At 42.4% G+C, this 288,358-nt stretch overlaps 4 protein-coding genes and 1 long non-coding RNA gene across 12 annotated transcripts; 1 reads left to right on the top strand and 4 right to left on the bottom strand.

Moving 5' to 3' along the window:
• Positions 1 to 150: 150 nt before the first annotated feature.
• On the bottom strand, positions 151 to 3,210 carry LOC120753031 (uncharacterized). The gene is made up of 3 exons (XR_005700930.1): positions 3,080 to 3,210; positions 2,792 to 2,921; positions 151 to 240 (listed from the first exon to the last, which is right to left on the bottom strand). It is a non-coding gene; the product is annotated as an uncharacterized LOC120753031 (long non-coding RNA).
• A 49,621-nt stretch (positions 3,211 to 52,831) lies between these two features.
• On the bottom strand, positions 52,832 to 69,859 carry SPRY1 (sprouty RTK signaling antagonist 1). Of its 8 annotated transcripts, XM_040064614.2 has the most exons (5): positions 69,752 to 69,847; positions 68,978 to 69,057; positions 62,654 to 63,544; positions 58,484 to 59,001; positions 52,832 to 55,734 (listed from the first exon to the last, which is right to left on the bottom strand). In XM_040064614.2, exon 5 carries the CDS (start codon positions 55,677 to 55,679, stop codon positions 54,717 to 54,719), a length of 963 nt encoding a protein of 320 aa, XP_039920548.1. In that variant the 5' UTR covers positions 55,680 to 55,734; positions 58,484 to 59,001; positions 62,654 to 63,544; positions 68,978 to 69,057; positions 69,752 to 69,847; the 3' UTR covers positions 52,832 to 54,716. The 8 variants fall into 8 exon arrangements, with proteins under 8 accessions (XP_039920548.1, XP_039920550.1, XP_039920553.1 ...); XM_040064616.2 differs by lacking the exon at positions 68,978 to 69,057 and having other exon boundaries at positions 69,752 to 69,859; XM_040064619.2 differs by lacking the exon at positions 58,484 to 59,001.
• A 6,308-nt stretch (positions 69,860 to 76,167) lies between these two features.
• On the bottom strand, positions 76,168 to 239,967 carry AFG2A (AFG2 AAA ATPase homolog A). Its single transcript, XM_040063661.1, has 16 exons — positions 239,835 to 239,967; positions 239,299 to 239,423; positions 238,553 to 238,710; positions 236,796 to 236,854; positions 235,351 to 235,971; positions 233,167 to 233,296; positions 232,492 to 232,548; positions 231,675 to 231,798; positions 230,317 to 230,572; positions 218,599 to 218,753; positions 214,274 to 214,483; positions 202,992 to 203,045; positions 202,515 to 202,594; positions 190,591 to 190,717; positions 109,344 to 109,508; positions 76,168 to 76,501 (listed from the first exon to the last, which is right to left on the bottom strand). The coding sequence occupies exons 1-16, from the start codon at positions 239,965 to 239,967 to the stop codon at positions 76,325 to 76,327; spliced, it is 2,631 nt and encodes an 876-aa protein (XP_039919595.1). The 3' UTR covers positions 76,168 to 76,324.
• A 108-nt stretch (positions 239,968 to 240,075) lies between these two features.
• On the top strand, positions 240,076 to 252,187 carry NUDT6 (nudix hydrolase 6). The gene is made up of 5 exons (XM_040063662.1): positions 240,076 to 240,235; positions 241,154 to 241,357; positions 246,134 to 246,189; positions 248,629 to 248,683; positions 251,648 to 252,187. Exons 1-5 carry the CDS (start codon positions 240,076 to 240,078, stop codon positions 252,034 to 252,036), a joined length of 864 nt encoding a protein of 287 aa, XP_039919596.1. The 3' UTR covers positions 252,037 to 252,187.
• FGF2 (fibroblast growth factor 2) lies at positions 252,165 to 272,320 on the bottom strand. The gene is made up of 3 exons (XM_040063663.2): positions 272,049 to 272,320; positions 256,256 to 256,359; positions 252,165 to 252,704 (listed from the first exon to the last, which is right to left on the bottom strand). Exons 1-3 carry the CDS (start codon positions 272,227 to 272,229, stop codon positions 252,519 to 252,521), a joined length of 471 nt encoding a protein of 156 aa, XP_039919597.1. The 5' UTR covers positions 272,230 to 272,320; the 3' UTR covers positions 252,165 to 252,518.
• Between the last annotated feature and the right edge of the window lie 16,038 nt (positions 272,321 to 288,358).

The following is a 288,358-nucleotide window of genomic DNA, read 5'->3' as shown; positions in this document are numbered from 1 at the left end:
TTTTTTGTCATTTCGCTTAAGCCTGGAACACACGGACTTCAGAAAAACTGTTTCTTATCAGAAATTGCTATCGCAACATTTGTATTAAGAGAAGGAGAACAATGAACAGCAAGGAACTCAAGAGTTATTCCTCAAACTGTCTTACCTTAGTCCTGCCAGAATGCTGTTAATGCATGATCTTGGGAAGAAAGATCAACAGAATTTACACTGTCTCATTTTCAGGGATGCAGGACTCCATTTCTGAAAGGAGAGAGATTAGGGTGACTGAAATCTGAAGTACTGATACTGTGCTAGGAGTAAGCTCTTAACTCATGAGCAGATGCAGATTTTGTCAACTGTATTTAAACTCAGTCACAGAAGCAAAAACCTCACAAGAGCAGCAAGAAACGAGGAGCAGCCAGACTGGCCTCTCTCATGATTACCACAAGATAACCACCTCTATCCACCTACAAACTGCATCATCTTGCCTTGAGAAAACACAGCTTCAAGGGACTATTGGACCCAGATACATCATGCACCCATACCAAATTAAAGCAAAGATGTGTCTAAGCAGGTGCAGCTGACATGGAAATAAAATTCCTCTCAGAACTCTGAGCTGTTCAGCAACTTAAATATCAGTACCCAAGTGTGAAAGACGACAGCTCCTCCACCTTCTTCACAGGCCTCAGGCCCAGGACATTATGCAGATAATAAAAAGCAGAATAGTTAAGTATATTGGACCCATCATATTTGCAGGATCCTCTGGCAAACAGATTCCTATTCCATCCTGACGTCATCACAGATGTTTGAGACCACTTTCACGAAGCCTCTTCACCAAACTTCAGATCAGCAAGGTGATACAGCCAACTTCTATGGGTCAAGCAATAAAACAGAAACTAATACACTTTGGACTATTCCAGAAAAAAAACCCTGCTGTTTCCAACTCTATTCTTATGGAATACCATCAGTAAGAGCTCCCAACATTAAGCAGAGATCACTTAGCAAACCCTGTGCCAATAATTTCCTCGAATTTTGTTGTTGTGTATTATTAGGGTTTATATTGTATTTCATTTATATTGGGTTTTGTAATGCGTTCTTCTGCACCCCCTGTTCCCCTGGAAAATGTATCATCCCGAGGTTTGTCCCTGCTCCTTTTCCCCGCCCGTTCTCCCACACTGGAATGTAATCCAAGTCTGTTCCACTCCCACCTTATCCCTGATTGGGTAGTGGCTTGTCTCCACCTTTAGCCCCTTCCCTTGGATAAAAGCCAGGTAAAGGATGTGGATCGGTCTCTTGGCTGGGGGACAGGGACTGGGCTCCTCACCCAGGCAGGGGCAGGACCACAGGAGAAAGACTGAATAAAGCCCTGATTTCCCCCCAGATCAAGTGCAGACCCTTCATTTTGCCATTGGCAGAGACCTGATCTCTCGAAAGGAAAAGGTTCACAGCCGCTCTGAGATCTTTGGGGCCCCGAGGAAAAATCCTTCCAACTGTGGTTTGTCTCTCAAGCTAGCCGAGGCAAAAATGGAGCCGGAGGGCTCTGAGAGAGAGAGACACCACAGAATCTGAACCTGTGGTCAGCTATTCCTCCTTTGGGAAAACGAAGGATGCTTTATCTTCCACAATTTTTTTAAATGGAGATTCCCCACCTGCCAGGCAGAGACAGACTGTAAACTGCATCCAAACTACACTGACAACATCCATCAGCCATCCATCAGCAGGTGCTTGGCACAAGGCAGCTCCTTGCTGCTGGTTTGGGAAAGAGCTTCTCCAACCAGGAAGGGCACCTAGGACACAGCAATAAGAGGCTCTTCCCTCTAGGTTGCTCATTACAGAAGGGGCTCAACAGTGTTTCCCTTACTGCTCAGTCAATGATTCAGGGTCTCTTTATGTACTAAAATCTCATTGCTTGCACTGCTGTTGCAGCTGAGGGTCAAGGAGCAGATCCAGCAAAGGCTAACATTATTCCAGGGCACTCAGAATTGGTGGACTAGGAGCTGTTGTGACAGAACATCCAGCCAAACCTCTTATTCTTTTTAATCTTAGTCATATCAGCACAGGGGTATAGAATATACTAAAACAGCCTCCCAGAAAAAATTATCTTTGGGGTTTTTAAATCTTACTTACGCATTTACAAATCACCTGTGCCTGTCTACAAAAACTCTAGTTTGGCAATAACACTTGTCTGTGTTATTGCACAGTCTCCAGCACCTCCTCGCTTCTCATTCTCTTTCAAATGTTTTTGTCTTTCTGGAGCACCACCCCCTTCCCCAGCCAGTTCCACTCTGCTCCTAATTTACAAAGTGTTTTTATCCTAATTACAAGCCATTCAGCTAGTACCTTGGTCACAGCCTCAGCAGGAAACAATATGCAAAATATACTTTCATGCATCTGACAGTCCCCAAAACTACCGGTCATATAAATTCTGCCAATTTACTCTAATTAAAGCTAAGCAGTGTCGTGTGTGCTTAAATGGTCAATCTGTCTTGAAGTAATTACACCTGAAAGCAGAAATACATCAGTTTCCTTCTCCTGGAATTAAACTCAGATGGGGCAGCTGAGAAAGAGTCAAGGGACATTTGCTAATGATTAAATCCAAATCACATCTCCTTGCAGTGCTCTTACCAAGTACACGCTGCTGCATGGATGCTGATGGATTTGTGGAGGAAGGAAGCAGATGGTACAAGGCACTTGTCAACACAGCGCTGCCTACACAAGACTCTCTCTCACACCCAGTGCTGCAGAGGCTCGTGCTCTGAAGCAGTGCAGTAGGGAGGCAAAATGAGACTCTGGGAGAATGCAAAATACATACTATGCTTGCAATCAGAAGAGCCAGCAGGCAGAGCTCCTGGTGTGCTGGAGAATTCCTGCCTTTCATACTGCCATGTCAAAGATGTCTCTCATCTCTTGATGGTCCTTTAGAGAAGACCAAAGATGACTTTCTAGAAATAGCAACAATATTGACTCAGTTAGGAAAAGATGAAGAGGCTGCACTGCTCCATCCAAATCCTCCTTCCTGCTCTCGTGTACAGAGCAAGGAGCACAGAAGGCAGAGAAGGAAAGACAGAAAAAGAAATCATTAACCACTAACGACACTTACACAACCATATTTTGCTGAGCCATTCAACAGCAGCACATAACTCCAAATTCCCATAACTCCTGACAGAGTGCTCAAAGACTGTTAGTCAGAAGGATGCTTACTGTGGCCCCCTAGGAGCTGACAAATTCCACTTTATCTCCCTGGGATCTGACGAGCCCATCCTGTCACACGGGAAGACAATTATGAATGACAATGCAATGAGTAACTTCTTAAACAAGCAAAAAAAAAAAAAAAAAAAAAAAAATCTGACTTGAATATTCTGCTTAGATTCTCATCTTTTGCTGGTTCACTGATATGTGCTACGTTTCCCAAAAGGAGAAGGACATTCCACTAGAAGACAAGCAGGAACCAAGTTTACTACCATTCAGGAGATAATGCGTCAACATATAAAAGCTTATATAGATGCATCACTAAAAGATTAACCTAAATCCACGTTCAGCCTCCAAAACCGTAGTTTGAAAGACATAATAAACTATGAAAGGATAAGCCAAGGACCTGTGCAGCTCTTTAAGCTATCTGTGATTTGTCCATCCTCAAAACAAACTAAAAAAGCAGGGCTTTGTCAATTTTATACTTGCACTCCTTTTACAAGAAGTGAAACTATGTCCCTTCCCATTATCCCATAAATCAGCTTCCTTATTTAAACACAAACATGGTTTTATTTGGGTTAGATTAAAATATTCTGAAGGATACCTACTTAGGAGTCAGAATTCTTTATTCCTTAATTACAATACAATCCAGCCATACTCATCAGAAGAGTCCAGTTCTTTCTATCCCTCTGAACTGGGACCTTTCCAAAATGCTAGAAACAGATCTCTTCTGGTGTTACCATCTACTGGTACTTATCTAGAAATATTCTGGGTTTTCAAAATGCAAACATAAACATGGCAGAAATCACTCTTTGACTGAATGTCATAGTTTGTGTTTGTTAAAATATCCCAGAGGTAACCAGAAGAGTAACACTTTGGGCTGGAGGGGGTGCCTTTAAAAGCTGCTTTGGCATTAAAAAGCATGCAGTATTGGGCACAGAAGAGAAGGGAAAAGACAAAAACAAAGAACACAGTTTTCCATTATCAGAACAAGGCAAAGCAGGATCAGCTGCTTTTTGAAGATAAATTGTTGTTGTGAGAGACCTCACATAGTCCCCAAGGCTGCATTTTCCGTTCCAGTCCCGCCGTGGAGTATTGGTTGGAGCAGGACTGTTAATCACTGCTAATTGTGAGGACAGCACTGGGACAGGAACAACTGTCCCCAGTGAAGCCAGCTGAACCAGCAACTTGGTTTTAGCTTCCTTAGGGGTTTTGGATGTCAGTGATTTCAGGTCACTAACAGGAGTGGGTAGATAAGTGCCTGTCCTAGCAGTGAAGGATGCTAGGACAGTAAACCTATTTTCTTATTTAACCCAGGTAACAACAGAATAAAATAACTTTTACCATTAAACCTGAACAAAATAGCCTAATCCAAGTGTAAGGCTTCTCAGCCACAGTTGTCTTGCCCTTTAAAAAAGGGAAAGGAAGAAAAGCCAAGTAAATATTCTCCATGGAGACATTTAAGATTCTCTTCCTTCTCCCCAGCAGCAGTAATGTATGTATCTTCATCTTTTGGACTTTTTCCAAAGTGCTTAACTTTGGAATTTGCATATTATGCTTGCCACAGCAAGTGTCTCTTTAGACTAACGCTCCTCTCCCATACAGGTCTAAATTGTCACTCCTTTTCCCCAGAGCTTGCAGTAATGAGTGGACAGCTTCTCTGCAGCAATTGTGGTCTGTCAGGAAAAACAAAGCAGAGGAAGCATGTATCATTTGGCTGTCTCCTTAATTTTAGTGTAACAATTCCATTTTTAGGTACAGAGAGTCCATAATAGAATGGGCATATCCGAGTTTAGCACACAAAGCTCTAAATAAGACTGCTGCTTTACAAAACCACAGCACAGAATGGCAATTGTTTCTAGCATGGTAACCGCAGTGATTGAGAGATGCCCAAAGTAACTTGTTTTTTAAAGGGGAAACTTCAGTGTGTGGTGGCAAGCTCTGAAACCACCGATATAAATGGATTAGGCCGTGAGCACAGCAAACAATAGTCCCATTACTTTGGCTTAGGTCTGTTTTCATAGAGCTAGAGAGTACTTAAAAAAAAAAAAATTTCCTTCGTCTTTCCAATATCACTGGAGGGCTGGGCCGGGACAGAGATGCTTTCTGCAGGCACACACCAGGATGTGCTAATATTATCAAGCCTTTTGCTTTGTTGTCGTGCTATTCTTACTTAGCTTCTAATGCTCCATGAACGCATGACTGCTCTTTCCAGTCCACATAACAGCTATATTACTGGAGGTTCCAGCCTGTTGTTTTTCTTCGAAGCTAGGCTTCAGCCTTGGTTAATGTTTGCCCAGAAATATGTAATTGTGGACTTCCTCCTCATAAACCGTTCCAGAGGCTGCCATCCTTCCATGTTATTATTATCTGTGTGCCTGCAGGCTAGAGCAGGGTGTGCTCTCACATTTGAGAGGAGAGATAACCCTTTCCTTGCAGGAAAGGCACTCAATGCCTTGGATTGAGGCAGCTGCTACTAAAAAGGGGCAACCTGAAAGCTTTACTGATGTTATTTTCTGCCCTCAGATTACAGAACAAAAATACTTTTAGCACAGGCCTACTAGGTCGCAAGTAAGTGTAAGGGAAGCAGAGTATAAAATCATAGAATAATTTGGGTTGGAAGGGGCCTTAAAGATCATTTAGTTCCAACACCTCTGCCAGAGGCAGGGACACCTTCGCTATCCTGGGTTGATCCAAACCTCATCCAGCCCGCCCTTGGACACTGCAAAGGATGGAGCATCCACAGCTTCTCTGGGAAACTTGCGCAATGCCTCATCACCCTCTCATTAAACGGACCTTTCAATCCATTAAATTCATAGGACTGTATATACTTACTTGTCCTTCTTAAATTTTTATTTTGGAATATTTGAGCATTTTTTAAAAATCCAAGTTAAAAAAAAAAAAGCTTATTTTCTGTATTTTCCCCATATCATTAAATACTGTCACCTCCAGAATGAAATAAGAAACCAGGAGTAATTTTTGTATAAAACTCATCTTTTCAAACAGACAGTGGGATATTAGTTCAGCATAAGCACTTTCTGGAGAAAGAATCAGCAAACTGAACACACTTATCTTAATTCTGGGTCTTCAGTGCCAGAAATGCAGTATCAGCAACAACAGCAAAGCCCCAGGCACTAGCAGGAGGTAGGTAATGTCCAGGATTTACAGTGGTAAACATGCTCCTGTAAAGAAAGCCACCTGGTTTTGAGCTAGTGAAATAGATTTAAGAATCCCTTCTCTCCTAGGAATTGCCCACATCTTCCATGGATACCATGAAGAATCCAGGTCACAATCTTCGCAACATTATGTTGAATGATCAGAAGGTTTGTAATGAAACAAACTCAAGAAACAGAAGAAATTAAACAGACGAAATCTCTTCAGATACTTTGTAGGCTACAGGTCTTCTAAGGTCTTACCCAGATCCCGGCTGGAGATAGCCTGGCGTGCTTTCCAATCTTGACATTCCCTCTTGGCCCGCAAACCATCGAGTTCTGAGACGTGCCAGTGTGTTAAAGCTCACATCCAGTCTATTCACCTGGATTGCCTCTGAGGAGAAATAAGGGTAAAGTGGACGCCAATTTGAGCCCAGAATCTCACCCTGATATAGATTCAGGGTATGGCTGGCACATGCACCTAGTCCAGGAATTGGGAAGACCTCCTGGGTCAAGTAATCAGACACAGTTTAAGGGGTTCACTGTCCTTGAATACACAGCTCACAGGAAACAGGGTGGATCAGGCAGAACCTGCACACTAAACTAAACAAACCCATGTCCAGCTCCTCTGCTAAGAAAGATTAGTGAATATCTGGAGTGCAGTGAACTAAAGCAGTACCTCAGGTGGAGGAGTAGTACGGTGAAAAGCCTTCACTTCCTCCCAGATTTAAATTCTTTGACAAGAGCAACAGCTGGAAAAAGTTTAGCCATCACTTAAACCAAAAGGTATCTTCTGACAACTGCTGGGTTTGAAACTATGTTTTTAGTAGCTTTCAGATGCCTCTTCTTGCTGAGCTCACTACAAACTGCATGACAGTTTAGAGAAGGGCTGTCCTCCACATAAAAATGAGATACAGCAGAAAGATATTTTAAAACAGGACAGAAAAGTAGTGACAGCTTAGAGAACAGACTTACAGCTACTAGGTTATTTTTGGAAGGAAGGGGCTAAGCAAGTCTCAGGATAACAAGACAGAGCTCCAAAGACATTGAGGACAGATTGTCACAGAGAAATTACTGAAGGGCCAAGAGTTTATTCGCAAGCCAATTGCAATTTGCCATGCAAGGGCAACCTAGTCAGGCTGAAAGAACACATAAAATGGAAATTATCTTCTGAATCAGCAGTAGTTTTCCACGACTGACAAACCCACTGTCAGCTCAGACTGACCTGTATGACAGTCATTGTATCATTGATACAGCCTGCCTTAAGATATCCCCCCATAAACAGGAATACTTGGTTTAGCAAAATACTCAGAAAAGGCCAAGAGGAGTTTGCTTCAGTAGGGAGCCATTCAAAACTAGAAGATGAGCTACATGACTGGGCCCTGACAATCACAATATTAAAAAGCAACTGGAGTGGGATAATTTTGAATTAATTCCAACAAAGCCAGCTTGTTGCTAGAAGGTTGTTCAGCTACTGAAGATTTGTCCTTGGACTCCTGTTGAAATCAATCCATAAAAATCATATTAAAGGATTAGGCATCAAGCATTTGTGTGTTGATGTGCATAAAAATTCTTCACTCACAGACTGCTGACCTTACATTCCTAAGAGGATCTTTTGCCCCATAATAAAGTGTTCACTGTCAACAGTAATTCTTGTGCTTCATGCATCTGTTGACAAAGCCTGAACAGGAAGCTTTTCTGCAGGTAAAAATTTTAAATGCTGTGCTTCTGCAAGGCCTTTGTCCAAAGCATGATTTAGGATTTGGACATTTTGTCGAATGGCAAGGTACTGGTCATGGTATTTACGCCACAATTTAACTGTGAAACAAAGAGATGCCACATATTTTCTTCAGAAGTTTGGTAGCTCAGGAATTAAACAGCACTCCTTGCATATCTATCCCTCTGTTTTCATCTGTATTCTTCAGGCACAGACACACTTCTAACACGATTATGCAGAATAACTCATGAGCACACAAGAGTGCTTATATTATGTCAATAATCCTTGCTTGTTCAATTATTAAATTTAGCCTGTACACATTTTTATAAAAATGCACCATTTCAGGTGTCTGCAACACTGACTTCGCAAAGCACTGAAATCATCCCTGTGCATAATCCACGCAGAACGCAGAAGGACCAAAATTACATGCCCAACATTAAGCCACCCATGTTAGTAGGATGCTCCAAGCAAAGACATTTAATAGAGGCCCAGAATAAAACCACATTCTACAACTGGCTGACCAATTCCCAACTGCATAAATCCAGGGAAGAACTGGGCACAAAGCTGACCCACAACTGCCTTGTAGGCTGCAGCTACTTGGCCAGAGGAGGAACAAGGACTACACTCTCTGCCTTCTCTCTCTCCAATCATGCAGGAGTATTGGTGGCCTGGCAGGACTGAAATCCCTGCAGAAATACGTGGGGCAGGCAAGGTTTGCTGTGGTCCCTCATTCTCCCACTATCTTCCATGGGGACAAAGGTATCTGATGTATTTAATCTTCCCTGCCTCTTCTGTCTGCTAAAAAAATAAATCTCCACTCTGATTTACAACTACTGGCATCTCCAGATGTTTCTCTGCTCAGGAAGGTTGCATAAGTTCACACTAAAGCTGTCTGCAGATGTGCATCATTTTGCATGCCAAAGATTTGCTTTCTGCCTGCACTTAAACTAAATGCACTCAAACTAAATGCACTCAGCTACAAAAATTACATCCATTGAATTGGAACTGGTGTTAGGAAAGGCCAACTTAACACAGCTTGCCAGCTAGAAATACTATCTCCAGCCCTCTGCAGATAATTTCCTAGCCAGCCCCTTGTGAAAAAGTCCTGCTTAAAGGTAACTGAATTTACTGCAAGAAGATGGAAACAACAAATACAGGAAAATAACCGTGCTTCATATCTTTGGGTAAAATGGAGTGCTTGTGGCTTCCCCAGCTCCACAGCTTGCCCTGTTATACCTCATCTATCAGTCCCGAAAGCATCTTTTACTTTTCACAGGATAGTTTACGTTGGAAAGGACTCCTGGGAGGTCATCTAATCCAACTCCCAGCTCTGAGCAGGTCCAGTTAGATCAGGTTGCTGAGGGACTTGTCCAGGAAATACGAGATTCAGTATTAAAGCACTGGGAAAACCATGAAACATTTCAAGGAAATCACATAGAAAAGTAATTAAAGTTAACATATGGAGCCTAAAGAGAGAGGCCCCAAGTTTGACACCAGTTCCTAGATCCCACGCCTACCTTAGACCACAGGTGCTGAAACCAAGAGCTTTCTATTCTACACACAGAGTTACAAAATCGAGGAAAGGCAACAGTCACAATCATCCCTGCATGGTGCAGCATGGTTTCATCAACAACTGCTTTTGCCTTTTGGGAAATGCATTTTTAGGACGGCTGTCCTATAAGTAGAGAGATCAAGTCCTAGCCTGATGCAAACCAGTGCTTAGCAGCTGACACCAACTGGGAAACTGCCTCACAATTTGATTCTGTCAAGAAAATTCTCCGCAAGAAAATCTTGCATCTTCTGTTGAAATGCAAGAGACAAGCAGATTCTACCAGACACCCCCTGGTTCATACTGAATCACTGCTAGCACATACATTGGAGTCTTACTCAAAAACAAAGGACAGAATACAGGGTAACAAGAGATCAGTCACGTCTGACACGCACACAGTTTCCACAGAATTAGTCATCTCTGTGAGGTCTGATACATGTTAAAGGATTTTTCCTAATTCACACACAGATGCCTTGTAAATAAATGGCAACTATTCGTATGACTAAATAGTTACTTCGTAGGTATTTTGACGTAGGTATTAGAAGTGCTCATGGAGTTTCCAATAATGCCATCCTCAAAACATAAACTGCGCGCTTCCTCTCCTTTCACTTGTTTTTCAGGAAATCATATTTTCAGACTTCCTGTGGCTGACACAGCCTGGGTAGGTCAGGCTGTGCTGTATCACATCCCACAGCATGTGGCAGAGTGTGAGCTTCCCACGGTGATGCTCCACAATGCAGCAGGTGAGAGAGTCAGACTGGGAAATGCAGAGCAGCTTTGATTTGTTTCAGTTTTTTCATTCCCGGCATGACCTACAGTTAAACAAACTGGCTGCCAAGGGAAATAGGAAAGGGATGCTCTGAGCTTAACTGTGTGGTTAGCACATTACATCTTTCTAGGAGTTAACCTACAAAGTTAAATCCAAATGATGGATTTGGGCATCTCTCTCCGGTAGCACCATCTGCTTTCACACCCTGACCTAGCTAATCCTAATCCTGCAGGGCTCTAGATTTTCATCAGCAGATAAATTCAGAATTTGATTCCTAGGACACTGCTTTCCTCAGCTCTTTTTTTTTTTTTTTTTTTTTTTTTAATGGGATTTTCAGGCTAACTTTTCTTCTGCCTAGTGCACTTGCAAGCCTTGCTCCAAGAAAACACACCGTCTCTGATCACAGGATAAGATCCAGCCCAAGAAATCTTTCAAAAAGACCTCTTGGCAGCAGGTAGGGAAAGCAGGCATCCTCAGCATAGCCAACAGCTGTTTTCCTACAATTTCCATATCACCGAAGACTGGTGATAGGGGGAGAAAAGTGCATACAGCAGGACAAGAGAAGAAAAATTAGGTGAGAAATTAATATTCCAAATGTTCACTAGAGCAAGGAGATGGTGTCCCCCTCCAGACAGCTCAGGTAACTATATTATCTCTTCAGCATCCCTTTTGCTTCACTATGAACAGTACAACAATATCCAAAAGAACAAACTATAAATCAACACCACCCCATGTTTTTGACTCTGTAAGCAACCCTGCAATCTGATCCATTCATCCTCCCTTAATAGCCAAAGCCTGTCCATTACCATGCAAATGCAACGCTAAACAATCCTTTTATTGCAAATAATTTTAGCAGAACCATATGGCTAATAGATTCATTCCATTATTAGTGATAGCTTGGGACTGTGAAGTAATCAATATCCCAGGGTGCTGAGAGGGGGGACAGCAAATCTAATCAAGATCCTACAGAACTTACACCTAGAATCCTAATTTACAATTAAAAGCTTTGAGAATATTAATTTTCAATTAAAAGCTTTGATTCCTAATAGCCATTTTTCTACCTTTCAAGCAACAATATATCATATTACACACATAATCAAATTATGCTCTTCCTGCTCTACAGATCTCCATATTTATCAGCATTGTTTTCTCCCTAGAAGGGTGAACAAATAAGAGAGGCAATTCAGAATCCCTTTGCACTTATACTTTGATGTCCACACCTTTGTGTGTTAGACAATAAAGGGGGTTGTGACAAAGAGATTACAGCCAGATATTACTAAGTTAGCTTCCATTTATCTGCGTATCCTGTTTCTATTAATTACTCTGCTGTAAAAGTCAGCATGCCCAAGGTCAGTGCTGTTCCAATACTCAGATCCAGCACCTGGAATAGATGCTCTCCACCTGGTCATTAATTGCCCTCCCAACTGGCTACTAACACTACTTATCTAGACCTTGTTCTTCCAACACACTGGGAGAGTTGTTCCATTTCTTTCTGTAGCTCTGTATTTGCCAAAAAGGCACCCAGGCAAGTTAACACCTATGAACTGTACACCACTGAATCGGGGTACACCCAGCGCTCTGCATTTTTCACCCACATGCACGCTGCGGCACAAATAATCTGCTCCTTCACTTAGGAATTCTGTAGTTCAACACGCAAAAAAATGGCATTCCTTGTGTAATCTAGAGCATAAAGGGCAAAAGCAATGCAAGGAAAACTGAGCTTTCCATCTGTTTATGTAGCTATCTGCTGCGTAAAGCCAGAATGCCCGGCCGGACCTGGAGACACACGACTGTGGCACACAAAGCAATCCACCTTCCGAACTAGTTCAGTCCTGCTTGCTTCTACCCAGCTGTGCTCATGGATTCCTGCAAAGGGAAAAACTCAAAGCTCCTCTGTGCAGACACTCAGCCTGGACTTGCACAGCAAGAGAAGAGAGGTAAGTGATCTCCTCTTTCTTTTTCTCACCTTGCTCCCCCCTTCTCCACATACTTCTCCCAAGTAACTGCTGGGATATAATACAGCAGAGTTTTGTTTAAACCTTCCTAACACCATAACTGTGATTTAGGAAGCAAAAGGATTAAGCCTACATGCCTTAGGAGGAGGCAGGACAAATTCTTGCTCAGCCGTGTTTTATATGAATGGTAGCAGACCTGGAAAAAAATTTTAAGAGGTAACATGGGCAGACACTACACACAAAGGCACTTCAAAAAACTAATAGTGCAATATTAAACAAACATGGCAAAGGGCACGTTTGCCTTCTTATAAGGATTCTGTCCTGTATCTCTCTGCCCCCATATCTCCTGGCCTCAAACTGATCACCACTGGCGCAACCAACCATGGGCATTACAGTTTACCATGCAGGATGTGATTCTAAATCCCAGAACTAGTTGGAAACACTGCAGCTCCATTTCTTCCCACACATGAAATATTAGCAGTCAAGCTGCTCTTAGCACTGAATAAAATGCATAAGGCACTTGGCTTTTGTTAACAATGCTTATTTTGGATGCACAACTCAAGCAATGCTTTAGACCTAAATTCACAGTAATCCTCAGTACAAAACTAGGCTAAAAAAAAGTTACTGAAGTCCAGATGCTAAAATAAAGCCTTAAGGAACAGCCTTGATTAGCTGGTGGGGTGTAAGTGCTCTACCCTTGGAATAGCTTGGCAAGGAATTGTCAGAATTCCTCCCTCCTCTTTCCTGGGGGGAGCGGATGCAGTAACAGCTCCCAGGGGGATGACACTCCCTTCCTTTTGCCTGGGCTCCCTGCAGGGAATGGGTCTGGATTTGTTAGGCAGGACTGTGAGGAGAAGGGGGGGGGGGGCGGAATGTAATCCTTACTCCTCACCGGATATGGACACAATCCGAGCTCAAGTTATTGACTTGTAACCTCACCACAAAAGGAACCATTTGAATTTTTGCTGCACTACAAGGCTTGTGCAAAGGGCTGTTACTGAATTGTCAGGGCTTTCAGTGCCCCATGAGGCCAAGATCTGAGAGGAGTTTCAAACACATCCCCACTTTCCCGTACAAAATCACTTTTTAAGGGCAAAAATCCATGTATGCAAATAACCCAAAGGGATGGTGAAAAAACCCAAAAAACTACTCATTTATGGATTGTGGGGTTTGGGATGGTGCAATAATTTTTTGCTGAACACGTTACGAACTTCTCCCCTCATTCCCCAGAATAACACAAACCTTCATCACCCCACCATGGCTGGTAAAATCTTTTTCTGTTTCAGGTCCTAGAGCCTGAATAATGATTCACCCAAAGCTTTGGCATCACAGCTGCAACTGCAGAAGGGAGATGATGAACTTAACGCATGTAACAAGGAGCACTTGTACACCTTTATCTTGTTCTGACACCACACAGACAAAGCCTGACAGCACCGGTCTTCCCAGGCTAATCAGTGCAACCTTTGGCTCAAGTCCACAGGCATTTTGCTCACCCAAGCACCCTCAGGAGGTTACTCATTAGGGCCCTTTGATTTCAGTGCTGCATTCAGCTCCACACCATCTCACAGAGCACACAGAAGAACCAGGAAAGATTAGGGGAAAAGGCACCATGGAAAGTAACAAGTAAAGGGCAAATTCCGAACAAGAAGAAACTAAATAAATTAGGACATGCCAGCTGGCTAAGAGAGGACAGAATCAACATCTGAAAAATAATGAATGGAATGATGTGGTAAAAAAAGGGAATTACTTACTGTATGTAATAAAGGAAGTCGGGAAGCCTGGTTTAAACTGGCAGCAATTTAGAAACAAAAGGAAATGCTTTTTCATAAAACAATTACAGTGTGGAACTCAGTGCCCACAGGGGCTGGTTGAGGCAAAGCAGCACACAGGTTCAAATGGAGATCAAAGGAATGAACAATGAATATATCCAGGAGAAGCTACCAAGCACATGTCAGTCTCAGAAGCTACTATACAACTCTTTGTTAGAAACTGAAAATATAGAGTAGGGAAAGATAATTCCAAGCATACATGTCTTTTCTGAGGCCCTTTCCCTATCCCACTCTCACCAGCCTCTGCTGGAGGCAGGATACTTGGTCACAGTAATCTTTGATCTAATCTAGTGTGACAGCTGTTGTGTTCTTATAAATTTCACTGAGCTTCACAAATCATTGAATCATTTTCCATGTTTATTGTTACAGTGAACAACAGGACACGTTCCTTCCTTCACAATTTCTTGTTTTGCACAGATGATCTCAAAGGACGAACTCAACTCCCTCGGTACAATTCACATTCGAGCAAATATTATGGAAACCAAACAGCCTCTTGAATATTATTCTGGCTTCACATATCAACAATGAAGACACAAGGGACTACATAGAAAACTTCCTGTGCGATGTAGTGAGCCCTACATCTTCCTCAACAGCGTTAGACTGTAGTTTCAGTATAGTTACCCTTTACAGTTATTCAGTGTGGCATCCCTAGTGCTTCTCTTGGCCAAGAAACCACTAAGCAATCCTCGAGGTTTATGAGGAGTTATTTCATTTGAACACTCCGTTTGTTTACCTGCTGTTTGGCCTCATGATGCAACCCAACATTCTTCAACCAGTTCAGAGCACTTGTAACACAGCCAGAGTCTTTGTCACCCACAGGAGACTGTGGGCTTAACAAATTTATGCAGCCAGACGTCGGTGAGTTATTCCTGTACAAAATTAATAAAAAAAAATAATTAATAAGACAAAACCCCCCTAACACACGGACCAGATTGCAGCCTTCTCCCTTCCACATCTTTCTGGCTTAAAATCCACAGACAAGGAGGCCAGGGTCCTGCAGCTGGTTATGGAGGAGGGCTGAGCATCAGGCAAGGGAGCACAGCTGCTGGCCACATGACACACGCCCTGGTACCAGCGATGCATGGCGCTCGTGGGCAAATCAGCTCCCACCACAGAGCATCTTGTGATTATTTGCTACTCCATGCTTTCTCCCACTGTGCCCCCCGGCCCCCCAGAGGATTTTGGACTAAACATTGGGGGGAATAAAAAAAAAGGCACTAATCACAAATAATGCAGTTCCAATTACAGTGCTTGAAACATTCAGCTCAAAAATATGTTTTCACTGTTTCCTTCTACTTGCTGCTTAGGCAGTCCCATGGGTGTCACTGCATGGACACACTGGAGTGGATGTGATCAGCACAAGCATAAAGATCAGAATTAACTCCAAATTCCTCTGCTTTCAAGGAACTGTTTAGTTTAATGATTAAAACCTCATGAGTGCTTGGATTGTGTGAACACCTGTCAGTGCTCTCTAGAAGAAAAGGTATTTGCTTGCTTATTTATTTGAAAACTCAAGCTACATACTAGTCAAAGGAATTTTATTTGGTTTTTAAAACAGAATTGAGATTATGGTTTCAGCTGAAAAGTGAAGCTTCAGTGCAAAGCCAGCACCCACACTTTCAACACGCAGCTTTTGTTCCCATGGGCACTGATTTTGCTGCAGGGGGGGCAGTTAGAACTGAATTCTGCACCTTTAAATTTCTTACTGCTCTGCTTTTGTGGGTAGCTGTACTAGGACTCCCATGCCCTTGCAGACTTAGGAAGTCTGCACACTTAAGCTGTAAAAAAAAAGTGTATTAGGATTTTAAGCATTAAAGCCTGCCCTCCCAACCCCAGCTCTGACTTTACGCAGCCCATTTGCATTACCTTTTGTACAAATGTGGATTATTCAGTAATTAAAATAGCATTCTCCAAAAACTTATCAACAGTCACATCCATTCTACTTAAAGCTCATCTGGACTCTAGATCTAATTTTCAAAGAAGTCAAAAGCTGTTTTCAAATGGGCAAGAAAAGTCCATTTCCTCAGCTCTCTCCAACATTTGCATCCCTGCCTGGAAAATAAATAATTAAGTTGTGACACGGCAAAGACCAAGCCAGGAAAACATCAGCCCAAAAGAGGCAAGTTTTGGAGAGCTGGAAACAAAGGATTACAATAGGAATGCTTATATAATCTTAATTACAGAGGATGCCTCTTCCATAACCACAATGGCATACACATGGCCTACAACTGCATATGCTGGAGAGAACAGTAGTTATTCCACTGGCTTCACCCTGTGCTTACCTCTTCTTACCCCAGTTAACAGGGCAAAGGAAATTCATTTCCATGCCCTTCCCCCAAAATGGAAAGGTTAACCATAATTCTGAGGGGAGATGAAAGCGTTATCACTCCCACAGAAGGATATCAATCTAAATAATCCTCATGCTCAGTAAATCAATAGGATTCTTCTGGTTGCATCAGACTAGGCACACAGTGTTTGCATAGGGAAACAATCAATATGAATGTCATCCAAATACGGAACTGACAACAGCAGGGAATGTGAGCTAAGGGAGGAGATGGGGGAAGGGAAAGGGGCTGCACAAGAGGAGAAAAGGTGTCAGAGTGAGGAAAACCCTTCCGAGTTTTAGTGCCTCAGCAACCTCCATTCATATCTTGAGAAATGTCAGAAATCAGGAAATATTACTTCGGGTTGCATGCTTCTGTCCTGGCCTATCAAACACGCAGAGTAGTAACAGCAAATTACTGGAAACTGCACTTTGAACTTAGCCACTGGCAAGGATCCCAGTCAAACAGAAATGTAAAAGTTCCTTTCCTCCATGGGGCCTCTTGTGTGGGGGGTGTCCCCATAGACGTTCAATAGCTGGTTGCAACAGGTTGGAATGAGGCCCTGAGCCAGAAAAACAAGCCCTGACCAGTATTATTTCCTACTGCCTGCATTGTTTATTAAAACATATTTTGACGCATCGCTCTCAGATTCGTTGGGCTGCACGAGAGGCTCGAGGCCCATCGAGGAAAAACTGGCACCATTTCACAAAGTGTTCACGCCTCCTTTTCTCCCAGCATTCTGCCTCATGCCTCTGTGTGCATGGCTATAGCTGCAGCACAAAGATATATTTAAAGAAGAATTGGAAACAGGCAGAGTGGTTGCTAAGCAAAGCCTCTGTATTTCCTGCAAATAGAGAAGTAATTAGATTCTAAATCCTATCAATATTTCTAGCATAGACAGAAGGAACAACATTTTTCTACACACCAGACTTTTATAAAATGGTTTTTAAAAAAAAAAAAAAAAAATCCAACCACAGAGCGTTCAGGAACAGTAACTTAATGTTATTAACAACCCAGGGAGTGCCCAGTGAGTGCAGAAAGGCATTGTAGCCTTCCCCCTTCCGGAGGTGAAATGATCAAAAGATTGGCCTCTTTACAGTCTGTTATATTTCTGTCTAGGAAAACCTAATTTGCACAAGCAAATAAACTAGCTCATTATAAAACTGAGGGGTCAGCCTAAGTCAGATAAACTCCGAAGTCAGACAGCTGAAGAAACAAACTTTTATTTAAGCCACAGCACAGGTGATCCTAAGAGGAAACAGTAAATCCCCATAGAGCCACAACTTCCATATTGGGCAACAGAGAGCACGAGGAATGGAGGTGCAGGGAGTGCAATTTTCTAACGCCACACGGCTCAGCACACATTTAATCAGAAACAACAGATCCCAGCCTTGCATTCAAAGAGGGGGGGAAAGCAAACAGAAAAATCAAACACTGTCGTCACAATGCAGCGAGTCAAACATTATTGAAATCATAAGGCCTAATCAGTTTCTTGTCTTTTTGTTTTTAAGAGACCAAAATTTCTTTTTATTCTCTCTCCTCCAGGGAAGAAAAAACAAACAATCCCTCCACCCTCCAAAAAAATCCCAGCCAAGCCTGTTCTTCTTTTGGAGATTGCCTAGTTACCAATACACCATCAAGCACAGGTTCCATTTTTCCCTTCCTGATGACAGGAATAAAGCCTAACTGCATCAGGACTAGTCAAGAGAATTGACTTAAAAAAAAAAAAAAAAAAAAAACCAACACCAGAATGCTTTACCAGGCATCTTGACAATATTTTTTTCTCAGTAAGTTTAAATATAACTTTTCTGGTGGCAAACCATAACATTTTCTCTGTTTTATAAGCTGGATAGGCATTTCATTTTCAAAAAGAAACAAACTTTTATAAGAAAATAATACACTGAAACTCACAGGTGTTTCTAAGAGATTCCAGATCAATAAATCCTGATTCCAGTGAGACTTGCAAAGACACATATCCATACCTTAGGGAAATAGAGTGTTTATGACAGCTTCAACCTGTTATTTTATGTCTTAAGGACAGTTTTGTTCATGCTGTACTCTAGGCCACTTTCTTGTTGGTTCCTTCCCACACCCCCTTCCCCCAAATAGAGTTTCAATGCAGGTTGCTGAGAGAGATTTATCCCATTGCACTTTCTTCTATGGAAACTTAATAATCATTGTTTAACTCAAAATTTGCTACAGCTTCCGTGGGAGAAAGGACTACTGTGTATTACCATGTAGTCTAATTTTGGTCTAAAAATACATCTCTGTCTTCTGCACTTGCAAACCCAACACATGGAAAAAATGTAATATTTGAACTACCTCAATTGTTTCTATAGGAAAAAAAAAAAAATTAGATATCCTGCCTATGACACTTAATGTTATTATGACACTTGCTCCAAGAAACAATGTCACATATCAAAATAAAGGTAAAATTTTTGTAATGTCTGTACAATAGAGAACAGACACATTTAGACATTTCATAAATAAACAGACAGAAAGATAAATAAATATGTTTAGGCATTTGCTGATGCTTGTGAATGCAAGAGACATGCCATAGCTGGCAGGAACATGCCTTCTCTCAGGTGCTAGCCACGTTTTCCCAGTTTTCTGCATCCACTTGCTTCAGTGGAACAGGATTTTGTGATTCTGTAATCCAGAATCTTTGTACAGAATGCCATTATGACAAGCAGTAGGCTTTTAATTTCCCCAAATGCTTTCTCATGCGTAAAGTTTTGCCAGTAATTTTCACATTACACACCAGCAAATTGTATTTCATGCTGTATTCCACAGAAGGGCTCCAAGTAGTTAATGCCAGTTTGAGGTGTGCTTGGTTTTAAACCATACTAGTGGTCTGTGCTAAATGATGTGGATTTACTGACAATAAACAAAAAGCAAAACTTGAACACTGAGCTATTCCTACAGTGCTGAATGATGTATCCATGAATCAGACCTAGAGCTGCAGGTGAGAAAGTAAAGTAGAAGGAGCAGGCAGGAATTTAGTGAAGCACAGTTTTATTAAAAGAACTTTTGAAGTGCTACCCACCTCTTTCACTGCTCGGACTTTGTGAATCACTGAATTTATCCCGGAGAGCATCATTAGATGTCACCACAAATTCCACTGCTTAGCTCACTGCAACACACACTACTTGAGAAGTCACAGCTGACACATCGTTAAATGAGAAAACCCACTGAAATCAGGAACAAGAGTTGATCTGGAGAATGAAAGAAGAAACAGATTACCACAAAAACACAGAGGGTTGGGGCACTATCCAAAATTGTGTTACTAAACATTTTTCATTATTAATAATAATACTTTGGTACTGATTTAGCACTTTCCTCATGGAGATTTTACTGCATGCATCATGCAAGGACATACTGGTTTTGTGGGCTTTTCCTCACTTTTCCCCCCTCAAAAAACCCAAAAGCTCATGAGATCAAAGGGACAGAGCAGAATGGGGTGAGAAATATTAAATCAAGGGCTTGATAGGAGTTGCTATGTCATGATCTTGTTTTATTTTCCCTGCTGTCAGGCTCAGACTTGAGAGGACTCATTGGTTAATCCCACATTAGCTTTCCGCTTTTTAAATTTATAGCACTGGTTTTTCCTAATGTTACATTTTTGAAGATTTACCAGATTAATGTTCCCTGTCCACCACAACATTTTGATTCCTACCATCAAAATTAGTTTGACTCCATGTAAAAACATTCCTATCGCATGGGTAATTTTTCTTTTTTTTCTTTTTCTTTTTTTTTTCTTTCATTCTGTTTAAGCACTAGGTATATATCTCACTTGTCCCTTAATTTCCTGGGTATGATATATATTTCCTCGCTGAAGTCACATGGTGACACAGGACTACACTACAGCTTTCCTCTATTCTGTCAGAGGCATCAAGTTACTAGGAATGTCAATGGACTTCTGAGGAGAAATGGGTTAAGGGAGAAAGACAAATATATTTAGTAAGATTTTTCCAGAGAACACATGTTGCCCTGAAGCAAACACTTTAGTATGCAGCTGATGGTGTCTGTATAGAAAAAAAAAAAAAAAAAAAAAAAAAAAAAAAAAAAAAAAAGGGGGGGGGGGGAGAACTACTTTTGTCTGAAAACTTCCATTCCTTGAACACAATTTAGAGCAGTAGAGTCAAAAATCTCCCCAACGCAAACACAGAAGAACCATCCTAAATGATGGAAAACTACATGTTAACAGTATGGAGCATGCCACACAAACTTTCCAATTATTTCACTTTTCATGCAAGGGCAAGGGATCAAATTCTGCTCTTAGTGGCACATTGCAAAGCAGATAATGGGCCCCTGAGCTGGTCAGGGCTAATCTCAGATCCAAAGGGGAACAGGAGAGGCTGATTTCCTTCCAGAAGGAAACCTTCTCTTTTCCAGCAGCTGAGCAGGCCCTGTATGCTATGCAACATGCCAACAGGAATGGAAGGAGAATACAGTCAAAAGGAAAAACAACTGAGGAGGAGGGGGTGGGGATGCAGAATGTATAAAAATCACAGCTGATACCATTTCTCCCATACACTAATACCTTGAGGAGTTCAAAGGTTTTCCATGCCTATGGCATTTGGCAATTATAATCGCACAGTAAAATACCTAAGGTTAATGAGTAACCTCTAAAGGAAGTTACTTCACATAATGACAGCAATTTCTCTGAACTAAATGTTAATAATCAGGCCTGTAATACGGTGAGAAGGAAATAGTGGGCAATTGGCAAATGGAACTCTGTTACCTAGTAACAAGTCCTTGAGGTATGAGCCGAAAAAATTTGAACAGCCAAAACATTTCCAGGCAGGCAGAGCAGCTTGACAAACACAAATCATTTTGCAAAGCCGGCAACTGTCCATGACATGGAAAGTGGAAGCAGATGCGGCAAATTACCTGGTTAACAGGCAGTCTGAGGGACAATTAGCTAATGGCACCGCAAAGGGAACGCTGTCACGTAACCAGCAGCAAGGGCAGGGCAGCAAACTTCAGGTTACTCTGGAGATAAATGGGAATCCTGTTCCTTACGCTGGCATTGTCCGTTCCCAGCTCTGCCGCTGCTGTGCCCTCTCCCTGCCCAGCGGGAGGCAAGGGGAGCGCTGCCGTAATTCCAGGCACGGTGTGTGAAGCAGCCCCGCAGCCGACTCAGCGGATGCACCCCGGGACCACGTTAGAGACGCTGCTGCACGGAGAGTTTCGATACCTTTGTTACGAACGGGGCAATGACTGCTCTGCTCCCCGGCAGGGCTACTTGCAGTCTGCCACGAGGAAGAGCATCAGGGTGATTGCCTCACTCAAACACACCAAACAGGATTTCCCAAATGTTCCCTTACAGCAACAAATGCACTGTCAAAATCATCTTAACAAATCCATCTCCTTTCAGGCACAGTACGGGAAACCACATACCCACCTTACTCTATCGCATAAAATCCTTTTGACAGGTACAGGAACTGCACAGGGAAAACAAAACAAAATAAACAAACAAACAAAACCACAAACTTAACCTCCTTCATGCCTTTTTTTCTTTTTTTTTTCTTTTTTTCTTTTTTTTCTTTTTTTTTGCCCCACAAGCAAATGGCATGTTTTATCTGTAAAGCTGGACAAACCAGCTCTTCACAGAACATTGGTAAATCCCATGTAAGCCATGACTGGAAAACATTTCCTACAGCAGCCTTACCCTCCCAGTGCCAGCCCTGCCCCTATCATGCACAAAAGTGTGTCCAGAGTCATGCAAAAGCTTGGATTTGTGCACTCCATCATGACTCCTCATCAATATCACCAGCTAAAGCACGACAAAGGACATGAGTGATGCCTCATTCCATCCTACCTCCTCACACACACAAAACTCTTACTTCCAGGCTGAAGCTGTTCATCAACTTACAAAGAATGACTGTGGCTCGTGTATGTCCTGTTCCTGACTTTATTCCCTTATCTTAAAAACAAACAAGGAAATTTTTTTTTAGATGTGATGCTAATGCAAAAGTAAATTTTTGAAATGCATAAAGCCCAGGATATTCGCATTTAAACTCAGTTCTAAGCCATGAGAAAAAACAGCATTTTCATTCCATGATTTATTCTGGGCAACACAAGACACTTCAGTGCTCCCATATTTGCATAAATCCAGATCCAAACTAATCCCTGCAGGAGATGAGTCCAGAAAAAGAAGCCCCAGTAAAGCAAACATATCAGCTGGGGAACTGGGGAAAGATGGGACCACTCTTGCTTGGGTGATACACCGTAGACGAAAGCATCCCCTGGCTCCCCTCAATTTAATTTCTCCCCTTGCAGAATTCCTTGAAAAAGACCAATCATAGCCTACAGCCTAAAGATAGCAATAAGGCAGAGCTCAATATTTAAACAATCCTGATACTGAAAACCTGGGATTGATCAGAATCCCAAGCCCCTCAGTAAGAACATTTCTCCGGAGGAAACAGCTAGTTGGCTTTCAAGCGCTGTGCTTGCCACACATGCCCTTAATCAATTTGGTCTAATATCGCTAGCTTCAAGTACTTAAATCAGCTATATAGCGTCCTCATCATATTTGGACTCAGAAGAGAGCGTAGACAGAAGTGACTGAAGAAAATCGTTCCAGCAAGAGTCACATGAAAGCCTTTTAAAACTATTAGATCTTGTTGTAGACGTAAAAAATATATAAGATCAAATTTGGCAGAACTCTGTGTTCTAACTAGTTTCCACTATCACACAGAGAATATACGTGCTCATTTAGACAGCAAAGCATATCACAAAATCCTGAAGGACAGGCTGCTAGGATTGCTAAAACCATGGGCCAAGTCTGATGGTAGTGCTGCAACACTGCTTCTAACACTTGAGCAGGTTCACTTTATGACTTTATCCTATGTCAACAAGCCCAGCTTTATCCTATGTCAACACATCTGGGCAGGATGTTATTTGGTGAACAAAAGCCACCAGTGACCAACAGCACACAGGTAAAGCATTGGCTATAAAACCAGGGATTGATATGGAAATAATTAGAGATTTGGTGCTTGCCATTGCTCAGATATCTGACTCCAGGAGCAAGGGATCTGACTGCTTTCCAGGAACAGCCAAGGACCCACTGGGGGCTTCTTCACAGCGCCCAAAAGCAGCAGCAATCAGAGGCACAAAGCATGTTCTAACCTGTCCTGATAGAAGCCAATATTCAGCGCGGGACATTCTGGATATTTACCTTCAGGGAAGGCAAGAGGTTGGCCAAGAATTAGGAAGCTCCACATGGCCTAAGAGCAAGCAGTGTACTCCACATGCCAGGGCTACACTGAAGTGTCTGGCAGCAGGGATTGATTGGCACTGGGACCACGGGACAGTTGGAGCCTGTGCCTGTGAGAGGTGTCAAGGCAGCGGAGCTGCTGGAGCCAGCACCACCAGGTCATCCTGGGACACAGCCACATCCGTGGGTTTGTTCCTTTCCATAACGGCCCCAGCCATGAAGCTCCTGTGGTGCTGCTGGCAACACCACCTTCCAGTCATTCCTGCGACGAGTTCTCTGAGGAGCGAGGTTTGTAGCCCAAGGCATCTGGCAACATCTGGGTTTTGGCAGGCGGCTACAAAATCAGGGAAGATGGCTGCCCCTCACCCAGAGCTTCACCCCGGCAGGCTGCAGCAGCTGGGGGGCCCTTGTTGCAGACAGTGTTTCTCTGCACAGCCAATGCACAGCCATTTGGAAAACAAAAATGAGGTCACTGATTTTTGTTTATTTATTTTCACAACAACCAAATGCTGCTGCTAAAAATCTTTCCTCCCTCTAGTACGTGCCCTAAGAAGGCTTCACCCCAGAGGCTGGCAATAAAGATGTTTGAAACAAACTCGACACTGGACTCATCATCTGCACCTCGGCCTGATCCTCCCGCCTTTGTATACACAACTTGTAGAGTAGAAGATCTCTTATCGCCAACCAATCTCAAGTGACTCATTTTACACTTGTGCTAGGGAGATCAGAAGGAAGCCTCGTGACTTATAATCCATAGTTAAAACTGCAAGAGCATAAAGACAAGTTATCTGGCAAAATGAAAGTTAAATAAATACAGGTGCCTTGTGGTTGCTACTTGCTGATCTGGCAGCAGTTATTAGTCATTTCATCAGAAGGCCCATCTGCGAGGATCTAAGAGTCAAAAGCTTTGATTGCCTGCCCTTTATGTTGTCTGGCTCCTCTTCACTCATTCTCGAGAGCCAATGAAGGCTCAGAGTAGTAACAGAAACCTATCCAAGCCATGCTGTTCTGCAGATGTTAAAAAGATAAATGCACAAACTGTGAAGGAGCTCACACAATACATGGCAAACGCTTTGATTAACTGCTCTAACTGGAAGTCACAGACACTAGGCTCTCCTAGCCTGTGTTTTGGCTTTTAAGAAAGGAAGTCTGTAATGGGGTTTTCTGTGAGTGTCTGTCATCCCGAGGTTGCTCAGAGCCAGGCTCAGCCCACTGCTCTGCAAGTGGGAGAAGGCTGCACTGTAGTGGAACTGGTGTGGTTGCCCTGCAGGGAACAGCAGGAATCAGATCCTTTTCAGGGAAGCAGCGACAGGAGCACGGGACACTGCACCCACCACTGGGCTCCAGTCAGGTACTGGGGAGCAGCTCCACAACTTCAAAGGAATTCCTTCTTCCTCCTTCAGTCTGCCCAGTGGCCTGGATACGGGGGTCAGGCACCCAGCGTTGTGTTTGGCCCTTTGGGAATCAATCACAAGCATAAAGAACCACAGGGAACAAGCAGAGCATGAGGAGGCACATGGGACTTTCTTCACAGCCCACCAGGGGTTGGAGGCTTGCAGGAAGCCAAGTGATATTTCTCAGAATTAAAAACCAGAACAACACCTGCTATAAAATATTCTGTTCCAAGAGAGAAACCACCATCACATTCACAAAATACCTCATGTGTCCAGCAGCAAAACCAGCCTGTACACCAGGGAAAACATAGCATCCACACATGCGACTTTGGTGCTCATTGCTGAACTTGTGTCTCTCAAATTTCCTGTCCTGAACAATATAGGACAGCCCCAGAGACAAACTAACTGAAACCAAAAGAAATTCAAATTCAAGGCTGAATTGCTTTCCTTACCTCATCCCATTGTACTCAGTTATTTCAGCACATAATTGCTAACATCCTTCATTGATCTGAAATTCCTGTGGATACAATAAGGCCAGCCACGGATGGATGCTAGCCTTCACTCTGAGTATACAGGCCTTTGTCAAAGCCCCTGGGCTCAAAAAGTATAAAGCTTTCAGAGTGTCAGTGACCTAAATACATCTCTGAAAGCCCCAAGTGCATCTGTGGTTGCCCCTCATGATACGTTCAGCCCATTTCCTGCAACCATGCCAAAAGCCTGAGGCTCCCCTGCACACGGCAGCTCCTCTTCCCAGCCCTGTTGACTTGTCCTTTTTTCCACTTACAGTCATAAAATCATTTCCTCTTCCTCCTGGGCTCTGCATTAGCTATGATTAACTGCCACAGGGCATCCTACTTTCAAATTCTCTGTGCAATCCCATCTGAGGAGTTTGGTGTCAGTGCTTGGAGAGAAAAATCCACTGGCACATAAAGGTTTTATTATTCCAAGAGCGGGGACAGATGTGCAGGTGATTCTTTTTCTCTCCCAAGGTGAAAGGGAGAGATTACTGTAACACATGAGAGCATAACGGGAAAGTATTGTAATGCAAGTAAGAGGAGCAAACTGGGAGATATGTATTAAATTTATGCACATTGATATCAACATCAATTTTACATACAGACATGAATACTTTCAATTACTAAGAGGAAACATCACATAGTAGATATTTCTCATACCTAAAAAATTATGAGCATCATTCTTTTAAAAAATTATTGACGTTATTGAAATTATTTGAAAATCATTTGAACTCATATACAAAATACACTCCAAGAAAGCTTTTAAGATTATTTCTCATGGTTCAGTAGAAATAAATGCTCTATTGAGCCTGTGTTTGAAAATATTCAGTCTCAATACATATATTAAAAACATACCAGCCTCAAGGTGAAAAATACATTTTAGGGTTTTCCTGTCACTTTCCAAAAACAGCGAAGAAGACAGTGGGGAATCAGCACAAAAATGACCATCAGAGGATTGTCTGAGTGAGAAATAAAATGTAGAAGAGAAAAAACTACGTGGAAACAACAGGTCCTCCTTCCTGTTTATAGCAATAATACATTCTGTTGAGATGGAAGTCCTTAATGCACAAATATACCTAATAAATATAATAGCCAAATCTCTAGCAAATCTACAGTCAAGAAAAGGTAAAGTTAAAACAAGGCAAACCTCTGATTTTCACAGACACTGCAAGAGGCTCATTTTAAATAGCTGTTCACCTCTCCCTCCAGTAGGATCAGTCTTGGGTATTTTTAAAATGTCCCTCTAAAATTAGATTTACCTAAACTGCGATGGTCCCTACAGCGAGGAAAAAATACTGGGGAAGTACATGTTCATTCCAGAACGAGATTTTGATTTTACTGTGACTTTTTAACACCTATCTCAGCCTCCCTTTGGTTTTCAAATATTACTGACCGAGAGACGAGATTCCCCTGCTAAAAGTCTTTATTTTCTCTTCACACATCACCACTTTTTTGCGGGGAGGGCCACAGCTCGAAGCCCCGGCGCTGCCCGGCAGCTTTTCCAGCGCACTTGGCAGCCGCTGGAAAAGTGGGTCACTCGCTGGCAGCTGAGTGACCCCATTCCAGGCGGGATTGCAGGATATGTCCCAACCTCTGGGGACCGGCAGGGTTTGTTTGCTGTCGGGGAGGTGCGGGTTATCAGCTCGGCGGGGAGCGGAAACAACCCAGCGGGGCAACTTCTGTGAGCATAAGCAAAGCTGCAGCAGCCCTGGGGCGGCCGCTCCCCCTTTCCATGGGGAGCCCGTCTCGGCGCGGGCATAAAACCTTATTAACCTGCCGCAAAACAGTGACCAAGCCTTTCTGGCACATCTGGAAATATACAAGTGAAGTCTGGGGCGCCATCCTCCCCACAGAGGAGGCTCCGCACATCACCTCAGCCCTTGTGCAGCCGGCCGGGCACCATGACACCGAAATGGCAAAGGGGGACAAAGCTGCAACCGGGCTTTTCACGCCTCCCGGTGTGGTCCCGAGGAAAAAGGCTGCTGCAAAGCGCCCAACTCCTGCCACTTTCACAACGGGTTCAGCACCGCCAGGCCTTTCTCGGGTCGCCTCGGGCTGCGCGGGCTTATGATGGAGCTCGGGGGCGGGAAGGGCGCCGCCGCCATTTCCTGCCGCCCCTCCGAGGCCTGAGGCGGGCGAGCGCCATGAGGGGGCCCGAGGCAGCGCCCACCGAGATGGCGAGGGCGCCGGCGCCCACCGAGATGGCGAGGGCGCCGGCGCCCACCGAGATGGCGAGGGCGCCGGCGCCCACCGAGATGGCGAGGGCGCCGGCGCCCACCGAGATGGCGAGGGCGCCGGCGCCCACCGAGATGGCGAGGGCGCCGGCGCCCACCGAGATGGCGAGGGCGCCGGCGCCACACCGAGATGGCGAGGGCGCCGGCGCCCACCGAGATGTGCGAGGGGCGCCGGCGCCCACCGAGATGGCGAGGGCGCCGGCGCCCACCGAGATGGCGAGGGCGCCGGCGCCCACCGAGATGGCGAGGGCGCCGGCGCCCACCGAGATGGCGAGGGCGCCGGCGCCCACCGAGATGGCGAGGGCGCCGGCGCCCACCGAGATGGCGAGGGCGCCGGCGCCCACCGAGATGGCGAGGGCGCCGGGCGCCCCACCGAGATGGCGAGGGCGCCGGCGCCCACCGAGATGGCGAGGGCGCCGGCGCCCACCGAGATGGCGAGGGCGGCCGGCGCCCACCGAGATGGCGAGGGCGCCGGCGCCCACCGAGATGGCGAGGGCGCCGGCGCCCACCGAGATGGCGAGGGCGCCGGCGCCCACCGCGATGGCGAGGGCGCCGGCGCCCACCGAGATGGCGAGGGCGCCGGCGCCCACCGAGATGGCGAGGGCGGCCGGCGCCCACCGAGATGGCGAGGGCGGCCGGCGCCCACCGAGATGGCGAGGGCGCCGGCGCCCACCGAGATGGCGAGGGCGCCGGCGCCCACCGAGATGGCGAGGGCGCCGGCGCCCACCGAGATGGCGAGGGCGCAGCACCCGGCACCGTCGCCCGCCGTCCCCCTCAGCGCCTGCGGCCGCCTCCACACACGTGCCCTGAGAGGGGAGGCGTGAGGGGGAGAACGCTGTGTCACCTCTGTGTCCCCTCATCACCTCTGTGGTGAGGTGGGCTGAGCCCTTCAGACAGAAAGCGGGCAAAGCATCCCCCGAGTGCAGCCACCGACTCCGATTTCTGTTATCTCAATGCCCACTTTGGTAGCTATGGCCATCGCCTTCTGAAAACTGGGACAAAAGCATCTCTCCAAGAGGCTGGCGGGTGCTTTTGGCACATCTAGGCAGTGCCAGGGCTCCATTCCAGCCTCACAAGGCTTCGGCCACATAGAACTGTACTTCTTAGAGAGTCCAGTGCACTTAAAATCACCTCAGACCATTTAACTTCACGCAGATAAAATTTTCTCATCACAGTGGCACTATGTGCCTCATTAGACCTTACTGCAACAAAAGGGAACTTTAACGTGAAAACAAACCCCTTCAAGTTATCCTTAAAAGAAAATTAAAAAAAAAAAAATCTTAAAACTGCCCAAAATGCAATTCAAGTGTCCAGAGATCACGTCTTAATGGTCGCACATGGGCACACTGTCCTGCAGCCTGTGATACTGGGTTGTGTCTTCAGTGACTCGCAGCATCATTTCAAACCCATCAGCATGCCAGGAGCTGCTTTAGGGGAGATGCCAACGATTTTCACCATCGTTCTTTCCTCTTTTCCCTTTCCCCCCTCCCCCAAAAGAGCCAGCTTTCACACAAACCCCATTTTTCTTCAGGTCGCTCTGAAGAAGACGCTGTTTTGACAACATCATGCATTTTCCCTCTTGCGAGTCCATGGAAGCCCTGCCAAAGAAAGTGATATATGGCCAGAAAGAGACCCTCAACCTCACCCTAATTAGAAGCTTTCACTATTTAGCAGGGTTTCAAGAGGACAGAAGCCCGAGGCAGCTGGATGGGAATACGAACCATACCATGCTCCAGCAGCTTTCTCATATTCATCCAGTGACCGAGATCCATCTGTTTTTATCATCAGCTGCAATACGGTCAGGGACAAAATGTATTGTTAATAGGGTGTGTTTGAGAGAAAAGTCACAAGGAAGGGCCCTAAACTAAGTGATTTCTGAAAGTAATGGCTACAGAGTGCATACCACACAGTAGCGCTGTACTAACAGATATTTTTCTTCAGTCATGGCAATTAACTGTGTGGTTTTGCCAGAAAGATCCAAAAATAAAGTAGAAGGGGTGGCAAAACACCTTATCTAGATAAGATATTTCAGTTTCTAACTAGTTCTAGCTTTGATTCCTTTTTCTTGTAAGGAAGACAGGATTTGCCACGCTTTATCTGTACAACAGTTCCTTTTGGCCATGTGCTTGTCCCTGACAGTAACCCAGTGCTTCAGAACACGCTGAATGTTCTCCAAGTAACATGATTACATACACCCATTCCAAAGCATTAATTAGCTTGCTTCATCACCCTTACTCAAGTTCCTGTCTCTCAAGTAACAAGTCATGTATTATCACATATGAGTGTTATAATATGTGAGTTGAGTAACTGTTATCACATACTGCATGTTGTTTAGAAGCTGGGGATTGTGCTTTTAAGGCCATAATCCTATTTTGTTCAGCACTGTAGGGAAAGGAGAAGGAACCAGGAAACTCCATCATATTTTCACTAAGGCGCTGTGAAAATGCAGCTGACCTGATGCCACTGAGGGACATCCCATTCAGAGTTTGGATATCGGACCAGCGGAGAGCAACAGATTTTCTGTTGCTGAAAAAACACTCAATAGCCACTAAAAGGAAGTAATTTTTTTTTTAACTAATGACTATGTAAGGGGGTGTCAGAGTTCTTCCTAGTCTAGGCCTTCATAGAGCTACTTGGACTTGTATTAAATGTGGTGCCCCTTGGAGATGGGATGAAAGGCTGGACACTCTGGAGCACACAAAATACAATCAGATCAGCAGAAGGCTTTCAATCCTTGAAGCCTCTAAAATTCAGAAATAGAGACACCTTGCATCAACATACCCAGGGTTATTTTAAAATCAAAGGTGATAGGATGGATTTCTTCTTTCTTCCTGTTGCCCTTGTTTCAGCTTTCAGAAATTTAATGACATTCCATGCTATCAAAGCATTCATTCATCGTCTTGATTTCTTGCCCCTCCCATTGTAAACTCTATTCTACTACCTTTTGCTTGCTTCCATGCAGTCACTGTTCTTAGCAGAGAAGGTTGTCTGGAGGCAAATAGGCACTTGGGTAACTCGAGCAGATTAGTTCATCTGGTACCAGAGGTTTTATAAGGATGCTTGTTTTTATAAAAGTTTGTGTGCTTATTTCATAAAAGGTAACTAACTATCGTAAAAATTAGCAGTTTTCTTTCCTATACAAACAAAGTTAGTTTTGTTTGCTAATAGAAATCTGAATGTCTGAGTTTGAAGTCAGGGTAGAAGTAAAAGCTCGAGCTGGACCTTTTCCAACAGGACCTAAACCCGGAAGAATTACAGTAGTCTCGTGATCCGGCAAGGAGTTACATAACACTTGCCAGTGCCGTGTGGAGTTATTTCTAAGGATGATGTCACACTTTGCTCTGTGGCCCTGTTCTGTGAGGTGATTTTCAGAGCAGGTTCAGGCTGCCATCTACTATTGGAATGGACTGCACTCACAATCCGGTACAAGAGGTCATTTAATCACGGTTACCTCTCTGCTCATCCCAGCAGCTCATGTTTGGTTTAAGCACCGCTTCCAAGTAGGGCTGCAGCCTTGACCTGAATAAATCAGGAGCTGGGGAATTTATCACTTTCCTTGGTGGTTTATTATAGTGGTTATTAACCATCCCTGCTAAAGATACATGCCTGTGCTCTGAGTTTTCTGGTTTCAAGTTCAGTCTTGTGACTTAGCCAGCTAAATTGCAGAGCCCTTTAATACATATTTCCTCTCCATGAAGGCTTTTAAAATGCTGTGATCAAGTCATTCCTCAGCCTTTCTTTGTGATAAGCTAAATACATGGAATTCTTGATCTCTTTCTCTACATGCAAAACACAAGTTATTAAACCGGCTCCCAAGCTTTCTGCAGTCTCCCATCTTTCAGTGTCCTCTTAAAAGCACAGGCAGCTAGAGGGAATGCTGTACTCCAATGCATTCAGTGTCCCCTCTGAGCTCCAAATCCTTTCCCAGATATTTTATGGGGTATAGGTCCCCTTTCAGAGGCATGAATCTGGCTCCAGACTATCCACCGCTTAAATTTGTGTATCTTGTTTTCTAACAGCCAAGGAGACTCCTTCACACCCGTTCCAACAGTGCAGACTGCACAGATGTGGCACGGCCCGAAAAGAGCCTTTAAGCTCTCTCCCCTTGCAACACTCTTGGCACTTTTCCATTCAGCTTCCCCTGGAATTGCCACCGAAACCGCCATTAAATGACGGCGCACTTCAGATTAAAGGAAATAATCTCCGATTTAGTTTGTGTTGCAGATCACTTTGGGAGGAAAAGCACATTCTGACAGCTGCTTCCATTTCATTGTGCTTTTTTGTTTTTAAAAGAGAGAAGACCATTTGTTTTCAATTTGTCTATAAATAATAGAGGAAAACACAGCTGAGGGGCCCAGTGTGATTTTTATAGAAGGTTCATTTTTAGAAATCTGATAAGCTTAACCACATATGTTTGAAATAACAGTAATATAAAATAGAGAAATCTAAAAAAAAAAAAAAAAAAAACCTACTTGTCATGCAATCTATTATTTATTTTATCTAGTACTTAGCAGCATTTGTCAAATATTGTGCGTTGGGGGCAACTTTGGACCTAAATTCTGAACACATGGAGAAGTATCTTGAGGACGGAATTAACAGATTAGGACTTAAACCTTTATGAGGTCAGAACTGGGGAGTTTCTCCGTGGGTTGAGAGTGACCTCACAAGCCAGCATGACAATTAATTAGCTCCTGTTTATCCAAGTGAGCCAGGAAGTCAGTGGGCTATACCTGAATTCCACTCAAGCTGTGTTAGTACAGGTTGGATCTCAGAGACTACCAGTGACACTGGTGATATCTGTTCCTTAGCCAGGGCACAGCAGCAAACCCCTGATTTCTAGTCCCCTTATTTCTGCATAAAGTCCATATTTAAAAATTAATAAATAAAGGAGGTGAATTATGCCACTCGTGTTCCAAGAGAAAATCTCCCAACCTGGAGTATTTAGTATTTTACCTGGCCATTCAGAGGATTGCTGATTTACAATGCTGATCTATGGTACAGAAATTTCAGGAGACTGAAGTAAAGGGGAGGGGGACAGATATGTAGCCCAAATGTAATATTATGCCTTAGAATGTTAAATTCTCTCTTCCCACTCGTAGCACTATAAAAATTGTTTATGACCCTATTTGTCTTCTGCTTTCCTGAAGTACAATCACATTGTGTCACACCCATGCCATTTAAAGGATATATAATGAAGTGTTACTAGTGTGGCGTAAAAGAATATTTCTGATCTGACTTGAATTTTTAATGCAAGTGGGTGAAGCCACTGGAAACGGTGTTGTTGTTGAAGGGCTGTTTTCAGCTGGATCGTAGCGTGTGAAAGCTGCAGGAAGCCATTAATAAGCAGAAGGGTTTTATTGCAGAGGCTCTGGCCACTACCTTGTAAGGTCTCCACAGCATCAGAAACGCAGCCTGTTTGTATCAGCACAGCGCCTGGAAGAGATACAGCAGCCTGGAGAGGCTCCTAAATCTTCACAGGAGGTTGCACTTCTAAGTGCAACTTCCTATATAAGGAAGCGGGCTCTGTGCTAAAGGAAAAGTGAGACTTACGGGAAGATTTGAGGACATGAGAACACTTCCCATGAGACCAGTTGGCTGGAGCCGTCTGTCCAACATGGGGAATACTCACAAGAGCTCATAGGAATGACCAGGCAGCAAAAAGATGTGTACAGCAATCATCCCCATCCTTTCATCCATGTCAGATTCCTCCTGAAGGAGCAGTGTCCGGTTCCAGAGGTGGTTATGAGGGAGTCCAAGGGGAAAAGAATGGGACAGCAGCCATTCTCACTGCTGGCTGTGCAGGGTAAGCTCAGCTTTCTAGCCTCTAAGAATTCCTTTCTCCTCTGTTCCACAGAAAGGCCTGACAAACTAACAGTGATAGACAAAGTTTCCTGCTTTAAAAAAAAGAAAAAAAAAGAAAAAGGGTTTCCTACAGTTTTGATGAGCTGGTGTTTGCCCAGTACACTCAGCTACAGTGTGTGCTGGCCTGTGTAGCTGATGGCATAAATTGCAGATCTATCACATCCACACTTTCAGAGAGACAGAAGGGGAATTGCCGTGTCCACAGTCTTCTCAGACTTCCCTCCAGGTGCTGTGCTGGCAGCAGGCCCTGCTGCTCCCTAGGGAGGCAAGCAGCGCTCTTGACTCAGAAAATATTAGCAGACAATAACTAGTCATTTCAAGAATATGTTCTGTTTTCAGATAAACACATAGAGAACATGATGAAACAAGACTTTTTTCACAACGGAAGCTGCCCTGCTCTCACTGGACTCAGTCCTGATTGCGCTTGCTTAGACATCCAGCCATTACTGGAACCTAAGGGGAATGTTTAGCCAAGTGCATTAAGGCAGGAGGTTGCTTAAAGACCTTGGCTTTAGACCCCAGCAATTTCGGAGCACTGAGTTTAAAACCACCCACCATGATGTCCGTGTTTATAGTATATTGATTCACATTGCCCACGTACACACCCTGGGAGGACATGACAGATTTGTTCCCGTCATCTTTTACCACTCCTTAAGGAAAATATGTAACCAGCATCCCACCTGTCACATACTGAATCACCTCCCAGTTAAATACATTTCTCATTTGTATTTTTTTCTGTTCAGCAGATAAACATGCCTCATGTGTCAGCACAGTCACTTCCTCAGGAAAAGCACTAAAGGTTATGCTGTATCAGAATGTAGATCACCCACCAAAACACTTGCTGTAAGACAAACGCTCAGACTTTAGGAACAATGAAGGTGCTGGGACCGATTTCCATCAGGTGCTGCAGAAAGGGGATCCTCTTAGGCTGGAAAGGGAAGAGCTGAGTTGGCCTGGTGGCCGGTTTGGTCACCCAGAGTGAATGAACACCCTGCTGTCACGCAGCAATTGAAGCCTGGAGGTTTTATACACTGCAGTGCAGTGTAAGCCATGCACGGAAAGCTGTCATGGGAACAGGCAGGCTCCCTGTGGGCCTAAGCAGCTCTCAGCATCCCATGGGTACCAGGTGCACACCCAGGCCAGGAGGTCCAAACCAGGAGCAGGAGTGGCTGCACGAGTTCCCAACGGTATTACACAAGCTACTATTGAATTTTATTTGCAAAGTTAATTTTTCTTTCCCCCTAAGAATCTCCATTCATCAAGCCTCCTCCATACATTACAGGGAATTAATGTCACTTCACAGAGGGGTGTAAAATGTAGGGATTACAAATGAGTTGTTTGCTACAGCTCATGGGGCAGTCCGGCAGGAGAATTAGGAGCAAGTCTGGCATTCCCACTATCTTGGCTCTGTGCTTTAATCAAACTTTATGTAAGATGAAGGAGGCCCAGGAACTTGCCGTACTATCTCTAATGTCAGGAGCTGATTATGAAGGCACCAATGCTTCTTGTTCTTGCCAAGACTGAGGGCTGGTTCAGAAAGGAGCCATGAACAGATAATACCCACATGACTGCAGGAACCAAGAACTTAATCTCTGATGGTTATTTCCCAAAGTAAATATTTAAATAAACTAACATCTAAAAAATAATAAAATGTAATTAGAGATAAGCAAGGTTATAAAAGTTATTTTCTCGTAGGCTGCAGGAAATTTTACTTCCAAATCCCCTCAGCATACAACAGGATTAAAAAGTCGCTGCTATAGAAATAGATTATAACCCAAGAGCAGATTTCCTCTGAATATCAAAAAGCACTTCCTGTAATGGGGAATTGTCAACAGACCCACGTAGTCGCAAAACAAGGGTTAGTTTATTATATGTGGATATCCTGCCAATATATTTGCACCTGCTTACAGCCTCCAGATTGATTTACAACCACGAGGGAAGGCTTCAACTCCCTCATCATGAAAGGTGCATCTCTTATCCATTATGAACTCCCATACATCTTTACTCTTGCCTTTTTTTCTCTTAATGTGAAAAAAGTTTTATTTTTCTGCCCTCAGATTTCCAAATCGCCATTCCTGTATTTCAAAAGTCACCATAAATCTGTCTGCCACGTCTTTCCTTTATGTTCTTTAAACCCTCCAAAAAGAACAGGCCGAGAGGAAAAAAAAAAAAAAAAAAAAAAAAATTTTAAAAACGCATTTTATTCCCCATAACTGGGAGATCGCAGTGAGACGCAGCCAGGCCGAGCGTCAGCTGGGCTCTGTGGGCTGCCAGCTCCATCATCTGAGCTCGGGGAGGGAGGAAGAGGAGGAGCTGGGGCTGCAGCAGGTGCTGTGCTTGAATTCACAAGCGCAGTGACCCTCCCTAGGAGCATGGCAGGAATTTCAAATGGGATTAGCCACCCGGACAAGGGAAAGGTCATACTTGACATTTCCACTGGAAATTCTAATGCAAATAGACCTCTGATACTCATGACATTTTTTCACGCACATCTAACAGCCATACATATGTAAAAGGAAAATTATAAAATGTGATGACTAATTTATGTAAATCTCATAAAGGCACTAAAGACCGAGGGCTGAGCACACAGAAACATTACTCAGGCGAAGGGGCACATGATTGTATTTCTCTTTTATTTGCTACCATTTTAAATTGGTTTATATTGACAGGGTTTTTATTTGTTTAGCTTTCAAAAAGTGCTCAGTGCCTGTGCAAGGGGTATAGGACATAGAGCCTTTGCTCATAGTAGGGAGCACAGTGATCCCTCGACTTTATTTGGAATAGTTTTGGTTATTCCGTGAGGGTGGGAGCTGAGCAAGGCAGAGGCTCTCTAGGAAGCCAAGGATTTTTACAGCCTACCTCAGGCTTGAATATTTACACACTGAAAAATCCCAGCTGAACACCCAAGGAAAACATGGATTTTTGGAATTAGATCCCAGTGCAATTCAAGTAGGATACTTGCAACATGAAGATTACATGGAAAATAATTCTGCACAAAGCTTTTCTCACCTCAAGGAGCCTTAACAAGAGCATGAGCATTGCAACATATTCTCACACTTACAGCTATTTCCAACCTATATCTTGATAAGCAAATTTCCTTATCAGTTGTGTTCTGAGGTCACCAAATTAGACAGAAATAGAGTGTTTAGGTTAATCTACACAAAGAAGAAAATTAAAGCTATCAGGCTGAACGACAGCAGAGTGACTGGAAATTTTGGTTGTCGAGTTTTTGTTGTTGCTTTACACAGCAGACTACGCTGCTCAGCGAATCTGGGGTCAGCAGAGCTCTGAGGTATCTGCAGGTCTCCCAGTAAGGGCAGGAAAATAAGTAAAAGCTAAATATGAATTAAATAGAGAAAACCCAATTCTCTCAGCACCTTATTCAAAGTTTTGCTTTCAACACAACCAGGAGCATGTTTTACCCCACTTCCCATCATCACCCATTTTATTTCAATATGTCTATTTTTTATTATTCCAAAGGACAGTGCCTCCTTTTCCTCAGTTTGGGGGTTCAGGAGAAACATTTCTTAAACTCCCTAAAGCTTGTTTGTTTTTCTTAAGCCTAATTACCTGCCCGCAATGACTTGATTTTGTTTATTACGAGTTTTAAAATGACAAGTTCATCTGCCACCGGAAAGTAGCGCTGCTTTAGCGACAATGAAAGGCCGCAGTCCTGCAAGCATTTATGCATATGCTTCACGTTTTGCATGTAAATAGTCCCATTGACTAAACCCCCGTTCTTTGAAAGGGAAGAAAAGGCTGAAAGGCAATCACTGTTTTCCCAGGCAAACAGTGCTGGAGAAGAAAGGAACAAGTTAGGAATATAGAAAATTAACTCATTTCCCCTCCCCCACACCATGCATGCATGTCCTGAAACTCCTGAATTTACTTCAAGTATCTAAAGTCTCTTCTGTATGCAGCCTAGTTTTTCAGTGTCTTAATGCTTTGTTAGCTTTCTAAGGCGATTTATTTAGGTAGATCTATCATGACGCAAAACCTTTAAAAGATAACTCAAGAGAAACCATTATGAGTAAGTGAAGACCAGCTCTGATATTCTCTGATATTCAACCTCCTCTATAAGTGTATATATATATATATATTAAAAAAAAAAAAAAAAAAAAAAGGTGGGGGGAATTCAAACAACTATCTAGGAAAGAAAATTTATTCAAATACTGTAGAAAATAAATAATTCAATGCAGTCTTCCCCTGAGCTTCCCAGTTAGCCCCATCCCCATTTCATCCGAGCTGGATAATAGCAGTGTATTGCTTCAAGTTAGTCATCCTAGGCTAGACATGGCAGGACTGATCGTGGAATCACAGAATGGCTTGGTTTGGAAAAGGTCATGTCATTCCAAACCCCTGCCATGGACAGGGACACCTTCCACTAGAACAGGTTGCTCAAAGCCCCATCCAACCTGGCCTTGAACACTTCCAGGACTGGGGCATCCACAGCTTCTCTGGGCACCCTGTGCCAGGGCCTCGCCAGCCTCACAGGGGAGAATTTCTTCCTTCTTCCAATCTAAACTCACCCTCTTTCAGTTTACTGCTATTCCCCCTTGTCCTGTCGTGTGTCGTGCAAAATGCGCTCTACGGATCTGGTAGTGACCTAGAGGATAAGAAATCTTCTGGGTTCCCTCCCTAACCAAGGAGTAGGAGCAGCTCACAGCCTTGACCTGAAGCCCTCTCCCCTACAAATGAGAATGGCAAAGACCAAGCTCTTTTTTTGCCTGTCTCTGCCCAGAGCAGCCAGGCCAGAAGTGCTGACGTCCTGATGCTCGGGCACAACCTGAGAGCCCCGTGCTGTAGCCCAGCCTGGTGTCTCATGAGGTGCAGTCCGCGGGCAAAGAGGTGTGGAACAAATCTGAAAACAACATTACTGAGGGCTGTGGGCAGCTCATTAACAGCAGCACTGACATCAGCAAGTGGAAATAGTCCCCTGTCACACACACACACATCACACGTGGGTTCCTGTGCTGAAAACCAGATCTGCTGCTTTGCCTCAGACTGGCTCATGCTTTTTCCACTTGATAAAGACTCATGAGTTACTCTGAAGTTTCTTCTATCACCAACTTCTTTCAAACTTGACTGAATAACTATTGTACCACCATTACTGAACTCACAAAAGAGATTTCTCAAGTGGAAAAAATTTAAATAAATTTGCTAATATGAATTTTCCTATAGCTGTTCTTCATCAATTCTCATTAAAAAAAAAAAAAAAAAAATCCTTAACTTGCACAAATTAAAACCAATATAAAAGCAAATTAGGCTGGAACAACTGCTCTGAGGCTCCTTCCAACCTAAAATATTCTAAGATGTAAATTGCTTGTCACAGCAATCACTTTAGCACAGGGGAGAAGACAGAGCAGCAGTCATTGCTGTGATTATAACCAACAGATATGGTGGCAGATATGGGTTCAATTAACACAGCTTTTGTTAATTGAAGAGTTCTTGTAGCCTGGAGAGCTACAGCTGATAGAATCTCTGCTTCTCAGGTGCCCTCAAGTTACCACCTGACAAATCTTCCAGCTGCATCTATATAAATATTTCAGTGTTTCTTACTGTCCAAAGATAACACGTCAGTGGATAAAATGCCCACTTCAGGGGCATGAGGGAAAAAAATGCATGGAATTAATTAAGAATCATAAGCAAACTCTTTGTCAAAGAGAAGTCCTGTGCCATCTAACAGCAGTGAAACCAACAGGCTTGTGGAACAGGTTGCTCTGAGAGCCAGCAGAACCCAGGTGAAGGTCCCTGCTGTGGTGGCACCTTGGCGAGACACCGTTCCTCACTGGGCCCGGGATTCCAGCAGCTGGAGCCCAGAGAGGCGGGGAACAGAGCTCCCAAGCTGCCTTCGTGACACGGAACGTGTCCAATTCACACCACAGACATTCATGTGATTTGCCAGATGAAAGGGTGGCCTTGACAAAATTAAAAGCTGATGACGAATCAGTGAGGCCAAGAGAGCTGATGCTTTTTTTTTTTTTTTTTTTTTTTTTTTTTAATTTACTTACTATTCAAGGAAGCAGTGCAGTGCACAGCAGTAACAAAAAGATTGTGGCAACCAACAAATTATTCCCTGGAGAAAATTCCTCCAAAATTGGGTAATGACAGAATCCAATTGGGGTAAAAAAAAAAAAAAAAAAAAAAAACCACCAGATGACAAAAAACCCCACCAGACCCAAACACAAAGAATAAAATCCTTGTTCAGATATACATACTTTTTTAAAAAAAAATGTTAATTTTTTATTTTGCCAGACTGCCTAAGATTAAGCTGTCTTGAACACTGAAAACCTACCTCCAAAAATACCCAAAAAATAGTTTCCTTGATTTTAGCTTACAAATTACTGAACAACCCACAGACCACCAGCCTCTCTCCTTCTATTTCTAAGTCTATTTCCAGATAAAGCTGGTTGGGGAGGGGGAAAGCAGGTTTGGGCTTTGTTTCATTTGGTTTTAGGCTAAAGCTCAAGGTCCATTTATTTAGGAGGTTCCCACCCCCTAAGTGCAGTGTATTTCAAGTTCAATAGAAAATAATAATCGAAAAATAATACAGGTGCATATAATCCATATGCCAAGTGAGGTGTAATGCACACTCAGTTGTAGGTTTTGGGATTAAAATATCTGAAGAAAGAATTTTCTTTTCCTCTTTTACTACATTTTACAGCATTCCTCTAACTTTCCTTAAATACTGACTTTTTTTGTCTACAGGTAACTGCTAAGATTCCCCTTCCTAAAGCTATCAAAGCAGCCTTTTGGAGAATGATTGGTTATTTCCTCCAGGGCCTGAGAGCCTCCCCCTGAAATAACTCCTCCAGCCACCCCTTGAGTAAAACCCTGAGCTGGATGCCAGCTGGAGGCTTTGGGGGCAAGTTTCAGCTCACCTGCCTGAGCAGCCAGGCACAAGAACCCCGCAGGAGAGGAACAAGGAGCAGTTTTGCCCCTTTGCCTCTGACGGGGATCCGAGGGCTTGGAAAGGAGCGCGCAGCGGTTTGTATCAGTGCGCGAGATGAACGTAAAACCCAAACCAAAACACGATTTGTTTTTCAGTTTATTAAAGGAAATGTTTTCATATAATTAATCATGGTCCGCGGGGCCGCTTTATCCAACGCCATTCCTCCCTACGCCCGCCATCCCGCATGGAGCCTTAGCCGGACTAAAATTTTGCAAAGCCTTGCATTGTTCTCCCTGACACTGGATCAGCGGACACAAAAAAGCAACTGCCAGCTCAAAAGCAATCCGGCGATAGAGCCTGGTGCTATCTAATCAAGGGCAAAAGGTCACTTCCGAACAACTGGGCAATAAAAGATTATTTCCAGCCACAGAACAGAAAGGCCCAGTGGTGGATATTTGAAAGAGGGGGGTGGAAGGAGGGCAAAAGGGCTCCCGTCTGTGGGAGGAAGTGCATTGAATAAAGCCAGCAGACGGGAACCATCTGGCTTTGTGCGTGGTCTGTTCTTCAGAGGAGAGAGAAAGCCCCCTCAGCAGGACCAGGGACTCCGTGCAATGATTCAAACTTTTTTTTTTTTTTTTCTTTCTCTCCCCCATCAATTTTAAAGCAGCTTTCCCAGGCACCAAAAAATTGGAAATGGGAACTTTCCTAACGGGCAGATGGAGGCGTCTTATCAAGTGCAAGCTGCAAGATGGAGCCCATGTTTTAATTTGGTCGTGAGAGATGGCTCTTATCAGGGAGCGAGGCCTGAGGATGACCAGACGGGGCTTTGTTTGTTTTGTTTTTAAGGATTGCTTCAGAAGAAGCCTCCCAGTGACCCGGCAGACTCAAATTCCCAATCCACCCAGTACACTGAGTTTTGGTTGCATTTTTAAACAGCACGTTTCCAGCAGCATCACCTTTATTATGTACACTTCGTGCATTTCCCCCCTTCCTCTCTCTCCTCACTTGTTATATGGCCTCACTCGAATGAAAGCAAGAAAATGAAAGGGCCAGATTACATTCAGTCCAGTTGCCATGGCCTGTGGGAGGGCAGAATTGCAAACACTTCAGTACAAATGGTACAATCCCTCCTCCCTCCCCTCAGCCCTGCAGTTGTCCTCCATGTCCTCACTTTCCCTCGCTCCGTGGTTCGAACCGGAGGCCTTTGGCACTCAGCGGCGAGGAGCTGAATCTATTCAAGCACCCAGACACCTCCTCCTTTCACCAGTGAATTAACTTTAAGCATGCAAATCACACTAATCCAGAATTCACAGGAGAGGAAGTCAGGAGGGTTCCCAGTGGTCTGGGAAATATTTTTCCTTTCGGGAAGGGAAGGTGGGGGTCATTGCACTCTTCTTTAGAGCTCGCTGCAGGTCACTCTGGCTCATCTCAAAGAAAGTTTAGTTCAGAGGCTCAGCTTGACATTCATTGGTTTCTAAATCAGAACCTCTTGAGCAATTGTCCCAGCAATCCCAGGGATTGGGGCCTGAGCAAATAGCCCCCGACTAATTCTGCTGTAGTAGGGGGGAAACGAAGCAGTTAAATGTCCAGTTTATCAACAGAAAACAACAACTGAGCCTTTGTCCTAACAGGGTGCAGGAGGAAACCGCTTTGCAGGGCTCATCTGCATGAGAAACCCAGGCAGCTGGGAAACACCGACACTACGGCTTGGGGGGACATCCACGAAGACATGGGAGGAGAAAAACATTCCATACATCGGCTTTCTGTACCGCCACCTTCAAAAAGTCAAAAAGGAAGCAAAACTCAAGAATTCTGAGTAAGTCAGACACAGCTTGACAATTGGCGGGCTTTGCTTTAAAGGGGGGGGGGGAGGGAAAACCAACAAAAAACCCCTAACTTAACACGAAAGAAAACCCCCCAGAGTAAAAGTTTAAATTGCAAACCTACACAGCAGGTCCTCTGCCACAGCCTGTTTTTTAGAGAATGAAAAAACTCCACTACCAACAGCAAGGTGACCAAATGGCCAAGCCAACAGCTCTGGTATTTGTTCCCTACAGCTCTGCAAGCTGAGGCAGTGCAAAGACACCAGAGTTTCTGCTACAGTCTCACCAAACAGCCATGGAAATGCAGGATGCAGTTTGGAGATGCAAAGCCAAAAAGGAAAACCACAGAGTTGAAATGGACCTACTGTAAAGTGGGTTTAAAAACCCCAATGTCACTCTTTTTTTCTTTCTTTCTTTTTTTTCCTTTTTTTTTTTTTTTTTTTTTTTTTTTTTTGCCACTCAGTACTGACCTATTCTCACTTTTACATAGCTAAGGGTTTATTGATGGTCACAGGCATTTTTCTCTAAGGATTTTTAGACACCCAGGAGTGGTTGGAAAAGCACAGGCAAAGGCCTTGCCCACCACATTCCCTGTCTCCCTGAGAGCTGAGCTAAAAGCCTTGCCCTCTTATTGCCCAGGGTGAGATCTATAGCCCGTGTAGCAGACATGGAAACTGCATTCCACTTGCTCATCAAACCCAGTGGGAAAAAAGCTTGAAGGTGGAGGGGGGGAAATCCCAAATGTAAAGCAGGTGAGCCTCAGGTTAAGGCAGCTGCTGCTTTAACAGCCACTTTCAACACTTCAGAAAGTGAAACCACTTACTGAACAACAAGACTGTGTGCAAGGAGGAGGGGATGGCTGAGAAAATGTGACTCTGGAACAGACCCTTTAGGGACAGGCCAAGGCAAGATGATGAGGTTATCACCAGGAAGATCACAGCCCCAAACTGCAAGGTCACAACCTGCAGGAACTCAGACAAAGCTTTTAAAGAGAAGCAAATCCGGCCTTTTCCGGAGTGCCCCAAAAGAGAAACCCACCCAAAGGGACGCTTCCATGCAGTGCAATATTCACATTCCAGCCACAACGGAGCCAAACAGCTTCACTGCAGTGGGGGCAGCTCCTACTCCCACGTACCATGATTAAAAACCTGGAGACTCGCAGTTGTTTCAGAGCTCCACTGGCATTCTTTGAGGCCAGAGCATGCCCTGTGCTGAGCAGCCACCCTGCTTTCCACCCCACTTAGCATTAATTACAAGCCTCTTTCTTGGATAGCTCGGCAGCTTTGCGGTTCAAGGGGGAAAGGTGGAAAAAAAAAAAAAAATCTCATCCTATCAAGTGTAGCCCAGCAACCAAAAGACTCTGAAAGATAGGAAACCCTTCTCAGTGAGAACAAGTAGCAGAACTGCATTTTAAAATACAGGTTTTAATAGCAAGTGGCATTTCCAAGCTACCCTGCTCCTGCGGCCACATCGATGAGGGTCAGGCGTGCTATCAGACAGTCAATACCCTGAAACAAACAGCTTCCCACTCCCAGCCACAAACAGGGTTTTAGACATGGCCCATTTGTATCACAAAAGGCAGTCAAAGCCCCGGTCCTTGCAGGAGGCTCAGCTCTAGTTAGGCACCCAACAAAGACAAAGTTGGTAAGAACCTCCATTTGGTCTCTCTAGCTGGCTCAAACCCAGCGTTTTGCTGGGAGCAGATTCTGTAATTCTCATACCAAGTCCCTGTAGCTTGATCACAGGCTAGTTTTAGCTGATACCCTTAGCACAGACTCAGCAAATCCAGTGGAGCTCCAGAAGGGATGCAGGAGAACAGCATGGCTTTCCTATCATAAACCCTTGGGTTTAAGGCTGCAGGTGTTAGGGCAAGCCTGAAGTTCAAGACCATGCTATGACCTGCCTCAAGAAGAGCAGGCCTGCTCAATACCCCTCTATATAACCAAAGACTTCTTGTCCTGGGTGTCCCCTCAGCTATGGGGAGTTTGGGCCTCCTCATTCTGTGGAGCATCCCAGGTGCTCTCAAGGGGCAGAAAGGAGTTTGCCACCAGCTGAGTTACTCAGAGCTTTCTGGGCAGATTTTTTTTCATTTTACCCTGGGTTTACAGACTCTGGAGCATTGGCCTGCCATGTTCTCAGCATCCTAACTGGCTTAGCCAACAACACACACTGCCATGTCTTGCTGATGTGGGATCCTTTAGGTTTGTAACTTAAGGAAAATACATGCCAGTAATCTACTGTTCAGATGAGGCAAGCAATTGCTATTCCTACATCCAGTTGTAAATTAAATGGTTTCCTGCCTAAGTCTAGATAAGACTATAACCCCCAGGCTATGGACCACCTGACAGCACGGAGTCCTTTTGTTAAAGAAAAGATTGCAGATGACTCAGTGCTTTCACCTGTTCTCCTCTGCCTGGTAGCATCTCCTCTGGATGGCTGGACTGAGCTGAGGCTTCAGCAGGAACTTGAAGCTGAGACTCCTTAGACAAGAAATTCCATCTGGGGTATTGCTTTACAGGCCATCCCTGCATTTCAAGCACAGGAGGGCAACGGAGACAGAGCCCCCTCCACCCAAAACATTCCCTTCCCACCAGGATACGGTTATCCTGGTGAGATCTGGCTCCTTCACTTGGACAAGTGCTTAACTCCAGGTTTTGCCGAGCCTGACAGCCTCTAGCCTCTGGCCCTTGCCATGGCCCGTGGCAGTCCTGTTGTGAGAGACTGCTTTGGGAGCAGGCTGATGGCAGAAGGAGGATGTAGGGAATTTTAAAAAGCATCTTCCATTCTGACTCTGGTGTATCACTGTACAACCTTGTCCATCTCCTCTGTTGCTTCGTGGTTGTTGTCACTCGCACTTTTCCTGTCTCACCGCTGCCCTTCTGCCCAGCGAGTGGGTTCGCTCCGTGGGATGCTTCCCACCATCGCTGCAGGCACGGAACCAAAAACTCTGATGTCACGTCTCGTAACCCATCAAAAAGCACCTTGTTTGAAACAGGGAGATGGGATGAGGTCATCAGGAGTTGTAACCATTCTCTTTTTTTGGCACACCACCCTCCTTATCTGGGAGGCATTGCAGGGAGGGCATTGTAAAGGTTACGTAAAATCAAAACAGATTTGTCAGGCATTCCTCTCCCCGACATTTGTTTTGGCAAATTTACATCCTCTGAAAAACACGAGGGAGGCATCATTTTCTGCAGCAGAACATCACGTACGAGCGGGGCTGACACAAAGAACAGTCTGCCCAAGGGCGCCTAGGAGGCCTCAGAGGCAGGAGGGGAAAACTTTTGGTGTACACTGAGTGCATGTGCAAATTTCCCCACCTGTGTCTGTGCCCACAGAACGCAGGAGGAGGAAAGGATTATCCATCATACAGCTCCTGTCGTGGGAGACATTTTCACTATTGTTTTTTTATATTACAGAATTGCATTGTCCATAAGCACAGGAGAGCCAGAAAAACCCTTTGTGTTGGGATCTCACGGAAGCACTGCTGCAGACTCACAGGTGGAAAAGGTGATGGGCATGTTCCTTGTTCATTCAGATCCCCTCTGTCTTCGTAAATTATCTGCAAGGAACTGGAGAAAGGGGGAAATAATGAGAATCCCCTAACAAACCCACCAGTGCGGCAGTTTTACAGCTTGGCTCCAAGCCTCTGCTCAGAATCTCTTCCTCCTCTTTTTCAGAGCTCAGTGAAGATGAGCAACAGAGGGCATGGACATCCTTCCATCTGCTCCTGTTCTGGAGCAGAGATACATCCAAAATGTTGCAACTCTGCCATCCTTCTCTGCTTTTGGGATAGTTTCTCTGGTAAGATTTACTGCCTAAAAGGTATCACTGAAGTCATGGTAGTAAGAGGCACAGCTATGACAGGAAGGAGGAGAAACAGAAGTATTTTACGGAGTCCAAGCCTTGCAGATGGTGAGAACAAGAAGCAAAAATCATGCTCACAGTTAAAGCTAATGAAATTCTGCAATCCCCATGGGAAACTCAAGAAACACAGGCATGAAATGCAGAACTGCTTCTTGTTTTCATTTATTTTTTAATACTTTGGTTAGATGTTCAAATGCACCACGTGGATGGAGTGCAGGGACCAAATTTCCTCAGGTGCTGCTGGACACATCCAATTTTTGGTTCATAGCCTTGCATCCACTTCTGCAGTTCCAGTAGCCACCTACAGTGATGTGTCTTCAGGCAGGGAGGTAAGGAAGGAGAGCACCTCTAACATAGCGAGGCATGAGCCTCCCAATTTAGACACTGTCCATCTGCCCCAAACCATTTTTTGATAAATTTTCATAACATTGCAAGGGAATCTCTTTTTATCTTCTCCGTAGGCATCCACAGCCCTCGATTAGCAAGATAAGATTAAACAACAGCCACTTCTATCTTTATGTGGTAAAACAAGCTTCTGTATTTAAAATAAACTTTACAGGACAGGTGGTTTCCTAGAATGGAATATCCCCACGAAAACGTTTAACTATCCTACATAAACGTCAACAAGGTATGAGAAGAGTGCACCTAATAAAGGAGATAGAGGCTACAATAAAAAGGGGCCCTAAATCAAAGAGCAGGTTCACACCAGCAAACACTCTCACACCCTGGGCTGATTGGAACAGGGCCCTCAGCGTTGCTGGCAGCCCAGCAGCTCTTCTGGCGTGGCTTTCCCTGCCTTTGCTTGGAGGTTTGACCCACACCATCACCTTGCTGGGGCTGTGGCCGGGACTGCATCCACAAAACTGCCCGTGTGCGTTCTGCATTGGGAGCTCGGTGTGTGCTTCTACCTTTATCAGCTCTTAGGAAAAAAAAAAAAAAAAAAAAAAAAAAAAAAAGGGGGGGGGGGGGGGGGGGGGAGTTAAACGCAGAGCAAACATTATCTATTGTTAATTACCTGTAAAGTAGGGCTTTTGCCACTTCCCCAGTTTCTAAGAGCTCTGAAGTGAAACCTGAAAGAAGCCACCCATTGTTTCCAATTGTGCAAGAGCCAGGAGCAAATAGAGCTCAAATTGCAGCTCTGAAAGGCAGCAGGAAATTGGCAGCCCGGTAATCTGCTCCGCACCATTCAGGGGAACAAAGGCGACATTCCTCCTCAAGTAGTCACCATTAGAAACCCAAGGCTGATCTATTTAGTAAGGCCCACAGAATAAATCTGTGGAAATAAAGACTTTTAATTAGAAGGCCATAGGATATGGCTCTAGTTTCCAGCGCCGCTAGTAACATGTATTATTTAGGCTCTTACCTCGTTTCACACATATCCAAACGCTGACACCCAGACATCAGCACCGCTGCCATGTAAAAAAAAAAAAACAAAAAACAAACAAAAAACACCCCCCCCCCCCCCCCAAAAAAAAAAACCCCAAAACTAATACATGTGGGAACTGTTCATTACAGGTGGATCATACCATACAGTGTGCTGTACCAAGAACATTTCAAATTGGTCCATGTCTTGGGATTATTTATTTTCCCCCTAGAGTATTAACAATCCTACCCCATCACAGGCCCCCATCTATGGCATATTTTAAATATTCTCCAGAAAAGTGCTTCAGTTTCCAGCAGGATGGGTTTTCCCCCCACCTCCCTCCTCCCATCCATCCATCCATCTATCCATCCATCCATCCATCCATCCATCCGCACAGAATGACTCAGTAATTAAACACTGCTGGTCAAAGGCTCCTGGTTGTGCCAGTGCCTCACAGCGTGGCTCCACACAGCCCTCCAGACCCAGTTTTCCCAGCAGCCAAAGAGAAGTGTTTCCTTCAGAGCCGCTTTTTCGGGCACGGTTAATTTAAAAGAATATAAGTCCAAGTGAAAAACGCTCTGAGATACTTTGCAGCTTTTGACGCCCGAACAGGTAAAGTTGTCCCAACCCCAGTGTGTTAGAACTGTCAAGGGGGAGAGCAGATGAGGTTAACTTTTCCAGGTGATGTTATCTGCAGCTGGCTGTAGTGATGGGTGACTCTGAAATTACCAGGGCAAGTGCTCCTGCTCTGCTACAGGGCAAGGGATGCAAAGTGGAGATACAATACAGACCCTAGAACTCCAGGTTTGAATGCCCATACAAAAATCTCTGTGTAGACTCCAGAATGGCACCTTCTATCTCCACCTCTTGTTCCACAGAGACCCTTTGGCTATTTAACATGGCAGAACTGGTGCATTTTTAACTCTTAATAGTATTTCCTCACATACTCTTGGCAGATCAGTAAATTCGAGCCCAGGTACAGCCAAAGTATGGCAAAGGTCATACCTGGAGTTTAATTTCAGAACAAAACAAATTCATGACATCCAACTTATCCTGTATTTTCCACCCTAACCAGGTTTTTCCTCACCTTGAATTGGATGAGATACAGGACATGTAAAAATGTATTAAATCAAAAAGTGCCTCAGTGACAGCACAGGTGCTCCTGCAACTGTAGCACATTTCACCCAGAAGAACTTTGCGTGCCATGTAGGAAAATGAACAAGTGGACAAGTGTTCCCTAAAAAGAAGGGCTCAGGTAAATGAGACTGGGCTTAGATAAGACTTTGGTATAAAAAGAAAGTACTGTGCAATCTCCCAATGTCCAGGTTAGAGGAAAGCTCCAGTACTTCCCCTTCCTTTCACTTTATTCATTTTCACCTGGAAGTGTGCTACTCATAAACCACACAGATCCAAAACCAACAAATCAGACATCACACAAGTCACAAAGCTTTGGAGAGAACCTTTACCAGGTCACGTAAATTCATCGTGCTTGGAGTGTGGAAGAGGAATCCTCACGGCACTGCAAGAACTCTCAGGTGGTTTGGAAATTGAAGCATGTGCCAGAAACAGGAGGTTTCATTTAAAATAGCCATGAAGTAGTTAATCAGTTATGTAATTTCAGCCTATTTAGGGAGCTCCAGCTCCTTCTCACAGTCACTTTATCCCACAAACTGAGAACTTCCTAATATTTATGAGCGCTGGGCATTCCTAAGGCAGTGCAAGCACTGTTGCCTGGCCAGCTCATTCACTGGTGTGAATCCATCAGCTCCATTCAGAAGAAATATTCCATGGAATAAACCCGCTCATACTCCGGCAGCGACCCTGCGGGGTCAGGCAGGATGTCCCATTGTGCTCCTTCTTGCACAAACACAATGGGGTTCAGCCCCTGGGGGCAGAGCCACTGTCAGGCTGTTTGTGCCTCCTGACATCGTGTTCTGCAGGATGTTTGTTTTCAGGTCGGGGCACTGGTGTAGACAAAGGTTCACAAAACAGGGCATGCTTACAAGGCCAGAGCCATGGCTGTCAGGCACACCTTTCTCCAAGGACTGACCAAATACATGTTTCTCTGCTCCAAAATAAAGTGCTTTCAAGCTAATTTTGGAATATGTACTTCTCCTGGAAGCACACTGCTTCTCTTATAATACTTGTCCCATGCATGTATCAGGAATATTGAAAAATCCAAGCAAATTTCTGGTTCTTTTTTGATGCTAAGACCAAAAGTTATTCATTAAGGCTAGTGTCTCACCCATACATACTTAAACTAAAAAGCCAGGCCATGTGTGGTTTGCAGGAAAATTTGTATTTCTATTTATTGGTAAGTAAATGAGACAGTATCTCAAGACACCTTCACCAGGAGGAGTGGGAATGGCAGCTCCTGGGAAAACCAACTGCACTGCATCCGTTTGTCACAAATACAAACCAAGCTGTAGATGCCACTCTAGAGATGACGAGGTTTTAGAACAGATCCTTCCAGTGGGCAGAGAGCTCCTTACCGCGGGCTCCACATGGCCGGGTAGCTGATGCCCAGGGGAGAAGCCATGCTTCGGCTCCTCCCACCAGCCAGAGGAAGGTGAAACACAACCACAGGGAAGAACGACAAATGATTAAGAGCTGCCCTAAAACCCCCCAAATGAAGGGTCATCAAAACAAGGCCTGTGCAGCCTGGTGTGCTGTGGAAGGCTGGTAAATCCAGCTGGGTGACAGCAGAACTGAATTTTATTCCGGGTTTTTTGAAGCACCACCGTGACTGACACAAATGCTCCAGATGGAAGAAAGCCAACAATTAATCGTGATTCCTTAGAATTTGGAAGTAATTTTAGCAGAACAAGAAATGCAGAAGTATCAGTGAATCCTGAACATTCCTCCAGGACAAAAATCTATTACTTCATAAAAGTCCATTAAAACACTTCATCTAGCCCCTTTAATCCCTCTTAACAGACTTGCTTTATCACAGACAGAGGAGCTAATCCTCTCCCACCTGTCTTTATGATATGGAACCATAAACACGAGCAAGTACTTTTCATTTGTTAGACATTATCCCCCCCGGATAACGCCCCCAGCACTGGTGCAGTGGAGCAGTCTTTGGAGAAACACCACCAGCTCTGAGGGCAAATTCTCACCCCGGCCACGGATCCCTCCAGCATGGAACGTGGAAACTTTATCTACCCTTTGTTTTTATTGCTGAATTACTGTTTCCTAAACTCATCTCTTAGCACAAGCTTTGAGACACTAAGCAAAGCAAGAATTCCACACTTCCCTTTTTCCTTCAGCGCAGACCTTACACCTCCGAGGCCTCCGCTGCTGGAACCAGATGGCAGCCTTGGCCAAATCCATCACCCACCCATGCAATTAGGGCAGTAGGTCAGCTGAACTTACTGCCTAATTACACCATCATTTTCCACAGAGTTCTCTTGGCCTCTTGAAACAAGATCTCAGAAATATCAGGAAAAAGAAGTAATTTTTATGAGCTACGCGGCGACAGGCTCTGATAGTCTGGCGTTCTGCAAACATGAAGGAATGACCTCAAAAAGCCCCCTGATAAATTTGGGGTTGAAGGACTGAAATGTGCACTTCAGTGCCCTGATTGCTGGAAATCCCCGCAGAAAACCCCCCTTCCAAGAGATCACAGCATCCCTGGATGGCCATTCCACTGTGGAAAGTAGAACAGACGCAGTGGCTGACACTTTGGGGCATATTTAAAGTGACCTGTGGAGGCTTCACAGCTCCCCTTCATCCAGCTGTCAGCTTGCTCCATTCTCTTTCATCTGGAAAGACATTCATGTGCTCTCATGCAACCCTGCCTGGCTTTACACCACAAAATCCAGCAGCCTGAAGGAATCCCCAGTCACTTCCACGGCATAGCAGCAATGACCTTACGTTCCAGAGTACCTGGAAGTGAGCTCAGATATATCTGTATGTTAAATACAAAGCATACAGCATCTAACCCAAGAGGAAAAAAACTCTTCTCATTGTTCTAGCACTGCCTGCTCTACCTGGCAATTGGAAAACCATGTAGGACCTGCAAGGAACTGTTTTCTTCTCTTTGCTGTGTAGGTCCACGTAAATTTTTTCTCCAGAGGAGCTGCAACCTCAAGCTATTCCCAAAATCTGGTTAGTAAAGGGAACATTAGTATGACTAACTAGAGCATAGCTTTTGTTTTAAAAGAGACCTGAAACGGTGCCACGACATCGCTCCTGATGGGAGACAATCATTAAAGGATGGAGAACACGTGGATCCTTTGGGATTTCTTCTCTTCTGCTAGGAACCAACCCAAATCCCCAGATAAGTCACCTGGCTGAAAAAAAAAGACAGAGGTACTGAGGGCAGTGTCTTCCTTGAGGAGGCACAAGGAGCACCCTTGGAGCAAAGGCCCTGAGCAGGAGCTGGCTGTGATGCAGGGGTGAGGAGGCAGTTGGCTCCGTGTTCCTGGTGTCAGCACGGTTACCAGTGGACATCTCTGTCCAGCGCTGGACAAGGCCTCCATTGTGTCCGCAGGGCCATTTGCAGCTGTCGCTCTCGGAGACGCGCAGCGATAGCGAAGGAGTTCAAATCCCTCAGGAACGTTCCTCTCCTGGCTTCGCTTCCTCTCAGGAAACCTTGGGAAGCAGAATCTGTGTGCATCCACTGCTGCCTCACAAGCCCCCCAGCCCGTCACTTCTGTCACACAGAGCAACACCACCCGCATCCTGCAAAGCATTCCCAGATGTACTCAGATGATGATTTCACTTTGTACCTCTCAGGGGTCATCTGTGCTCTTTAATAAAAAGCAGCTTTTCAGTCAGCTCCGTTCCACGACACTGCGTCAGCTAGGATGGAATTAACTACAAAAAGGCAAGCTTATTCAAATCACCACCGTGCTGGGAGTCAGAGCAGCTTGAATATGGCAATTCAAAGCGGCAGGACTTAAAAAAAGAGCAAGATATGACACATTCGTCAAGTCTTTGCTCCGTTCTGAAGTGGAGTTTCTCTAGAACCACTTACTCTGAACACCATGTGAAATTGCATCCGTTTAAAAATTTTAAAGTTCAGGAGAATTGTGATGTAACCTTGACCCACATGAGGAAAAGAATGAGGTCTCCCCATTCATTCTTAATGAAAAGCTTTTTTCTGTTGAATGTGTGTTAAATGGCCACAAGTAGCTGTGACACTTAGGTCACCCTTAAGAGCCTTTAATTTAAAGACAGAAGATTCAGTTGACATTGGAAAACCTATGGGAAAAGAATCAAATAAGTCATAGACATAGGCCCAAACACACACACACGCACACATTCCCAGATTTCAAAGCTATCAAACTGCAGCAACACAATCACTGTTTTTCATCCTGCCTCCACGCTTTTTATTTAGAATCAAGCTGGGGAGATTAATTTCTTCAGCTGCTGCACAATTTAACCAGCCAGGAAGTTCTATATAGGAAAATTTTAAATGGCTTTGCATGTTAATGTGGCATTCTTTAAGGAAAAAAAAAACCCCAAGAAACCAACTTGGAAGTTGTGGTTTCCTCCTCCACAACCGTATTTCCAAATGCTTTGGTAAATAAATAGAGCCTCCGTTTCTTGGCACTGTTAAGCACAACACAGATTCAATTGTATTAAACATCCCTTATTTGATATATTGTTGGCTTAAACTTAAAATTAGGTAAACTAAACTAGAGCACAGACTAGTGGCTTTGAAGTATCAATAGGAGGTTATTTGCCACCTGACAGACCTGAAGGAGGAACAGCCCAGCAATACACACACGTGGCTCACAGCCTGTCATTGTAACAAAAGAACTCCAGAGGCATTTTCATTAATTAATATATTTTCTGCATTATAGTTAACATATGGACTTTCTTCGTGTCATCCTTATTTCGTTAAGTATTGATATTTTGTTATATTCAGACATGAGTACATTTTCGAAGTCTTTTGCAATAAATATCATAAAATAATAGAGATTCACATAATAAATATTCTTTACAATAAAAAAAGTTTTAACAGACTTTTGTCTTAAAAATAGTTGGGATTCAACTTTGTGTTTTATACATAAAATATACAAAAAATGACCACAATTTGTGGCTAAGGCAATAAAACAGGGACAGGATAAAATTATAAAGTAAAGAGCAGAGCTAAACTCACTAAGCCAAAGGATCACAAGAGACTCGAAGGATTCAAGGACATTTAGGTGACTCAATGACACCTGAAGGCTGTTTGGATATATGAACACCACCAACTTTAATATCAACTGATACTGACAGGCTATAAAAATGGGATTAGGAGGGTGGAGTGAGCAATATCCTTCAAAGACTGGACAGCAAAAGAAACAAATAAGTATGTTGCAGCCACAATGTCTCCAATGTGAAGATCTACATAGTGTAGCAAAACCTGAAATTACATTGAAAATGTAAAAAAAAAAAAAAAAAAAAGGCAGGGAAATTCTCAAGTCTGAGAATGTTCCAAAAGTTAAGACAAAAAGAGAGGGGGTGGGCAGGGGGGGGAAAGATGCAAAAAGAAGCAGGCTGCTTATAGAAGAGTCAGGCCTTTCATTTGGTGAAGCCTTTATTTTACATCCCTCTCCAGAAAGAACACCCACAAAAAGTTATTTCACAATCCAGCTCACTCAGGAAAGTTATTCTTCCTTGGCACCCAGGAGGTTAAGGAGAAAAAAAACCACATAACTTGCTGAGAACAAAAAAAAAAAAAACCAAAAAAAAAAACCAAAAAAAAACATCTTTGGGAAGATATTCACAGAGCAAGAAGCTTCAAGAGCCCAGTGAGCCCTCACTGTCTCTTTCAGGAGTGGTTCAGTTACAAACTCAAAGACCCTGCCTGAGTGAGCGGCAGGTGCAGATCCCAGGTCCACACTTACCAAAGAGCAGCAGCGACTGCATGGAACGCTCCACACTCGAGCCAAGTCAGTAGGAGGAGGAGGAGAGTAAAGATGCAAGGGGAAGAACTCGCGTGTCTGAAGTTGGGCAGACAGAAAGGAACAGTCCTCCCAGAATGGGAGAGGAGGGAGGAAGAAGATGGGGGGAGAAGAAAAACAACAAAAAACTCAGCTACAACCTGAAAAACTGAAGTTGGAAGAAGTCAACCTCCCTCCCAAAATCATGAGGGCTTGCCCTGACCCCGGGAGGGGCAGCTCTCCAGTTTACAATAGACCGTGTTGGAGTTCTTGCACCGGCACCCCGGACGATTGACGCGGTCGTAGCACCCCCGGCAGAGTTTTAGGCATCCTTTGGCCGGAGGGTAGCAGAGCAAGCAAGGCAGGAACAAGGACATGGCTCCCATGCACAGGTACCTAGAACAGCAGTGTGCCTGGGAGCAGGAGCAGGGATTATCCGCGTACGAGTCCCCTTCATCGTCGTTGGAGCAGTGGTAGAAGATCCCTTTGACCAGGCACATGCAGGTGCCGTACTCCACCATGCTCTCGGCCGAGCACAGGCACTGCCGGTTGCAGGCCAGGCAGGAGGGCAGGGCCCGCGGCGCCGTGCACTCCCCGCACTTGCACTTCCCGCACCGTTCGCAGATGAACTTGTGCTGCGTCAGGTCCTCTTTCAAAGGGCCCTTCAGGTCGTCCGCGATCAGGGCCGACTGCTTGGGCTGCGCCCGGACCGTCCGGTCGGACCTGTGGCCGGAGCCCGGCCGGGAGGGCGGCGAGCGCCCCAGCAGCCCTTGCTCCGAGGAGGCGCTGCTGTTGCTGCCGGAGCTGGCCGCGCTGCCCGTGCTGGTCGATCGGCTCAGGACGGGAGCCCTGGCGTTGTGCTGATGCGCCACGTGCCCCGCGTGGCCGGGCCGGTGTTCGTAGTTATTATTCACATTAATCGGTATAATCTCGTGAGTCCTCTCGTGCTTCTCCTGCCTCGGCGCCGTCCGCGGACCCGATTTTTTCACCACCGACGGCCCCTCGGTGTATTCGTTGCTGCCCCTGATGGCCTTGATCTGGTCCAGTGACAAGATGGTGGCGGGCTGGCTGTCCCTGTCATAGTCCAAGCGCTGCCGGCTGTCCAGGGAGGGCTGCTGAATCACCACCAGGGAGCCACCGCTGCCATGCTGACTTTGGGGCTCCATCTGTAGTGACCTCTGCTGCTGGCATTCAGCGGGAACCTGGCATGCATCTGAAATCCTGAAACAAGAAAGGAGACAGAAGGTGTAAATAAACACCGTGCGTGTGTACGTAAACACACAGGAGATCAAGGGCGGTGGAGGAATAAAGCACGGGGTACTTTCTGAAAACAGAAAGGATCTGGCGTAGCCCAAACTGCCCCAGCCACCTGGTACCGATCACTTTCAGCAGGGGATTACAGCAGTGCTGAGGATCTGGCCAAAGTCCAGTAATGGGGAGAGTCTGGGTATGGCATCACAGATGAGGAATGCAAAGGAGACCCCATGCCATTAAAAAAAGAAAAAAAGAAAAAAAAAAAAAAAAAAAAAAAAAAAAAAATCCAGTGTTAACTTGTATGCTTACTTGGCAAGACATGGGAAGTGCCTCTCCCGTGCTACTGAACTCAACATCTGTCTCTAGCAAGAGCAATTCTGAATGCCCCTGACACTGAGCTGGAAACAGCCAAGAACACCACTACGTTCCTGTTTTGTATGGCAGAGTGAGGAACGAGCCCAATTCTCACTCTTCTGCCTGAATCCGCAGCATCAGAAAGCTCCACAGATTTGCTTCCTAGAGCATTTGGAAAGTCTCCCTCTTAAAGTGACGTATGTGCATTACAGAGTCCTGAACTAAGTGCTGTCAAGTGGCCAAGACATTTTCTGTGAGAAAGTAACTCAGCCTACACATCTAATATGCTCCTTTATAAAATTAAAGCAAGGGTGCAGACAACCTGTTTTCAAATATTTCCTGACCACAGGCTGGAACGGTGAAACTAAAACGGGGTAGAAAAGGCTTAGATGAACTGGTGTCAAACAAAAAGTACCTGAGGATTGACGAGAACGTTAAGAGAGACAAAACCACCTCAACAACAACCTCAAAACACAAAGAACAAATCCACTTTCACAAGACAGATTAAAAGCTTCTCAAATAAACAGAACCTCCGCTCGTCTATCTTTTAAATAGTAGGAGAATAGTAGAGATGTTACACATTTCCATCCCTCTCCATCCTGCCTAGCTAGAGACACGAAGATTGCAACACTGACTGAGAAAATTGCAGTGGCAGTTCTGCATCTGCACAAAACCCTTGCTGAGTATCTAAGTGCCACATTTATGCAGGCAACCAGGATGACAAACTCATTTTCTTTACTGTCAGCCAAAGGAGAAGTCTGTTTACACTCCCCCCCGAGATGCCATAAGCGTTTACCTGAAAGCAGAGAAAGGTAAGTGCTATCAAGCATTTCGAAAAGTCATCCAATAATCCTAAGAAAGTGTCTTGCCTACCCAGACCACAGCCAGCACGGAGCTGTTCCCCACTCCAGAGAGAAAAAGGCACTGTGGTGTGGAAGCACCGAAGGAACAAGAAGAGAAAAGGCTTCTTCTAGCAGGCACGGGCAGAAAGTGACAGCTCTGCCGTGACACAAAGTCTTTGTCCTCATCCAGTAGTCAAAGATTTCATTTTACATCTAACATCACCTGTGTAGGCTTTGTGGTCACCAGATTAAACAGAAAACCAAACGCTCTCACTTCTAATTCACAGAATAGAATCACAGAATGGCTTGGTTGGAAGGAAACTAAAAGACTGTGCAGTCCCAAATCCCCTGGCCATGGGCAGGGACACCTTCCACCAGACCAGGTTGCTCAGAGCTCCATCCGACCTGGCCTTGGACACTTCCTGGGATGGGGCATTCACAGTTTTTTCCTGTGCCAGTGCCTCAGCACCCTCCAGCAAAGAATTTCCTCCTACCCCACACAACAAGCTGCCTTCTTCACGAGCACTGAATGCAAATCCACAACAGACCAAGGGTGAATGAATGCGAAAAGGGAAAGATTTACAGCTGTACCAGCCAGGAGCTGGGCTCCCTAGGGGATGGAAAACAATATCCCAAGAAAATGTGAAAGACATCCAGTGCCATCTTTGGGGGGAAAGCGCAACATCAACGCGGCGCAGACTGACAAGCCCAACTGCAGACCGGGCCGAGAGTTGAACCAGCCACCTCCACCCCCGCTCAGATCGCTCGTAAATTGCTTCCCCCCCCCGGACAATAAAATAAAAATTAATTAAACAAAATAATAAAATAACGTACGGCGCAGGCGGCGAGAGCCCTCACGCTTCTGCACTGAGGCTGCGCTCCCTCCCCGCACCTCGGGGGTGGGATCCCGCTTCCCTCCCCTTCTCCACACCCGCTCGGACACGCCGCCAGCCCCCCCCGGCCCCCCCCGCTCCCCGCAGCCCCGGGCGGGCGGCGGCGGCGGCGCGGCGCCCTCTGCGCCCCGAGCGGAGCGGATCACGGCGCTGACGGAGAGGAAGGAAGAGGAGGGGAAAAGGGGAAGAAAAAAAAAAAAGTTATGAATGAAAACATCGGGTTTTATTTTTTCTTTCCCTCCTTCTCTCTCTCTTCCACAGGGGAAGGCAGATCTTAGCCCGGCGCTGCCTCGGGAGGGCGGATTACCTGCCGCTTAAAGCGGCGGCCGAGCGCCCACTCAGCCGCGGGGTTCCCCGCGCTGCGGCTCAGCATCCCCCGACTCAGCCCCTCCGGCCCCCACCTGCGAGGAGCGTTTGGGGGGTGTTTTTGATGTTCCGCTCGTTCGCAGCCGGCCACGCTCCCCGGGAAGCCTTCCCGCAGCAGCCCGGCGCCTCCACTGAGAGAGGCGGACGGCGGGAGGGTGGTCGGGGCCGCCCCTCGCCGGGCGGGCGCCGCAGCGCCCCGCGGCACCTGCTCGCTGCCGCAGCGCCGGCCCCGGTGTGAGCGCACGGCAGGTCCCAACTTACAGATATGCAGGGAGCCACCGGGAACGGCAAATCCAGCGGGCGGGGGGCGGCGGGGCCCCGGGCTCCTCGCTCTCCCGGCCCCCGGGAGAGGGGAAGGCCGGCGGGCTGCGCTCCTCGTCCCCGCAGAGCCCTCCCTCGCCGATCTCCACGTCCTACTGGGCCAGCGGAGAAAAGCCCCGCTCTGCTGCCCACCGCAGCTCCCCTCTCCCGGGGGACAGCATGCAGCGGCCCGGGCCGCCCGGGGAAGCGGCGCTCTCCTTCGGCCGCAGCTCTCCCGGTCCGGAGGCGACAGGGGGCAAATCCAGTCCTTCCTTCAAAGCGGAGTGTCTGGATCGAGCCTCAGGCGGCTGCAGGCTGCGGCAAGCAGCGGGGCTGTTGCGATGCAGGTCTCCGGGAAGAGGCGGCGGGTGCGCGGCTCCTGCTCCGGCTGCTTATTTCCCTTTGCGATCGCAGAGTGCAGGGCGCTCGGCTTCACCGCATGTTCCTTGCCGCAAGTCCCGTCTGGCAAACCACAACCTCTGGTGCGAAAGATTTGGTTGGTTTTGGGTTGGGTTTTTTTGTTTGTTTGTTTTGGTTTTTTATTTTCTTTTTAAAGCGATCACGAAGCGGCTCTGGCTCTCCAGGCAAAGCTCAGCGAACTGCGGACGAAGCCGCAGGCAGCGCAAAGCAATGGCCCTGCGAGCCCCCCGCACGCAGCCATGTGCCGGCTGTCGCTGCCGGGAGCAGAGTGACAGGCTCGGAGCGGGAGCAAGATGCGGCGGGGAGAGGCGGCCCCGCACGCCGCAGTCCGGCACCGAGGTCTCCGCAGGCTCCAGAGGGTCGCGCAAAGCTCCGACGCGCCGGAGACCCTGCGTCGGGCGGCACGGGCGAGCACCGACCCGGAGCTTCTCTGCGAGCAGCGAATCGCGCCCGGCTCAGCGCTGCCGGCCCGGGGAAGCGAGCCCCGGCTCTCCCGGCCGCTGCCCCGCGGAGCAGCGAGCGCGGCTCGCCCGCGCCTCCCGCACGCCTCGCAGCGCGGCCGCCCCCAGCGGAGCCCCGGCCGCCCGCCCGCACCTGACCCGGCGGGAGGGGGCTGTGCGGCGCGGCGAGCGCCGCCCGGGCTTACCTAGGGCCGGGGTGAGCGCCCGCCTCCCGCGGCACATTGGCGGCGCGGATCCAGCCCGGGCAGTGCCGGCAGCCGCTCCGCGCTGCCCCGCCGCCGTTCCGGAGTGACTCGGGCCGCGCCTCGCCGCCTTTCAGCGCGCAGCCCCCGCCCGCCGCCGGCCGCGCCCCCCTGATGTCAGCGTGCCTCCGAAATCCCGGCGTGGATTCCCCGCCCTCCCGCCGGGAGCCGCTCCCGCGCGGGCACCGCCGCTCCCGCGGGCCGCCAGGGAAGGAAGGAAGGAAGAAGGGAAGGAAGGAGGGAGGGAGGACCTGCCCCTCTCAGGCCCCGGCCCCACGCTGTCTCGGGGCCGCAGCTCCTCCCGGCCCCGCGGCCCCGCCGGCAGAGGGAGCGCCCCGGGGGCTCGGCCCGGCGGAGCTCGGAGCTGCCGGGTCCGCGCACGCTGCCCCGCTGCCCCCGCCTGCGCTCGGCCGGGCGGGCAGAGCTCATGGAGCGGCACCGCCGGGCACCGGGCTCTGCTGAAGGGCTGAAGTTCTGCCGCGCTCCTCTGACAGCGTTACAGAGACATTCTTGTCTGTATTTTACCGTCAGCGCCCTTCAAGCCAGGTGGAACAGCCCTTCGTTTATATTCACAAGATAATTTTCTGCTTCTTTCAGTCTATTGCAGAGGCAGCTGAGGACCCGAGAGAAGCATTCCCTCTGTCATCCTGCCACCAGCTAGGAAGCGGCTCTTCCCACCGCTTTACGGCTGGCACTGCAGCACCTGAGATGATACACGTTATTGACCCGGCTGTCTCTCTCCCGCCTTTCCAGTCCTGCCTCGGCAAGGTCCCATCCAAAGCTCACCACTGCATCTCTGCCATGGTACTAAAAAGATACAGGGATGCTCTCCAAGCCAGTAGTTTTATGGCCAGATATTATCTTTGACGTAAGATTTGGGGGGGGGGCGGGTTTGGTTTGTTTTTTCTCAGTGAGTGGAGTATTTCAACAGGCCACCAAAGAACATGGGAAAGTGATGTAAAACACATCAAAATTATGAGAATTATTTCATAATAACATGTAAAGTATTGGAATAGTTGAGACTTCCAGTACTCAGCTAAACACCTTAAGCTTATCTGAAACATAGTAACAGTCTCTTTCACAAAAAACCCCACACTCTCCCACCTTTTGCCCCAAAGAAGAAGACTATGCGCTAAGGATACGTGGAGCTGCTTAGTAGGAACATTCATCCAAAAGCAAACAATCCCTACGAACAGGATTGTGCCACAAAGGTGGTACTCAGTGGAAGTCTGTGTGCCCAGCTCACACTCGTGGATGTTTTTCATTAAACTTCACTAAGCTTGGAAAGAAATCACCTAAACTGCATTTTTGAAATTTTCATCATTATGCACTACCTTTACCTGAATCACCTATTTCTCTATGAAATAAAATGTATGTGCATTGGAGGTTCTATACTGAATACTAGAATATAGTACTAGTGGTAGTAATACTTCTGAGTTTGTAATTAACAGATTGCTGATACAGACAAACCATAAATACCATTCCCCAATGACAGAGGTTCAAAGGACAAACAATGGCACAAAAATCCTTGGTGTGGAATAAAAGTATTCCAAATCAGCAATAATGTTGCTGTGGGATTTAGAAAATGTGGGTGTTCACCAAAAGCATTCTCAGGCATACCTTGAGCACAAAGTACAAAACCATTTTCAGTTAAATGAATCTGAAGACTTTGGAACCTATTAAGAGTTCAAATGAACAAAAAAATCCAGCTGAAGAACCAAAATGACCAAGAAAATAATTAAAAAATAATATATAAAAATATTACTCTTGCAGAGTAGTCTCAGTGGTGCAAGTTCATTTGGAGCCTTTGGAGGTATCAGGGCTCTCTTCTCACAGAAGTCCATATGCTTTTTTTTCCTAGGATACTACCATAAAAACGCCTCAACACCTCTCCTTTCACATCTCTAAAGCAAGTACCACCTTAAAAAACCTATGCCAAGTGTAAGAGCTTGATTTTAGAAACATAATACTGGGCTTAAATGGGTCAGTCAAATAACCAAGAGTACTGGCAGGTGTTCACTATCACCTGGCACCTGAATTAATACTTCACTGAAAGAAGGGAAAACCCTCCAGCGATATCCAAAGGCTTTCCACAGGCTCAAGCAAACATTCCTGCACCTCACAGAAGTCCATCTCACTAGATTATTCCTGGAAATTATAGCAGTGAGAAGTTCTGATCAGAAAAAGGAGAGCTACATTCTGGAGGATGAACTGGCACTTACAGCTATATCCTGGCACAGCCTTAATTTGAAGATTTATGCATCAGATTCTTGCCTGTGCAACCAAGTTATTTTCTATCTCCAAACCATCATCTAGAGGTGTCAGCCCAGCTGACACCAAGTCAATAGAGACCAGCCCTCTATGCCTGAAGTAAATCCTTCAGAAAAACCTGCCAGAATGGGGTTCAAAGAGTGAATGATGGCCAAGAGCAGCGATCCAACCCCTGTTTCCACTTTCACTTTGAGGATCAGGTACTGGAAATAATCCCCACCTCCTGCAGTCAGATGCTACTTCTCCTTCCTGGCAGCTTGAGTGCCAAAAGGTGTGGTGGACAGAAGGAAAGCACCATCCATCCTTGCTTTTTTTTTTTTTTTTTCTTCCTAATCCACACCTAGAAGCAACTTTAGGTGACTTAACTGACCTTTGTAAAGATGCACTGGATAAACTGCGATCCTCTCACTATCAGTAACAACTGTTTCCAATGTGCATCCCACCTGGGAATATTATTCTATTTCTCTCTAAGCAGCATCTTTTAGCCCTTGTTAAGGCACAGATCCCAGTCCAAAAGGAAGACACACACTCAGCTCTAGTCAAAAAGCCCACCTGGCTTTGAGGATACTCTGCAGAGAAAGCATTTCTATTTATGCAAGTTACTTGTCACTTCTTAACCAATCTTCACAGCTGCAACAACATTTCTAAGGTTACAGAGGAATTCAAAGGCAACTAAACACCCCCCTCCATTAGCATTTATAACAAAATTTTGAACCAAATTGTTGTGTCAATCTTACCTGTAGCATGTGTAAGTCAGGTACTTCTCCCACCAGTGATGATCTTGCAGAGGTGGCGCCGGGAGAACTGACTGGAACCTGCAGATCCCCAGAGCTTTGTGTGTCAGCAGCTCTGAGTTTGTGTCAGGTGGAACTTTGTAGTTGTCAGTGCTTGAACAGTCTCAGAAACTCTCAGTGCTTGTTGGGGCAAGAAAAGCATAACTAATTTTTTAACATACTGCTAGGCCTATATATACTACAAGGCAAGAGGAAATGGCCTCAGGTTGCACCAGTGGAGATTTAGATTGGGTATCGGGAAAAATATCCTCACTGAAGGCACTGGAACAGGCTGCCCAGGGAGCTCGCTGAGTCACCAACCCTGCAGGGCTTTAACAGCTGTGTAGATGTGGCACTTAGGCACTGGTCTAGTGGTGGCTTGGCAGTGCTGGGGTGATGGCTGGACTCAATGACCTTCAAGGTTTTTTCCCAACCTAAATGATTCTATGATTAAAAAACTCTCCAACAAACCAACAAAATCCAACAACAGCTATAGAACACTGCTGTAATAACAAGTGCTGCAGTTTTTCAGCAGCTCTCATGAAATCTTGCCAGCCCTGGCTTAAGCTGGTGCTTGAGATGAATAAAGCTGCTCCCAAGAGCCAAACACCGTGGGTGCCGTGGCGAAGGCACACCCTGACACGTACAGTGAATCACTTCAGGGTAAGGAAGAGAAAGCAAAGGCTGATGTGGTAGCATTTCCCATCACACTTTCTACCAGACAGGTTGACCTTTATCTGAGATCAAAGGCACGGGTGGCTGGGGATTTCTTCAGCTCCTGTGCAGGGGCTGTTCTCAAAGCTCTCTGAAGATGCGCAGCCCGTGCGCCGCTGCCTCTCGCCATCACTGCACGGGCTGCGGAAAGGCACACAGGAAAACCTCAGTTACAAATAGAACCTGGAGTTTTCACTTCAGGAGATAACATCGGTTTTTCTTAGTGGCAGAGGAGACAGTAAAAGGCAGCAGCCAGGCAAACCTCCAAGAACAAAGGGATGGAACCTCGACGTGAACCTGCCTCATGAACATTTGAAAGTGGAATCAAACCACTGGGGAAATGCTGCAGAGAGAGGGGTTTCGTCTGTGCCCAAATTCAGCACAAATTAAACAGAAAGAAAATGCCAAGGTCTGTGAAACAAGCTGAGAGTCCGAGAACACACTTCCCTTCCCCATCCCCTGCATTTTGTCAAGGAAACCAGTACTTTCCTTGAGTAGCCACAGGCAAAACTTCACTTTCCTAAGGGTAGGCCACAGCAAGTCTCTTCATTTTCCCCCACTCCTTTGACAATACAGGCAACCTGTGCCTTTACACCTCTCCTTCAGGTATCCATAGTCATTGTTTTCTGATCAAGTTTAATCTTCCTTGGAGAACTGCCTCTGTAGCTTTCATGTGTAGCTGCTGCACAGGTTGCCTGCATGTGCACGAGATATTCCACTAAGCTACTGACCATATCTTCCTTACTTTGATTTAATTGTTAACTATTTTAGCTGATATGACTCCATCTGCCTGTAGAAACAGCTTTGTGAAAAAGGAAAATTGTTGTTATTGCTGAATACCAATAATAACTTACTCCCATCTACCATAAATTATCTGCAAGTCCTTGTCTCCTGTCCTAGAGCTGAGCAAACTGCCTTTTCCAATCCACTGTGGCTCAATTCCTCGCACAGGCACAAACCTTTCCCATTTCTGCTGGAGAAGTGTCCATTCCTCAGGAGTGGGCTTGCTTTACTTGGGGAAGGGGAGAAGCTCTCTGCTAGTTTAAATACATGGCTCTGTGCACGTTTTTATTATCTAAGCACTTGCTGTGACTCGGGTGTTAGCACAGCTCCAGGAATGCCTCCTGTTTATCAGGTTGTGCAATCCGTCACTGTCAGCTGAAGGAGGTCTCAGGAGCAGCGTTTCTAATTTGATTTGAAAATATACATGGAAACCTGAGCCTGCTTTTAGCAAGAATGATGGGGTTGACCTAATGAACACAATCTCTCTTGTCGCTGTCGAGAACAGTGTGTCGACAACCAAAGTTTAGGTTCCCTCTGTGGCTGCAGCAGCTTCCGTGGGGAAGCAGTAGCTTCACGTCTGTGTCATATTCTTGGTTCTGCTTTACCATCAAAAGGCATTTCAGTGAGATTTTAACAGGCAAATGCAAATAGGGAGGAAGTCTTTCCATGGATCTCTTAAAGAGAAGCTTGCAACAAGCAAGTTTGTTTTTTTTTATAGCAACGTCTTCCTCTGAGACTTCATACACTTGTGTGGTACCGAGTGGCAATTAAGAAAGTGTGAGAGCCAGTTCTCAGATGGCTCAGAAGTTGTCACTGCTTTCCCACCAGAAACTGGCTACAGGAAAAGGAACGTGCCACAGGACCCGCATAGATTTCTGGCCGCGGCATCATCCACTTCAATATTTACAGATTTTAACTTCTCAGGGGAAAAACAAAATAAACAGCCCCACACCTTTCTTTTACTCTTTTATGGCTGAAAAGATAAATGTCTTACCACAAATCTACAAGAATACAGTGATGTCACTTTACCACATCCCAACGAGAGAATGATAAAATATGATTTGCTATTAACCTCTGTTTTTTCACCCTTTTCCCATTTTCTGGGACTTCTCTGACAGATTTGGCAGTTGGCAATTCAAGTATAAAGTGCCAAGACACCCCCTGCATGTTTGATGTGGTTTGTGGTACTCTAGAAAAGCTTGCCAGGCACATCTTGGAATTTTGCTCTGTAGTAACAACAACCTGACAAGGAATATTCAGTGTCAAGGGCCAGATTCTGTTCCTGGGGAAATCAAAGTTAGCCTTGGTTCCATCTGAGATTGAGGAAGTCAGGAGAGTTTGGTATTTTGGAGACAGTGTAAAAAAATGTTATCCCTCAAGAGCTTTTGGGTTGAAAAGGTCAGATTTCTCCCACCAAAAAGGACTGGGAAAACCCTTGACAGTGAAGAACAGAAAACACACATGCCCCTGCACATACTGTCACATTGCTGACTAAACCCCCCTCATTTCCATCGGGGTGGGAGACAGGCTGCTCTAGTTCCACACAAGCCATGGGGAAAGTTTGCACTGCCTCTCCTCCTGGCTCCCACCCAGGAGGACATGTACAGACACACAGTTAACATAGGGAGGTTGTGACACCAGAAACTGTGCTGGTGTGTATTGGGGGGGGGGGTGGTCTCTCTTTTAGATTCCCTCCATGACTCTCTATTTTGAAACCACTCCTATGATTCTTGTTTCTTTCCCTGATCAATTAAACATGCTGTCCTTGAGAAGCCAAAGAATTTCCACGTACAAAGACCACATCTATTACTGAAACATATCCCGTTTGAAGTATGTCAAAGCCTAGTCAGGATCCTGCCTCCCAAGTTCAGTAGTTTTGAAATTTATGCAGAAAATGGAGTTTGCTCCTAACTTAGCCTGGCCACTAACCTTCTGACACACTGCAGTGATACTGCTGGCAAGGTGACATTTCTTGCAGCAGCACTGTAATACCAAAGCATTCCCAAGGGAGGGATTGCACTGCTGCCTACAGCAATCTTTCCATAGATTTTTCAGCAGTATAATCCAGCCTAAAAGAAGCATCTGAATAAAAATAAGAATGCCAAGTGTGCCCAGTTGAAAAACAGAAAACACATTTTATATTAGCTTAGAACTGCAGGCATCACTGCCTGGCTGAACTCAGTGTCTGCAGCAATTCCCCATCCTGTTTATTAAATAAAAGAAAAGAAAAAAATCCCTGACAACAGTTCCCTAGTGGGTTCTAGTCTTTTCTACATGGAAGGCCAGACAGAGACCTCAGAGTATTCAAGAAAGGTCATCTTCAGCTCCAGAAGATATTGAGGTCAACTGCTCAGCTATTATTTACATCCATACCTCTCAGAGTAGTGAAATAGCTGTCACCACCTGGCTGAAATTCACCTCTGCAGAGGGGAATTATCAAAACCTAAACATTAACCTGTTATAATTTATACACCACTTTGTTCTCATAGCAAACCAAGATGACTTTTTAAATTCTCCTCCAAATGTCCCATTTCCAGAAAATTTAAACCTTTATGCATCAGTATTCAATATATTTCACCATATTCTGTGTCTTTGCTGCAGGTATTGTACAGGGGGAAAACAAACAAAGCAACACCACACCTTTCTTTTACTCTTTTATGGATGAAAAGACCTGGAAAAGATCTCTCACCACAAGCCTACAAGAGCACAGCAGCTCAGCAGTAGCACTACTCGTATTTCATCACACATCAACAGTGTGAAACATGGGAAGTAAATGGAAAACAACATTTTTGGAGCTGGACTGATGTCAAGAATTACCTTTCAAAACCATCTGCAGTTTTTTTTAAAACTTGCCACATGAAAAAACAACAACTTTGTGTCGATTTCAAACACTCCTGCAGACTCATTAGCTCCTGTAGACTTAATTTTCCAGGGTGCCAATTGCTATAAAGTAAAAGTGTTCGGCACTTCTTAGGAAGACACAGAAAGAGTTATTTGCTCAGATTTCTTTCTAAAGCAGGAAGGGACAATTTCTACTGTCAGACCTCCCTGGGCAAAGAAAAGACAGGTTGAAAGGAAGAACCACGTCAGGGAAACCAAGGTGAGATGCTGAGAACTTACAAGGCATGTATCTTCTAAATCACATCCCTCTTTCCACATGCTATTAGGCATTAGGATACCCATATGTATCCTAGTTTGTGTTTACAAAGATGCAAAGTTAATGAGAGAGATGTAGTAAATGTGGAATTATTCCCTGTTTGCTCCTTGAGGAACAGCTAAACCACCTCTACTATTCCTGTTAAAGGTAGCTTAGATGGGAGACAGTTGGTCCATCAGCTTGGTTTTAAACTTAGGTTGCAGACTTTAAAAAAAAAAGGCTGAATTTTTTTTTTTCCTCAGGGTATTTCATGACAGGATAGCTCAGCCAAAGCCCATGAATGTAACTGCATTACTTGTGTGAGGAAACTTGCCATGTTCCAAATCACCTCCACACCATCAATATTTTCAGCGCCAGTGGCTGCTCTGCTGAATTGTGTAGAGGAAAACAATCCTTCCTGGCAGGGCATGGGAAGGAAGCAGCACAACAACACCTCTGTTAAGAGAGATGACTTGCAAAGGTGTCACAAGAGCTGACTAGCATGGTAGTTCCAGGGAAGGAGGAAGGGACAGAAGCTAACAAGCTCAGCAGGAGTAGGTCGATACAGTCAGACTGATGTTTGGTCAGAAAACAGTAAAAAGCTTCTTTCACGTTTCACAAGAGGATTTATCACTACGATTCCTGTTTTCAGCAGCTTTTCCCCTGTATCCAAACACTGTGCTTGAAAGCACTTTGTTCCAAGTTATTCTCTGCTGAGAGGTAAGTGGACACCATCTACGGTGAGACAAGCAGTGACCGAGCTCCTGGAAAACAAACAGCCCTGTGGCATAGCCAGTATCTTATCATGTGCATTACTTATTAGCAGTCATTAAATTAATTGCTGTATATGTAAGCAACTAACAGGGGCTGATAGCACCTGTGCTGAGGAGGTGGCTTGGTGTGAAGGCCCGGGAAGGTGCAAACCTCCCTCCGTTCCTGCTCCAAATGCGCCGCTGCAGAGAGGCTTTGGCCAGGCTACATTCTGTTCTAACTTTGTGTTTCTCTGTTTCCCCACCCAACTTCACACAAATTCTTACAAAGGTTATGTACAGACTTGTACAAAATGGAGACTGACACTGGCTCTTGGAGGGTTTCCCAGAGCAAGTTTAACAGAGATTATATAATACATTACATCTGTGTTGGTTGGTTGGGGTTTTTTTATTTTTAATATAGATGTTATTACACTACCAGTTTGTCCTTCCCGGCTTAACCCTCCAACCACCCTTTCAAAATAGTTCATTATGTTCTGCAGAGATTAAAAACCTAAGGTTATGCTGCTGTGAGTTTTGTTTCCAGCCTTCACTTAGGACAAGTGTGTTATAACTGGAGGGGCTCAGCAAGTCACAGCCACCATTATTTTCCTTCCGTGCACACTCTGCTATCAAAGTCATGAGTGGGGAGCCCTTAACTGATGGAACAGTGGAATTTTAGAGCTAACAGAGAACTTTACGTCTATGTTCTATTTTTAAATCAGAAGTCTCAAAGTCTGCACAGCTTGGGCTCAACTTCTGTGGCTGTGACCCTTCCTCGCAAGACAACCCAGCAGGATAAATCCAGCTTAAAATCAGAGGGTACTTATTAAGGATATTGAGTATTCTCAGAAAATCAGGCTAAGTCACATCCTAATAGAACTGACTGCAAGATATAAAGCCCACCTTTGTGCAAAGCCATCTCCAAGATGCTCTTCCTGTTATTGTTGCTGTGGGTTTTCCTTCTTCTCCATCTCATTGTTTTTCTTGTGGAGTTCAGAAATAAATAATGAGCAGACAGAGGAAGGAGGAAGATTTTCACGCATGCTTTCTACTAATTTCTTTTCTTTCCTGCTTCTCCTCAGACTTTTATTCCCCCAGCTTTTCCTCTTCTCATAGAAAAAAGGGGCAGAATTCCCCTCCTCTCTCTTGATACCATTACTAGACACTAAATTTCTGAAAAAATCAGAATAGGATTCTGATAGGAAATAGGATTCAGAATAGGAAATGTCTCACTTTTTTTGGTTCTGAAGTAATCTCTGTCACTTTCTATGCACCTCAAGTGTCTGAAAGAGTCAAGCTCCAGAAACAAACCCTCTACTCCAGTGCTGATGGGGTTAATGAGATCAAAGCCAGACTTGACTTTGTGCTTAGCATTGAGACACTTCCTACCACAGGGCCAGGATGACTGCAGCCCTCCTTCAGCTCACCTAAATCAGCATCAAAGTAACGCAAATCAGCCCCTACTCTGATTTGAATCAGTATTCCCACTTTCTGTCTCCTTCCAACTCCATCAACCCCCACACCTTTCCACAAAAATCAGTCAGTGATGAATTCCAGGGTAGTTTCTCTAATTCACATGCTTATTTTCAAGCATTTTCTCCATCTATCCCTTTTTCCACCCTCCCCTCACCATCCTTAATCAGTAAGGGCTTCAGGTGATCCAAAGCCAAGTCTTACCTCCTCACCCAGCAGACAAAGTGATCCCCAAATTCAGCTCCCCAGCAGCCAAGTAGGTAAAGAACAGCTCTCCCAACATCTTCTCTTAAAGTCTCCCCAGCCAGCCAGTGCAGGAAGGGGCCTAACAAAGCTGTATGCAGCCAATTGTGTTATCAGGGCACTTGGCACTACCAGCTGATCCTTGATTACTATTCATCCCTCGGGAAAATAAAACACCCTTTTGTAGTAAAAGTGTAACCGCTTACTATGAGGCATTACACATTAACAAAAGCAGCTTTTTACCAAAATCGCAGATGATGAAAGCCTGGAAGTGGAATCAGACCAAGGTAACTGGTTGTTTCTGCATGTTTCAGATAGAAAGCTGACAGTTTAACCAAGATTTTCACAGCGCTAAGAAGAAAGTAGTGGGTGAGTTGTGTCATGTATTTGTACATAAAGTCATAGTGAGTTCTGTAAAACAAATTTTAAGGATAAAATTGTAGCAACCTTTATGGTGTAGCATCCTACACATGCTACTGCCTGCACTGCAGCAACCTCAGTTTTCACAGGGTCTTGAACATTTTAACAGCTCTTTTTACATCAACAAGCTCATTTTTGTGCTTTTCCTGAAATCCACACAGACACTTACAATACACTTTCAGGGGGTTTTTTTGTTTGGGGTTTTTTTTGTGGTTTTTGTTGTTGTTGTTGTTGTTGTTTTTTGTTTTGGGGTTTTTTTTTGTTTGTTTTTTTTTGTTGTTTTTTTTTTTAACCTAAGAGTACAAATCATTAAAGAGCAGACCTATCTGAAAGGCAGACTTTTCACTAGGCAGAAGGGTAAAATTTGCTGACTTGGTGGAATAATCCCTACTTAGGTGGTGAGGAAGCATTCCAGAATATTAAAGGATTTGTTTGTTTGCTAATCTACTTAAGCACCCATAGACTTTTAACAGCCACAACTTGTGTGCTTTAGGGATCTTTCATGTCCATGGCCACTCTCACTGCCACAGCTCTGCATTAAAGCCGCAGTTTCAGACTGCAAGCTGCTGATGGGACACCTGGAAAGGGCTGCCTGGCTTTGGTCCACCCACCCACAAATCCTGCTCCACATTTCTGTTTTAGGTGCAGTAGCAAGGCACAGGTCACTGCTGCTCACATCCAACTGTAGGACAGGCCAGCAATCCAAGCACGGGAAAGCCCCTCCCAGGCACTGCAAAGGAGGCTGTGGGAGCACGTTTCACACCCTCAGCTCGGGGAGAACTCGCTGACAGGGACGCAGGGTAGCTTTAAAGGCATTAAGTAGAGCAGGCTTGGTGTAAGCAGCTGTCCCTGTGTGAAATCCGAAGCTCTTGCCAGCGGTGTGGAGGAAAGACATGACCTCATTATTCCACAGCCCAGATAATCCGTTCCTGGATAAAGTGAGAGCTGACAAGTGTTTCACCTTGAACGTTATCAAAGCCCTTTCCACACTTGGCTGATGGCAGAGCCATTTTACCAAACAGGGATGTAAAAACTCCTCAGTGTTAGCAAAAGAGATAAAAAAAATCCCTGGGGTGCATGGTTAAGGCCACACACAGGTATGAGAGGAAGATTTTTGGCATTGTTTGGCATGTGTCCAGCAGCATTTCCAGAACCATTCCAGCAAACAGGACATATTTGCACAAGCTGATGAAGTATTTTTCTCAATGTATTGAGGATTGCTGCTCACAATTCTTTCCATCTACCTCAAGGCACTTTCTCTAGGTAAGTGTTGAGGGCCTCGCCTGACATCAGCTGCCCCATCAGCACCTCCAGAAAGGTAGTTCACCTCCCAGCTGGAATAAATCACTGTCTGGATTATCTTCTAGTATCTTCCCAGTGGTGCCAAGAGTGATTCCACCCCTCTAATCTTTTAGTTAAGAGCAACCCAGGCTTTAATGTCATGGATTTTACACAGGCACACACACACAACAACGCTAGCCTCCAGTTTTGTTGGAAGGGTATCACAGGATCATTTTGGTTGGAAATGAACCGTTAAGATCATCCAGTCCAACTGCTGGACCCACAATCAGTTTGAGCTCCACACTAGTCCAAGGGGAAGGAATGTCATCTGGTTGCCATTGCCTCCTCTCGCAACACCTGCGCTCTCGCTGGAGTCCTGCCACGCAAACACAGAGAGGGGCTCTCTCCCCCCTCCTCCCTCCTGTCCTTGGCAGGATGGTTAACAGAAAAAACACACATCTCCTTCTCTGTCAGGGCTCTGGAGCTGTTGGATTTAAGTCCGAGTGGAAGAAGGACACCATGTTTAACGCAGAGCGCGTAAAGCCCTGGTGAAAACGCGGGTGAGTTTCCAGCAGAGGAGGTTAATAAATGAACAGGTAGCGCTTGCAGAAGGAGCAGACACAAACCCCAAGATCAGGAGGAGGTTTCAGCTGAAATATTTGTCTTCCAGATGTTGACCTGCCAAATGGGCAAAACATGCCCAGCCATGACAGCAATTCTCCCTCTTGCACCTAGTACCTCATAAAAGCTCCCAATCAAACTGCACACATTAATATCACCTGTGGTATTGTCTTCCATGTCAAGGAAAAAAAAAAATCAGCAAAAGATTTTGCACTTCCTAGGAGACAAAAATGACTGCAATTCTCTAGAATCATAGCAACAATATTAAATACAAATACAAAGATGTCTCAATGTAAAACCAATTTTCCAAATGTAACTCTGCTCCCACTGCAAACCACTTCCTATGCCCCAGACTGCATCAGCACGGGAGTAATCCCAAGGCTCAGGAGTGTGAATAAAAGCACAGTTGGTTTTACCGCAGGATAAATGGATGACAGGAAGCAAGGCAAGCTCTTTGTGCCTGCTTTTTACTAATTCTTTCAGGGCCTTTTGACAAGGTTATGAAAACTTCCAGCGGGTGACTCTTCATCTTTGAGGTCCAATTCCTCCCAAATTCTGGCACTACATACTAGGACACCACAACCCCTGGACACTAGCATTTCTAGTGCTGGCACTTCTGTTTCACTCATCCTTCAGATGCTTTCTCCAGCAGAGCCAGGAACAACCAGAACCCCTCAGGGTCAGGCTCCTCACAGCCCTGACTGCAACAAACAGAGACAGTTCTCCTGCCCACTGATCTATGTCCATCGCTGAACCTCATCTTCCTGGGCACTACAGGGCTAAACACCAGATTTGATTTCCAGTTTTCCACGCCCCACCAGCAGAATCTGACTCCTGCTTCCAGGAAACATCACTCCCAGCCTTCCACGGATGCTCAGTTCCTGGAGCATTGTTTGGCATGTGTCCAGCTTCCAGAGGGGAATCACCACACTTTGACATTGAAAATGAGTAAAGGAGCTGAAAGGAAAGAGCCCAGATAGAGAATCCGCAAAAAACAGCTTTAAGGACATAATATATAAACAGGCTGACAAGCCTAAATTCAATGATTTTTGAATAACCAGCTTTGAAATAAATTATCTTTATTCTGCCTCTGATGCTTGATCTTGCACCTTGAGCTTGGTAAAACTTATGTTCTGCTCTCATTTAGAGGCTGCAGGAAAATCATCCACAATAAGCCTCGTTCTTTCTTCTAGGATTAAGAATTGTATATCATACTTGCAGTGAAAATCTGTTTTATGCATTAGGTAGAATACAGGACTGAACTTTCTTCAAGTTAAGTGAAGACAAATATTCTCCTGGTCATTTCTGGCCAAACTGTCAAAAGACATTTTATACCATTTCGCAAGAGGCTGTTATAGGAGGAAAAAGGTAGATTTTGTATTTAAACAAAGTGTGCCTGAAACGTTGAAAAGTTGATTTAATGTTAACAATTCTGTGACTTAAACGGTATTTGGGCCAAAAACCAGGTCCAAAAGACAACAACAGGCAGGAAAAAAACTGTGTTTCTAGAAAACTTAAAGAAGTAAGCCTAGGAAGTCTAAGCAGTTAATGAGAAGATGGGACAGAGATGTTCTTCTCAGATGCCTTCTCTGTTGAGATTCACTGAGCCTCAATCCTTTTATTAAAATTAAATCTTATGGAAACTTAACAACAAAACCCAGCAGAGGAGAGAGTGCCTCTATCTTTGAGTTTATCTGCAGCGCAGAGGTGTTTAGGCTTTTATGGTCTCATACTGCAAGAGATCTGAGTGGGTGCCAAGGCACGAGGTGTTCAGCAAAACATGTTGTGAGGAGTCAGCTCTGAATCAAAACTCGCTCCTGTAAATGACAGGGGATGCTCCTGGAGGGCTCTGTCCTACAGTGCCCTCATCAGTAAGTTCCAACAAGAGGCTCAGGGTGCAACAGCTCTCACCAAGCTGGACTATGGAAAGACTACACTACCCCTGCGTTTTGATCAAAACCAAATTTTTGGTCATTTTCCAGAATTCTGATACCCGGGTTTCAATTTGCTCATCCACAGTAGCAGTGACCTGTCTTTAGGAAAGAGACAGGGAATCATCGTACCTTCCTTTACATTTCAATTTCAGAGTGGCTTGGGATGGAGTAAGATCCTGACTGGCATCAGACTGGCAAAGTTTTCCAAACAGAATTTTCTTGGAGCAACAGACACCTTTTGGGGACTTCACAAATTTGTCATTGCCTTTTTTTTTTTTTTTTTTTTTTTTTTTTTTTTTTTTTTTTTTTTTAAAGAATACCTTACTTTCTAAAAAAATCAAATTCCACAAACCCAAGGATAAAAAGGGGAGCTTCCTACATTTAAAATCACTTCAGGCACATGGGTGTGTATCAAGAGATTTGGTGCTCTGTGGATACATGTGGCACCATACAGGTAGAAGGATAAATGTGTGCAGGGATGGGATTTTTCCCAAGGCACAAACGGCAGACACGGACCAGCATTCTCCCCTAGTGTCCTAAAATTTGATGTGCAAAATTTCCCACTGATGCCAGCAGGATTCCACAAAGAGACAGGGCAGCCAGCTTCCACCTGCCTCTCTTATAGTTTTCAGTTCACATTCAGTCCCTGGTGCATGTTCCCAACAAACCTGAACACTTCCCAAGGAATGGCCATCTAGTTTTAACACTCATCTGGAGCACCACATAGTGTTATTTTTAGGCTACAAAATCACAAACAGAATTCATTATTGGCAGTGAAAACTGCAGTCTCTCTTCCCTTCAGGAGCAGACACTGGAGTGAAGTGCCAGGGGATAAAGGTATGGCATTTAATTTCTGGAAACCTCTGGTTATGATGAATGGTTCACATCCCAAGCTCGAGCTAGAGTATGTAGAATTTAGAAAAGAAGGATAAAGTAGTTTCAGATGCAGTCTTGATCCCCAAGGCAATTTTGCCTGCTTATAATTGCCTTAATTCCCTCTGTCTGTTGGACTATTAAAGAGTCAAACAATGAAAAAAAGAAAAAACCTCATACACATCAGCTGAACTAAGGACCCTCTTTTCCTCATCCTCTAATCCTTTACAGCAATAATAAAATTAAATGCTAATTACAGCAACAATAGGTTAGAATGAGAGTAATAAAAAAGCTGTCATTTAAAAATAGTAGATTTCTGTTTAAAAGCTACGCAGTGTGTACAGTGTGGAACTAAGTCAACAGAAAAAAAACATAATCAAGGTGAAGAAATTACCTTTCTGTTAAAGTTTATGTTGGTTTTGGTTTACCTTTCCCTCAGCTTTTTATGTCTGGACTAGAAAAGCTCAGCCTTTCTGTTGTGGGGAAAGAAGCTGAATATTAGTTTGCTTAACTGCATTTCATCCTGAGTGCAAGAGCAGAGAGCCCACAAGGACCTGTCATCATTTCAACAGACGACATAACAAAGAAAAACTTGAGGAGATTTTATCTGTCCCTGAAGTATTTCGTGGTCATTCATAACAGTTTTTGCAACGAGGTTTTCTCATCCATTAATTAGGGCTCATTACAGATTTTAAGCAGCCAGCTTTAAATTACCTATTTTATTAACATTCCTCTTTATTTTGATGGAAACAAACATCAACAACAAGAATCTTTTGCTGACACCTGGCAGTGGGTTCAGGTTAGTGAAGGGCTGGACAGTTTTTTAGTGTGTCTACCTGCCAGCATGTCTAAAAAGGAGTTGGTGAAGACTAAAGATAAATGTTTGACTGTAATCAATCAGGATGCCTCAGCTTTATTTCAGAAAGCCTGTTTGGCAGCTTCACTGGAGATCATAAATCAAAAAATTCACAATAATTTTAAACATTTTTTTGTAATGAGGTCACTCACTGGGATAGTCCCTGGGATCAAACTGTGGTTGAAGCAGGAACAAAAGAAGGCAATAACAGCATTTGTTGCTTCTCTCTTTAGGGCCAAGAATCCACCAAAATTCAGATTTTTTTTTTTTTTTTTTTTTTGATACATGGATATACAACTGAGATAAACTGACTTAAACCAGAAATCTGACTACCTCTAAAAGGTAGGTTATACCACTGAAATGGTAAAATCTAAAGTTTAGGACAATATCTATGACGCTCAAAACTTCCACAGGGACTTTTTATTACGGCACTTCTGCATTCAGTTAACTCCAGACACTCCACTCGCTCACAGTACAAAACTCTTTGGCTTCTGACAGCTTCACAAAGGAAATCTGCCATTCACACAGTGGTACGTATTAATTTGCCCTTCAGAGCGCGTGCAGTCCACTTTGCTGCTGGTAATCTGCATAAAACTGGATTAACGAGTCAGGAATCCTCGGGCTCACGACCATCAGCGCGCTCCGGAAATGCTGGCCTGTGATAGATTTGGCATGGATGTCTTCCTGAAGAGCTAGGAGGGCTGCTTCCCTGCAGACTGCTGTTATCTGCAAAGAAACACCAAAAAAACAACCACACAGCATTATTATTATTATTATTATTATTATTATTATTATTATTATTATTATTATTATTATTTTTAACATTACTTGAAGAAAGAGAACACAAGAACATCAAATCACTCCAAATGCCAAATAATCACAAGTAGAATTTTTCCAACTTTTTTTTTTTTTTAAATAAATGAGGTTGCGGGCGATTAGGACATCCAGAAAACAGGATGTAGCTCGAAATTCAAACCACAGTAACATTACATTTCACATTATGGCTTGCTGCAAATTAACTCGCTAATCATATTACCTTGTGTTAAACTCCCCACAACACCTGATAAATTCAAATCCCAACCACCGGCAATATATTTTTCCATCCCCAAAGTGCAAGAGCAGATATTCCCAGGCTCTGCAGGCACTCTTCCTTCCCAGCCTTGCACTGGGAAAGAAATAAAAACAATTAATTCCAAAAGGAGGCTCAGAGGAGAGGGGTGTGTGGAAGGGGAGGAGGGTTAAGGTCTCATACCCTGCAATGTGTTTTTAAGCTCTCTGGACTTCAGACAGCGGAAACAGATTGATGCCAGTGTCACTCTAAAGACACATTACTGTGGTGAAAGGAGCTTGTGGAATGAAAAGAGATATTGTGATTTCCAGTGCAACAGGGAAAACAGTGACTGATATTGACTGCTCCCTTATATCTGTAAATGAAAGAGCCAACTGAAACACATTTGTCCGGCTATTCAGCATATTTTCTCTGTTTGTTCACTTACTGAAAGGAGTTCCCCCCGCTTATGCTCTGCTAATGGTTGCCAAAGCCGTTTAGTAGCTTTTTAGGGGATTTAGCAGCATGTTTAGGAAGCTTTCACAAGAAAACATGCATGGATTTAGATGGCTTTGTCAAGTTACAACAATATTACTATTAGTTCTGTGCTGCTCTAATGAGCACCAAAGCTAAACACTGCTGTTACGCATTTCAATGCTTTTCAGGACTTCAGAGACAGCTGAACGTGGAAGCGCAGCTGAGATTTAGTGCACCAGCTTCTCGTGGAGATCAGTAATACATCACCCAGAAAGTTTAACAGAGAGGCCCTGGTCTTTCTTTGCAGGTTTTTCTCTAAGCAGACATTGTGACTGTGTCCCCATCTCGAACAGGAATATTAAGCTACTTAAAGAAAAAAACCTGCACCAGATCAAACACTCCTTGCACTCCCTGCCTACCACTAAACCCAGAATTCTCTCACAAGGGAGAAGACTGGTGATGGAAAAACAGATCCCAAGCATTCTGGACTCTGAACCCATGTTGGCCTTTGAAAGAGGGATTCATTTCCCCTTGATAAATATTGCAGTAAGGGTACAAAATGAAGAGACTCTCTGGAAGTTTTCCCAGGCATTATTTAAAAATCCCCAAATGCAGTCCAGCAGGTTTTGACTGCCCCGTTATTCTCACGGAGACCATCACCTATCCACAGCATGAAATGTTGGTGCAGGTGTCACTTGTCAGCAGCTGTTTTAGTGAAGGAGAAGCTGAAGGAGACACTGTCAAGCTGTCACATCCAAAACCGAAGGAACGCCACTGCCAATCCTGCTTCTTCCCCTTTCCTTTGTACACCAATACACTCAGGAGGAATTCACCCATAGGCTGATAGTTCTGATGATGCTTTCACCTGTTCTCTATGCTCTGCCAACACTATCAGTAACAGTGGTGATAACTAACTTCCAAAGGGTTTTTTTGTTTTAATTTTGTTCTTAAACACTGAACCGTAAGTTCTGTGATAACTGAAAATCACTAGACATGAGGAAGCACCAGAAAATTGATTATTTTATTTTTTGCTTCTTAAAAGCATTTCAGCTGCTTTTAAGGGACAAGGAAAGACTTTTAAGGCATAAAATATCATTCTCCCTTTTCCTGGCTGCACTCAGAATTTTTGTGGACTAAATATTTTCTATATTATTGAGTAATAAACAGCAGGCGTTATGGCACAGTGTTGAAAATTTAGGCCCTCGTGTCCGGTCACAGAGTCACATGGAGTTATTTCCATTCCTTGGCTAACCCAGGGGATCAGGTTTCTGAGGTAAGAGATGCAAGAAGGCAAGTTTGATTATTTTTCTTTGTTCAAGTATGCAAACTTTGAAAAACAAAGTCCTCACAAGCATTCTCACTAGCTAGTAAAGCTAAATCACTTGTGAAAAGCAAACACAAGCGTTAGTGTAGCTACAGTGACAGAAGAGTGAATTCATCTGGTGCATTAGGCCTTACTGGCCTAAGGTCCAGTCTGTCATGGAGACTCCTTGTCACAGCCATGTTAGGACATTTCTTACCACATGGAGCAACAGAAGGGCTTTTAAATGTCATTTCTGTGGATTGAAGAAAAAAGGGAAGGCCACAGAAGAGGCTGTAACTGATAGCAGAGGAAGAAGACCCTTTGCAGCAAGACATGGATCTTTCTCAGGCTCAGCAGCACTTCAAATCCAGAAGCTGCATCCACATCATCAGCTCCAAAACCCTGCAACAAGTCTATCTCCAATGAATTCTCCTGTGACTTTCATAAATAATTTCCTCTTTCGGCCTCTGCAAGATCATCGTATATTAAGTGCCACGGTCCAATCATGTCTTATATAATAAAAGCACTTTTGTTTGTATTAAACCTGGCAATTTCAGCAAGTCCTCCCTCCTATTCCCTGTGTTATGAGAACAGTGATTCATCTGCTCTTCCCTGTTCACCGACCATCGATGATTTTACAGAGTTGTATCTCATCCCCTCTCAGTCAAGTCTTTACAAGCTGAAGAGTCCTCAGTGACTCAGACCCTGCCCAACCTGTCCATTCTTCCTCCCATCTGCCATTGCTGCCTTGGCCAGTTCTTCCCTGAGCTCTCAGTGCCTGAAGCTGTGCTGGGCACAGAGGGGGCTGCACCAGGCCATAGCTCTGTCCCTGGGCTGCTCGCAGTTCCTTTCTTACCATTGTATTTGTGCTGAGAGGATTATTCTTTTCCCAAGTGACAGTATCTAATTTAGACCAAATTATTTGTGAATTTGAACCTTGGGTGATATTCTTTTTTCCCCATTGCATTTAGGAGGATGAACAGCCTCTGCCTACCTCTATAAATGGATGCTAAGAAGCAACATTATCTACCTGCAAGGCAATTCTTAATGAGTTTCAAATAAAAATACAAGGGATCATAATTTTTACCTTTTCAGTATACAAAAAAAAAAAAAAAAAAAAAAAAGACAAATAAAAGTGCAGTCTTTTGGATCTCTGTGTGTTGTGAGGAATAGGAATAACATCCTAGTGCTGTTCCAAAGGCAAAAATACATCTCACTGTATGGAGGGACAAACCAAATGTTTGGGGACTGCATCTGAATCCAGTGTGGCTTTCAGCACCCACTCTAAGGCAGTAATGAAGACATGAAGTGACTGTCTGAGACAGCAGTAATTAAACAGCAACACACCAGGCACCAGGTAATTAAGCTCTGCCTACTGTCACTACATGGCTTCTACTGCAGCAACAAAGAGCCAGCCAGGTGGGGTAAAAAGCTGCTGAATCTAAGAGTACCAGAATATCCCCCAGTTTGGTTATTATTTATATCATTATAAAAGGAAGTTTACCAAACAGAATTCTCATTTTCAATGGAATCAGAGCAATTTACCAACCAATGCATTAATCTATTGTCTGTAGTCATCTCTTAGCATAGGAATAGTTTTGAATTCATGTAAAAAAAACAGTACTTTGCTTTCTTAAAGGACTGAGTTGTCATCTCAGGAAGTGCTTTAAGATCAGAAAATAAACAATTAATTTTGAATTCTGCTTCAGAGTCAAAAAAGGCACCAGAATCAAGCTTTCTTGGGAGGAAAGGAGAATTAAAATTTGCTGTCTGAGCCACACACACAGAGGTCAGTAAGAAGCAAAGCCACACACCATCTCAGAGCTATGGTGCAAACAACGATGGGCCCCCCAGCAGAAAAGGATTTACACCTACTCATTCCTGCTTGCCCCATTCCACTCCCAGCAACAATAAAATGCCTGGTGCCAGTTACTGCTCCCTGAATAAACAGCATTGAGCACAACCCATCTTTCCCCCCGAAACCAATGGTTACACTGGCTGCTTCAGCCGGGCCGACTCTCCCCCACTCTGGCATTAAGCACCAACTCTTTCTAGCGGACTCAAAGTCCTTTTCAGCTTCTTTGTATTTAAAGTGCTCTAAATAGATTTAAAGAACCTTAAAAAAAAAAAAAAAAAAAAAAGCTTCTGTGTTAAAGCCTTAGGTATTTTCAAGAAAGTGGTTTTGTTAGGGCCGAGTGTGCTGGGAACACCTGTGAATGTCGGGTTTAATTGGGCTGCAGCTGGTGTCGATTGTGCGCGCCGTAACTGGCAGCCACCGCCTGGCTCTGCATTGTGTTTCATTTTCCTCTTTCCTTCCTTTTTAACTCGCTCCTCCACCCCGCCAGTTAGAGTTGTAAGGGATTGTGTGTGAGAGAGGGATTAGGAGCCTGGAAACAAGAATAGTGCCCTGCGGGTTGTGAATAGCGCAAATTGGGGCGCTTCCTGGCGCAGCAATACCTGCGAGGCTGAGCGCCCGCCGGGCACCTCAAAGGGAGCCGGGACCAGGTCTGCGGACTCGCCTTTCCCGCTCAGCCGGGGAGGAATGAAAGCTTCACGCACGGCATTTGAAAAAGACATGAATGACCCCCGGGTCTCTACATCTGTGTCTCACTCGGGCGAATTCCTGCCCTACTCCTGTGCCAGCAGCTGCTCTGTGAGAGCGAAAGACTTATCCCCACAAACAGGGATGGCTGGAAAGCTCTCGGGACCCACCTGAGACTAAGGGAAAAGGGGGCACGGATGCCTTTCCACAGTGAGAAGCTGCTCCGCAGGCATAGAGTAGCTGGGAGAGGCTGCTGACTGTACTCTTAAAATCCGCATAAATAATTCAACGCAGCTCCAGCAGCGCGCAACTTCCCACAAGGGATTTGTAGGGGGCTCAAAGCAGTGCTGGGCAGGGATGTAAAAATCCCTCGAGGTTTGTGCCACCCCCAGCAGGTCACTCTGCTCAGCGTGGGACGCCACGGCCCCGCTTTCCCTCTTTCTCCTTTGTGCAGGCACCACCCGCTGCCGGCCGCGGGCTCCCACCCGGCTCTTGTGCTGGCTCCGGCGCTAAGCTGGCCCTTTCATTCACCGATTCAATGCACCAGACCATCAGAAAACTAATCCAGAAATAAAATAAAAAGAGCCTTAGCTTGCTGCTGGGGTATTGAGATCGGCTCAGGAGGGATTCAACAAGTCAGCATGGGAGGAGCGGGGAGCACAGCAAGTGGGATGCGTTATGCTCCAGGAGCTGCTGGGGAGACCTGCCTTAGATAAGAATGCTATTTTAAGATATCACAAATATAATCTTTTTCTTTAAAGTGAGAGGGTCTTAGCTGCTGAGAAGTGAAGTTTTTGAGGTGTTTCAGAAAGGCTTAAATGTAGTACTTCTCTTGTGTTTCAACTTCCCTCTTTCGTGTCTAAACAAAGGAAAGGCAAGAAAACAGCTTTTTTCTCTGGTCTGCACAGAGAAATTGTTAGATTGCTACAGATATTGTTCTGTAAAGAGGAAAAAGCTTCCAATACAATGGAATTACTGATCACCTTGTGGTAAATTTTGACCAATGTTTGAAAGACAAAGAGTCATCCTGTACGTGCATCTCTTCATTCTGCTCAGTTCTATGATCTTTGTAGATTTAAACGGGATGGATCATGGAATCAAAGAATAGTTTGGGTTGGAAGGGACCTTAAAGATTACCTAGTTCTAACCCCTCTGCCATGGGCAGGGAACCTTCCACTAAACCATGTTGCCCAGAACTTGGCTTTGAACACTTCCACAGATGGGGCATCCTCAAAATTATACAATTATACTTTTGGGTATTTTGCAAAGGGAGAATAATCTGTTCTAACTGGAAAATGATGAGGTGTATTAGCATTATGCTTTTCAGACAGTATCCATTCACTCCTTGGATTCATATACTGAACCATGGGAGCTATGGAGTGGATTTGCTTAGGATATGATTACTGCTCCATAAAAATTTCCCAGCTGAAGCGTGCAGGGCCCTCACAGGCCTCACAAGTACCTCAGTGAGACAGAGGCTTCTTTCATCTTCAAGCAGCTATGTTGTAAAATGTTATCAGCTTTCCTCAAGTTAAAGCACTTACATCTCTACAGTTCTGTATTTAGGAGCACTGCCTTGGAGCAGATGAGTTTCTACCTTCAGCAATGATCGTCTATAATTAGATATTATTTTTCATTAAAATATAGACTTCTTTCTCTCTTGTTTATTAAAGAGGCATTCAGGACGAGCAGACAATGGACTGTCTACTTTAAAACAGGTCTGTACTGATGAGTCAGCATCTTTGCAATTCTTAAATGGAAAGGACAGGTATTACTTTTTGAGCAACACAGTCTAGTGGAAGGTGTCCCTGGCCACGGCAGGGGGGTAGAATGAGATTATCTTTAAGGTCCCTTCCATCCCAAACAATAAATCCAGGATTATGTGTATCCTGTCTCTCTTGAGAGCAAATGATCTCTGCTACTCCTGATTCCTTTAATGAGAAATTGTTAAGCACATGTAATTGAATAAACCCATCTCCTTTAATGATGTCTTGAAGTGACCTTAGTTCAGAGCAGTCTGCTCCAAATCTACACAACCTAATGTGCCATTTGCTTATTTTTGTAATTTGTGGCTTGGTGTACAGGTGACCACATGTGTGGGTGTCCACAGCTCACCTGAGGTGCTGCACAGGGACACAAAGCCGTCCTGCTGCCTGAATACATCTGATTTGACTAGGATGGGGGTTCCCACTCACCCTTTCCATGGTGGCTACAGCAAAGACCAAGTCCTCCTGCCCTCTCCTCCTGGTCTCAGCCAGGTTTCAGAATCAGCTGAAGGTAAGCTAAAAGTTGAGCCAGACAACTGGCCAGCTGCACATGTGGGACAATCATAGCAACAATTAACGAGGCAGAGTGACCTCAAAATGCTGCCTTTAATTGCTCTTCCAGTACCAGAAACTGAGCAGGGGCTGTGCCCAGGCAGCAGACAGCATCACATGTTATCAGTAGCTCCTGCTATTCTGTAAAGCTCACACACGCCCAAGGAAGGGAAAGATGAGGTATGTAGCCAAAATTAGGTGTATGTCTCATAACTCCAGCACATGATGACAGCTAAGGGGAATAAGGCAGAGCTCTCAGTGGTACATGCAAAGTGTCATCACACATACCTCTGCTCATCCCGACATGTTCTAACAGAGCGAAGCCTCGGCTCCATCTGCAAGCTTTCTTTTTTTCTTCCTTCCACTCTCTTAAAAAATATTCCTAGATGTGGTATCCTTCCAAGCAATGTATAAAACGTGTAAATTCCGATTTCAATTTTGTAACTACAAGCCCAAAACGCAGCTATTTTCCAAGAGGCGCTCTGCCGATATGGCTCCCATCACTTTGGCAGAGACATGGCATAGCTACACCTCTCACAAAGGAATTCCGTAACAAAACAAGTTTTTACATGCTAGGACTAAATATTTTTAAACAGCACTCTCTGCCAACTTCAAGTTTCACCTATATTTGTGTAACTAAAAAAAAACAAAACAAAACAAACAAACAAAAAAACCCAAACAAAAAACTACCCCCCCCACCCCACCCCACCCCCCCCCAAAAAAAAATCACATGTGTGTTTCTGTACAAGATTAACCTGCATTTCTGGTTAACCTCAGAATTATTTCATTTTTATATAAACATTTAAAGGGAAAGTTTAACTTCTTCCCTTCAATGAGGAAAAGGAAGCCAAGCCACTAGAAAAACAGTGTCTTTCTATGTGTGTGTGTGTGTGTGTGTGTGCGCATGCACTCATTTTAATTAAAAGTAATTAAGAGAATCCTGTGTTCTCAACTCAGTCTGCTGGTGCTGCAGAAGGCCTGGACACAGCCAAGGGTATTCTGCTGAACGCTGAAGGCAAGAGAGATTGGATTATGCAACTAAAAATTTAAAACTAGAAGACTTCATCATTAGCTGTGGCTGTCATGAGCTTCTCCCTAGGAAGAAAACCCGTATAAAACAGATTTGGCAGCTCCTACCTTATGAAACCTATCAGGGTGGAGGTGTTATAGTGGTTGCTGCGTTTGCTTGCTTACTTTTCTGAGTTCGAGGCACTTACGAGATTGGGTGGTATGTTCAGCATATTCCCTATTTCTTGCACAGGAAGATAATTCTTGCCTTTCCTTTCTCAAGTTTAACTTGAGCAGAGGCTTCAGACTCCTATCAAAATAAAGCAAATAAAAGCGATTCTGCAAAAATAATTGGGAGAAGTACTCTCTCTTCCCTAAAAATTTTTTTTTTTTGGTCAATAGAGCACAGCCAGTCTAGAACTGTCTTTCATCTCCTTTCAGCTCCAGCTGCATTTCTATTACATTATTTCACCATTTAAAGGTAGCTGCAACCCTAAACATTTGAATCCAACTAACAAAGAAGGAAAGAAAAAAAAATAAATTTTTTTTTCATGGGTTCATTTAAACTCTGCCCTTCGTCCTGTCTTTGGAGCCATGGCAAATATTGTCCTGATTTGGATCTTACACAGCAGGTTAAAAATAGCAACTGTAGTTACCTACACATGAACTAACATAATACAATACAGCAAAAGTAAACTCAGTTAAAAATAATGACAAATCCTCTAGAAACTTAAGTTTTTCTGTCAATTTGGACAGAAAACACACAAATCCTATAATAATAAGAGTTATAGTTTCTGGGTGACAAGTGCATACACATCCTGGGTTGAGGCAGGAGGTGAGAAAAGACATTTGCAGACAACACACATGAGGCCTTTGGATTGCAAAATGAATAACGTCCCTAATGGAAGCTCTCGAGGTTTTATTTATTGGGTTCTCAGTTCCTGGAAGGTGTGAGATGTCTCCTGTGGAGTATCTATTTCCTCAGCAGAAAGCTAGACGAATTTCAGGCTGTTTCTAAGTTTACCTCTTGGAGCTTCCCATGGCACCAGTTCCTCATGTTTCCCAGGAAAATCAGGGAGGAGGACTACTGCATGCCTGTATTCCAGGGAGGCAGCGTGGCTGGGAGGACAGGCAGACCTAGAAAGCAATGCCATTAAGCAAAATGCCTTTGTGTATGGTTATTACTCCTAAAGGAGGAAGCAAAAAAATGCTGGAAAAGAACTTGTTCAAGCTTTAATGCAGGTTTTGCTTGTGCAAGAAAAGAAATGAAATAATTACAGCAAGAAAAGAAACCACGAATGATGCAAATACATGAAACAAGAAAAGTGAGGTACCAACAATTACCTTGAGTTAAGGATTGATGGAAGGGTTGTATTTTAATGGAACAGAAAGTCAATTAAGGTTTGCTTTTGCATTGTTAACATTACAGCTTGTAATTTGGGCACCCTCTTCCAGCTGAGGAAACTGAATCCACGTAATATCTGAAAGTCACCCAGATCTGCTTACTCTATGGATAACAGATCTAATTTAACAAATTCTTCCCTTTCATATTTGTAAACTCCTTATCCATTTGTGCCATGCTATTGCAAAAACCTCCTTGTCTCTTGAGTTTTCTCATTCTCCTTCCTTGTCTAGGCAAGACAATGTAATGCAAATTTTCAACACTAGGAAGACTTAGCAAACAGGTCACTTGAATTTCTCTTCACAAAGATGCTTTACGTTCAAAATTTACCCTCAGCATTTCTGCAAATATGCACAGGGGGAAGTAGAGGAGTCTCCCTTCTGCTTCCTCCATGTTGTATGCAGCTTTGCTTTTTAATGTTAACAGCATTTCAGCTTCTTAGAAGTTGCAGTCTGGCATGATACTCAAACAATTTAAGGCCAGAAAAGTATGAAATTTATGCTTAATAGTGTTCAAGGCAGGAGGGGATGATGCCCAAAGGAGGATGCCACAAGAGTGAGCTCAGAAACGGTAACAAAACTAAGGACCACAGCTAAAAGACCCTACAAAGCCACTAAGAAACATGCAACCAGCACAGGACAGTGCTGAAGCCAATCCCAAGGGACACTTTGAGGGACACTTACAAATTGAAGTCACCATCAGGTTTTTCGCCTTCTGCTGTAGGGCTGGTTTGCCTACCAGAATGTGAGTGAATGCACAGGAAGAGACATTCTGCTCCCACTACCTGCAGTGCTGTGAGTGTACTCCTCTTGCTAGAGCCTGCAGCACACACGTGCCTTCTCCTGAACTTTCATAAATATTTTACTGTGCTGAATTGTGTGGCCAAGTTACATAATGACACAAAAAAGCACAACTGCTCTCCCTGGAACCATTCCAGCCTATCTAAAAGGCTCAGGAGTCACCCAGCAGCCCATTGCGCATAGAGGATTCTAAGGATGACAGCAACCAACAGAACGTGCCAAGCGGCCAAGGTGGAAAAAAAAGGACACCTTAACTGTAACATTGACTTTGTCCTTAGCAGATGCTGCTCTGTCTGCTTTGTGTGGGTATCTACGACTGGTATTGTTTCCAGAGCCTTGTCAAGAGCTGAGTTTAGGAGATATGCTCAGGAAGTGCCTGTGTGCATGAGAAAGTGTCAACTTTCCACTTCCCTGTGTATTGCATTTACTCATTTCATGTTAGATGTACAGATAGTAGGACTCAGACAGAAAGTCTTGCCCCTTCTGCAAAAACAATAAAAGGTGACCAAAAGAATGAACACACCACCTCCAGGATGCTGCCACAGAAGCACAGCTTCCCATACTGAACCAAAACCCAAATGCTCTTTTCTCTCAGCTTTGTAATTATTCAGTACTGCAAAGAGGAGATGTTCTTAACATTTCCCACTTAGTATCACATTTAATACTTTTCAAGCTATCTGGAAGATTCTTTTATATCAATCATTTGGTTTTTTATGGGGTGAGCAAGTTTTAAATGCATGAAATGTCACAGGGGAGCTGGACTTTATTCCTCCCTTTCGTTTTGCGTGACACCGCGCGACTGGTACTTCCCTCAGCAGCCCAGGTGAAAGTGCTTGTTTTAGCTCAAAGGGCTGTGACTGAGAAAGCCTCTCTGGTGCTGCAGTGTGCATCTCCTATTTATCAAGTGACTTCCAGATCAAATGGATAACTCTGAGACTTGGAACGGGAACAGTACCACAGCGACACTCCAGCACTGAAGCCCTTTTTCCCCCCCACATAACCATGTTGGGAACAGCAGCCGTAGCACCAGGGAGCCTGAAACTATGTGGGACTCTCACTCTGCGTCATTAAATGCTATTTTGCTAAATTAAAGGCCACAAGTAAGTCATATTGTATCCATAAGCACATGCATGCCACAGGCCTTTCCCCTTCCCGTATTTCCCCGAGCTGTGGATCATGCAAAATCCCATGGAAGACATATTCCAACTTTTGGGTTGGGCTGTTTTTCTGGGTTTTTTTTGTGAGAGCAGGACTTTTTACCCCTCAGTGGACACACCACTCAAACCACACTGCCGAATATTATATGATGTCCTTTCCAGAGTTAATTTTTAATTTCCTGACTCGGCTGCATGAGAAAATTTCAAATTGTCTTGGCAGTCACTTAGAGGTATGTGCAGACCTAATTGCAGGAGTGAATGCAGTGTCAGCCCAAATGCAAACCTCCGGACTAAGCGAGGAATTTCTGTAGAATTAGTTCCTTGCTTGAGTTAGGTTCCAGAGAGACCCACAGTCCAAAGATCAACTGCAAACATAATGCAAAGGGCGCAGGCCTTTCTTGCCCCAGCCTGCAGCCAGGGGAGGCAGGTGTTTTCAATGTGTCACTCAAAAACCCGGTGATTTTTTATTTTCATTTTTTAATGCCACAATTCATAACCCACAGATGTTGCGCACATAAATCTTGGCACCCTCTCCTCTGCGAAAAAGTTTCTGCTGGTACTCAATTTTCTTTGCTTTACCTTAAGTCACCCTAATCATGCTGACATCTACTATCGATGATTATATTAGCCCTAAAAGATCCTTAAACAAATGAAAAGGACTGACTTCCACTCCCAAAGTTCTGCTTCCAATTTTCTAAAGGAAATTAAATAATGTATAAATCAAATGCTGGGCTCAGGCCCAGGCAGTTGAACATCTCTTTGTCCTTTCAAAGTGAAGACGAAGTGTCTGCTAGGGAAGGGACAAGCCAAGAGAAATAAAGCTTAACCTCAGCTCCATGTGAAAGTGATTTGGGATAATCGGGGGGAATCTGCAAAGAGGTTAAAGCGGGGACCACATACTAACAGGGGAACTTCACACAAGGATCAAAAATATACCAAGAGCTGACCTTCACCTGGAGGAGCTGCGCAGCCCTGACAGCTTTGTTACACTGGGGCAGAGTGCGAAGGGCAAGGGAAAGAAGAGATGAGCAGGAAGTCAAAAATCTATTTAGGGCTACCATTTGTCATGTCTTGGTAATCTTATCAGGGTGAGGTATTTTCAGTTTTGCAAGATTTATAACTAAGTACCGCCTGACAACCTTGCAGTAAGTGTGCACTCTACTTCTCACTCCTCCGTTAGCTAGTACACACTACTTAGATTATTAAATCAACCACCAAGGGACTTCCTAATTTATGTACTACTGCTGATCCTTCTCTTTAACACAGTATATGTATCTAGAAGAGGGTAAAAAAAAAATCAGTAAAATGTGCTAGATTTCTTCCTTTTTGAGCAAGCAATTGCTTTAATTGCCACAAGGCATTTCTTAAAACTACTGGGAGCAGGTGTACTTTGTAATATGATTTCTCAATTAAAAGGAGATCCTAATCAAGTCTATACTGCTTCAACATGAGTTCACGCTGACATTTTTGCACACAAAAGGATGGGTTTGAAATCTCTCATCAGTGCTAGATGTCATGGTTAGGGTCAGCTTAATCCTACTCACATGAACCAAACTTTGGTGAAGAGAAAAAGGTGTGACACAGGCAGCTGTCAGTGCCCCACTATGTACACTCGTACTTCCAAAATATTCCTCTCCTCATCTTCACAAAGTACAGAATATTTCAGATGTGATGCAAGTGGCCCTTAAGCTTAGATGGTGGAGACATCTCATCTTTACACTTTCTTGAGAAACCTGCAAAATTGTTTTCAGCACTGTCACTTAGCAGTTGTTCAGTCTGTCACCACACGAACTGAGCAGCTGGCAAAGCAGGGACAGCCACATAACACTTACATGTGAATGTGAATTCAACACACATTTTGCTTAGCTGTTGCAAACCTGTCAGGGAATGCTTGGCTGTTTAAAAAAACCCAAAACATAAAATCACAAAAAAATTTCCTATAAATTTATTTCCCTTTTAAAAAGAAGTGTCTGTATACACACTCTTTTTATTGTAGAGTTGAAGTACACAATGAGTGCAACTGCCATTTAATGGGATACAAATTCATCTGAACATCAAGCACCCCTGATCCAGAAGAACCAACAGATTTACTGGGTTCACAGGCTTGTAATTTACCAACAAGTATCCATGTCTTTCACCAAAGGCATGAAATATTAGAACATGCTTCAGGAATGTTATTGCTGTAAAAGAGGCAGTTCAACCAACCTGTGAGCTGGGAGATTCTCCCATCCATCTCCCTGTCTTCTGGCAGAGCCCCTGCAAATGAAGCACCAGCCTAGGCTGTGGCTGTGTTTGGAAAAGCAAAGCAAGCAGGGGAACTGAGGGGGATTTCATGGCACCACAGGGCTTCATACAAACACTGCCAGAATAAACTCGTCTCTCAGACCTCTAAGTTTTGCATCACTTTGCCTCCACAGGTTCCCAAATATCAATAGCAAGAAGAAAAAAAAACCAAAACAAAACCATGAAGAAGGATGGGAAGAAGTAGGAAGTTTTCACAGAGTGTGGTGGTTTGCCATCCTTGGATTTAAACAAAACCATGCGCACAGTGTGTTACTCACACATGAAAAGAGGACAGCCACGAAGGGAAGGAGAGGCTTCTTTTTTTTCCTCTCCCCCTGTTTCGAGAAAGCGTCCCTGAAAGCACACAGGCATCTGTTTTGGGTTCCTCTGACGTCAACAAGCACCACTGAAGTAAAGCACATGCTTAAGTATGTTCCAAACCCCTTATCTGCTTTTAATAATTGGAAGCTAGATGGAAGCTATAAGTCATTGAGCAGGACAAGTACCATGAACAAACAAGACCTTTTTTGCCTTTAAGGTGATGGTACTTAATGGCTCTGCAAAACTTTGGACTCAGTAATATTCACTGTCAGAAGTAGAGATGGACTTTAATGCAAGATTCAATCGAATTGCGAATGCTAAAATTCAAACTCTGCTCACAGAGAGAAGTTTTGATTTATGCCAGTGTGTCACACTTCTTTGGTGCTTTATATTTCTACCTATTTTTTATGTATTGATGTCTCCAGTAAAAGAATAGGAAGAAATATAACAAATAGTAAATTAATTAATATAAAGAATAAATAAACAATTATAATAAATAAATAGGAAGAAACTCTGGTACAAGGCTACTCATCCCTCCAGGTCATTTTGCTGTGGTCAGCAGCTGAAGCAGTGTGTGGCTGGTGCTCTTGGAGAGTTTGGGAGAGAGGTAAGAAATGTGGGAGAGGAGTATGAAATATGGTCTTTTCTACCAGGCTATGTGAAACGTTACCTTTAATTAACATTGCCAAGGATCCCGACAGAGTTAGGCAAAAGTCACTCCTAGCAGGAGTCAGCCATTTGACAATCCCTGAGAGGGACTGAATGTAGGATTACAGTCTTGGCTCTGTCATGAATGTCATTTGTCACCACCCAGCAAGCTCTGCTGGTACCTGGGATGAGCTGCCTTCCTCAGGTCAGCGCTCATTCATGTCCCAAACCTCATGGACCATCAGCAGTGGAGAGGTGGCATGGCAGGGAACGGTTCTGGGGACTACCATGGGAGTTACTGCAGTTAATCCCCAGTACTGCAGGGATCTAATTCCTCAGTAACAGGCAGGATCAAGTCCTAAATGAGCGATTCCAAGCTTTCATTAGGTTTATTCATTCTTAGGCCAATTAACCTGCTGGCATAACTCCTCTGGGGATTGTGCGAGCAAAGACTTTCGCCTAATAATTTCAGATTAATTTCTGTATCATCATCTTTTTGTGGCTTTGACTATTTGTATATCCTGCTATAAACCTTGTGGAAGCAAACACTAATTATGAAGGAAAAAATTTGACTCCGCAGCTACTCTTCCAAAATTAAAAAAAGTGTAGTCTAGACCACAGACAGGAATTCCAGATGGAAATATGTTTAACAAATATGGAAAGTGAATACTTTCCTGTATATTGCTTTGTGAGTTATTAGCACCTAAATAGTCTCCATGGTCAAAAGTGTATTAATGACCTGGAAGACAAAGTGATGTAATCAGGAGGGATCAGCAGTAATTTCTCCTGCAGAAGATTTACATGCAAGCAGCCATGTGTGTTTGTTTATGATCTCTACATCTGGTAATGAGCTCTCGACGCGATGGAAAGCTGCGGTGGAATAATGCACCCTGTTCCTCACACACACTAATTAATGCTCTATTTAATCTGGGAAAAGGCACTTTAAAAATAAACATTCATTTCCAGCAGACCATAAAGGATAGGTAACACTGAATCACACCACACAGGCCTGAAAACTCGTGTGTAGCAACCTCTCAAGCATTAAAAAAGTTGAGTTTTAACTCCCAAAGTACCACGGGAAGTGTGCGTGCACACCCAAATCTCTCCGGCACTATGAACATACATTACAGACCATAGATACCCACAGAGACAATCAAAGGCAGAGTGATAACCTGTGGGAATGACAAAAAACAGTAAGAGGTGGCAGAGCTAAAATATTCCCCATGACACCGGTGTCAAACTATGTTTTGTGTTCACAAGACACCTAGGGTAACACTGTTGACAATTACCTCATCCACCTCGTTCTGACAATTGATAATATGAGCAATAAATCATCATTTCCACAATGACAGGAAAAGCAGCCTGTGCAGAGATAGTTAGATCTTGTATTCCAACTGAAGAAAAGGCCTGGGAGATGGTGTCTAGCCTGTCCTCTGCCAGCAGGGTTGGCTGCTGAGGGGGGAATGCAACGGGGGCTCAGCATCCTCATCTTCCACTGGAGTCATTCCACTGCTTCTAGTCACTTCAGCAAGGCCTTGTCTCCACGGAATGTTATGCTGGAACAGCTACTGCATTTACATTCACGCCCTACCTCATTCCAGGATAACTTCCTCACTCTGACATGCCCTCAGAAGCACAAGAGCATTTGTCTGTGGCTGCACTTAGCCTTAGGCTGGAGTCTCACGAGGTAACAGAGAATAGAGATTTGGCTTTATCTTATAAACTGTGATAATATATCTCACCGCCCTTTGGACTGGAGCCAACTTCTTCTCTTGAATCTCCCAATCATTTCCCACAGAAAACTTGCACTTTCTTTAGCCCATGAAACAAGACAAAAATCAGGACAATCAGAGGGATTGCAGGGCATGGAAATCCTGTGCGAACTGTATCCAAGAGCAAATTTCCCAGCTTGAGATACCAGAGCTATGAAATGGCCCCTTTTAGTGTCAGAGAAATTGCCATGGTGGCTAAAAGAAAACCTGCTCAGGCTACAAGTATGGAGGAATAACACATCAGAGACTTGGGATGGCTTTAAAGGTAAATCAGGTAAAACAGATAAACACAGAGCAAATATATGAGTAGAGATTGAAACCTTTCATGTACATTGAGATGACAGTGTGAAAACAGTGTTTCTCCTGCCAGGCGCAACTCCTGCCCTCCCACTCACACATCCAATGTGCAGTTTGCAACTCAGGACTTCTTGTGTGCTCTTCAGCTGCAGTAAAAAAAGGCATTTTTGCAATGCTTACAGCTCAGATCCCCATCTACACCCACTGAGACCATCTGACACATCCCTGCCTCCCCAGTTCAGATTTCCTAAAGCAAGCAGAGAGGACCCTGGGGGGAACCACACTTCTGACAGGGATATTCTGACATGAATGGTGAGTTGTTAAAATGGGACCAGCAATTCCCTAAAACTAGTTTGGTTTCAGGAAAAGAACGTGCAGACTGCAGTCTGCAGATGCATGCTGGGCTCTGGCACAGCAGTAAGCGTAGGTGGGCAAATGGCAAGTCATTTCTAGAAGTGGCCAGTCCACTCTGCACTTCCACCAAGGCTTTTCTGATTTAAAAAAAAAAAAAAAAAAAAAAAAAAAAAAAAAAAAAAAAAAAAAAGGTTTTTTGTCAGTGCCTGAGTCTCCATGGGTTCCTAGGCTGCAGAGCATCTTTGTTCTGCTTAGACTTGCTCTTTTTTTTTCATTCAGAGACAAAACAATCCAGGGCTTCAAACCATGCAGGGTTTTAATGCTGCAGAATCCCCACGTACCCACTTCCTCTTTCCTCAGCTCTTCTCTGTCTGATTTACTGTTTACTTACAGACCATATGGGAAACATGTTGGGAAAGCACGCATCCGGGTTCACATCCACAATAAATACTTTTTATGACTATTCCCATGACCTGCAGCAACAGACTAGATTAGTCGCCCACAACTATGTATAATAACACAATCATTTAAATACACTTTCAAAACAGAATCTGTTCTGAGATACAGATCAACTAAATATTCCTATTTTTAAAACTTATTTCCTACAACTTTGCCCATTTCCACCTGAGACAGAATGTCCTATATTTCAACTGTGGAGTCAATATAAACAGAAGAACACAAACAGCTGGGTCCATGTAAAGTGCAGCCAGCAAATTATCAGTCCGGGCTGCTCAGTTTTCTCAGGAAAAGAATTATAAAGTGAAACAGAAAAAGAGATGAAAATAGATGTTGTTGCTGAAGTGTACCTATCAAAATGTGAAAAAAACCCTCTTTTTTATTCTCTGTTTCATAAAATCAAACTCCCCCTAATTTTAAATTCATCCAAAAGGAGAATTGCAAAAGCATTCTATTCTGCTGAATAGACTGTAGAGTATTTCCCAAGCAGAATATATTATTTAATACAAAGCCAAATACAAAGGGTCAAATTTAACCTCACCCATTCCATTCAGCAACAAAAAAAATTTGAAAGGAAATATTGAAAAAGTCCTTTTGAATAGAAATACTTAAAATCTTTTCAAGGTCAAACATTCTGAAATCTGTTTCTAATGTGAAAAGTTAAGTCAATGATACAGAACTAAAGAAATTATTGAATTTAGTGTTTCTGAATAAATTTTTATCGGAAGGAAGTCTAAAGCAAAATTTACAAAAGTAAAATTATTATCTACATTTTTTTCCCATGTAAGTAATGAGGCATCTGTATGGTATGTCCTGTACCACTTAATCTTATTCAGGATTTAATTTTTTTTTTTTTTTTTCCCATCAACCTGTGGGTTAAAGAAAAATTTGCTGCGACCCTTTTGCTTTGGAAAATGGTTCTGACAGTCTTTTAACTTACAACTGGAAGGAGCGAAGAATGCTTGTAGCTCTCCCCCACCTCCTCTCCCTGTGGAAGCTGGCAAGCTCATCTGCTGCAGGATACTTGAAGAACTTGGGCCAAACTGAGTGATTGCCTCATGTTCCAATACTTAACCAGAACACATGGAAATATTCCTTTTGTTAAAATCATAAAGATTAAAAAAATAGAGATTTTAAAAGGTAACTTGGCTTTTTAGAGCTCTATGAAATGGAGGTTGGGTTGCTTTTATGAAATGGAGGTTGGGTGCTGTTCCTACAGGCAGGTGTTGGGATACTGTTATAACCCTCTAAAAACGAAAGGGGGTTTTGTTTTTCTTCTGTTTAAGGCACGCTTTACCCACAGGTTTTTGAGATGAAATGCAGAGCACTGTAAAGTGTTTCCATCTCCCTGCGACGCTGGCGTTCAGCAAAGCACGGAGCAAAGGGCTCAGCTGGAAGCACCTGAGTGAGCCTCGTGCTGTCGGAGAAGGATCCTGCAGGAAGAGGGCCCTGCTGAAGCACCTGGGGAGCAGCTTTCCTGGGAAAGCCTGGCACTCACTGTCAGGCACACGCCAGCCCCGGTACTGACCCCGCTCTGCAGTCAGGCTGTTCCTGGAACGGCCAGCGATCCATCTCTGCTGGCCTCCTCCGCCAGCTCCGCTCCAGCTCGGAAAGCGTCGGATCTGGGAAATGCTTTCAAACTGCACCTTTCCATTCAACGGGCCTTCTTGTTGTTCTGCTTGTTTGGGAGCGGGAGCAGGAAAGGTCGTTACATGGTAGAAAAGCAAAAACCCACTTTTTCGAGGGCAATTGCTATATTAATATGTATCACTTTACATATGTACTACATCTACATATGGAACCTATTATTACTGAGGAAATGTTTTTTTAATGAGGAAGACTGAACAATACTTAAGAGAGAAAATGTTCAAACCAATGTTAATTTGCAGCAGAAGTAACAAAATATTTTAATAAAAACCAGTAACAAGAACTAGCCTTCCTATCCGGGATCAGCCTGCCCCTATGTTCACACCTTGAGAATAGAATTCGACTTCCACGGCTTTTTCAACCTTTGCAAACCTCCTAAAATTGTAATCTAAACTCTGACTCGAGGACTTTCAAGAGCAAGACCTGCTTCAGCTCTACACGGAAACAGAGATAGCTCATTATATTTCTGTGCAGATCCATGGAAGCATTTTTCCTCCCCCCACTTCTTTTTACCAAGCCTGTGCCTGCCTTTCCTTCCTAGCCCCCAAACTCATCCAAAAATAAAGAAAAAGGGATTTAGGTAATACAGTCACTTCTGTATAAATGTAGCTAAATATATTCACAATTGCTGAGCACTGTTTCCTTTCCCTCTCCCTGTATGCTGGAATTAATTAGGCTTTCCTTAAATGTTGCATATGAATTAAGAAGAAACAAACAGCAAAAAAAAACCCTCACTATTTTCAAAGGAAAAAAATCTGGTCCTAAAAAGTCCTGGCAGGCTAAATATTAGTACAATAAAGCTGCTGGATTTCAAATGGTAAAAAATAAAGTGACTAAAATTCTCTGTTTGAAAAATGAGAGACATTCAAGAAAGACTGTTCCTGTAGGAAACAGACACTTTCTTTCAGGAATCATCTCAGACCCAAGGATGAATTATTAGTACCAAATATAAACCTCAAAATAGACTCTGCCTGTTATCATAATGCAAATATTAATGCGTATTTGCTATTCCTGCTAAATGTTATCAGCATTGTTCTGGCTTGCAGGGAACAACCTGTTCTGTGTGGATCCTGACTGGGCTAGGATTGGACCTGGTTTATCATTTTAACACCAGGATGATAGTTTTGTTCACCTTGGGAAACCACAGCAGGAACAATGATCCCGAGGGAATCTTGCAGGGGTCTCTGCACTGGCTCTCTCTCTGGGCTGCCAGATGAGCAGAGCAGCTCCTGTGGTCCAGGGAGTCGTCACTGGTCATGGCTCCCACCACCATGTTAACTGACTCCTTTATTTACTTTATTTAGTTAGCCTTAAGCCGTTTTTTAATAGGTTGAATGACTTCTGCTGTACAGTACAGGTTCGGAATGGCACCGAAACCAGAACCGGCCGTTCCAGAGTGGCTTGATGCAACCTCCTGGGAATAACCCTCAGGAAACAGGCCCCAGAACAAATGGGCAACCACAAAACACACCATCTGTAATAAAGCCCTACAGGTATTTTGAGTGTAGCTCCTCATTTTGAATCTGCACACAGCAAAACAAGTCCTACTTCGTATATGGCAAGCAATTAGGTGAAATGTAATTTGTTCTGCCCCTCAGGTTGCACGCAGACACCACTGAACACAACACTGAACGTCAAGTCTTATGTAACAACAGATTTCAAATTATAAATGTCACCCAGGTATCATTTCAGGCTTTGAAATACAGTTTACTTGTTACCAAATGGGATGTGTCAAGTGATTTATCAAATCCATAAGAAAGAAGAACCCAGTGAGACAATCCAACAATCCATCCTATCTCCCCGCAAGTCCAGGAATGTCTCCAATCAAATCTATACTGGAAGAAGGGAGATTTATTACCACAGTTTCTTAATGCTATGTTTTATATTTAGCAAGTGTTCCTATCATATTCCACATGGTACCTTCACTAAGCACAACAAGCCCATCTGGATTTCCACCATCTGCCGAACTCAGTGGGTCACTTGTTGCCTGCACATCTTTGATGCTGTCTCTGTGACAAACTTCTAGAGATGAAGCTGCTATTGAAAGAAAATTGACAATAATCTCTTTTCCTGCTCAAAAACCACAGTAAGAGTGGCAGAGTTGTTCTTAAAGCTGAGACTGTTCTTTCACGTGCCGACATTAGCACTGAGAACACACCGAGTTTTTCAAAGTGCTGATTAAAAGGAGAGGGATTCCTCTGGCCAGTGCTCCTCACAAACACATGCCTCTCATCAGAAATCTGTAAAAAGCATTACTGAAAGGACCTGGAAATATTTAGAATGGCTTAGCTTGAGTCTAAGTGACACTGAAAACACACCTTAATTTTGATGCCATTAAAATGCAAGGGGTTTTCTCAGATATGGAAAAATCATTTTACTAAAAAAAAAAAAAAAAAAAAAAAAAAAAAAAAAAAAAAAGAATTATGGAATTGTTTGAGTTGGAAGAGATCTAAAAGACTGTCTTGTCCTAATGCCCCTGTCATGGACAGGGACGCTTTTTACCAGACCAGGTTGCTCAGAGCCCAATCCAATCTCACCTTGAACACTTCCAGGGATGGGGCATCCACAACTTCTCTAGGCAACCCGTGCCAGGGCCTCACTACCCTCTTCTTCCATATGTCTAATCTAAACCTCACAAGTTATTTATGAAATCCTTTGCACTTGCAGAACTGAAGGAAGCTGACTGCTTTAGTTCACATCTAGTACCCAGATAATTAAGATATTTCTGGTTTTAAATGCCTACAAAAAGTAGTACATCTCCAGGATGAATTTCTGAAAAGACTTAATATTTGAGAAATAATTAAATATATGATAAAAGCTCCGCCATGGCTGCATAACTAAGAAAAGAGGCACAGATATATATATTTGTAAAGAAAGGGTAAAATAAGTAGACACATCTCAGATGAGTAGCACCTGAGTGATAATACTACCAAATTATTTCTATGAAGTCTCTAACAAAAGTTGAATTCTTTTTCCAACACATGAGAGAGATGTTTTGGCTGTATTTATACATCATCCTGAGTAAACTGGCTGAACTGCAAAACCAGAACACTATGTGAGGAAGGAATGAAAAATACTTCTGCCCAGACCTGACGTTTATCAATATAAAATAGCCACTTTTGCCATTGTTCGAAGTAAGGGAAGCAATTAAAATGCACAAAACCATTTTGATACCAGCACCCTATTTCCTGCACATGTTGGTAACCCAGGGGCTCCCCCTCCCTCCTTTGGTGCTGTTCATTAACTCTCCACAATAAACACCATCCTCCCATATCACACGTTTGAGAGCACTCCGAAACTGGGAGATTGGGCAACACACTGCTCTATGCAAAACCAGCCAAGTCCAGTCAGGAAACAGATTAATTTGAAAGCCTTAATTAATGACTGAACATTTATACAGCCAAGATTTATGAGTTACAAGGAAGTAAGTCCAAAACATAACACTCCCTCCCGCATGCAAGCTCTCTCTTTAATGGTAAACAACTAGCCTAGGGTAAGATACTGTCTCAGTGCTCCAGTTCCCTTTCTTATTCCAACTTCCAAGCACTGACAGAAGACAAATTAATTTCAAACTTCTTTTTTTTTTTTTTTTTTCCCTGCTCCTCTATAAATATTGTTACTAATAAACACGGTTTAATGAAGACAAACTGCAGATTTTTTTAATAGATAAACCAATCTTATTTTAGCTCATAGGTACAAAGACAGCATTTAACATAGAGGAAAGAACAGAATCCTTTTTGTATGGGTAAGTTCATGAAACTTATTTTCTTGTGAAGAAAATCATAGACGAGAAAGGTCTTTATACCTATAACCATATGCAAAAAAAATCTCCTAAAATCCCCCCAAACCCGAGGTTTGTCAACTTACTTCACAAATACTTTTGCAAATTTAGTAGCAACAGATGTTAGAAATGAAGAGCAAGTTTTCAGCCTTTAACATTTTGACTATATTCCATATTCAACTTCTGAGAGATGACATCTCATTATGATGAGCTCTTGCTATTTGAATATCAAAATAAGACTGCCAACAACACTTCTTTGGAAGTCCTCGAGCCTTAAGCTAGAAAACTCAAAATCAAGAAAAGTTTTGTTCTCTCTTGTTTATGCTAAACTACCACACTCATTTTCTTGCTTTGCAAATTCTGTTTCGCTAACAAAGGAGCACGGCTTGGTTCCCTGCCCCTTGATTCATACAACACAGAACTACCCAGAAATGAAAGCAGAAATGGCAAGATCCCACGAAATGAGGAGCCTGTGATGAGCCCTCCAGCCTTACTATGCCCTCCCTGGCAAGGGGATTCCACAAAACCCCTCTCTCCAGGTAACCACCCACAACCACCTCTTGCACAGGTAACCAGAAATACAAGTGGCACCTGGCTTTTGGGTTTGGGGTCGGTGTTTTCTGCTTGCTTGTGGCAGTGCTGAACACTCAACCCCCAACAACCCATCCTGCTGGCTCCTGCTCCTTGGTCACTCATCCCCGGCTGAACAACAACACCCACGCCGTGCAAGTGAATTCTGCTGCTGAAGAGAGCGAGCAGAAAAAGTTCTCCTCACACAGACTCACAAATACTCACAAACCCACAGAGCCTGAGCTATGAGCTGGGTGCAATTTTTTTTTAAATCCCTCTTCACTGGTTTATCATCAAATGAGAGCTCACTGGGAGCAGTTCTGGAAAAAGACAAAGTTGGTTTATCCCAGTAAAATGCAGACAAGAGGACAAAAGAGAGGACAAATTACTGCTCTCCCCCTCCTTTCCTTCCAATGGTGTTTCACTGTGCAATGTCAATATAACAGTAATTTTCTAGTTTTATCACAAATTCACTTTGTTTGCTAGGAAATGAAGTAACAAACACCACGTCTGTAAGACGCCAATTACTTTGAGAAAATAACTCCCACCCCCAACTTCCCGAAATAAGAAAATAAACCATCAAACAAACCCAAAGCAGCTCTTTTAGGCTGGACAAAATGCTCTTGGTTCTCCTCCCTTGACAATGGGGATGTCAAGACCAATTAGCACTTGCAGTCATCTTGGGGCTTGCTCTGTTTTCTCCCACTGCAAGTGGTCAGGCCAGATCCGATGGCTCCCTTCTATAGATGCAATGCCATGGACAAATTACAGAAGACTAAGACCTGAAAGGCTTTTTTCCTACCCAGCTATCCCTGACATTTTCATTACTCAAAGACAGGAAACAAAAAGCCTAAGCTGAGAACTATGTGATAGTTTGAAAAAAGTTTAATTAAAAAGTAAAACAGACCATGGAATTGCTTCTAACATAGCTAATAATTTGCTGCAGAGTTATTATTGTGCTGCTTCCATCTGCCAATAACCTTTAAATCCTTTTGCCAAAGGCAATCCAAAGCTTTTCCATATGTAGGTAAGGGAAACCATAAAAGGTAACTTGGAAATAACAACTTCCAACTTCTGCTATACAAAAATCTGAGCTACAGCAGTGCTTGTGCCCATCAGCTTTCCAGCAGGGCTCTGGAAAACAGAAGTTACAGGGCAAGAATGAAAACTGCCCTGTTTGACAATGTAGGTTTGGCTGCAATGCTTGAAAGATTCCCTGTTCCCACATTCAGCGTCAGTGACTATCTTAATTACCAACAACTTCTCAAATGGTTTCAGAACTAACACTGAGAAGCCTTACCTCACCAAAAAGCTACCAGTTCCAACCATGCCATTGATAAAGTTTGTGGATAAAAAAAAGAAAGCGGAGCAAAAGCAGATATTTCAACTATTCTGTCCCCAAAAAAATCTCACTTAGAAAAAAAAATTGAAATATAATCAAATCTCTTTGAAAGGAATATAGCAGAGCACATTTTCCAACTCAAATAACTTTATGGGATGACAAGTGCATAAGGCTGTGCCTTATACACATTTTTAGAGATAGGAAGTATCAAAGCAAATCACAATCAAAATTTTATAGAAGACACCAAATAACTCCCCCACGCCAAATATTTTATCAGTAATAATCACCCCTCAGAAAATTAATTCAAAATTCACTTTACACAAGAGAAATATCGTTTCTATCATGGGAGAAAGCAATGGAAGCTGAATAGTTGGTGCACTTACTATACAATGATAGTTTTACAAACAAGAGCATTTAAACTTGAAATTAGGTATGTTTATTGTTCAAGAAATCCACAGCCTATTGTGACTTGGTTTTATTAGATATTATTATTCATTATTAAGTTCCAAATTTTTTGCAACAGAAACAATGAATTTTTGCAGATGACTGCCAAAAGCAAACATCCTATTTCCCTGCACACAAAGATACTAATATATGTTCAAACATTTTAATTCACACACACAACCCCAGTTCTCCAACCTTTGCAGTTCAGCGAAGTGTAAACAGTCAGTGTTGCCCTTAAAATAACATGTTCTTCATTCACAGCAACAATAGCCAGGTAGATTAACAGGCTTTTACACCTGGGCCCTATTATTCCTCTGCCATTCATTAACATTTCTTCTACCATGACAGCAATTGAACTGGCACAGTCCCAGAAACACAAGTAGGTCAGCACAAGGTGTTCCTCTGGATGCTTTCATCTGGTATAAACATCCTGAATTAGCCTTCAGGTACTACAGCTAAATATTCCTAGTGCCAATTAAGATCACAATGAGAACTATTTCAGATGTCATTGATCAAGTACAGCCCGTGGTTTTGCAGGACTGATTCTATTAGGAATGGAAGGTAATTTCACTGCAGAAGTGGGGGGCCTTCTGCAGCTTTCCTGGGCAAGCTGATGCAGGACATTATGCCTTGGTGCTACCTCCCTGAAATCACAGAATCATGAAACAGACTGGGTTGGAAGAGATCCTAAAGATCACCTCTTTCTAACCCCTCTGCTGTGGGCAGGGACACCTTCTCCTAGACCAGGTAGCTCAGAGCTCCATCCAGCCTGGCCTTGGACACTTCCAGGGATGGGGCAGCCACAGCTCCCCTGGGCAAGCCGTGCCAGGGCCTCACCACCTTCAGAGGGAACAATGTCTTCACGATAATCTGATTTAAACTTATTTTCTTTCAGTTTGAAGCCATTCCCCCTTGTCCTGTCACTACGTGCCCTTGCAAGCAGTCCTCCTCCTTTCTTGCATGGTCCCTTCAAGTACTGCAAGGCCACAGTTAGGTAACTGCAAAGCCTGCTCTTCTCCAGGCTGAACAATCCTGATTCCCTCAGCTTTTCCTCATAGGAAAGGTGCTCCATCCCTTGGTGGCCCTCCTCTTAATGCAGCATATCCAAGGGAAAATGAATATACATGTAAAGAAAGAGAAATTGAACACTGAGGATGGACAGGCAGACATTGCATACTATTAAAATTAATCATAACAGGGACCCAAGCAAGTCAGACATTTGCTAATTTTAAGGGCATGAGAAATAGCAGTGAATATGTAAGAATATTTACTTTCCCCACCCACCCCAGTTTATGAAAAAAGTGGATACAAATCAGTGAAACAAGAAAACTTCAGACATACCTTTTACTAATGTACTAATATATATACTCAGTATTTACAGCATCTTGTATATGCTGAGAGGATCTGGCCCTGGAGTTGTCATATGAGTGGAGGACCAGGAATCAGTTTTCTCTGAAGTCCAATAACTTTTTGGTGACTTTCTCCAATTAGTATGCCTTGTCTTATACTTTAGGACTAGAGTTGAGACAAACTCCAAGCAGCGAGTTCACTCCTAACCACATACCCCATGACACATCATAACTTACAAGATCAAATGCCAGCACTACAGGTTTAAATCAGAAAAACAGGTCAGTGTGAGGAAAAAAAACACTTTTTATTTTTCTTTTCCTTTTTTTTTAACATAAAAGCCAATTCTTCGACTCTGAACTGATACAAGCATTTGTATTACACCAGTAAAAGTACTTCAAAAGGCAGAAATAAGCCAACACTTTCAATTCCTTCCTGATCACTGCAAATGCAATTTTCACTCTAAACTTTACATACCCCCACTTTTGATCATTGCTATACTAAGAGTGTGTGCTTTAAGACATTGAAGAATAATACCCAATGTCTGATTAAAAAAAAAAAAATTAAAAGTTGCTAGAAATAACTCACAGGCAAAAAATAAAACTCAAAGAAAACAATAGCAGTAGCCTAAAGAGACATATTTTTTCCTTCAGGAATGAATTCCCATCTGCTTTTAAAGAGCAACATGTTTTTCCATTGCTGGGAACCACAGCCAAGGCCAGGACAATAAAGCAGCAAAGCCAGAGGCAAGAGCAGAGGGCAAGTGAAGCTGGCTGACAGAGGCTGGGTCTAAGCCCCTCTTTTATAAGCCTGTGTGACAGTGGCAGCTCAGCAGTGCCCTGCTGTGCTGGCAGCACGCACCCCTCGGCCACCCTCAGCAACCGGGAGCTACTGGTTACTCTGCCACGGGTGAGGTTGTGGGAAAACGGGAAGGAAAAGACAGGGAAAGCAGGCAAAGAGCACAGTGGGTGCTGCTGGCAAAGCCGGGCACCTCCCCTGGCTTCAGCTGGGTTGGTGAAACTACAGCTGCTTTGTGCAAGCTCAGGGGAGGGGAAGCTTGCTCCTGACACAGGTGATGATCCTACTGATGTTCTTTCTCCAAACACTGGACAAAACACAAAACAACCCTGCAAAAGCAAACACAAGAGTGCTCACTTACAGAACCTGGGTGGACAATACCTTTAATGTAGTTAATGAAGAAAAACACGTTGAAATCAGCTGTGAAGCTCCTGCATCTGAACTGTTTTGGCGCTTAAAGAATCAAAATATCAGCTCTTTGGGCTTTTGGGGAAAAAAAAAGAATCAGGTTTTGAGAAGCAAACAAAACTTCATACCTCAGCACTGGTTGGTGCTCATTCAAATTTCCCCTGGCTTTTTTCCCCAAGTTCCTCTGAGGATCACTGTTCTTTGAGTTACTTAGGAAGCAGTTTCGACAGTGTCCTCCTGAGCTGTTAATGGGTCTGACCTTTTCGGAAACACTAATGTCCCTTCAGCCAGATGCATTAAATCTCCCCTTCTTGATTAAACTATTAGCAAATCATCATCTCACTGAAGGAGAAAATGTTCTTTCCCAGATGAGCTTGCCATGCATAAATTTCGGTGCCAATACTGCCCTCTACACCAAACCTCATGTTGAGCATAAATGTGCAGATTGCCAGCCATGCTCTACATCCTCACTAGGTCAGAGCACACAGCACTTTATCAGGCCTCAGCTGAGAGGCAACATGTTGAAAACCCACCCACTCTGGGCAACATGTCTGAAAAATGGGTGACAGGAACCAGATCTTTCTGAAGCGACTGAAAAGAGCGGGGAGAGGCAGAGGAATGCCCCAAAGTCCTGCTTTCAGCACTGCCACACCAGCGCCATTCTCAGATATCCCCAGGTGCTCACACTGCCCTCATTCCCAGTCTGCCCAAGCACATTCCGCACGTAGGAGCCTCCTGCAAGACCAGCAGCAGGCAAAATCCCATGGGAAGTCCTGTGTAGTTAGTTATTTCCTTTCTGGTGATTCATCTCATTTATCCCAAACACTAACATTTGGAAAACATTCCCAATGCCAGGTATTTCCTCACCTTCCAGACACCTGTGCCAAACACATCCTTAGCGCTGATAAATGTGTGTAGGAAGGAGGTGATCCCATGCTACCCATACTGGATGAAGGCTGAGACTTTTCCTCACCCACCCACACAAAAATGTTCACTTTTCAATGAGTGATATAAATTAACAGATCCTCTGCACCATTCCAAGAGAAACATTAGAGGTTCATCTGAGGCCCTAATCTTGCTACATTTAAATTTGATGGCGTTCCTCGCCTTGAAAATCACATTTCACTGTAATACTTGAGGCTACTATATAGGATTGAATCCACTGCCCTTTATAATGTTAAACAGAAAGCCTTTTTCTTAACTCTGGAAAATCTTTTCCTTCATGGAGAGCTAGATGTAAAGAAAACACATCCTTATCTTTTCAATGCCCTTTTCCCCCCTATATCTAAACCCCCTCTCTCCCTTACCGTAGATGTTCTTTAGTAAATAGACAAATTTTTCCCCAATCTCTTAAAAGGGTCTTTACCCTCCTGTGCACCTATGGTGGAACACAGTCTCATTCCTTTTGTACTTTGTATCTTCCTCTGTATGAAACAGGATTTTGGAGAAGTTTGGTTGTTTGGGGGTGTTTCTAATTAAAGTTACTAGTTTAAATTTGTCAATATCTGGTAAACAAGAACATGCATGTTTTGGAATACATGTTTTAAGAATCAAAGACTTGAGTTGATTTGAACTAGTTTGCTGCTGCACAGATTTTTCGGCATCACTTCTGCTCTTGAGCCAGAGCAAACCTTCATCAGCTTGCTTTTCTTCCCTTTCATTTTCTGTGCTCCCATTGAGAGTTATTGCAAAGTGAGAAAGATATTTTTTACATTAACTGTTCCACTTCAATTCAGAAACGAGTGAAAGATTTACAGGTTCCAAGATTCCCGCTCTACTATTGTGTCCTGTAAGCATGGAAACTGATAATACTATAGAAACCATGCCAGCTTTGGCTTCCACCATGACCTGCTTTCCACCAATTTAAAAGCAGCCAGTCCCATTATCTTACTTTTATAAGCACACTCGTCTGAGGAATATTGTCATCATACCCAGATTATTTAATTTTTTATTACTTCCAACCAACTTTAAACTCAAATCAACTCAACACTTAATTTCAGTTTCTGCCTAAAACCTCCCTCTCTGCCTTTTAAATTGTAACAAAAACTTCATCCGACTGCAGCTCAGACAATAAAAGAACATCTCTCACTCTGCTGGGTTTATTTTCCTTTTTATCACATACTTTCTGGAACAAAATATTTCTCCAGTGGGGAAACACTCTCTTCATCCCATGCTTGTCTAACCCCAAATTGAAAAAATGGAGCACCTGTGTTTGTGGAAAGCCCATCTTTCCTAAAATGAGCTGACTGTGGCAGCACCACGAAAACAAGCAAACGAGACCCAAAAAACTCACATTGTTTGTACTTTAAAACATTGCTTTTAAAATACTTCTGTGGTCAGATCTCTAATTATTCCTACTTCAGTGGGAAATGAAACAGATAAAACTTCTCAGCATGAAGTACAACAGTGAAAATGCTCTAGGAAAAGCTGTGATCAAACTGTGAACAACCTCAGAGTGCAGACATTCTAATTATATAAAACCATTAAAAAATTATCAGTTTTATAAAAGTTGGACCTCCTGCAATTTTGCCCAAAATAAAATGCAGTATCCCTGAAGAAAAGCCCAAGCACTGCTGCAGAGCACTACTTCAGAAGGGTCTGGAAATGAAGATTGCACTCAAATTCAAATATTTCCAGAAAGCTGAGGATTTCTTTGACCTAAAAGTTAACTGTACAGACATTGCTCATCTAATGCCTTTTTTTTTAATTAAGCTTCACTGACACGTGAGAGAAGGAAACTCTAATTCACCCTCATAAATTATCTTCCAGGTTCCCTCACATGAAACAGTGGGAAGTAATCGCCCTATTTTACTATCTTGATGTATCTTTAAAGGTAGTCATTAAAAGAAACGTACATCCAGCAGGTGAACAGAGATAACTGGTCATAAGCGATGACAGGCAAAAATACACAAGTATCTGATCTGAAAGGGGGCCAAGTTGAAAGCCAGATGCACACTGAACTATCCACTTTCCTGGCTGTTTATTCAGCTCATGTCAGGATGATTCAACGCATCTTTACAAGCAGCTCACTATTCATACACCATCTTCTAGTCACAAAACCAGGCATTTTCCATTTCTTTCTCTGAACAAAGGCTAGAACAGTGGAATGGGAACTTGCCATTCAGCAGCGGAAACTATTTGTAAAGCTGGGAAGCTGGAGACACTGGGAAGAAAAGGCTTTAATGAAACTGGCCACTGTGTGTGCCAACTGTCAAGACTTTATATATTCTTCCAAGGAACCCTGACTGAGGCTTTTTCTGTATTTACTCTTTACATCCCAGTTATTATAACACTTTCCATGATGCAAAAGAACAGAATTCGTGAGAAATGCCACATTAGAAACAGGCAGCTTTTTTCTTCCCCCTGCAACCGGTCTGTAGCTACATTCAATGACCCATTAATTTATTTTTGGTTCTGTACAAAGCAAGCACCAAGACATTTGTGACTCATTATCAACCAGGCACTGGAATTCACCACTAGCTTTTCAGCTGATCCAGATCCAAAGGAAATCCCCATATGCTTGGAATTTCTAAAATACAAGCACTGCAGTTGTTGCCTGGTAAGGCAACAGTTGCCATATGCAACAGAGGATATGTTTATATTTATGTTTTTGGAGGCTTGTAATTCAGCCAGAGGCAGATAAATTTTCCCAAGTTGTGTCACTGTCCCCCAAATATAAACATAACACTGTTTCAGGTCACTGCTCCAAAACGTGGAGGCAGTAGAGCTGTGACAGTCTTCCAGACGAACACTCAAGTCTGAAATCCTTTTTACTGTTGCCTTTTTTTTTTTCATTGTGAGAGCCCACATTCCAGGCAGAAAGATGTGCTACACAAACCAGCTCTGCTCACTACACAGCTTCCATTCATTCATTCATTTATTCCCAGAACGGAGTCTGCCCTGTGCTGTGGAGGAAGAAAACTCTTGTGGGTTTGGCTTTGGTGTCTGCTGTGACATAGCTTCCAAAAATGACCCTACAGCACAGATTATTAGTAGGCAGCACAGCATTTTACAGCCTACCAGCATCTAAGTGACAGATAAATGAGGAGAAACCTTGCCTGGGAGCACCACCAGTCCTCTGAGAAGGGCCTTCAGCAACCACACAAATCCTCCACAATCACTCAAGACAAAAGTTTAGCTTTTTTGCCTGCTGTTGTAAACAGCGCACAAAGAGATGGGGAGCCAAGGCAAGCACATCACATTTTCCACCCTGCTATGGAAAAAGCAGAAGGTGACTACGTAATTAGATGGTGTGATAATGCAGACAGCTAGGGCTGTCTACAGCAAGGTGGAAATTCTGGTATTTCGTACCTTTCAAGAGCTCAATTTGGCAACCTTATTAACATTCTTTGAATTTTTGAATTCGTATAATTACTCTCAATTAATTAAAATGAGGAAAGAATGAAATATCCTTTCATGAGACACCAACATGAATAATATTCAGGGAGCAGAATGGTGACCGCTAACGTACTGATACTTATTATAACTGCCAGGCAGCAGCATCTAAGAAAATTTCTTTTTCTACCCAGGACAGGAAATAATTATCTGACATCCACTGTCAGAAGCTTAGTAATAGCAATGAGCTATAACAGTAAGTGCTGCTGTGAGGTCTTGATTATATGGAATAGGAAAACACAAGCTTCAAAGTGACTCCTTTGCAATTCCCCTGCAGTGTTTCCTAGCTCCGTCTCCCCTCTCTCGTCCTGAGGCTCTCAGTCACAATCCCACACTCAAAAGATTCCCAGAGATGTGGGAGAACTGTCTGAGAAATCTGGGAGAACTCGCCTCCACCTCCCTCCACTCCTGGCAGCACATCCTCAATGAGGCCGCCTGCAAATTGTATGAAGGCTCACCCTGAAATAAACCCTTCCCCCGGCACCACTCCTCTAACGGGGACCTTGAAGTAAAAAAGCCCCAGAGTGCAAAAACACAGGAATATCTGAAATATTCCCTTTCCTAATCCCCGCCAGCACGCCAAGAAAGCTCAAGGGGTGTTTGAGTTCAACTTTGAACACCATGTGTGCACCAACTCCAGGCAGTTTTACCTCTGCTCCTGAGTACTTCTGTGTGTGCTCCACGAGCTCGGCCAAGCAGACTTCATCGCTGACTGGCATGGACTGGAAGCAAAGCTTGAAGATTTCCTTGCGAGTGGCTGCATCTGGCAGTGGCACGTAGATAATTCTGTCTATTCGCCCCGGCCTCAGCAAGGCCTGCAATGAAAGCATCACAGCAGGAGTTACAGCACATCAAAGAAGTAAAAAAAGCACAACTCAAAAACACTACCGCCAAATAACCAACAATTTCAGCAAAAGCAAGAACCTGCAAAAAAAAAAGACAAGAATGGCTACTCAGCTTGTAAAACAGCAGTTTATGGAAAAAAGGAATCATAAAGGAACCACAGTAATTTCCCTAAAATAATACTTCTAGACTTGTTGTGAGGTGTGCTGGAATGTTAGGACTTGGCAGAAGGACAGGTGGCAATGGACACATCCCAAGTTCAGATCTTCCACCAAGACAACGAGCGGAGAAGAGAAGGGTTTTGTTGAAGTGAATCTTATGCTGTGGATCCATGCTGCTTTATCCCACAATATTAGAGCTGCACATGCTTACGGACGAGCAGGTTACTCTCACGGGGCTTTTTATGCAAAATAAGGTAACAACAAAATAAGGTAATGCTCAGCTTCATACATATTTTTGGCCTTGAACTTTGTGTTTTCAGTGTTACTCAGATTATACTGGACATGGGAGGGTGGCAGAACAAACAGAGACAGACAGTGTAAGATGGGACAGTGCCCATGAAGGACAGCATGGAGGGCTCAGACTGGATGGGAGGAAAAAAATCCTAGAGGAGCAGCACAGCCTTGGGGCGGGTTATTGGAGAGGCTGTGGATATTCTGCCCTTGGGGGTTTTATGGCTGAGCAGAGGAAGCCAAGCTCTCCCTGATCTGGTCTGGTGAAAGCTCTGTGTGTGCAGGAGGGGGATCGCTGGGCCTCTGGAAGCTCTCTTCAAACAGCTTTCTGGACAGGGTCAAAAAGTAAACTTTATCTATATATAAAACAATTATATCCGATATAGAGGAGAAGCCAAGCTCTTAAATTTATGAGAAGGGAGGAAGCTCATTTCCCTGTGTTTATAAAAAAATCTCCAAGATTTCTGAAAACCATCTACAGTAAAAAAAAAAGTAAAAACCCTCCCAGCCTTTCTAACTTGACATTTGGAAAAAAGAAAAGCAAAATACAATAATCCCATGCACACTGAATGCACATAAATAGTATTTAAACTATTTTTTTTTTTTTAAATGAACAATGCTTATAAGATTCAGCATGTAACCTAAATTGTTTTTATGTTATGTTTCTCCCTTGAGTAGACTGGTTTGAGTTCCAGATGACTAGAGATATTGCATGGCTGTCCTGGGCTATCAGCCAATAAGTCTTTTCCCAGCCTGATCATGTCAGTGAAAGTCATGCTGAAAAAATAGTAGGAAAGAGCTTTCCTTCCTGCACAGCATTGATCAAGTTAACACCCTTCCTAGAGTTTCTTTAAAAAGACTGTTGTGGTGCTTCAAAGTGGAAAAACGTATCCTGAACGTTAAGAGCTGTCTTGTTATTTTTAAAACAGAACATGAAAATGCTCAGCAGAAAGCACACTGAGGTGAAAGGCCTTGTGGTGCTGCACGGAGCCGTGCAAGGACAGAGCAAGGCTGGGAAGACCACAGGTCCATACCAGCCCAGCACCGTGTCCCTGCAGCGGCCAGTGCTGGATCCCTACAAAAGAGAGCAAAGAAACAAGCTGTCCACTGATGCGTGCTCAGCAGACTGTGCTGTTTTCCACAGCATTCCTGATTAACCCACCCAAGAGCTCAGCTCACTGACGAGATCTCGACCAGTGTGTAATTCAACATCTAAATCGTGTGTGTGCCAGGATGTTGCCATTTTTTGCCAACACACCTGAAAGAGAAATTTGCATGTTTCAAGACTAGGCATGGAGGGAGAGGAATTAGACTGCAATTGTGTTCTGTGTGCTCTTAAGGAAATGCCCATAGCTAATTCTGTTATTTAGAGAAACAAGAAATGTCCACGTGAGTACAGTGGTGCCTCTTTCAAACCAAGGCAGGTTTTATCAGGATGCCCAGATAATTAGAACATCTTCTAGAGCCAGCTTAGCTTCCCACTGATGAATGACCAGGGCTGTGGTGAAGGTGGGACAGGGAAAATGCTCAGTGCCAATCAGCTGGGAGCAAGTGCTCCATTGCCGGGCTCTCAGTTCCAAGACACAAAAAGCACAACTGTACATATAACACGGTGAACATACTTTTTTCTGGTCAGTGACTAAAATCTGTGTTTCCTCCAGTTTGTCCCCAGTGTTTTGTGTTTTACAGATGGTGGTAGTTGAAGGCCCAAGTTTTAAGCATGCTATCATTACTTTTTTGCTACAATCAGGCCCAGGGACCTTATCCAAGGTGACCAGATGTGCTGGGAACTGTACAAAAAAAGCATAAGTCAGTTGCAGCAGTGTACACTAGCTATATCAACACAGACAAAAAAGGAGAGAAAATATTCTATAACCTCAGCTTGAGATGAGACTCAGACTCCCTCCAGCCCCTGCAGACAAAAGCACATTGAACTGAGAGCTGATCTCCTCCAGCCCTCCCAATGTGGTGACCCTGGGAGACCCTGGACACAGCCTGACTGCTCCTGGCTCTGCTGCTGTCACCTTGGCCCCTTGGTAAGCCACCCATCTCCCTCTCTCCACGCTCCTGAGGAGCTAAAATCAGCAGGAGAGGGTGAGGAAGGGGCCTGCCTTGACCCATCCAGTGTTCCTGGAGGAAAAAGGCCTGGTGAGGGGCCGTGGGTGGGTGACAGAGCTGCTCTGCTGCTGGCTGATCAGAACGCAACAGCAAGTCGAGGTCTCTCTTGTTTGCAAGACATCACACTGCCCTCCCAGGCTTCTGATCTCTGCACGCTTCTCACAGAGATGCTTTTCCTTTCTGGCCAAAATGATTTAGAATTCAGAACCAAGCTGCACACAGAGGCTGGCAGTAAGGGATCAAGACATCCCTCGTGATGTTTCTGCTCACTGGAGAGAAGTGAACTCCTCTGGGTTGCTTAGGGAAGCCTGCTGAGGCACATGATGTGGACACCTGCAGCACTTCAAGCCCAAGGCCCAGGTCATGCTAACCAGCAGGGCTGAGTTGGATGAGTGCTGGCACCACCTTTCTCCTCAACAGCATTTTTTGTACAGAGCTAGAAGGTACTGCTTTTCTCAGTGGGATGCTGTGTGATACAGCCTTAACCACGGTTAGGGCTTTGGAGGTGGCTGCTCCAAGCACACCATGAGTTTCACAAGCCATTCCAGAAGATGGAGCTTCAATCTTGCAACATGCACTTTGAAAATGGGGAGGAGAGTGATAAGGACATCCAGGTCACCTGTGGGCCTGCCCCACCGCTCTGGGCTGGGTGCACTGGGTGCACTGGGTGACCCATCGGCAAGGCACGAGGATGGATCCACATTGCGGAGCGAGAGGAGGTGGGATTCAGCAGGAGCAGGAGGATGGATCCACGCTGTGGAGTGGGAGGAGAAGGAGGAGGGATTCAGCAGGAGCAGGTGGTAGCTTGGCTGAGCAGGAGCAGAGGCAGGAGGGGGAGGGTGAAGAGTTGAAACGGGGCTGCAGGCCCGGGCAGATGCAGCTGCCGGGTGTGCGAGATGAACCGCTCGCGGCTGGGAGATGCAAACCCGATTTGGGGCGAGCAGCACACAGGAGGTGGGAAGTTGATGGGGCCAAAATTAATTGATGTGTATGCAGAGCTACATAACTCACTGATGTCGAGATGTGAGGGCTGCATAATTTACATCGGCCAGGAAGGGCACAAAATTAAGTAACTGGGGTTTTGGTAGAACCCAGAATACTTTGTGCCACTGAGCAATTCTTCTGCAGGTTTATGTGATTTTTTGTTGGTTTTGGGGTCTAAGTGCTCATGCATTGAAAGGTTACGAGTGGTACATAGATACAATGCTCCTCTGGGGAACACTAGGGAAAGTGGGATAATTGTCATGTAATACAGAGTATCATCAACAGCACACCCAGAGATTTTTAAGGAGAAACTGCCCCCCTTTCAAAAGAAAAGTCTCATTTTTTTTGTGATTAAAATAGAGTATTTCCTCAAAATATATCATTGGAGAAGATAGCTAGGTCAAAATGCGTATTTTGTGTGCAATTATGAAAAAAATTATTTAAGGAAAGAAAACGTTAATAGGCAAAGCCTGGAAAATATTTGTGGTTCCTGTTAAGAATGGAACAGATTTAACCTTAGGGCTTTGCTAATTTTCGTCCTCCTCTTTTTTTTTTTTTCTAAGCATCTACCTTTAGTTAGCTTTGTCAAAGGATACTTGGGCCTTGGATTCAAAAATCACATTGTCAAAGAATGCAGAACTACAACAGCAGCAAAAGCATAACGAGCTGATGAGCTCTCTATGGGACAGGGGAAAAAAAAAAAAAAAATTCCTACTGTTATATCTCTGCAGCCATGCTTAATTCATTAAAAGCAGTGTGTTCAACCCACTGTAGAGACAAACCCACCACAGGCATTCTTAATCATATCCTGTAACAAAAACTCACACATATGCAAGAGGGTAATCAAACTTTAGTAAAAATAAATACAACTTAAAACTCCCAAGCAGCAAGTGGCATAAGAGGGGAGTAAGAAAAAGCAAACCAGTTCAGGAGGTAGAGAAACTCATCAGGAGAATCAGTGTTACTGTATGTTCTCTGCTGCAATCAATCTCCACAAGTAGGAACAGATTTTTATAGCAAATTTGTTTCAAAAAAATACATTGCTTTTAATGCAAAACCTAAAAAAATGCAACTAAAAGTTTAATTCTGCCTTTGGAGTCCATTGGGATTAGACCACTGATGAAAATGAGAGGACTGGGAATAGTTCCTTTATAAGTAAATCCTTCCAATTTAGATTAACAATTGCTATTTATGAACTGTCGTCGTGGCTCCTACTTACATGGACTTCTCAATACAAGAGATGCTCCATATCTTGCAACTTCATTGAGTAATGCAGGGGGTTTTTTGTTGGTTTTTTTTTGTTTTGTTTTGTTTTTGTTTTTTTTTACGTTCACCATTACAGTATTTGAACATTTCTAAGTCATTTTAAAGAAACAGAATCATAGAATCAGAGAATGGCCTGGGTTGGAAGGGACCTTAAAGATCATCCAGTTCTAACCTCCTAGCCATAGGTGAGGACACCTTCCACGAGACCAGGTTGCTCCAAGTCCCGTCCAGCCTGATTTGGAACACTTCCAGTGATGGGGAATCCACAGCTTCTCTGGGAAGCCTGTGCCAGGGCCTCACCACCCCATCACAGCCTTCCTGCAGCCTGTGCAAGCAGTAGCTGTTTGTGAGACGCTTTCCATGGTTTTGCCCACATGTCAGGACAGACACGTTGCAAGTGTGGGAAGTGTTAAGGCCTTCTTGTGCCATCATTTATCTCTGGCAGGAGTGAAGGCAGCTCCCATCAAGGTGCTTCTCCTACGCATTCGAGGCTCACCTCAGTGCCTAATGTTTTCATTCTCACTCTGTGCCAGAGAAGGTCATGCTCCCAGCCCAACAGATCAGGAAGTGCCTGGCATTTTAGGATCTTTGAAAGTTTCAAGTACAGGAAGCTCATCCATCCTGTTTGCTAGAGAGATTAGCAGAGGCTTTTTTTGCAACCATGAGTAAATTACCAAAATTAACTGAAGGTGCTGAAGGGAAAAGACACTTTGGAATATTACTATTAAGGACTTAAAAACCATGGTGCAGTGGAGAGCTAAATTTTATTCTCCCACAAGGTTTTTTACTCCAGCTCCATCTGGCACGAGCTGCTTCGGGAGGCAACCCTGAATTCCTCTGTTCCAGGTGACACGCTTATTCACTGTGTCACAAGGCTGGAGTCTTGTAATTACAGGCTCCCAAGTCAAGCGATACTGCTTTGCTCCTGCCAAGAGCCCCTTTCCTCACACTCTTCCACCTCTCCACCTTCTTCCTTCTGTGCCAACATCTGTCACCACCATCAGCACATGCCAACATCTCTAACCAGTTCCCCTCTTTGATGACTTTTTTTGCTGGTCACCACCCTTGTATGTCTCCCAAGATCTGTGCAGATTACTCTCTGCTGTCATTACACAACAGCTACAATTCTTCTCATGGTGGAGCACTTTGGTTCCATAACCTACGGTGCATCCACTACTTCACAGAATGCATTTGCTAACAGAATTTTATCAAATATTACTTGCAACCAGCTTCTAGAAAATTGCTGCAGTCTCCTAAGTAAAGGCTTCGCTTTCCACACAGATTTTTAAAAGCCAGGCTGTGCAGCCCTTCTGTGGCGTCAGTCTTGCTCAAGACCTGGAGCGTTGTGCAAGTTGACAAGAAAGGACATGATAGTTTGACAGCAGGTGTTCAGCAGGAACGTGCTACCGAGTGGCAGCGCGGAAGGAACCCTCTGCTCAGGTATTCAGCAGGAGCTCGAATTAAAGGCAGGGAGCAAACATGCGCTTTGATACACTGACAAACAGCAAACCAACTCCAGCTGGAAGACAGCTGAGATGATCCCAGTCCAAAGCAAGATGAAGCAATACAGAGAGTGAACCATCTCCAAAATAAGAACATGATCGGTCCCTCAGATGCCCCAGCCTGTGTAGCAGCTACTGCCTCTGTTTATCCTCCAGGTATACATCTTCAGTTAATCTTTTCCCCGCAACCACTAATTCATACCTGTTTCCAGTTTGTCACATCAACAGTGGGAAACTTCTCCATGTAATTCCATGTGTCCTCTGGAACTGCTCTCTTTGCTGGCTACCCGCAGGAACTAACACCTTCAGTCAGCACTACAGATCAGTCTCTCAGCTATTACAGCAGAACAGTTTACCCTACAGTGTGCCAGTATGCAGGAAAATAGTGAATTCATCTTTCCTTACAGAATGAAACCTGGGGAAGGAACTGCCTTGAATCAGTTGAAAACACTGTCATCACCTGCTGGAATGATATGCCCTGCTTCTGCATGTTTCACAGTAAACCAGTCATTTCCACTATGGGTGGCGATTTAAAACAGATACGAGCATAACTTCACTAACTACAAACAGGCAGTGCTTGAAGTGCTTCAAGAAAGCAAGAATTTCCAGAGCTGATGTGAAAGCACCCTGAGCCTCAAAAGCCTCTCTAAGGAACGCCAGGCTTGGCTTTCCAAACCTGCACAAAGTTGGATGCCACAAAATATTCTCATCTTTTTAATCAGGCTAACAGCAGTTCCCTGACCACTGCACATCAGCATCCTACCACTGGCAGAATGTGACTGATACAGCCAATTTACAGGGAATTGTGGAGAAAGGAGACTTGAGGAGACATGTTCCACTGCAGTGAGACCATGCAAACACAACTGTGAGGAACAATGTTCTCTTTGGCCCATGCAGAAAATACCAGGGCACATTTTGATGAAGTTTTGTTCAGATAGGATTAAAATATCTCAAGAAACCAAGTTTCAACCACTTCTCTTGGCAGAAACATCTGCAGGCGGATACTCTGCAGCTGCAGAACCTGTATCTCCGTGATTTTTTTCCCATCTGATATTTCAAACAGTTAAATTGGCTGGCTGGCACAAATCACTGCAGTGCTCATTGGGAGCCAAGCTTTGCCCGGGCCCCCATCTAAAAGTCTAAACCTGTCAGAAACACGGCCTGTTTTCAACGCAGTAAAAGTAGTCCAAACCCAAGCAACCATGCTGATACAACTCCAGTTTGGCACCACAGAAATTCAGCTCCAAATTACATGTGTTCAAACCAACTGAGGCACTGCCAGGGAATCAGGCTCTCAATCCCTCCTGCTTTGTCAATGTGGCCTCAGAAAAGCAATTTATTCTTTACAATCTGCACATACCTTCAGGACACTCAACCACATGTTTTAAAGCCACAAACTTCCTTTGCAAAGGGGATGTCAGACACAAGGTTTTATCCTTTCTCCATGCCCAGTCTGAGCGGTCTTACCACAGTGGCACAGAGAATGTCCCAGGTTTCAGCTGTTTTCCTGCAATTTCAGCAAGAATCAGGAGCAATCTAGTCCTTTGCCACTTGCTGGGTCTCACAGTGAGGTTTTAATGTGGAGAAGACACTGGAAGATGCCTACTCCATGCAGGCTTTTCTCCCTCATTTCTAATAAAATCATCTTTAGTAAAGTTAAAATTAAGTGAAGGGAAAAAAAAAAATCTATTGTCAGCTAATAAACAACATAGCACACCCTCTTCACTGCATGTTTACATAAGAGAGACTTCCATGCTCCTGTCTAAGAGGTGCAAAACCTCAGGAATGTCAGCTCTTTTTTTCCTTTTTTTTTTTTTTTTTGGGGGGGTGGGGGGCAGGGGGTGGGGATGGGGAGTAGGGGTTTAATGAAAGAACCCCTTTAGAAAAAGATAACAATTACATGTAATGGAACCTGGAACCAGACTCTTTTGGCAATTAATCACCCAGGAGCCGTTGCAATCCTGCAGGCTGTTTCTGACAGATTTTGAGAGCTTTACAGGAATCACTGGGATAAGATGTGCCTGGGCTGGCTTCTGACAGGGACCAGTCATGTACAAAGTGTATTGCTGGTTTTGAGTTTTGAACTTTTTTTTTCATTGGTATATTCATACACACACACAAATATATATATATTTATACACACACACACATCCACACAGATGTGTGCACCCATATATACATTTCCACAGGAGTCTTTCTTTACATACAGGGAACAACTGCAGAACTCATTTGTTGGCCCAGATGCAAAAAAAAAAAAGAAAGAAAAAAAAAGAAAGAAAAAAAGCCTTTTCTTCCTCTCAGCAAAGTAGAGCTATCCATCACTTAACAGAGATACTTCCTGTTTTCAAGCAGTTGGGAAGGCATGACTTCCAACCCAAATACTTAGCTTGGCAAACCATTCCTGTGTTGACAGATGCTTTTATAACCACTTCATTCCACCTGAAGTTTCAGTATAAAAGGAGGTGGTTTTCGTTGTTGGGGGTTTTTTTACCTTTTTTTTTTTTTTTTCCTCTCTGAAAGGGGGAGAAAGAGAAAGCAGAAAGGAGAGGAAAGAGGAGGAAAAGGAAGGAAAATACCGCAATTATAACAGCTGGATGACAGAGGTTAGCATAGCTCTGAGAGATGTTACCATGTAACCTCAAAATGACATGTTAGAGAAAAAACAAACCACCGAACCTGTTCCTTGTAGGAAAGAGAAGTTTGAACTCCTGCCAAAACAGCACGATTCTCCTCAGAAGCTTTTGAACACAGCAACAATGATCTACCACATAATACATTATTTTCCATACATAAGCTTTACCTTTATATTACCAGTGCTCTGACTGATTAAATTACCAGCATGAGACGAGATGTTTTTCTAAGAGACAACTTAGCCTCAAATGACAAAAACCGACAGCAGGTCAGCTCCATCAGGACCTGCCTTGTAATAGCTTTTCATCTCCTACTTTCTGTTTTTCCTAGGATTCATCCACAGAACATGCTCTGAACACTTCTTGAGGCTGTGTGTGACAAAGAGAAGTTAAACCGTGCTGCAGACAAGAAGGTGTATTTCTAAAGCTTCATGATCCATTTTATATAACCTTGTGTCATACCAGTTTCTGTACTCTTTACACCTGGTTACTTCAGTGACTACCCTACCACAAAATTCTTCATGACTTTTCCTGGCTTGTGACCAAACTTTACAGACTTGTCTGACAAACTACAGATAAACAAAGCACAAAAGAAATATTCCTGGAACAAACCAGATATGTGAAAGCAACTGCTTCTAAAGAAAGAAATCAGCAGACAGGTAGGCAACATCAAGGAAACAATTCAGAAACAGTTTCAAAAGGAAATCAATGACTTTGTGACATCACTGCCAGTGCTGCGGCTGAAAAAAAATAAATTTCTGGTTTTCATTATTTGAAAGCTCTTATTTTACTACTGTGGTTCTGGAAGACCATTTTAAGCAATAAACTAGATACTGGTCACAATAACTGTAAGCTAAAGGAAAAGTCATTCAACTCGGAGAGAGAATAAAGCCACGATACAATAAATATCACTCATTTGTACTTGAAATTGGAAACCAAGGTGATTTTTCCTTTCACAAACCCATCTTGACGCTTATATTCCAAACGAACAGGGAGTGAGTAAAAACCCCTGGTTTAAACCCCTGTCTTTGGGCCCTCCTGCCCTTTCACAGCTAATGCATACTGGGTACAAGCAGGTACCAAGCCCATTTGAGACCAACTAAGGCAAACCTGGGAACACCTAACAGCCTTGGGGAGAGATCCAAGGGGTCTTTCTCCCTGCCAAGGGCATAGCTGGTGGCCAGGGAAGAGCTTGCTGAGCAGAACAAACAGCACAGGATGCCTCTGCTCACAGGATGCCAACCCTGCTTTTGATAAAGGAACAACCAGAAGACACACTATGGGTTTTAACTCACTACCTGGTAATGAGAAGAATAGCAGAATGATTGGGTCAGAAAGGACATTAAAGATCATCTTGTTCCAACTCCTCTGCTATGGGTACATGTTTGAACACCAATGAAGCCTTCTCCTCCTTTCAAAAGGTGTATTCTTAACCCATGTTTAAGTTATAAATTGAGGAGAAAAAGAGAAACAGGTGGGTAAGAAGCCTCTAAGCAGCGCCTGCGAAGTGATGCTCACAGAGCAAAGCACACAGAACATCTAGCAGCAGACATGTAGTCTTTAAGCAGTTAAAGAACTTCCTCAGGCCCAGGTGAGCAAAAAGACTTTGGGAACAGCCAGATGTGGTCACTGAGGCTGCTGCTGGTGCCACAGAACAGGTGACATGGTTCCAGTGACCGAGAAAGGGGGGGTAACACTGAAGAACTGCATGCCTGACTCCAGAATCCCAGATAGTTGCATGCCAGGATATTAATGCAGTCAAGACATGGCTAATTAAGAACAGTGGTGCACTGGCTGGGTCAGAAGCCAAGACACTCTGCCTGGAGAAAAGACCCCACAGACACGCCTCCTCTTATTAGTGCAAGCAGACAATCACTGACTTCCTCCATCCGGATGCAGGAAGACAACCTGGTGGTTTTCTCCCTCGTACCAGCAGAAACCACTCTGTGTGTTGATTTTAGAGTCTTGTGGGTGGTGCAGGGTTTACACAAATTACAGAGCTCACTGCAGCTGCCAGCTGCAAGCAACAGAGAGAGCTGGAACTCTGGGGTTAAAATACATCGTTTCTGCTCATCAGGACTGCAGTAGTGCTGATAAAAGCCCTGAAATCATTCCACAGGTCTGCCAAGCGTTTATAGCCCCTAACAGACATGAAATATCAGAGGAAAACACTTGATGCCACTGAAGTCACCATTTTTCCCTACGCTGCCAAGAGTTCCCTCAAACAAATGTCAGACCCTGCTGATTGTTGTCCGTCTGGCTTTCCCCTTGACTGTCCCCCACTTTGTGAAGGCACCTGTGATGTTTCTGGCTCTAAGCACCTTCCAGTGGAGAAATTATTTTGGTCAGCCCCTGCTACATGTTCTACAGTCAGCCTGAAGGCATTCCTGCCATGGCAGACAGTCTGGCATCAGATCTGGCTTCATTCTTACCACATATCCTAGATATTTCCATCTTCATTTCTGGATAATTTAGGAGATTAAGTCTTGTTCAACTCCTTGACGAATCTCAGTATTTGTTATAAATTCATTCCATTTAATACCTACTATTTCCCCAAGGCAGTTAATTTCAAAAGCTTTCAGACGTCTGTCTGTACCTTTGGTGGATTTCCAGCTTTCACATCCAACTGTTAAGGTGGAAACAGAATTTCAGTGGAAGACTCCTATACTGGTTTTGAATTGTGGATTATCAACACCTACATCTTCTTCATGATGGCTAAACACGGCTGCTGCCTCATTGATGTATTGCACTATTTCCTTCTGGACATCCTGTTCAGCCCCATCTCACTGCCATGCATAGTGAAAATGCCTGGTTTGCATCTTGCTTCTTTTTGCATTGCATTATCAGGGCTGAAAATTACTGTGGTTCTCATTAAGTCTATTTGATTTTTAACTCACCTTCTCTTTTTTCTTTTCTTTCCCCCCCTTTCTTTTGCCCATGAGTGTCTGCTGGAAAACAATCCAGCTGTTTTGTGGTTTTTTTGCAAAGTAACATAATATATGTTCTACCTGAGTTACCTTATGTATCTCCCACTTTTTCCCACTTAAATGAACAGTGGCTCCAAACAGCAGGGGTGAAAGATTGCACCTCTACTTGTCTGCATGAATGAGTACTCATCCAGTCAAGCTGTACTTCAATCAACAAAGCTGCACCTTGACCTGAAGCCTAAATGATCTTCTCTTAACATACCCTGACATTTCAAGATGCTACAGTACCAGTCCTGATGGAGAGATTCAAATATCTTTAAGTCTGTGAGTACAACCTAAATTAGAAAACACTGGGGGAGATGTTTCAAATAAGGGTTTAGTTGAGTTATGGTCAGGACTAAATTTGGTCAACATATGACCTCTTCTACTGAACTTCACCTCATCCCTGTATCCTGCCTGAAACTCTACAGGAGAAGATGTTTCCAGCAACAAAAAAAAAAGCACAGCATCATATTAATTACTATAGTAGTTCAGACCATCTTTAATTTCTGCTCTTTTTTTTTTTTTCTTTTCCCCCCTTTTTTTCCCCCCTTTCCTAACAATTCCACACTAAAAATTCAGTTACCTTTACCAATTTTTCTTTTCTGTCATTTTCTGGATCCATATTCATTTACAGCTCTCCCTTTGTGTTCCTTTTCCCTCTCTGCTACGAGCTTTATGAAGATCTACTTACAGATTATTTATCTGCCAAAATTTAGAGATCATTGCTCTACTAAGCTGCTTTAATATTATCACTGCTTATTTCCTTCTCTTCTTGTTAAAAATATTCATTTCCTTAGGAAGCCTTCTGAGGTGTAAGCTATGCTGGTAAAGTGTTTTCCTGCCACCTTTTTGACACTTGTTCATACTCCTTTGATACAGCCAGCAACATATCTCATTTCAGATTGCATTTACTTGTAGTATAATCACAGAAATTGGGTTTTCCCCCTGAAAGGGGTCTGTTTGAACAGCTAATTTGTATAATCTCAACAACTTTTACATATATAAACTGACTATGATTTATTAATACTTGGCTGTCTGGAAAGCTGCATTCATGTGCCAGCTATGACACTGTCGGGCAGAAAGGCCCAAAAGAAGCCACGTTGAGCTCCTGAGGTGAATTTTTTTTCTTTCAGCTAAGCTTTCTTGTGAAGTGTTGAGGGAGGTTTACTCCCCTTCAATTTACAGGTGTCCAAATAGCTGTGAGCTTCCTAAGTGAACAAGCCTCTTCTTACGGAATGCAGAGTTCGGAAACCATATGCAATTTCAAAGTAAAAAGAAGTTCTTACCATAACCCAAGCTGTACGTTTTGTCAGCTAATGAAGTTACCATGCTGTTGCCAATGTCACAGAATCCCCCTCTTCAGCACCTGGGAACTGCAATGTATTAGATAAAATACTCGATTGCCCTGTTATTTAATAGAAATGTTGTGCTTTTCCTACCCAACTCCAGTGGTGAGTTATTGCTCACTTGCAAGTGGAAACAGGAAACATCATCAGTGCTCATGCTGAGGTCTTCCCGGAATTTAGCAGTGTTTGATCCTGAAAGCTTAAGTGACTTGCTAGGGAGTCACTTTGAACCACCAGCTTTATCTTGAGCTCTAATCACTGTTCAGAGGGAGATTCGAACCGTTGTCAATTTAACATAACTATCTGATTACTCCTCCTGATGTACTATTTAAGACAGACAATCGCCCAGTTCAGGATGCAGCTCAGAAATGGTGTGCCCAGAGTCTGATGTTGCCCAAGGGCGATGTGGCTTGCAAGGAGACACACACCTCGATTTTCTATTGATCTGCAACTTCCCGAAGCATTTGCAAATTGCAGGAACGGAAGGAGACAAATTTAAAATTTAAATTACTCTAATTTACTTCACAGGGCCAGCAGTACTCAAAGCTGCCCTCCAACCAAGAGGAAATATGAACTGCACTTTGAATAGAGACAACTCTTGGGCTCTAGGGTTAGGACTTATCAAAGGAATTTAAGGAAAAAATCCTACTTCATATAGCTACATTTCTAACACGAGAGCTTCACAACTACCGACATTTCCTCCCACATATTATTTAGCTTTCAAAATCATATTCATTCTTCAAGTTTTTGTATTCATAAAGCTGTGCTTTGGTTGAAGGCCATAATATGCAGGAGGAAACAGAATCTCATTTTATTCAAGATGATCTGATGGAAAAATCAGAGTTTTAGATTCTTTCAGGGGACGCAAAGATGTTATCTTTATGCAATAGCACATGCTTGCAAAAATTATTCTATGGGAAATCTGTGCCAGGAAATTCAGCTCCTCTCATGAGCACCATCAAAATGGTCACAAACGGTGCTGACAATGAATCAAACCCCACTTTAAACACAAAGATGAAGACAATTAAAATGTAAGTGGAAATAATTTGCTCCCTAGAAAGAGCTGGGGATTATGACTGTCAGATTTTTACTAAACTAGGACTTTTCATCTGCTTAAGGCAAGTTAAAATTCAGCTAACGCACAATTCAAATCCCCCCTTTGCAAATACACTTAACCTCTCTTTTTCACAGGCTGATATTTCAAAACCAACACTTGTGTAACAGAGAACACAGCTTAAAAGCCCAGAAACCTTCCATTCTTAAACTGTAACTTCAGAACCGCCAGCATTCAAAGGTAAGTGAATCAAAAAAATGCCAGAGCACAATAATCTACACAGATGGGTGATGGGGTCTGTGCTGGAGACCCCCTCAGCAGCACAGACAGTCTCCAGGAGCAGCACTCAAGAATCTCTGCAGGTTTTATGCTCACTTCTGGTATACCCACATACAGCCTGCATACAGCCCAACAGGAGTGTTCCATAACTCACAGGGTTTCCAAATTCCTAGAAGATTTATTAGCCAATGTGACAGCTCTTGGCCCCTCTGAGAGTGCAAACATCCACAGACAAAAACTTCAGGGGGGCTGAGAGGGTGGAAATTAATCTCCCAGTTAACACTGCTTTTTTCGTCCCACTCTGCTCATACAAAAAATCCTCCCAATCTTTGCACATAAAGCAGAGTTGCACAGTCCTTGATATTTTATTTCCTTACGTCAAGGCAGTCCTAGGATGGATGTTCGGCCGCAGCTGTGCATTACTGCAGGGCTCTGCTGGGCGAGCATCTCTGGTCCTCTGCCTGCCAAAAACGCCATCCATTGACAAGGGAACACTCTGTCTGCAGAAATTCAGGGAGCTCCAAGAGGAGCACCAGGCAACACCTGTCTACAAATTGCCAGGATTTCATCATGAAGTGTCCGTTTCCCTCCTCTCATCGGTTCTCTATCCACAAACCAGCTCAGCCAGGCTGAGTCACATCCCTGCCTTCCCTGTCTGTGCCCACAAGACAAAGGTGACTGGAGAAGATCAAAGATAAAAGAAAAAGCAAAAAAAAATCTCATTAACTTTACAATAATCACTGCAAGACTACTGAATTTATCAAAATGAAGGATGATTTCTCACTCTTTTTTTAATTACAATTTGGCAAGCCTGGAATAAAATAAAAATTTCCTTCTAAATTTCAATTCATTACTGTATACTAATGGATAGTAAATTATCATAATGCAGCTGATGTTACTATTCATATTGCTGAAACGAGACTTGACACATCCAAGTTGTATCAGAGATAGTTCCTTTAACTTCCCATTTGTATTTTCCTTTAAATTAAGTCAGACTTTTTTCAATTACGTATTTCCTGCTGGTTTTTTCTCCAGGTTTTCTTCCTTATTAATTTCAGTGAAGCAGCTGTAAGAGGTAACAATTACAGCAAAAATGTTTAATTACCCAACTAGTTTTTAAACAGCACCTGTGGGCACATACACTCCTCAGGAAAAGTTACTTAAAAGTAAGCCCACAGGAATTATTGTTGAATAATGGTATGATTATCAAAGAAAATTATTCTCTGTGAGTCATTTTACATTAATTACAATGTATTATTTGCAGGGCAATGTACATGCAGTTCATTCTGCAGTGTTCCTAGGGGAGCTTAATGAGGAGTTGGTCCCATCAGGAACCAGTGACAGGAACTGGACTGACAAGGCCCTTGCACAGAATCTCTGCCTGCAAATCACGCCACCAACACCAGAGTCTGCAGCAAACCTGGCAGGAATGGACTGGAGCAATAAAACTAATGAAAATCAGTTAGAAGAGGCTACAAACAGCTGTAAAATATTTAGAGAGAACCATGGAATTGAAGACCTGATCAGATTTCCAAACCCTGTTTTTTAACGCTCTTAAAATACCCACTCGGCTTTTGAAAAATCTCTCCAAATGAGTCTGAATTAATAGTGTGCTCTAAAAATCTGACAATTAATTCAGAAATAAGCTATTCAAATACCATTTATAACTGATGAGAGAATATAATTCAGGTGGCATTTATAAATATATAAAGTAGAAAAGTAGCTGTTAATCTCTAAAGTTCCATTCTTCTAATGGGAAACTGCATCATGCATGGGGTTTTTCTTTTGGAAGATAAAATCTCTTCTACAGCAGCAACCATTTTAATGAGATTTAAAAATACACATAGTTTACATATCACATGTACACTGTGCTTCTATGCATCAAGCTCAGCTGGAGTGTTCAGAGTCAGTTCCATGAAATAAACTAGAAATATCTTCTTTAAGAGCTTGGATTATTATTCACAGTGCCCTTCCATTACCTTTCCAAATTCTTCACTGATGAGTCCAGCAAAGGAAGAACCACTGTAACAATGCACACTTACATTTATGAAGACATTAGAACCCCAGCCTGCTGCTGTAAACCACTGCAGCTCCTCTCTCCTGGCACTCTGTTAATATTTACAGCAGCAGAGGCTGATCCCAGAAATTAAACAGTGGCTAGAGTAGCTTTCTCATCATATGAATCAGCAAGTTTATATAACCTCAAAATCCTAAAACTCGGGTGACTGAATTTTACTCATTATCCCATCACTGAGTCCTCCTGGCTAACAGGGAATTCCAGACTTTGGAAATTGTCTCTAACTCACTGTGATCAACACCCAAGGATTACAGATAGCTCCACCCTGCTCCACAGAATTAAAGCCCAAGTTAAAGAGCTTCCTAAACGAGGAACTGCAGTTAAAAACTAAACCAGCACTAATTGTCTCTAGCACAGAGGAAAAGCACCTGGAGCTGGAGCCAGACCACAGAGGAAGGAATGAGAGGAAAGTGGGAGTAACAAAGGAGGAAGAAGATAATACAGTAAGTCAGAAAGAAGAGAGTATTTTCCATTAAGATAAATCAAGAGAGTCACACACAAAAGCGGTTCTAGGAAAGATCTGCCCCAATTAGCACTGCAGCTTGACAGTGAATTGGAACAAACACCAACAGCTAGAGCTGCACAGGTTTTGCAACCCTTCATTTTCCAGGAAAAACTTTAGGCTGAAAATTTTTGGGTCAGAAAAGCAAGTTAAAGACTCAGAAATGGTCATATGGTATCTCCCTGGGGCTCTGCTGGAATGGCATAAACTGGTGGAAACTTGTCCTCCAAGCACAAGGGCATTTCCAAACCAAATAGTTTGGAATAAATACATAAAATAAATACATAAAAACCCCAACTGCTTACAAAAAAAACCCAGTAATTTCTTTTTTAAGAAATCAATCAGATACACTGATTATTCATAGAAAAACCTGAGTTTTGGTTTTGTTTAACTACAACAGCATCTTCAAAAAGCCATCTTTTTCCATCCAGGCTAGCCAAGGTCAAACAATTTGAGAAATTATTCTTGATTAATTTTTTTGAGCATGAAATCTATTTGCTAATATTTTACTAAAAATTAATCTGAAAGACTGAACACAGTAACAGTGCCTATTCTTTAAATTCCGCTGATAAGAATATCCTAGAGCTCCTCCAGGGAATAGGCCCAAACCTTCCCTACTGCCTGAACATGTCACCCTGAAGTCTCTGCTATCATCCACACACAGCATACACGGACAGACTATCCTTGTATGGTTTGACAGAGCAGTAGAAGCAGGACTGTGGGAGGGCAGCCAAATACCTGAGGCTAAATTCCTGGCACATTAAAAGCCTATTTACTATTGCCCATAATGCTATTTCATATACAAAAATACAAAAGGAGATCCATGTGGAATTAACTGTATTGTTCATTTCTGTGGTTTTCCCTTTGCTTTATTATTATTTTTTTTTTTTTCTTTTTTAACATGAAAGAACTAGGTCAATATTTTCCAGAATTACTCAACTTGTTTTATACCATGAGAAAGGAAACCCTTCCTACTACATTGTTTGGGTGAAAACAACATTATTTATGGGAATTTTCCCCATGTGACATTTTAGGAAAGGAAGCATAGTAGAAAATCCCTTTCATCATATGGAATAATACAGTTTTTTATGTGAAATATCAATACAGACATCTACCACTGGAACTAATAAAGCAGTAGCAGTCTGTTGGGTAGGCCGTTCAGCAGAGGAAAATGAAGATTATACCATGCCTTTGGGTTTCACAGCTCTGTTTTGATTTCATAAGCGTGCAGAGTAATCTAGATTCTCTGTGACATTTAAAGTGCCCCTTACAAGATCCATCTGCTTGATTTTCCAAGTTTTGACATCTGCATCAGTTGTCCCCAATTTGTTCAGCCACCTGATACCCAGCTACAGGGATGCTGTCACTCTCCAAGCTTTCCCTACACCTCTAGGTGCCCCTCTCAACTTTCAGCCCTCTGAGGGATAGGGGGGAAAAAACCAAAGTGTCAGCCACGCCAAAATGGATCTCACCCAATGACAACTGTTTAATTTAGCTGCCAGACTCTGTCATGTATAGAAAAGAAAGTTTATTGGAAGTAAAATCCACACAAATCTGGGCAGAACTTTCAAAAAGATAAGAAAATATACACACATAACGAAAGTTTGAAGTCTCTCCTCTACTGTGCAAGAAGTGGGAGAGTTTCTAAACCAAACCACAGTAAAAAAACCCAAGAGTATTGGTATGGGCAAAACCAATGACTGTGGTAAGAGATAAACTCACGTTAGTTTTTCTTGAGAGAAGGGAAAAAAAAAAAAAAAGTTGAAGCAGACAATGGCCCCAATAGTCAAAGAATCATCATTATAAAGATTCCTATAACTGATCCATTTGACAAAGAGTTGGACAACTTTAAGTACAGACAGCACTATCTAGATCACCTATAATAATTCTAAAAAGCATGTAGGACTTCAGTTTCACTAAGGCAGGCCACATGTGTGTGCCATTCTACCTTGTCAGCAAAGACAATAATTTCAGAATCAGCTATGGCTTCTTTTAAGGTATATTTTATTTCTTTTCCTAGCCAATTGACATTCCAGCTGATAGCTCCGGTAGCGTGTTCACATTCCACTACTTCTACATAAAACATTTAAGAGAGGAAAGGTAGCAGCTACAGATAAGTGTGGTGAGTCACATATTCACCCCAAGGAGAAGCAACGTTTACCTTTGATGACAAAGTAAATAATTAGCTATACTTAGGGCACTTCTCTTCCAGTCTCAGAACAACATTACACAGGCAAAAGCTTCTGAAGGCTTTAAAATGGGCAGCACTCAAAATTCATAATCTCCCAGTGAAGGCAAAATGTTGTCCCTACCAAATGGAGCATCTAGGCACCTAATCTAAAAATATTAAACTGATTAATGATTTACCTTCATAGACTGACTCAGAAATAAAATTGACAATTTTGCTACACCCAAAAAATACTCCGCAGGAATGTACTCACTTTGATGAAAGACTTCTATAAAATGTTTAGTGTCTTTGTCTCTCTGTAGGTAAGAAGCAATGGCATAACCATGTAAGACAAGGGTCTAAAGAAACTTCTCTTTAGAATATTCTAGTGTTTTCTTTTCTTCTTTCTTGTTTAAGAGGAGGAGAAATCAGACCATGACTATTTTAAATGTCTGACAATAAACCTCAGTGAACTGGGGTTTCACACAGGTACTTGTCTTGAAGCTAATCACTGCACGCACCACTGATAGGGGAATTCAAGCTCCAATTCTTTTTTTCATTAAAGGAGATACCTAAATAAAATTATTTTTGCCTTTAAACTTGCAATTGACTATGAAAGAAATCATAGAATTACAGTTTGATTTGGAAGAGACTTAAAAGACCATTTAGTTCCAAGCCCCCTGCCATGGGCAAGGACACCTTCCTCAGAACAGGTTGTTCCAAGGCCCATCCAACCTGGCCTTGACCACTTCCAGGGATGGAGCATCCAGCAGTTCCCTGGCCTACGTGTTCCAACCTCAAAGTAAATAAAAAATCAGTTTGATTAGCTTAGATGAATCCTTTTTTGCTCTTTACTGCTGGAACATTAATTTCATCAACACCATAACAAACCCAAGGTAAATTTGTAAGAAAACCCAGAACCATTTAGCATGATGTGCTTTTACACCAATAAAATTATCATCTTATTTGTGTATCCCTTAACACTTATGCTAAAAAATTATTGTGGCCTCTGGATATTGAATTGTAATATATAATCAACTGCATAACTAAGAACAAACACTATTTAGAAGATCTGACTAGCTGCAAAATGCTAATATAACAACAGATGTTAAATGGGTGCAACATTTTAAATTATTTGGTATGTTCTGTATGAAAATACAGATGGTGATAGTCCAGAAGTACAATGAATACAGTTTTATTTTGTGTGGTCATAAAATAAAGTATATAATTAAGCTGTCATAAGGGGTTTTTTCTCATTTTATTCAAGTTATTACTGCTCAATCCTCTGGAATGACCATTCTTCCTTGCTTAAAGGTCATTCACTATAGTGGCTTATTTAGAGAAATTCTACTGAACACAAATACTCCTTATAAGGCTACAGAAATCTAAAACTCAGTGAAAACAAAGAGTGGTCTGAAGATGGGGGAAAATTTGCATCAAGAAAGAAATACTGAAAGATTCAGAATAAACCCAAGTTACTGAACACAGATATTTGCTGGTAGAGCTTTACAAACCCTGTGCCACCTCTTAACCTCTTGCCTTGGGTGGCTTCTGGCTCTCTAGGAGCTACTGAAAGAACTTTTCAGCTCCTATCAACATTTGGTTGCAACTGCAGACCCTAAAGGTGCTAAAAAATTTGTACTGATACTTGTTCTGCCTATTACTGACTGAGTTTCTGTGTAAAAACCTGGCTTTCACACAGCCTCTCGAAACCTCAAGTAGCATCTCACCAGTCTGCAATGTTTTGGTGTAGGCAAAGAAAATTATTTTATATATACTCAAATCATTAAATGATTAAAGAAACCCAAACTCACCCCACCAAACTAATTAACATCAGAGTCTGATTTAAGACCAAGGGAGAAACATCAAAAGACAGCATTATTTGATGCTCCTCTCTTGGCAATAATTTCACAAACAGCAGGAAAACAAATGTTTCCAGTTACACATAGGCTCTCACACTCGTGCCTAAGTGAGGCCACAGCTCTCTCTGTTAACTATGTTGGGGTGCCTTAGTTGCCAACTGGCTCCAAATATTTCTCAGAAATACAAGGTTCCTCCTGCAGCAGGGCCTGGATAATGAGGGACAATTATGAGATGAAAACACACTGACTTCCAAAGGAGAATAAATGGATATAAATACAGAGCATGAAATGATTTTATTGCCATGGAGGCAATCATATAGCATAAAATTAAGGGATAGTTGAAAATTTGAGCTTTATTCAGTGGAAGAAAAATTAAGGATCGCCTCCTCCCATCATTCATGTAAGAGAAAACTATCAATAAAATGAGAGCCAGCCCTGTAGAGCATCCCATCCCTCTTACAGCCCACTCCCAGCACAGTCACCTCCAGAAGGAAGGCAGGGAGCTGTCAGAATGCAGGAACAGGGCCCTTTTCATGCTGTTGCCTCCGAGATAATGAGAAAGAGTTGATATCATGTGAAGGAGAAGCAGCAGGACTGTGCTGGCAAAATTGTTCCAACAAACAGGTAGAGATCTCAACATTTTATGCTTCACTGCATCAAGGCAAAGTATCACACACATCAAATGTTTTGAAACTGCTTCTTAAAGAACCAATCTTTTAAAATTATTCCTGGTTATAGAAGTGTGCATAAGTGAAGTGAAAAAAAAAAATAAAAATAAGGCAATACAGATATTTGCAAAGAAACCAGATGTAAATACATCTCCATGGCAAAAGAAACGCATGCAGAAAAAAATTCTGCAACCTTGTCTTCTCTGAAATGGAACAAATAAATAAATAAATAAATAAATACAGTACTTTTGGCTAATTACCAATGATGTCCCCTCACATCACCTGACACAGCACAGCAGTTCCTTCTCCTGGTTTTGTACCTATCATGAACTTCAGTAATCACTTGTCTCTGTGTACATCTTAAGGGAACATCTTAAGGTGCCTGGAAGCCACAAAAGTTTGGCAAAAAAGAGTTGGCTCTGTTTTAAATACTATGTAGATTATTATAGAGGACAGAACAAGTTCTACTTTGTAAATACAATTAACAACTGTTACATCTTTACCTTTGCACTCAGGTTTTTCATTTTAACAGTTTCATCTCTGAGCCATAAAAGTTCATCCTCATTTTATTTGTCAGACACAAAAATGTGCACTCTGTTCCCCAAAACGGTTGGATTCCCAGCAGTGGGCAAGACACTCACTTGCTATTCTGGTTTCCAAAATAAATCAGCAGACAGAGCTCAGGGGAGCTACTGCCTGCTCTTAATTAAGGAAACTGAACTGTTATTCTGTTCAGTCCATGTTTAAAAGCCAGTGAATAACCACCTTTAAAATAAAGGACTTAAAACACTTTACTTAAGCACTTTGGATAGCCAAGGCCTAAGGCTTTAGACTAAAACTATGAAAACCTTTTGTTGGGGGTTAGGTTTTTTCTTTTTGTTTCTTTCTGTCAGTGAATTTTGTCCCATCTGTTGCTGAGACAATTAACGACTGGTCCTTGAGAGAGAAAAGAAACGGCCGAGGTGGGGAAGGGTGAAGCTGGCTATTGTCTTTACCTGGGGGGTTTTCTCTTTGGAAGGGGCAAAGATACCACAAGATTTTGGCCAGGTGGCAAGGGCTCGAATCCTGCATCGGACTAGAGACAGGCTGGAACCACTGTCAGGAGAATCCGCCACCACAGCAGGGTTCTGTCCCCTGCTGTCCTCTCCTACATGAGTGGAGCTTTGTTCGTTAGAGCAGCTGCTGAACTGGGACCTCGTTAACACCTGATCTGACTGGAAAGGCCCCATACCATCTATTGGGGTGCCTCAGTGAAAAACCCGGGATGCCGACTCCTTCCCCTTTGCCGGGGGCACGTCTCCCGGCTGGCGCGGCAGCTGCTACAGAGGAGCCAGCCGCCACTGCCTTGGGCTGTGTGTCCACCCAACCGCCGTGGCTCCTGCTCAGGCTGTGGACTTTTCTGTTATATTTTGCTTGTCACTGCGGGGAGGTGCCTGCTTGTGCCATCCCAGCCGCTGCTCCGGGGTTCCTCCTGCGGCCCGCTTTGCCACCCAGCCCGCCTGCCATGGCCGCGTGAGGGAGACGCGGCTGAGCCACAGCGTCCCCTGGAGGCGCGGGGGAATCATTACACCCGCCCTGCCCGGCCGGGAGCCACCAGCGCCCCTGCTGGCTGTGACGAGAACTGCACCGGAACCACACCTCGCAAAACAAAACGTGAACAAGAGACATTTCAGAGAAAGGGAGACTGCAACAGGCAATGTCAGAAGGAAAAGGCTTTCAAATGCATCTGAACCAGAGGTGGAACCATTTGTTTCAAATTAAGGAGTGGGCATGTTTTTCCACTAATCAAAACAACAATTAATTATTGATGACTTCAGAGCATTAATTGGTTGCCTGAAAAAAAAAAATCTCCAATCAAAATCAAGTGCAATTGTTTCTAGATCTTTCCATGCCCTTGCATATCTTTTTGGAAAAAGGAGGAAAAGTAAAAGCAGCTTTTTAAGGACACTGTGGATGTTGGTGTCTTTATTTGCTTTCTAATTTAAAAAATTCTGTTGACATATTAAAATAACAACTCGTTAATCATTTAAATTCAAGTGAATATTGGATGTGACATGCAGGAAATGTTCTACATAGCCTTGTCAAAGAAAATGAACTTCTCACCTGGAGGGAGGCAAAGGCAGGGGGAAAAATATGACAACCCACAGTATTTTCTGCTAGTTTATATCTGTTTTCTCTAAAGCATTCAACCAAAAAGCCAGCAGGGACCTTTGGAATAAAGAGTATAGTTTGCCTAACTAGAATAAATCATAAAACGTGAATAGTTAAGTCAGTGAGGGAAGGTGTATTTGAATTTCATATTGCATTGCAAGATATTTCAAGGTGCTTTAGAAGTGTGAGTCCCAAATACGTGATTCTTTCATATTTCCAGTAACAAGTCAGGCCCTCCACTCCAAAAAAGACTGAGCCAAGTACTTTTGAGAGTTTCACTTACAGTGAGGTCACATCATACTGAATTAATGATATAACATTATATAAAATATCTTTATTACCTAGAGAAATGACTAGAGCTCAGGCAATTTTCTGAGACACCTCCAGCATAGTTGCTAATAAAGTTTCATTAGCTGGAGGGCAAGGGGGAAGAAAGAAAAAGAAGAGTCCTCTCCGGAAAAGCAATTTTCAAAAAATTGTTTCGGGAATAACTCACTCTTGAGTGCCTGCAATCCAGGATGTGCCACACATGATCTTGTGCTCGAAGTGCAATTGAACTCCAAAAGAGGAGATGGACAGGAGCCGGAGAGATTTATGTGGGTACAGACTTGTTGATTTTACTGTTAGGTGGTGTGCAGCTCTGATTTAAGATGTGCTGAGCAGGTCTTTATATAAAATAATAATAATAAATTAGTGATGCACGTGTAGATTTATGCGTCACAAGTCCAAAGTACAGAACACACTCTTAATGAGTTTTAGAAACCTGTATAAATAAATATATTAGAAATCACACAGTGGATGTCCCTGTCTTGTGTCTCTCAATAGGATCTAAATTACATACAGTCTGTTTTCAACATGTATATAAATATGCTTACAGAAACACACTAATTATCAGCCTGCAAAATCAGCTTGAGTTTTGAGAGCCAATTAAGATCCCTGTGGGTTCATTTTTTGTCAGGAAACTCAGCAGAGACAACTCAAAACATACACAGGAAGTCTATCTGCTGCCTAAGATGAGATTTGTACAATTGCTCTTCTGACCGTAACTACGCTTACTTCATTTCTTTCTGCTAACTTTACATTTCCCATATATGATTCATGGTGTTATGCCAAGGTCACCCAGGTCCCTGGTATTAAAAGGTTATACAAACACATCCCTGGAGGAACTAAAATGAATCAGATATGCAGCGGACAGACTGCAGGCCTGGACTTGGAGAGGGAGGGAGCGTGAAAGCCAGACCTCTGACAGAAAAAAACCCAAAAAAAACACCACACACACCCCCCCCCACCCCCCACCCCCCCAAAAAAAAAAAAAAAAAAAAGCACACCCCTTCACTTTTATTTGCAACTTCACACAAAACACACAGAGATGCATCATTACTGGGAAGGAACATCAGCAGAATGTGTTTCCTCTGGGGGAGGAACAGGAAGGCAAAAAGGTAAAACCCCCAACATTTGCACTTCCAGAAACCATCTCAGGAGCTCTCAGTGCTCTGCTTTCTCACGCTGCCCCCAAGCCCAGCACCCACAGAGATCCCTGCCCTCAACTGAGCACTGACAAGGACTCAAAGCTACAGACGTTCTCAACCCGTTGATATGCAGCTGATATTCAGAGAAAGCCTCAAGTTAAAGACCACCTAGTTCCAACTTCTGCCATGAGAAGGGATGATATTCACTAGACCAGGTTGCTCAGAGCTCCATCCAGCCTGGCCTTGGACACTTCCAGTGATGGGACATCCACAGCTTCTCTTATTTTCTGTCAGGCAAGTAGTATCAGATGTTAAGGCTAATAATTTATCTGTCTACATCTTCAAAATACTAATGATAACAGCAACAGCTTATATTTGTTACATTTCTGTGAAATAAGGAACATCAGAGTTTTTGGGGAGAGCAGACTTGGAGTGGTTTGTCAGAAGCATCATAGCGATTTTGTGTTCAAATTAGAAATAGCATACAGTTTTACACTTCTAGTCTTACATCTGTACAGCTTTTTAACCCGCATAGATCTCAAGCAATTCTTGAGTTCTTACAAACTTGTATGTCACTGCCACAGAGCAATCATAAGCAACTCCAGCTCTATGATAAAGACAGGTAGCTTGGACTTCAGCAGTAGACCGAACCAGAGAAACTCCAACAATAATTTTCCTGATTTTGTTGGTTTATGCAATGGCAAGGTTCTGAGCACAACTCCTTGAGCTCTATTAACCTACATTTCTTCTTGCCCCAGTGCAGTCCTGCTGAAAATTCTAAAAATCTTTCTCCCTCAATGCTGTTTCACTTCGAATGCCTGTTCTTTCTATTACTCATCAAGTAAGATTTAAAACATAAATTGAACAAGGTGGCAGAAACTTGCTTCCAGCTCTAAATTCCTGACAACCCAAAGTACAACCCAAAGTCTGTAATTTATAGTTGAAAAAAGAAACAATAAGGCAATGACTTCTTGTTATTGTTACCTTTACTTGAGAGGTTACAGCCAAAAACTGTCCAAATTCCAGACAGTGCAGGAACAGTCACACCTTCTCCTGCCAACTTACAGCATGTTAGAACAGGAATGACTTTTGTAAGAGGACAACATGGTTGAGGCTTTTTCAGAGCAACAATTTTCTAAACAGCGACTTAAGAAACACTATATATATTCACTGACACACTGATAACCAAACACCTGGCATGAGACCTGCACGTTTCCAATAAACCAACACTTATTTCCTCTGCTCCTGTTCTTGTCCTATGGATCATCTGGGTTGGAAGTCTCAAGATCTGGCTGATGCCCTCCACTGCAAGTTCATTTTCTCTGTTAGTTTTTCCACAATCTTAGCTAAGTCAGTTGTTTCTCCCACTAAAGTAAAAGAATTTCCAAAATCTTAAGTCTGTTCTACCAACTTTTTATTTGCTGCTCCTCCTTGCCTCTACTTCCTTCCCACCTATAACCTGGAAATTTTCTTTCCACAGAAAAGATAAATACATGATACTTTCCATTTTCCATCAACATTTATATCCTCTTGTATATCTCTGTCCCAGCTGCAGTTTTCCTTTGCTCATCCAGCCTCTTCCTTCTCCTTTCAGTCCTCTTCTTGTTCTTCTGAACTCATCTGCTCATGTCCTTCAAATCTACATCCAGCTTTCCCTCTATTCTATTCTCTGACCTCTTATTCCATGAAACACACCACTGGTTTCTACTGTCCTAAAAATCTCGCTCTTCACTCCTTCCAGCCCAATCCTAATGCTCTTCCCATACCTGCGCAATATCTTTATCTTCCTGTCTTCAATGACATTTTTCACCACGGTCTCTTTCACACAAATCATCTGAAATTATGTTCCTCACCAATATTCAAACTATTTTTCCCCATTTTCCACTGATGTTATTGGACATACATATAGAAATGCATATTTGTCTTTCCAAAACACAGATGGAGATTCTTTACCAACTAACACTGGTAAAATAAATTTTATTCTAAAACTGAGTTATTGAGAATAAAGTCCATAGTACTGCAAATATTCTCAATGAAGTTAGAGGGAAATGAAAAACTTTGGGTTTTAAGGGCAGGCTTATCACTAAGAATTCAATATTACAAGTCGTGCTCATGCTTTTCCATCTACCAGAAAAAAAACGGACCTTGTGGAAATAACTGCACAGGACCCAAGAAAAGTATAATGAGGCCTCATTTCACATCAAGGATTCCTAAAGCACGAGGGACTGCGTGACCGCATCCAGTACTAAATCCCAGTCACTTCCAGAGCGGAACCTATGTCAACACAATGTTTTGCACAGCTAATATAAATTAATGCTTTCCAGTGAAAGGAGTCGCCTTCCAAGACCAGTCCAGGTGAGACTGTCTGTGGTCCACATCACTGGACTTCACACACCTTTAGGCACAGACCTGTGTCTCAAATCAGCTCAGGAGAGAAGCTCAGCTTCTGCCAGGGACCCAGCAGGCACCTCCCAGTGCCCCCTCCTGATCTGTGGTGTGCTTTAAAGGTGAGCCTCGAAGTCCATCCCTTCCCGAGGCACCCGGAGCATCGCGTGCACTAAGCTGAGCCAGAGCCAGCCACAGGCACCACTGTGGAAAAGCCTCCGGCTGCCTCCTGACAGTGCCATCAGGTGAAGCCGGCTCTCGGCGCCCTGAATAAACACAGCGGGATGCGGGAGGGAATTCCTGACATTTCCGGGTCTGAGGGGAGATCTCCGGAGCCACGGCTCCTTTCCAAGTCAGACTGGCTGCCGCCACCAACACTGATGGCGAGAGGGAGAGCAGAGCTGCTGTCCTTAGGGTGAGTAAAGGCTGGGGAGACAGACAGGAGCAAGGGAAAAATCTTTCCAACACCTCACAGACTTCTGGTTGGAGAAATCTGTCAGCCCAGCCTCCCCTTTCCTTTTTCTCCTTTTTGTTGTTGCTCTTTTATTGTCAGGATTCAGATTCTGATCTCAGTAAGCTATTTTCACCCAGGATACCAGTGCAAGGATGCTCTGGTGAGGTGGAGGAATCTCCTCTGTAGGCAATTATCAGTTTGGATCAAGTCATTCAGAAAAACTAATGAGTGAACAGAAGATCCTATTCTACCCCAATCCAATTTTTGTACCCAAAAAAATGCGGGTTTTACTTTAAAGAAAAAGGGCAGACAGACCAAAATGGAGGAAAATGAAGTTCAGGGTTGTCAGAAAACTCCCTCCAATCCACAACATAATTTATTTTAATAGCCCTTTCAGATGAAGACCATGGTATCTAAAGGCTCCTCCAAACGGTTCTGCCCCCATTTCTGTCTCTAAGCCTTAGCATGAAGTTGGAGAAGAATAATCCCAGGAAAATATTAGCAGTTCTCATATGCAGAGACACATCCCCCTAGTCCTGGAGTAGTAGACTTCCAGTACAACTTACTCAGGAGATGCAAAGTTTCATCAAGCTATAGAGGATTAAATGGAGATAATTTCACCTTTCCAAGTGCCCTTTTCTCCCTATTTTATCTGTGATATCTCTCAGACTGCTCCTTACCCTGGGGACCTGAGCACAAACTGTGCTTGGGATGCTGGGCACATCATGCCCTGGGGCTCTCTCCTCGCTCATAAAATTGTTTAGCAGGAATCTTTGGCCAACTTTAGTTCCTTAAAGAACAATTGTAGCCTCTCATTTTCAAGAGAGAGGTTGCCAAACTCAAAAAGCACAAAGCATCAAAAAACATTTTCAATATATTGAACTACTGAAGTGTTCAGATGTCATTAAAAACAGCCTGTTTAATAATGAACAAGTAAGCAAGAGGCAGCTGTCACACTCTGCAGAGCTTGTCACAGGCAACAAGGCCGTCCCCATCCTTAATTAACTCCTTGAACTGCAGTTTCAGCTGGGTACTTCCCTTAGAATCTATTTATATCACCCTAGTCGTTACAGCTTTAATGGCCAGGATAGAAACTGTGTGCACATCTTTGTAAAATAATGACTCTTTTTTTGGTCATATTACAGACATGGAACCAATTCTTTTGTTTGCTTTTGTGCTGTTTTTAACATGCCATCACTCATCTTTGGTTTTCCCCTCAGAGCTGTCATGACTTGACAGCAAAAGTAACGCTGCAATTTTTTTCAACAACAAAAAAAATCAAATCTCCCATACTCTTTCTCTGACCCAGTAAACCTCTTCTGTAACTTTACACCAGAGAACAGCCCTGCTCTGTGTTTCAATCTTATTAAATGCTTTTAAGATTTTAATCATTCATTCATTGGCTGCTAAGTGAATATTATATCCCTTTCCTGTAGGCAATCAGATACCATAATGCTTTAATGTTAAAACTTGCTGCTGCAAACAAAAAGGTAACAAATAGTTTCTTATTCAGTGCTGAATCAGTACCCAGAACACCACCTCACTAGTTGCAAATACCCTGAGGGCACCTTTATTAATAGAGCTGATCCAATAATATTTGAAAACAAAATAGCCAAAGACAATGTTCATAATGAAAAAACAGGCAAAGTTGTAAAACAATAACTTAGGGTTGTGACTAAGCATTTTTATGGGCAAATGTTAAAACTGTATGACTGCTGTTCAATGATATTTTGAAGTGTTAGTGAAAAGCTTCCTTTGGGTCTTTTTTTGTTTGTTTTGCAGTTCTCTTGGTCAAGAAACCATTTGGTTCTATGTATTTTGTCAACTACTCAGGAGAGAAAAAGCAGTGATATTCCTGATAAAGGTTTTTAGTGCTCTGTACCTTCAAGGAGGATCAAAATGGGAATTTAAATCATTCTGTGTTCTCTCTTATTTTTTTGGCATCTATTTTTTGGCAACTGCTAGAGACTGGAAACTGGACTAGATGAATCCTTAGTCTGGCTACTCTGCTGTTCCTGAGATTATTTTAAAACAATCTGATAAACTGGTAGAGCATCTGTGCATGACAAATTTTTTCACTTCATGATTATCCAGCAAAGCTTTCTTTTATGAAAAATGTCAAAATTATTTCTCTTTACTCAGGGCTCAAATGCTTGCTCTGAATTAACCTATAGTTTCACACAGCAATCAAATGACAACAATTCTTTTTCAAGTCTCTGGTTTTTTTCTCCTTTCCTGGATTTTTTTTTTTTCAAACTCCAAGGATCTGACCTCAAACATAATAAAGTCAGCAAAAATTTTTCCAGTATCTTCATCAGATTCTGGGTCATGACCAAAGCTGACGTCCTCCCTTTCCCTGTTCCTTCCATAACAGTTACAGGACAAACAGACAGAATAACAACCTGTTGACAGGTAACACTAATTTACAGTCATGTGAGAGGCAGAAGCATCACACACAGCTCTGCAGTAAACTGAGCTCAGTGCTGTTTGCAACTTATATAACTCCATGGCTCAGGTTTCTCCACAATCATAACTTTCTTCTTTAAAGGTCAAGTATTCCTCCAAATGGATATGTTCTTTACATCAATGGGTATCTCCTAGTCTGTCATCAAATAATAAAACCCACAACAGATGTATAAAAAGTCAGAAATTAATCCTTTAATGGGTTTTTACCAAGATGGTGCTGTCAGTTTCACAGGTCAGATGCCGCACTAGAAGTTATGAGGCACATAACAGTTTTTGAAATACAACATCTTTGAAAACCTTTCTCACTACAAAGCTACCTGAGTTTAAAAAACATGGAGGTTGGGGAACAGGGAACAATTCTTGCCCTACCAGCAATTCTAGTGAAGTTTTTTCTTTCAACACTTCCACAAGCCTGTTAATTCCCGCACTATTCAATATTCCATGAAAACAAAAAAACCCAATTCATTAGCTAATTGGAAAGTCTCACACATTTCTTGGCTATACTGCATACCCCCAACTACCATTCCTAAATTTCAGTCTGCACTACCGAATCACAAAGGAGATACTGCTATTTATCATTTTATACTCAAAGAAAATGCCTGTCATATTAGATGTACCTTTTTTTTCTGGTAGTGGAGCCCCATTATCCTTCAATAAGCTGTTAAATGATTACAACCAGAATGGCAGCCATAACTTCTGGGAAGGTCACATTTTCACTTACAAATACAAACACACACCATCAGTCTTCTTCCTTACACCATTATATTATTTAATTTGTGCGAGTGTGTGTATGACACATAGTTCTAATACTTGGAGAGCTGTATATAGATGGAAATCAGGCTTTATGGCCACCAAGATCACTCTGCTTAACATCAGTATATTGCATCAATGTATTCATTTGCATTAACAATGAGAGAACCTTGAATAGGAACTACATGCTGAAAAACCCAAAGTCAAAAAGCCAGCAACATGGAACTAAATCTCACCTCTCAAGAAAAACAAAAAAACGAAAACACTTTTTCAAGGCCACTTGCCGTAAAAAAAATTTTCTCATTTGCTTTCACTAAGAAAGTTTGAATAAACATTCTCAGCATAGTGTTTGCCTTTCTGACATCACTGACTAATATTTTGAACTTAAACATCCAAATATACAAGTGTATTTTGCTTAATCAGGAATCATATAAAATCAAAACGAAAATAAATTTGGCGAGAGAATAAGTTGGGAACTCTCACCAACAACTACACCCAGCCCGCAAGATACACCAGTGCAGTATTCCAGACAGATTTTTTGTTTATAACTGAAACTCACCTTGAAACAGTGCAAGGGAAAGATGCAAACCTAACCTGAAAAACAGATTTTTACTGAATCACACACTCCACCTCTTCTCTTAGCAAGTTGCTTTTGCAGGACATTCTTCTGTAAAAACTACACCAAACAATTGCAGGCAAAGGGAGCTCAGGAGAATTTTGTGGCTTAGTTTTTCTACCTGTAATTGTCATACTGCCAAAGCAATGGGAAAGGTATGAGCAATTCCTGAAACAGTTGTGTTTTAGTTTTGATGCCAAGACTTTTGGTTACGAAGAATTTTTTCTGACAGAGTTGAAAGTCTATCGTAAGTACAGAGAAAGTCCTAGGGCAAGAACAAAGGTGCAGGGCAGAAGCTAGTTTATTCAGGCTTGTCAAGTTAAATCTTGTAAAATATGTACACATTTAATTGTTTTCATCATTTATATATGTTTCAAGTTTGGAGGGGGCCTCCTGAATCTTTTAAGTAAAAGGCAAGCACCAATTCTGGAAGTCCTGTTTGATCAAGGAAGAAGCCACTCATTTCTGAAGCTTTAAAAGATTGGGTCGGTTTGGGGTTTTTTTTGTCACACTAAACACAGCCAGTTTGGAACTATTTCACTTATTTCAAGCAAAAACAGCTGAAGAGCAGCCTGACCTTTGCAAACAACCCTAAGAGTGGGTTAGACACATTATAAAGGATTAAACAAAGCAATAAAGTAATGAGGAAGAAAAAGAGGGGGCAATGAGTGTGTGGGAGACCCTGTAATTGAGAAAGCATTATAAAATGAGGTACCACTTGCAGTAGAACACTTAATGAAAGCACAGCACAAGCCTGGCTTCTCTCTCTTCTTGTCACTTAGTTCTCTGAATGACTGGATGGGCTGCCTCTTCTAAAAAAAATAGTGAACTATTACAGAATTGATGCCTGGAAAAACACAGATGGGGTCATTTTAGCTCCAGTCTACCTTCCTGACCCCTCCACACACACTCACCACTGGCCAGGCTCCTCCCCACCTCCTTGCTTTCCTCAAAAGCAGTTCCCCTCAGCTGCAGAACGCCAAGCCATTCTTTCAGGTAGCTCAGCCCACCTACTCCTCCTTTCACATGTCAGGATGTGCCATTCGACAGAGCTTTGTATGTACATGTTGGGAGGGGTTTTTTCAGGATCAGTACCAGGAGTGCACACAAATGCCTTAAGAACAAAACAGGGAAATCTCTGTACCAGTTTACCAGGTTCCCTCAGACCATCCTGACACTTCTACAAGTGTTGACTAATTTTAATACTGTAAAAAGTAGGTGGGAAAAAAGGCACAACACATCCAATATGTCCCTTCTACCAACTTTTTTCCAAGATTGACTGGTTTTTACGTAAGCCAAAATTCTGCAGCACTCTCACTGACAACAGAATGCATTTTAGGAGCGACTTCTCCTATTACGGATGAAAACAGTGGCCTGACTGAGAATTATACTGGGACAAGAGAAGCTTCTGAACAACCTTCTGCTCTAAGAAAAAAAATTACAGATGTTTTGGGGAGGTCTGATTTGGTGATGATTGTGAAGCAGCAATTAGGAAAGCATCAAAATTTTGCATATTCTCAAGAGTACACTGGAAATCATAACAGTTCATCATGGTCCTGGGACAGGTGTTTGAAACAAACCATTCAAAACAATTCTGGGTTTTTTTTAAGAATTCCAAGGAGAACCGAACGCCTCTGAGTCTTTTCCCAAAAACACAACTCATAGGATTATTAGCATGCCATGTTACCCAATAATAAATATCACATGGCAAGCACCAACAGCAGCAGCATTCTCCTGTTAATTGCTCACCTCACAAAGAAAAAGATGGGTCTGTTTTCTTTTCCAATTTTAACAAAAAAATACTAAAAGAGGATCCTTGTATCATGTCCCTCCTTCCAAAATTTAAAACCATTGCCAAAAATAAAACCTGCATCTCATTAGTGGGGAAAAAACTTCCTGGGGGAGAAAGTCAGTGGATATGGAGTTTTCTGCTATCTACCACATGAAATATTTAGGAAACAAACGTTCTTTTCCCTGTAATGACAAAACAAATTCAGTGAGCAAAAGATGAAATGATCCGGAAGCTTGGGCTTTATTCCAAACCCCCCATACATGAAACCCAACCATCAGCTGGATCATCCTGCCTATTTTCTGAAAAACATAATAGATGGAAATCTGCTCCTTAACTGTTTTCATACAACAGGAAACCGACAACACAGCATCACAACAGCATCGCTCACAGGGGCTACAGAAAGTCCCAATCCCAGGATCAGAGCCCTTTCTTGCTGAATCTTTTTCCCTGCAACAAACATTGGAAGTACCTATAATTTAAAGAGGAAAAACTTTTTGTCACAACCTGCTACACAAGGCTTTTAAACTGGTCTAAATACACACAAACAGTTTATACACATGCACCTATGTGCAGGAGCACAGACACACACACACAAGGCTTAAAGTTTTAGGATGTTCTAAAGTATGATTTTAAGAAAAGTAGTTGCTGCCATTTATGACAGAGAACTATAAATCATTCCTGTACATTCCCTCATTTTCTCCATGATTTAAAATTAATTTCAGAAAAGTTAGAATGTTGACATGTAACATTAAAAATAAAAATTGTTTTCCCCAGAATTTTCATTATAATGGCATCAGATGATCAAAATACGCCTATCACTGAAAAACACAGATCCACTTGCCCCGAAATAAAAACTGTGCAGCGGACAAAGAGCAATGAGCCTATCAAACACAATCTGGTAACGTCTTAGCCTCAACATTTAAGCTACCAACACTATTACCCTCTCGAACAAACACAGCTTTTGGAAAGGTTAAACCTGTGAGGTCCTCATCGGAAAGTCCCTGAGTAAATTATAACATGTGATGATGACATTCCTGTGTCTTTTGGAAGCAGCAAGGGGAAGTAAGGGTAGGTCATTATAAGCCACTTGCCTTTACAACCGGCTGTAAAAGACAATGAGGACAGGAAGCTTCCCACCGAGATCAAGGTGCACAATTCCCAGCTAAAAATAAACAAGCCCCAAGAGTCACATCTGCTGGAAAATATCATTGGAGCCTGAATTCCCAGGTGCCGAAGCAATGGGAAGAGAATGCCTTGGTACAGCAGGCTCCCAAAGGATCACAAAATAATAATTACAGGGATTGGCAACAATTACTGTTCGTGCTAAAGCTGTAGATAAAAATATCAGAGCGTGCTAACTTATTAAACCATGGGAAAAAAAGGAAAATAAAATAAAAATCAGATTAAAATAATTTGAATTTACTTTAAATTTATTCTTGCCATCCTTTAGCTCCCAGACACAAGGCCCGGAGTTATTCTGTCACAAAAACTTTCCTATCAGAAATAACTGGAGTAGTAGGAAAAAACCTAAATTTCTACCGTTTCTCACCAGGCCTCACCCATCAGACATCGCCACCTCCTGCACATGTTCCCCACTCCCAAAGACGCTCAGGCCAATCCAATTGCTCTGGGGATCAACAGCCAAGGGATACATACTCTTTACAAAGGGAATTGCTGAGATCTCTTCCCATTAAACCAGCCACAGGCAAGTACTCAGGATGGGTGGGCAGCTCTAGCACAGCTGATCAGCAGTGGGAAAAAAAATGGACAACCTCATTCCTTAGGGACAGGGAAGCTCTCTGTGCTGGCACAGCCATGTTTTGGTGGAAGAATAGAGGAAAGTTTTCTGCATTCAATATTTTTTTTTCTCCCACAGGCAAGCTCCTGTGAATAATGCGATGACAACTTGAGTCAAGTAATTCTTTCCTATTCTGAATTTTGGGCAGCTCTGTGTGTACAGAAAGGCCTGGTGAGAGACCACAGTCTGGAGACTGCAGTGGGAATAATGGAAACCCAGAAAGCTCCAAAACCTAATGTTGGTACCATTAATGAGTAAATTTACTGGACCTGAGGTAGTTTCATTTAATTCATAGATAGCCTAGAAAACTTTTAAAAACTGTGGATCAGAAACCATTTCTGGCTGTCACTACTAGGAAAAACTATGCACAAGAACGTACCCTTCAACCTGATATAAAGGTTACCTATACAAAAGCAAGACCTGGGACTAAAGTACAAAATAAAAAAATATTCCAGTTGGGGGAGGGCAGGAGGAACATCTTGTTTCAGGCCTTTATAATGCTTCAATTCCTTATATTTCTTACTGCATGAAGCCTCCTGCTCTAAAGAAGAGCTTTTCACATTCCCTGTGCTTCTTCCCCGTGTGCTTGGTGACTTTGCCATTCTTTTATTTCTTGAAACAGCTTTTAAAAACCACTCTGTTTTTCAGTGCCACCCAAGGACAGCTACCCCTGGTGTGGAAGAACTAGAACTGCATAATTACACAGATAAGATTTTCATTAAAAGAGTACCCACATTCTAAGAATCAGCAGGAAGGGGTGAAAAATAGAACTGGTGAAGAAAAATAATTAGCTTTCTTTTTTTACTCTTTCCAGTCAGTAACTATTTTTGCAGGACTCATTTCTGTAAAGTGTTAATGGGTAATACATGTTCTTCTCCTGCAGACTCCGGTGCACTCTGTAAATTGAGAGCTATCACACACTCATTCTCTTGGACACATTTTCCACATTATTTGAATATATCCTCCCCTTAAAACTACTTTGGCATGACATTAAGGAAGTTGTGGCTCAGGTGGTAAATCCAGGACCATCTTGAAAGACAAGCTGGTGAACTAAGCTATATTCAAATTAAATGGAAAACCACGGGTTGTTAAGATTTTATAAAAATACCCCTAAGAACAAAAGGCATTTTAACTTTTCTTGACTGCCTAATAGAAAGAGTTATATTCTGGTTCCAAAGCATTCCTATTACAATAGAAGCAGCCCTCACATATTCCCATCTGAGACACAGTTCAAGCTGGAGTAGCTCTAAAGCCCAAACCACCTCAATCCACTCCACTAAAAATAAAGTATTCCAGGTATTGACCCCAAATGAAGTTCACTAGCTCAATCCTTCCATGGGTTTGCTTTTCCCCCCAGTAACTTTTCTTTTGCAGGATTCAAATCTGCTGTATATAAAATGCACAGAGCATCACTTCATTGCTTCCGGCACAGCACCGGAATGCTCAGATCATCACAGCCTGAACCACAGGGAAAACAGAGGGACAGTTTCATGGCCTCCACAAACCAAGATTATCACCCTAAAAAGAAAAAGTCTGTTGCGTGAAAATGCAAATACAGAAAAACAGGTGAAGTTCTTTTCCTAATACTTTAGATTTTTGCAGCAAAAATCTTTGTTGAATAACTTTATGCAGGAAAACTCCCATCTCAGAGGTTTTACAGAAAAACCATCAGAATTTATTAAAACAGTGATTCATTCCAGTATTTTCATGCAAATCAGCTTCGTTGCCTTCACAGCCCAGTTGTCTTCTCAGCTGCTTTCCCCCCTTCTTTTTTACCCCTAATTTAAAAACAGATTAATATTAATACATATTAATTAATATTAATACAGATTAACACAAAGCATGAGTAGAGATGCAGGAAGAAACTTCCCTAAACCAGAATGATTTGGAGGACAGGCCCTGGAGTTGGACTGCTGCAGTGATGGAGATCAGACATACAGCTTTGGGGGAAACATCTAATTTCACGTTTTAAACACCTGCAAAAAAAAAAATCTCACTCTGATCAGAGGAATCAGGGGACTGGGATTTATGAGTAAGACTGTCAAGATTGTAAGAAACAGAATACTGTGTTTCCAGCTCCCTTGCCAAATATGTATTATGAGTTCAGTTCATTTTACATAGATTCAAGCAAGCAACAAAAAAGGGAAAAAAGAGAAATAAAGAAAAAAAAAAAGTTCTTTCAGTCTACAGAAACATCAGGGATTAAATGTCAATAGCAAATCTCTCAGTACTTCCTCCCACCACGCCAAATAAAGCCTGCTTCCAAGCCAAACATCTGTTTTGTCTGTCCCAAACAGGAACTCATGAGAAGGAAATGTAGCACCCTGTACACTGTGGTCAAAAGACAGCATTTTAAAAATTCTACTCTGTTTTAAGATTTACCTGGTAAATCTCTGAAAGAGTAAGTATTAAAAAAAAAAAAATCTGCTATTTGCACTCTGTTCCTTACGGGCTGCATGACCAAGGCATCATTCATCAATCACACAAATGTGGCACTGGCAAGAATATTCACTGTGATAATGCCTTTTACAGAAGTTCCAGTCCCACATACATTAATTCTGAAGGAATAAACCAGACTGACATTTATTATGTGCACACATATAGAGCACTCTCTCTCTCTTCTGCTCTTCAAAATGGAAGATTACACAAAAATCAGGTGTTTCACTGATATTAACACTACTTTAGGAGTACAGTTTTCTCTGTGTCCAGTGCTATCAAACCTCCACAAAAGCTACAGAGGTTTTACACAACAATCATATTTTCTTTGTCTTGGCTCCAGCTAACAAATAATATTATTTAAACTGGAGCACCTACTGAAAATAGAAGTGGAAAATTAAAATATACAAACATTTTTCTAAATTTCAGGATTTCCACCTGACTGCATCAGAGCCTTTGGATGTGGAGGCAGTGGAGGCCTCTTGGGAAATGCATTCAAAGCCCCCTGCTGAAGGCTGATGACACATTTTGCTGACACAGAAAAAGTATTCAATCTCTATTTTTACAGTTCCAGGCAACAAACTGCACTCCTACCTTTTAGAAAGAAAATCCTAGTTAGATTGGATGCTAAACAAGTGCAGGCAAATTTTAAAATCTGGTGTGCATTTTGAACAGTGAGATACAAATGAAATTGTTCTTCTGCATTCTCCAGGGCTAAAAACATTTCAGATATATTTCCATCAGACAATTACAATTTTTTTGTAACAAAATACAAGTTTCTGTTCAGTTCAGCTGAACTGCACCAGCTGAAAACCTTGGCGAAACATTCCCCAGCACCCATGCAACAATTCATGTCCACAGTTAATTAATCCTCACCCCACCCCTCTGAGAAACTCAGGTCAGCTCCCTCCTTTCACAGGCAGCCTCAGCTACAGAGCAAGGAAGTGGTAAAACCCAGATTAGCACTTCTTGTTCCTTAATCCTGTGATGGGTCTTACAAATCACAGTGCATTTAAGAGCCTCAGAGAGGAAGGACACAGGAACTCTACCACTGTTCAGAAGAGAATTAACATTCAGAACAGTGTTATTTGGCTAGGAACTCTAAACAGAATTCCAAATGGAGGTGAAAACACAGCCACGGCAAGAACATTGATATAAGGGAGGGAAACAACACAAAACTGAGATAATACACACGTGCACACAACCATACACGCAGACCCCTCTACAATAAGTAGATCCACAGTATCAGCAAGTGAACAAAAAAGTTCAGCAAATTTGGCATCTGTAATGACTGTGAGATCTCTTTTAAAAGCAGATACTTAATTCTCAGCCATGGAGGCAAGGGACCAGAAGTTGACCCCACATTATCAGATGTGGATATGTCTGTAATGCAGTATCTTTCAGTTTGGATAAATAAGCAATGAAAAAAGAAACTCCGAATTTTTAAAAGAGATAAAACTCAGATTTTTTTTGTTTGTTTGGTGGGGGGTTTTGGGGTTTGTTGTTGTTGTTGTTTTGTTTGGTTGGTTTTGGGGGGTTTTTTGGGGTTTTTTGTTTGTTTGTTTGTTTCGTCTCCTAGAAAATAGTACTGGCATTATTATTCAGATCATAGAGAAATAAACAGCAAAATTGACTCTAACAAGGAAAGTGTTACCAATAAACAATAATATTTACTTAGTGTGCATTACTTAAAGAGACTATTTTGTTAGGACTTGCTGGAGTTTTCAGGTTTTTTATCTTGTAAACCTCTTGTATTAGTTTCAAGTCAAAGTCATGTTTCTACATGAAATCCTGATACTCTCATTTTACACTAGTGAGCACAGTGCATTTCAACAAGCTACAACTTGCTGTCACATGGAGCTCAGATTGTGGGGAAATGTTACATTTTTAGGTCAACATCTGAAAGAAAAAGCCACTGTGCAAAACAGGATCAGCAGATAGTCACCTTCCCTTAAAACATAGCCCCATACTTGTTAATCTTTACAGATTGCGAATTCAAGGATTACTGGGAAATATTCCTCCTTAATAAGGAACTACTCTCTGTGACTCTATAGGCTGCTGGTGGAAGTTCTTTGCTCTTTACCTAGATAATAAAGAAACAGGTAGGAAATAGAAGCTGAAACTTGTACAAGAGCTGTTAAACGATGAAACACAGAGAAAATAATTAAAATCTTCAGGCCATCAGTCCTGTTTCCTCAAATTTGCTGCTACCACGAACATCGGAACATGGGGGACTTAGCTCCAAGTCAGACCACCTGGAAGGCTGCTGAAAAGCCAGGAAAGCCTGGGAACTTTTGTATCTCAGTGAAATGAAAGCCCTTTTCCCATCCAGCCACCCTTAATTGCTCAGTGTATTTCCTGGTGATCGCAAAGGAAATGAGTTGTTACTCAATTCACTAGAGCCCTGTTCTATAGCTGACAAAAAAAAAAAAAAAAAAAAAAAAAAAAATCAACAGGGAGGGGGAAAAAACCATAAAAGAGTAGTTAAGCAAAATTGGTTACTGGACTTGAAGAAACTTGGATGTAATTCTTAGCTCACCCTGAGTTTCCTATGCAGTTTAACCTGCGCTACCACAGCTGCTCACTGCTTCACCTGTTTCTTACATGTACAAACACCATGCATGACTGTATAAATGTGAGCTCTGGAGCTATTTTAGTGAAAAGAACCATTTATATTTGCAGGTATCGTTCGCAGGCTTTTCACTAATGCTTTGTATCTTTTCAAATGTTTTTCACATAGGTGTATTCCAGAACACAGTCCCAGAGTTAAGACAGCAAGTATGACAAAAACCACCTGCAGTCTCTTTAAAACCTGCAGGAGAAGTGCACAACAGCAACCTGGCATGTGCTGGAATTAAATCAGGGTGTATTTTGTTTTAGAACCCCAATAAAGTTTCCAGGGCCCAAGGGAACAGTGGATCTCAAGAAAAATCAAGCTGTTAATAACTTACTTTCTCATGTGAGACCAATTTTTATCAACTTACCTTGCCATCAATCAGTTCCCATCTTTTATGGGACCTTTTTATCAGAGCTCATTTTAAACCTGGTCTTTGGAATATTTCCCATGAGTGGTCCCTTGTAATTGAAAAAAAAAAGATCACCACAAACAAATTTTGGCCAAATTAGAAATTAATGAGACACCATCTATCAGTTCACTGCAAGAGAGAACTACACTTGCAAATGTGAACAATTAAGAAATTTGTACATCCAAAATGAAATTAATTTCTGTGCACCTTTTCACGTGGCATATTGAAATACTTCTTTTCAAATGTACTAAACTCAAAGAGAGCTCCACTACTGCAAAACAAATAAAGAATTTTAAGTGGTACATTGCTACTCCTCTAAAGTATGTTCACATGGAAGATGAGTCTATTATTTTCTAATTAATGTAATTATAAGTTAATTTATTGAATCTGTTTGTAGGAGACAAAAAAACTTCAGAGGAGAAAATCTTTCAATAGGCCCTTGGCACCATTCATTTGATAATTCCTCAAGGGTTTGAGTAAAGTATCAACCATGAAACTGTTAAATCAAAATCTGGCCTGTTGGTGAGCAGAGTCATGAGAGGAAGAGACAATGGAAGAACATAAGGGAATGAGGAGATATAGTGGCAACTTAGAAAACATATTAGAGTAAAATATTCATAAAAGGGAAAAAGAACCCTAGAAAATGTGAATGTGTTTAGTTAAAGCTAACAAGTAACTTAAACCATGTCACATCCCATCCTTTTTCAGCAACAACAGTAGATTCTAATGTTTATTTTTGAAGGATTTTCTCAAACTGCTATAAAAAACCTGCAACAAATTTAATTTGTGGAACACATGATCCTTTTGCAGTTGGAGTATCAAGAACGCCGTCCACTGACTCCATACACAAGGAAGCTGCCATGGCAGAGCGTGGGTGACATTGAAGTGCAATATATAGTTAAATATCACCCTCCCCAGGTGAGTGGACTATTTCACTTTCTCAGTTAACCACCCAGGCCTGAGGGAAAGGGCAGCTTCACATCCTGCACTATTTAATGACAAATAATCTACATGTAACCCAGGATCCTGCAGTGAAGAAGAGACACCCTTGCATGGCTGTCTAGAAGTTCTCGATCTGTCTCACTGTCTAAAGGATAAAGGAAATAGTTTTCCTTTATTTGCATCTGTTATTCTTCAGTTAACTGATTGATGAAACCGGAATTAGACATTTTAACAATGCCTTTCAATTGGCTATAAAGATTTCTAGCAGAAACTCTGATTTCTCTTGGGCTGCCTCTGCAGTCTGTGTACTGCTGTCAGGAGCAAAAAAAAGAGATTTTCAAGCCACTACACGGCTAAGAACAGACCTGTCCCTGTGTGATCCTCTTGTTCTAGTAATTTCTGTAATACAAATAGAGCTAATCCAGCAAAACATTAACAGCTGCTTCCATGCATCCTTCTCTCACGCAGAGTTAGGATTACGTTAATTAGTTAAAGTATTTTTAGTACCCATAGAATATTTCATATTTATTTTTGTCATCTAATACTGACTATGATCTAAAGATACCACTACTGGATTCAACCCCTGAGCCAGTTTGCCTATATCGTAAATTAAAAGTCCCAACACCAGGGATGGGTACAAGAAGTTACCCACTCTCTCCAACTCCCCTGCTCATACACAAGCTCAAGGAATTCACAGGATAACCAGAAAAAAAAGTCAACAAAATTGTGACTAAGGCATGTGAACCAGGGAAGGAAGAATGCTTATTTTACACTTCAGCAACTTTCTAGTCTTGAGTTTCTTACAGATAAGCCCACCATGGCTGGACAAGCATCTCTCCCGTAAAACCACCAAGTGTATGCTTCTACACTTGGCTACCTACAATATTACCATAAGCATAGTCCAAGCTTATCCTACCCCTTTATCAGTATCAATTTTGTCATGAAAAAATGAGGATAGCTGTTTTCTTGGGGCAAGAAGCTTGCCTATACTTGTAATGATAAGAATTTAGCTTAGTTTTAGGTTTTAACAAAACAGGGGAAAAATACAGTGATGACAAAAAAATACACATTGAAAACCTGAATTCTATTAGTTTACAAGGACTGAAGTGTATGTCATATTTTTTTCCTATGGTACCAGACAGACAACAACATGAAAAAGATGTATTTGTAAAGATTTAGTTAGTATTTCAGAATAATTAAGATTAATGGAAAACTTCCAAAGTAGCTCACTAATGTATCATGCACAGCCTATTAAGCTTGACACAGCAAGCTTTTTCTCATGGCCTCAACTGCACTGACTATTTAATGTATCTGCTGTGTGCTGTCCCCTAGGACCACAAAATGGACTTTATAAACTGTTAGGACAAACGCTGACGTGCATCTAAACTTTGTTTATCGCTGAAGCCAGGGCAAACAGTGCTAATTGGAGTTCTTCTGCTAAACAATGTTTGCGCACTAATTAGTCCACTTCCTAAACTGAATGTTCCAAGAAAAATGAAGAAAATATTGGCAAGCTGCCACCGGGGTTGCAGTCTCGTCAAGAAGTTACTTCACACACAAACAAGGACAGGTAACGGTAAATTGGAAAGGTAAATTCAAAGGGACGAACCAACATAGGCAGCTAAACATCATAAAAAGGGATTCCAGTGTCTGAGAGGGAAAGCTGTTCTAATTTGGCTGTTCTATGGCTTTTTAATTCAGATGGAACCAGAACATTCAAATGTGAAGAAAAATACAGTATTGTACACAAGACGGAATGGCAGCAATGAGAGCGGCTCCAAGAAAATAACATGCTGTACACTTTGATTGCAAATGCATGTTACAACTATTATTTATAATCTGGACTGCTAGCAAAAATCTGAAGAGGATATTGTCAGCCATGTGATTCAGAAAGCTGTGTCATTCAGACTTTTGAAGCCAGTAAACTGAACCATTCAAGAGACAACCAAAATCTGGTGGGGTTTTACAGACCAACAGCAAGTCCATTTTGCAGGGGAGTGGGGAAAATAGCCTAAAAAAAGGATTTAAACTTCAATAAGGGCAAATACTAATGTCCCTGAGGTAGTTCCTGGGCAAGGAGAGGACAGGAGGTGAAGAAGATAAGCCATTGAGAGGGAGACAAGTCTAGAAAAGCACAGTAAAGAGGGAGAAGGGAATGGTCTCAAGGGGAACATCCCCCTTTCCTTTCCAGGATGGCTTTGGTTATGAGACAGGAGGCCCTGGAACATACAGGGTTTTGTTCACCCCAGATATGATCAAGGAATTTTTATTAGGTATAATATAGTAAACTTTAAAACAGAGTAAAAACGTGGAGATATCGTGGTTTTCAGTACTTTTTTTTTGTTTTAAAATATGCCAGTTTTCTCGCACAAAAACACATGGAATAGTGTTTTCATGCACCAGTCTCAATCTCAAGAAAGTTCTTCAGAGCACAGGCAGCAGTGTAAGGCCGGAGCACAAAAGGATCTGGATCTCTAGAATACTGCATTATCAGTATCCTGGTAATCAGAAATGCCTTTTGCTGCGCTTAATGAAAGGAGGAAAAACTTTTGACCTGGAATTTCGAGCTAACTTAGCAATTTTTGTCTTCTGACCCCATAGTCTCTGACCTGCGTTTCATTTCACTCTGATGTCGAAGGACTTCCTTGTGCGGCTGCAGCCCAGTGCCAGACATCCAGTCTGATTTGGGCCGGATCTTTGGAGGCCTTATCTCCAGCCAGCAACTTCCTCTGCAACTACAAAGGGGACCCGGGCCATGGCTGACTCCCTGTTGTACCTCCATAAGGGACTACAAGGAACAAAACCCATGAGCATGCCTAACCTGGGCCAGGTGGCTCAGGACTGCCACGGCTTCCTCCACCTGCGGGGCGGCCTCTTGCCCACACACCTGGGGCTAAAAGGGGCTCCCCCTGCCATCCCTGACTCCAGAGCATGTGGCCATGCCTAGGAAACACACACCAGAGTCCCAAGAGGGTCCTTTCTCCTGCCTACTCACAACTTCAAAGGCTTTTCCCTTCCACTGCCAGGTACTGCGTGACTTTCTGGTAAGAGCAGCTGGCTCTGAACTGTCCCTCTCCTAAAGAGGGAGATGAGGGGAAGAGGAAAGGGAAAACGCACACGGTCCCCCAAGGAGCCATGAGGGAGAAGCACCCATGTAACAGGAGATAAAGCACCATGCAGTGAGATAAAACTCCCTTCAAGATATGACAAAGCACAGGGTGGCAAAGGATAAGCGCAGTACGCAGGAGTGAGACAGATGTAAGGTACATTAGCCAACACCTGATTGTCTCTACAATGCATCTGGGAGCTGTGTTTGGTTTCCCTATTTAAATTTTCATGTGTCTGTATGCCTAACTTGGCTAAGGAGGCTCACAGACATGGCTGCAAAATCCTCCTGAGGTGAATTTTTTTATGCCACTCTAGAAAAATGGGTGGTTTTTCCTCCTCACAGCTTGATCTTTACTAAACCACGGGATCTTCACATGATCTTTCCTAAATCACACACTCCCACTTCTAGAGCTGTCTACTTTTTTAGTTCAGTGGTTTCTCAGTTCGGAAAAACTAAGGGCACAGTATTCTTTACAGGTTAAAACCGTAAAAAAAAACCCCAATCACTCCCAACAACCCAGCACTGTCAAAAGAAAGCCAACACCTTGTTAGCTATTAAAACTGAAAAACCCAGTAATTTAACTTATTTATTAACTGGTTTTTGTATCAACCCACACTTTCCCTTTAATTCAGTTCTTAATCTCTGGTCTCATTAAAGGAATAAATTGCCTTTCCAACAATGGGGAAACCCAAGTAGAACCCAAGGCTACTTGGTTAATTCACAAACACATCATGCTGCTGGGAAAGGAAAACACAGTGTCTTGCAGCTTTGTTTATGCTCCTGGATGCCAGAGGATAGACTCAAAATGTACATGCAATCAACAACCTGCAGAGTGTAATAAAGAATAAAGGACAGTGCTCTGCACATGGCGTATGGATTACAAATGGAATCAGCTTCAGAAGAATCCTTAAAACGTGAAAACCTGGAAAAAAATTCATACCCTCAATATAACATAATGGAATGCTCCCATGATTGACAATTGACATCTAATCTGTCAATTCTTTATAAAGCACAGATATTGTTTTGCCTATATGGGAGTTTGGAAAATTAATTTAAATTCAAGCTGTTACTGTTAAAAATCCACTATTCCTAAAAAGCCAATACTTGTGAACAAATTAGAATGTCAATTATGAAGCAGAGTGGGGATTACTTCAGAATAATAAATGCTCAAAAAGTGAACAGTAAATTCTCCATTAGCATAATTTTGGGAGGGGGGGAAAAAAGATTTACCAATAAAATAGAGCACCTTTTTAACACTTGGGGTATGATTTTCAGAATTCCACTGAATTCCACAGAACTATTTCTAGAAAAGCCACACTGCTTGCAGAGAATAACAGCAATTAAAAACAAGCAGTAAAGCTGTCAGCAGCTTCCTTCTTATTCAGGCCACTGCCATTTCTTTCCTTAAGAACACGTCTGCACTGATGAGCAAAAGAAAAGAGCAAGTCGGCAATGACTGTACATGCTAAATAACCCCAAGCTCTGGAAGTGAGGCAGCACAGATCTCATCTTCCCCCACCTGAGAGCAAACACTCCCTTCGAGCAGCATCTGTGACTGCGACAGGTGAACAGCCTGCTGCAGATTTTGGCTGTGACACCTGTTTGTGATACTGAAGGGGGAAACAGCAGGTACTGAAAAACACTCACAAGGAAGCATCCCTCAACGCTGAACTTAGCCTCGGGCATGGCAGGGAGTGTTTTCAGCTTTAAAAAGAAAATTAAGAGAATACAGACTGCTTTAACTCTCTCCTCTCAGGCTTGTCTATAGAGACATTAATGGCTATGCTAATCCTGTTGGGACACTTGTATTCCAGGATTAATGCTCCCTACCCTCTTCTGCTTTTATTTTGTACACAGAATAAAGGGGAATATTCGTGCTGGAATTCAAGTGTCCTCGTAAGGAGTTACACTGGGATAGCCACCACAGGATCAAAGAACTTCCTTGGAGGATAAAGCCTTTATCTCCACACATTTGTTCTTTTCCTGTTAACTTGAAATGGAAAGGAAACCCAAGACCAGCAGCTCTCCTGTCTGGTACTTTGTGAACCACTGGACAGCTCAGGGACTATTCCATCTATCATGAAAGTTTTCTTTCCCATAAGGTAACACAACTTTTTATGATCAAGTCATGTAGTTTCCGGGCCAAATTCACCCACAGTTTTCAGTGTAGACCCAGTAAACCCAAAACATATGGGCGCATAAAACAAAGACTTGGAATCAGCCTGCTTAGTCTGAGAAATATGATGTTTATCTCCTCATGCTTATGGATCCAAACACTTTATATAAAATATTGTAACAACTACAACTTATTTCACAAATTCAGATTGTAGGAAAGAGTTGGTTTTTTCCTATTAATTAAAAAAAAACAAACCACCCAATAAAATCAAGCAAAAATGTATCTCTTACTTGCAGTAGGAAACAGCTACTGTTTCATTTCACTAAAAGAGAGTTTTGATTCTACCATAAACTGACAAGATATAGATGATTTCTCACCTTTTCAGCTCTAATGCTGTAAATATCATATCCACCAGATTCCTGCTGCAGCATCTGTCAGGAACTAAGACATTTACTAACACAGAACAGGATTTGCTTCACTGGGCCTTAAGCTAATGGAAGTACTGAATTGTAAACAGGCAGTGCTTTAGGACAAAACATGTCAAAAGAGCAGAATTTAAACAATGACATGTAAGGAAAAATGAAAAACCAATCACTTGCAATTAGACTCAAAATGTGTTTAGTCCCCACTGCCCCCCACCACCAGCTACAATAAACATGAGGCATAAAACCAATTGGAAAAAGTCACATTTAAGAGAGGGGGAAGCCTGATTTGATGCAGTCAATACAAGCAAAGTAAGGGACAAAAATGTTCAATGATGTAAATAACAAGTTATTTTCTCAACTGCCAATGGAATTTAAAAGGGTTTAAAATGTTAGTTATTTCCATAGGAAACTTGTGCATGGTTTCAAGCTGCCTGTGATTTCAAAGGAGCTGAGAGAATTGTTTATGTAGCTGTGGTTGCAGGTTTACATGAAAACTCTTATGTTGGTGTTCCCTGATAGTGGTGCAGGCTAAATAACAATTAATAAGCTTTAGTCTAAACTCACAATTTCTTCAACCATTCAGTTCAAATTTTAACTTTTTTATTTCTACAAGCAAGAGTAGCAGTCAGCTGGGATCCAATTTTCTTTTTTTTTTTTTTTTAATTAAGCACAGCCAATGTGGCACAATCAAGCAGAAAAATATCAGGACTTTCAATAAAAATATTTGAATATTTAATACTTACATAAACATTTAATGCTCTGACTTGTAAGCACAGAAGTAAAAAAAAAAAAAAAAAGAAGTATTCACAAACTGAAAATGCTCCTTCCATTCACTTTACTTTCTGAGTAGATTAGATTAGAAAAATCAATGCTTACTTTAATGTTATTATGTTATGACAATATCCAGAAATGCTTCCTCTGCTAGCAAAAATAATGAGTGTAAATAAAAGCAACACAGCTCCATATCTGTAGAAGAAATATTGCCATGAAGAAAAGAAATGTCACATTCTGAGAGGATGCACCCTCAAGTACATCTGAAAACAGCACCAAATGTCACCGTCAACAAAAAAACGTATTTCAGAAGTCACTCTAATAAATTAATAGCCATTATCTCTGCCATGGAATACATCCCATAATATTCCTACAAGGTTTTTAAATAGCTGAGTATCTCAAGTATGAGAAATTCTGTAAAAGCTACAGTAGCAGGAAATAAGTAATGCAATAAGAAAGGAGATGCTTTACAAAGTGATTTTCATTCTATGGTTTATTTTTGAAGAAAGAATTTAGCTGTCATTTAAAAGCGATGAAATTTAAACTGTTATTTTATTCTTCTCCAAGTATACATGTCTGACAGACCAGGAGGGAAGCCATATAATTAATAATATAGTCTTCCTGATATTTACTTTTCCTTATATCTTTTTTCTCCTTTCAGCGAGAGTCTGTGCTTACTCTCTGCACAGGGTAGCCGTATTTTCCTCTCCTGACAAATACATTAGTTCCATTAACACTCGCAGAGCAAGCACAACAGTCCTCTGTGTACCTTTATAATATGCATTGTCCATAAGCACTTGTGGAATTAAACAGTGAACTTTACCCTTGGGGCTGTCTCCCATTGGAAGGCAGCCACTGCATACAGAATGTTTTTGCAAACAGGTCAATCAGGAAGGTTAAGAGAACAGACAAAAAAAACCCAGATAGCTGAGAATAAGCCTCCAGCCCTGCTGCCAACTTGCAGGAAACCCACACTATATTTTAATGGATGTCATTACTTAAATCTCTTGATGCACACATGCCAAAATGGGCAACTTCATTGCTAGGGCAACCAAAGCACCACTGCTGCCTACTTGTGCCATCAGAAGTCCTTTTCCTTGTCTCCCTTTGTTGTAACTTTAATTCACTGGGTATTGCAGGGAGGGGGAAGGAGACTTGGGGTGGCATCACTGCTTTTGTTACTGAAGAAACCACTTGTCCATTTCAGAAAAGGATCTGAATGGCCAAAAGACAGTGATAATGTGAATTCAAACCATGATGACTTTGTTTTAGTTAGCGCTAGGGAGAAATAAGAAAGAAGAGTAGCAATTGTAATATAAGGGGAAAAAAAACCTCACCAGAAGAGTGTCAGAAAAAAACAGGAATGCTTGTTATATATAACACAGTGACCATCAGTTCAGAGCAAGAAATACCAGGAAAGGGAAATCTGAGAAAGAAGTGCAGAGGTGAGGAATGGACAAAAGTCAGTAAAGAAAGAAATGCAACTGAAGAAAATGTTGCAAGCGGGTAAAAGGAATCAAACGAAAATAAAGCCTAGAAAAACACCTAAAAGTTTGGAACACCTAAAACACTTGGAACAAGATACTAAAAAACCAAACAGCTACAACAGCAAACAAATACACACCCAATACATATCACACTTCAATTTTCTGATTCCCCCCCAGATCTGAGACCACAGACACATGTTGGTCTGTTTTCACCCTGAAATCAGGTCTGTGCCAGCACACCGTGTCCAAGTTTAACAGAGGCAATGCCATCCCCATGTGAATTATCCAGCACTGGCAATAACTCCAGTGAAGGTTTTAGCCCTTGCTCGCTGGGCATAATATATTTTTCCTGCAGTAGGTTCTATGGTATTTAATACACCAGAAGTTCAGCTACAGCCCTCCTAAAATTCAGCAGAAGTCAGTCAACAAGCAGACATACAAATTTATCAGAAGTTTCTTTAATTTTGCAGCTTGTGGAATCTCCTGTTTTAGGTTAGGGAGGAAAGGATGCTGATGTGAAAAAGCTGATTCTTTTGCCATGGATAGTTTTCAAGACATATTCACTTTTTGAGAATAAAGACTCTTGACTCACTACATCTCTTTACTAATCAATTTGTAAATCCTGAGATAGCGAATTACTACTGGAAAAGTGACAGAATCAGAGAAACCATTTGCAAAGCAAAGAATTGAAAAGGAAAATACAATATAATTGTGAATTTCCTTACCAAGGTGATTGATATCGCCAGAAGTGACAAAATGAGAGGTAGCTGACATGAACAGGAAGGGTGGGACACACTAAGATGGAGAAATACAGTGCCAGGGAAGAGACAAAAGAAGAACAAAAATAGAGGGAGGAAAAGCAGGCAAAATTTGAAAGCATGAAGTCAACAAAATGAAGAAAGGTCAAGCTGGGAGCAATGAGAGATTCAGCCTTGAATAGGTCAGTGTTCACAAAAGGAGCAAGTCAGAAAAAAAAGCATCATTAGTGGTGGAAAAGGGCAAGTTGTGGTTCAGAGAAAAACAATTGAGAAAGATTTGGAGGCGGAGGGGGGGAAACCCACACAGAGTTTGGTAAAGACTAACTCAAGTGGATGAACTGAACGAGTGAACAGGAGACACCATGAAGGGAACAGCAAGATGGCTCCAAAAAAGAAAAAAAGACACCTTCCAGAGTCACTGGAATCTGGCTGGTTTTGACCTTGGAAATGTAGAATTTGTTGAGCATATTTGAGAAGAGCCTCAGATAACTTTCAGCATCAGAGCACAACTTGACCTCCTTTAACACGATATAATGACATAGTCAAATTTTTCTTTTTCAAACTTACAAGAAGACAAAGTGTGAAGAAAATCTGTGAAAGAAATTATTTTTGAAATAAATAAAAATATTTATGAACTTTGTATTATTACCGTTATTGTTGGCACCTCTAATGTTTCAAAAAGAATTCTGCCACTCCACTGCTTTTAGCTTTGCAAGTAAACGTAATGATACAGACCATAAACAGAAAAACAAACAGATTTTGAGTATTTGGGGAAAAGACAAGAGCATGACGACAATTATACAATGCAATTACATTCATACATACATAAAAATATAGTCTCTGAATTTCAGCATTCTGAGAAATGAAAGAACATGTCCTTTCACCAGTGCACTGAGCATCTGATAGGATGGTTCTGAAAGGACAATGCAATACGAATACCAATTCTTCACTACCTCAGACTGCTACAGTCATCCAAAATGCAGTTTGAAACTCTCTCTCCAAGAAGATACAGGAAAAGCACTATCTTTTATGCATCAGCTGACAAAGAAAGAAAAAGAAGGTTCCTGGCAAACACACCACTCTCCAGATCATGGTAACCCGTGCCTGAAACGTCTTCCATTTCTTCATGTAATCCTCTACAAGACTGGCCTCTCTTACAGATCCAGACCACGATGACCATAACAACGTGATTACAGCACAGGACATAACAGCAATTAATCTGCTCCCGTAAATGGCCCCAGTCTTCTATCCTGCATTTGGTACATAACAATTCTTTGGCTTATCACTGGAAACTGGCATCTTCTGGAAGAGAACAAAATAATGAGACGAGTTCCCAGCAGGCCTTAAACCATGAGCAATATTTCAGGATATGAAACAGCTCTTAAGCATTACTGAGTCTTTTGAGTGTGTCATCTTACCCCTGTTTCACAGAAACATGATGAACTACATAAACAGGTTCTGGAGACAGGCAACAAGACCGAGAAAATGTGTTACTCCCCAGAACAAATTACTTAGTTGTAAAAGAGGCAACTGAAAAATTCTAACCCAGCTGCTTCGAATGTATGTTTTACTCTACTTCAGAAGCATTTATTGATGCGCATTGAATACACATATTTAAGATAACCAAAAAGAAAAAAAAGCAGATAGCAAAATAAAAGATGAGTAAAAGGTGGAGTAGATGAGGAAATTCTTAAGAAAGAGCTGCAGCAAGAAGTTTGCAGCTAAGATCTAATTAATATTTCTACCTTTTTTTGTTTGTGAATTCAACATGGCACCAAAGCGTGTTTGAATTACAACCTGCTGCCATTTAGGTGGGCTTTCATCCTGGTGAGCTCCACAGCAGACACAAAGCCCTTCTGAGGATTTCACTTCATTATGAATTAGTGTCTAACACTGAGAACACCTTTCATCATCAGCTTGTATTGCCTTCAGGTGCCTATAAATTCCTCTCAGTCTTTATGTAGCACTTGTCTATCAGACCATGTCATCAATTTTACTGCAGGGAAGAGGCAGACACACCTCTTCCTGAGACACAGGCAACACAACAATTACCACAGCCACTCTTGCATTATCATTTCATATCAGCTCATTGCCAACTGCTAATCACCACGACTCACTGTGGAAAACATGTCGCACTTTCCAGGCTCTCTTCACCTCACTGGTGCTGAGAGCTGCAAGGTTAAGAGGGTCTCATCGTTGACTATGCCAAGCTTCCATGAAAAAACCCCAGGCATAGCATGCTATCTGAATAGAAATTAATAGCTAATAAATTCTTATAAAAAACAACAGGGACTTTAAACATTTTTAACCAAGTCTGCTGCACTTGTATGTATAATTTATTTTGTTAAAGAAGAGGTGAGGTGAAATTATGTCTTCTCTACTGAATTAAAAAAAAAAAAAAAAAACAAAACATTAGCATACCTATCCCTCCCGGAACCAGGCAACTCAAGAGGTGGGGCAGGGAGTGCGTAATGTTGAGGGTCAGCAATTTATTCTTACCTGTGATAAGAGAAATCTAAAGTTGTGACCTCCCCTCACAGCTGTTTGGTTAAACATGATGGTGCTGGGCTAACATGAAAGGTGGTTCATTCACACTGCCCCTGCCATCAACCCACTGTGAGATTCCTCACTGAGACACAAGAGTCAAAGGAGAGGAACCAACCAAAGCGCTGTCTACCTGAAGGTTAAAATCCTGCACGTAAATTCACATTTCAGGCCTTAGTTCTGACCCCAGTTAAAGTCTGCACGTTGAAACAATGAGTAAAATGAGTTCAGGCAAATCACCTTCATGGCTCAAGTCATGTTGTTTGGCACAGGAGAACCACCCACTCGTCATTCAGTTACTACTCAGCAGCAACTCCTGTCTCAGGGCTTGGAAAGTCACACAACCTGGGAACTCTGCAGCTTGTGATTGCTGACCCACACTTTTACTTGTAGCCACGAGATGCAGCTAATTTGTGCTTCCAAGCACTGGTTTTTTAATGGTATCACAAAGTATTTTGAGGAACAGAGTTCAATGCAATCTCTCACATCTTAGTAGTGACTGTGTCCCCTGCAGAGATGGAGCATCCTGCTGTTTTCCCATTTCCTGAAGAGCACACTCCAGTAGACATTCCCCTCTGGGTTCCCACTGCACAAGGGAACAAATGCACACCATCGAATTACTCTTACAAAACACTTCAGTCTTCAAACTGCAAAATCTCACCCAAATGTGTATTTTGCTTGTCATTCCTTTTATTCTGTTTTCATAGGAAGGAAGTAATAATAAACAAATTACTGCACAAAAGCATGCAAACTCTGGCAGGCAGTTTCAAAGCTATTGACAAAAAACAGTCTATTCACTGCAAACGTCCTACTTTTACAATCTCTCTTATCAGGATACAGAGGACTAATTCAATGGTTCCCAGTCGAAAAAATACCTAGTGGGCGTGCTTCACTTCCAGAGACAATGGTTTGCCATGCAGAGCTTTTCTCTTCCTCCATCCCTCTAGTCCCCTGCCTTTAGCTTTCTTTTTTTTTTTCTTTTTTTTCTTTTTTTTCTTTTTTTAAGATCAGAGGATTCTGTTCTGAAATACCACAGTAATACTTCACTTCCACAGAATTTACTTTAAAAAAAAAGAAAGAAAGAAAGAAAAAAAGGTGTGGAAGGGGCAGAAGCTTTTCAGGAAGGCTGGGACGTTACTATTTAATCAGGGCAGGCTGCTTCTCACAGACAAGTCCACATTATGTGGACTACCTATGGTAGTGGATGTCAGAAAGAATCATGTTAATCAGTTCAAAGAGAATCAGGTCTAACCTAGGACTCTAAGAATTTCAGATTTCATTCTGGAGTAACAGGCTAAACACAGCAAACTGAGCAATAAATGCTGCTGAGTCCACAGCCATTCACATGCCAACTGAGGGCCGACTCTCTGGCATTAGCAAGTGCATTTGCTCCCTGCTCTACCAGCTATGATAGGGCTTCTATACATGAGCCACCAAGCACATAAAATGAACATGTGAAAACTCATAGCAGAGATCACATCTTCCAGTGTTTGCACCGCACAATAGCACTGACCACAATTACAGTTTCAGTACCATTCGCAGGCCTCTGACAAAGCAAAATTTCCACGTTTTACGCAAAGCTATTCCAGTCACGGATTAGAATCTCATTAAAACAACACTCTCATTGTCCTCTTTAACAGCATTGTTCATAAGGAATGGAAGAACTATCCATTGCAGTTTATTTATCAGTATTTCTCTTTGGCTCCCAAAGGCATGTGTCTGCTCTCCCTTTGCAACTGAACTTAATTGATGAAGTAGTCTGAGATTTAAGACATATTCCAGATCTGACCCCAAATTAGAATACCCCTTTCATATTTCCAAAAGCTGCTTAGCTAATTTGTTTGGTTGGGGATTTTTTTGTTGTTGTTGCTTTTTTCCTCTTTTCTTCCTCTTCTATGGTACTTTAATGCTCTTCCAATTAGAGTATGTTTCTAGCCATAGTCTGTCCTTTCCTCGGCTCACCAGGACATATTCTCTGAAAGGTGGTCCCGAGCCCTTCTGCAGTGACAGGTGTTCTGCAGCTGGTGAGCCTCAGCTCTCTGGAGAAATGTTTGCAACCACAGCATCTACATACTCAACCACGGGGATAGGCAAGGCAGAAAAGGCCGAAAAGGTAAATGTAGCGAGAACAGAAAAGAAAGAATTCTACCAGTACAAAGGCCATGGCAGTCCCATCATCCTGGCAAACTTCCTAGGATGTCAGAGTTAGAAAAACCGAAGACATAAAAAGGCATTTTCTAAACTGCTGTGCATAATTTTGAGATTGTCTTCTTTCCCATTAACCTCAGAGATCACCAGTGAGAATCTAACACAGTGGAGAGGCGGTCATGCAGGTATTTCCATAGCATTACTTGTGGGATTTTTAGACAATTTTAGGTGGGTGGAAACCTGTTTTGGTTGTTTGGCCATTTCAGGAAATGGGTCAGAAAAACGGTCCTTATTCAACCACATATGTAGTGAGTCTAAAGAGGCAAAAGCCTGTCTACAGAAGGAAAAATATGCCACCTGGCAAAATTACATTATCAGTGGAGGTATCAGCACTAGGTGTGATACCGAATAAGCTACCTGCCACTTTGAACTTTATCTTTCCCCCAGTTTTGAAACCTGTGGGGACACCCCAACATATTGCACCACCATCAACTCTTCACATTAGCTAAACTACACCTGTGTTTTCATTACCAAAAGAAAAACTAATTTATGCCAGGCCACATTATTTTCAGATTGATTTTTACATCCACTTTGCTGGGAAATCCAAAGTTCAGAGCTCTCACAATCCCATCTCTGCCCTCCAAACATGCACATATATACACACCATTGGAGGACTTTTTTCACTTTTGCAGCTTTTCTTTGTTTCAACAACAGTCTGGATGGAGAAATAACAAAGCTCACTCCTCCCTCCCAAAATGATCTGCTTTTAATCACAAGTAACATTTAAAACAGACATTAGAAGAAGGAGAGGCTGCCCCTTCATAATTACGGAGCTTGATAATTACCTGGTGACTTGTAACAGACCCCTTCTCAATGCATCTTCCTCTCTCCCTTGATAATGTAATCTAATCTCTTGGCTATGCTTTCATCTGGCATCCAATCCTGCACATTGTTTATCAAACAACACTCTTTTCCTAGGTAATGACAGAACAAAGGCAAGGAAGAGCAACTATGGTAATACTACAGCACTTACCACTTCAAAAGTAACTGAATCAGTATGATTTACACTGCCTCTGTGCTTTTTCTCCTCTTTTCCATCCAGTATTATCGCCACGGTGCAATACCATGATCTGCCTTCACCCTTTGCTGGACACTTTCTGTATTTACACCTTACAGAAGCTATTGTGCAAAATGCCACACTTCCACAACAGTGGAAGTCAAAACTAAAAGCACACACAGAAAGCTGAGAGATTCCATATACGTCTTCATACTCAAAAGCACAGACATTTTCTATGACAAGAAAATCGCATGCCTCAAGTTCCTTTCCTATTGCTAAGTTTTACCAGTAACATGCAATGACTATTTAAGCACAGATTTTAGTCCCTCAATAGCGCGTTCAGAAATCCTGATAAGACTCTAAACACAAATTTCTCAAATTTCTTTTATACTTCAACGTTGATGAGAGGTCAGGCTGCAAAAGCTTTTGCTTTGGATTTTCTGGGGCCAATGATCCTGGTTTCTAAGGACGCCTATACTTCATAGTCCCTGTGTTCCTTAACTTCAGTAATTCCATACATCCACAAATCAAGACAGGATGATCCCTGCAACATCCCAACTGTGCAAGGTTCAAGACAACCACTGAGATGTAGAGAAGAATGAGGGCCCTAAAACTCCAATATTCTGACAGTTCACAACTATAAGGGCAACCAAGGGCAGCACAGTAGTTTAAAAAAAACCTGCCAACAGCAATCAGCAGCTTGGAATCAAAATCTGGCAGAAACAGCTGGGTCCATCTGTGTAAGTGGTATCTGCTGATCTAAAATAGCACTAATCACTGAATCCAAGCCTGATAACTCTCATCAGATGACTTTTACCACAGGAGAATGTAAAACAATTATAAAATAGATCTGAGTAAAGGAAGAGGTAGATGACTATAAGGTATGCAGATATTTAGTACAATATTAAAAACTTTAAGATTTTTATACCAAAAGAAACTGACTACATGCATTATTATAAAAGAAAGCCCTCAAGTAACCGCTCTCAGAGTCACACCGTTGTATTTATAAGTCATTATCAAAGCATAACAGCTTTATGGTGTGTGACACTGACCCAAACTAATACTAAGATAAGGATAATGCACTTCTATGATTTGAACAGGCTCAGGGAGAAACTCCATCTTCCCTAAGTATTGCGTCGTGTGGCAACAGTGACCGTGTCCAGAGAGGTTATAACCACCGGCAGGGAAACAGTTGAGACAAATGTTTGCTGAAAGCACGAGAATCCATTTCTTCCCCCCTACCCCAGGCCGGGGAGGGGGTGGGAGCAAAGAGGGGTGAAGAGGAAGAGAGCGAGCAGGGACAGGCTTGTGGGTTTTATCAGGTATTCTAAGGGAGAAGTCTTAGGTTTTAGTCAAAAGGGGAGAGATCAGATTTCAGCCTCCTCAAAACTGGACTCGACACCTAAGCATGATTTGAAGCACACAGCTCTGGTGATGCTTTCTGAAGACATAGTACAACCACTTACTTAAATAGGTATGAACCAAAGAAGGGCTGAGGTTAGCAAGTCAAAAACCAAGGAAAAATGTGGTTGTGTGGGTGTGAGGACGCTGCCAAGCTGTGATACTATTACAGTCTCTGACTGAAAACACTAATCCGTAATTGGCAAATCTGGTCCAAGCCAGAGCTAAAGGAAGGGTAAATGGGGTAACAGTACAGCAAATAAGGTGTGAGGTTGGTATTTTCTTCCATAATACGTTAGAAAATTCTCACAATTTTTTTCATGCTTACTTTGTGAAGTGACAAAATAAATAAAAAAGGTGTGAAAAAAGTAATTATTATCCTTCATCACAGTATGATGTCAGACACCTTTACAATAATGGTCTTGCAGACACGCACACGGTTACATGAAGTTTAGGAGGATATGCCAAAAAGATTTAGGTGAAAGCTTTGCTCATAGAACAGAAATGAATACCTAAATAAATAACTCACAGAACGCCCTCTCCCCCCTCCCCCCGTGTGCAGGGGAAGTTGCTGTGACATGGAACAGGTGTGGAGCTTTGGCTCAACAGCCATGCACAGCTTCCCATCCCAGACCTATCGCTTCTGGGACCACTTAAACTGCCTTCTGCTATGAGGGTCAGGCTGGAGGTGAGGGGAGCTGCGCCACATCCCATCAATCCAGCACACAAACCCCGTCCCTTGGTATTTGCTACGGAAAGAGACCCTACATGGGCTGTCCTTCCCATGCTTTCCTGTTCTGACCTCTTCTGCTTAAGGCAGAAGGAAAAAACAGATGAAATGGGTCACTCTGAAAAGCTTTTAAATACACAACATAGATCCTAACCCAAAGGTGCTAATAATTTAATTTCTTCCCAATCACTTGCATAACAGCAGTGAATAATTAGATAGATTAGGCTGTTCCTAAAGGTATTTACTTTTAAGCAGCTACACCACCCGGTCAGAATGGCAACAACAGGGCTGTAATTTGGCCTTAACATCCATGTACCAGAACCTTGCAGTACCATCCCCTCGTCACAATGCCGAGTAGATCCCCCCTGGCAAAACAGTGGGTCATGACAAGGAACCCAGAATGACTCAAAACCAATTAATTCCTGTACCAGTTCAATTAATGCAGCCCTCAGACTGAATACACTTCCCACACCCGATGGGGAGCAGCTCTGCTGGTTTTGCCACTGCATTGTTTATCAAAGAGAAAAATAAAAATTGCTCATAGCAATCACTGCCATACAGTGTCACTGCCCAGTGTGCCTCACTCAGATCCAGTTATCTCTCAGCAGCCCCATGCCAGGTCAGACAAACACATTGATTGTCCTGCTTTCAAGTCAGCTGGCTCTCCAGTTGAACTCTAACTTCTCACACTACTGCAGATAAAATAGTTTATACAAGAAGCACTGCCTAACCATCTGTCAATCAAAAATGCCACAATTCTTACTAAGTACACTCCCCTTGTCCAGTCCACTGGTTGTTATCAATAATAAGCTCAATTTTGGAGCAGCTGCAAGTGCTAAATTAACTTTGCATTTGTTTCTGCATCTAAATCCACAGTATTTTAGCAGGTCCAGCTTCAGGTCAAGTCTTGGGCAGAGCTGACAGGGTGGGAAGGCAGCAGACACTCTACAAGAGCTCTACAGCTGCAGAGGCAAAGCGGGGGGAGAAGAGGTACCCAGAGCACATCTTCAACTCCCTTCCATAATTCCATACGTTAAAAAGTCTCTTAGTGATGAAACGATTGCCACAAAAATCACCTATCCACCAAATCACCACTATCCCTTGCAGCCTATACCACTGCCAATAATTCCTGGCAAGCCCAAAGGTTAACAAATCTGCAATACTATTGGATAGCTCTTGTAAAAAAGACAAACCACGAGTGAATCACAGCTTTATCAGCCACTGATTACCTCAATCTGTAAGAAAACTGCATTAATTAACATCCTCATCGCTGTTTTGAACCTTTCTTACCTTTTGTAATGAAATCTTAGCACAATCACTACCTCTATTTTATTATGAAAGTTATACCGTGATTTTACAACATGAGAACATTTATCAGGTAAAGTGTGTGGTTTTAAAAAATTAAAAATGTAGTTATTTTCTGCATTTTCTAAGAAAGTACTATAACAGCTGAATAAGAAAAGGTTATTTTAACCTCCAAAGGCTATTGTTCCCTTTTTTCTCCCAAAAATTGTCTGGAGCCAGACAACACAAGGCTGCTGTGCCCTGGGCTAGAATGGAAGGGGGAGGAATGATAGGAGGGGGGTGCCTGTTTACAATTACTCCATTCCTGTTTTTAATGAATCTTTCTGAATGACCACTAAGTGCTAGTTTTGTTCTTTGGAACAAGGGAGCTATTACTGGGAGACTAAAAAAAGGAAGGAAAAGGGAAAGCAAACGGAAAGCTGCCAAACTCCAGGGAGTTTCAAATACTTCAGCTGCATGTCCCGGAGGTAATCTGCTCCACAGGCACGAGGCTGTCCCCACACATTTGCAGCCTCTTTTCTTCTTCTCCCTTGACATACTAAAATGAAACTGCTGAGGATAAGGGGGGGCAGGTGATAGAGCTAAAGTAAGAATCAACAGATAGCTACTAAAATAGGAAGAATTACATTATTCAAGTTTGAGTAACTAGATCTTCTTAATCATTGTCTACATTTGGCTACTACTGACACTTGCAAGCCAGAATTCCGGAACTACGTAAGAGGATGGGGTCACTCTTGCACCATCACCTGCCTGCCCTGCACACCATCTGATAGTTACCCTCCTCAAAAATCTGCCCATCCAGACAGATACCACTAAGCCAAAAAAAACCACCCAGAAATTTACCATGAAATCTGGATTTTTTTTTTCCCTAGTCCGGTAAGGCTGCAATGCATCAGACCTTCTTCAAGAGCAGGCTGGATGGGACTCTGAGCAACCTGGTCAAGTGGCTGGTGTCCCTACCTTCTAACTAGATGATCTTTAAGGTCCCTTCCAACCCAAACCAGGCCACAGTTCTATGATTTTTTTAGATATTATTAATTACGTATTTTAGATTTACTTCTTACCATATCTTCATTAAACACTGTCATTTCTTACGAGCACAAGGAGGAGTCAATCTCATGATTAACCAAAAAGTATCATAAAGACAGTCAACACATTCTCATTCTACAAAGCTTTTTCAAAAAAATATATGGCACTGACATATAAAAATGGCCCTGCATGGGGGTTTTTTGTGTGGTGTGGTTTAAATATTGTATTGACACAGATTTAAAGAAAGCCACTTACAGCCACAGTTTGAGTAATGCAACTACATCAAAATTATGCCAGCAAAACCATCACATACCTCAGTAAATTACAGCGTTCTCCTACATGCATTACTGACATCAATCCACTTTATTGAAAACGTTGCTTAGAAGAAAATAGTTTTCATCTAATCACCAGGAAAAAAAAAAAATGTTCAGCCCTCTCTGACTTGCTAAATGGCAATCCATTTATAAAGCTGGCTGAGGGTGGACAGTTTCAATTAGTTAACTGTTCATCATCTATGACATTTGTTTATTTACAAAAGGTACTGGTCTGCTACTGTGTGTGAAACTATCCAAGTTGCACAGTGATGTTTGCAATCCTAGCTGGGATCTCACCTGTCTGTAGTACTGTTCCTTACTGCACCATTTTTGTATCTTCAAAAGCTGTCAAATAGATCTGGGCACGTAAAAATGTAACTTGTACATGCCTATACCCTGTAGAGGTATTTGCACCTACAAGTACATGTCCATAATCACATGCTGCACAGAGGGCAAAGAGGGGAACAGTTCTGCATTGCTTTCCTGCTTGCCTATTCACACTGTACAGAAAGAGTTTTTATTTTTGTTCCAGTTAATTGACAGCATGGTGACCAAATCAACCAAAAAAATTCCAGTTTACCTTCAGAATAAAGTATTGGATTTCTAAAAATGCAATTATAATATTGTTTCTACTTCTGCGATAAGTAGCAGTGCAAGAAAAAGTTTTCCTTGAACAAAATTAACTGACATGCACACATGGGATTCCTACCTTATAAAAGTGATTTTTTTTTTTTAATTAATCCCATGTGGTTTTGCTACACTCACCATGAAGGATTTGGCAACATTTCCACAGCCAACACGATAAAACCAATAATAAAAATAAAATAATAATAAAAAAGCTTGCAACAATATATTCCCTCATAAAGAACTGTATAAAGCAGAAAACTGCTCCAAACCAGAAAATGAGCAACCATTATTATACAAAAATTACCTATTTTAACGTGTCACTTCACACACACTTTTGTCAGAGAAGAATTTATTACTTGTGTACTCTCCATCCTTCAAGCTGAACATGTTCTTAGAGACTTGGAGCCACCATGACTCATCTGATGACAAGAAGTTGCGTTATTTACACTTTTATATATGGCAACCACATTTTATCTTTCAGGTTCCCTGCCACGGTGGCTGGAACGCACACTTTCCTTGAGAGGCAGCGTATGACTCAAATCCAGATAGGCAAATTACCACACATTTGCTGCAGCAAAAAAAAGAATGTGCTGTGCAAAGGAAGAGTTACCATAACTTTGCTGCTGTTTGTGTCAAAACCTTCAGCCTCCACTTGGTGAGGACCCTCCAAACTCCAGAAAGCAGAGTAATATAATCAACTTTAATGACTTAGATTCATTTTAAAACACAGACATGACAATACACATTTATATAATATTTCTTCTTAGAATCTGGATAATTTTATTACCTGAACAAACAGAAAACCCCTTGTGTAATCTGGCTAAGACGCTTACCTCAGTGACACTGCATGGCAGTGATTGCTATGAGTTATTTTTCTCTTTGATAGCTTTTTGAAGTCGGTCCTTTTGTTAGCCACTTATCCCCATTAGTCACCAGGTAGCCGCTTACCTACTCAATGTAATTATCTCCTTCAACTTACAAGGAATACAAATAGATCTTTTTATTCCATCTTTGTTCCCCATTCACTTTTGCCTTCTTTTTAATTAGCCAAGTTTAAAATTGTAATGATATAAGCCATGTTCCCTTATCTGAGAGTGGCTGAACTCCCTGAAGGACTGATGCTGATCTCTGAGCCTCCTCCACAGCACCACGTGGGCACCGGCCACATTGCTCCATCCCAGAGTAAAACACCAAACTATTTTTATATTATCCCCATACTGCTCAGCATATATCTTAAAATGCTTTGTTTGGGTTTTGATTGTTGCTGTACTCAGAGCAGATATTTTCACTGGCACTGGGCCATCCATAAGTAAATCCCTCAAACAAATACTTTGCGCTTGGGAAATCTCTGGCAGGACCCTGTAACACATGCACACAAAGGAGAACAAAATCTAGCTGCAGCTGCCCATGCAGGTCTGGGTAACTCCCAGCATCTGCCTTTACAACCTTAAAGAGGCTTTTCTATCAGATTCTGTGTAGGTTTTATTTCTGAAGCGTAAAGGAAGGAAAGAAAAAGCAGAGAGTCTGTTCTGCTGACAGAAAGGGCAGCTTGAGGTCCTCACCTCTTGGGGCTGGCAGGGCCAGGTTTTTTTCATCTACAGTGCCCAACATGGTGCTGGTCCATAAGAGCTCCCGTTAGCCTTCCTGAATTTACTAACATAAATAGCCAATCCACAGCCCAGACCCTTTTCATCTTGATGACAAAATCAATTTGTGGTGGCAGGAGGATGTTATTCTGTGCACAGACCAGCCACACGAGAACCCTACCACAGATACGTAGCCTGTGGATTGCACTACTCTTTGCAAGGCAGCAGAGAAATTATTTCTTTTAAGACTTGGCTTCTTTTTCTGCCCCTAAGGAGGAATGTGGTGCAGTGGTTACCAGCATCACAACCAAACACAGACTTCTCTCAAAGTCTGGGTGACTAAACGGATGCTATTTAAGGGCTCTGGTGCAGCTACAATTAGACCTCTGCTTCTCCACAAGCATCTAATATGACCACAAGCAACATCTCAATCATGTCATTTACAAACAGGGTGAGCGCTCCCTGCTTGCCTTCTGTCTGCAGTACTGTGCCATGATGACCATGAAATCCAGAGAATTAACATTCACTCAAGAAACTAAGAATTTTCTGGATCCTTTTGCCCTTTTCTTTGCCACAAAGGACAGTAGGGAGACATCAGAATTCCCAGCTCTTTTCTTTCCCAAAGCCCAAAGTCCAGCTTCATGCTTTGCAGACAAGACATCACAGAGCATGGGGCTGCAGCTACTCAGAAAGCAGTATGTTGTCCAGACTACCCAAAACACAGAGAAGATGCTTGCAGAACTTTGTGATAAGCTGATTAAATTTGCTGAGCAAATATATTTTCCATGGCCAAATCTAGGTGAATCCTTCCAGGGAAAGCAATCCTCCTGTTTGGATAGTCACCAATGCTCCAAAGATAAAGAGCCTGGAGTTTTTCAGAGACTTGATTTAATCTAGACAAATTATGCCCTTATTTTTTTTTTTTTTTTTAATTCCCAGAATCATCTGCAACATTGTCATGAAAACCTAAAGAGACAAGTCAGTCCAGAACTAAGAGCAAGCCCAGAATGCTTCAGTCAGAGTGGTTAATGTTGGACATTATTTCTTTAGGGGTATATAGGTTTGGTACCACAGCAAAGAACTGGAAAGAATTCAGGGGTTTTTGTTGGTTTGTTTTTTGGTTTTTTTTTTTTTGGCCTTGCTTGGCTCACATCATTGAGGGAAAAGGTACAGCCACATCAGCAGAAAGTCTCCACCAGAGCCTTCTGCCAACTCTGCCAGAAAAATGCAGCTCTTGGACAATGAGCTAGAGCAGCACTGTCACAAATGAGCAAACCTTGTCAGCAGACCAGACACAAGCAGAGCTTCAGGCAGGCAAATTAAAACTCACACACAGGGGAGATGTATTCTGAATTTCTGTGAATTCAGCTTCATGTGTCATTTGATTGAGTTTCTTTTCAGTTCAGGGCCTGCACATGCAGCATTGCTACTGCTAGCAATTGCCAGCTGACACTTCTCTGGGGAGCATATCTTGTGTGGAGATTAAAGAGAAGGCAGGAAACAAGGGTATCTTAAAAGGAAATTCCCCACATTTTTCCCCCTCTCAGACTATAAAACAGGACAAAGATGATTTCAGGATTAAACATACAGTATCTTTGCAGTGTCACTTACAGAGCAGGTGAAAACTGAAGTGAAACCGAGAGCACAAGAACACAAGACTAGGGTTTTTTTCTACAGTAGTTTTATCAGAGATTTTAACTAAAAAAATGTAAAGCTACACCTAGCAGCTTCAACTTAAAAAATATCCTGCCATTTCTTACTTTTCCTACACTTCTTGGAATATAAGAAACCACTTCACACATCCTGGAGGAGCAGCATGCTGTGTGCCTACATAACATGGTAAATCTAATTAAGAGGTAAAGAAAACAGAACCAGTGATTCAGGCAGTGTCAATTTTGCACACCTTAAACAAATAAACAATAAATCTAAACATTATCATTGGCCTTACAACCCCTTAACAGACGCTAAATATCTTCTATTAATTTCAATATTAAAAAAAGAAGTCGCTATTACTGTTATCTCTAATCTTTTTCTCCTTGTCTAGAGACTCAAAAAAAATTCAGAACAAACCAGATCGTCGGTAAGCATCAGCAAATGACTTTTGATAATAAAACCTAATTAGTTCGGACCTGATCTCCATCATGCACTATCAGCTTTGGCCATCGTAAGAACTTTGCAGTCCCACAAACACTACAGGCAAAATCTGGACACACAGTCTGGTGGAAACCTTCTCTCCCTGGGCTCCCCATGCCCCCCTGATTTTTTGCAAGACTTTAAATGGAACTAAGAGACATATAAGGAAATTAGTACTTTCATTAATAGCTCGTTTGTTATTAAGTTTTCACTTCCTTTTAACATTAACACATTCTGCAGATTTGCTATTTCATGTGACATTATTTCAGGCTTCCTGGCAGAGCATTCCAGGTGCAGAGAAGATTCCTTGCTGAAGCCACAATTTTCCCTTTATACTTTACGAGAGACAGCTCAAGCCAGAATAACATAAAGCAAAGAAACAAAACCATTGCAGAGCTGTCATTTAAAAACACAGATTTTTAAAAGGCTTTAGGGGTATCATTTATGAAACACAAAGAGATTTCCTTCTTTAGCAGTGTTCCAACACATTACTCTTTCGTGCTTACTCCAGGACATGAATACACTTGCCTAAAATGTCAGTGAGGTATTTATACAAAGGCAACTCTGCAGAAACCTATTATTGTGAATACAAAACAGGAAGTACAGTAATTCCACCAGTATATGTTAAATAATGCTCAGCATAAACTGTGCTCTTCAATTAATAGGCAGTGTTAATCCCTCCAGGGCAAAGGGAGATGTGAAATGTGAACTGAAAATATTGACTCATGATAAAACCTGTGAGCATTTTTCCCACAAAGTTTTTTGTTTTGTTGGCTTGTTTTCCATTAGGGAGATTTTCTCCCACTCCCATCCTAATAGCAGACAGGAGAAAACAGAAGATAGAATTTGCAATATAAATTGGGGGGAGGGGGGGGAGCAAAGACGAAAACCCCAAAGGTTGAAGTTCAATGACATCATAAAGTGAAAAACATGAAAATATAATAGAATAATAGTACAATAAATGCGAAATGATATTTTAACCCTACAACTCTCCTTTCAGTTCTCACGCTTTCAGTAACTAAGCTTTGAAATAACTGTGTTACATGGAAGGTGCAGCTCTAGGAAACTACTCCATCGACAACTTAAATAGAGTTGTGTCACAACTATTCAGGATAGGATGTAAATAAAAAGACCATATAATTCTGAAACAATCTTCAGCCAGTTAGCTGATATCCCACCAAAAAATAATAAAACTACAAGTGTAAAAAAACCCCAACTTTTCTTTTAAGTATTAAGTACCACGGACTAAAGAAACGTATGTTTTTTTATTAAAAAAAACAAACTTCATATTAAAAAAACACATACTCCGTAGTGAGACAGCTATTCCAGGTGTAAAATCAAAGCTCTTACCTTACAGATGTTGAATAAGAAAATATTTTTAAATAGACAGACATCTAGAACACTAATGAGACAACCTAATCAGCAGTTTGCTCTTTTCAAAACATCAACAGATGCTTTAAAAAAAAAAAGAAATTCAAGAGCTTCCCAAGTCCAAAGACCTGAAATGAACACAGACTGCAAATCCCAGACAGACAGAAATCAAAGCTCCTCTTTTGTAAGGTCTGACAAATCTGTATCTATTCACACATGTGTAAGAACATCTCTTCTGACAAAACTCTGCCACAGAGTCTCTCTTCCCACTTTCTCCTACAGGCACAGGATTTGGAAATCTCCATGCAAGCTAAGAGATGGAACTTTGGTTTGACTGCCATCTGCTGATCCCAGGTTTTGGGAACCTGAAGAGTAATTTAAAAACGTGTGCAGAAAACTTTCAAACAAACACTTTCAAGAAGTGTTTCTTCTTCCAGTTCTTGGTAGCAAAGAAATTGGATAACTAGAGATAACAGGTGTCTTTGTTTAAAGAAAAAAATTAGACCAAGTGTCCAGATGTTTAGCATCCTTGAGCTAATTTTCAGATAAGCAGACACAGAAAATTTAATAATTTCATGTGCACGAATAAGATGACTGTTGAAACAAAATCACATAATCACATAATACTATCACTATTGTGATAGTAAGAAACAGAGAATCAGGTGCAACAGCTGCTCCTTAGGGAAAAGGGAATCACAGTTGAAACTATTAAAAAATCCAAGGAAAATCCAGATTAAGAATAGACGACCTTTATATTCTTCCACAAGGGAGAACACCACAGCAACCCAATTTACCCAAAAATATTCAATATTATAAAAAGTCTTTTTTTCATTGCGCCCCAATGAAACACACACACATACACAAAAGAAAGCAATTTCATCTTCAGGACCCTGACATTTGTTATTTTCTTCAAGATAGCATACACTTGGTGAAGAACTGAATGATGTGAATACAGCTACACCAACCACCCCTTTGGAAGAGAACACAGGGCGTTCACCTGTGGGTGAGGACAGGACTTGAAATGGGGTTTTTTTTCCTAAGCAAGAATGGGTTTTTATCAGTACATGCCACCATTTAGACACATCACTACTACTCAAAGCTGAAATTGAAGCAGCAAGATTTATTCTCCTATTCCATACAAAAACATTTCTTCTGGCAAAACCAGCTTTATCTGGTCACCTACAAAAGATGTCACCAACCCAGGGCATCAGGACCATCTGGCTGGGAAAGCACCGGGTCCATTTTCATTCTCTTGCATCTCTGGTGAGATGGGAGGACTCTTATACCCCACAAGCTTTTTCTTAATTTTTTCCTTCAGCAAAGTTTAGCTCTTTCACTTCATTATTATATGAGAAAAGTAGAGAAGCAAGTGATTATATTAATAATTATTTAGGTATATTATATAAATATGTTATATAAGCAGACAATGTTAAAACTCAAAGGGTTCAGAATTACCAAAACAAGCATTGTTTCAGCATGGTGTACTTCTGCCTAATCAGATACTGACTTTAGTCACCCTTTTCTAGTTCCTAAAATTCCAGTTCTGCAGACATTCAGTAAAGCATACACATAAATGATTCCAGTGTTGGAAAGAATTGCAATCCTCAGCTTATGGGAAAATTGTTTGAGCGTGGACTGAAGGACTTCCAGGTTAAGATCTTTTGTATCAGTATTTTTATGAGACTAAGATCCACATGAATAAAATGTAAACTCATGGAAATCCTACCACAGAAGAAAAACAAAAACAAAACAAAACAAAAAACAAACAAACAAACAACAACAACAAAAAAAAGAGGCTGCCATTTGAATAATGAGTTTGCATTTCCCTGTGAGCCCAAAACTTCAGGTGGCATGCCAGGTACACAAATTCTGGTGATTCTGAATCAAACCACAGCTTTTCTTCTCTTAGAACAGTACTAATTAAAATCATTTCTTTCCAAATGTCTTGACTGTCTCAGAAGGTTAATGGTTCCAATTAATATTTTTCCTTTTCCAAGAGCCTACATTATTTATGTTCTGTCACATCATTGCTGGCAGATGACGTCAAAATATGTCTTTGTTGTGGAAATGTGTCTGCTTAAACAGTTTCTTTATTTGTGATGTGGCATCTCCTGTAAAACATACTCTGTTTTCACATGAAAAACAAAGGCAGGACAGAGTCGTATTATCTACAAAGCCAGTAAATGATTTTGCACGAGTCCTGCACATGATCTAGAGCCTTCAGTGGTGGCTTCTTTTCTTTCCCTGCTCTGTTCACTGGAAAGTAACTCAAAGTAACCCAAAAAAGAGGAAACACAAGACTTCCCCTTCAGCTATAATTCTTAAATCCCTTCACACACAGTGGGGTTGCACAGAGGGAAGAATTTTGAGCTCTGTGAATGTTAATCAGCAATTGCTGGAAAAACAGTGACAGAACTGCACCCAATGCCTCAGTTACAGCGCCTACAGCAATTACAGCCCTTTCACTTTGTTTCCATCACTCTTGCTTACGATGTAGAGAGGAGACAGAGGCCTTCAATAAGAAGGTGTCAATCTTCTACAGGCAGTACACTGCCATAACTGCAGCAATGATCACAACTATTTCCATGTCACTGATTCTTTGCACTCCTCCATCCCTTGGCAACACTTTTTCTGAAAAGCTGGCAGATGGTTGAAGCAACATCATAAATTCCCTCCCTGTTGGTACACAGAATCAAACCATAATTTAAGAGTGATATCCTCTGAAGCCAGTCCTTCTGGGTGAAGAATCAGGCGTGCATTGCAGCTCCCTTGAGAAATATATTGTTTCTAACTACAGGTGGGGAAGCTCAGAGGAGCACAAGGAATAGGAATCAATAGGGAAATCTAGGATGAAGTCAAGTTACATTTCCTCACACCCACTCAAATGGAATTGTTTGAGTGCATGAAGACAACAGAAAAGTTCAGAGATCAGATCAAAGTAGTACTTAAGCACTAAAACAGGTATTTAAAGACTTTAACACACTTCAGCATTAAATGCATGAAAGAACGGTGTTTCAATTTTATATATATAAAAAAGATAATTTTGTAAGCTGGGAGAGGGTATTTACATTCCTCAATAAAACTAAAATGAATGGCCATTTTATAGGTGCAGGAACACGTTCCAAGGTGCGTGTCTGCCAATTACACACACCCCACACGCTGACTGATGAACACACACACCCTGGCGTGTGCTCTTGCTTACATAGCTCACGTGCCTCCCTGTTAAGTAATGGAATAAGACTTGCCTTGCAAACTGGCTAACACCGCCTCTCCTCACTCGGTGACTTCTGCAGAAAGCATTCACTGCTAAGAAAAACAACTTGGGAAGCACAGCTAAGCTCTTTGCAGTCTGAAGACTCGCTCTTGTCTGCAAGAACCAACGCTGTGATCCCTCCATTTTCTGTGCCACTCTCAGGAGTGTTTTCCCTCAGACTGAGCCGGCACTCAGCACTTTTCCTGTGCACTGCTGCCTACTGTAAAGACACAGCCCTCCTTACAGATTGCTTTTTTTCTTACCACCTTCTAAATCTCAATGACTACCTGTTTCACTGTTTTCCTCTTTATAAATAGATAGGCAGGCTTAGACTCTCCTTACAACAAGGTACGCTGTTTTACAAAGACAAACTTCTTTTAGAATGATCATTCCCTTCAAGATTTTTTTAAAAAATTTTTGCTTTGCTTCTACTTGCTTATTTTGCACCCAAACTTGCACCAAAAACAGTGCCAGGCTTCTCAGTCTTCTCCCTTTCCTTTTCAAAACCAGTAGACAACAGTGCGAAGAAATACAAATTCCCTCACGCTTGTTATATTGTGTGATGCTTTATCTCTCATTCCTCTGTTTCTCTGTTTTCAGTAAGAGTCCAACTGTGCTTGTCAGAATCTGTCTGTAGATAACAGCATGCACTGGAAGGGGAGAGGCCTTTCCTGTTACCTCTCTATTGCAACACAATACAGACCCCTTAATCTCCATCTATTTTTCCTGCATAAAATTTACACCTCCTTTATGAGGTTTAATACCAGAGAAATTATGTCATATAGGAGCCATCATGACAGAGTTATTCAAAGAAACAGGGATGAAGACTGACGGTAAAGAACTGCCCAAGACTCTCAGGAGACAGCAATTGGATAACGTTCAATATAAGTAAAAGCAAAGCACCGAACATGGGAAATTCAATATTCTCTTCATAAATAAACGGATGTGCCATGAGATGAATCATTACCACTTCTCGTCTTAATAAACAGTGATGAAAACTCTAGTTTGGTTCCTGGCAGCAGTCAAAAAAGCAATTCTGGTGTTAAAAATTCAGAACTGCTAATAAAAGGGTAAAGATCAAACCAGAAAACATCATTGTACACCCACACAAACCCATGGTGCACCTCGGTCCCCTTCTCTCCAAAAGGATGTAATAGATCTGGAAGAGGTTCAGAGGAGGGCAGCAAGGATGATCAAAGGCATAAACCAGTTTCTGTTTAGGAATAGCTGACTCTCCCTTCATTCTGCATGGAACATCACATGATCAACATCCCCCAAATAAAAGGGCAGTTCCCAAAGTTATCTTTTCCAGCACCTGACTGGGAACAATACTTCAAGAAGATGCTGTAGACAGCAATCTAAGTATTGTCGTACAGTGTGCTCAAAGCACATATACCCGGTTTACGTTTCTCTGTAGCACAAAACTTCATTTGCCATGGAGGGAATACACTAACATTTAAAAACAAAGGAAGAACTGATTACACCCTCTTTAACTGAATTCTCAAGTAGGTAAGAATATGTAATATATAACCCCCAAAAGAAGCAGTCACTTCAGATTTCCAGAACTGCTGAGTCCTGCCTAGCACCACTCAACCAAAATACCCATGTAACTTTCAGACCCTTTGCTCTCAATCACCTTGATATTTACATGTTTTTCTAGGTTATCCCCCAAAAAACCCCCCGCAAACTGTCCTGAGCCAAGTCTTACAGTTGCCTATACATCGAATCATACGCAGCCTAAAACACACCCAAAATTTTGTTATTATGCATATCCAATCCAACCCTGAGGTATCCAGTGATCTAGCAGTCTTCCACCAAGTTCACACTGTGCACAGGGATGTCAACATCTCACATGGACATGGAGAGCCTTAGCTTTGCACTTCGGTGCACATCAATCCTTCCACACACTTTATGAAATGATACATTATTAATCAGTCACCTCCAGATTGCTCCCTTTCCTCCTGTGCTACATGATTACAGTACCACTCTCAGCTTTATGTTAAGAATTTAACCAAGATCTTACGGAAAGAACTTGTCTTTCCTGAACCTATTGTCTTTCAGTGTTACATATACTGCACAGGAATGGTATTTCCACTTATCCCTGAAAGTGTGTGCATCACATGTGCAAGACATCCAGCTTTCATCACCGATGGAGCAAATAGAATTTAAAGTTGGATCTCCTGTAACACAATAAAAATTTTCTAAAAATCAGCTATTGGAAATTCTGCCTGTGATCTCCCATTTTTCCTTCTCTCCACAGAAATTTCACAGAGAAATGGTTTTCTAACCAACCAACTGAAAGGACTAATGATGGCATCTAATATCCATCTAATAAAGAACATTAAATAAAAGATTACTAAAATCCTTACTGAGAAACAAGTGCATAGCACCTAATCCCTAAATTCAGCTGCCCTTTAGAGTCCTTTACTGATGTAAAGAGCTTGACTGTATTTCAGCTTGCTCATTATAAAGCTCTGAGGGTCAAAGGTTTCCTTAAGCTAAAATGAGAAGTGAAAAGGTCACAAACTTTAAGTGTGCAACCAAATAGTGGCACTGTGTGCCAGCCACCTCATCCTCCCAAGCTGCCCTTGGTTCTGACTGACACCAAACCAGTGACCTGTACAAAGCCGGGCCTCCCATTTCACCACAACTTGCCTTTTTACTGGAACAGCTCCCTACCCTATTAGGGGAGAGATAACTATCAACAGTTAATATAGAAGTCACTCAACATTTTATAAAATAATCCATTTAGTAGCTTATGCTATTCCGAGCTTTGACCTTCTTGTCCTTTCCAAGCTGGCTGCCTGCCTTAGACTGATTTGTTTTGTAATGCTCCAGTCAAAACATTTCAGCTGTTGCATGAGGAGACTAGGAAAAACGCAGCTTTATTTACAGTTCTTAAAAATTAAAAAAAAAAACCTCTTTCACCCTAACCTTTTAAAAGAGGTCTTGAGACCTGGCCACATTACGGAGGACTTGAAACATCTCAATTTGAAAAGGCTTTATGAGGCTTCTTGACATTTTGTAGATGCATTTTCCAAATATTGCCCACTCAAAGACTGATGCTACCAAGGCTCAAGGAGTCTGCAGCCCATGCTGGACTTAGGCTCCCAAAATGACAGCAGAGAAGCAAACTCTCCCCTTATTGGAGTTCTTTGAATACAGTCAAGCGGAAGGAGAAGGAAGATACCAGAACAAAAAGCCTGATATGAAGAGAGAACACATTGAAAACCAAGAGTCTGGACATCGGGGCAAAAGCACTTTTTTGTTTCAGAAAGTATCCTGGATAACAGGCAAAAGTCCTATTCTTGCACAGTAGACCTAACAAAACAAAAAAAAAAAAGCAAAGGAGCTTAATGTTGTCAATTTATCACCTATTTCAAGTAAACAAGTTTTTTGCGGCAGACCCAGAGGGTCCTGCACTGCTGATAACCACAAAGGACACAAAATGGTATAATCTGATAATTCCCCCGCAGAAACTAGCGATGGTTCATCTGATTTTAAACAGTGTTAATCAGAGTCCTCAAAAGCAAGGAAATGTGAGTATTGAGGTAATTAAAGTAGAGACAATCGTAATGACTCGCAAAAATAATTTTCTAAATTAATGCAATTTAAATAATCATGCACAATGCACACATCTTTAATTAATGTAAATAAAGACTGCATTATGATGCACACACAGAGGATGAATGAATTAAGACTGTAGCCAGTTCTTAAGTCATGAGTGCTCAACAAACACAGCTTCCTCTATAACGCTATTTTAGTATAGCATACACAAAAAGCTAGACAAACACTGTGCATTTTGCATCCACAAAGAGGAAAGCTGGGCAGAAAACTGAGTGCAAAGCAAGCTCTAAATGTATCTGTGGCTACAGCCCAAGCACCATAACTGCAGCCCTTCCTCACGCTTCTGCAGCTCTCAGCATTACCCCTATATCCCTCCCACCATCACTCCCACAAATACTTAAAACCCAAGTGTTTGGAATGTCTCTCCTTTAACTGTTATCACCACCCTAATGAAGCTAATTAAATACAACCAAGACTCGTGCCATCCAGCACGCTGACTATGGGATTTGCCTTGCTGCACTTTGCTTCTCTGCACTTCGTTGTGCAGGTACATTACTCTTAATCATAAAATTAGTCTTACTTCTCTAGGTAAAGTTTTTTGCTTTGGCACTAAACCTACACAAAGAACAGACTTGACCTAACCCAACACTAAGGAATTTACACCCAGTCTACAAGTACTGCATACATGCCCCTCGTTTTTAGAGGCATTATTCATTTCAACCAGATATTCCCATGTTATCTTGGAAATACAGCACAGGTTCCATGTCTGTTTAAAAAAGCCCTCACAAAAAAGTAACAAAACAACCACAAATCTCCAAAATCACACCTGGTATCACAGTTACAGACTCACTGAACCAGGATGGCATCTACACAACAGACATGAATCTGAGCCTTTCCAAGATCCCACTGCGCCCAGAAGCTTGCTAGCACCCTGTGCACCTTAGATGGACTCTGTGATCTCCAGGCAGGAGGTCTGAATAAGAACAAACTTTGGCCCATGGCCTTTACCTTTCCATCTCTGGAGTGAAATAAATACCAATTGATACCTTGAAGTAAATTTTCTGGCATGTGCTGCAGAGGAGTTTACAAAAGTGTAAGTGATGCTAAAACACATGACTGAGCAGACACAAGGAATGCTTTCCACTATAAACAACAAGAGAAGGGGGTATTGACTTTTCTGTTCTATTTGAAGTAGAAGTATTATATTTTTACACACATTGTTTAAATCTATGTTTTCATAGACAAAATAAAGCCAACTTGTCCCGGTCCTATAGTATACCTGCTAAGGGAGAAAATATGCAGCCCAGCAAGTTTTCCCTCCAACCTTTCTTTTCAGGCAAGTAATAAATCTTGAGTGAAAAAGTCACTGTGCTCTTCAGCTGTCACCACTAAGATTTTGTTTTTTAAAACCATAGCAGCCTTAAGGCTGATTTACTGCTCAGCCCTCCACACTCTGACAATTGAATAGTTGGAAACAAAAATCACTTTTGCACACCTGGAAATATTTTATTTGCTGTGCTCATGAGAAAACAAAGTTTTCATCTGTGAGGAAGGAGACGGGGGGGGGGAAGGGAAGGGAGACAGGGAGATTCAGGCGAATTGTAAAACCTACTTCTTTACTCAAAGAGATACAAATATATATATATGAAAAACTACCTCTGCATAGTAAGAGTGGTCAAAATCAAAACCATGGATTCACTAGGTAATCCAGCCTCAGAGTCTCAAAGTCTCAGCCCTTTGAAAGTCTCAGACAGTAAACAGCACTGCTCATCAACTGTGTCAATTCAGCCACTTGAGTTTAGCAGGTGAAAAGAACATGTGAAAACTATAAAATAATTTATTTTTTCTCTTTTGCTCTCTTTTTTTAAATAAAGGTAATAAGCTTCTAATCACCCTAAAGTGTAAGCATCTGATATTAATAAAGGCAAAGTTGAACATCTGAAAATCTTTCCAGAGCACCTCTTTGCCCCAGTCAGAGTCACAGGTTAAAAAAATTAAGAGGAAGAACTCAAACACATACCTGAGAAAACCAATTGATGGAAAATGTGATGGTGCCAAAATTGTGAAAGTATTTTAGAATATCAGATCCTCTTTTCAATGTCATGTAGTTTGATATAATTTTTCCCTAAAGCTTCATTTTATGAAAATTTATTATATGCTCCAGAACAATCTTGTCTTCAAAAGAAATCCCACATTTTCTGTATTTCAAAGAGCCCTACTTGCACCTGGGGCAAGATGATGTAAGTGCTCTAGGTGCTGGCCGACTGAAAAGGAGACCCACAAAAATCTCGCTTCTCTGTTTTTAATCCCACAGCTTTACAAGAATATGAGGAGTGTCCTTTAACAAGCAGAAAAGCCTTTCAGTATTTAAAGTAAAAAAATAACAATTAATGGCTCAGCAATGTGGAGAGATGTGGTGACTGAATTCCCATACCTCGATCCCTACTCTGCAATGCTGCATCACAAGAATAACAACAGGTGGGAAAATTAAATGTTCCTGCACCATTTCCTTCTAAAAAGCACCCAGTCTTGGGTCCCCTGTCCTCCAAATCTGAATGACATCTGCACTGCTGAGAAATGGCAGCAAGACACTCCTTACTCTGCTCATCCCCTACCACTGCAAGACACATGATGGATTATGTGGCTTCTAACTCTACAGTCCTATACAACATTGGGTAAAACTGAAATCCTATCAAGTCAGAGTTGTAACACAGGAATAACCTTTAGTGAGATGTATCTGGCCAAAATAGCAATCACAAACAGGCAAATATGCAAATAGGAGAAAATATGACATGGCACTGACTGAATATATGACTGCGCCACTGCATCTGACTGCATCACCTGCTTTGTAACAGCACATACACATTTCCAGACAATAACAAATAAATGCGCAAGATTCTTTCCTATTCCATTTAACTTGTAAAACTCCAAACTTAAATATTTGAATTTCTTCCACAAGCCTTCAGAAAGACTGAACTTTGATGCTTTTAAAGAGGAAAGATTATTCACTTTTGCTGCAGGCTAGAAATTATAATTTCTTTACTGATTCTGCCAAATAGTTCTATCACGCATTTTTTATTTTCATCAAAACAACCCACTTTAAATTAAGATTGTCCCATAACTACATAGTTATCAACATTTTGAGGGGCAGATCAGTTTGATAAACCTCTGCTTGATTTCTCTGCCCAGAAGACTCCTTCAAATCCAACTGAAGCATTGGGGAAGGGAGTTTTATTCCCTTTCCCCATGCTTGGCAGTAGCTAGGAAGAATATCAGCTGCAGCTCTGTTTTATTTTGTTCATGCAACCAGAACAGAAAACTCAGTGTTATCCACATGACTCTTAAACTAAATAAGCTGAATTCAAAGCCAGTGGTTAATAGAAGTCAACAAAGCTTACATAAGGAGCAGCAAAACTTGCAGGTGATGGAAGAGGAAAAAGTAAGGAGGAAGACTAGGGAGCGGAAGTTTTTTAAAAGCAAAATAAACATGCAAAAGGAAGCAGGAAAAATCCCCTGCACCGGCACAATATGCAAAATACACGTTTTTATAGGAACAAGCAGGATGGTTGGAAATGGGGAGTCCAGCACTGCCCTCCCGTGCTAACAAAGCATTTCTAAAGGTTCAGCTCTTCAATATTCTGGTACCAGGACAGCTTCCAGTTTAAAACTACACCGAAGCCCATGAATACAGACAAAATCCAGACCATCATCAATCTGGAGACAATGGGCAATGCTGACAGCACAGCTTCCCATTAATCTTCATTTGTCCTATCACATCCTGTCATTCTTATGCAAATAGCATACCCCAAGATAAGAAGTGAAGCTGTCAGAAGCACCAGGATGTCATCCTGTACCACGGGCCATCCCTTCACTCAGCGCCTCATGTTTTACATCACAGCTAAAGTGTTTGACATTCAAATTTGACCCAGCAGGAGGGAAAACCATCCGATGCAGCAACGTGAATATTGCTTCCTGCGCTAAAACATTCACAGAGGTCCCTCGGGATCTGACAGTCTCCCTTTTTTCCCCTCTATGTACCCTTGCTAATGGCGTTTGAAACGCTGCTTAAGTAGGGGAAAAAAAAAAATCTGCATGGGTTGGTAATGATACCAATTCACTCTTCTCACACTAGAAGTAAGCCCAGCATTAAAAGACTCAGGAAACAGGTTCCACTGAGAAAAGGAAGAACAGGACACACAAATCCTGATGAGTTGGTCTAGGTTTTCTTACATGGAAATCCTTCACACCACACCTGAAAACTTGTTCACATGTATGTCTGGACAGAACATTTCACTTCAAGCTGAGCAATTTATACACAGGGTTCAAAAAGATTTATGTGGGGATGAGTGATCTCATTAGGACAAGGGATGCATAGGAAAATACAAACAAGGCTTTGAATCATAATCAGCTCCATAAAGTTACAGCTACATATTTTAGGCATGAAGAATCACTCCTGAGTAGGTTAAGTCAACAAAATCAAAAGGCAGTTTTTCCAGTTAATGCCCATCAATTCTGCTTATAGAATGAAGAAGAAAAGGAAAGATTTTACTATTATTACTGACTCAGAGTGTTTTGTTTCTGTATCACTTTCAAAGAATGTTCAGAACATCTCGTTCCAGAATATTTCCCTTCCAAGAGAAATCACTTTCTGTACCACACATGGCTGAAAACAGTACGTGCTGCGTTTGTATTCTTACAGAAAACAGAACCTATTCCAAAGTCTCTCCAGCATCACATAAATGAGATGCAAAGTAGCTGAGACACAAACATGAGACAACTTCAGGATGCAATAACACTTCAATACAATCATGACATTATTAGAGAAATGCATTATTAATAGGCATCTGTGACAAGTCCAAACAAGTTTCCCATTACACATAACTTTGAACAAAGTCTGACTCCAATCTATTCACTCTCCGAAAGCAACGTACTGTAGAGTTTGCAGGGATAATGAAGTCTGCACTAGGCTCTGGGGAATACCCTTACATTTGATATCCCCATGTGCTTTTTCAAATTACAAGAGATTAATCATCACACTATTGTCAGTTAAGCAGGAGCCACATAAATTAAAATGCTGGATGGATTGTTACCAATTTTGCAGGCATAGAAACCTTAGAAAACACACATTCCTCAAGCATTTTTTGCTTTGAAAACTGAAGAATAGTCACAAAAAAAGTATTCCAGACGTTTTCCTAGTCCTTGGAAGCAGAGAACAGAAACTGCATTGCACGTTTCTACCATATGCAAAAGTCATACCTTAAAAAATTACTGTAGAGTCACCATACTTACCTATGAAAACAGGACACTCACTTATTGTCATACATAACTATTTCTATATAAAACATTAATTTAACAAATTCTTACTTCTCAAAGGGATCACCAATTAGAGAGTAAATTAAAAGCCCCCACTGAAAGATTTCCCATTAGTGAAGTAGAATGCTTTCTAGTGTCATCTTCTTTCTTCCAGGGAAGGGAAAAAGTACAACTCATGTGCTGCAAATATTGCATGGACCCAGGAGAAGACCATGGCCTGGTACTGCCTGTCCGGTCTGGATGACAACACTGTGTTGCTCATTCTTAAAAGTTCACCACTCCCATAAAATTCATATGTACAGAAGACATTACATTTCTATGCATAATAACAAAATGAAAACTTTCATTCCCAGGCTAAGAGGTCTGGATTTGCATCTGGAGTGATGTAAGCACAGTACTTAGTAAATTAGGTTCTATCCTAAAGTCCTCTGTATTGCAGGGTGGCACTCTTAAGTCATGGTAGTTCTGTTCCAGTATTGCCAGTATTTCAAATAAAACCTAAAATATGAGAAAGCAGCATTCACTGTGTGCCCAGGAGAAATCCAGCAAAAGGGAGAATGGCAGAGAACTCAGTTCCCAGGTGGTGATGGAGACAGAAGAATGTTGAACTGACTCCAAAGGAAATTTCCCTGCTGTTCAACAACCAGAATGTTTTCAAATTCAGCTTAGTCTTACCACAAAGAACAGTCACCAAAAAAAAACCCGAATCAATTTGGCAAAAGTGAAATCTTGAAAGCTTCAGTCTTGCACAAGCACACTTTTCACTGATGAGTTTTATTATCTCTTACTGAAAACTCTTTGCCAGCTCTGCTTTACTGTGGCAGGCTCACAGATAAATGTACAAGTAAGCTCTGAGGAAGCCTTTGTCAGGTCTCCATCAGCCATGCGGCTTCCTTCAGCTCAAAAGGGAAGAGGCTGTGTTCTGGAGCCAAAATACAAGTTTTTTTCTCAAGACTTCATGTGCATACAAACCATACCTTAAACATACACTTTTCATATGTATTTTAGGCCTGAATGGTCCAAGACAAACAGGAAAGACTATTCCAAAACCAGCTTAGAATGTGAGAATTATTTAAGAAACTTATAAGAAACTCTAAAAAGATCATGAAAACTTAATTCATCAAATGAACATGTCATCAAATTCATTAATGCTGTGAAGGTGAAAGGCTGTGGAATAAAGAGCCTCTCCAACACTACAAATCATATCTTAAAGGCAATCACTTCAGACTGATCCATCTACTGCACTTAGCTGTGAGACGACACAGCAGTGGTAAACGGTTTTAAAGTGGACTTTACAGAGGGCTGCTGGGTTTGGTTTGTGCTTGGAGATTTTCTACAGTAAGTGTTACAACCCTCCAGATTTTACAAACTTAAAATGTTCTTGTCACACCAGCAGAGCTGCCATGGGATTTGAGGAGAAATTTCCCTGTTTACAGTTGGAAACCGAATTGCTGAGATACTTAATCCTTGAAAGGAAGTAACTAATGAAACCAACAAACTCCAGCAAACTCCTGCATAAACAAACACAATGGAAGCAAAAACCACAGCTGCAGTTTGACAGAAACATTGCTTCACAAGTCTAATGAGCCTGACTTAAGGAAAACTTCTCCTAGGAAACAGATATTTAAGGCTACCATAAAACATTTTTTTTTTCTGTTAAAAATTCTGTAGGGGGGGGAGAATAAGTGAGGGACATGAACGATTCCTCTGCCTTGTCTTCATTTCCGAAATTCTACTCTTCATCATTAAATTGATCAGACAACAGTTTGGAGAGTAAAAGAGAATGAAACTATACCAAAATCTGGTCTTTTCAAGAGGAACAGGATATAGACAGTGCATCTATTTGTACCTTGTCTATCATGTCCGGTCTGTTCGTAGCTGCCAAAATTGTCACATCCTTCAGCTGTTCTATCCCATCCATTTCCGTCAGCAATTGAGCCAAGACACGGTCTGCTACATTCCCAGAGCCTGAAGAGCTGATTTACAGGAAAAAAAAAAAGTCACAGCATTATCCTTCCCGTCCTAGAAACAGGAGAAAGGAAAAGATACTCTCCTCTTTTCAATTTACAGGGATGCACCTCTTTTGCCTTAATTTGCCATATTTATTTTTGCCTTCAACCTCTGAAACAGCATCAATGATATGAAGGGAGTAAAACCAAATCAGAGAATTTGAGTTCCATAGGTTTTCTTGGTATTCAGCAAGGCAACTGAGATTTGGGGGTTGTTTACTTATTGCCCTGCTATGAAGGTTGTAAAGAACTTGGCACAACGTGGGTATCTGGAATAAATATTTTTAAGAAAACTGAATACATGCAGCTTCTTTACTAGTCAGACGAACTTTCATTTTTAACACCATCCAAGTGAGAGCTTACACCACCCTACGCATTATAAAAAATCAGGCAGTTATGTGTTTTGCAGAGTTGCTCTACATTTTTATATTCTCTCCATCACATGAGAATAAATTGAGTGTTTACCAAAGCAGGTTGCTTTCATAATTGCATTGTCAGTCCTTTAGCTCAGTTCATTTTCCAGATACCAGGGAAAAAAACCCAATACTGAAAAAACCTGAAAACTCCAGTTTTGAAATCACCAATATGTGAAAAACCTAAGCAGACAAGCATAAAGTATTCCCTCTGCTGAGAAGGGGCAAGGAAACTGAAGCAGGCTAGGGACAGCAGCTGGAGATTGTACCAAAAATGTGAGTTTTATCCTCCTTTGCCAGAATCTGGGAATCCTACTCTTGGCACACACCAAAACCTCGCTGTTTTCCACACAACCTTCCCCTGTGGATGGCAGGCACACACCTCCATCATCTTTCACCAGTGGGACTGCTTTTCCAGGGCTATTCCCTCCTCTGCTGCACAGGGGAAGGTTTCACTTCTCTACCCTTAAACAGATTCTTTTCAATAAACTTTGAAAAATTTAATCTCTCCAGTTCTTCTGGATCCCTGTAAACTAAGAAGTAAAAAGAAGTCTGATACTTATAACAAGATCAAATCTATAGAGGATTAAGATCATTTTTTAATCTCAATTTTTTTGAAAGTTCTTTTCCAAAAGTTCTCTTAAATGCTTATACAGATAAACAGGCACCAACACACACATAGAAGTGCAGTATGATCACCCTGATGTTTTCATTTTCCAAAACCAGAAACATTAAATATACTAAAATGTAAGTGTTCCAATTATTTCCATCAGACAGAGTGCACAAATACAGTTGTACAGCTGTATAGTTATTATACTGCTGCATCACTGCCACCCACCACCAGCCTGTCTGCAACCACAGTGATGTCCCAGAGCCAAAGCAACAGTAATGGTTCCATTACTGTTGTACAGCTCCAAACAAATCCCCTTAAGTTTCCTATCCTACAACTGGTTCTGCAATTTTCCAGAGCAAAACAGTGAACTTATCACACCCAGTCTGGAAAACATCTTTGAGGAGCAATAATAAATGTTGGCTAAGAGAGTAAAATATTTAGGTTGCTACGAAATATTAGAGAAGGGAGTTGGGTTACCTGGTTGTCAGCTTTTGGGGTTTCTGCAGCCACACTGGAAATTCCCAAGCCATATTTGAGCATTTCTAACATACCCATGGGTCAGAGTCCTACTGACTTATAGAGAGCTGAGTGTGATATAACACTTCAGGTGTTGGACATGGATAGCAAATGCTTTTGGAAAGACACACAGCTTAAAGGAAATTAAAATCAACTTTGTAACATTAGCTAGCCTCAGCAGGGATCCAGGTCTCCCATCTTGCATGAGTTTCAATTTTGCTCCACTTTATATCCAATTGACTGAGCAAAAGAAAATGCTAAGCAAAGGAAAAAATAATTGTAAAACTGGGACAAAAACGTTAACATTATATGACATGACTTGAAGCGAGAAGACTTTGGAGGAGACGCTAAACTTTTTTTTTCCTAAGGAAACAAAAAACAAAAACAAAAACAAAACCTTAGCTTTAGAGAGAGGTGGCTAGAACGGATATTGCATCTTTCCCCAATATAAACATTTCTCTTACAAGTTTCAGATTGAAATGAAAAACCCCAAACCCTACCCCCTGTCCCCCCCCAAAAAAGAAAAAAAAAAAAACAGAATCCACAACACATTAAAGAGGTGTTTGTTTATTCTAAGGAAAATCCCCACAGGGGAATGCACATTGCAAAGACTTCCATACAATTAGGGCATCATCAGAAAACTGAAATTAGGCAATCACTGATGCTATAATACAGTTCAAACAACAGCAGGGCTTCTAGGACATTATTAGGGGTTTTATTATTAGCTCTTAAAAGTGAAATAAACAATTTTAAGTCCATGCATGCAAAAAATATCAATAACAAAACCAGTATCAAGTGAAGAAGTGCCTGGGTCCTATGACACAATGGATTTCTAATGTCAGTGCTTTTATTTACATAGTTCACTAAGCTATCACACGGTGCACCATTTTAGCACAGCCTACAAGAAATTAGCTTTTGGCTGAACAGGAATATAAAAACCCCAGGCAGGCACAGGGAGACATCTCTTCCCCAGCTGCTGAGAGCTGCCTCAAAGCCATGGTGTGCTCCAAGAGCTCCAGCGCGGCCCGAGCTGTTAATTCCAGGGGTGACATGTAAGGATGCCATTTTCCCATGGTTTCCCAGCAGGGCTTCCAAATTAACACAGGCGATGTTCATTAAGGCTGCCCGGAGCTTTGACACAAACAGCCGCCAGAGAAACAAACCACGATTAACCCTCCAGGCCCACGGAGGCACTGCCAAAACCAACTTTGAGCCAAGGGGCTGCCTTGGCCCCCCCCCTCGCCTCCACACGTTGATGTCATCCTCACAACTGCCTGGAAATGGTCCTCCAAAGGCACGTCCTGGTACAAACTCATTTCCTGTCAACACGCTGCCTGCAAATCCAGGCAGCCAGAGCTAAGCCCCTCACATAATCCACGTAGGGCCATGTGCGTGCACGGCTGTGCACGCAGGAGCCGTGCCCCAACTAGAAATACTTTCGAAATAAAAAACGTGTGAGCAAAGAGGAGCCTGCCTGAGAATTTCAGGCAACCGCTGGTGCTGCCCTAATGAAATACATCAGGCTACGTGTTGTTTTAATTTTTTGCCAACCCGACTTTATTTACAATCCTCAATGAAGTTTTTAAAGGTAGAGAAGGTCATTTCAGCAGTTAGAGACAGAAGTTCTCTTCTATGTGATATTTCAGCTAATCCTGCAAGTGTCCCACCAGTCTCAGACAAAATACATGTGCACTCCTGCACAGGCACTCAGCTTGACCACCAGAGAAGATTCCTAAAGCCTGTCAGGTAAGACCGTCCACAGTGACCATGGAGGACAAACCTGTTCTCAGCATTTCACTTTGGCTAAAGGCGTTCCCAATACAAATTTTGGCAGAACAAACCATGTATTCTACAGCTTACCAAAGATTCACAATTAATCTGAATTAATTCTGCCTTTGCCTGAGATCAGGAGCACTGGCTCCAAAATCAATATAGCAAGAGAGGGCTCTCCACAGCTTTTATTTCTATCTCCTCTGATCTTATCCAATGACTGTTCAAGCCAGCTGGATTCATGTATCAGTGGGCACTGAAATTTCCCCCAAGACACCTTAAACCACTCATACTTCTTCCAAGGGATATAAAAGCAACCACAGCCTGATCCTATCACTGCACCAAGGAGTACATACAGTTCACTAGCTTATACAGATCTTCAAGCCAAGAAGATTTTGCTTCCAGACATAACCAGATGCATGAAATCACATTTAAATCTGTTACCCTTCCTGCTATAGGCATTTTTTTGACAGCAACTTCTTGTTTTGTACATTTTTACTTATTTAATTTCCTTTCCTTCCCCCCTCACCCTTTTCCTAACAGATTTTTTAATATTTGAAAATGAAAAGCAGTCTGAGAATGCAGTAACTGTGGTTTCACCCCACAATGAAATTTGGTAAGCATCACCACTGCGAGCTAAAGCAAACATACATTTGCATCATCTGACCATCTAGAGCACTTCTGAAAAAACACTCATTTCACTGGCTTTCCAACACCAGATGTCATTTTTACTGAAAAATGTATTTAAGTCTCCACCACCACTTCCATCTCATCCCACCTCCGTCTCATAAAGGAGAATCAATGATTCTCCATCCCACCACTGACTTCAATGGCACTGAAGCCTATTGGAACACCTTGGCTTCAGAATCAGGACTTTAATTTAATTACACAGCTAAACTGTAGATGTGGAAATGGAGGAAATCTTCACACAGTAATATTTTGAGAGCTGTTAACACCACAGCAACTGTGAGGCTGCAGAAGCAGGAGGAAGTCTGGGAGGACCCCTCTCCTGCAAAGCTGATCCTACCTCAGGCAGAGCTGTGAGGGTCAGAGGCAGACTTCAGGAGAAGTATCCAGGATAAATTACTGCAGACGGATTAATCCCCACATAGCTGAAATCTATAATGCAGGTTTTTTGACAAGGGAGTCCAGCCCACCTTCTCTTCCAAAACATCTTATCAGGCAAGACTTACATATGGATAAAAGCTGGCTTTATTATTTTCCCCCCTCTCACACAAAAGAATCACAATCAAAATGTATAGGTTTTAAAAATACTTATGGACACGTTATCATCTCAAATAACCCTTTCACTGAAACCTCTGGAAATAATTTCATATCAAAACAAATGTAAAACTCATTGACATGACAAAACGCTCAGTATGAAAAAGATTAGAACAGGTTGAAATAGACCCTCCTGACAGGACTCTCCACCTCTCCGTGAACTACGGAGGCAAAAGGTTCCTGAAACACAGAGCGCCCTGCCAGCAGACTCCCACGCGAGAGCCGCCTCGCTCACACAGCCTGACGGATTTTTATTGAGTCTGACATTTGTGTCGGGGCTTTGCAGGGCGAACCTGTCAGCAAGGAGCACCTGCCAAGCCCGGCTTTTCCATCCGGCTGCCGCAATCCTAATTAACTGTCACACTCTTTTATGGCTCTCCCTCACGACCTCGGGTGAAATACTCCTTTGGCAGGTTAAGGTTTTCCATAGCACTTGAAAAATAAAAAATTATCTCTACTCCAATAGCATTACCAGAAAGGCAGTAACTGCAGGATGGTCCCAGATATCAAATTTTGTGCAAAAATTCCATCACTGGGGCATTTTGTCCAGCAGAATGGACACTGCCGTGCCAGTCAGGAAAAGCAGGCTTGTCCAATGTTAAAACACTGGACCAAATTTACTTCTGTGAATGTTATATCATGCAAATGGTAAAACGTCAATGACCTTTATTCAGACCACTACAGATACTACAGGCTTGGATATTGTTAAAAAGCCCAAGAACAACATACAGCATGCAAATCTTTAATATTATCACCTAAAGCTTCACTTTTCATTGCAAAAAGAAATCCAACTCCAAAACATACTAGTACACAAGCCCCTTCAGTGCTCAGACAAGAAACATCCCCCATAGCAGGGAATTTTCCTGCCTGTGTGATCAGGAAAACCCTGCAAGAAGATGATCCTAAACCCTTTCCTCCATTAGCAACCTACAACTAGATGCTTTTGGATTCTGTACGCACCTGTATAACTATTACCATTGCTTCATATTTTCCCTGTTTTCTCAAGCACAAAATTTAAGTATCACAAAAGAAAAAAACACAGAGGATATCCTAGGCAAAGTCTGGGGAATTCAGTCTGGATAGAATATTTATATTCATGGTCACATCCACAGAAAAATGATGTCTTGCCAACTGTTGATTTGCTGATTAAATGCTGTTCACGTAATTTAGTTTTCAAGACATTAGAAGAGCACAGTGAAATAAAAGAACTCCAAGTATTCCTTGAGTGGTCTCCAGCTTGCAAGCAGGCTTTCCTAAAAAGATGATGAGCTTTGTAAAAACAGGAAACAGTGCTGAGCTGTCAGCAGGTGACTTTCAAACAAACGGCCTGCAGACACATCCTAATTATCCTTCACAGTTGTGTAACCAGCCTCTTCCACTAGCCTAAATTCCTCATTATTGCAGCTTCCAAAAGTTAATGAAGTAGGCCCAGAAAAATGAAACAGTGAAAGGACAGAAACAGAGGAAAGAAACCAGTTTGAGACAGGTTTGAATCCATGGGCTTTCTTCCAGAGGGCTTTCCCCAAGCGCATCTCCAAATGCTTGAGTGCCTAGGTGGTGATCCATCAGCCCTTTCCATCTGCTTGCAGCTAATTCCAGATGCACATCCATGAAAGACTGGCATTAGCCCACACTTTCAGCTGACCCAGGCACTGTCAGGCTGACACAGGAAGGATGCTAACATCATGAGTTCCCTTATTCTGCTAACACTGATGATGCCTTAAAAAAAAAAGGCAATGAAACAAAATAAAACAACCCCAAACCAAGCACACACCTGACACACAGTAAATTTCCCACTTCCATTCAGTCTGTTTTTCTCAGCATTTCTCCCTCTGTGCATTCCTGGAAATTAATCAAAGTTTAAACTTGTAATCGATCACGTCTACCAGGCAAGGAAGCACAGTTTAAGCTGTAAGTATTTTAGATCTAGAAGTAACTAACTAGACTGGATTTAATTTCATTATAACAATATTTATGTGTAACAGGTTCACTGTTTATAAATCTTAGTTATAATTATGTTCCTCCTGCATGCCATTAAAATGATGACTTCAAGAAAAGGGTTTATGGATCCAGTCGTGTTTTCACAAAAAGTCTCTATTGACTTCAAATATCCAAAGTATAATGCAGGCTGCGAAGTTACAAATTATCGGGGTTTGTAAACAAAAAAGAAGAAACACAGATTCAAAACCACACTGCGATAAAGGATCCTTGATAGCCAAAAGCACTAGCAAGTTTACTTTAAAATCAAAGGGACTGCAAACATTTACTGTACACGCACATGAACTATGGGTAATGTTATTTGTTAAAATTGCTCTTCCAAAACCAATCACAAGTACAATAAAATTGTTTCAAAACTTTCCTCTTTCACCATTCCTTGCTAGACCTAAAATAAAAAGCTGACACTAGGCATGCAGCTTTTTTCCCCAGACAATATTTGTTTGGATGCCAAATTCCAAAACTTCAAAGAAATCATACAGCGATCACAAAAGTTTTGAACGCCTCAATTCTCCATCACGTACAAACATAGCTCAGATATTGCAGGGAATCAGCTGATGTCCCCCAGTTCATGAACACCAGTGCCAACAGAGGCCAGAAACACGAAGTTCTTTGTCTGAGCTGAACAAGAATTGGGTCCCTCACAAGAATCATGGCAGGGGGAAACTCCATTTCTTCCAGGTATACTTTGTTCATGTTCTTCTGTCTCTGCATGAGAAATACTTCCTCCAGCTTCAGTACTGATAATTTACCCTGTGCAAGGTGGATTTCTGCCAAAAACCTCTCTTCTGCTGTATCCCCACAGAATCCAGCCCATGGGTTTCATTACTGGATGCAGCACACTGATCTCCTTCAATGACAGATGTTGCCCATTGCACCAGGGAATTTGCACAGGCACTAAAATATGACAAGTTTAAGTGTAGAGGATAAATAAATATGAGATAAAATATCCCAGAAAGATATCTTGGTTTAAAAAGAGATTTATTACTATCCCTGTTCAAGGCAGAGATGGCACCTAACAGAAGAGAAGCTGCTGTTCCTCACAAGTTCATTTAAAAAGCCTGAGAGCCTCAAAACTTGAGACTGCAAAGATTTTAATACCCAAAGTGAAAACAGTGTGTCTTTCAGGGATTCTCACTATTTTAAATCGCGGTTTAGGAATATATCTATCCTCCCCCCAGCATATAGGATAACATATTTCCCCCCCACTCCCCAAAGAAAAAAAAAAAAAAAGGTAACATCATGCTGTGGTTTCAGGGGATTGGTACCAAAGTCCCTTCACTTTGTGACTTGTACTCTCACTCTGAAAAGGTTAGCAACATTAATCTCCCAACTCTTGGTCTCCACAAGTCAAATGCAAGGTACTGATTTTGTCCCTTGTCTTTCTTTTTTTCTTCCCCTTAGAAAGTAGAATTTATGAGTGTTTTTTACAAGTCTACCGCATTTCCCATCCTACATCATAGAGACTTGCAGTTAAAGGGGAAATGATTTGCTTCTGAAAAACAAGAAAAGGATGTCTCTTGCTGAAAAATCCTAAAAATCCTGCTTATATAAACAATGTCCCATTTCCAAAGCACAGAGATTTCTGAAGTTCAGCAAACAGACTGTCTGCACTGCATTTACACAGACCAACATTCATCCATCACTTTCAAGTCTAATTACCAAGCCATTTCCTTCTTGGCAACCCCTAATGGCCAGAAGAATTAGGTTTTACATGGTCAGGATACTGAGGGTAACAAATACCCATAACTCTCGGCAGCTGTGCAATTTGTAGAGCCTCCCAAGCTTTGTGCAGGCACGGGATTACTTCAAGGCAAACCTTCCTGCTCACACTCTGCTGTATCTGGAGCAGTCCTGCTTCAGTACAATCTGTCCTACAAAAAGTCATAACAGCATCTTTCAAACATATGGGGAAAGAAAAGAAAAAGTCATAATCTGCTTGTGCAAGCAATTGCTAATTAGAACCACAAAGCAGAGGAAAAGGCTCAGTGCATCTCATGGTTCACGTCTCCTGGTGCATGACTGCAGAAGTTTTTCATTTCTCAATCATTTCTTCTCTTCAAACCTCACTGTGACACCGCTAACTTTCTACCATCTTTTCTGCTGCAGGTTTATCATTTGTTCTTTAGAAACACTCATCGTGAATGCCTCCCTTTTTCTCTACAGTCAGGCCACTGAGCCACAAATTTTTCATTTTCAGTTCTCTCTAAACTTACTTTAACACTTCAACAAAAATCAGAAAGAGATGGAAAAATCTTCCATGAGCATTAGAACCTCAGAGTAACAGAACAAAATGCCGAAATGAACACAGCTCAAAGTATCTTTATGTCTTCACTACCACACTGGAAACTCAAGTCCATTCGTAATCACCCTCTTGACTTCTTGCATCAGGGATAATCAGATTTTTCTCTCAAGCAATTGCTCCTTACATTGAACTATTTTTCTTCAGACCTGCAGGATTATATTTTCATAAATTGTCTTTAACACTGGTATGCATCCAGCCCACATTCTTAATTCCTTGATTAATATGTATTAGTGTGCTGCCTACATGCAAAATAGGGAGGGTGTAGACAGACAAGAAAAAAATCCAGGAGCTTAGTTCATATCCATAAAACATATGGAACTTCTAAGCAGGCTGGACAAGAAATAATCTTTTCAAAATAAAAATTTTTGATAATGAGCAATATCAATTACTATAATTTTTGCTGCCTTCAAAGTGTTATTAGTTCTAACTAATAAACACACAAAAATAGATTTTGTAAAACAAAGCTGCTACACAAGACACATTAGGCAGCGTGTTAGATGTATTAAAATTATGGAATGAATTATGGCTTGGGAAGGGGTAATGAATAAAACACTGCGGCATAACTGAGTGCAGCCACAGTGTTTGCCATGGACTAATGGCTTATCCAGTGACAGAATCCACTACTTGATGCAAAGGAGACATTATTATGAATGGTCCAAACAAGAAAATTCCTTAGCTTTCTTTGTCTACCTCTACACTCCCTTCATTATAAAGCCTATCAGTTCATATGCGCCTGCTGCTGTTCAGTGATCTCTACCGAAGGTTGGGAGCAAAACATTTGTGTTTTAAACCCACAAGCTTTAGTCAAATCTAAATGAAGGTTAATGAATACTTGGCAGGGTGCTTTGAAGAACGAGAGAATTAAGTGATTTACTCAAGGTTATTTCACATCTGTATTTCTGATCAGAATTATATATGTAAAATTACTCCCACAATTTAACAGTTTCAGCTTCTCTGGATTTCTGGACATGCCCTGGTAGGATCAGAAGAGGTTGCCTACCCAGGAGATATGGAATGTGGCACATTCTACACAAAGCCCACAGCATCCTATCAAGGATTTAAACCCTCACAAAGCTGTATTACAGAGTGTTTTTCACTGCCAAGGCAAAGAAAACTAATTCAGCCAACAGAGGGAATGGGGAGACAATATAAGCAGGTGTTTCCTTGAAAACTTCAGCATGGTCAGTAATAGCACAGGAAATGGATCTCCAGAGGCCACAAATTGTTAGCATCTCTAGTGCATTTGCAAATTCCTACTGTGCAAAGTCAGCCTGTAAAAAAGGGCCATTTCTAATAAGTGCCTTGTCTGGTTTCCTACACCATTTAATTTCAGATGAATTTTATGAGAACTCTGCTACATATTTTACCTCCCATCTGGTTCAGATTTGACAATGAAATATTTGTGTGTCCCACCCTGTTCTTTTTAAAGCTCCAAAACCAGATGTCTCCAGCACAGCACCACTGCAGCAGGTCACACCACATTCTTCAGTAAGCTGTGCCAGGCCTACTACCCCTCACAGACAGTCCCAGGTGAGGTAAAATCAGGTCATTTACTCCCTTAAAAAGCAAACAAACAAACACAACACAACACCTCCAGGGCACTGTGTGAAAAGATTGTTTAAAACGTATTATGGTTTAACATTCCAAGAGGTTTGATCTTGATGAAGTGCTGGTTCTGAAAGCTAAACACATTAACAATTGCAGCAGGGGATGATATTTTTTTCCCCTCCACTGGCTTGGTTCAAGCAAGCAATTTTGCAATTTCTCTGATGCTTCAGTGCATAGCACTTCTAGGAAGCTCACAAGCTTCACAGCTGCATACACTGAACACGAGAAGGACTCTGAGGAAAACATCCTCAACCAGATTTTGCATTTTCAACAGCAACAACGTTTGTTCCTTAGCAGCTTCACAGGGCAGTTCTATGCAACGTGTGATGTCATCTCCTGTGACACAAGTAATTTATTTGTGTCACCGAAACATCAAAATGACCCCTGCTACCGTTCCTGAAGATACAAATATCCTTCTTGCAATACAAAAGGATTTGTAGGGATGCTGAGGGAACTTTTTCCCCAGGAAAATGCTGAAGTTTTGATGTGCCTTTAAATGGGACAAATACTTTCTATTGCACCAATCTGGTAGTTTTTCAGGCAAAATAAAACATGATAAAAGTATTTACTGCAACAACAAGTAGCAGTTACATTTATAAGGAGGCATCTCCTAAGAAAGTCCACTTACAGAGCCTGTCAAATCTTAAACGCTGTAGTAGCAACTAAAACCTGCAATAATCCTACTTCAGACATGACCTAAACATCTCTTGCAATCAACACAAAGTAGGATATTAAAAAAAATACTATTAGCTGTTTGCACAATAATCCCTTCTTAATGTCACATGTGAAAGGACACAAGGGTTCCCAAGTCTTTTTATGAAGTTTTTCCCAGGCTGGCAAAATATTTAAACATAGGGGTAAATTTAGGTATATGAGTATTCTCCTTGGAAATTCGTGTTGCATAACTTATGATCATATTGTTTGCTTGATGGAGACACCAAATTAGGCCAGGGCAACAACCCTGGGAAAAGAAAGGCATTAAGTTACTGGAAATAAGAGGTAAAACCACAGAGAAAAACCAAAGAGCATGAGAACCAGTAGATTCATTCCTGCAAATGAGATGAGAAAGGAGGAATTTCATCAGCTTACCTGTTTATGCCAAGTTAAACAGGCTTAAGTAAAAGTCACACATTACCCTTCTGTATACGCAATGAAGGTATTTAATAAAATAGTTCTAAAAAGGTAAATAAATTTGTGATTGTACAGTGTAAGAACGATTTATCAGGAAATAATATCTGTTATTTTTGTAACAGGATTACTTACTTTCCCCTTTCAACTGCCAAGGCATCTATTTCATCAAAGAAAAGAATTGAAGGAGACACTGCTCTGGCTTTCCTGAAGATCTATAAAAAACAACAATGAAATATCCCATTTTAAGGGATAGAAGTTGTTTACAGTACACTATCACCCCCTGCACACCTCAAGAACTACAGTGCTTCACCCAACAGACATCAGCCTGTCTTGTCTTGGGTTGTTTTAATTTTAAAACAGATTTTTTTTTAATAATACTTGTAGTAAATTTAATTACTTATAGTAAAAGCTGCCGCAGAATCCCAAATTCAACATGTATCACTAGGTCAATGCAGGAGAAAGCTAAATATCCCTGCTGCTTCATTTTCTTCTTTTCTTTTTTAAGCTTACACCAGAAGGAGTTTTTCAGAAAGTTTAATGGTAACCTCATAAGCAGAGAAGGTTTTCAAAGCCAAAGAAGCTTAGTATCCACAGCTTGCCCTTTCTCACCTCTCTCACTGCTCGTTCAGACTCACCAACATATTTATTCATCAACTCCGGCCCCTGCAAAACAGAAAATTAAAAAGCATGATACACTTGTATACAAAATGACTGAGACAATCTGCCAGTACTACACTGGTCATGCTCTGTTGCAAAAAACTATAAGATCTTGTCATTTGTAAGTCTTCTGGGTGCATTTTTATTTACCCTCTACCTGTACCAAGCTTTCTCCATTTATTTCAGTCTCTATGCATGTTGGTTACTCCTCTCATCCTAATACTCTGCCAATACCTTCATGAGAAACGGAATTAACCAAAAAAACAAATGCTGTGAGGTTCTTGAAAGTGCTCAATAACAGCACCAAGGGGCTGCAAATCAGCCAGGACAAATCACAGTAAAGCATTTACTCCCACTCTCAACCTGCATCCTGTCCAGCCAAGCCCCACAACAGTGGTTGAACCAATGTTTAACAGCACCTCTTTGAATGTGACACTCTGCAGGTGAGGCAAGAAGCTCCACAGCAGCACACCTGAAACCCATCCCTAGCAAGGAAGCTGTTCAGTGTCTGAGCTCACGCACATCATTTCTGCTCCTCTGCTGAGGCTGCCAAGCAGGACTACGAGTGCCAGGTGCTGTGGTGCCTGTTTATCCTCACAGCCCTGTCCACCACAAACACACTGGAAACCACAAAGCCAGCATTCCAGTCTTGAACAAGTACTTATAATTATAAAAAGTAAAGCAATGGCAAATTCTCAGTGTATTTTCTGTTCTTCTGTAGGATAGGCTGCTTAAATAGTGCTTCCTAATGAGCCTCAGCTTCTCCTGGGATTGGTAATGACTCATTGACTTCAGCCTGGTTTGCATCAACATCGACCTGCAGCCACAAACAAGGATCACTACCTGCTGCCCCGAACGAAAAGAGCCAGGGGCTCCAATCCATTTTCCAGGCAGCAACAGGTGTCCTTGCAATTTCCCCAGAAGAAACAACATCCTTCACAGAGGGAGAAAGCTTTTTCAGTGAGAAAGCTGAACCACCTCCTCCCAGCTGTGGGTGCCCTCAGGTAACACTCAACCCAGAGCATAGGGCAACTTTAACAGCAAGTATGTCACAATTAAGAATGTGTGGCAGACACACATTTATGCACTGGCAGTGACAGAGCCTCTGTTACAAGCCCTCTTTGAACAGGACATCTGGACTTTGTTCCTAGGTGGGTGGAACACAGATTCATCACTCTAAAATTGCAGCACACTGGTTTTTATGGCCTCCCCTCTCCGTGCTCATTTCCATTCCTGCAGTAACAGTTAATGCACTGACTTTCACCTTGACACTGTAAAACACCTGTTCTTATGTAGGGGCAAAAAAATATATCCTCTGAAAAGCAAAGCACAAGTTATCTGGTATCAGCAAAGCATCCAGGTGACAGTGCAGCAGCCAGACCTAGAGCATCACAGAGGCCAAAGCCACACAAGAAAGGTTGATACGGCCAGCACTGTGTGCCTTGCCTGTAGGAAAGGTAAATTATACAATTAGCATTGTTTTCTTTTAGCAACATCCACCCTTAAAGCGACTGCTGTGGTAGCTAAAGTGTCCCCTGAAGGCCTGCCTCCAATGACTGCAAAATTGGAGTCTGGTGGGTACTTGCATGGAAACAGAATTACTCAGACACAAAACCAAGGAAGGCAGAAAAGAGAGAAGGGAAAAGCGAGGTGAGAGAGGAGCACAAAGCCTTTTGCTGCTATTGACACCACCCATGAGGAGCGTGCAGCAGTGAGGAGACTGCAGCTCAGAGACTGCCCAGCTGCTCTGGGCCCTGGTTCATCACATCCAATGCAGACGAGGAATCCGATAGCACGGCCCTGACAAATCCTTAAGGAACGAGAGCGGAGTCCTCTCTTTCTATCCAGCTCTCTGTTAAAATGAGAAACCCCTGCAGACTCCACCCACAATTACAGATTTCTCTCACTAACTTTTCCTTGGAGCCTGTGGACCTTCTCTTTCATGCCCGTATTCCCGTAGGTAATTTTCATTCACATCAGTATTCCCAAGGAAACCAACATCACACACATCAGTGCCAACGGTGTGCTCCTCTCCTACAACTCAACATCAAACAGCCTGTCATTTTCTTTTGTCTCAGCAAAACACCCTTAAACCCAAAACTACTCTTTTTGAGCTTTAAGGTACAATATAATTTCAGATGCTTGTAATTTTATTTTTAATTAAGCATTATAATATGATGAAGGAAACATCAAAGCAATAAATACCATTTAAAATGTTTCAAAGAGAATTACTTTGAATGCAACTTTTTTGCTGTAAGCTTCAACATGAAGCTTTTCTCCATTTTTCTCTTTATTAAGCAGCAACTCCAGGTGAAAGACCACTACATGTTAATGACCTGTGCCTCTTCGTGGAGAATTCTCATAAAACTGGTTTGAAAAGTCTCCTAGTTCACCCTTCATGAGGGATAACAGAACGGCACTTGAGTGTCACAGTTTTTATGGCGAGCAGCTCAGAATCCTTATTGTCCATGGCAAGAAAAGGCTCCAAAGTAAGACAAAGGACAAACAGAAGAGGAGGAATTGCTGTACAATTCAATAATGCAAACACTGAAAACCACAACACAAAAACTAGAAATGTTCAAAGCAGCTGGAGGTAGCAAATGAACTGGGTGAGCTCTGGTCCTGCCTGAGCTGCGTGCCTGACTTACCCTGTCTGCACCTGTGCTGTCCTTTAGTTCAGATTGATGGCAGCTCTTATTTGAAAAATAAATCTGCAGGACAGGCAGTCTACAAGCCACTACAGTCACCTGCTGGCAGCTGATACAGCTTCTTATTTTCACAAAGCTCACCTTCAGCAGACTTTCTTTGGAGGCCACTGAAGAAATACCCAAAGAGGTTGGGGGGGTTTTTTTGGTTGGTTTCTTTTTTTGTTTGTTTTGTTTTGTGGGTTTTGTTGTTGTTGTTGTTTTGCTTTGTTTTTGGTTTTTGTTGTTGTTGTTGTTGTTGTTGCTGCTGTTGTTTTTACCTTTCAGTGCTTTTCTAAATGCTTTAAAAATCAAATTATATGAGCTTGACATAGCAAGCTGACATTTGTTGAAACATCATTTCTGGCTCAGGGGTGAGCATAGGGATTCTTTTAAAAGCCTTTTACAGCCGTTGATAGACTGACCAAGAGGCGCTACTAAAAAGTGGGTGAGTTTAATGCTGCACAGCTCTGCGCTCATCTGCAACAAGTCATCTTCCATACAAACAGACATGAAGAAATAAAACCTGTTTCTTGTGGTCATTTGCACAGGGACTCCAAAACCAGCAAAAGAGTTGGAGCAGAAAATTGGCAGAAGTAGTTGTAGCTTAGCCATGCATAAAAGCATTTGTGAGCTAGAGTCCAGACTGACAGTAAAAAATCTGCCAATTCAAGCCCACTGGATACTGCTGAGGTTCCTTTATTCAACCTCAAAGTAGAGAGAGTTTCCAGGCATGCTCTGCTTAAAGACTATTCCATCCCCATTTACAAGCTATTTCCCTGTGTATCATGAAACCTTCTACTTGTTTATGGTCTGGATTGGATGAATTTTAATTTATTTTTTATTTTCATAACAAAAGAAAATCCCTTACATTTAAAATATTATCAGAATCAACTCTTGAAAGATTAACTGCACAGAAGATAAAGGGAGCAGGGAGCAACATGAGAAAAGCTTGTGCACACATGGTTTTGACAGAAGTTCTCAAAGCGATTTTAAACTGCAAGAGGGACATCTGCTACCCCTGAAGTTAAAGAGTATCAGCCATTTTTCTGAGCAGGGCTTAAGACCACTTGCAGATTTTTTCACCACATGGGTAGGAAATTCAGTCAGTGACTTCTCTTATATATATATATATTTTTTTTTTTTTTCCTTTGTTTTTTACTCTTGACAATCAGGCAAGCTATGCACTTAGGCTTTCTGAGTCACATGGGCACAGCTCCAGATGTCTCCAGCACACAGCTCAGTCTAGACTCTTCAGAAATACCGTGATAACCTCACATACAGGTTCCGGGCTCTTACACAGACACATTAAACTGTTAGCCACCGAGTACAATTCCTATGTTCTAAAAATCCAGCTAGAGAGTTGGATTTATATCACATCCTATAGATCATAACTACACAATAATGCACAATTCCTTTTTTGCCACACTTAAAGCAGATGTTAAAGTAGCAGTCATAATTAATATTAAATTTCAAATTATGTCTCTAGAAACTGAGCTCTGTATTGTGAATCTCAGAAAACAACAACAACAACAAAAAAGAGGTGCCAAAATTATTTTTCATCCGTTCATGATGTGTTCCTAGAGCAATGTTCAGTGCCCACACTCACACCTGAGAATCTGAGTTAGACATTCACATTAACTGATTTGGGCAGACAGACACTCACCTCTCAGGTGCCAGAAGCCAATTTCTCTTAAAACTGCAGGAGAAGCTTAGACATCCAGCTCAGAGGAGCAAAGTCTGATCCACCCCACCAATACACCCTTTACACAGTTAAAACCAGCATCTTTTTTTTAATTCTTTCCAGTTTTGACACTGAAGGTGAGATAGAGTCATGGAATCACAGAATGACCTGGGTTGGAAGAGTCCTTAAAGATCATTTAGTTCCGACCTCCATGCCATGGGCAGGGATACCTTTCACCAGAGCAGGCTGCTCAGAGCCTCATTCCACATGGCCTTAGAGAACTCCAGGGATGGGTAATCCACAGCTTCTCTGGGCAACCTGTGCCACTGCCTCACTACCCTCACAGTAAAGAATTGTTCCTAATCTATCTAATCTAAATCTACTCTGTTCCATTTTAATACCACTCCCCCTTATTCTGTCACTACATGTTCCTGGAAAAAGCCTCTCTCCATCTTTCTTGTAGGCTCTGTTTAGGTTCTGGAAGGCCACAATTAGGTCACTCCTAAGACTTCCCTTCTCCAGATTGAACAATCCCAATTCTCTCAGCCTTATGTTCTACTCTAACAACACTGAAGAGACTCAGAAATTAGTTATTGAGTCTTTTGGCACTGTAATCTCCATAGCAAAATGCTATTCCATCCCTCCCACAGTCCAACCAAAGCAGCACATGACTCAGGGCGGCTGCAGGAAAGCGAGTTAACAAGATAAACACTGAGACTTCCTTTATTTTAACAGAAAGGGTCTTTCTAAGGCAGAGGCTGTATGTGTGTGATTTGGTAATTGGTTACGCCACATATAAAAATATTTGCTCAGAAAACGCATCCTATTTGCTTGATAAGAATAAAGCCTGCTTCTTCTCTTTCAGGGCTGCTTCAAGATTTAATCTGCATCACTCCTAGCTTCTCAGCACAAGGAAACACCAGGTTGAACACTGTGCACCATTTTAATCACTTCCTCTCCCTCTGCCCTGCATTCCAGAGGACGTTAAAACTTGTTGACACCTGTCAGGGGTTTGAAAAACTTCAATCTCAGCAGGTGTTTGTGGGCTCCAAAGTATTTAAGGGAGCAAACTGGCAAAACCTTGTCATTCCAAATCCATGAAGTGAAGGTGCTACAAGCAGTATGGTCAGACTGCAAAAACTATGATATCCAATTTTCTTTATTGCCATGCCTCAGAGTCCACGTTTGCCATTTGCCTTCACCAGCAAATTCCAATGACAATCTTTTGAGGCTTCTTTACACAAGACAGAAGCCAGGATTTGCACTGCAGAATGAACTGACTGGAAACATTGAATTACACTCACTGCATGCACCAGTGCCTTCAGAGTGCCTTTGGCATCATCAGGGCAGGATCCACGCAGGATCAAAAATCACCCAGCAAAACCACACAAAATGAGTCAACCTTGCCGCAAAAGCTATTTGCTGAGACTTCACACCTCCAGCAACACTCCATTCCTCCACTGGTAACTTGAAGAGAGAGAGAGAGAAACTAAGTGCTAATAAAAATTAAATTTGCAAGGTAATTGAGAAGAGACGAAGAAATAGAGATGGGGATTGTATTTTACCATTTTCTGCCTGCATATCCACTTTTGGTAAGCTTATGGTAAGAATAGATAAATGATTTATTTTCAATTGAATAAAATATGCAGAGAGCTTCATGTTTAAAAGAACTCATCAAAGTATCTCAACTTGTTATCCCTTGTAAAAAATGCCAAAATTTTCAAATAGAGTTATTTTTGCTATCTGCTAATTAACTAACATGTTACTGTAAATGTGTAACTGTAGATATTTTTAGAAATTTTATCAAATGTTTGCCAAAATTTCTCATAAAACCCCAATGCTTCTGCATTTTTCGTCTTAAATGCCTTGCTTGTAACAACTTACAGTCATCAAGCTTTCTTATTTCAGGCTTCTGCTCACTGAAATCCCCATCAAAAGGCTAAGCTATCTCCCCAAAACTCAGTGACAGTTCTTCACAAAGCAAAGCAGTCGACCTTTCCAAGCCTCATTAATCTGTTGGAGCTGCCACAGCCAAGAGCTGAAGGGAAAAGCAGAGGAAACTTGAATTGGAAAATATTTTGACATAATTGACCCAGATGACAAACTAAGCTTAAGCACATGTCAAGCACGGGGAGTGGTACAAAAGCATCGGCTGGGTGATACAGGAAGCTAAACCAAGCCAAAGTGAAGTCAGAGCCCTGGGAACAGTGTATATTTTTGTAATTACTGCTAAATGAAAAAAGAAAAGATTTCTTCAGCCCAAGCTCTTAAGTAACAACAAATAAAAGGTCAGGAATATTTTCTCTCTTTTTTTTTTTTTTCTTTTTTAAATCATACTGTAGTTGCATCTCCTAACCAATGTTTCAAATTAAAGTTTAAGAACAGTATAGTTCCCATCAGCTGTACTAGTGGTTTGCTCAGTGCTGACATCTCTGAACACTCCTTACTGTCGCAGGTGGGTTTGGCTTTCTTTGTTTTGTGTGGTGGGTTTTTTTTTCAAGTACTGCTTCATCCTGTTTACAACAATTACCATGTCTCACTTAGCTGAACTGCAAGGCATTTAACTCTTTTAAATTTAAGCTGGTTTTTGTCACTACCTCTAAGTGAGGTTTTGCCTTACATCTGATTTTAAACAGACAAATCTTAAAAAGCACTAAGCAGCAAGAGGAAAAATGATGTTTCTGAAACCTTCACAAGCATATAGAAGTTACATAATTTTTCCTGCTATATATCTTATAAACTCAGGTAATCTGCTTGTTGGACAGAAAACAGAACTCCAAGTCCCCATGGATCAGACCATCATAGCTGGGTGATGGAGTTTATCTGGATGGGTACCCTGATGGTGCCTCCCAGCCTGACATCTTAAGAGCAGACTCCAGTGTTCATTCTGAAGTAGGTTAAAACCAAAAAAAGTTCAATGGTTTTACTATTTGGTAATAAAGTTAATGACCTAAATAGCACAATAATAGGAGGGGGAAAAAAAATTCCACACAGAGTCTCTACAAATTGCTTCCCAGAAAAGCAACAGAAAATCTGTAAGGAAAAGTAATACTCCTTTGATTCTTAACACAACACAATGACACAGGATTTCCTAAAAATAAAATAAACTAAGAAATTTAAAATCCAAGAGGGCAGTCATAACATGTCTAAATAAACTAAGATGCAAGACAAATGCAGAGATAATTACCTATGCCATACAGCAAGATAGGTGAGTTTCTCCCAAAAATAAAATATCACCACAAAAATCCTAGTCATCTCACAAAAATATAGCTCAAAAAAACAGCTAGTCAAACGTGACCCGAAGTTCAGGAACTGTCAAAACAGTCCACAGAAATACCTACCACATAAATAGTCAAAAGAGGGAATACAGTGACAAAGGGTTTCATTTCCTTCATGTTCAGTTTCAGAAAGCTAGATGACATCTAAAGCAAAAATGTCAGAGAGACAGGTTGTATATAACACCAAGGTGTCATCAGCCTGGCAGAAGCTGAAAATTATATTCCCATCATATTCATATGGATAGGTCCAATACCTGCATATTAGGGGTTTTTCTTACTAGCACAAAGAATGCATAAAATACATTTCAGGAGAAAATTACAAACTTTGGGACAAGCACAAGAGGATTGTGAAGGACAAAAGTGCAGAGCAGGCTAACTGAAACAGGCAGTCAGATCGAAAGCTATTGATAAGTCAAGACTGGTGTTCAACCATGCAGAATGAGAAAATTATCCTTACACTCGCTTGTATCCATAACTGCAAAACATTGAAAAATCTGCAAGCGGCTGAGAACAATGTAACAGAGATTTCTGCAACAGAGATTTGGAGGGGGGAATAATCCAGATGACCACTAAAACCCTGAAAAGTCTCAATGCTACAAGAGATTTAGAAAAAGGGGTTGGCGGGATGGAGGAGGAAGAGCCATCCCCTGGAAAGCAGTTGACAACCTCCTCCCCAGTAAATTTAGCAGATACATTGTATTAGAGACAAAGAAAGTCAAAGGATGGAATAAAAATAAACTGTTCCCCCTAGGAATTATATGCAAGATTGCTTTGTAAAACAAACCAACCAACAAGCTGCTTTGCTCTGGAAAAGCAAAAGGTCACCAATCTTGCTGAAAATATAGCTATAAAAAGTTTTTGGCCAAGTATCAAAGAGCGTGTTTACAAAAGGGCCACATTCATTGTAACACTAACCATTCAAACCTCACAATAGATTTCAGGAGAGAACAGGATGCAACGTCAAACATCTGTTATCACGTTATTTTCTTCAGCTCCTCTGCCCAGAAATGACATGGAGACTCAGCCCATCTCCCAAACCTCATGAGAGGCCAGTCAGACATGGGCCAGAGGCTGCCTTGTGACAGCTCCCCATGCCCAAGACAGATGGAAAGGTCACATTTGAACAGTTTGCTCATAACCCAGCTGAAACGTCTCACTGAACAGAGTCAGCTGTCCAAACTGCAGAGACACATCTGGCAAACAAAGCCTTCCTGGAGGCAGGCTGGGACAGGGGCGATACCTGCTGCACTGAAGCTGGACATTCAGCTCAGACAAGGATAGTACATCCAGCACTGGTGGGAGCTGGGACTTCCTGTGCCTGTGGCTCTCAAATGCAGTGTGCAGCCACAATAGGTCCAGCCTTCCAAAAATCACTGGACCGAGCAAGCACTGCATGTAACAGAATCAATTTCCTCTCAGGCTTCACAGACAAAGGGAGAGACAGCATCCAGCAGCAGACTCCCACAGCTAGAGCTGTGCCTCCTGCCTGCAGCCCCTGCTCCAGAAGGGCCCAAGAACCTCTGCACTATCCCCAAGGAGTATCCTACAAGCTGTACAGCAGACACTTTTCATCAGAATTACTTACTCGAGAGAGACTGGAAGGAAAATGCAAGTCTGAAAAGTAAATCATCAAGAATCGCACTTTCATTTCAAAATGCCTGATATCAGTTCCAGGGACGGATATTCAAGACATAATGTAGAGAACGGGAAAATCAATAGGGCTGTAAGCAAGAAAAACAAAATCCCCTCTCAAAAAAAACCCCCAACAAAACAAACCAAAACCCCACATACTCATCTACTTTGGATTTATTGCAGAAACACTTGCAGTGGAAATTAATTCATGCCTGCTGTGCTTGAAAAAGTGCTACAGATGATGTTTAACACATTTAGTACATGATGGATGCTGCCTTTTTCTGTCCAGGAAATAAATGTGAAGTTAAAGAAAGTAAGCTATGTTCCCTTCCTGGAGTCAACATGTCCAAGGTTGGATATGCTCCAGAGATGTGCTTCTTGAAACATCTGTACATTGAATATTTGACCAGTTCCAGGCCAGGGGATTTAAACCAACAGGGAATCACAGGCAGCTTCCTAGAGCCAGACAGTTCTGCTGTAGCTCGCCAATGATGGGGGATGTTGCACGTGCAGAACTCCACCATGGAAAAAAGCTACATTACTATACACCAGCATCTCCCATCATTGCATCTTTGGTTCCCTCCTGGTCAGCACGAGCACCCTTCACTTTCAGACAATTAACTGCATCAGTAAAAATGTCTGACGGTGCTAAGATTGAGAGATACAAGATAGCAACAACGTCCATTTTTAACTGGCGGGTTTTTTTCAGACTGCTACCTTTTTTCCCCACCCTCTCAGGCACCACTGCTTAGGGCAAGACAAGGAGGAATGTTTTCTTTTAAGCAGAGGCAGAGGAAAAGGTTACCTTGTTTACCACTAACTCTGGAGCACAAAGAACTACTTTGTCTTTATGGAAGAGGCAGTAAAGGTAGTAGTTTTTCTTAAGGGCTGAGGTTTCCAAGGCTGCCCTTGTTCATGTAACTCTGACCCAGAGGGCTGCCTGCAACCCCAGGGAGCTCGGGCGGTGAAGGGCTGCTGGCTTCAGGGTCAACACAACTGCCTCTGCACTCAGAGAGGAACCACAGCTACAGTGTGCCTGAAAGGATGAGAGGAGGAAGAAGCTGTGCAGAAACCAACACAGGAGGCTTTGTGAGTAAAGGGATGGTCAATAGAGAAGGGGACGTGATCTTACTGCTGAGGAGGAGATACTTTCAAAAATACTTAAAACAAATGTTTTTTCTTGCACTTCATTAACATTCTGACACAGCTGCAAGACTACCCCATGTGGAATCACACTGCTATCTTTTTTTTTCTTCCCTATGCAGTGGAGTTCAGCATTATTATTAAATAACTTCCATTCACGTGTTTTCCATACAACCCTCAGTGATCAATTACACTGATTCATAGCCAACAAAATCCAAAATTTTTCTATACTGTTTCTTAATGCTGAGAGAATATCCCATTTATCCAAGAGTATTCAAGATATAACTTGGAAAAGGCAGATTTTGAAAGCTTTCTGCAAACTGATGAAGTAGAACTATTTCTCCAGAAAAAAAGGTATATAGTACAAGAAAAATCTGTAATGAAACACAAACAGTGAGATAAAGAAAGTGACCTTCCTGAGGAATTAAAAGGAATGTAAGAGATTAGATGACAATATTTCCATGCACACAATTATTACAGTAAGAGCAGCTATCCACTATCCAGTCACTTTTCATTTACATTGCTTTAACTGCAGTATAAATATTGTTGCCACTTTTAGAAAGACTTTAAACAATGGCAATATTTAAGATGTCACTCCATAGCTTACCCGTCCATCCAACATCTGTGCTGTGATAAAATAAATAGCAATTCTTTTAACAGCATGCAGGAGAACACAGGTTTACATTATATGTACAAGGTGTTTGCTGGAGCATATAGGGGGATCAGAAACACTAAGAGCCACTGGATTTTAACACTGGAAATTGGTAAACCACCAGTTGTTCTGCAGGAGTTAAGAAAATGTGAATGGCCTACCTTCACTGCCAAGAAGTTGAGGCCACTTTCATGAGCCAAAGCTTTTGCTATCATGGTTTTTGAGCACCCAGGAGGTCCATAAAGCAGGACACCTTTGGGAGGCTGGATCCCCATTCGGATGAAGGATTCTGGATGTTTGAGAGGCCATTCAACTGCCTGCTTCAACTTCAGCTTCACATCTTCTAGTCCTCCTATGTCTGACCAAGATACCTGAAAAACAGAGCATTTTTGCTGAACTCAGACCATGGAGCAGAACTATTAAAAAAGTAAACAGATCAAAAATGCTCTGTAGAATGTGTACTGGTTCTTCAATGAAGTTGTTTTTAATGAGTGACTACTTCAAAAAGCCTTTATTAATCAAGAAGCACAAGACAGGCTTGTCAGGAATACATAAAGGCACGTGATACGTCCTACCCAAAAAAGCAGGCAGATCTAAAACCTGCCACACCTCTTCCTACATGGCTGTCAACAAGCCTGAGAGTTTTCTCCACATTCTCCCAGCCTGCTCTTCCTCTGGTCACCATCCACTCCCATTCACTTCAAGTATTAAAACATGTCAAGGCACACCTAAATCAAATGACTTTCTGCCTTAAAACACTCTTCCAGAAATTTGCTCAACATAAATCATCCTTCAGCTCTGGAAAGTGAGTTACACATGAAAAGCAAGCAGAGGGCTGCTGAGAGGTAAGGAATTGCCTTTCCCCTGAGCTGAAATCTGGTGTCACCCTTGGTTTGTCCCTATTTTTCTCCTGATGCCAGGACACTAGAGTGGAAACTAGAAGTAGACAGTCCCTGAAAAAGGTAGTTCAGTCTGATATTGAAGTGGATGAAAAGGAGCATCTGGATGTGGTGCAAGCACTTTTGTTTAAGACCAAGCAAACTTCAAATCAAATAAAATTTTTCTTAGATTATCAGACTTTGATGTCCTTTGAATGAATGAATTTTGAAGATGAATTTTGAAGAAAATTACAAAGAGAGCAGAGAGCAAACAGCAAACACAACAAAAGTTTGTGTTTCTGAGTCAGATATAAAAGTGCACTTTAAATTTAATTTTAAAAGATGTATTACCTACCCCTACAACGCTTGATTCTATGCAGGAGCTTTGTAAACTGCACAGAACTAAATCTTGATAATCTTTGACAACTTTTTCTGAGGGAAGGAGACAACATAATCTTGTTCCCATTTTTCAGTGTCAATCCTGAAAAATACCTGTCAAAGCATGGTCTAGTCATTCCTATCATCATGTCCTTCTATCTAGACAGAGATTTTGACAAACATAAACAGGACCGTCTTGAAATTAATTAGGCCATCATGAATTCAGCAACAGAAGGCAAGATCTATTAGCAGTACTTTGCATGCACATTAAGAGCCAGGGAGAAAACACTTAAATGTTATTTTTACCCTGTTAAATATTCAGTCGTTTACCCTCTGCAAATATTCAGTCGAGTGAATACCATTCAGGCATCATTCAAGTGATTTTTCAGACCCACTACATGTCATTTAACACCAGCACAAGTGACAGAACTGTGCAGAAAAGGTGAAGTAAGGCCACCTTACACGAAGGTTGTTTTCGGCAATCTGGAGACTTCTGACTGCTTACATTTTAAATTCCAACACTACAAGGCATGGAATTAGTGCAGCAATAGTATTAGAAGCAAAAATAGCTAATAAACCATTACGTTCATATTCCGGTAAATTCTAAACAGAACAAATTTGTCCTCATTTCAAAAGGAGAGAGAGAAGTGTGTGTGGGGTGGGGAGAGAGGTTGGGGAACAGTCCACCAGCAGAGTTACACCGCTCTCACCTGCACAGGAACTCAAAGGAGAGGACTTGCAACACCAGCAATGAGGTGTGATGTTCTGTCGCTGTGGAACTGGCTTTAAAGATGAGCCTTGGGGCTGAGCTCACACATACAAAAGCAGCTCTCTGCTAGAGTGTGTAGGACACCAACATTTCATTACTGCTGCAATCTTTAGCTTTCCCCAGGTCAACAGAGCTCAGAGTGCAATGTAGAGCAGCAGCTCCCCAGAGGTTATTAAGCACCAGTAATAAAGAAATAAAGCAGACAGGCAAAGGTTGTCTTATCCAGAACCTTTTGGCTGCAAAGACACAAATCTGAATGTTGAATTACAGTAAAGGGAGTGAAAGAGACAAGCAAAACCTACAGCACTCTCAAAAAAATTTCAGAAAGACCCACAGGAGAGAGAGGAACGGCAACTGCAGTGCAACTCTCCAAAGAACTGCAGTATTAACTTCCTGATTTATAATGTGCATCCTCTCTCTCCTAAATCCCTGCTGCAGAAAAAGCAGCCTTCTAAAAAGGTTGTAACACACAACAAAGTTCAAGAAAGGCTCTGTAAAAATGGAAGGCAAGATGCCACACAGAACCAGGCAGCAAGGATTTTACGTTTGCCTTGGTCACAGCCAGCAAAATTCAGACACAAGAGGAAGGAATCATGGCTTAATTCAGAAGTTACTTTGAACTCTTGTCATTTGATTGGCACATGACTAATGCAAAGCAATGAAATATGCAAGAGCCCCACCATCTGAAAAATGAAGCTAAAAATCAAAAAAATCTCATGTATGCCAATGGTTTAACTTGTAAGTAACTGCATAGGCCAAAAGTCCCATCCACACCAAGGGGAATGCCAAGTGAGTACTGTATCTGCAATAAATACCTAAAAAGCTAATATTATTAATGTACCTCAAATTCCTGTCTTCTCTTTGGGAAAAAAAAACCTCACAGCTTATAATTTCTTTAGCATTCAAAGTTATTTTTAGCAAGGATTTTTTTAGATGACAGCATTCAGAGACTATCTTGAGATGGAATGGAGCCGAAAGATCATCTAGTTCCAAACTTCCTACCTTCATTAGGTGATAGGGGAAGATAAAAAGTCTGTTGCACCCAGTACTTCAGATTCTACTTCAAACTCACCCCAGGCAGCAAGCAGATGGCTTGAAATTTACCCGTCATCTTAGGAGAATATGCGTTACTTTGTGGAAATGCAGGTCCTGTCAGCACAAAACCAATCTCCACTATGTTAATAAAGGAATGAATTCCAATAGTACTCCAATAACTCAGTGGGTGTTTAAAAAATAAACTAGCAGGATGGTTTAGTGGACAAGAGGAGTAGGTTGATCAGGACTGAGAACAGATTTTCTGCAGTACTTCAAGACCTTACTTCTACCTGCCTGTGTTGGGCAGAATTCCACCTGGCTCCAAAGGGGCTGGAGTGCCTGAGAGGCACGGCGCAGGGATAACAACCTGAGCCCATGAGCCAGTAGCACAACGAGCAAGGCAAGAATCAGTCATTCTGGCTCTCAGAAGCAGCACTTAGCCTTGAGGATATTGGTGCCATGACACCATTTCCAGGAAAAGCTGTTTGGGGCCAGCCCAGGCAATTCCACCCCGCACAGCATGGGCCCTTAGCAAGCCAAGTGTGACATCCGAGTTGGCTGTGTGCAGTATCCGGTTCACGGATTTTATTTCCCATTCCTATAAGTTTGGGCATAAGGGCCTACAGTTGTGCAATCTAATTCCCAAATGACTCATTTTCAAGCAATGAAACATAAATGTTTTCTTCTAGGGCTTGGGGAGCTGCTGAGAAACACTAGCACAACGGCTCACAGAATCAGGATTTAGTCAGATTAAATACAAAATTCTTTTGCTCAATCTTCTTAACATAGATCAGAGCTGCCTCAAACCAGACCAGTTCCCAGCCCAATTTATGTTGGGTCTGCTACTGAATATGTGATTAAGAGGGCAGTGAGCAGGGTAAAGATGAACCTGGCACTGCCAAATGAACTGTTCATATAATGGCAGTCACCTGACAGGTGACTGTTTGGCAGTGATAATCAGCCTACAGCATCTAATTCTGCCTTCACTTAAAACCATATAATGCCACTGAAGACATTCAGGCCACACCTACATAAAAATCAGAGCAATTAAACTCTTCACAGTTTTGTTTCAACACACTTTGGTTACCAATGCTAACAGTTTGGTTTCTGGTTTATTTTGTCTCTGCTTCCCAGAAGGCTCCAGCTTTCACAGCTGTTCTGGACCTTCCTTGAATATGCATCTGATCATTTTTATTCAACTAACCCAGTCAGCATAAAAAAGATCAGGATACAGGATCCTGCACTCCAAACTCTTCCTGAAGCATTAGGAACCATTCTGCAAATGGTTCTTCAAAATTATAAATAAATATGCAAACACAAAGACGATGCAGAACATTAACCAGTAAATTAAGGTTTCCACTCCATAAAATTCCTCTCTTTACGTGGCCCTGACAATGTTGCCACAGCACCGCACAGAAGAACTTACTTTTGGCACATCGATTGCCACCTCCCTCATGGCGCTGGGCCTGACATCATTCATCCCCTGCAGGAAGTCATTGAAAGCAATCATCACTGACCCAGCCACCGCGGTGTCCCACAGGCCGGGCCTCTTCCCCAGCACTCTCCGCAGGGCGTACAAACCTAGTGAAACAAAAGAACATGGAAATAGGTAGGCTTCCTCCTGGTTCTCACAAGCAGAGTGTACCATGCACAACCATAATGCAGCGCTGGAAAGGAAATGATGTTCAACGGAGTGTCTCAGTGCTGGGCCTGAACTACGTCAATGAGCATGCAAGACACTTCTGATGAGAGAGCACAAAAAAGGGGATTTAACAACCACAGATAGAATATAAGCTGTATCTGCTCCAAATGACAGAACAAAACAGCCTTGTTCCTGTTTTTCCAGAGATGAAGCTTACGGGGCAAACCCTCCAAATGTTCATACATTGATCTGAACACATTACTAAACCACAGAGGAAGAGGGACAATGAACATTCAAGGACATGTTAAATCAGCTCACAAGAAATCTGCAACCTTGCCCACTTCTCTATTATCAGGACAGTATCTTCAAAACTTTTTTAAAATAAACTGATGAGATTGCTTTAACTTCCATTGGAACTATTTTCCATGTAGTAAGATACCAGACACCTGCATTTTTCTTGATATGGAACAAATATTCCCTGTGACACTCAACAGTTCTTTGTTCCCTTCAGCAATTACATTTTCCAAAGCAGGCAGAGCCTTTACCCACTCTTTTGTTCGGGCAAATCACTCACATACAGTATCTATAAATCTTGATACTAATTCTTAGTTTCCTTCTATAAATCAATCCCTCAAAAGCCACACAGTTCCCACCCTCTCACGCATCAATACATCAATGCTCCTCGGGCAGGACCGAGCAGTGCCATTGGCAACTCCCAGGCATTCCCAAGAGAGCAACTGCAGCCTCCATTGTGTAAGATGCCCAAAAGCAGGACGGTTTCCCCTGTATAATTATCCCTTTTAAGGCCTAATATAATTTAGAGTTTTATTGCTTCTGCTTCCAACCCTGTCCTGTCACTGAAAATGTTAAACTTTTTTTTTGTATATTATTACACGATGAGTATAATTTTATATACAGGTATACGCACATCCAGATACGCAGTATCTATTGCCATGTGTTCCAAAACAAATGAGGTGGTTCATACCACACCAGCTCACCTTGCATGACCATAAAAAGACAAACATTTGTTAAGTCTCTTCTATATTTAACCAAACAAAACATCAATTAGTGCTACATGAAAGGACAATAAAAGGGATAAGCCGTTTCTGAAAACAGATGTGGTTTTAACTTTCAGCAGATTATTGTCTTTTTTTTTTTCTGCAGAGGCACTGGTAGACGCAGACATGCAAAGTTTCTGACAATGACAGGAATTCTGCATTTCCTACAATATATACGTGTGAAGAGACATAATATGTCCCCTGTGAAGCAGTACAGCTGTTGTCTCTCCATAAAGCTCCAATTACGACAGAGTTGGAGCACCTGCACCCAATACCCAGGCTCTTAATACAATAACAGAAAGAAAAAAGTTTGTAATTCAGGTTTCCCCTTGCACAGAACATCCAAAACTAATAAGATACATAAATAAAAACATTCCATGAGGCCAAAGAGAGAAATGAAAATCTGGTCACCAGAGGACAAGTATAAAATGCAACAGATTCATTTTAACAACTCAGGCAAATTTCATGCTATTCCTTGCCCACTTCTTCCTTCCTCTGAAGAAGTTCATTTTAAGGAAAAAAAAAAAAAAAAAAACAAAACCAAAACAACTTGAATGAGTTGACATAGATTCACCGACACAGATTTGAAATATATATCCAAACAAATAACAAACTTGACATATTATTCCTGTATCATTGCAGTTAGAACTTTGTGGGGTGGGAGTGGGCACTGGGGTCCAGTCCTGTATTTTCTTTCAGGGCAGTCAATTCACGTGGGAATCTCAGTTTAAAAAAAGGAAGTAAATAACATCATGTGAAATTAAGGCATAGAGAAAGCAAGTAAATTATAAAGATACCTGCTTATTTCTATACCTATCTACTCAACCAAGGGCCAGTGTAGCCCAGCACTCATTTGATGCATTTTAAATGTCATGGTTATTTTTTTTTTTTCCATGACATGAGTCAGTCTTAACACCGAGCATGCTTATTTTAAAAATTGAGAGAGAACAGCAAAAAAAAATGCCCAAGGAGACCACTGTTCTTAAGGTTTGTTACTGCCAGTGCTACGAGGAGTATGAGTGAAATTTTAGTCCTCAGCAGTGGGTTTGAAAGGCAACAGCCTTGATCCAGAACAGGAATAAAGAGGTCACAGCTTTCCAAACAAAGCTGGAATTCATTTCAGCATGTGCACGCACACGCCACTGCACAGGTCAGCATTTAATTGAAACAATGTTTTACATTGAAACAATAATAAAAAACAGATTGAAAAAGAAAGCATGATTCTTCCTGTTTCCTCCTGTTATCATAATCATTCTTTCCTGCACTTCAGACTGACCTCTAACAAGAGGGGCAGGGGGGGAGCCTCAGTAAGAGAAGGATACAACCAGTCGCTTGCCAGAGGCAGGAAAACACATCCTTGTCTCGAGACGCTGAAAGATGGATTTAAGTAAGGAAAGGCAGGGTAGGATGCAAACCCTGCTGCCAGAAGCAGCGCAGAAGCGAAGGAGGTGGAACCCTACAGCAAGACCATGTTCACCACTACACAAGTTATAATGCAGATACAAACAAGAACACTTCAGAAAACATCAGGCACCTCCTGGGTGTCTTCCACACAGCAATGTTTTGGGTTGAGCATAATGTCATTGCTGTGAACGGACTCTGAGCACAGCATTTGTTTCAGCTCTGCTTGCTGCTTTTCAGATGTTACTCTGTTCCTCAGGGTTAATGAGTATCAATAACCTTTTTGGCAGTGCCTGGGTGGGGCTCAGAATTGTGCCGGTGGTTTTCCCTGTTTTATTCCAGTCCTGCATGAGGGGAGGAAGGACTGAATGCAGCCATCCTGCTGAAGGGTCGGTGGGACTTCATACAGGCAGGGAATACCTATTTTGAGCAAAGAGATAGTGAACAGCATTGCTCCTCAGTGAAGTAGCAATGGAAAACCCTGGTTTAAAAAAAAAAAAAAAAAAAAAAAAAAAAAAAGGCAGCATAATATGGCATGCATGATTACAAACAATGGAAAATAAACAGTTTGTTCCAGCCCAGCAACTGTGTTCCCTACCTCACCAACTCATCCTGTCTGTCTAGAACAGAGGAAACCAAGTGGACAGAGGGCAATAAAACAGCAGAACGCCCTGTCCTGGTACAGATGATCCTTCTTTGGTACCAGGCTATGCACAAGGTCGATAGCATTGTTTGCCGGTAAGATTTTCTTGCTCATAGCTTGGCTACGTTTTGGCACATTAGGTCATATTAACAAATACCCGAGCCTAAGAATAGACCCTACACACTGCTATATTTGTCAGAGTCTGTGTATAATTACACACCACTGTAAATAATGGGAAGCAGCCACTCAGAATGACCAAAGTATATACTTCAGGTTTCCAAAACAGAATAGATATACACAACACTTGAGAAAATAAACTGAGCCAAACAAAATGGTTAATCATGCATCTTTTACTGTCCATCAGCTGTTCCTTTTACAAATCCACCCTGTCTGGACTTACTCTACCAGAATTCCAATACCAAAATCTCTAAGTAGCTTCAAAGAAATTGTTATCTTCTTGTAAGATTGTTAGCAAAGGAAATGTTTCTTCTTTCTCTGCTAATCTGGCATTTCCCTCCCAAATTCTTCTGGCCAGACCCAGAAGACACACACTACTTCTCCCTGTGACAGCTGTCAGATCCAACGTGATCCTCTGCCACATGGCTGGCAGTGGAATGCTCAACAGAAGGGCATGGATGGGTAAGATCCCAGCTTTCTTATGGCACTGGAGGGGGCATCTTCCTCTACTTCCATATCTTTACATGTTAGACTTCAAAATTTAAGAGTTTTATGCGTAGAAAAAGCATTTCATATAATTTAAAGTCAGTTTATAAATGTATTTTAAACTGACTTTAATTTAACCTGTACGTAAAACTGTATTTAGGAAAAAAAATCAGGAAGCAGAAACCTTGACTTTTTTGTTCTCAAAACTATATTCTGCAATCTGTCTTTAGCTGCCAGAACTATATGGGAAAAATCCCTGAGGAACTTTCGTGCACTGTTTGCACAGGAAAGATAATGCCCTTAAATCCCTTGTAACCATAACATTGCAAATTCACTGGGCTAACCTGAGCACTAACCTACTGCTGGGATTATAGCCACGATTTATAGCCATTCCTGAGGAGCCCTGGCATTTGCTGGAACTTGTCTGTGGAGCTGCCTGAAAGCTGCTGAGAGGTGTGACAGGGAGGGGCAGGAAGGAAGAAAGGAAAGAGGAACTGCATTTTCAGAACTTCTTTCGTAGAGGAAATGGTTTATTCACAGATCAGGTACACACACACGTCATTTTTTCCCGACCCTGTGACAACAGAGGGAAATAAGGAATACCAGACTGCCTTTCCTAGCCTGCTCCCAGACATAAATGTACCTAAAGGTGGTCACACGTGTGAGGAGAAAAATAAGGACTGCCAGGCTACCAGAACAGTAAGGACAGAAAGACAAGAAGCAACAGCTAATGACTAACTGCCCAGTCTAATCGTAATTAGGAATGTTGGCAAGGGAGACAGCTAAAAATCTAAGTCAGGAGACTTAGGAAAACTTTGCCTGAAAATGTTTAAACTCTGTCCCCCAACAGTAGCTAATCATTCTACATACAAATGCCTACTGCTGACTGCATCGCCACACATGAATAATATAATTTCTTCCACACCACACAAGCTGCATAAGCAAGAACACGGTGACTTATCTGCCAAGAAGGTTCATTTAAAATATTAGTTACAGTTATTGATCAACTCTTCTAAAAAATAATCCCTATTTCCTGCTGATATAAATATCAGCAGGCAGAATGGGATGTGCTTTAAGCAGATTATTAAGTATTCAACCCATAACTGTGCGCATGAAGTCAGCAATCCCAACACCCAATCAGCTGCAAGTTTTGGATAAACACACACTTAAAATTAGTTATGATGAAAACCGAAAGTTCACGTGCCCTGACTGCAGCAAGTGCAATGTTCCTCCTGTAAAAACAAAAATCAAGTATCGTTACAAAACAAACGAATAAAATGGGCAAAGATTTTCTTTAAGAAAAAAGTAACGCCAAAAACCAACACAGCATGCACTGGCATTGCTTCAGAGAGGCAGCAGCCACATGTAGCCACTTCTGCAGAAAAGCCATCATTCTGAGCTGCTGCTCGAAGAAACCATCCCACAACACATGTTACAGAGGCCAAAAAAGCCACATTGCTCTGCCGTGTATGTTCAAGCCAGGGCCCCTTTGCTCCTTAACCGGCTCGGCCAATTGCTTAGTTTTAGAAACACCCTCTGCTTCAGGGACCCAACTTAAACACCAGAGAGCACAGTACCACTCATGAACACTGAGGATGGGCATTGGATTTTCTTGCTCTCCTTACACCATAAATTAGAGTGATGGAACACAGTGCCAGAAAACTCAATTGCCCCAGTCCAAAAATTCATTTGTAGCTTTACTTCTGTATCATGTCTGTGCTTTTCAGTGCATTTCAAAATCCAATATTCTGCCCTTTCTGCAAAAATTTCCTAACACTTTTTTTTTTGTTTTGACCATCTGACTAGATATGTTATTAATTTCCCCCAACTCCCACATTTTCTACATGACCTTTTCACAAAAAGGCAAGCAGCCTTTCTCACCTCATTTTGAGTGTCACATGGGAACCAGTACTCACTTAGACAATGCAATAGCAAATTGTTTGCAACAGCATAGCTTCAATATTTGTTCCAGCTACTAATAAATAAATAACAACGCAGACATGGTATTTTCAGTCACTTTCCATAAGGGAATAAAATAATTATAGCATGTCAAGCAGTCCTTCCCCTTTCAAATCTGTAACTGCAGTCAGTTGATTTGAAAGCAAACCAAAAACCATCCTGCAAAACAATCCCATTGCCTTGGTCATCAACTGCCTCTGTCAATCTGCATTTTCAACAGCACCTCAAGCCCACATTCCTACATTTAGCAATATAATCCAAGAAAAATATCTACATTTGTTGCACACCCCCAGCAGAACCCAGGTCCAGACAGTGCTGGGAAAGGTTCAGAATCTTAATGGCTTAAAAGAAAGGAAGGATATTCTTGATGCCCTAACACTGGGCTGTTTCATCAGGGCTGTGCCTGAGCTGAAAGGAAGAGCTCGATAGGAGATAGGAGGCTGGGAAGGCAGGGATTGAAGGCAGCGTTTGTCTGGCTGAAAGAGCAGTCAGGGGCTGCTCCTCGGGGTGCACAGAGCCTCACTGTTAATCACATTAGCCCACACGGCTCATGTTTCCTGCAGGTGGCCGGGCTAACACAACTGCAGGAGCTGGGGGGGAAAAAACCACACAGGTCTAACAAAGAGACATTCCTGGGCTTCAGGGGAATTCACTTCCCCACCAATTACAGGGAAAACCAGAAAAATCCTGAGACAGTCCTTCAGTTGGTTATTGTTTTTTAAATTCTTACTTTTAATGCAAGTGGATTTCAGAAACTCTTTTTTGGGGTATAGAAGAAGGAAGTTTCTCAGCCCCAACAAAAAGCCAAGTACAGTATGCTCCTAAATAAATTATACCTTTACAGGTCTAATAGCCACATAAAATCAATATACAGGGCAATGGATTAAATAGCATAAAGCCTTTCCATCCTGTATTATTCACCAGAATGCAGGGATAGTTAAAGGGGCAAATGAATGGCACAGACGTGATCTCCAAACAACAGGACTCAAAATTATGAGCACAAGACAACAGACCATTATTGCATGCCTATGAAAGTGGCTTCACAGATTCAGCAGGGAAATGCTGATTCATACTGCTCAAAGATGCATCTCAATCTCTAATTTCTCTGAGATTCTTTTGTAACAGCTGGCTCAAACCAGTAAGCCACTCTAATCCTAAAGGCTAAGCAGGGTGTTAACTTTTTCAGTCAATTAAGGAATGTCTGATGCAGAACAAAGCCACCAGTGCCTCTTTCACAGAAATCTCGAAGCCCCAGTGGTTACAGCATCCTTACTGGAAGCAAATCAATGTTCTTGCCAGAGTGACCACTATTTAAACAAAGCCATTTGTTCTTCCTCTCCTCATGATGCTATCTTATCACAGCCCAAGTGTTTTATATCAGCACACTGAAATGATGTGTAATGAACAAGGATGTTCAAGATAAATTCTGAGAGTCACAAAGCAAATACTTCCTTTCTCTGTAAACAATATGACTGAACCCACTCCTTGAAGAAATCAAGCTATATTTATATTCACCCTCTTGAAATGCTACAGGCAGCCATAGAAGGATAAGTTTATAATAAATTGCTATATTTGGAAACCTTTGTTGCTAAGCATCTTCTAACATTCAGCACAGTTTATACCATTCATGTCCCTGCTACATAATTAACATTTCATATGTTTTGGTTTGTTTTTTTTAAAAAAGTAAAGTGCTTATCTTTGCCAATAAATTAAAACCATTATAATTTTTTTGGGAATTAATAAAAGACCACGTGGCAAATTAAATAAAGGAGAAGCAACAAGATCTCAAGGGCATACAAACACTGACATTATATGTAAGAATATGGTAGTCTATCTTCCATACACTCACTCCTCTGCTTGAGATAAAACAATTCAGAAGGCAGCTGTTCATACTAAAAACCAAAACCAGTCGACTAAATAATTTAGGATACAGTAGACCTCTCCCAATCTGAAGAACATTAGTTTCTCAGCTACACACATAAATAAGCCCTTTTCTTGTAAAGAATTCTCTGTGTGCTAATCCCTTGGATGGTACTTCAGTCCTCAGGAATATACCAAGAGAAGCCTACTGCAAGCTGATGTGGCCCAGCGCCCAGCATGGAATCTGCAGGATTATGACATGTGGCTGGTAATTTCCTTGGAAATCACAAGTATCATGCTAGGCAGTAGAGAATCACAGCAAATCTTATTTTTTCCAGTGCAGCCACTACAGATATTGTAACTTTGGACATGTAGATAGCCTATAAAAATCAGCTTTGTGGTTTCATTTTTGTGAGAGGCTAGAACTATATCTCCAGTGGAGGAAAAGGAGAAAAATCCACTAATATTTAAAAAATTCAGCAGATAAAATAAAAATACTCTTAGCTGATTATTATAAGTATCTACACATAAAGGTTTCATGAGTTTTGGTCACAATACCCTATTTGGGAAAATCCAGATCACACTGCACAGATTCTCCAAGTTTCTTGTTCTCTCTTCCTCTCCCTGCCCATCCCAGCATACACCACATCACCATTCTGTACACACCATAGTCACGGGGGCCTAGAAACATTCAACACAAAATGGACATTACAGGCCCTCAAAACTTCTTCAAAATTCCCATGAAAATGCAGAGTTGCTGAACAGAATGTGAAACTTGCCTGTCTGACCCCTGCAGTACATCTAAGCAAATCGTGCACTGGAGAACAAACAACTTCTGTGAAAAAAATAGTTGGAATATGTTTATTCTACAATGGTTATTTACTTTCCATTAACAAATGGTCTTCAGAATTATAGAGAAGGCAAACATCAAAGCTTTTATAATGAAGTATCTTAGGAAACCTGACTAGAGATGCAAAAGCCCTTCAAATACTACATCTACCATGTCACTAATTACTACACCCTTGGTTTATATAAGCAGTATATACATAATACATATGTTAAAAAAAAGAGTTGAAGTAGAAAGATAAGGAAATAGGAGTCCTCTGAAAAATGATCTAAACTTTGTATTAAGAATATAAACATATTTAGCTTCCAAACTTGCAGTCTTTCCAGCCACAAACCCAAGGATATAAATAGGGTCTGCAGGACTCGAGAGTCTCCCACAGACCACAACAGAAATACAATCAGCAAGCAACAGTAATCCTGTGCCAAAAACTGAACATGTATTCCTGAGTTTTGAAATCCTTTTCCTAAGCTAGTTTCCACATTTCACCTGCACTTACACACACGTCAAGTCTGAATGTGGCACAAATAACCTTAACATTTGTGAAAGAATTCTTAACTCAGATGTTGTCTCAATACCAAGCATTTTGGACATTTAGAAATGTGCTGGACATTTAGAAATGTATGTTTATACCATGTTTTATGGTAAGATATATATAGATATATATATGAAATATTATGTTCAATTCTAGGGCCTACATCACCAAAAAGGTTATTGACAAACTGGAGGCAGTTCAGAGAAAATCAACACAATTTCTCGGAAGGCAGGAAGGACGTATTTATGAGGAAAGATTAAATGAGCTAAATATTTATAGTTTGGCTCAGTAATGAATGAGGAGGTAGGGGACATGAGAACAGCCTAGAGCTATCTGAAGGGTGTAAACACTAAGGAGGGAGAGCAAACGTGTTATACAAGGATGTAAATAGAAATAATGGGATAAAACTAAACAAGGAAAGCTTAGACTGAATATCTGAGAGCATTCCTGGACAGCAAGCTAACTTGGTCCACAGCTGAGTTTCTAAAGTGAAGCAATAGGAGCCCATCCATCTTGGAACAACACAAAATGCTAGACAAAACACTGGAAAATTTGCCATATGAAGGAATCTTGCTCTGCTGAGGAGAAACAGTGGATTATAAAAGCCTTTGCTAAGTTTAACTCCAGTGAAAGAAGAAATATTTTACAAGGTGTTGAAAATGTAACATAAAAAACAGGTAAACACCTTAATTGGGGAAAAAAAAATACTCCAACTAAGAACGTTCCTTAATGATGAGCAACTTCAGTTTACGTAACAGCTCGACTGACTCATGCTTCTGCAACTTCTTGAAGAGGAAAACTTCACCTGAGCTGCAAGGAGTTAACAGCGCTGGACTGTATTTTCCCCAGCAGAGGTCACCCCACGGTAACAAATGACAGAGAAATCTGACAGCACGGATTCAAACTTGAAGAAAAAAGAGCAATAGGAAGGAGACATTCTCCTCCCTTCATTCCCACCATTCCCTTTGGATGCAAAGTTCCTGGATAACACCATGTCCTGCAATCAGTCACAGGCAGATGCCTGAAGTTTTTTATCTATGTAATGTTCAACCTGCACAACATTCCAGATTTATTTTCTAAGAGGTCCTCATGAAGTGGGTAAATATCATCTATTTGCAGCTGGATTATGAATCCAACTGCACATGAGTAAGTAATAGCCTTGTCTGGGTCATGTTTGGAATGGAAACCACAACACTTCTCACTGAGAACTTGAGACTACATTAGTTAAGTGTTTACTATTTGAGTACTGAGACACAGGCAGACTGACCGACTTCCAAAAACACATGGGAAGGAAAATAAAGAAGGAATTAATATTTTTTTTTAACAACTATATACGAGCAGGAAAAATAACGATGCTTTCTAACTTAAAACAGAGCTTAGAACACAACTGAAGCCAAGAGGAAAGTGCTAGAGAACAAATAATCTCAAATATTTTTTTCTTCTTGATCTATCAAAACTCCACAAATCCATATTTGAGAACTATCCCTTAAAAATTCTGGAAGCTGGCAAGCAAAGACTTTGCTGTGCCAGGTGCCATCACCCTTAATAAAACATTTGTCATCTTCGCAGTCAGTTCCGATGCAAGAATTATCTGTGCTCTGTGTCACTGCCAGAGGAAGCTGTCCCGGTGCCAAAGGAAATAAAAGTAACCAGCACATGCAGCAAACTTATTTATGAACTACAAGGGAGCAAATATGTGTAAGCAGAGCTGGACAGTCGTATTTTGACTCAGCTGTTTTAAAGGGCTGCTCAGGGGCAGATTTAAGCTCCAACATTCAAACTGCAGATGCACTCCAGCAAAACCTAGGAACTGATAGAGCGTACTTGCAATATTTCATCCAATGAAAACAGAAGTGAACTCATGCTGAAGCGTTCCCTGGAACATACCGAACCCTGGCTGCATGATGCATGGATAATTCTCCAGGGCTATGCCTGTTCCCAAGGCCAAGGGCCACGTTTCAGCCCCCGGCCCAGGGCGCGCTGTGCAGCTACGCTGAAGAACCTGAGCCAGGTGCACACAGTGCCCTCACCCCTGCCAGCAGCTCCACATCTGCAGGAAAATGAAAGACGGGCACAAAATATGGAAGGGAGACATCGGAAACACCACTGAGGCCCCCAGCCTCCACCTCCTGGGAACACGGATCTGCAGGACAAGCTGTGCAGCCAGAGTGACTTAGGATTTTTGTGTGCAAGGGGTTGCTGTCTGTCTAAAGAGTAGAAAAATGCTTTGGGATGTTAGTTAACTCCCAAAACCATTGGTTTACTGAGAGAGAGCAAGCTGTCTAAGATCCTAGAAATGGCAGGGGGGATTCCCCAGGGTTATCAATCTTAACACTGGATCTTAAAAGTTATTAACATTCAAAGAATTTTTCCCATCTGCCTGGGAAGATACACACTCGGCTGTGTTTTCTTTGACAAAAAAAAAATCAATAAAACCTCAGTGTTTCAAAAGCTGTTAGTACAGACTGTGGATATTTTTTTCTTTAATGAAGAGACCAGCAGTAAAGTTATATCCTAAATAAGAAAAACAAAGCCTTACCTGCTTCCTTGCACAAGGCTGCCAAGTCCGCACCCACATAACCATGCGTACTATCAGCCACATGTGCCAACTGCTCTGCTGTGAGTGAATGGGGGACCTTCTTGAGAAGCTTCTGGAGAATGTCCACACGGTCCTGGGCATTGGGAATCCCAATTTCTATCTCCTTATCAAAACGCCCCGGCCTGCGCAGTGCTGCATCCAGGGCATGAGGGCGATTGGTGGCCCCAAGGACCAACAGCTGCCCTTCGCTGCCTTCCTGAAGGCATCAAACAACACAAAATATTTTTTTAAAAATAAAATTAAACGTTAAACAGATAATACAAGAGGCACTCCCACTTTAATACCCAAGAATCTGCTTTCCTAAATCAGCAAAGCAAGAACCAAGGAGAGAAAAAGAAAGGCTTAAGCTAAAATACAGCATTGGCACAAGAACAAAATGTTATCAGCAGACCTTGAATAAACAAGGTTGGGAAACAAATCAGTTCAGGTATCAAACCCAGCAGAGACAGGGGGTTATAAAGCTTCCTGTAGGTCCAGTAGGAAAAGTAAGGTCAAAAATCCTAACCAATTTCCTCAAGCTCTGCTTCTTCACTTTTACAGTGAGGCAAGGTCAGTTAGGAGGTCTCTTGTAATGTCATTCTCTTTTTGTGAATGAAGCACTCCTTCCAGCCTTTGCCACCAGAAAATATGTTCTGCCTGTGAACAATTCCAGACTGGGCAACTCAAACTGTCATGCAGGAAAATAATGAGAAACTTGCAGATTACATAAACAGAAGAAATTTATTTCCATACTCTGGACTGAGTTCTTTCATCTTTCCTGCTAATAATCATAAAATAATAGATGAGAGATCGCCAAACTTCATGGGCTTAATCCATAATGTACTCAAGTCAATTAAATTTACTGTTTCTTTATTAGGCTTTTGTTTATGCTCTACATACTGCTCTGGCAAACTTGAAATAGCTGCTGCTGCCTTTAATCATGCAGCCTACATATCACCAGAAGTATTCTGATTACTTTGATTTCAGAGCAATTAAAAATACGTGGTTTAATTCAATGATGGGCTATCACTGAAATTTCAGTTTGATTGCCAAAACTATAAGAGGGGGAGAAGGCAGAGGAAAGGCAGTGAATGGAAGAAACCTCCTTTCTTTTAAACTCACACTTTTCAGGAGACATTCCTCTCCTATGTCCTCTGCTTAGCATCCAAAAAAGCATTAGATTATGCTACAAACCCTCACCTAAGTCTGCTTTCTTTCCCCACAAGTGATACATCTGAAATTGGCTCCACCGTAAAAGCAATATTATTTTGTCCAGCGAGTCCCCATGTATATTAATTGTCCCATTAGATTCAACTTACTGAGCCAATGCCATCCATTAATGTCAGCAGTGAAGCAACAACTCTCTTTTCTACTTCATTCTGAGCCCCTTCTCTCTTTGGACAGAGTGCATCCAACTCATCTATAAATATAATTGAGGGGCGACTGAGAGGAAAAAAACAAGGGAGAAAAAATGTTAAGGTGCTCGGGAAGATTTAAAACACTAAGGCAGAGGAAAGCTGTTCATGGAAAAAGTCCAGTTCCTACAAAAACTAACAAACGTCCCACTCCTTTAGGTAACTGGAAGTTTCAATCTTGTATACAGGGTTACTCAGAGAGAAAACTAAAATAATAATATATTAGACAACTAATACCTTCAGTATGCAATAGTCTTTTGCTAACGTACTATGAACATCAGTCACATGGAAGTCTAAAGTCTGCCTTAGCCAGGTCTAACAAATTTGGGTAAGATGCCAACTCCAGAGGAATGCTATATCTAGTACCAACACCAAGTCACTTAGAGCTGGCCTCCAAAGATAAAAAACTAGACGAAAATCTGGATCCTGGTGAAACTCTGGTTCATGCTTCCATCTATTGAAATAAGCACACAATGCACTAACGACACAGGTTGAGCGATTTGGCACCATCCCTAAGAGGGAAGTGTCCAAAGGGATTTAAGAGGTATCCTAAAATTTCAGTGCTTTCCTCCTAGCCAAACTCTACATAAACAAATTTATTTCCTTTTAAAAAGTAGTGAATGAAAAAAGTCACAATTCAAAGCTTCTTGCAAATATTTTTCTTTTAAGAACACTAAGGCTGAAACCGATACTACACATAAAATTCTCCAAAGGAACGTACCAGAGAGAAGCCTCAGCGAATATCTGACGTAACCTCAACTCAGACTCCCCATAAAACCTGTGAGAATAAAAATATTTTAATAAAAAACTTGGGGTTTTTGTCTTTTCCAGGCAGCTTGGAAAATTACTGCTCACAAGTTACAAAAGCTGCAGCACACACTTTCAAAGTCCTGAAGTCTAGGCAAATCGACAATAATCTTTATTTCCACCAGGACAAGAAATTAAGGTGAAATGAGGCACAGGCAAAGGTAGAATTATTAGAGATAAAGGGAACTGCTTCTCTTTTGTGTTAGAAACAATTTTATCTACATTTTTGAAGAACAACAAAAAAATTCCTTCTCTGGAGACATCAGCGTCTGCAGTCTTGCCTTAATCACAAATATGCTTTAACAAGTTCCCCTTCTTGTTGCAGAACTAACCTACAGGCAACTGCAGGAGCAGTTTTAATCCCCTCTTTAATTCAGTCCATGCCTTACACAAATTTCCTGGCCGAGTCCAATAAACCTCTTTCAATACAAGAAAAATAAGCCTGACTTGAGAGAACCCTTGCCCATTTGTTTTGACTCTTTTGGGCAGGTAACCCACAGCAAATACTTCATCCCTCCACAATGGACAGATGTCAGATTTTAGGCTACTATATTTACAGAATTAATGAAGATAAAGTAGGTGGACTTACTTGCTTATGATTTCAGGGCCATTAATGACAGTAACGTGAGCGCCAACCTCGTTTGCGATGGCCTTGGCAATCATGGTCTTCCCAGTTCCTGGAGGGCCATAGAGCAGCACTCCTCGAGGAGGAGGGATCCCTGGGACAAGCACATGCAGGCAAACAGAGAAAAGAAGTTACTGGTGATAAATGCCAGGCCCAGCCTGCACTTGCACATTTCACTGTCCCTTTCATTGTCACTACCAATACTAGCTTGACCTCAGCAATAATTCCTGTAACAGATGTGTCATTATGATGAATAAGGCTTTCAGGGAAAAGATCACTCTTAAATGGGACATTCATCTACAATTTTTATTTTTGATGTCCAAAAGACTCTCTTTTAAATCACCTATTTAAATCATTCTATTTTTCAGTAGTTCATTATAATCTTCACTGTGTTTTCTCAAAAAAAATTACTAGACTGACTACCTAATGTCCACGAATACACTTTAAGCTATTCGTGATTCTTGTCATTGTAATAACTTTCCCACATCAGAAAACCACTTCACTTCAAGACTCCAAAAAGTTCTAGAAATACTGTGAGGCTTGATTCAAGAATGCTTACAAGATGATGAAAAACACACATTAGAAGGAAGAATCTGCCTATTTAATGACACATGCTAAGAGTTAAAGAGACCGAAACATTCAGGCACAGAACATAAGGGCCTTGGAAAGAACAAGGTACTGCGGTGTACAGATGGAGCTGGATGGAAAATACAGGTAAACTTCAAGAAACACTACTGTGATCCCAGGTAAAGAGCCCACCAAAAAAAGTTTCAGACCAGCAAAGCCAAATTAAATGGGCACAAAAGCCAAAGCCAGTAGTTGAAAAACTAGAAAGCAAAAAACAGAGACAAATGTTTGACAAAGGCCTGACCCCAGCACAAAAGACACTGCTGAAACACAATCAAAGAAATATCAGGTGGGACTGGGAATCAGACAGGGAATGATGCCTCAAGGGCAGGCCATAAGCCCGAATCCTAGAAACTAATACATCGGAAAAGAAAAAAAAATATCTGCCCTCTGACAAAGGATAAAAATAAAAGCATCTCCACAGACAGGTTCTTTTGCACCAGTCCATTAAAGCACGTGCTGCTCCCTCCTGTGGCGTTTTTGGCACTGGCAATGCACGGGGCTGTGGAACCACAGGCTCACCTCAGCTCCAGCCTCGCTGCCCGTGAGCAGAAAAGGACTCCCAACGTTCGTATGGGGTCTAAAAGTTTGTAACTGCTGAGAAAACATCATTATTTATCATGTGATTAGCAGAGAATCTGCTCAAGCTTCAGGGATTAGGTATGAAGAACACTCATGCTGAAGCCAACTCCGCTGCCACAAAACCACATGGTGATGCTGGGGTTGGACCGAATGGAGCTGGACCACTCGTGACTGGAGATTTCATCCCCGCTGAAAATCACCTCCTTTCTGAAGCATGTGTGGGGGAAGAGGTCAGAGAGAGAAATAAAGGGCCTCCAAGACAAGATATTAAAGAAATATTTATAGGTAAAAGAGCCCTGTCTCACAGTAACGCACACTTCAACAAGGTACATAGCCATTTGTGATAAATACACAGCACAGAGTCACAAAAATCCTCCAAGTCGTTATATATATTAGCCAGAACTTTATGTATGGCAACAGTAATCGTATTTGGTTTTCCACCCTATAATTTCACACTGAGCAGTTTGAGCAAACAGCGTCAAAAGAACTCCTTAAAATGTTGCAGGAACACAGCAGAAGAATCAATCTGAGTTTTTCTCCATTTTTCTCCATTTAAAAGATACAATTAACTCAGTCTACCAACACAAAAATCTTATGACAACACAAACAACTGCACCTTTCAAGTGTCCAAATACAGAAGTCTTTCCTATTTGCTCCAAATTCTGCTCCTGCATGGCTGAATTTTGGTACAGACATACATTTCTTCCCTGCTCAACTGTTTTTCACACAGGCTAACCAGAACATCTTCACAGTATCCATACAGTGTAATTACAAAGCAGTTTGACATTGTTTGGACACACGAGTTTACCAGACCAGTTATATAAAATTCCGTGCATAATCCTGGAGCAATTAGTGTTTTAAAAGGAAAAAAAAAAAAGAAAAAAAAAGGCACATTAAAGAAGAAAGTTAATGAAGAAAGCCAACTCTCAGGAACCATACCATAACTCTTGAACAGTTCAGGATGCTTCAAGGGCAGTTCAACAGTTTCTCTAATAGTTCTGAGCTGGCTGCTTAAGCCTCCTATCATGTCATAGGTGACGCGGGACTCACATTCGCCATCCTCTGCTACTCCGACCCTTGAGCCAATAAAATTGATTTTAGTTCTTGAAGAAATGAAGTAAAAACAATCTGTATTGCCCATTGCCCCGACTTTGCCAGTTAGTGGGAGTCCCTCAGTGTTGCCTTCCCCAGCCAACTCCAGATCTTGGGTGAGGTCTGCACCATCTCCCCTGCTGAAGGTTTTGTCAGGAGTCTGCCTGGAATCTGGAGCACTGGGTGTGACTGGTGAGCCTGGATCCACTGCTTTGCTTGGGGTGCTCATGGAGACAACCTCTGGACTGTCACCAATGTCCATCCTGCCAAGCTGTAAGGACAAGTCTAAGGCACTGCTGTCCAAATCAGATCTCTCAAGGTCTGGCCCATTGGAATCACCGGGAATGGCACTGCCCTGGGCAATCAGCTCTGCACCATCAGTCCCCTTCACTTTCATCACCACGATATTGCAAAGTTTGCCATAGTAAGTGAAAGCCAAGAGGTTTCCTGGCAGGATTATTTTCCCATCTATGAGAAGATTAAAGAAGAAAAAAAGACAAAGACAACACTATTTCAATTTACTTTGGCAGCAATTAACACTCAGACATTCTTGCATCAGAATAATTCTTTATCAGGAAGCTTAGAAAGTGCTATAAATCAGCACAACAAAAGGTATTTACAAGGTAATTTCAGATTCTTTGAATGATCCTTTTGTGCACAGGTCAACTCTACTGGATAAACATTTGCCAGTATCATATGTAATCTCCCATACATAAACTTATCATTAATTTCAGCTTTTTAAATTCCATACAAAAGGAAGGAGTTTGGAATTAGTATGACAAGAAGTAAAAATTTTGTATTCACTACCCTGAATAACTTACCTTGCTTTCTTACCTTACTTATCTACACCTACCACCCAATGAAGAGCAACTTTACTTATTTACCAGCAACATTAAAAAGGGATTCAGAGACTGGGATTTCAAGTTAATTTTGACCCTTTAACTTGTTGTTAATGCACAGCAGTGCACTGTTTTCCCAACAGTGTAAAGCAAACTCTGAAGTGCACCACAGTATCAGCCCGAAGTCTGTCAATGGCTGCTGAACACTCCCAACTTGAGCCAGCAATACAAGTAATGGACAGGAGAAATCGAACCACCACTAATGCAAATTAGATATTTGCAGGATGACACAGTTAGCCCAAGACAGATCCCTGAACAAAGTATGAACAAATTACCATCCCCTATTTGCCATAAGCCCTTGAAGGAGATTAAGAATATGAGAGGAAACTCTTTTCTCTTGTATCCAGAACAACAAAAATTGAACAGTCAGAAGAGAAGCAGCAAAACTCATACCAAGGTTCCTCAGCAGACAGACAGACATTTCTTCAGCATTAACTGTGGCATCTTTGTCCCTGTGGTAGGAAGGGAAAAAAGTGGTTTTCCAAGCATTTAAATACAAAACACAGCACTTCACAGTTTCATATCATATGGACTTAACCCTGAATTTATTAGACACATAGTAACAAAAGAAGTGTACCTACTTGTCCTAGGTTACAATGTAAGATGTGCCCAAAGTATGTATTCTATCACTATCTACATGAGCTGTTGGAATTAGGTTGGGCAGTGTTTCCCTTGCCCCCTCCCTCCAGACTATCTTCTGTTAATGGCCCATCAGTGCCCTGCTGCATGACTCATAGATAACTGCCTCCAGGAGCTATCTCTGTTTAATGGGCAATCAAGGACCCATTACAAAATTGATAAAATTATATCAGCCCATTGTGAGATGCTCCACCCAGGGGGAGGAGCCAAGCATTCCCACCTGGATATAATCTGGGATTTGGGACAGCACAGGTAGCCTTACCCACTGGATTCCCAGAGGACAAGAGCTACCAGACCTTTCTATGGGAACACTGCTTCAACAAGACCACTTCATTTGGACTGCTACCACCACAGTGAGAGGTTGTATTCTGACTCTGTCAGTGATCTTTTGTACTATTGCATTTATTTTATTTTACTTTTTTATTTCTTTTCTCCTGTTGAATTGTTTTTCTGACTTAGAGTCTCTCACTAGTTTTGCTTTCAAATCAGCACACTATTTAATCCGGGGCTAGTTTTACCAAGCAAAATGCTGTAACTAAATTGTATTTATCATTTGTTAGGATCACAAATAGGCAATGCAGGCATCTCACCTGTCCAGGCATGATAATAATTGCTACAGGTACTGAATTGAGAAGAATTTCGATCAGGCAGGTTTCTCTCAGCCTTGCAAACACACGTACACAGCTTTTATTGACTAAAAGAGTGGCTTGAGCACTTGCATGTTCACTATCAAAACACTCCAAGTTTTCCCACAAAGCATCTTCTAGTCATTTAGTTAACTGACTCAGAGCTAAAACTTACTTCATCCATTCTGCAGCTAGGAAGTCCACAATGCCTGTAAGCACTCACACCTGGACACGGAAAAGCAGCGGCACCAAAGGCGTTTAAAGCAGACACAGCTGCTGCAAGTGTGAACAAAGGGGGGAGCCCTAAGCCTGCAAATGAAAGCCACTCCTCGATTTTAAGGCTCAAGAAAGCAACTTGATGGAAAACAGGTGTATTAAGTTAATTTAGAGGATACTTCTTAATATACCATAGCCCTTCCTGATGACTAAACAGATAGTTATGTTGTTGGGGTCTGGAGCTGAGGATTGATTCTTTTAAGTGGAGGAAAAGCTAAATTATGCATACAAGCACTGCCCAGAGGTGTTTAATTTGCAGAGAATGAACTACACCTGTAAAGCATCTAGGAAGCACTTGAACAATGGGACTTCAATTTATTCTTTTAGTGATTTTTGTTCTTGCTTCTTACATGAAACTAGAGCTCTCTGGACATCAGGAGGAATTTCTTCATGGAAAAAAAATCTGCAACTGACTGCCTGGAAACTGTGATGTTAACTTAAGTGCTAGCACACTTTCAAAAGTAACTGTAAAGTAACTTTATTTAGGAAATAACTACAATCAGACTCTGCAACAATCCAAATGTCAACTCAGTGAAATGAGAAGTGTGACAAACTTAAAAGGGAAGTGGTTGAATACAAACCTCAAGCAGGTTATAACAAGTTCCATACCTCAACTTTACATCGACTTCTTCTGCCTGGATGACTGCACCAGTCACAGGCTGCACAGTGATGGCATCACCTGGATTTACTTTCAGGCTCTTCTGTGTGGTTTCGTCCAGCCCAATTTTCCCCCCTGGGAAGCCTGTGGTGGGCCAAGCAGTACAAACCTAGGAAGAGTTTTCAAAGCAAACACCTGTCAGTCATGGTGTTACTATTCTCAATTCCAGTCAAGGTAAGCAATGCTTTAATATGAAGGATTAAGTTAAAACCTGGTTCCACTGAGCAAAACACAAGGGGCACTGAGCTCTTAAAAGTTGATCTAAGATACTTCCAAAATTGAAGGCGTTATATTTTGCCTAAAAATGCAATAAAAAATTCCACCAGGACTCTCCATACATTCTGTACATGACTCAAAAGCATACAGTGTGCTGATCAGATGATATATGTCATATGAAAAAAAGATGAGCAAATAACAATATACTTTATTTGCAAGCAAAACAGATGTGTGTGCTTATGCAAGATATATTATATAACCCATTTAGTCACACATGACTTATAAATTTGCAGAAAAAAACCCAGCTGCATGAATTTTTTTCTACCACGGAGAATATAGATGCAACTACAGTGTAGAAAACAAGGCAGAGCACATTCACCATCTTTCTCAAACGCATGAGCCATGCTGGTTTCCATTGAGTAACACAGGAACAGGCTAGCAGCACGGCACAAGCACTTATGGGATCAATAAAGGGTCTCACCTCCTGTCGCCCATCAGCGGAGGTGAGCAGGGCCGGCCTCCCTATGCAGAGGTCCGCAGATTTCATGCTGCTCAGCGACAGCTGAGCCAGCGCTCTGCGCAGCATCTTCGGTACTTTGTCATCCCCTAAGGTTTTCGGAAGAACAACAAACAAGCAAACAAACAACAAAAAGAAACAGTTAATTTTTTCTCCCCTTCCCCTCAGTAAACCCGGCGGTACCCGGGAAGCACAACCCGCCCTGAGGGGAGGGCGCGGAGCCCCGGGAGGTGATGCCGGCAGGGCTGCGAACACGGGCGGTCCCACGCTGCCGCTCGGTACTGCCTCTTCTACCGCGATTTCGCTACCGCCGGCACCCTTCCGCGGGGATAAGAGTAGGTTTTACGGGTGCCTGGACTGATAGACCCCTCCGGTCCCGCCTTCCCCAAGAGCCAGGAGCGCGGCTGGGCAGGGACTCAGATTCAAACGAGGCGCCCTCAGCGCGCCGGGCTGAGGCAGCGGGGCTGTGGCCGCCCGTCCTCGCACCCCGCCCCCCGTACCTGCCTCCACGGCGTCGGCGACACGCAGCGCCAGCGGCCCACCCGCGGCAGCTCCGAGGGGAGCATCCCGCGGGGAGCCGCCGCCCGCGGCCGGGCGCCCCTTGCTCTTCCTTCTGGAAGAGGAGGCGGACATGCTGCCCGCGGCCGGCGCGGAGCGGTTCCGGAGCAGAGGCCGGCGCCGCCCCGGGGGCGGCCGCTCCCCGCCCCCCGGGGGCGGCCGCTCCCCGCCCCGCTCGGCGCCATGGCGGGCCCGTGGCGGGCGCTGCGGAGGGCGCGGAGCTGGGCGGCCCTAGCGAGGCTGCGGGCGAGGCCGGATAAGTTCGGGGGGGTGAGCGTGGACCTAGGCGAGCTGCGCGGCTCCCCGCGGCTGGAGCGGGCCGCCTTTGGGCGGTGGCTGCGGGGCAAGTGCCGGGCGGGGGTCCCGAGTGCCGGGGCGGGCGGGGGGCGGTGTGTGAGGGGCGGCAGGGGGCCCGCCAGGGGGCGCTCTCAGCCGCCGCCTTCCCCTCACGGCCCCTGAGCCGCGGCCGGGGCGCTGGCAGGAGGGAGCGGGGGTCGTTCACAGAACCGTAGAATAATTAGGGCTGGAAGGGACCTCTGGAGATCATCCAGTCCGATCGCCCGGAGCAGGTGACACAGGAGTGACGAACCAGAGCAGGTGGGTTTGGAATGTCTCCAGAGAAGGAGACTCCATGCCCCCACTGGGTAGCCTGTTCCAGTGCCCTGCCGCTCTCAGCGTGAAGTCGTTCCTCGTGTTGAGGTGAAACCTCAGGTGTTTCAGTTTATGGCCATTGCTCCTTGTCCCATCACTGGGCACCACTGGAAAGAGTCTGGCATCATTCTCTTGGCACCCACCTTTGAGATATTTGCGTGGATTGATGTGGTCTCATCTGAGACTCATTTCCAGACTGAACAAGCCCAGCTCCCGCAGTCTCTCCTCAGAGACAGTCCAGACCCCTCATCCTTTTTGTGGCCTCTGCTGAATCCACTCCAGTAGTTCCTTCTCTTCGCTGTATTGAGGAGCCCAGAACTGGACACAGCTCTCCTGAAGAGTAGTTTCACCTGTTTCTCATGGCAGACCCTAAATGTGAAAGCCACCATTTTGCACGTGAACACCAAGTTGTACCGCATAAAATGTTGAGCTGGCAGCCTCTGAGACTGCCAGTGAGTTTCTCACACCAACCATAGTTTTACCCTCTGGTAAATGATGTGAAAATACAGATTTTGCACATTACAGATGGCTGGGTTGTGTGGTGAAGTTTAAAACAACACAGATCAAAGGCAGAGGGGTCCCTGACTCTCCTCACTTCCCTCTCTTGCAGAGTCCGTGTCTCAGTGGCAGGATGAAGGCCGTGTTGCTGTTTGGCTCCGTGTCCCCATCCTCCAGAGCAGCCTTGTGGCAGTGGCTGCTTCCCAAGGCTTTGCCTTCCACCACGCTGAGCAGGGCTCGTCCACCCTGACGCTGTGGCTGGGAGAGGGGCCCAGCAGGCTGCCGGGCTTCGCCACACACCAGCTGGGGGTTGCAGGTGAGTTACAGGACTGGTTGCACCCACAGAAAGTCTTGAAGGAGCCCGTTCGGTAGGAATTGTTCCTCTACAACCAGCACGTGAAAACCATTCACATGGCTACTGCATTTTGGAATGAACAAGAAACCACCAACGTAGAGAAAAAAGCACGTCTCTGCTCTCTGTGCTTAATATGTTTATCTGTCTAAACTGTGTTCAAGTTAATGTCTGTAAACGGGGAAAACTTGACCCAACAGGGATTGTTCAGAAGCTAAAGCAACTATTAGCCTAAATTGCAATGGTCTGAAAGCTGATCTTAGCTGTCCCTTTAATCCAGACATATTTTACAAAAAAAAAAAAAAAAGCGCCATACTCTTATCCATCTAGACCTCCCACAACCACAGATAGAAAGTTGTTCCATAACTGAGAAAATCTCCAAGGAGCTAGACAAGATGGTTTCCCCTTTTTTCTTTTTTATTTTTTCATATAGCACAGCACAAGGGACTGATGATAAGCTGAAAATACCGTCAGCTTGCAGTTAGCTTCACCAGATTCCAGTGGTTTTGTTGTCTCACTCACCAGAGTTCCATAGATAAGCCATTACCTATCCCATCGCTTGGTTACCTGTAATTGGAGATTGGTTTGGACCCCTCATTTACTGGTTAAGGGTTACATTAACACACAGAAACTACAAGAGTGGGGAGAGCAAATCTCTCCAGTTGCAACCCTGACTTGTTTGTCCTTGGCTTGCAGGGACTCTGTGGGGTGTTATTTCTCCACCAAGTGGTGTTAAGACCCATAAACAGCAATTTGAAAAATCTAGTTAGGAAGAACTCACAAAAGATTGTTTGTTCTGTGCAGGAGCAGATCAGGTGAAAGGAGGTTTGGGGGGGAAAAAGCCGCTTGAATTACAAAACAGTGCTACTGCCATCGGTAGTGGGAGTCTTCGGTTCCCAGGCCAGCAGAGGGCAGGGTGGATGCTGGAGGCGGCCTTGGAGTTTGACTGTGGACATGTTGGAAAATGTTTTCCTGAGGTATGGAAACCTCACCATTAAAATATGTGGTGTTAAACTGGAGCAGGGCAGTGCATTCTCCTCGCAAAAGCACTGGGTTACTCTTCCTGAGGAAACCTAAGTGAAAGAGAAGTTTTCTGAAGTAGAACTTGCACAGCTGAAAGTGCTGCTTGAAAGGAAATCGCATAGATAAGCTGTGACCCTGGTGGGCATCAGAAAGAACTATAAGGAAAATCATAACTCTGAAAGACTTGAAAATGTTTAAAAATCTATTTTCAGAGCATAATTTGCAGCTGTGCTTCAAAACACTTTGCACTCTGCAAGTAGGAAAAAAACTTTGAAGAAAACTTCAGTAAGTGCAGGTATACAGATTTCATAATTTATTGTATGGATTTTAAAATTGTGCAACCTGTAACATATGTGTTCTTTGCTACCATTTTTCAAACCTATATGCTTTTAGTCATTATTGGGATTTTCTTTAAAGGATGTAAATACTTCAGGAAAGCATTCTAGGCAGGTAAACAAGTGTGAAATAATGACTGCTGTGTGGGGTTTTTTTGTCCTTCGTTCTGCTCACTGTCAGTGGATCTGGAACACATCCCAAAAATACACTAAGCAGCGTGTCTACCCCCTGGTAGGTTTATTTCATTATCTTTCTACTTTAGGAGGGAGACCCTAGGTAGTGGAAAGACTCCATTCTATGTTTAATTCATTTTATTGAAATATTAAAGTATTTAAATATGGATATTGAGGAGGGGGTCAAACACAAGGCTTTCTTTATTCCCTAACCAAAAGGTATTTTAGAACATGTCTGCAGTAAATAAAATCACTTTTCTGGTGAGACCCTCTATCTCAAAGCTGTGACCAGTCAGTGAAATGCAGGAGTCAGTCCTGTGAGCATCCTGAAAATGGAAAGCAGAGATGTGAGAGTGGTTGGCTGGCCAGCAGGAAGCCAGCACAGGAACAAGGAACAGGTAGCGAGTCTCGTTGCCAAGTAGACCGGCAGCTGGTTTTCCTCCTGTCTGGAGTTTCCCACGCAGCAAACGCAGCACAGCCAGGGCTTGTGCCTCAGGACCGTGCAGCCAAGTGATGACAAAGGTGTGAATAAGCGGGGTCAGGTCATGTTTTACCAGACTGGAGGAGAGTGGCCAAGCAGAGAGTAGCAAATGTTACTCATTGGGCTTGGCCATTATTGTTTAGAAATAGCGGAATACGTGATGTGTCTTCCAGCTAAGTTACTACGTCCGTTTGTAGGCGGCAGGATTTTCCACATGTGTAAAGATACAGAGGAGTCTCTGGTGTATGAAGTGATTAACGTGTTTAATAAAAAGCATGTCCAAAATTCTTTGCCTCCGAGGAGGATGTGGCCTGCCATCCAGAAAGTGACATGTTTGTAAATATGCCAGGCAGCAAAGGCATGAGAAGACAAGCTTGAGGAAGGAAAGTGAAAGAAGAAAAGTGAAAGGCATTTTCTTCCCCCTCGCATGGTCTACAAGCCTTAGACACAGCTGTTATTTGCATTGCTACCACCTTAATCCACTTGTTGAAACAAAGTCCTTAGAGCTGAAGGACTCCAGGAAGGAGAGCCTACACACACATAGGATCATCAGCCTTGGCCAGTCCTGGTACTTAGGGAAATCTAAAATGAGCAGCTGCGTTACTGTGAAACTGCACAGGAAGATGGAGGTGGAGAGGCTTGATAAGCCTTATGAAAATTGACTTTAAAAAAGTTCCAAGTTGTTTTACAAATACCTGCTCCTGTCTGCTGATGCTTACAGTGCAGGCAGCAGTGTCTGCACTCGTTCTGTGGTTGATAAGTGCTTCTCAACACTGAACATGTTTGCATGCATTTTTGCATCAGTCACAAATAAAACAGGTAGGATAAAGATATTTTTCTTCTCCATTACTCATTATCTGGACTTATGTAAGGGATTCTTTTTTATTTTTTTAATGCTTTTCTTGCCTATTCCCCAAAAGAGAACATTCAAAACCAAATGGTATTGTGATTACTTGGTTTGGTTTCAAGTATAAACCTTTCCAGAAAGTCAGCCTGGCATTGGATGACTTAAAGCTCCAGGTGCCACATTTGTAGCAGGAGGGAGAGTTTTAAAAACCACAGTTCAGGGCAGTCAGACTCTAATCTCACTGAAGCCAGTGGCCCAGCAAGGGAACATGAGACCAGACAGCAAATCCTGTTAGTGTGTTTTCTTTCTTCTTGCTCTGTATTTAGGTATCCACCAGCAGAGATTCTGATCACCTCGCTGGGAATTTCAGTGCCAAAAATTACATTCATAGGCTTCAATTTCAGGGCACCAGGGGAGAGCAAATCCACTTTCTGTTTGATTCAAACGGCAGTTTTCCTGCCTTCACCATCCCTCCCTGGTCTCAGCAAACCCTTTGGCTGAGGAATGGCTTTTCTAGAAAACAAATTCTCTAGTCACAAAGTTCCTCCTGCTTTCCTTTTGTTGCCTCTTTTAATCATTACAGTAGCTGAACTTAGACATTGCTAAATATTTACAGGAGGAATGAAATCATAAAGTCACAAGCCATGGGGAGGCAGATACGTGACTACCCTCTGAAAGCACGTCCTTTGACATATCTTGAAGGAAGACTGGTACTTCATCTTTGAAATATCCTCCTACACATAGCTCTGCCATGTATTATTTAAAAACAGGATGTTTTTAGCTGGACACTCACTCCTTAATAATTCCTTCCTGTGGGTATACTTCCCCATAGCATTTTAAATGCACGTGTCATCACAGATGTGCCTGTATCCGCTCCCTCCTGCTGTAAAATGACATAAGCATTTTGTTACTGTTAACCTCTAATTTAAAAGCCATGCATGACTGATGTGGAAAAGATCCTGGTAAGTTGCACCACAAGACTCGTCCTGCTCACCACAGCGCTCTTTAAAATCTGAGAAAAATACCTGTTTTAAGGGAGGGACATTTTTAGAGTATGACCAGTGAGTATGACATAATTAAACATGAAAGCACTTAGGTTCCAGAAAGTAGGAAAACTTGTAATCTGTGGGAGAAAGTCATGGGCTGAGCATGAGGACATAAGGAAAAGCTGCACTTCTCAGTCAGACAGGTTTTTCATCAAGTGAAAGTGTCCCTTTTCCACTTGGAAGCAACACTTTTTGATTAAGAAGTTGACTCAAATTACCGTGCAGTTCCTGTCAAGAGTTGTTACCTGGGTAGTGCGAGTTCAGAGACAGTCACACAGCTGAACATCATCTGTGCAGTCAGCCCAGAGTATTAAACCCTGTGTGGTGTTAACACAAAAACACTCAAATCTTCACTACAGCAAGTGGGGGCTTTGTCATTCATTTCACTGGAGAAAAATTTGTCCTTAAGGGTGGCTTCTCAGACAGAGTCACTGGAAAATTCTCTCTTATTTGAGGAAGATTACAGGCATGTCTCTACTGAAGTGAGCAACTTTGCCAGATTGTTTGGTTAACCTCTTGATCTTGCATTCTTTAGTTCTGATAACACAAGCAAGCTTTTCTTTTCATTTCTTGTCTAATCTGGAATTAAATGTTGCAATTATTTATCTCGGTACTGCCAACTTTGAATTTTTATATGGGATACTTAAACCTTTTTCTGATATCTTATTGTGGATCCAATTTCCCCTGACAAACCACTTTGTGATTCATCCATACAAACCTTGCTAACTGTACATTAGGGGTTTGCTATGCTTTATCAAAACGTTAAGTTTTGGTTGTTAGGATTGAACGACATTGTCCAACACTTCCTCTTCCTCAATATTCTTTCTGTACCAGGTGCTGTTCTAGATGAAAGCACTGGAAAGGTGGTGGTTGTGCAAGACAGAAATAAGGTATGTTTGATGCAGGATTATAAAATAGAGAAGTTTGTTTAGATAAGCCTATTCTGTAGTATAAAACAAAAATATATGTTTATTTTTATTCTAGTCCAAAATTGTGATAGTTAAAAGTTATTTCCTTTTACAAGTGTCTTAAACACATATATCTACAGATTGCTAAATTCCTTATTAAGGGGAAAAAAACCCAACTCTGAAAATCAACAGCTTTGTGATAAATTATAACTGCAGACTGATTCAGCAGAACTAAGTATCCTTCCTGCTTTGAGTTTTCTGTTTTCTCCTATAACTAACCCAGGAGTCCCTGATCTTGTGTTTGGATCTATGCAGATCTCTGGAAAATCCCCAAGGCTCAAAACAGATTTTGAGAGGATTCTGATTTGGTTTGGTTTCCAGAATTCCAGGTGTATGTGTGGCTTTAAACAAGCAGTAGCATGGTTGGCCGTGACCTGGGAGAGCACCTTGGTCCAGCAGGTGTAAAGATCTTTAATTCCTCACACATGGAAGCACCTGCCCTCACTACAGAGGGTGCCAGACCAGAGCAGTGCTGTGGTGAGGGTGGCTCCTGTGATGTGGCTTGAGGTCACTGGGCATCCATCACTGAAATGTCTTCCAGCCCCTAAGGCTAAGTCAGCTACTGCAGAAAGCTCTCAGTCACTGGCAACTGCCTGTGCTACTCCATTCTAGAAACATTTTGCCTCCATTATACTTTCATCTGCAAGTTTAAGTGCTTGATGTCAAAAGTGCGTTAATTAAATCTCTAAGAGAGTGAGATTAATGCACTTTTAACATGAAACTATCAAAACTTCGCTAAGTAGACTGAAATACACTTGGATGCATAATTTTCATTTTATACAGTTAAAACTGTGCCAGAATCTCAGTGGCTGCATTCTCCTGTCTTTCCTGAAATAGTTACTAAGACTTTTCTCCTCAGGACCCAAAACATCAGTTCATTAGGACCTGTAATGCAGTTAATGAACTGCTTTCATAGGCAGGTTCAATCACATCACATGTTAAGTTTCTACTACAAAAGGCAAAGGTCTCCTGAAGGTTTCTCTTCCTCTGAACTTGTTTCCTCTAATTGAAGAAGATGTTGCTTTTTCATTTTTGTATTTTATATTTTTACTTGCAATAAAGTAAAATGTTGAGGACTTGGCTTTAGAAGGATCTTCAGGCTTTCATTCAGCAATTACCAATTAAAGCATAAACCTAACTCTCATGCTGTAGACTCCAAAAGTGATTGCAGCTCCAGAGAGTCTCCAGGGACAGAATAGCATGTTGTAAACATTAGAAACACGACATTTATTTACCCTTTTATACACAAAAGGATAAATGTGCATGCATACATTTTAGTAAATATCTTAAACAGATATCAGAGTTGCAAAAAATAACAGTTGTTGTAATTTTAAGAGCTGTTTGGGTTTAATTGTGACAGGACAATTCCATAGCACACAAAGATTTCCAGGAACTAAAAGTAAAACTGAAAGCCAATAGAAAAATATATGTATTTTCCATCTGCACTGTTTTTCGTCTATTATTTTAAATTCCTATCCAAGCCCTTTAAGAATGCCCAGGAAAAAAAATGAATTTTCCAGTGTAGTCATTAGGTTTTCAAATCACTGGAAAGCACACAGCTTCCCTGCTATGCTGCATAGACATAAAAAGCTTTTTGGGGGCCAGTGTACCTTTTTACTGCATTTATTTCTAAGAGAAGGGTAACTTCTTCCTACACAAACTTTTAACAGGGAAAGAAATAGAAAGTACCTAGAAGTAAAGGTAAAGCCTTGCAAGAACACAAAGATTTGTAGAGGTGCAGGGACTGGGACTCCTTTATCAGTGTAAGTAACAACACCAAGCCCGCACTTCACGTTTTAATACTGAACTTTATTGCAAGTCAATAAATGTTTCTATACATTAATCACACACAAGCCCTCATTTCTTGTAGTCCAAGAAAAATGACAAGTTACCCTAAATGATCATTACAGACACACAGAAACATCTTAAAGCCAGTGCAGTATAGAACAGTACAATCATAATACCTGCTTGTAAGATTAAATATATATACATTTTTAAAAAGCCAAAACAATGGAAGTGGAATACATTAGTGATTAAATATAGGATTATATAGTCTATAGCAGCTTGGTTTTTTAATAATCAACTACTCTATCTAGCAGCAACGTTGTCTAATGACTGGTAGACAGTTTGTATTTTCAATCAGTAGGTGTTTTGTTCCAATAGTTCATACAGACTGTAGCTGTCTCTGATCATCCTGTCAGCAGGAACAAACAAGTTCCTACTTACTGGTATTTGTAAAATAACGATACTGCAACTTCAACCAAAAAAAAAAAAAAAAAAGTTATGTGTTAATTGTCTCCATATTAAAGAGTGCAACACAGGCTGACTATTTCATATTAATGGATTTTTCCTCCAATACAGACTATAAACGCATGGAAATTTCCAGGAGGTCTGTCTAATCCAGGAGAAGACATTGGTAAGTTCTATGAGAACAGGTCAGCCATCAGCAGAACTATAAAGACATGAATACCACTGAAATACAGCGCGACCTACGTCGCTCCTGTGATGGATTGTTCCCTTGAATTAATGGTGAATAGATGGAGTGACACAATCCTGGGACCCTAAAGGTAACAGGCTAGCATGTTCAGGAAAAAGAAGTTTTGTGTTTGTATCATTTACTCTTTTCCATACTTTCTTTTAAGTGAGTACTTGAGGCCAGCTAAGTTTTTACAGGCTGGTCAGATATGCTGCAGTGAGCCAGAACTGCAGAGGATTAAGGTAATCCATATATAGCCCAAATAAAACTGAAACAAGGAGCTCTCGGCTCACACTGGAATCCAGGGCAGTGACCTCAGGGATGGACTAAGCAAAAATTTCCATCTCTCCCTTTTTATGCACAAAACAGAAATAAAGGCACTTGCTTCCTTCCACCCCCTTCACTTGATTACTTTGGACCAAGAGCTCCTCGGCACAGGGCCTCAGTCTTGTGGGTACCTACTCACAACAGAGACATGAGGCACTCCTGTGGTAGGAAACAATGCCGGTTTGAGGAAACTTCTCATTTCTCTCCAACACAGCACAGCTGATGAACACGACTGCAGTTTATCTTCACAGGTGAATGAACAAGGGAGTTTATGAAAAGAGAAAATCTGGCGCTTTTTTCTCCTTTGTATGCTAGCCCTTAAAATCATGATCCATAGGCTGGTTATTTGTTAAGCTGGGTGTTGAGCCCAGCTTTCATGACTGTTCCATACCTTAGAAATACCTATTGTTTCAGCAGTCTCCCTACAACAGTGTGTGGTAGGGTTGTATTCCAGTTATTATTTCAATACATGGAGAAAGTTGCTGGTTGTCAGGATATGGCTGACTTTAGTTTTCATAACTCACGAGTCATGTTTTAAGTCGTTCTGTCAAACCTGGTGATGGAAATCAAAAATATTTGCTGGACAATGCAATGCAATGCAATGTGGTGAAATGGATCCATGTTTTCAAAAGAATCCCAAATGCCATGGCTGTTGTCTAGCCAGACTCCTTCTCACTTTTAGTGCCAGCAGCAGCAGGATTCCTGTACTCTAGGGAACAACAAATGACCAGCACTGGCATTCCAGTGGGATTCCCCAGAGTGATACTGCTACTGAGTATGACAGCAGCCACCCCTCACTTAACAGTTGAGATTATGGCTGGAGCCTGGACTAAAAACCACTCAAGAGAAAAGTCTCTTAAAACTTCTCTCCTGACACTTCTGAACTACAGAATAACAAAAGTTATGATTCTCTGCATCACATATTACAAGAAGATATAAATTAGTGAAGCATAAAATATAATAGAGCCTAATTTCCCTTTTTCATTCTTACACCAAACCTTAAAAGCACGAGACACTCAAGGGACTAAATTTTAAATTACAATTAAAAATTGCAATTACAATGCTTAAATCCTTTGGTTACATGAAGTGACAACATGCACGGCTGCCTACTTAAATGAGTGCCAACTGACTCACGCAAGTGACACCAATAGTTTCATAATGCAGATTAGGCAAAGTGCACACATTTTTGTATCTTGAGTATTTCTGAAATGCCAGCCCTAGTGTTTCTTCTAGTTTAACTGTCATTAGATACTTATATATATACACACACATTTAAATAAAAGGGAAACAGAAAATGACACTTCATCTAAAAGCAAAGCTCAAAGCTTAAATGAAATCCCTTATTTCTGCAATTTTCTTAAACAAAGCCCGCCTCAGCATTCCTCACAATTTCACTTCACTTCTGTGTAATACGGCCTCTTGCCCACTAACAAAACCACCTGCCACAGGTAGTTACCATTTCCAATATCTGGAACTATCCCCAAAATGTCTGTTTTGTTACCCGCTGACTTGGCAAGATGCAAGCTTCCACAGGATGGTGAATCGCTCAGTCTTTCAAAATGCATTTGCTTTTGGAAGCAAGCCAGCACACGTTCCTTACTGAAAATGAACTAACAGGAACAGGTAACGTTGCACAACAGTTCTGTACATTGACGACTCAAATCAGACATTAATTTGGGAAAAGCAAGCATTTAACCCACCAGGCAAGTAGGATTTGACTTGACTACAATGAAACTGCAGACTTTGGGGAAATCAGTGGAATATTAAAAAACTTCTTTGTGACTCTTCAGTTTGTTATTGAAGAGAAAAATCTTCTCTCTGGAGGAGTTCTGGATGGATGGGTGGTTCTCTGGCTGTAATTGCAGCACACAGACCCTGCAGACCCCTAAAAGCTCCTGCTGCATTTGTGGTGAGGAATGTTAGCACTGACCTCACTCTGGCTGGGGCACTCATAATGCACACGTGCAGCACAGATGCAGCACGATTGCAGCGTGTTTCCTGCAAGAACAGGCTCTGCGCTGCACTGGTGCTGTGGCATATTTGAAATGCCACCTGACTCTTAAGGTACATCTTGAAAAGGACATGGCACCAACTTTCTCTCTCTGAAAAGAGTTTTACCCATTTTGTTACCCCTTGGGGTGAAGTGCAGTGACACTGATCTGATCAAGAGATCTGGCGTAAGTACCGATGCAGCTGCACAGGGTCTGAACCTGAGACTGGGCAGGGGCAAGGAGAGGGATGGATCCAAAGGAAGGCAGAGAGCGCAGCGCTGTTTTGGATTAACGGATCAGTGGAGCCAGCAGCCATCAGTGTCCATTACAAGCCACACCCTGTACAGCAGCATTACCCAAGTAATTCTGTAGGATATACACAGGAAAGGCACACAGCAATTACTTTTGTTTGGGGACCAAAAAATTAGCTTATCCTTGTAGTGGAAAAACAGACTTACGTTCTGAAAACCTTATGAAGCAGAACAGAGAACATGCTGAGTAAGAGGCTTTCTACCTTTCCAAAAGGTTTAAGGAGTGCTAAGTTACTCTCAGATGTATTATTGTAATGATTGCTCTTTCCACCCAGGAGACACAGCAGTTCGAGAGGTTTTTGAAGAGACTGGCATCAAGTCAGAGTTCAAGTCCATCCTAAGCATCAGGCAGCAACACGAACACCCCGGAGCCTTCGGGAAGTCAGACATGTACATCATCTGCCGCATGGAGCCCTCCTCCTTCCACATCAGCTTCTGCCAGCACGAGTGCCTCCGGTGTGAGTGGATGGACCTGGAGGAGCTGGCCAGGATGGAAAACACCACACCCATCACCCGCAACGTGGCCAGGCTCTTACTGTTCGGCTACCGGGAAGGGTTCGACAGGATTGACATAACCATGAGGGAGTTCCCAGCTGTCTACACAGGCCTGTTCTACAAACTCTACCACAGGGAGCTGCCCGAGTCCTACAGAAACATGACGTGATAGCAATGCGTTTCACATTTCCTTATAGTAATAATTTAGAATTATTATTGCAGTGTTGCGTATTACAGTTATCCATGGACTTCTTTTTCGGTAATTATTAAAACGTAATTATTCTCTAATAAACTAAGATATAAATTAGTTTTAAAGTTAATTATTGCTATGAGTGTGATCAGGTTGGTTCTCCTCTATTCCGTAAAGCAAGCATAAGGTAAATAAAATGCATAGGTACCTAGAAGAAAACAGAAGTGTTACTGATCCTGAAAATATATTCTGCAAGTCATTTTACCTCCACACACACTGGCACAATAGGTTTAAAGAGCAATATAAGGACAGTATGAAACATTCATGGTTTAATCTGGTATCTGCAGAAGTACTTATAATATCAGCAAATAATTCCTTCTATTTGGCTGCTTCGGAGAGGAGTAGGAAAGGCGACATCTTTAGTGCTGTGTGGCACGGGTGCTCAGAATCTGCCATGGAAGTCAGCTTTTAGCAGACATGGGAAGGAAAAGGATAGCTTTCTGTCCGGGTCCGGTTTTTGGTCCAGGTTTGTACTGTCCAGTTCTTTTCAGTGCCACGTACCAATCCGAGTATTTCCGTGACCGGTAAGTGTTATAGTTATTGGATTCCAAACGCTCAAAAAAGAAACATTCTTCTGTTGCGTATTTCTAAAAGGGGAAAGAGAAGGCATTACTGGTGTAGCACCACAAATTGATTCTTCACATTCAAGGGACTAACTTAGCAAGAATGTGAGCAGCACCTTTGGTATTATGAAATAGAGATTAACTGTTTCACAACTGAAGAAAGACACTTACTGTGAAAATATTGTTAAAAACACCTACAAGAAGAGGTTTTTACCTGTGGTTCATTTATTGTATCTAACACACATCAAGCAGCTTTTAATTTGCTTTTAACTGTATAATTCTTTGTTCTGATCAGTAAATTTGTAAAGAAGCCTTGAAGAACAAAAAGCAGAAGAGTACAGACAATTCAGTACAACTGCCCGAGCTGGAAATTCAGGCAGAGGCACATCAAAAAAGGGTGAAAAAAGAAAAGTCCTTATTTTCCCCCAAAGCATACGTGACTCCAGTGCTTTCCTACAGTACATTGTCAATGTAAACATTTTAACATAAACCTCATCATTTAGGTGAGAAATGACAGCTCAGGCTTCATGACCTGTGTATTCCTTAACATCTGCCAGAGGCGACATTTCAGGAGCTGGACTACTGTCCAGCAGGAGCACGATGCCAGCCACTGCACTGTCAGTCTCAGCACCTGGAAAAACCCTGGATATCTGTGGTTTTTCCTTTCAAATACACTTCAGTCCAGGCTGCACCCAGAGTACGGGATCTGGCAGTAGAAGCTTTCACAGCACCTCACAAAACACCTTAACTCTGCTCAAACTAAATGCCAGTTATTCTCACAAATATTCTTTGAGCACAATTTGAATCTGTAACATCAAAAGACAAAAATTTTGCTTCCAGTCAAGTCCTTGAATTCTGGCAAAACCTGGCTGATCACAGCGAAACCACGTAAGCACGACAGAATGAAGAGGTCATATCCTTAAATAACAAACTATTTACCATAAAATACAAGTTAGTCAAAATTCTTCCTTTCATGGGAAGTTTGGGAACTTTCTTCATTAAATGAAATAATCACATTTCATTCCATAAAGTGAAAGTATTTCATTCTTATTATAAAGAAAGTCAAAATAAGCCGTATCAGATGGGAAATGTTTCTGTTTTTCCATTGAAAATCTGATGGAACAGATGCATTTCTATACAAATATTTTCAGTTAAAAAGAGCATTTTCCAAGGGGGGGGTTGAGCTATCTGCATTCACCACCAGCCATTTCCTCCAGTAGCGATCACCTCTCTCCCACGACTGAGTCTGTCAGTAAAGAGCATGAAAATGCTCAATTAAAAGCTGCATCATCCAGATTTCCAGGCAAGAACGCAACCCACTGCACCCCCACGCAGATCACCAGGGTGAGCAGTGGTCCCCAGGCTGTGCAATAAATCATCCTGCAAAGCCCAGCTCACAACAAACCCTGCAGCATGTCTCAACAAGTAATTACAAAAACATTCAACAAGATGAAAAACAGGCCTGAATAAGAGTTTGCAAACATATTGCCGAAAATGCTGATTTATTTGTAAAAAAAGGAGACTACCCAAATTGATCCTGGACACTGAAAATAATTTAAAAACCCCAGACATTTAAAAGGACAGGGCAGTACTTCAGTGAGTGATGGACTGGACTAGAGGACTAGATTACGTGTTTAGAAATTAAAGTTCCATAATGTTTCAGAAGAAATTCCAGCAGTTCTTCACCACGTGCAATTCACCACAGACATTTCCACTGTACACTCTGCGAGCTCTCGTGAAACACAGCCCTGCTTTAACTGAACAAGAGACGCTGGCAATTAGAAACAGTTTCTTGAATGTGTTTAGAAGCAGAAAATGGTAAAGGCACAGCCAGCCACAGATTGCTGGAAGTCACAGCATAGAAATCCTCATGGAAAAACACTGCCAGTGCTACAGAAGCAGCCATAAAATTGCAGCAGCGTTTGTTAGGCTGGTTGGAGAAAAAAAGTCTTAAAAAGAGTAGAGAGTTTCCACCTATGAATAACAACAAGGTTGTGTGCTGCTAACGTGATTCAAGGAATACCCATTTCCAGAAACGACACCAAGAAAAAAAGAGTTTTACAAGCTCAAGTGAGAAGCACGAAGTGACCCAACTTCACGTGTTCTGAGAGAGTAACTCTGAGTGACTGGACGATCCTTTCCGAGCAGTTCGCTTCACAGGAGCTAAGCAACTAAAACTGCCGCAAGGGAAGCACATTCTACAACCAAACGCACCGAGCAGCGGCAGGTGAGAAATCCCAAACAGAAACACTGTGTTTGTGTTTATCATTTTACAAATGGTGTTAAATACCCTATTCTGACCATTCCCTGTCGCTCAGGGTATGGAATGCAATTAGAACGGGAAGCCAAATACCACCGCACCAGCACCACAGGAAATTCCCAATTATCCTTAACTCAAGAATAGCACAGTGAACAACTCCTCACATTTTCTTCAACTGAGCTGTCACACAATATCCGAGTAACTTGAAGCAAGTTCTTTAGCTGCATTCCCGAGCTCACACAAAAAACTCCCTGGAGCCAGAACTGAGGAGCCGTGGGGAGCCGTGCTCCTTTAAAACTACTTTCAGTCTCATTTCACGGAGGCAGAGGAGGGGAATCAAATAATTTCTGCAGCCCCTGGCATGGGTCTTTCATTGGCTGCAGTTCAGCAGCGTTAGGAATGCACATTGTTAGCCCCAGCCACGGAGGGGACTTGCACAGAGGCTGAACGGGGTTGTGTGAATACACAAAGCACCAGGGACTACTGCAAACCAAAATTCTGGCAGGGTGGATGCCCTGCAGTGGTGCTTCACCAGGCACTGAAGGATATAAATGTGGATGAAGGATTTACAGTGTCTAGGTCTCATAAGCAAAATTAATATAACTGCAGCTCTTAAAGCAAAATTTATCATCTGACTCTGAGAGACATTAACTCTCAGAGTCTGCTCCACACTGGCTTTAAAACACAGTTAAAAATTCAGCTGATACCAATAAAACACACAAGAGTTTAAACTAAAACTAGTCTCACTAGAGAGCAACTTAATTCACCCACATTTATATAACTTTTAAAATGTTATCATCACATTTTCAAAAATATTTTTATTGCCAGTTTTTTAGCTAGGAAGTAGATGTGCCAAAAAAAATTGGTTCTCTACAAAGAAGAAAATGAGAAAATAATTTATACAGATTAGTAGCACAAATGTATTTTTTTAAAAGAAATTGACTTTACTTTCCACTTCAAAGAGGTCTTTTAAAATTGCTTTATGCGAAAGTAAGTGAAAGAGGAAAAAATTACTCCTGAGGGTGAAAAGGCAGACACTTCCTTCTTTATTTGTTTTTATAATTTCCTGATCACTGTTATTTTTTCTCTCTCAGACAAGCAATTCCTCTTAAATTTTGCAGTTCCAAAGTAGGGCAGAAATACCCAACTCCTCCTAATTCCTTTTTCAAGTAATTGACAGAAGCTGTGCAGAGCTCATTTCTCCTGATAAATCCCACGCCGAGCAGCTGAGTAAGTCCTGAAGGAAGAAAGGCTACTCCACACAGAGCAAGGGCAGGACACAGCAACACAGAGACATCAGGAAAGTGCTGCTTACCAAGGCCAGCAATCTGCCGTCCTCCTTCATGGCCAGGAAGCGATTGGCACTGACACCTTTGATGGACACCACTCCTCGCTCCTCAGCCTGAAGCTGCAGCTTGACTGCGAACAAAAAAAAAGAAAAAGGCAAAAGGTTTCACAGCCATCATGGGATTGCGGGATTTGACAGTCACTGCTTCAAACCCTCCACCACAGAAAGCTTTAGCTTGCAGTGAAAATCGTACATTTTCAACCTTTGGTTTTCTGATCTCTTTTTTACAAAGAAAGTAGCTACTCTCAAATTGGCAATGGCGAGATTGAGTTAGTCTATTTTCATTTTGCATAAAGGCAGCTTAAAACCCATGAAACTTCTTGAAAGCCCGCTTACAGCACGGTCAGCTGCTCCCAGAAAATGGGAAGTGTTCGTGGCAATTTCTCCAGAGGTATCTCTCAATGTTTGCAGGACGGCATCGGACACTGAACACACACAGCTCTGTACAGACAGACTGTCAGCGAGTCTAACTGAGACTATTCAGGTCCGTATCACTCCCCTAAGGGTTCTGGCAGTTCCCAACTGAAAAATATCCATCAGTTTATCTCATCCATCCAAAAAATGGGTGGAACAAACAAACAGAAATGCAGCAGTAGGTGAAGGCAGCAGAGGCACAAGAAACAGTGTTATACAAAGCAGGAACACGGTTTGTTTCAATTAAAAGAAATTAAAGATTTCATAGAAATGAAAACCTGTAAGGTCCTACCACACAGCTTTTAGCTACTACCTGTGAGTTATTAACACAAAGCCTTAACTGATCTCTGTAGCCATAAATCAGTCACAAATCAAAAAACAAAAAAAAATGGATGAACACATGAAAGCTTCCCCTTTTGCCTGCTGTGTACAACATCAGACAAGAGCTTCCTTCACCCACGTGTTTGGTTCGGCAGATACTTTACTCCATCTGGAGAGGCGGTTTTAAATAGCCTGAGCTTTTCAGCCATCGGAATAAATGCCTGAAGTGACTCTAAATTTTGGAGAAGGAGCATCTCTTCAAATTCAGAGAGAGGTTGTTGCTTATTTGGCTTTTTGTTGAAGGGAAAAAAGACAGCACTGAAGAAACCAACCAAAACTCCAACACCAGGGATACAGGGAACATGAAACTCTTGGGATAATTGCTGCAAACCCTTTTTCGGGGTGAAAGTAAAAAGTCAGGCGCTAATTCATCTCAGAATCAAGTATCCAAAATAGAGCGCTCCCAAGTTATGAGGCCAAAATCTGAGTTGTGAACAGCTCCAAACACTTCGGTGTAACTCCTTAGCCTCCGGGGAAGCAAGAACGTGGAAAAGTGCTCTGGGCAGGGACTGTGGGAAATGGACTTTTGAGATGTGCCCAAGCACACAGCTTTCACCACACACTTAACAAGAAACAGCTGTGGAACAGCTAAAAATTAATATTCATTACTGCAGTACCGACTTATGCTTCGTGACTTTCTCTGGACAAAAACGCAGACGAAATCCTACAGCATCACACCGGGCCAGAAGTTCAAATTCTGTAAAAATAAACTTCTGGTAAAGGTTTGTAAGTCCTGTAGAAATTTGTATAGTTTGGAGAAGCTTGTGAAAATTAAAAAAAAGCCCCAAGGTATTCCTGCAGAGTTTGAAAAGAGCTGCAATACTTGAAAGCCCCAAAAGGAAAATCAGCTTCATTGGATTTTCCTCTCCAACTCCAAAAACACGTGAACAGAGCCAGAACAGTACAGTGAGTTTTTCAGGTTTCAGTGTTATTTTACAGCTTTATTAAAGTAGTGAGTATTTGCCACAGGGTTACACTGAACTGGAGATGCCAAGATACAACACAGCCATGCTGATCAAACACATTTCGACCACATGATCATCACCAGAAGTGACGATTTTAGGTTTAGCTCACTGCAACTAAACTGATTGTAAGAGAAATGTATCGTTGACATGGATGATCTGCATTTTTTGCAGGCTTTGGTCACCAACAGCAATAGTGCAGACTCCATTTATCATTTCACATCTACTCCCAGTACTTGTTTTCAGCATAACTGAACTTCAAAACCCCATCCATCAAAGTCAAATAATTAAGACATTTGTAGGCCCCAAAAAAGTAGCAGACTGTTGTGAAAGAGCTCATTAACCATGGGTAAAAAGGCCCCTTTTGCCAGGTATTCTGGCACTCCTTTGAGGGCCCCTCTAGCACAGCAGTGAGTTATTTCCCTGTTCCCATTCATGCCTGCAATCCATGAGGAACGCCAAGCACAAGGCCCCGCTCGATGCCTGCTGGTGTTGTGAGAACAGAGCTCGCCTGCTGAGCAAACATCCCCAGGACTGGGGCTAAGTCATCACTAAATTATTAAATAAAACAATAAAACCAGCTCAAGAGACCCAGGAAATTTACAGTTCCTACTAAAGACTTTCTTTTCTATCATAATAAGCTTAATAGAATCATTCTGCTGAGTAAGAAGGAATGAATTGCAGGACGTACATATGCACTTTCACACCAGCGGAGAAACTGAGCAATGTAGCTCGAGTGAACCTCCAGTGCCTTCCAGTCATATACAAACGGATAGAGAGGGAATGGCTTTTCCCAACAATACACAGAGGTTCTGTTAGAGATTCGTATTCACTGACGTTCTGGCTGAAAAACACCAGAAGCGATACAGTCCAACCCGGATTTCCACTGAAACCAGCACAATCTGTGCCGCTAAAGGAAGCTGGACCACACTGCAACAGGCACTGAGATGTTCGTTCACAGGGTTTGTGGCCGGGGCAGATGTGCAAGCTGCAGGTTAAACTAAACAGTGCATTTAAGAGAGTTACAAATGGGCATTTATTTCACAACTTGGAGAGACTTTTCTAAGAATATGGAAGTTGAAAAGTAGTATTTAATCCCATTGTGGTTGGCGAGCTTTCAGATTTCTTGTTAAAAAATGGATCTTCTTCATTTTCTTAAAAATTACTTCAAAAAGAAATTTATTTCCAAGGCAGTTTTGCACAGTCTAGTGGAGAAAATAATTTTAAGGGCAAGTATCTAGACAGGAAAGCTGTTAGCAAATGCAAAGAACAGAGAAAACATGAACATTTTCCAAAAAGTACTTTCATTGTCCTATTGTCCTGAGCACTAGAACTGGAAAATCACACATAAAATGCAAATTCTCAGGTCCTTTCACTGTTCTAATAAACCAAAACTTTAGAGTGGCCGAGACCCAGGAACTGCACAACTCAAATGGTCCCAAATGGTTTTACTGTTCTGCATCATAAAGGGTTCGGCCTTTATGATGAAGAAAAAACTTCTTCAAAATCAATTCATTTCAAAGACCTGGGCAAAATCTACCAACTTAATACGTCAGAAAAACAGAGCTGCACATTCTGGAAGTTGCTCACTGCTGAGCTGGTACTGCCTTTTGACTCCCAGTGGGAATCTGTTGGCAAGCCCTTCGCCTGGGGAAATCCCTGTGAGCAAAGCCACGTGCTGGTATTTCACTCACAGCAGCTGCACTGGCTAAGATATTCTGGGGCAGGAGAATGCCACAGGATAAGTAAGGAAAAGGGAAAATAAAGGTCACGGGGAGGAGAGAAAGGGACAGAAATACGCTAGGAATAAAATAAAAGGCAAACAAAAAGAGCAAAGAGCAGTGAAGACAGCGCAGGAAAAGGGCAGTACAGGAGTACAGTGCTGTTCTGGAGCATGAGGCAAACGCACGCATCCTAAGAAGGTGGAATTTGAGGATGTATTAGCCAAAGGGATTAATAAAACCCCCACTTTCCTACTCCTCCACAAGGAAATTGGAACTCTAACCACTATATCAGAGAAACCCTGAAGTAAAAACCAGCTATGAACTTCAGGCTTTGGATGCATTCACATAGCAAATAAAGGTTTGCTTACAGCCCCAGCTGTATTTTCACTGTAACCCTTCTAGCAAACACCCTACACGCAGACCAGTGCAGACTGAAACTACCAGCCCCAGTGTCAGGATCACACAAAACTCGGATCAGAAGGACTCCCTCTAGATCCCTCCTCCTGTTCAAGAGCCTCCATCACTTCAGAGTGAGAACCCTGCCTGCCACACTGCAGCTAAGAGAGCAGCTCATTGCCCGCGAAGAGAAGACAAATTGGATACTATTTCAAGTCCTGTTTTCACTAACATACGGCTGATTTACTGCAACAAAAAGCAAAACACCTCTCGCTCAGTTTACGAGAAGGGAGAGTTTCTGTATCCCCCAAAAATCCCAGGCTGCACGCCTCTGGGTCAATGACTAGCGTTACTACAGTCTGCTGTGGAAAAGCTCATCCCCAGCCAAAGGCTCAGGGCCCATCTCCAACGTATTATTTGCAGAGGCCCTGTAAGGAAAATCCTTCCGCGAGGCCCCGAGTGACAGCGTGGTGAAGCTGCTGCGCCAGTTCCCGCTGCCCACCCTCCCGCACCTCCGTGCCCACAGGAACGCACAAAGCCGCTATTTTGCAGTCTCACTGCAGAGGTGGGTCAGCTCCAGAGCGAATAAGCATCAGAAACGCAAGGAAGTTCACAAAAAAAAAGAGGGGAAAAGTAAGACTCAACAACGTTTCGCTAAATGCAACACCCTACAGCCAAATTCCCACTGCGCCATCCTCTGTGGTTGAAGCTGGCCATTCCTTCACGCTCGGAGGCAACATCTATTCCCAGCCAGGTGTCCAAGCAAAACACAAGGAGCTGGACGTGCTTGCTCCACACCTAACACGACAAACCCTCCCCAGCGCAGGGGCTGGTTCAAAGCTACACAAGTATTTACAAACACACTTACATTAACACCCCCCTTCTGGCATTTCCTGCCTGCTGGATCAGAGCAAACCCCGGCCTGGTGATGCCTACTGTAACCTCCCCTGGGAATTACAAATATCTTTGTGTCCCTCTATCCCACACCAGTCTCTGACAGTTTCTGATATCTCTTTCTCAAAGGCACAATTAGCAATTTAACATCTGCTATCTGATAAGCGCTGACACACGAGGCATCCCCAGGTCTTCAGACCATGAACAAGGGAACAACTCCTTGCTCGCTTTCATACGCTCAAGGTAAAACTGAGCCACTGCCAGAGTCACTGATGCACACACTGTCTAAAACCTGGAACACATCTGAGGTGGGGAGAGGAGAAATAACTAGCAAACCTTAGCAGGAGAGGCCGGCTGCTAATAAACCAAACCATCAGAATTGCAACAAAAACAATCAAGCTAATGGAGTGTCACAGCGAGAAACAGTGACTCACGCTCCCATACAAAGGCACATTTCTTTGCTCTGGCATGACAACATTCTGAAGTGTATCTTTTTCCTTTTTGCCAGCCAGAGGCATAAAACCACTCGCAGACAGACCCAAGGACTCCAAAATGTAAACATCTACAACAAAAATATACACTCCTGAAACACAAACACTTCAGGAAGTTCTGGTTACACTTAAGAGGCTTAAGTAACTTGTGTAAGTGTTTAAGCATCCACCCATTATCTTAATCAACCACATTAACATGGACATCCCCAGATTTTAAAAGTTTTCACCTTTTTAAGTACTACAGATACTGAATACGATGGAAATGAATTCTCTATTCAGGTTCTCCACCTATTCTGATTTATATCTTGATCTCAATTCCCACAAATATCCAGGTCTACCTGACATGTGCCTGTGGCACTGGGAATCCTCCCCATGAAACACTGATTACCAAATACACAGCATTCTCCGGTGCTCCATATAAATCTCATATAAAAAACAGTGAAGTCATCCTGCAGAAAAATAATCAGAGAATCGTGTGACATCCAACACTTCTGGCACCAGTGTGACACTGTTCCTTGCCTGTGTGCCCACGTGTAAAACACACACGGCCACACTTCTTCACTTCTCACAGCTTGCATAACCTGGTTGATCAAACCTAATCAAGCCCTTTAAAAGTAGAAACGTCATGCAAAAGCAAATCCAAAGTTTCTGGATTCTGCTTACAAAGCACGACTTGGGCATTTTGTGCTGCCGAGTAAACAATTGCTTTGCATTACGAAAGAATATCATACGCCAGAAACTCCAAGTAACCATCACGTAAAACCCTTCTAAGTGCCTTCTGCCACACTGTTTGCTGACTCCTTGGCATTGCAGATGAACTGATGCATCTTTGGAAGTCAAGAGGGCAAAAGCAAATGGAAAAAACTCCTAACTTTACCGGAGAAGAACTTCATTCATTACTGGGTACGGGTAATAAACCTTAGTCTCCAAGTTACCATTATTTTCACCCCATATTCTTGACTTACAAAAATGTTTCAGGGTTTCCTTATCAAAAGAATAATGCATGCCTGTTCACATGTAGTTATTTTAGGACTGTTCCCAAAGGGCTTTTCTTAGCAAGGGTAAGGTGTCCCTCGCATTGCTTTCATCTGCTTTCGCTTTGTTTAGTCTTGACTGAAGTAAATCACAGAATAACCACTTCGGGTGTTCAACTTCAGAACAAAGCTGGTGCAACTGTTCAGCCAACACAGCCATGTCAGAAGACACCTACAGAACTTGCAGAAATTCAGTTTTATGTTTACTGTGCATTCACTCATCTCCTCGTAACTATGACATGTTTTTCACTTGCAGCAAAACAAACACATAAAACCAGGGACAACCCAAGGCAAACTCAAGAACAGCATTTCAGAAAACAGAGAAGGTAAAATGTGCAAATTTTAGAAGGCATTTTGTTGTGTTCCTCCCTCCAAGTACAACTCCCAGTACGCAGTATTTCAGGGCTGCTGTCGGAGCAGTAACACATGAGATGAAAGCCAAAGGCTGCCAGAGCAGTGGTGAGACATTGCCAACCCACAGGCTCAATAAGCCTCAGTGTCACAGCTGGAAAGGAAAAGCTGGATTTTAGGAGCGCCAAGAAGAATCAGTAAATTGAATTTCAGAGTCTGGAGCACAGTGGTGAAAGAGGAACTCTGTCAGGCACCCAGGGTCCAGAGAGAAGGCACAGCAGACAGGGGAAGGAAGAAGGAACAACCCCATAGAGACGAGCACCTGTGAATTGAGCTGCCTTTTAGAGCCAATTGCTCTTAACCTGGCTGAAAGGCTGAGACAGCGACTATGCTGGGTTTACACTTTCCCCATCTCCAGTACCAATGAAACTGAACTGATCATTTAGTAAATATTTTTGCAAAAGGCAAAAACAAATAAATAAACAAACAAATTTAAAAGCCATACACATACACACACAGTATAGCACTGGTGCCAACCCAGCTCCTTTCTTGCAAGAACAGTGCAAATGCCACAATAAGCTCAGTCTTACTTCATCCTCCTGTTTTACCCCCTTCCATCAAGCTGTGTAACCATCCTGTGCTGACCTTTAAATAAAGCATCCACAGGGGAACAGAACAAGCAGTAAAGGACAAGAGCTGCCGATCACTGCTGACCCAGCACAGTAATGAACCCCAGTCTTCACAAAAAGGCTCTGCTTCTGAATGCAGCCCTGCTTGAATAAAGAGTTTTCTTTGCAAGAAACCAAATTCCTTAACTGAAAATAAAACACACATATTTGGGTGACACTCCTCACTTTCATTCTGAGTACATTTGAACCATACTAAGAAGGGACGTGAACACTTTTCTGACAACAAAAGAGGGACCTTGGAATCTGCAGCTTGGAAGAACCTACTTTGAAGAACTCCGTGCTGCTTCAGCCTGACCACTGCTAGTGCCCATATGCCGGTTTAGATCTATGTGTGTCACCGAGACACACAAAGCAGTCACATGCAGACAAGAGATTTTCGCAAGGTAGAGGTCCTTCCGATTCCAGCTCACAGCTGAGAGAGCCGAGAGAAGGAAGAGAGCCCTTTGTTTATTTTTTACCTTTTATACATTTGTGGGTCTAGCAGAAGATTGGCTTTTTGGGGTTTCCACCCCTCAGCCTCAGTGGCCAGACCAATTGTCAGTTACAATTGTTTTCAGGTTAGAAATATGCAAACAAAGGACAGAGAATGAAAAACAAAGGATTTGTTTATGTTACATCTGTGGGAAAGGTAGAAAACTGCTCTTAATATTGTACAATAACTAAAAGATCTGACTCCATTTAAGAAAATCAAAAGGCTCAGAAAAACCAGAAAAACCAGGGTAACATATGTGATGGTTTCAATGTCCATACTGCCCCCTGCAAGAGGGTGATCCCGCAGTACACCAGCTACAGGCACTGGCCATCACACTGTCTCACACCACATCAAAGCAGCAGCCAAGCACTCCACTCCTAACAGCATTTTCTCCTAATAAAATATCACACTGACAATACTGATCCATGGGACTAGAGCCTGATCACTGGAAAACACCTTACTACTACTGGTACTTGCTCTAGCACAGGTAAGTGCTCTGGAAGAGTCTACTGCTTGAAACCGTAAAGCAAACAGAAGGTTTGGACTGAATAAATAACACCTGGCAACACGAGGCAGTTCTGCGCATCTCTTCAGCTTTGAGGAATTCCTGCATTTTCAAGGACACAAACATTGTACATTGTTTTCCTCCATTTTCCTGAATGAACAACACTGCTGTCAGCAAAACATCCATAGTGAGACTGTAAACATCTCCAAAGCCACAAAACGAATCCTTCCTATTTCCATACTCTGACAAATGGCCAGGAGCACGTTCAGCTGTTCATCCCAACTGCTCCATTACAGGTAGAGAAACCCAAGGAACTGAATCCACATAGTATTTCCCAGAACTGCTCAGCCAGAACTCGGAACAAGTCTGTGCAGCAGGATTCCCTAAGTGACTTCTACACAGAGGTGACAGCCCCTACGTGGCCCTTGGTGGCCGCTTCTCCACACTAACAGATGCTCCTGGTTTTGTATCCACCTCTGTTCCCGCAGGTACCAGCAGGTCCCATGGAGCAGCTGCACACAACCACTCCACAGGTGTGCTTCCCTACACCCAGGAATGTCAGTCTCTCCACTGGTCTTCCCAGAGCTGTGGGACTGTCGGAACATTCTTTGTAATACAGTCCCAAAATTACTATTCTAACCTGAAATGTAACATAGCTGACAGGGGCCTAGACTCTGTGCTCTTCCAGACATCCATCTGGGAAGACATTGTATCCTGTCCTGCATTTTAACAGCTGAGATGGTTTAGGACATGGCATCACAGGACAGGCAGTGAAAATCAGCTGCCACTGGAAGAGGGGCACTGTGCCCCTCCATTCCACACTCCCAGCATGGTGCTCCTACCACCTCCCTTGCACCAGCTCTGGCACTTTTCTTGGCATCTCAGTGATGGATATGTGGTCAAAAACAAAGACTTCAAGATTTTTTTCCCCAGTACCCAGAAATGCCAAGAAAAGAGAGCAAAAAATTGATGCCAGTCCCCAGAGGTGCTACAGACCCTCCCCCAAGCACAGATCAAGACGCTGTGGTAACTGCACACTTGAATATGTTAAGGACATCCTTTAACACCAGAAATAACCCCAAAGCTACATCCCCACAGAATGGCACAGAGTGTCTGGGGATATGGGGCAGGTTTGTATCAGGCACTGTGGGCCAGCCTGAGTGCAGAAAGGAAAGAACCAAGAAACAGACTACAAATATTTTCAAGCTGTATCACAGCTGACATCTCTCCTTGCTCTTACAAAACACCACCATGCGGGACTCCACGGCCACAGCTACCAGGATTTTGTGACTTGCATATTCCAGGAATCCTAATGATTGTGGTTTTATGAGACCTGCTGAAATCCCGTCAGAAGCTAACAAACCACCGAGCTCTGCAGCACAAGAGCAGAATTTCAGCATACTGGCATTGCGCATGGCCATGGAGTCTGGGCCCTACTCTGCCCTTTCCCAGTACCCTCCGTCTCCTTCTCCTTTGAATCACTCGGTCAATGTGGTTTCAAGCTCTGGAAGTCCAAGATGAGCAGCAGGCTCACCCAGGGTCACTCCAGCAGCAGTGCACCATGACAGCTCCTGCAGGACGACCTCCACCCAGCTGTGCAGACATCATCTCATTTGTATTCTCGGCTGATCCTATCGAGCTCCAGTCAAAATCTGGCCCTACCCTGAAAAACAAAAACACTACATAAGATAATAACCCTAAAATGCCACCAGCCCTCCAGAGAGCTGCCCTTTTAGTATTTTTATTGACAAGTCTGGAGGCAGCAGAAGAGGCTGACAGGCAAAACAGTTGACCCGCACATCACAGAATCACAGAATGTTGGAAGAGACCTTCAAGATCATAGAGTCCAACCCATGCCCTAACACCTCAACTAGATCATAGCATCCAGTGCCACATCCAATCTTTTTTTAAACACGTCCAGGGATGGTGACTCCACCACCTCCCTGGGCAGATCATTCCAGTACCTTATCACTCTTTCTGTGAAAAACTTTTTCCTAATGTCCAACCTCTATTTCCCTTGATGCAGCCTGAGACTGTGTCCTCTCGTTCTGTGAGTTGCTGCCTGGAGAAAGAGACCAACCCCTAGCTGTCTACAGCCACCCTTCAGGAAGTTGTGGAGAGTGATAAGGTCACCTCTGAGTCTCCTTTTCTCCAGGCTAAACAACCCCAGCTCCCTCAGTCATTCTCCATGGGGTTTGTATTCCAAGCTCCTCACCAGCCTCGTTGCCCTCCTCTGGACGCGCTCAAGCATCTCAACGTCCTTCCTGAACTGAGGGGCCCAGAACTGGACACAGCACTCAAGGTGTTGCCTCACCAGTGCCAAGTACAGGGGAAGAATGACCTCCCTGCTCCTGCTGGCCACACCATTCCTGATCCAGGCCAGGATGCCATTGGCCCTCTTGGCCACCTGGGCACACTGCTGGCTCACGTTCACTCATGACATATTGTCACCAAAGACAAAAAAAACCAAATGAAGGGCGAAGAGAGCTGCTTTATTTTGAAACACATAGTCTTAAACAGGTGCTAACAAAAGCAAAGGCTATTAATTCTCCATCAGGATTGAAATAGTATCTCATCACCAACTTTAAGGCTTCAAAAATCATGCCGTAAACATTTCAGATATCACCTGGTATAGATATTCAATTTACAGACGTCACACACTCATGTATGTTCTTCAGCAACAGTAACTTGAGCATTCTCAGGGCTGCATTAGGTCTGGTTTGGTTTTAATAGATAATTGCACTAAATACGCTGTCACCAACAGTCAAAAGCACCATTAATTCCAGGGTTGTGAACCAGTTCAGCACAATCCATCACTTCTCAAGTACCCCGGAACAGATGGCCAGTGATCCCAGGGCAATGCTCCCAAGAGTGCTAATAATGATCAAATAATTATATATTAGAACTGCCTGCCTTATCTGTAATCCAGAGGAGCTGGGGAAAGCTTACAGAAACAAAGCGTCACTGAAAAGACTATGATTTAAATTCAGGTTGAGTTACAAACATAATTTACTTTCTGTAAAATGCTCTTAAATACGGCCCCACTATAGAGAAACTTTTCTTAGAATCAGCTGCACAAATTTCCAGCATTTATGAACCAAATGAAAACCAGCAGCAGCCACCTGATCTCGCAACATGTCATCTGTATTTGTCTTTTTCAGCTCTGGGAGTGCAGTGGCTAACAGGAGTTGGATTATCACTTTCCTGCAAAGCAGACTATGTAAGCACCTAAACGTGCTCCTGACTTCCTGAGAGAGACAATTTAAGGGCTAAATCCTGCCCTCTAGTGTACCTGTGGGTGGTGGTGCCCTCGGAACCTTCCCCACTTCCAAACTGAGCAGAAAACAGCTGGGAGGGACAGAATAGTTCACTGCCCACTGGAGACATCTTGTGTTGCCTTGGTCCACCTTTGGAGCGTACCTGCTACTGGATCACACAGGTCCAGGGTGGGCAAGACTCACTAGGAACTGGGATGGAAGAGCAGTAGACACGGTGAGAGATGAGAAGGTATCCTCCCCTGAGCAGAAGCATGATGGTATTTCTACGACAAAAGAAGCAAAGGAAGCATATTCCCAGCTTTTTCACTCAGGGGATCTCTGCTACCTCATCCCCTAAAGCCATCTACATCCAGGAGCCAGGAGAAATTCCTGTGCTATGCCACAAAGTACTTGGTAAAGCAGTTAAGGTCTGTGCAACAGATCAAAAATAATTCAAAAAGAGTCTGTTTCCAGAAGGGCTTGGGTAGAAGCAATGTATTTGAACATTTAGGGGCAGGGGTTTTTTTGAACGAATCACCTCTCACTTAGTGCTAAGATTTGGAACAGATCTTGTACCCTCAATAGCTCCGGCCATGTCTGTGGGACACCAAAATGGGAAAGGAGATATTCCAAGTCCCAAACAACTTACCTATAAAAGCTAAATGACAGGTCCTGAACCCTCACAGGAAAACACCTCCTGACATTTGCTCAGCTTGAGGATTGCCGTGATCAGATTTCCATCATCTTCACTGAGCTGCTCTATAAGTCAGTCTATACTTCAGCAGAGTCTTTCCAAAACATTTAGAGCGTAACCATTTAAATGTTGTGAGAGAGACAAGTCAAAATCCTAATATTAACAGCTATTTATGAAAGGAACCTTCTTAAGAAATTTTCCTGGACCAGTATTACCCTATTTTACATTTTCTTCAGATATTTATGGAAAAGGAGAGGTACTGAGCAGGAAGAAAGTATTTCATACATCTGCAGAGTTGACTGAGCTCACACAGCTGAATCTTTTCCAAGCAAGAGGCTGGAGCCTTGTCACCTCATTAAGGAGTGGACAAGAATGGCTTGGGATGCCTTGGATACTGTCTTGGGTTATACTCATCATGAAACAAAGCTGCTTAAGAAATTATGGAAATACATAAATGCCAACCATTCCTCGTTTAGGGAAACTCTGAAAGGAACCAGCTGTGCTACTAGACATGTTCTAAATGTATGGATAAGTGTTCCCTTTCCATTCTCCAGGCTTTTCCCCCTCACCGGCACTGTAGCCTCTTTGAGGGAAACACCTCTAGAGAGTTTCTAAAAGCCTTTCCAAAAACACTGCATCCTTTGTACGTTTTCCAGGGCATAAATAAACAGTTGTTGATCAACAACAACAAACCAGCCATGTTTTTTGTTTTTCTTTAGACAACAAAACTCTCAGAAAGCGCCTTCTGTTTCTTGTTTGTCTGAAAGTACCTCTTCAAGGGAAAACACTCTGTACAGAGTCCCCAGAGTGTGTCCAAAGGGGCACTTCACTGGAGTCACGGCAGCACACACGTCAGATGTGGCAATAATGGCCGTAGAAGACGCCCTGTCCTGGGTTTCAGCTGCGTGAATCGTATGATCCCAATCCTCCAGGACGCGGGACGTCAACTTCCATTCTTAAATTTTATTAACAATGCAATTATGAAAAAATGAAGGTGAGTGGGGTGAGTGTAAAACCGGGCCGTGACATAAAGCAGATGTGTGTTTCAAATAGAGGCAGGAGGAGGGGAGCTAAAAAGGACATGGATCATGGAAATTGGTTTATACTATTAAAACTTTGGTCTGAAACATAAAGAGTAACTTGCCTTCTAAAATAAGAACTTCCTTTAAAAGTAAGAAGGATGATGTGCTACTGAAATGTTATTTTGTATAATTAATTCCTAAGAATAGCAGCAACCACAAACATCTCTACTAAATGGCCTTTAATTATTACTAAACCAAATTGTGCAAACATTGTATTTCTTTTCTCAAAACCACCTTACAAAACCTTTTGCTTAACTAGGAAAATCACCCTGAATTGCTCAAGGTGTATATTTTCATTGCTAATTTCTTTTTTAAAGTCCACTCACATTGTCCAAGATTTATTGCCCTTTGCCATGCCAGGAATACCACGAGATTTCACGGGGACTTCCACAGAGCAGCACTCACCAGGTCAGAGTTGAGCAGAGTCGTGTGGAATGACGTATTTACAGCAAGGATGCTAAGGATGTGAACCATGCAATGCCCCAGCAATGAGCATTGCTGATGCTTCAAGCTCTGACTATTCTCTGCTTCTCAGAACTGGGGTCTTCCAGGAAGAAAAAAAAAAAAAAAAAAAAGAAAAAACAACTAACCAAGAGCTGTCTGATAATGAGAAAAGGAGAGAATTCACTATTAGGAAAGCACGAGCTGTCAGTTGAAAATTTTAGTATTGATAAGTCTCAAGAGGAAGAGAAAACACACATTCAATGGACTCAAGAATGAAAAACTAGTATTAGTTTTCCTGAGAGAATAATAAAAAAGGCAGAGGGGGAAGAAATTATTATGGGGGAGCTCTATGAGGAAAAAGGCAGCAGTGATAAATACCACTTCCACTCAGGGCAGCCAGAGCACACAACACACACCACTACCTGCACTTCTCAAAAGCAAAGACAGGGAATGAGGCAAGAACCCAACAGCCATAGCAAGTCTTGGACTCAGCTTCAGCCTTGTACATCCTCCACTCAACGTCACCTCCCTTTGCAGACTGCCAGCACATTTCCATAGCTACTTCTAGACATGCCTGATGAACTAATGAGATTTATTAATGAGATAATAAATCTCATTAGTTCATCAGACATGATGAACTGTTACAAGATTCCTGTTACACGATTTCTTTGGAATTGTTGGGTAAAGCTTATTGTTTTGCAAAAGGCGAATGTCCAAAGTGGAAAGGAATATTAAAAATCTTTGGTCTGTCTCCTCACTTCCTTTTCCTCCTAATCCCTGAGTTTAGGCCGGTCTCTGCATCCATCACTCAGCACAGGTGCAGAGCAGATGAAGAATCCCAGTGAGGCATTTCACCTGCTCCTCATGCCAAGTGCTCGCAGGCAGGCCCGGCACACACTGCACAGTAACAAACTCCCACTGAGCAGGAACGGCACTGGGATGATCTGACAGCTCCACACCAACTCCCTGTACCCTGGCTGAAGGAAACGCCTCACAGGTGCATCAAAAACCCACCACTACATCCACAAAACCTGAATACTTCCAAAATCTTCTGAGCTCTGCAAAAAGCGTTTTGTTTGTGGGACAAAAAGCAGCCTGTGTTGGTACCAGCAACCTGCCACATGCTACTTGCAAGCCTGCGATCACTCAGTCCATGGGCTGTTCCCAGCCCAGGAGTCTTTCCCTCCCTTCAAAAGATCAGGTATTGGAGGGACAACCTCCTGCTGAAATCCACAGATTTCATATGTATCTAAACCATCATTAATTAAGTTTTTTTAGAAAGTCAAACCCCCACCCCACCAAAAAAAACCCAAACAAACAAACAAACAAACAAACAAAAAAAAAAACCAAAAAAAAAAAAAAACAACCAATGCAACACGTAACATTTTAAGCCAAAATGGCGTTCTGACAGCAGTTATAAACTCTGCTTCCTTGGCCAGATTTATGCCTCTGTTCCTAAGAGTACCTGTGTGCCAAAAGTGCTCCTACTCGTGAGCACCTACCCGCACTGGGAACAAGAACAACCTCCTCTCTACCTCGATGCATCCAACGCATTCACCGCCGCCGTGCAGAGCTCTCAAGTGCCATTAGACCCCTGTAAGGGCCACGCAAACAAACTCGAGACCCCTCCAAGCCCGTAACCAAGCCTCTGTGCACCTGACGAGCTCTATCCCCAGCAGGTTGAGCGCCCAGCCGCCAGCGAGGCTTTTCCCCGGGACATCCGGGGGGCGCCGGTGCGCGACCACCGGCTACGGGACGCGGGTACGAATTCACCCGATCTGCATTAACTCCGTGCGCGTACTCGCGGTTATTCGCCTAAGAACGTTCGGCACATCGACGGGCGCTTTCCGAGCCCGGCTCGCTGCCGAAGCTTCGGCAGGGCGGGACGGCCGAGGCGCGGCCCCTCTCGCAGCCCCGCTGCCCGGGCAAGGAACCTCCCGCCCACCGCGGCGGTCGCGGGACGCACTCACTGTGCGGGTCGCTCTTCTCGCGGACGCCGTCCACCTTCCCGTCGGGGTTGATGCGCAGGAAAAAGCCGCCGTTCTTGCAGTACAGGCGCTTGGGGTCCTTGAAGTGCCCCGGGGGAAACGCGCCGCTGCCGCCGTCGTCGGGCAGCGTGGCGATGCCCCCGGCCGCCGCCGCCGCCGCCATGCGCCGGGCCCCGGCGGCACCGCGCCGCGCCGGGCCCCCGCCGCCCCCCGCCGCCAGCGCCGGGCGGCCCCGGCCCCTGCCCCGGCCGTCCAGCCTCGCCTCGCCTCGCCTCGCGAGCCCCGAGCCCCACCGAGCTCCCGACACGTCCCGTCCCGGCCGGTCCGGCGGGAGCTGCGCAACGCCGCTGCCGGATCGGGAGAGCGGAGAGCACGACAGGCGGCAGAGCCCGGCGCGCCCGCCACGGGCTCCCCGCCGGCACCGGGCTGCCCCCGCCGCGCCCCGCCCCCGACCGCCCCCGCGCCGCGCCCGGGGCCGCTCCCTGCGCCGCCACCGCCGGGCCGGCCGTCCCGGGGGAGCGGGCAGGGGCCGCGGCGGGTCCCCGCGCCGGGGAACCCCGGCCTGGAGCGCGGAGCTCCGTCCGGCCGAGCATCGCTGCCCCCAGCGCTGGAAACGGGATGCAGCCAAGGTGGATCGGACATCTTTTCCTCTGGCCTTATAAAAAAAAGTAACTGGAGAGTTATTTTAGACCAGAAGAAGTTCTGTGGCCTCTGCACCGTGCTAAATTGTTTAAATCAAAGTATGATGAAACACGTGTTTAAAATAAATCCGTGGCAACCGTTTTGTTTCATTGCATTCACCAGAAAACCAGTTCTCTTCCCATCCGACAGGACCAAACTGATAGCGAAAGGCGACAGGTGAAAATTCTGGCACGGGCCTTCCCCCTCTAATTAAACAAATGTACACAGAGTTTATAAAGCGTAGTGACCCATCAAATGCACTTTGTGCCTGAGGCTGACAACAAAACAGGATGAAAAGGGTAGTTTCCCAAAACACGTTTTGTGCCCCCAATCTCCTGTTTAGCAGCGAGCTGGCTGCTCATGCCTGGAGCTTGGGAAGCTCTCTGGCTTCAAAGGCAGCACAAGCAGCCCTGGACAGTCTCAAGTGGGACTGCAAACACTGGGCTCTTCACAGCGCCAATACGCAGCAACCCACAGGAACAAACCGACGCCAAGGCAGACGCAGCGTCCAGCTCACGCAGTGTGCAACATTCACTTTGCTAGCAAGTACGTCAAAGATATTTTGTAGCCGCTTAACTTCCCTTCCCGGCTCTGACCTCTGGCTAGCCATAAATTTTAGTTCTTTACCAGAATCAGAAACAATTACGCTGCTTCCCACACCCTCACAATGAAGGGAGCAGGCAGAGCACAGCCCAGCCCAGGCACAGGTTCACCCCGTGTCCGCTGCTCCCCCTCAGTGCCACAGGCACAGCCCAAGGGCAGGCAGCTGCTGCCAAATGGGAATGGCACGAGCATCCCACCCCAGCCCCCCTTCTCTAGGTTCCCCAGCCACCCATCCACTTCAAACACGCCGCTGTTTCTCATGGAAATCCCACATTATCACTGTACCTGAGAGTTCTGGACAGTCACAGCCAACAGTGAAGACCCTCCTTGTTTCCTCTTGCTCCTCTGCAACGGAAGCTCCATTCAGGGCATTTTGTGTCCTTGCACTATGGAGCCTTCCAAAGTCCTTGTGTCTTTCTTGGAATGCAGATGAAGGGACGATGAAGCTGAATTCAAGCAGATGAAGGGAAGGGGTGAAAATATCATGTTTAAAACTCTAATTAGTGTTCTAAAAAAAAAAAAAAAAAAAAGCAATCTCAAAATGCTTAAAACCAAAAAAACTTTTCAAAACACTAAACATCCGTGGTTCCACTCAGCTATTCCTCACAGCTCTCAGCTGGATGCCCTGTCACAGAGCTGCAGAGTAGACACCACACTTTACAGGACAGGGTCCTGGGATTTCTGAATCTTTGGAAGTCCTGATCTGCATGAGGGGGCTGAACCCAGTGGTGGCAGGGTGGGTAGGGCAACCAGCTTAAATTCTTTATCAAATGATCCTTTTGAAAACCAGTAAAATCCAGTTCACCAATAAAATTGTGAGACTTGAGAAGTCTTTAGAAGCTTGTCACTGGGAATTGTGTACTTGGGGCCTACAACTAAAAGACAACAGAGCTAAAATGAAAGTCCTATTCCCAGAGCAATCTACATTCACCTCAAGATCTGCCAACTTTCTATTTTTTTTAATGTATTTTCCTTTCTCTTCTTCAAATGGAAAACATGCCTGGTTTTATTTTCTCCACTCTTACTTTCTTCTGCAGTCCAGCCTCTTAATATGGTCATTAATACTGCTCTTAAACATTGACTAAGGCGATTCTGGCAGTAGCACTTTCCTTTCTTGTGGCCCCATCCACCACCCTTCCTCAACTCAGACCTTCCACACAATTACACCCATACGGCTTCTCCTCCACCCAGACCATCAATTATCCAACAAGCCTTTTCTTGGCCTGTGTAAGACACTCCAAGTTACTGTGCCTTAAACCTTTCTGCTACTTCAAAAGTACCTCTTAGAGACCTTTTCTCTAACCTGCTCCATTTATTGGAACTGCTGCCATTTTCTGTTTGTCCTGGACTGTTTTGTAACCAGCTACAATGTTTAATAGAATCAGAGAACTTCTCAAGCTGGAAGGGACCCATAAGGATCATCTGAGTGCAAGTCCCTGTTCCTCACAGGAATGCCTTACCTCTTACAGAGAAAAAGCTGTTTTAGTCAGTGCTGCTCTCACACACAGAGGTCATACTAAAGACAAGGCACTCATCTGCACATCCAATCATCTCATTTATTCAATATATAATTCTTAAACTTCTAGAGACTCTCAGTAAGAACATCTGCGAAAAAACTCCAAAGTAAACACAATTCAAATCTAAATTATATTGCTAGTGTGGTTACAGGAAAACCCTGAAAAATCCAAGAGTAATTTTTGAGATATTTTAAATTAAGAGCAAAAAACTCCATCAGGTCCATTCATCAGTTTTTGGGTTTTAATCCGAGGGGCAACAATTTTCCCGGCTTTCCAGCAGTTACTGCTACAAATCCTGCCACATGATGAGCGCAGGAAACGTCAATCTCCTTTCACAGAAGCTGCTTTTAAAGGGGTTTCAGCCATATGTCCTTGGCAGATCATCAGGATGACATCTCCGGTTTGCTCACACAGGAATAATGAAAATAGTGCCTGAAAAGCATCCTAAATTAATCTGCAGAAGACATGATTTACTGCAGAATTAAAATCAAACAAACAAACAAAAAGCTCCTCACTTTTAAAAAGCACTTAGAACTACAGGAAAGCAAAGATACCCAGGAACACTTGGGCTCATCCATCTTCCCACCATGAGGACACCTCAGCGGGTGGTTTGTGTCACTGTGGCAGCAGGGAACGCTTCCAGCTGCTGGAAATGGAACATCAGCCCAGGCCTCCACTCCACCACAGAGCTTCTCCACTCCCTGGGGCTCTTGGCTTCCCAGTCCCTCTCTTTGGTGCACATCCAAGAAGCAATTGGCCAAAAAGAGGTGGATAACCTGTGTCTTTTCTGAAGCTGTTCCTGTGTTGTCTAGTGCTCAGCTAACAGTGGAAAAAACCATCCATCTCCTTTCTCCAGCACATATTGATGTGTATTCTGTTATGATGGTTCATCCCAGTTTCCCCTATATTTTGTATGTTAATGTTTTACCCCAAGTTCTGCGCACTCCCTTTTGTTCCCTATATGGTCATTCCCCGCCTTTTGTTCCAGCACCTTCCCCATCAGTCACCTAAACCCTGCCTACCCTCCTTGCCCATCATTGTAAACCCTTCCCTTTTCCCCAGAATGTTCTATGTACATCAAACCTCCCTCGACGCCCTATTGGACTTGACAGTGTAACCCCTCCTACCCTACAATGCTGTTGGTTCCCTGGTTACTCTTCTCCTCCCATAACTCCTCCCCAGTTGTACTTGATTGGTTATCTGTTTGTATCCGCCCCTCACCGCCCCCTCGGTTTATAATCCCAAGCACTCCTTGTGTTCGGAGCTCTTCCTCTACAGTAAACCTTGTGGGTTATATCGTGGAAGAGGTGTCTTCCTTTCACCCCTTGTCCTCGTCTGCGTGGAGACCCCTGGGTTATAGGAGTCTCACCGGGTTCAGGGTGCTCTAAGGCGCTGCTACAGAGGCTCTGTTCCCCACTCCTGTTGGAAGCCCCGGGGTGACGAGTTAGCCTTAGCAGCCCCAGGACACAAAAGGTGATAGTTCCAACATATTGACACCAAAGGTCTCCCACAAATTCTCCCACACTCACTTGTCAGTGTGTCAGGAAATGGCAAAAACTTGAAGGACATTAACTGCTTGAGTTTCAATTTGGGAGGAAGATTTCCTTCCTTCAAAGCCTGAGCATGAGTTTAAAAGTTCAGTAGCATGTTTTTCTTTCAAATTTTTAGTTCTTTCACCATCAAGAGCTGGCATTTCATATTGATCCAGAGATCAATATTTATATGTTTTCTCAGGAGTTTAAGCACATGCTACACCTGCCTTGTATGATGGAAGCAAACAGCCACAAATCTGGCTATTATTGAATTTTCCTTCTAAATATTAGTTACTATAAAAAGCAGCTTCAGGTTTTGCCCACCTACTTTTGTAGGTGCAGTTTATGAGGCAAGGTTTCTCTGCTTGAAGTATAGATGAATATTAAGTGCCTGGGAAAGTCTACTTGTGTGGTCACTCTTAAATTTAAAACTCCTGTAACAGAAGTTCAACTTTCCACTTAGCTCTTCTAAAGGCTTTAAGACCCTTCATCAATATTTCTTTTAAACAAAAGCTTATTTCTTCCCTCTAATTTTTTGTCTTTTTCTGGTGCAAATAGTAGAAAGACATTACATCAATAATAGAAAAAAAAAAAATTCCTCCCTATTACAAACCTCTTACAGTCTCCATTTCAGTTCAAAGAAGTACTTTATTCCTCTAAAGCACCAGTGGACACTTGTTTATGTCTTTCTAAATAAAATTTTCTCAATATCTGCTTCATCTGATAATGCCACAGATGGCCAAAAGTTTGTTTTGGGTTGTCTTTACAAATGTTGGAAACACAAGGGCCCAGCACGGCTGAAGATAAGAGAATGAACAATCCAGTGAGGCCTAAATTGGAAGTAAATCAAATTTTCTGTGGTCCAGAATGATTGTACTTGGAAAAAGATCTGAACTGTCTAGAAGCACTGGCAGCTGTTGCAGGTCTAAAAGATGGAGTAGTGACCTCAGCTTATGAGAAATGAGAAATAATGTCCTAAGTACAAATATTTATGGGGGTTAGAGTTCAGAATTAGCAAAATCACCCCTCTCCTTCTCTCTAATGTGCATACAAACACATACACACACCCTCTCTCTCTCTGCATCCATATCACAAAGAGTAATACATCTAAATTAGCAAAATTACTCCAGGCTAAGAAAAAGAAACGATGTCACTATAAAGATTGATGATATACATTAAATAAAAAGAAATTTAAAAACTACTACATCAAACTTCATGAATTCGAGCAATTTCAGTTAATATTGGATTTCAAAGAAATCCAGACTCCTTTAGAGATTCCTTAATAGGAACAATCATAAAATCACATCTCTTTCTCACAGCATTTCATTATAACCATAAGATCATGATTAAGGTATTTATCTCTCCTGATCCCATATCACTGGAAGGGTGGCAAAAAGCCTCCTAAAGTAACTTGGCCCCTGCTCAGGACCCAAGACACATTTCATTGTATTGCTACAGGGTAAAGCAGCTGCTTTTGCACTGGAAGTGCTTGGACACATGTTCGGAGGTTAGAGGGAGATCTTTTTACCTGTGTTTGGGGGGAAAATCAGTGCTTGTGGGGCAGATACAGCCAGTGCCTGCCTGTGTGGTTGTTGTCGTTTCAGAAACCCATTATCCCATTTGATCAGAGCACACAAACTGTTAGGAAGCGGATCTTCACATAAACACAGAATAGTTAAGGCTGGAAAGCACCTCTGCACATCTGCACATCTGGTCCAACCCCTGCTCAAGCAGGGCTGCTTGTAACAAGTCTGCTTGCAATAATTTTAAACTCAAAATATTTCCACATCGACTACAAACCCCTCGCAAGTGAAAAATATCTCTTTCACTGTGTCCTAGCAAGTAATCATGAAATAGTGAAAGTTTTGTTATAGATTTGTCTTTATCCTCTTTTAAATTATATTCGTATACAGGTTATAGAATCCACAACTTCCACATGGGCTAATTCTGGAGAATGTTACATTATTCACAGAGCTGCAGCTGGAAATATAAATATAGGTGGAAGTGAGGAAAATACTCTTTCCATTCACTGAGAAAGTGTACAAGGCCGAAGTAACCTCATGGAGGAATACAGCAAAAACAGACTATTCCCAAGGAATAGTTACCACATCATGCAGCTTTCATCATGTCACACTGAAGGGCAAGGAGAGATGAGATCAGTGGGACATTACAAAGAAAAAAAAACAATTTTACTGCATCATGAATTTAATTTCTACCACTTGCACCACCAAAATCTTGCTCTGCGTCATTTCTGTATGATGTATTAGCTGGCAAGTAGAAAACAGCAAGAATAAAGAAACAACCCCAAGCCCCTCTCTCTTGGTAACAATCTGTGCTGATAGTATTCCAGAAGGAATGTCACAACTCTCCCGTTTGTTTTCGCTTTGTTTCAGGACTGTTTCCATGGATCCCCAAACCTAGGCCCCACTGAAGGGTTCCCCAGAGCATAACACCCTGCGGCAGCAGGTCACAGACCAAACATCACACACAGAATACAGAGTTCCAGTGCCACAGTGAACACGTCAAACCCTTGCAAAGACAGTTCCCTCTTCAGGGTATCAGCACAGAAGCATTTGAGAAAGGAGAGACAAGCCCTGGAATGCCTTTGGAAGTGCAAAGAAATTATATGGTCCCTTGTGCTGTGTTAGCTTTTAGTTCTAGGGAGGGAGAACTCTCCCAAATGAGCCTGAGGCAGCAATCAGTCCTGGGGTGGATGCAGTTATTGTTCCACCACACCCCAATGCATCCATCCGTGTAGTGACCAGCTTGGGACAAACACACTCTGCAATGCCCTCCTTTCTCAGCTGGGAAACCATCCCTGTACGTCTTTAAGTTCACCATGACTGCATCTCCCACGATACCTGGAGCTACAAGTACTGTAAGTGCGACTGAAGCCAGCTGGCTCTTGTGAAATCTTGTTTGTTTCTTGGAGAGAGCAGAGCTTAGCGCAGCTCTTTGTGGTGGTTAAAGAACTGTAATACGATGTCCACATGCCAAAATGGAATCTGTTATCTGCCAGAAAATTACTTTCCCAACACTGCCCAGGCTATTATCTCAAAGCTGACCTGCAATCATTAACTTCCAAGCATCTGGGAGGTTAAATTGCTCTGTGTTTTGTCTCCTTTTATGCAAAAGCAATACTCATTACATAAGAATCACTATTTAATTTATACCCTTTTCCTCCTCAGGAAAAAATAGAGAATAGATGCCTGCATAAAGCCACATTGTTAAACCCTCATTACTTTTATCAAGTGCAGTCTTGACTGATTTTCTTTGTAAAAGCTGCATTACCTTCTCCAAAAGCCCCCAGCAAATGCTAAAGAGGAAGCTCACTCTGACATTATTGTGGCCCGCTACTGACCTCTGCCTTGTTCAACTGCTGAACTCATACTGCCATGAATTCCAGCCATGGCATAATTCACATGGCATTTGGGAGGACTTTTCTAGGGAAAAACCGGCTGAACCTTAAAAAGAATGCTGAAGGTGCAAACCCCAAGCAGCAGGGACTTAAGAGTGAAAAGCAAGAGTTATGGGTGTCGTTACAAGTCTGACTGTTTGCTCTGAAACCTTTGTGGGCTGTTTATGTTGTTGATCTAAAACTCATAAATTCCCTACCCATCCCCTGGGGGGGCTGTCAGCTGACACTGGAGATAAAGCTGGACCCACTGGCTTTGCCACAGGCCACAGTGACTCTGTGTCCCAAACAGTGAAAGGCTGTCCCCTGTGGCAGGCTGTCTCCTGTGTAGGAGTCCACGTGTGCACGTTATCAGGGGATGACAGTGTCTTCTGACAGCAGATGAAGGGAAAGGCTGTGTAATGCCAGACCCAGGAGTGAAAACCAGGAGGACACTGAAATAGGCACAGACTCATCTTCCTTTCTCTTGGCTGCCCCACCCTCCACCCCCAGCCTGTCTCATCTCCTCATCCTTTGTCCCCACCCTGTTCTTTTCCCTTCCCTTCCTCTGCTGTCAGGCACAGGTTCCTGGCCTGCTTCTGAATCTTTCCCCAGCTCCTCATGCCAAGCTCTGTCCTCTGGACTACTTTTCCTTTGTATCTCACTATGGCTCCTAGCCACGTGCTCCAAAGCTGTGTTTCCTTTCCCCTATGCTTCTTAATCCCTGCCTCCTTTCTTGAAGTTCAAAGCCCACGTCCTCTTTCCTCAGCCAATCCTCATAAGCCTATAGTTTATTTTTTCCATAGCCTCCTTCATTTTCCTTTCCCCAAGGACTTCCCCATCTCATGGTAGTTCCCAGCTCCCCATTTCACTCCCTGGCAGGGTGGCAGTCTACCTGAGTCCCATCAGACTGCCCATCACCTGCCTACCACAAAACTCAAGCTACAAAACTCTTCAGTTTTCTTCAAAGAAGGTACCATGGCATCAATCACCCCAGCAAGTGCAACTAATCCCAAACCCGTACATTGTCTAGGAGTGCTTCACTGCAGGGAAAAATTACAAAAATATATGTGCTAAACTTCATCGCCGTAAGTATTGAGGGCTCTCATTTTGGCTAATAGCACACCCTGAGTCATTGCAACACAGCCAAAAAGTACCTTGGAAAAACAATAAAAAACTCAGCAAGCAAGCAATGATAGAAGCCTTCCCCTCAAAGACCAGCAAGTCAAAGTCATTGCAAATAATGATATTAATGAAATAACTGAAACCCAGGTGGCCAGACCGCATTTTTAGTGCATATATTTGCATACGTACATTATACGTGCAAGGATGGACAGAACTCAGAAGTGTGCTCTGAAGTCTATTTTGTAAAATTCATCCTGGCCAAGACAAATGCCAGATTTTAGCTGTTATTTCCACTCACAATTGAACTGCAATTTTTCAGACGGATTAATCTCAGAGTTTTCATGTTAAGATGACAGCTGTTTATGAATCAATTTATGGGCTTTGTCATCTAATGATTCATGTGTTTTAAAATGACCAAGCTACTATCAGTGATTCTTTTCAGTGGAAATGGGAGTTATAAGTCCCATTTTACATCAGTTGCTCCTAGTCTGAAGTTGGGTTTTCCTTTGATTTCTTCCTTGCCCATTGTTGGCTTTGCCACTGTTGTGGCTGACGTGCACACAGAGACAAGGAGAGTCACTCTGAGCTACTGGCTGCTCTCCTGACATCAGTCTGTGGGTGCACAGCCAGGGTTAGTCACCCAGCCCAGCTGTGCGGGCCTGCAGGGAGCACCGTGTCATCTGTCACATCTGGGAGCGCACAGCAGCCGTGCCTGCGGGGCTGTGCCAGGGAGTGGGATCCTGGGGGAGCTGAGCCTGCCAGAGCCTGGCTCCCGGGGCTCGGCTCCTGCAGCAGCTCCCTGGGTGTCCACACATAGCCGGGAGGGTGCTGCCAAGGCAGGCCATGGAGCAGACGCTGCTGGCCAAGCCGTGCTCGAATTAAGCGGTGCTCGAACAGTTCAAAGCCAACATCCTTCCTTGTTTTTACTGATGTAAAAAAAAATTGTTCCAGGATGATTTGAAGACAGGCAAGAAGAGAGTGGTGAAGCATTCCTTTAAGGTTTTTACTTCCCACTGCCTTCTCTGGCCGCCCTAAAGCTACCATGATGCTGTCCCTCAAAGGAGGAGAGGCGGGGACATCATGCAAGGGAAAGGCTGGATGCACAGTTAGCACGGATATCAATCCCCATGCAGAGTGTGGAAGGAAGAACAGGATGTGCACAAGATATATGCCCAGGCTACCTCACCTCCTTGGTCGGAATTTATGGTAACATTACTTTTTACTCATGCCCTTCAAATAGCACCTCTCACTGACTTCTTTGACAGCCATCTCCAGATGGTATTTTTAGTGCACACAGATACCATAAGAAGGTATTGAAATACTTTTACCTACAGCACTTGTGCATTCCCAAGAAAAGTTTACAAGAGCCTTTATGGCCCTGCATCAAATTACTTCACCTCATCCTGAACAATTCCTGTAATTTTCACTAACAGGTCTCTTGTCACAACCCCACCACCACAGACAAAGTAAGCTAACACCAGTGCCATGCCAACTACTCCGTTTCTATTAAGGATATATGTAGAAGTGATTTTCAAGGACAATTATTTTTTCCAACTTTCTTCTTACAGTGGTACCAAACTGAGTTGCCTGTAAGGCATCATTAGTTCATTAGTTGCTGAAGTACAGTTCTCCTCTCTTCCTTATAAACTGCTTGCTGCTTTTTTAGACCTTTTTTTTTTTTTTTTTTTTAACTATTTAGCTATTTATTTTCAGGTGATGAATATGACCTCATGCACAAATTTATTATTGAGCAGTTATTTTTATGGAACACTGGGTTTTTTCCTAGTGACCAGTTTCACCACAGAGACATGGATGAGAATAAATACCTTTCCCAGCTGTGGCTGAGGAATGGAAAACAGAATGGAGCAGCAGAGATCTTTAGCAAACCAACATTTCAGAAATTCTGAAGGGGAAGAACCTGAGCACAACCTGAGTACAGCCCAAAGAATTTACTTAGGGAAGTAAAAAAAAAAAAAGCTTTTCCTTATGTGTTTGTTTTGTTTTCTGTAAGCACTAGATCCAATCCCCTTCCTGCTTTTCTCCATCTATATTGTGTGCTCTTCTCTGGTTTCTAGATGATTCCATGCTCCATAAAGGCAAATAGATGAGACAGTTATAAATATGGCAAAACTCAAGAGCTCAGGGCAGGAGAGCAGGAAGAAGGGCAAGTGCAATACAAGAAATGAGTTGCTGCCAATGTATGTTTTCTCCAGAGCCTATAACAAATAAAAAGTCAGGTTAATCATCTAATAAAGCTGTGATTTTATTAAATAATTAGTTCAGCTATTATTCTGAACCAACCTGATTCCTTGTTTAGGGCAGCCTGGCCAGTGCCACTTGCCTGCCAGACACACACAATTAGTGTTTCAGGAGTCAACTGGACCTATTGGGAGCTCTGTTTCAAACTTTTTTCAAGCTTAGGGGATGCCTACAATTAAATTCCTGTCACTGGAGTTGTTAGCTTGATGACAGACCTTTCCTGTCATTCTTCATTACACTCTCACCTTCAATACCCCAAGCATAAGCTTCTAGAGAAATTGATGGTTTAGGGTATCCCTATGTTGCCTGCCATTTTCAGCAGTTGATTCCTGGACATCTCCCATGCTCTCCAAATTAAGCACTAATAAAGCATCTCAGCACTCTGAAGTCAGTTCAGGCCTCCATCCAAATCCCTTAAAAAGCTATTGGGCTCTTTGAAGTGATGATGGCAGCCATTTGTTTTTAAGACATTTTAAGCCAGCTCTCCCTAGAAGTCCTGGCTCCATGCATCGCATGTATGAAACTGCCTGGGTCTAAGACGTGCAGTAAGGACAAAAGAGTGAAAATGTGACAGGAATAATGATGAAGTGATTTGTGTAAAAAAAAATAAAATGCATAATTTGTAACTTTATCCAACTTTTTTTTTTTTTTTTAATGCAACTGTACTGCAGATGGAAGTAATTTTTCTGAAAAGAGGAAGGAAAAGAGGCCCCTGAAAATTATGAAGGGGTAAACAAATGCTTTTTGGCTGCCACATGCCCAAGACAGAACACCAAACTCCTAGTGGCCTAGGAAAAAAGCTGCAGCTTGTGTGTTCCTATATCCTGTTTTAGGAGACAACAGAAGTGAATAGGTTTGGTTGTTAGGAGTGAAGCAGGGTACCTTTGTTCTTCCATTCACACACTAAATACATCAGCACTGAATAGTCTTTATCTTTATTTCAGTTTCTTTACATGAGTTTTATGTACTATCTTCAAAAAAAGAGTTTCGCTTATATTACGATGCTTGGATTACTCCCACAGGGGATAATTGTAAACACAATTACATTACCTCTCTGACACGAGTCTTTTTTCCAGGCTGGTTGCATGCAAGAAAGGCAAATTGTAAGCACTCTAAGCAATGGGATGAGAAGACTGGAACAAACTGTATGCAATTATCATAAGAGACTGGGTGGAACTGGCCAGAATCCAGATGTGGCACAACTGAGCGAAAACAAAGCAGTTGTATTTGCTTACCTCCTGTCTGAATCCAATCTATTGATTTTAGCATCTGAAAACCAGTGGTACTGGGAGGGATTTACCTGTAATTCCTGCTCTGTTATATGGAGCTGAATTCCCATTCATTTCAACCTGCAAAAGATCAAGAGCAGAATGTTTAAGAAATAAAGGCAGAACGTTACAAAGCAGAGGCAGGGCCTGGAGGTCTGACCCCGACCACTTTTAAAAGAAAACACAAATATTACTAAGATCTTCGCTATGAAACTTGAGTGGAATCAGGATTAAGGTTCTAGGCCACAAGAGAAAAATCACATGTAATAAAGTAACTGCACTGTTCCAAAGTAGTACAAGAAAAATGTACTGGCGTGTGCTTTTGGTGTTATAAGATAGGCCAACCAAAACGTGTTGAATAAAACTCCTTACAAATTTGCAGGAATATGAAGCTGCATTTAGAATGAGCACAGCTCAGAGGAGGGTTACACAAAACAAACAAGTGATATCCCTGATGAAATGCACTTTCACTGGAATGTGTTTTATGATTTTCACATCAATGTATTCAAACTAGGAATGACCCCATCTTCACTGGCCATAAATTATAATCTCACAACATTACTTTTTGTTACTTTTCAAAGCAAATAATTTGTGAGAAATGTTTGTAGACATGGCACCTGCTGCTAGCCCTTCCCCAGGAAGCAGCTGCCAGTAGGGTAAAGTTACAGCTCATTTTTGTGTCCCTTTGCTGCACAATTGCCCCTGTTGATCTTCACCTCCCAGCTGTTAGAGAAAGGAGAGATTTTTGACTCCAGGGACTGCAGCCACAGCCCATGAAAAGCAGAAGCTAGCAAAAGTCAATTTCAGTACACCCAACTCCCTCCCCATGACAGACAAACCTCATTTTTTCAGATGAGACACATCCCCATCACGCCACTAAACAAAAATTATTTTTTTTTAAGTGCATGACACAATGGAGGAAAAAGGTTAGTGCCGAGGGTAAATTCCAAATGGTTGGGATGTTTTCCTAGACTGTCTCTTACGTAACCCCCAAAATTCAACCTCCCAGCAGCCGGCTGGGAGCAGAGGGGAGTGGGCAGGGAGCTCATTGACAATACCAGGCACATGTGCACATACACACACGGCGACCACACACGAGGCAATGAGAATTAGCTAGTCCACTCCAAATGTCAGCCAATTTATGTAATATCCTTTTACTCAGCATTTCTTATTCACTGGAGGGGGAAGAATCTCAGTAATTTTGTCAGCAGTCTCTGGAGGGTTGAAAATGAGGGAAGTCAGTTGGATTTGTAGTGTCTCTTCAGTCAGTGCTGTTGTTGTCTGCTTGACAGTGTGTACATCAGTTAAATAACCAGTGAGTAAGCAGGTATTCACTTCATAAGAACCACCAGTGGAGTTGGTTCTAATGTGTTCTAATTGTTATTAACAGCAGCTGTCATTCTAAGTTGACTAAGCACAACAGCTCTGGGCTGCTGCTGCTCATCTTTATCCTATGAGACACAAAAGGCTTATTCCAGAAAGCACTTTGTCCAGGGAATGGTTTCTCAGATGGTGCAAAGCCAGAAAACACAGATCAGATAGATCAGATGACAGCGCTGTTGAAACTTCCTGATTTAACCCACCTAGAACATGGGACAAGCTGAGAAGTATGGATATGAACAGACTGCATATAAATAACGGCAATTATTTCCCCAGACAACCTCTCTGTTAAAGAAATACACTGGTGGCAATTGCAACCAGAAACAGGAGCTTTTGGGACCAGAGTAAAGCTTACAATGCACATCAAACAGAATTCTGAAATTAAATCATATCCCTTCAGAGGTACTGAAAAATCTACAAAAAGATTAAGTTTGAAGTTCCAAAACTAAGTAAAGAAATTCACAATTAAATACATTTCTACAACAGTGTCATAAAGGAAAAACAAGACATTGGATCAGCAAGCAAAAAAGCTTGAATTTTTACATTTATTGCAGTGCTTGTGTTTACCAAGGACATCTTCATTGGTTTCAAATGTCCAAAGGAAACTCTGATGAGCCTTCCCTTAAAAACTATTGGTTTATGTCCCTCTTCAAAGCAGAAAATTCAGGTTTTCCTATTCCAAACATCTTAATAACTTCTTTAGAATTATATATGTGAGGTAGAGGATTTTTTCTTTTGGTGTAAATTAGGAAGGTGCCAAAAACTGTGTTGTATTTTGGGGTACTATTTTGCGCCTGACAGGTCAAACCATTTTCTTGCAGCTACTTAGAACTTCCCTGAGAAACTAGTCTGTTTATTCAGTCTCAGAATTAATCTAATCTTCATGGAGAATTTAGATTCTGGAGATTTTTGTTTCATTACAGTCATCTTCAGTTCTTAGGAATACTTCTGGTTTTGATGGAGAGGACAGATCTATTCAACATACAGATCTAATCTCTAAAACTGAAGGTAACACTTTTCTGAGAAAGGGAGGGCATGCCTAGGAAAAAAAAAAAAAGTCTGGTTTAAATTACAAAATTGTTCAACAATAATTTTAAATATTTATTGTGTCACCATCCATTTCATTTATTTACATAATTCTTCTACTGGCTTTTATTTTACAAGGACTAAAATTTCCATTTGTTCCTCTTGCAAATACAGCAGTTAACGATAACATAGGTTGTCATTACAAATACTTAGATGACTTTGCTGGAAGCACTTTTACCTAAAGCATGTCCCAAGAGCCATCAGATCCAGTCTGGCTTAAGCCAGCAAAATGCTCCTTTAGATAAAAACAAGAAATGAGAAGATATTGGAGACTGTGTCCTAGTTAAGTGTAAAATGATTATGTCTCAACAGATCATTGTCAATGGCCCTTTGTTGAAATGAATGCAGCTGATACCAGCTGAATAAGCCATCTCCTGGAACAAGAGGCACGTTTCTATATGCCATGAATACAGAATGTCATTACCTGCCTTTCTATCAGGGCTCTAAAAAACACAGCAAGCTCCACACTTACTCTAAATCCTCCTGAACTCAGTCTCTTGACTGAAACATGGATCTGAGCAATGCCCCATGAGGTGTCCCCTCCAAAAAAACCCACCTGTGGAGGGCATGCTGACCCCACAGACCTTGCAGTTTGCAGAGGATAGGTGGTTACTTTCTAGAACTGAGATTAATATGATCTTCTACGACAAAGAAAGAAGCAGAATGGATTTTTATTTTCAATTTGGAATTTGTTTTAGAGATGTTTAATTTGTAATTATATCATGCTGGCTGAATGCTTAGCTGTGTTGTGGCACTCTTCTCAAACATCCTCATGGATGCAGCTTTTAACAATTTCTTTCTGTTTCACAGATGGTCTGTATTTGCCTTTTGCTTTATTTATTATTTATTTAAGAACACTAACTGCAGATTTAAAAATGAAAACAAAGAGCAATAATGAAAATGGAACAGTTTTAGGCTTCAAGTGGTTACTTGTCTCCAAAATTTCCTGTGGAACTGAGCTGCTTCAGATTACTACAAAGGCTGCAACATAATATTGATCTCCAATTATGGTTTGAAATTTCAGCAATATGTAATTAATGCCTTCAGAATAATGTCTGAGCAGGTCACACGGTTCTCACAGGTATCCCTACTATTAACTGTTAACCAACCTCTGCTAATCAACTCACTAAAAATCCCAATTAAAACAACAGCAACAAAAAATGGATTCATGATATTCTCCAGCCTGGCTTTTCCAGATAACTCAGATAACAGTGGGAAGGGGGTCCCAGCCACAGTCGGTGCTGTCCCCTAGGCAAACCTCCAGGGTGACTCTCCCTTCCATGCACTTCATTCCCAGTGACGTTTCTTTGATGGGACTGCAAAGTCCTGATTGATTGCAGCAAATCACAAGCAGCCCTAGTTCGCCTCAGAAGCAAACACTGGGCTCTTGATCCCAAATATTCAGTATTTGAGGATGTTGTGGAGCTTGGCTTTAAGCCCCTCACTT

The sequence above is a fragment of the Hirundo rustica genome, chromosome 5, assembly GCF_015227805.2.
Source record: "Hirundo rustica isolate bHirRus1 chromosome 5, bHirRus1.pri.v3, whole genome shotgun sequence".
NCBI classification, from domain to species: Eukaryota; Metazoa; Chordata; class Aves; order Passeriformes; family Hirundinidae; genus Hirundo; species Hirundo rustica.
Note: the sequence above shows the minus strand (reverse complement) of the source record. Positions and strands in the feature narration are given on the sequence as shown.

Excerpts from the sequence above, each read along its gene's own strand:
- AFG2A (XM_040063661.1), bottom strand. The coding sequence starts at position 239,967 with ATGTCCGCCTCCTCTTCCAGAAGGAAGAGCAAGGGGCGCCCGGCCGCG. Across the intron at positions 232,549-233,166 it reads GGCCCTGAAATCATAAGCAA|GTTTTATGGGGAGTCTGAGT; the intron begins GTAAGTCCACCT and ends TTATTCTCACAG. Across the intron at positions 203,046-214,273 it reads TCAACTTCTTGGCAGTGAAG|GGGCCGGAGTTGATGAATAA; the intron begins GTAGGCCATTCA and ends TCTGTTTTGCAG.
- FGF2 (XM_040063663.2), bottom strand. The coding sequence starts at position 272,229 with ATGGCGGCGGCGGCGGCGGCCGGGGGCATCGCCACGCTGCCCGACGAC. Across the intron at positions 256,360-272,048 it reads CGAGAAGAGCGACCCGCACA|TCAAGCTGCAGCTTCAGGCT; the intron begins GTGAGTGCGTCC and ends TTTTGTTCGCAG. Across the intron at positions 252,705-256,255 it reads ACGGCAGATTGCTGGCCTTG|AAATACGCAACAGAAGAATG; the intron begins GTAAGCAGCACT and ends TTCCCCTTTTAG.
- SPRY1 (XM_040064613.2), bottom strand. The coding sequence starts at position 57,149 with ATGAGGACAAAGACTTTGTGTCACGGCAGAGCTGTCACTTTCTGCCCG. Across the intron at positions 55,735-56,994 it reads CCGTGCTGGCTGTGGTCTGG|GATTTCAGATGCATGCCAGG; the intron begins GTAGGCAAGACA and ends TTCTTGTTTCAG.
- NUDT6 (XM_040063662.1), top strand. The coding sequence starts at position 240,076 with ATGGCGGGCCCGTGGCGGGCGCTGCGGAGGGCGCGGAGCTGGGCGGCC. Across the intron at positions 241,358-246,133 it reads ACACCAGCTGGGGGTTGCAG|GTGCTGTTCTAGATGAAAGC; the intron begins GTGAGTTACAGG and ends TTTCTGTACCAG. Across the intron at positions 248,684-251,647 it reads TAATCCAGGAGAAGACATTG|GAGACACAGCAGTTCGAGAG; the intron begins GTAAGTTCTATG and ends CTTTCCACCCAG.